At 37.7% G+C, this 276,496-nt stretch overlaps 34 protein-coding genes, 10 non-coding genes and 2 pseudogenes across 69 annotated transcripts in view; 23 read left to right on the top strand and 23 right to left on the bottom strand.

Annotated features, from left to right (window-relative positions):
* The window catches only part of LOC141825255 (protein DEHYDRATION-INDUCED 19 homolog 2-like), a 7,369-nt gene extending 392 nt beyond the window's left edge, over positions 1 to 6,977 (bottom strand). Inside the window, exons 1-4 of one of the 2 annotated variants that reach the window (XM_074712641.1) lie at positions 6,703 to 6,977; positions 6,483 to 6,625; positions 2,721 to 2,798; positions 2,086 to 2,351 (exon numbers count right to left, since the gene is read on the bottom strand). In XM_074712641.1, coding sequence (XP_074568742.1) covers positions 2,086 to 2,351; positions 2,721 to 2,798; positions 6,483 to 6,625; positions 6,703 to 6,817 — 602 coding nt within the window. In that variant the 5' untranslated portion in view covers positions 6,818 to 6,977. Of the gene's footprint in view, positions 1 to 2,085; positions 2,352 to 2,720; positions 2,799 to 6,479; positions 6,626 to 6,702 lie in introns of both variants that reach the window. The other variant, XM_074712640.1, reaches the window with a different exon arrangement.
* A 1,169-nt stretch (positions 6,978 to 8,146) lies between these two features.
* Positions 8,147 to 9,942, bottom strand: LOC141823512 (putative galacturonosyltransferase-like 7). Its single transcript, XM_074710803.1, has one exon. The coding sequence runs from the start codon at positions 9,888 to 9,890 to the stop codon at positions 8,445 to 8,447; it is 1,446 nt and encodes a 481-aa protein (XP_074566904.1). The 5' UTR covers positions 9,891 to 9,942; the 3' UTR covers positions 8,147 to 8,444.
* A 2,429-nt stretch (positions 9,943 to 12,371) lies between these two features.
* LOC141823079 (putative pectinesterase/pectinesterase inhibitor 28) lies at positions 12,372 to 14,149 on the bottom strand. The gene is made up of 2 exons (XM_074710350.1): positions 13,165 to 14,149; positions 12,372 to 13,084 (listed from the first exon to the last, which is right to left on the bottom strand). The coding sequence occupies exons 1-2, from the start codon at positions 14,147 to 14,149 to the stop codon at positions 12,372 to 12,374; spliced, it is 1,698 nt and encodes a 565-aa protein (XP_074566451.1).
* A 6,382-nt stretch (positions 14,150 to 20,531) lies between these two features.
* On the bottom strand, positions 20,532 to 22,317 carry LOC141823078 (putative pectinesterase/pectinesterase inhibitor 28). Its single transcript, XM_074710349.1, has 2 exons — positions 21,330 to 22,317; positions 20,532 to 21,244 (listed from the first exon to the last, which is right to left on the bottom strand). The coding sequence occupies exons 1-2, from the start codon at positions 22,315 to 22,317 to the stop codon at positions 20,532 to 20,534; spliced, it is 1,701 nt and encodes a 566-aa protein (XP_074566450.1).
* A 469-nt stretch (positions 22,318 to 22,786) lies between these two features.
* On the bottom strand, positions 22,787 to 27,280 carry LOC141824140 (GDSL esterase/lipase At2g27360-like). Its single transcript, XM_074711381.1, has 5 exons — positions 26,985 to 27,280; positions 26,722 to 26,922; positions 25,653 to 25,801; positions 25,169 to 25,445; positions 22,787 to 23,344 (listed from the first exon to the last, which is right to left on the bottom strand). Exons 1-5 carry the CDS (start codon positions 27,253 to 27,255, stop codon positions 23,094 to 23,096), a joined length of 1,149 nt encoding a protein of 382 aa, XP_074567482.1. The 5' UTR covers positions 27,256 to 27,280; the 3' UTR covers positions 22,787 to 23,093.
* Positions 27,281 to 30,775: 3,495 nt separating this feature from the next.
* On the top strand, positions 30,776 to 39,906 carry LOC141824746 (putative ethylene response sensor 1). The gene is made up of 6 exons (XM_074712079.1): positions 30,776 to 30,908; positions 34,186 to 35,125; positions 36,199 to 36,567; positions 36,719 to 36,985; positions 38,359 to 38,486; positions 39,592 to 39,906. The coding sequence occupies exons 2-6, from the start codon at positions 34,220 to 34,222 to the stop codon at positions 39,737 to 39,739; spliced, it is 1,818 nt and encodes a 605-aa protein (XP_074568180.1). The 5' UTR covers positions 30,776 to 30,908; positions 34,186 to 34,219; the 3' UTR covers positions 39,740 to 39,906.
* Positions 39,907 to 43,774: 3,868 nt separating this feature from the next.
* LOC141825174 (RING-H2 finger protein ATL2-like) lies at positions 43,775 to 44,468 on the top strand. The gene has a single exon (XM_074712559.1). The coding sequence runs from the start codon at positions 43,888 to 43,890 to the stop codon at positions 44,353 to 44,355; it is 468 nt and encodes a 155-aa protein (XP_074568660.1). The 5' UTR covers positions 43,775 to 43,887; the 3' UTR covers positions 44,356 to 44,468.
* Positions 44,469 to 46,530: 2,062 nt separating this feature from the next.
* Positions 46,531 to 47,408, top strand: LOC141825064 (ethylene-responsive transcription factor ERF071-like). Its single transcript, XM_074712440.1, has 2 exons — positions 46,531 to 46,709; positions 46,781 to 47,408. Exons 1-2 carry the CDS (start codon positions 46,574 to 46,576, stop codon positions 47,308 to 47,310), a joined length of 666 nt encoding a protein of 221 aa, XP_074568541.1. The 5' UTR covers positions 46,531 to 46,573; the 3' UTR covers positions 47,311 to 47,408.
* Positions 47,409 to 51,665: 4,257 nt separating this feature from the next.
* LOC141825318 (phylloplanin-like) lies at positions 51,666 to 52,391 on the bottom strand. The gene is made up of 2 exons (XM_074712707.1): positions 52,199 to 52,391; positions 51,666 to 52,117 (listed from the first exon to the last, which is right to left on the bottom strand). Exons 1-2 carry the CDS (start codon positions 52,362 to 52,364, stop codon positions 51,825 to 51,827), a joined length of 459 nt encoding a protein of 152 aa, XP_074568808.1. The 5' UTR covers positions 52,365 to 52,391; the 3' UTR covers positions 51,666 to 51,824.
* A 1,152-nt stretch (positions 52,392 to 53,543) lies between these two features.
* LOC141824054 (blue-light photoreceptor PHR2-like) lies at positions 53,544 to 60,255 on the bottom strand (annotated as a pseudogene).
* Positions 60,256 to 60,627: 372 nt separating this feature from the next.
* Positions 60,628 to 66,254, bottom strand: LOC141824055 (uncharacterized). The gene is made up of 7 exons (XM_074711287.1): positions 65,858 to 66,254; positions 64,118 to 64,230; positions 63,972 to 64,037; positions 63,242 to 63,439; positions 62,398 to 62,516; positions 61,630 to 61,735; positions 60,628 to 61,507 (listed from the first exon to the last, which is right to left on the bottom strand). The coding sequence occupies exons 1-7, from the start codon at positions 66,093 to 66,095 to the stop codon at positions 61,034 to 61,036; spliced, it is 1,314 nt and encodes a 437-aa protein (XP_074567388.1). The 5' UTR covers positions 66,096 to 66,254; the 3' UTR covers positions 60,628 to 61,033.
* Positions 66,255 to 68,646: 2,392 nt separating this feature from the next.
* Positions 68,647 to 72,813, bottom strand: LOC141824033 (translocase of chloroplast 101, chloroplastic-like). 2 transcript variants are annotated; one of them, XM_074711266.1, is made up of 3 exons: positions 72,184 to 72,813; positions 71,876 to 72,033; positions 68,647 to 71,812 (listed from the first exon to the last, which is right to left on the bottom strand). In XM_074711266.1, exons 1-3 carry the CDS (start codon positions 72,749 to 72,751, stop codon positions 68,798 to 68,800), a joined length of 3,741 nt encoding a protein of 1,246 aa, XP_074567367.1. In that variant the 5' UTR covers positions 72,752 to 72,813; the 3' UTR covers positions 68,647 to 68,797. The 2 variants fall into 2 exon arrangements, with proteins under 2 accessions (XP_074567367.1, XP_074567366.1); XM_074711265.1 differs by having other exon boundaries at positions 68,647 to 72,033.
* Positions 72,814 to 74,408: 1,595 nt separating this feature from the next.
* On the bottom strand, positions 74,409 to 87,739 carry LOC141823931 (putative histone-arginine methyltransferase CARM1). The gene is made up of 15 exons (XM_074711136.1): positions 87,396 to 87,739; positions 87,204 to 87,272; positions 86,481 to 86,589; positions 84,391 to 84,534; positions 84,044 to 84,147; positions 83,873 to 83,971; positions 83,718 to 83,787; positions 81,375 to 81,471; positions 79,430 to 79,484; positions 77,691 to 77,774; positions 76,940 to 77,017; positions 76,030 to 76,133; positions 75,059 to 75,231; positions 74,805 to 74,959; positions 74,409 to 74,718 (listed from the first exon to the last, which is right to left on the bottom strand). The coding sequence occupies exons 1-15, from the start codon at positions 87,600 to 87,602 to the stop codon at positions 74,632 to 74,634; spliced, it is 1,635 nt and encodes a 544-aa protein (XP_074567237.1). The 5' UTR covers positions 87,603 to 87,739; the 3' UTR covers positions 74,409 to 74,631.
* A 3,512-nt stretch (positions 87,740 to 91,251) lies between these two features.
* LOC141824155 (protein SRC2-like) lies at positions 91,252 to 92,374 on the top strand. Its single transcript, XM_074711398.1, has one exon. The coding sequence runs from the start codon at positions 91,414 to 91,416 to the stop codon at positions 92,173 to 92,175; it is 762 nt and encodes a 253-aa protein (XP_074567499.1). The 5' UTR covers positions 91,252 to 91,413; the 3' UTR covers positions 92,176 to 92,374.
* Positions 92,375 to 93,256: 882 nt separating this feature from the next.
* On the top strand, positions 93,257 to 93,356 carry LOC141825770 (small nucleolar RNA Z107/R87). Its single transcript, XR_012601526.1, has one exon. It is a non-coding gene; the product is annotated as a small nucleolar RNA Z107/R87 (small nucleolar RNA).
* Positions 93,357 to 93,605: 249 nt separating this feature from the next.
* On the top strand, positions 93,606 to 93,707 carry LOC141825793 (small nucleolar RNA R30/Z108). Its single transcript, XR_012601546.1, has one exon. It is a non-coding gene; the product is annotated as a small nucleolar RNA R30/Z108 (small nucleolar RNA).
* A 578-nt stretch (positions 93,708 to 94,285) lies between these two features.
* Positions 94,286 to 94,496, top strand: LOC141825827 (small nucleolar RNA Z112). Its single transcript, XR_012601575.1, has one exon. It is a non-coding gene; the product is annotated as a small nucleolar RNA Z112 (small nucleolar RNA).
* Positions 94,497 to 94,530: 34 nt separating this feature from the next.
* LOC141825778 (small nucleolar RNA snoR2/U65) lies at positions 94,531 to 94,674 on the top strand. Its single transcript, XR_012601533.1, has one exon. It is a non-coding gene; the product is annotated as a small nucleolar RNA snoR2/U65 (small nucleolar RNA).
* A 136-nt stretch (positions 94,675 to 94,810) lies between these two features.
* Positions 94,811 to 94,905, top strand: LOC141825768 (small nucleolar RNA R44/J54/Z268 family). Its single transcript, XR_012601524.1, has one exon. It is a non-coding gene; the product is annotated as a small nucleolar RNA R44/J54/Z268 family (small nucleolar RNA).
* Positions 94,906 to 95,093: 188 nt separating this feature from the next.
* On the top strand, positions 95,094 to 95,180 carry LOC141825811 (small nucleolar RNA Z159/U59). Its single transcript, XR_012601562.1, has one exon. It is a non-coding gene; the product is annotated as a small nucleolar RNA Z159/U59 (small nucleolar RNA).
* A 227-nt stretch (positions 95,181 to 95,407) lies between these two features.
* On the top strand, positions 95,408 to 95,499 carry LOC141825771 (small nucleolar RNA Z107/R87). Its single transcript, XR_012601527.1, has one exon. It is a non-coding gene; the product is annotated as a small nucleolar RNA Z107/R87 (small nucleolar RNA).
* Positions 95,500 to 96,288: 789 nt separating this feature from the next.
* On the top strand, positions 96,289 to 96,499 carry LOC141825828 (small nucleolar RNA Z112). The gene has a single exon (XR_012601576.1). It is a non-coding gene; the product is annotated as a small nucleolar RNA Z112 (small nucleolar RNA).
* Positions 96,500 to 96,844: 345 nt separating this feature from the next.
* LOC141825812 (small nucleolar RNA Z159/U59) lies at positions 96,845 to 96,927 on the top strand. The gene has a single exon (XR_012601563.1). It is a non-coding gene; the product is annotated as a small nucleolar RNA Z159/U59 (small nucleolar RNA).
* Positions 96,928 to 97,031: 104 nt separating this feature from the next.
* LOC141825831 (small nucleolar RNA Z267) lies at positions 97,032 to 97,101 on the top strand. Its single transcript, XR_012601579.1, has one exon. It is a non-coding gene; the product is annotated as a small nucleolar RNA Z267 (small nucleolar RNA).
* Positions 97,102 to 98,620: 1,519 nt separating this feature from the next.
* On the top strand, positions 98,621 to 105,417 carry LOC141824214 (GTP diphosphokinase CRSH1, chloroplastic). 2 transcript variants are annotated; one of them, XM_074711456.1, is made up of 5 exons: positions 98,621 to 99,040; positions 99,416 to 100,348; positions 101,218 to 101,502; positions 102,126 to 102,307; positions 104,869 to 105,417. In XM_074711456.1, the coding sequence occupies exons 1-4, from the start codon at positions 98,621 to 98,623 to the stop codon at positions 102,261 to 102,263; spliced, it is 1,776 nt and encodes a 591-aa protein (XP_074567557.1). In that variant the 3' UTR covers positions 102,264 to 102,307; positions 104,869 to 105,417. The 2 variants fall into 2 exon arrangements, with proteins under 2 accessions (XP_074567557.1, XP_074567558.1); XM_074711457.1 differs by lacking the exon at positions 104,869 to 105,417 and adding an exon at positions 103,312 to 103,428.
* LOC141824215 (uncharacterized) lies at positions 103,250 to 106,034 on the bottom strand. The gene is made up of 10 exons (XM_074711458.1): positions 105,917 to 106,034; positions 105,624 to 105,760; positions 105,186 to 105,388; positions 104,826 to 105,104; positions 104,670 to 104,728; positions 104,531 to 104,573; positions 104,342 to 104,413; positions 104,117 to 104,267; positions 103,748 to 103,876; positions 103,250 to 103,660 (listed from the first exon to the last, which is right to left on the bottom strand). Exons 1-10 carry the CDS (start codon positions 106,032 to 106,034, stop codon positions 103,250 to 103,252), a joined length of 1,602 nt encoding a protein of 533 aa, XP_074567559.1.
* Positions 106,035 to 107,696: 1,662 nt separating this feature from the next.
* LOC141824439 (U4/U6 small nuclear ribonucleoprotein PRP4-like protein) lies at positions 107,697 to 112,028 on the bottom strand. The gene is made up of 5 exons (XM_074711729.1): positions 111,201 to 112,028; positions 109,886 to 110,342; positions 109,546 to 109,743; positions 109,388 to 109,469; positions 107,697 to 108,240 (listed from the first exon to the last, which is right to left on the bottom strand). The coding sequence occupies exons 1-5, from the start codon at positions 112,001 to 112,003 to the stop codon at positions 108,146 to 108,148; spliced, it is 1,635 nt and encodes a 544-aa protein (XP_074567830.1). The 5' UTR covers positions 112,004 to 112,028; the 3' UTR covers positions 107,697 to 108,145.
* A 2,707-nt stretch (positions 112,029 to 114,735) lies between these two features.
* LOC141823893 (elongation factor 1-beta 2-like) lies at positions 114,736 to 117,725 on the top strand. The gene is made up of 6 exons (XM_074711093.1): positions 114,736 to 114,868; positions 115,003 to 115,116; positions 116,081 to 116,162; positions 116,898 to 117,018; positions 117,130 to 117,243; positions 117,333 to 117,725. Exons 1-6 carry the CDS (start codon positions 114,783 to 114,785, stop codon positions 117,494 to 117,496), a joined length of 681 nt encoding a protein of 226 aa, XP_074567194.1. The 5' UTR covers positions 114,736 to 114,782; the 3' UTR covers positions 117,497 to 117,725.
* Positions 117,726 to 118,703: 978 nt separating this feature from the next.
* On the top strand, positions 118,704 to 123,647 carry LOC141825484 (uncharacterized). The gene is made up of 5 exons (XM_074712868.1): positions 118,704 to 118,929; positions 120,418 to 120,527; positions 120,602 to 120,973; positions 121,537 to 122,113; positions 123,571 to 123,647. Exons 1-5 carry the CDS (start codon positions 118,704 to 118,706, stop codon positions 123,636 to 123,638), a joined length of 1,353 nt encoding a protein of 450 aa, XP_074568969.1. The 3' UTR covers positions 123,639 to 123,647.
* A 1,719-nt stretch (positions 123,648 to 125,366) lies between these two features.
* LOC141825237 (peptide chain release factor PrfB3, chloroplastic) lies at positions 125,367 to 129,767 on the bottom strand. Its single transcript, XM_074712622.1, has 6 exons — positions 129,584 to 129,767; positions 128,629 to 128,846; positions 128,113 to 128,310; positions 127,532 to 127,744; positions 126,933 to 127,116; positions 125,367 to 125,838 (listed from the first exon to the last, which is right to left on the bottom strand). The coding sequence occupies exons 1-6, from the start codon at positions 129,699 to 129,701 to the stop codon at positions 125,576 to 125,578; spliced, it is 1,194 nt and encodes a 397-aa protein (XP_074568723.1). The 5' UTR covers positions 129,702 to 129,767; the 3' UTR covers positions 125,367 to 125,575.
* A 1,144-nt stretch (positions 129,768 to 130,911) lies between these two features.
* Positions 130,912 to 138,768, bottom strand: LOC141824967 (leucine-rich repeat receptor-like serine/threonine-protein kinase At2g14510). Its single transcript, XM_074712317.1, has 8 exons — positions 138,014 to 138,768; positions 136,754 to 137,205; positions 136,537 to 136,672; positions 136,385 to 136,456; positions 136,252 to 136,320; positions 136,098 to 136,169; positions 131,399 to 131,467; positions 130,912 to 131,312 (listed from the first exon to the last, which is right to left on the bottom strand). Exons 1-8 carry the CDS (start codon positions 138,655 to 138,657, stop codon positions 131,261 to 131,263), a joined length of 1,566 nt encoding a protein of 521 aa, XP_074568418.1. The 5' UTR covers positions 138,658 to 138,768; the 3' UTR covers positions 130,912 to 131,260.
* A 1,277-nt stretch (positions 138,769 to 140,045) lies between these two features.
* LOC141825648 (kinesin-like protein KIN-14J) lies at positions 140,046 to 144,205 on the bottom strand. The gene is given in 12 exon segments (XM_074713032.1): positions 140,046 to 140,531; positions 140,533 to 140,868; positions 140,965 to 141,024; positions 141,420 to 141,533; positions 141,661 to 141,824; positions 141,975 to 142,012; positions 142,111 to 142,326; positions 142,506 to 142,667; positions 142,781 to 143,060; positions 143,470 to 143,820; positions 143,898 to 143,982; positions 144,071 to 144,205. Coding segments are annotated over 12 exon segments (2,427 nt in total).
* Positions 144,206 to 144,705: 500 nt separating this feature from the next.
* Positions 144,706 to 148,490, bottom strand: LOC141825056 (xylan glycosyltransferase MUCI21-like). Its single transcript, XM_074712429.1, is given in 5 exon segments — positions 144,706 to 145,484; positions 146,968 to 147,493; positions 147,495 to 147,529; positions 147,620 to 147,745; positions 147,822 to 148,490. Coding segments are annotated over 5 exon segments (1,587 nt in total). The 5' UTR covers positions 148,033 to 148,490; the 3' UTR covers positions 144,706 to 144,795.
* A 703-nt stretch (positions 148,491 to 149,193) lies between these two features.
* Positions 149,194 to 159,946, bottom strand: LOC141825364 (uncharacterized). Its single transcript, XM_074712749.1, has 13 exons — positions 159,771 to 159,946; positions 158,390 to 158,487; positions 158,078 to 158,160; positions 157,822 to 157,948; positions 155,226 to 155,289; positions 154,042 to 154,139; positions 153,876 to 153,960; positions 152,766 to 152,889; positions 151,535 to 151,636; positions 151,387 to 151,451; positions 149,758 to 149,839; positions 149,565 to 149,644; positions 149,194 to 149,478 (listed from the first exon to the last, which is right to left on the bottom strand). The coding sequence occupies exons 1-13, from the start codon at positions 159,944 to 159,946 to the stop codon at positions 149,421 to 149,423; spliced, it is 1,242 nt and encodes a 413-aa protein (XP_074568850.1). The 3' UTR covers positions 149,194 to 149,420.
* Positions 159,947 to 160,662: 716 nt separating this feature from the next.
* On the top strand, positions 160,663 to 163,725 carry LOC141823319 (phosphatidylinositol 4-phosphate 5-kinase 6-like). Of its 5 annotated transcripts, none has more exons than XM_074710592.1 (9): positions 160,663 to 161,709; positions 161,818 to 162,023; positions 162,112 to 162,279; positions 162,402 to 162,567; positions 162,629 to 162,745; positions 162,816 to 163,009; positions 163,093 to 163,199; positions 163,281 to 163,368; positions 163,431 to 163,725. In XM_074710592.1, exons 1-9 carry the CDS (start codon positions 160,663 to 160,665, stop codon positions 163,723 to 163,725), a joined length of 2,388 nt encoding a protein of 795 aa, XP_074566693.1. The 5 variants fall into 5 exon arrangements, with proteins under 5 accessions (XP_074566693.1, XP_074566692.1, XP_074566691.1 ...); XM_074710591.1 differs by having other exon boundaries at positions 160,663 to 161,796; positions 161,887 to 162,023; XM_074710590.1 differs by having other exon boundaries at positions 160,663 to 161,796; positions 161,881 to 162,023.
* A 1,888-nt stretch (positions 163,726 to 165,613) lies between these two features.
* Positions 165,614 to 170,522, top strand: LOC141824430 (putative ADP-ribosylation factor GTPase-activating protein AGD11). 4 transcript variants are annotated; one of them, XM_074711715.1, is made up of 9 exons: positions 165,614 to 165,758; positions 165,860 to 165,943; positions 167,146 to 167,239; positions 167,797 to 167,872; positions 168,294 to 168,457; positions 168,530 to 168,731; positions 168,809 to 168,925; positions 169,005 to 169,100; positions 170,039 to 170,522. In XM_074711715.1, exons 2-9 carry the CDS (start codon positions 165,898 to 165,900, stop codon positions 170,318 to 170,320), a joined length of 1,077 nt encoding a protein of 358 aa, XP_074567816.1. In that variant the 5' UTR covers positions 165,614 to 165,758; positions 165,860 to 165,897; the 3' UTR covers positions 170,321 to 170,522. The 4 variants fall into 4 exon arrangements, with proteins under 4 accessions (XP_074567816.1, XP_074567815.1, XP_074567817.1 ...); XM_074711714.1 differs by having other exon boundaries at positions 165,831 to 165,943; XM_074711716.1 differs by lacking the exon at positions 165,860 to 165,943.
* Positions 170,523 to 171,067: 545 nt separating this feature from the next.
* Positions 171,068 to 176,861, bottom strand: LOC141824997 (uncharacterized). 6 transcript variants are annotated; one of them, XR_012601471.1, is made up of 5 exons: positions 176,653 to 176,861; positions 176,354 to 176,545; positions 172,489 to 172,673; positions 172,281 to 172,409; positions 171,068 to 171,389 (listed from the first exon to the last, which is right to left on the bottom strand). XR_012601471.1 is itself a non-coding variant. In XM_074712355.1 (3 exons), exon 2 carries the CDS (start codon positions 176,508 to 176,510, stop codon positions 176,364 to 176,366), a length of 147 nt encoding a protein of 48 aa, XP_074568456.1. In that variant the 5' UTR covers positions 176,511 to 176,545; positions 176,653 to 176,861; the 3' UTR covers positions 171,068 to 171,389; positions 176,354 to 176,363. The 6 variants fall into 6 exon arrangements, 5 of the variants coding, with proteins under 5 accessions (XP_074568456.1, XP_074568457.1, XP_074568458.1 ...); XM_074712355.1 differs by lacking the exons at positions 172,281 to 172,409; positions 172,489 to 172,673; XM_074712356.1 differs by lacking the exons at positions 171,068 to 171,389; positions 172,281 to 172,409 and having other exon boundaries at positions 172,436 to 172,673.
* Positions 176,862 to 177,773: 912 nt separating this feature from the next.
* Positions 177,774 to 182,160, bottom strand: LOC141824915 (nifU-like protein 1, chloroplastic). The gene is made up of 3 exons (XM_074712263.1): positions 181,784 to 182,160; positions 178,210 to 178,343; positions 177,774 to 178,117 (listed from the first exon to the last, which is right to left on the bottom strand). Exons 1-3 carry the CDS (start codon positions 182,130 to 182,132, stop codon positions 177,929 to 177,931), a joined length of 672 nt encoding a protein of 223 aa, XP_074568364.1. The 5' UTR covers positions 182,133 to 182,160; the 3' UTR covers positions 177,774 to 177,928.
* Positions 182,161 to 182,631: 471 nt separating this feature from the next.
* LOC141824251 (protein SUPPRESSOR OF QUENCHING 1, chloroplastic) lies at positions 182,632 to 212,299 on the bottom strand. 5 transcript variants are annotated; one of them, XM_074711505.1, is made up of 28 exons: positions 211,870 to 212,299; positions 211,025 to 211,125; positions 210,877 to 210,933; positions 210,699 to 210,793; positions 209,955 to 210,054; positions 209,688 to 209,746; positions 206,569 to 206,696; positions 204,554 to 204,689; positions 203,142 to 203,229; positions 202,499 to 202,577; positions 200,913 to 200,973; positions 200,747 to 200,822; positions 199,537 to 199,647; positions 197,016 to 197,111; positions 194,691 to 194,813; positions 193,173 to 193,370; positions 192,859 to 192,963; positions 192,247 to 192,311; positions 191,889 to 191,982; positions 191,602 to 191,759; positions 189,147 to 189,196; positions 188,949 to 189,070; positions 188,764 to 188,871; positions 187,352 to 187,444; positions 186,284 to 186,320; positions 185,499 to 185,746; positions 183,637 to 183,786; positions 182,632 to 182,957 (listed from the first exon to the last, which is right to left on the bottom strand). In XM_074711505.1, exons 1-28 carry the CDS (start codon positions 212,297 to 212,299, stop codon positions 182,796 to 182,798), a joined length of 3,330 nt encoding a protein of 1,109 aa, XP_074567606.1. In that variant the 3' UTR covers positions 182,632 to 182,795. The 5 variants fall into 5 exon arrangements, with proteins under 5 accessions (XP_074567606.1, XP_074567602.1, XP_074567603.1 ...); XM_074711501.1 differs by lacking the exon at positions 211,870 to 212,299 and having other exon boundaries at positions 204,554 to 204,695; positions 211,025 to 211,367; XM_074711502.1 differs by lacking the exon at positions 211,870 to 212,299 and having other exon boundaries at positions 211,025 to 211,367.
* Positions 212,300 to 214,364: 2,065 nt separating this feature from the next.
* LOC141823258 (transcription factor MYB2-like) lies at positions 214,365 to 215,277 on the bottom strand. Its single transcript, XM_074710517.1, has 2 exons — positions 215,088 to 215,277; positions 214,365 to 215,008 (listed from the first exon to the last, which is right to left on the bottom strand). The coding sequence occupies exons 1-2, from the start codon at positions 215,239 to 215,241 to the stop codon at positions 214,422 to 214,424; spliced, it is 741 nt and encodes a 246-aa protein (XP_074566618.1). The 5' UTR covers positions 215,242 to 215,277; the 3' UTR covers positions 214,365 to 214,421.
* A 4,931-nt stretch (positions 215,278 to 220,208) lies between these two features.
* Positions 220,209 to 225,304, bottom strand: LOC141823257 (AP-3 complex subunit mu-like; annotated as a pseudogene).
* A 321-nt stretch (positions 225,305 to 225,625) lies between these two features.
* LOC141823268 (uncharacterized) lies at positions 225,626 to 232,066 on the top strand. 3 transcript variants are annotated; one of them, XM_074710530.1, is made up of 5 exons: positions 225,626 to 225,787; positions 226,577 to 226,946; positions 227,934 to 228,038; positions 228,139 to 228,186; positions 231,558 to 232,066. In XM_074710530.1, the coding sequence occupies exons 2-5, from the start codon at positions 226,680 to 226,682 to the stop codon at positions 231,795 to 231,797; spliced, it is 660 nt and encodes a 219-aa protein (XP_074566631.1). In that variant the 5' UTR covers positions 225,626 to 225,787; positions 226,577 to 226,679; the 3' UTR covers positions 231,798 to 232,066. The 3 variants fall into 3 exon arrangements, with proteins under 3 accessions (XP_074566631.1, XP_074566630.1, XP_074566632.1); XM_074710529.1 differs by having other exon boundaries at positions 225,627 to 225,787; positions 226,590 to 226,946; XM_074710531.1 differs by lacking the exon at positions 225,626 to 225,787 and adding an exon at positions 225,819 to 225,847.
* Positions 232,067 to 234,866: 2,800 nt separating this feature from the next.
* On the bottom strand, positions 234,867 to 245,185 carry LOC141823267 (putative plant SNARE 13). Of its 2 annotated transcripts, none has more exons than XM_074710528.1 (10): positions 244,772 to 245,185; positions 241,400 to 241,492; positions 241,103 to 241,196; positions 240,983 to 241,020; positions 238,848 to 238,945; positions 238,087 to 238,166; positions 237,958 to 238,014; positions 236,428 to 236,528; positions 236,209 to 236,283; positions 234,867 to 235,280 (listed from the first exon to the last, which is right to left on the bottom strand). In XM_074710528.1, the coding sequence occupies exons 1-9, from the start codon at positions 244,846 to 244,848 to the stop codon at positions 236,241 to 236,243; spliced, it is 681 nt and encodes a 226-aa protein (XP_074566629.1). In that variant the 5' UTR covers positions 244,849 to 245,185; the 3' UTR covers positions 234,867 to 235,280; positions 236,209 to 236,240. The 2 variants fall into 2 exon arrangements, with proteins under 2 accessions (XP_074566629.1, XP_074566628.1); XM_074710527.1 differs by having other exon boundaries at positions 236,436 to 236,528.
* Positions 245,186 to 247,620: 2,435 nt separating this feature from the next.
* Positions 247,621 to 263,034, top strand: LOC141823506 (putative serine/threonine-protein kinase SIS8). 3 transcript variants are annotated; one of them, XM_074710797.1, is made up of 14 exons: positions 247,622 to 248,357; positions 250,716 to 251,153; positions 253,168 to 253,271; positions 255,590 to 256,923; positions 257,061 to 257,101; positions 257,659 to 257,727; positions 258,661 to 258,761; positions 260,530 to 260,608; positions 260,720 to 260,818; positions 260,948 to 261,016; positions 261,679 to 261,728; positions 261,818 to 261,994; positions 262,394 to 262,536; positions 262,611 to 263,034. In XM_074710797.1, the coding sequence occupies exons 1-13, from the start codon at positions 247,851 to 247,853 to the stop codon at positions 262,524 to 262,526; spliced, it is 3,201 nt and encodes a 1,066-aa protein (XP_074566898.1). In that variant the 5' UTR covers positions 247,622 to 247,850; the 3' UTR covers positions 262,527 to 262,536; positions 262,611 to 263,034. The 3 variants fall into 3 exon arrangements, 2 of the variants coding, with proteins under 2 accessions (XP_074566898.1, XP_074566897.1); XM_074710796.1 differs by having other exon boundaries at positions 262,394 to 263,034; XR_012601409.1 differs by lacking the exons at positions 260,948 to 261,016; positions 261,679 to 261,728; positions 261,818 to 261,994; positions 262,394 to 262,536; positions 262,611 to 263,034 and having other exon boundaries at positions 247,621 to 248,357; positions 260,501 to 260,608; positions 260,720 to 260,810.
* Positions 263,035 to 263,866: 832 nt separating this feature from the next.
* LOC141824376 (CST complex subunit TEN1) lies at positions 263,867 to 267,668 on the top strand. Of its 2 annotated transcripts, none has more exons than XM_074711649.1 (4): positions 263,867 to 264,036; positions 265,735 to 265,879; positions 267,008 to 267,161; positions 267,243 to 267,668. In XM_074711649.1, exons 2-4 carry the CDS (start codon positions 265,773 to 265,775, stop codon positions 267,360 to 267,362), a joined length of 381 nt encoding a protein of 126 aa, XP_074567750.1. In that variant the 5' UTR covers positions 263,867 to 264,036; positions 265,735 to 265,772; the 3' UTR covers positions 267,363 to 267,668. The 2 variants fall into 2 exon arrangements, with proteins under 2 accessions (XP_074567750.1, XP_074567751.1); XM_074711650.1 differs by lacking the exon at positions 263,867 to 264,036 and adding an exon at positions 265,026 to 265,066.
* Positions 267,669 to 272,700: 5,032 nt separating this feature from the next.
* LOC141824375 (heat stress transcription factor B-4c-like) lies at positions 272,701 to 273,824 on the top strand. Its single transcript, XM_074711648.1, has 2 exons — positions 272,701 to 272,958; positions 273,048 to 273,824. Exons 1-2 carry the CDS (start codon positions 272,701 to 272,703, stop codon positions 273,822 to 273,824), a joined length of 1,035 nt encoding a protein of 344 aa, XP_074567749.1.
* The last annotated feature ends 2,672 nt before the right edge of the window (positions 273,825 to 276,496 follow it).

The raw sequence follows: 276,496 nt of genomic DNA, 5'->3' as shown, positions 1-276,496 counted from the left end.
TTAATCAAATGGGTTAATGGAAAAACATTTAACGAACAAAAACTTGAAAACATTTAGAGAACGCCACATAATTCATTTGCTTAGTTTTATTGTCCCAGTAAACAAATAGAAAAGAAAATGGGAAGGCTACAACCATTATTAGACAAAGATCCTAATGTTTCAATTATTTTTTCCCAGATCTAAATTTGTCGAGAAGTTTGGTTTGCCCGTAAAAAGAGGTGCAAGCATATTTGGAGCAAATAACACTAAAGAATGCTCACAAGCATTTTTGGTTGTCTATCTTATGTTAACATAGATAACTAAGTAATGAAAATGCAAATTTGTCATGAATAATATTTGTTCTATATCATAACACATTTATTATCATAGAACTTTTAAACTACTTCAACAGCATACGACTGACACTCGCATTTGTAAACAGCAATTAACATTAGCCATAAATGTGACGCGGTTTGAATCTTTGCTAGGTTAGCTACAAAGAGAGATTTGATGTACCATAGAATGGTAACTTGTAGATATTTAATCAAATTTATACAACTAGGGATACGCCTAAAAAAGGAATCATCGTTTAATGAAGGTTCATTATATTGAAGCCCAGAAAGAATAGGCTAAATTTGTGTGCAAAAGGAAGCTATAGGTGGTCAATTAATTATGCAAGCAATGCACTTTACCACACAGCCATGTAACTTAACTAAAAAAATCTAGATCATTATACAGCAGCAGACTATAAAAAGATAATATGAGAAGGTCAAGAAATAGGGTAGTTACCTAAAACCAGTCAAGCCAACTGTATTAAAAATTCCATATGATGTCTGAGGCTGCATAGGCAACAATTTCAAACCCATCCCACAGAAAAAAAAATTAATCTTTTCTTATTCATATTTGAACTGACGAGTCAAGAGGATGAAAGCCAAGTATAGGATTATTAAAGCCAGCAAGAATAGGCCAAACTTGTGAATTGAAACAAAGAACTAATTGGTTGTCCATTTCACAGATGATCAATGTATTCTGCCACAAAATATGGAAAGAGGCGAAGTCTAAGGCTCCATAGGCAAAATTGTTCAAACCAACCCCACAAAACTCCTCACTTGAATCATTATTATTTTTATATTTACTAGATCAAAGAGATCTCCCTCAATCCCTTACACCTACAAATCTATCTGATTCAACCTAACCAATTATTGAATCTATTGATCACCATTGGACATCTCTATATCACCTCAACTTAGCATCTATCAGTTTCTTAAGCTACACCTAATTGCTCTTGGAGAATAGTATGTTTTTATTATTATTATTTTTTTGTTTTCAAGTAAGCCCACATCCTCTGCATTCTCATCTCAAGCAGAAGAATGGACGTGTACATATAAAATACTAATCTTTTACTGTATAATAAATGCTAATCAAAAGCAAGTATTCGGTTGGCACAAAAGTGATTCAACTGTATCACTGATTTTCATAAAGAGTAAATATTGATGAGTTAATCTGTACAATATTCTTGCATGAACCAATTTTAATTACCCAGTATTCTTTCGAGGGTGAACAATTCACAAGGTTAGGGGAATTTGGACTGTGAATTATTTTGTCCAAAAATAATTCCTAACTTAGAAAACCCTAGAATAATCACAATTTTTGCTACTAATTATGGAAATTGGCACCAACTGTGACACAATGGCTCAAAGACATTGACCAAGATTGCTAGGAATTCTACATTCATCATCCATGTGCTTCATTTGTTTAGCTTTTTGGTACTATTCACCCACCTGTAGAATTCAGGAAGACTTGCTATACATCACTCATTCACTAATAATAATGACCATCAGAGCAAGTTCTATAGATGATCTTGCCAACCATAGGACATAAGAATGAGAACTTCCTGATCATATAGTATTTTAAACTACTTTCCAGTATTACCTCCTTTATCATATCAATGTCACTACTAGAGTTTGGATTGTATTTGATAAGAAAAAAAACAAGAAGAACAATTGATGTCAATCCAAGCACAAACTACAAAAAAAAATAGCTGATAGCTTTCCACCAATTGCACATATATCACGAAATTGGAGTTCAATCAGAGAAATAGCATACCTCTCAACCAATTTTTCATCTGAATTATTGCCGGTAAGGATTCCTTCACTCAAAGATTCTGCTTGCGCGTCTTTTGATGATTCATCCAAAGGTAATGTGTAAAATAGCGATGATATAAATGGATCAGGTGCTGCTGGAGGAGGAACCATATGGGAAGATCCCCCTAGAAGAGCATGTAAATTGCCGTCTCTCAGATCCTTCCGTAATAGGGAAAGCATTGTATGAGAAGCTGATGATCCTTTATGATATTTTCTCCTACGTTGCATGTGATAGTAAATTAAGGAATTCGTAGAGAAGCAAAAGGTCAATTATTATCAAAATTCTCATCTGGAATAAAATATTCACTAGCAAATCATCCAGGATCTATTATGAAATATAGAATAAAAAATCCATAGCTAGTACATAGCATATGATTCCCCTATGATGCTTTTGCATCACAAACAATAAATAGAAGGAAGAATGTTGTAACCATATACTAGCAAATCATCAAGTAAAGCTGTATGAACCATAAGCACTGGGAGGTTGTGTTACGATTTAAAGTTATACTGGACCTTTCAAATTCCAACACTATAATTGAATATATAACAAAATAACTCATTTTTCTAGAAACAATCAGCGGAGAACAAAAAGGATATCTTGAAGATATTTCCATGTTGTGTCATCAAGTGTCCAACCAAGTCAACTCCTGCCCTAGCTGCACAAATAGGGCATACCTGCAAATGAAATATATCCCAACTTTCATCAACCCTAGTGAAAGTGAATCCAAAAAAAGCGCCAATAGAAAAAGAGGAGGTTGGTTCAACTGTTTGGTGCCAATAAACGATCATACATAGATAATACAAATAAAACCTAAAAAATTGTGTCACCCGAGGAAAAGAGATAATGATGTGCTACAACAACTCAGCAACCCTGCAACCACTCAGATAAAGAACAAAAGAAACAAAAAGAAGATTACTATTTCTGAATGTTTCTCTTAGCCATGCTTCTTCCCTAATCATCTCATATATCTGAATAGAAATACTTTTAGAAGTTCCTGCTATCATCAACCTTTTCCGGTCTTCTTTTTGTTCACTTGCTATATTAAGGTTTCCTATCTAAATCATTTGAATCTCCTTGTTATTGCATTTTCAATTTTTGGCAAGTAACACTATATATGAAGCATATCAAATCAAATTTACATCTAAAAATTTCCTTTTTGTGGGAATTCAGCTAGCAGAATTCAACAGTCTCTTCCAGACGCACATCCTCATTGTATCCATCCTGTTTGTAAGATTACTCTGTACAATGTAATTGTTATTAGTCCAAATCACGAAAAAAAATATTGTTGCAGCAACTAGAAGTGACCTAGGTTTAATTTTGTACCTTGAATTTTAACAACACTAGGCTACTACTTTGATCTCCAGTACTTAAAGAGGTTAACATCATTATACAAACAAGACTCTCGTAGAATAGTAGCATAATTATACAAGATATAAGGGGAACTCCTCGCTACAGTTATTTCTTGGTAAATCACTAAGCAAAAATATGAGTTTTAAGGAAAAATTGAACCCATAAAACATTGAGATGTTATGACCTATTTACTGACTGATTTGAATTGAACTTATTTTAAATCTGAAATTTCATTTATAGGTTGATTGAATCTGTTTAGAGCTAGATCAATTAGTTGGCAGCCAAAGGAAGGAGATGAAATGAAAATCTGATTCAATTTGATTTGATTGAACTTTGAAGTAGGACCTTTCACCTCTTCTTGTTGTTGTTGTGAACTTCTGATCATAAGAAATGTTGGGAGACTACAGTTCTTATTCAGAGTTGAAGAATGTTATAATCTGATTTCCTAACCGGTTAGGTATCTTGAGATAGGTGATCAAGGAAGGGATTCAGTGCGTTAGGAAGTGTGTGGAAGTATGGTGTTAAAAAAAAAGAAGTATTTTTACAAGTGAGATATAATTGATTGACCGTAAAATGGATGCTTAATTTTGTGTATAAGTTGTTTGAGCAAAGTCTCGATGTATACTTGAAGGTATAAGAGGTAAAGGGAAACTAAAAAAAACTTTAGTTGTGATTTAAATATCAATAATGATATAGCTTAGCATAATGAAAAATAAGATCCATATTCCAAATTGCTGATTGCATAACATTTTGAAAAAAATAGGACAAGAAATGGCAGGTCAAACAGTATAATGGGCTTGATATGTGAGCATTACAATCCTAATCATAACAAACTCAGATTCCAAATAAAAGATCACCGATAGTGCATCTATAGCAATTACGTTACTCATGGACGCGATGTAAATGAAATACCACCAAAATGGATGGTTAGCAGATGCTCTGAACAGCATCAAGAATCCAGAAAAGAAATCTTATGATCTACATATATACAAAAAGACACCAAAGAACAAATTAAATAGCATAATTTGAAATGTGAGGATTGAATATGAACACAGCAAAAGGATCAGAGAAACAATCTCTAGAATCTCTAATTGGTGGTGACTGCTCAAATTTTGAGATTTCAGTAGAAGTCTAGCAAAAGAATAGGAGGATTGAGAGAGATGTCTTATGCAGAATAGATGGTGGAAATGGAAATGAGTGTCAAGTGATCTTTGTAATCGTAAAGTACCTCTAAGACTAAAAGAAAAATTTTACAAAACAACAATTAGACTTGCTATGTTATATGAAGTTGAATGTTGGGTTATAACTCGAGCACATGAGCAGAAGATTAGAGTTGCAGAGATGAATTTGTTAAGGTAGATGTGCAGACATATAAAGATAGACAAAATAAGAAATAAAAATATTAGAGAGAAAGTCAAAGTTGTACTTATTGAGGAAAAACTCCAGGAGACATGTTTAAAATGATATGAGCATGTATGTAGACGACCAATAGATGCTCCAATTAAGCAATATGAAACTATGACAAATGTCCACATCAAACGCGAAAGAGGAATATCAAAGAAGACATAATTAGCAATAATAAAACTAGATAAAATTTATTTAAATATAAATGATGATATAATAGAGGATAAAATTCAATGGGGTAGAAGGATCAATATAGCCGACCCCACCTAATGAAATAAGGCTCGGTTGTTGTTGTTGTTGTTGTTGTTGTTGTTGTTGTTGTAGAAGGCGAGAAATAGGGTGGAGTATAGAAAAAAAATACTAAAATGGATTAATATTGGACAAAAATCAAAAGGGCATCCATTATTTTCAGTATCATAAAAAAGAATGCTCTATGTTGAAAAAAATATCAAAAGGGCATCCTATCCTATTTTCATAGTAGGTATGAGGAGCAAAACTACTTCAATGTAGGTCAAAATTGCTCTAACATTAATCAAAACTGGTCTAATATTAGTTAAAACTACTTGTTAAATTACCATTAGGCAAAATTGCTCCAATTTGGTCAAAACTACTCTAAAACTAACACTATTATAACAATTTTGACCCAAACTACTATAAGATGGAGCAATTTAACCAAAACTGCTTGGACTAATTTTAGCCAAAACTGCTATAACATATAGCAATTTTGACTAAAACTACTATAATGGCATTGGAATAAAGGTATTTTTGGATGAAAAATAGGATGGAACACCGATATTTTTTCAACATGGGACACCCACGATGACGAAAATAAGGGATGCTGTTTTGATTTTTGCCCATTAAAATTATATTTATTGCATTGGAAGCAACAAGCAAATAAACAACTCTCGACAACATGTTTGAAGACCAGACAGACAAATAAAATTAGTCACTAAGAGAAATCACATCATAGAATTTGTCCAAATAAACTAAAACCACCTACAAAAAATAATGATGTAAAAGGATATCCTACTAGAATCTAGTCTTGCAAGAAGCATAGTCATCGACGACATCATGATGTGGACGACTGCATAAAAGAAATCAGAATGAGTATTTTCCCACTTCTAGTGCAACAATATGATGGCTCTCAATACAAAGGCAACATCCTATAATGGGTACTCTAGTTGGAGATTATTCAGTAAATTGATGATCATTTATAGTGTATGAAATCAGAAAGCATAAGTCTGTTCCCAATGTTGGTCACAGAAGATAGTAGAATCAAGACTTACCGCGATCTTAAGGAACAAAACATTGTAAGTTTTAATAAATAGAATCAGCATTTGAATTAAGATTTCACCATTCAAAGCAACACCAGGAAGTTTCCATGAAAAATACTGTATTTCAGAGAATCATCTATCATATTTATTAACACCCTGTAATCTTCATAATTTACAAGCTAAAAGCAACTAATATAGTAAAAACACCAAAAGGAAGAGAAGGAAACCTTGCAAACAACACCACCAAATAACAATTTTCAACCAAAAATCAAGATAGGAAACTAAAAGGCAATCATAAAATCCAAGGTGTGGGAAGGACGGTGGTACCACATTCCTACCCTCCGCAGGGTGCTCCTCATCGATGTGACAGCAGAGGCCGACGATATCGAAATCCTCGAAGCAGAATGGGCAGGGATACTCCGCGCGGAGATCATCTTCACCGCCATCGAGCTCCTCAAACCCAAGAAACAGATCTACAGAAAAAAAAACAACCGATCAGGAATAACTTCGGCCAACAGCACAACGATCATGAATCCAGGAACCACCGTACCTCTCCAGCTGCGAAAATTTGGATCTCGGGACGCGTCGACGTAACGCGACTGCAGCGCGGCCTGGTGGCGCTTCGACGCGGCTGCGGATAACCGACTCCACGCATCGTATTCCATGGTTGATCGATCGCCTCCCAATTCCTTTTTCACCCTAAGATCCTGGTGCCAATTCCGCCACCGAGAACTGCGTTCGAAGCCCCACCACCCACAGCACGAAAAAGACGAGAGAGATGGGGAAGAGAAAGAGGAACGGAAGAGAAGCGAAGCGAAGGCGGAGATTTTTAATTTTCCTTTTTTTAATTAAAAATTATTTTGGCAAAAGGGGCAACCGCCGACCGACCGGCGTTCCCGATTCCACGTCGTATTTGGACATAAATTATGGAATCCCATTGCAATTCCCTTTCTTTCTTACCCGCTTCCCTGAGCATGGGCCCACCATTTTCTGTTCGTTTCGTTCGTAGTCTTTTCCTTATCGGGTTTGAAATTTTATTTAAATAGTCTGTTTTTTAAAAAAAAATCTTTAAAATTTTTTATATTCAAGGAAGAATGCCAGAAATAAAAGGTTGTGACATGAAAATAAAAATAATTGCAATTTTACGTAAATATAGGGAATACATCATGCATCATGATTAATGTATAAGACAAGAAAACAAGTATATAGATAAAGCCATTAGGCACGTAAGTTAATATAAAACCGCCCTAAACTATCGACAGAGATGAATGCTAATGGAATTAACAAGGCGAGGAGGAGGAAGACGCATTGTTCCTTCAGGAGTGACAGCCAGCCTCGCAACGTCTATCAATCAAAGTCCCCTACAGCGAAGGAAGATAGGGACGCTTTTTAAGCACCCCGTATTCATTTTTGTTGCTCGGTTCCTCTACCAGAGACTTCTCTTCGCACCGGTCAAGCACGAGTCTCCAAGCTATCAGAAAGAGGCCAATCTTGACCTCAGATACCCATCAGAGCAGGACACAGGTGCTGCTGGAAAGAGGTTTAAGTGTTGATGGAAGGGATTGGGGAAAAGTTAACTCAAAGTGGATGATTTCTTCTTATTCTCCCACTCTGCTACTAACCACTGTTTTTTTCTGCTTTGTGTGCGTTGATAAAAAGACGTCACTGCTTAAACCAAAAGCAAAGGGAAAATTGTCTGCAAAGTTACCATCATCGTCGACCAAATCCACCGACACCCAACAAGAAAGGAAATAAAAAACGAGCAAACGGCTAAATAAATGAACGATGAGACTAAATATACTGTTTTGCGAAGGTATATCAGAGGACTTCTTCCCAATCTTCAACGCATTGGACGAACTGAATAGAGAAGACACGAAAGAGAAGGGTATACAATGTTAAGCAGCTGTAGATTATCCAAACCAGGAGCACAAAATCGTTTCTTTTACACATCAAAAATTGCAAACATTAGAAGAAGTTCGAATGGGCAAGAGCAATAGGCAAATGAGTAACATTTCATTTAGTATATGCAACAAAATGAATTATAGGTATCCCTTTTATTCATCAAAGCAATAGCCAAACTGAAAGATCGCCTCGCACCAAAATAGTGGAGAGCAACGAATAAGGTAAAAAGAGAAAGAACAAAAAACAACTTCGAGTTGTGCGTGCATCATTAAACCCGGAGAGTAAGAATCAGACAATGGAGGTGCTTTAGATGAGGATTTACGGTGAGAAGTAGAAGGGAAATGTAGAGAGCTTAGTACCGAATGCGGCGGGGCAGAAGCTGTGCAAACGTCAAATGGCTGCGAAACCGTAGAGGTCGTAGGGCGCCCAGAGGTGGTCGAGCGGGCAAGGTTGGTTTGAGTCGAGCCGCAACCAAGGCTTGCCCTTGCCGCTCCAATGGAGGAGGCTCACTGGCCCCGGGTGGAGATTCCGGCAGCTGCCGTTCACGTTGTCTCCGCCGAGCCCGTGCTGGTTCCACCTGTGCTCGATAGGAGCCACTTGACCTGCAAATACAAGGAGGAAGGGAGGCAGCGACCCCAGCTCGTAGATTCGCCCTGCTCCACCAGACGTGGCGCCCCTCTTCTGCACCTCCATCCATCGTTCTATCCGCCGCGTGTACCCGGCGCGCCGCCACCGAAGAAGGTCAATCACCATCACTCCGGTGTTGAAGTAACAAGGTCGGCGGCCTGAAAATGTGGCTGCGAGGCGCCTGTTAGACCAGAATCTGTCGGTGAAGTATTTGGTGAAGTTGGCCTGGCAGTACTCCGGCGCACCCACGGCCCTCGATCCCAATCCCTTCCGCCACAGCTTGGAGATGTCATCCACCACCACCAGGTCGGAGTCGAGGTAGATCACACGGCTAACGCACCGCTCAAGAATGTCCGCCAGATAGATACGCGCGTAGTTAAGGGGCTGATCCAGGGCCTGCCTCACCGACGTCGAAATCAGCCAGCGGACGCGGTCGGGATCGAAGTAATACGTCTTGAAGCGGAGTCCTGGGAAGGCCGAGCGCACCACCGACTCCAGACCCATCTCCACAACCAAGAAATGAAAAAAAACGCTCTCTGGGCACCGGGCGTGCGTCAGCAGCGAGTGAACAGCCGCGATCGAGCCCCGTAGGTACTCCTCATCGAGGGTGATTGCGACATGGACCAGCGAGGAATCGCAGACGGAGCTTCCATTAGCAGACGGGGGCTCGCAGTCGGCGGCATTGTAAAACCAGGGCGCTTGCCGGAAGGAGAACCCTTTGGTTTCGACAGCGGAGGCGGCTAGCTGGTGGTTGTACCCACCGCCAGGAAACCGTAGGTACTGGGAGGACCGAATGGCCTCAGCCGGGGGGAACGACTGGAGCGAAGGGGCCAACAACACCATCACGATGGCAGCGGAGCACAAGCCGGAGAGGCGGACGACCCATCGTAGAGTTCCTCCACCCCGGCGGCTTCCCCCGCCCCAGCCCTTCCGCCGCCGACGCCGCCGAGTCTTGAAATCGAAGCTATCAGCGAGGCGGGCAAGCGCCGACACAAGAAGGAACACTACGGCGCCTTTGATCCCCGCCAGTGCGAAACGGAGGAGAGGCGATTCCGCTACCGACCGCGATCCACAAGGGTTTGCGCTCCCGAGCGCGAAAGCTTGGTGTTGAAGCAATCGCCAGCGAAGAAAAGCGCGCTGAACCCTAGAAGCGAGGGCGAAGAATCCATCGAGGCCAAGGAAGCGAAGGAAGCTCTGCCTTGAGTTCATTCTCCTTCCTCCGCCGCCGCTCCTCCCTCCCTATCTCGATCATATTGTCTCTTTCTTGGTGTGACAGCGCAGCGGCCACCGCGTTGGGGATTGACAGGGCGGACGAGCGACTCCAAACTTCCATAAAAATAGCACAAAAATAAATAGTCAGATATTAATAAAAATGCCCCTCTTAAATTGGATATCCATTGAAAATGTCCCTCTTAAATTCGAGATCACTTGAAACTTGCCAATTAATATTCACCGAATTAAAAAATTATTTATAATAATTTATTAAATAAATAAATTTAAATATATATATATATATTTAATTTATTAATATTTATAAAAAATATTCGTTAATAAATAAGGTTCTGAATAATATTTATAAATAAAATTTTTATTAATATATTAAATAAAAAATTTTAAAATAAATAAATAAGTTCAGTGGCACTATTATTGCCAGACAACATAAGTGGGTCAATGATGTTTACAATTGCGAATTAATTATGTTTAGAAGTGACGTTCAAGCATGGAAAGAGTTTTTTATATATAAAAAAACAGCTATATTTATTTAAATTCACTTAATTGGGCATAGGCATTAACTGCTGACCTGGATAAAAAAAAATTAAAAGTACTACTATATTTAATAAATCTATTTAATTTTATTAAAAATATAAACCCTAATACTTTTATATACAATTTATTTTACCAACTTTATAAAAATAATTAAATTTAATCAAAAACACTTTAATATAATTAAAATTACTTTTAAATTATTATAACAGTTACTTAAATAGTTAATATAATATTGTAATAATTATTCTAAAATTATAAAAGGATTTTATCTAATTAATATGATTTTAATTAAGTTTAAATTTTTTTTGATAAATTGATTATATATATATATATAAGTGTTTATTTTTAAGTAAGTTGAATAAAAAATTTATTTTATCATGTTATAGAAGGTACTCTATGATTGGTATAATAGTGTTGAAATAAGATGGAACTCCTTTTAACTTTATTTCGAGAGAAAAATAGCCTTTTGATTTTTTGATAATTTTTGTTTTTTATATTATTTTTGTCCTAATTTTGAACGGGCTGATCGTTTGTTCGTACAATTAATAGACCTGAGCCATATTTGTATCTGGCCCGCGAATCAAAACACAATAAGTATTGGGTCTTTGCCTTTTCGACCACTACAGGCCCACCTTTGCTTCCAAACAAGCGTGAGCATCTCGAAGACTTTGTGTCGACCACAATAGAATAAATCAAGAAATATAATAATTTTGTTGATAATTTAAGTTATGATTCGATTAATTTTAAACGTATTTGGATCGCCCTGAATGAGATTTGAATGATTGCCTAGGAAATTCGTCCCCCCCCCCCCCCCCCCCCCCCCCCCCCCCCCCCCCCCCCCCTCTTTTTTTTTTCACCATAACTCATGAGACAAGAAATATAATAATTCTTGTTTCTAGTTCCATGGTAAAATATTTAAGAAGACAAAAAAATCATAATTTAAATTTTAAATATTCTAAATTATGTCTAAATTGTATTTTAAATTTACATGATACGTAAATCAGGAGAAAAGCCGTTTATTTTCAAGATTAGTATTAAAAAAAATACAACAACTCCTTGTAAAGTTATGATTGTATTTGATGACACGAAGAGATAATTGAGATCAATGAAGTTTTTAATTGTATATTATATTGTAATATAAAAAAATAAAGGGCCTAAATATGGGGTATTGTTAGGGGCCAAACAATTTAAATACACTAAGACAAAAACCTTATCAATTTGTAAATGAAACAAAGATCTGTAACCTTCATTAGCATATTCGTAAGGACTTACACCCAGACCCTTTTAAGGCATAGGTAATATAGTACACCATCATTCTCTATTTATATGAAATATGAGTAAAAGCAACACGTTTTCGGAGTATGATTGAGTTGCTTAGTATAATATAAATTTATTGAAATGGATAAAGGTCGATTCGAGATAATGTCCTCACCGTAAGGCAAACTATAACTTTATTATTTATCTTCTCATATGTAATTGTGAAGCTGACATAAGACCGTTAGATGGTGAATCATACCTTTTTGCATTAAGGAAAAGCAACACAATGAATCAATACTATCGTACCTGTCAAAGCTTAAGAGTTTAATTATGCTCGTTGACCTTACACATGGGGAAATTTGAAAGACTAAAAGCCGGTATATATAACTCTCAGACCCACCCCAAGATCACTTTTAACGTTAGATATTAATATAATTAATGTTGTAAATAAATTAAATTACTGACTGTTGTAAATAATATAATGTGAGAGTACTGCCTAGTGGTTAATACAATCCTTCTTTTTCGACGAGGAAAAGGAAAATGATCACTTAATCGCCAAATCCAAGATCAATTTTCAATTGAAAATTCATAGAAGATCCATACATTTCCGGAGGAGAATTGAAGAATGAATGCCAATACATATATATGATCAGTGAGCAAGAGTAATTAATTGGCGGATCCTGAGGCAGGGAGGAGGCCGGGGATGAAGGGTACGCCGGTCTGAGGAAGCCAGGTATCGCCCTGGATGAATCGCGTCACGGTGAACTTTTGGGCGTGGGCGAGATCGACGTTCTTCACTCCTCTCCATTTTACTCTCTGGCTCTTGTCGGCGCCGGGGCCACGGTTGTCGATCTCGGTGTAGAAGCAAGTGTTGAGGCCGAAGTCCCCGAACCACGGCAGCCAGCCCTGGGGGTTGATCAGGTCGTCCAGCTGCGACTGCATCACGAAGGTCCTGGAGTACTCCTTCCATGGGCGGCCCAGGAAGGTGGGAAGCTTGTTGCGGAAGGGGAAGTATTCTGGGTCAGCGCTGATGGTGCAGTTGTGCAGGATGATGGCGCCGGTGGATCGTCGGTCCTTGCGCCCCTGCGCAGTCACGATGTTCTGCTGGTTGTCCAAAGGCTTCCGGGCCAAGATGAGGCAGTTCTGGAAGATGGAGGCGGAGTCGCCGAAGATGAAGTCGATGGTGCCGGTGATGGTGCATTCGCGGTAGAACTGACGGTGGGTGTGCACGTACAAGGTGTCCTGGTACCCGTCGAGCCTCACGTTGTAGAATACGGACATGTCGGACTGCACTCGCAGCGCCACGGCTTGGTGCTTCGCTGCTCCTGCTGAGTTCTCGATCCATAGGTCCTTGGCGATGAATCCATCTCCGATCACAGCTGCATCGATAATTAATTTGTATTTATTGTGTGATTTATTTGTTTTTAACCGTGAATTAAGTGTCTGTTTATAAGCATACCGACGGTGGCAGTTCTGAAGGTGCTGACGCCGTCGATGAAGTTGAGGCCGCCGGTGATCTTGGTCTTGGTTGGCCCGTCGCCGACCATCATTATGTTGGTATGGCTCCGGTTGACCTGGACCTGCTCATTGTACACACCTTCCTTGATGTAGATAACCACGTTCTTGGTGCTGTTCTTGGGAGCGAGTAGCAAGGCCTCGCCGATGGTCTTGGCGTCGCCGGAGCCATCCTGGGCCACTGTAATATCGGGCTTCAGCTCCGCCGGACTCATCTGAAGAAGCCTTCGCTTGCCGCCAGATACCCACGAAGGGAACGACTCGCCATCGACTGCAAGGAGCTTGCGATTGAAGCCCTCGAGGTTGAACTTGTCGAGTGCATCTCCGAAGTTGGTGACGATGGCGAGAATGTTGCTGGTGAGCTCGGCGGAGCTGTTAAGCGCCTTGCGCATGGATGCGGCGGCATCCGTGTCGGCGTCCTGGAACCCGTCGAGGCACGTCTCCTGGTACGTGATGGTGGCACTGATCCACACCTTGAGGTCGTCGATGAACTTGTCGATCTTCTCCATGGAGAAGTCGTCGAGGCGGTCGACCGAGCTGCGGAGGTCGTCGATAGCGTAGTCCAGCAGTTCGCGGCAGTTCTCGAGGGCCTCGGAGGTGCGCGGGTCCTTGGCGGCCTCCTGAAGCGTGGAGGAGTGGTCGAAGGCCTTCTTGATGTGGTCAATGGTGACATTGAAAACCAGATTGACGAGGTCCTTGGGCTCGGTGTTGTTGCCGGCGACGGAGGACAGAGTGGTCTCGCAAGTCTGCTGGTAGTCGGTGGGCCGGCAGAACTCCTGGATGTTCTTCTGCGAGGTGGACAGCTCGGCCACCTGTGGCCGAGACGAATCATCGCCATGGCGGCTGGAGACGGTGACGACGCCGACGGTGGCAACACAGGCCACCAGGACCACGACGGCAGAGATTACGAGAATGACGGCCTTCCCCATGATAAATTAAGTACGTATTCTCCAACTAGTTATCTATCTAAGGCTTGTCAATTAATTGATCGATAGTCCCCCTCCAATCAAGAGATTATTGAAGAACGGAAGGGGGATTTATTCTAATGGAGATGGTGATGAAAGGAATGGGGAAGACCCCGAAGGCAGGATGATGGAGAAGGAGTGGGCGGAGGCGTTATATAGCGAAGGGACGAAGGGGTGTTCGTGGTCGTGAAGGGAGAGCCATTGAGACCCAACCGAAACAGACGGTTGATAAAGCATCCAAGACCAAATTGTACGCTGCGCCATACAACAAGCTTTCCAGGCGACCGTTAGTTCGGCATCCTAAATTTAGACAAGTATTCCTTTCGTCAACGAATTTACGAGTTCATTATTATAGAATAGATTTATTAAAGTGAATAAAAGTCAATAATTATAAAATTTTAATTTAGTTTTATTATTTTATTATTATTTTATCATTATTAGCTTCACCAAAGACAGTAGTATATATGTAGGTACGCAAATAAGGTACGATGAGAAAATATTGATGTCCCAGTTTCTGGGAGACTGGATTCGAATATAAATCTAATTTAGGATCGGGAAACCATTAATTAACTATAAATAACCTCGAATAGATCTAATATTTTGGCTATAAAAATTTTGATACTCTCATTCTTCATGGTACGTTGATAATTTTTTACATAAATCATCATATTTTATACAGGAGCACTGTATATAGTTTTTATATATCCCAATAATTTTTTATAATTTAAACAATTAGGAAATCCTTAATCATATTTTACTGTTTTTATATCTTAATAATCATACATTTCATCTAAATTTCGACTTTCAATGTGTTTTTAAGTACAAGTATTTGAATGATTATCTACTTTTTATATTTAATTTTTAAAAGCTTATTAATGTTTCATTTTTAAATAAAGTAAGTAATTTTCAAGAAAATTCTAAAAATCCATTCTTACAAGATTTTTTAAAAATAATTTTTTGAAACAGATTTATAAAAACAAAGTGTGTGTATATATATATATAAATCGGTATTTAATTTATAGACAGATTTTATTCAAATCATTTTTTATATGATCAAATATTTTTTGAAAATGATTTTTAAAAATAAAATTTTAACACAGAGTTGTAAAAAAAATATTTTTTTTGAAAATAAAATGTTTTAAACATATTTATAAAAACTGCTTTATATAAATCTTATATTATTCATATGTACATTGATTTTTAAAAACCTATTTTTACAAAACAGTTCTTTATAATTCTGGGTTTTTAACTAAAATTTTTATTCACTGATTAACAACTGTGTTATTTAACACTTATCTTAAGGATTAACTGAAAATTTAATAATGTGCCAACTATTATTATTATTATGTAAGTTGAATTGTAACGCAAGCAATCATATTTGTTCTTGGCAGAAATCTTATCAAAGAGCTATACTGTTAAAACCTTCTTCTAGCTCACTCGGAACCGGAAGGAGACAGTGGCTCTTGTTGGTTATGGTTTTCCCCAACAATTTCGGCGTTGGATATATGCATGCGTATCTACCGTCTCCTATTCTGTATGCATCAATGGGGCTATGCATGGATATTTTCATGGGAAGCGAGGATTACGCCAAGGTGATCCATTATCCCCTTGCTTTTTGGCTTATGCCTTGAAGTTTTCTCTAGGAAATTGCAGGTGGTGGCAAGCAGACCCGGTTTTCATTATCATCCCATGTGTGGGGAGGTGGGGATTACCCACTTGGCATATGCGGATGACCTACTATTATTTGCTAGGGCGGACCATTCTTCCTTATTGGAGATCTCTCAATGTTTGTCGGATTTCGGTGACATGGCGGGTCTTCGGGCGAACCTTATGAAGTCCAACATTTATATGGTGGGAGTAGATGATCGAGGCAAAGCGGACCTTCTTCGTCTTACGGGTTTTTGTGAGGGTACGTTCCCCTTCCGGTATCTTGGTGTGCCTTTGGCGGCGGCGAAACTTCGAGTGGCTAATTATACACCATTGCTTGATGCGGTGCGGCGTAAGATTGGAGGATGGCCCAAACACACTCTGTCTTATGCGGGCCGGCTTGAGCTAGTACGATCGGTGCTCCAAGGGGTGGAATGTTATTGGCTCTCTATCCTTCTGGTTCCGAGTGGGGTGGTGGACAAGATTTATAGTATATGTCGCTCATTTGTTTGGTCTTCTAAGCATCCGGTTATCTCATGGGCTACATTATGCCTCCCGAAGGAGGACGGCGGTTATGGATTGCGGGATCTTCATGCGTGGAACTCGGCATTGCTATGCCGAGCTCTTATGGAATTTGGGAATGACATGCGGAATCCCTTTGGGTAAGATGGATATATCAACATTATTTGAAAACATCTGACAAGTGGCATTGGCAGGTGCGGCCATCTGATTCACCATTGATGAAGAAGCTGGGCCAAATTCGGGATGGCATCTTGCAGCGAACAGCGGGCGTGCAGGAGGCTAAGGAGCTGCTGGACCGGTGGTTTGCAGTTGGGTCCTTCTAGCTACTGTGGTGAGCAGCAACGAGCATGTTGGAGAGTGCAAGGTGCAGCTCCACGGAGCAAGGCACAGGTGCACGCATGCAGCCCAATGCAGCAGAATAGCTATGTGCAGGCAGCTGGGACAGCGTGTGTGTAGGTGGCGCAACAGAATAGGTGCAACGCAGGTGCAGTCCATTCAGGCAGTGCACTGCATGGGGCACACGGTGGGCAGCAGCATGTGCAGTGTGTGGACAGGATGGTGCAGGGGCTCATGGTGTGGCCTATCAGAACACCATGGGGCCACTGATTGGCTTCGGGCGGGTGGACCGGGCAGTAATCTCGCAGGTGCATATGGAGCAGAAGCGACGCAGGGCCAACTTGGTTTTGGGTGTGCAGGAGATCCTCCTTGGGTGATCAGTGATGCCCCATGGTGTGGGCCGCCAGCGCACCATGGGGAAACTGGCACTGGGCGGACACTGCACTCCGGCAAACGGGCAGGAGCGAGGCTTGGCGTATGGATTTTTTCAGCCACGAGGCACTATGGTCTCCGTGGGCGGCTGCGGTGTGGCGGGTGAGCATTATGCCTAAGCACCGTTTCACTTATTGGCTAGCGGCACATGGGAGACTACGCACTGCGGATCGCATGCCGTATGTCCCGATGAAGGAGTGTACATTATGCCATTTAGCGGAAGAGTCAAATGCTCACATCTTCTTTCGCTGCTCCTTCACTAGGCGACTATGGGACATGGTACGAAGCTGGCTTCACATTCGACCACAGATTTACACGATGCCTCGGCTTTTCCATGCTTTTCGACCACGAGCTGCGTGGAAGGGGATGGGTGCGAAAGGCTAGGGATTTGGCTATTTCATGTATGATCTTTCTTGTTTGGCAGGCTCGCAATCGAGCTCGTTTTGAGGGTCGTGAGTCTTGTATTGAGAGGTTGTTCCTCAAAATACAGACTCATGTTCATCGATTTGTAGGAGCATAGCTTCTGTACTTTTATTTTCTATTCCATCTATACATATTTACCTTTCCCAAAAAAAAAAAAAACCTTCTTCTAACTTTTTTTTTCTCATGACGTGACATAGTCAATCATGAAAAAAATAATGTGTTAGAGGATTAAACAAGAGTTACTCGATGAGGTCCTTCAAATAGAAAGACCTCAAATAGAAAGAATGAATGATAAAAAACGAAATAAAAAGAGCTATGTGAGATAGTATGATCCCTATGATCCTTTTAAGTTCTATATATAGGGAGAGAAGCTCAAAAAATATATCTCCAAGGGAGAAAATCAAAGAGAAGCACCTCCCTAGGGTTCCCTTATAACCACCATATCTCTTTGTATTAATAACCACTGTTGCATCCCTTTGCGTAGGAGGTCGGGAAGTTAGCGAGAAGTCAGGAAGTTAGCAACTCAATATCAAGTTGGGAAGTTGGTCAGCCTATCGAGAAGTCAGGAAATTAGCGACTCAATATTAGGTTGGGAAGTTGGTCAACCTTAGGAAGTCGGAGTATTTGGCAGGTTTGGAAGTTGGTCAGACTCAAGAAGACGGAGTACTCGATAGGTTTGAAAGTTGGTCTAGCTGACAAAGTCGGAGTACTCGTCAAGTTTGGAGGTATACTTGATTGGTTGGAAACTGTTGACAACCACATGGAATCTATATTGACTAAGTTCTGGATCATGACATATGATTGTATTAATTGAGTTAAGATCTCTTACCTGAACTCTTTCTTGATCGAGTAAAAGTTCCCTTGTCTCCGCATCAATATTCATATAGAAAAATATTTCAATTGTGTGAAGATACTTTTTACCTTCAAGCTGCTGGTGCTCTGAAATTTTAGGCCCAGTTTACTTGGAGGTGCGGAAAGAGAAACTACGGAAAAGTTTTCCTTGCATGCATGCATCCTTCGTTTACCTTTCAAAGTTTTTAGGAAGGAAAGGAAATTTGATCCGTCCGCGGATCATTTTTTCTCCAAAATCTGTCACCCCGAAATTGGGCGGAACGCGGACGGACGGACGAAAAAAAAAATCTCGCCGATTTCTTCTCTTCTTCTCCTCTATCGCCGGCGCACCCCTCCCACCGGCTTCGGGCGAAACGAGGACGGACGGACGGATGAGTGAGCTGCTTCACCTGCGAACTTGTGCGCTGACGTCGGGTCCATCGAGACGGTGTTGTTGCTCGCCGGCGGGCACTGCTTCCTCAACGCCGCCGCGTACTTCGGTTGCGAGAGTCCGTGAGTATCTCGGTTGCGAGATGCAACCTCAGCCCCCTGTCTACACTGCGGACGGTGAACGTTCCCTCCGGTGAGCAGATCTAGTGATTTTTTCACGATCAGCCCCTTTTCCTTCACGTTTGACGGACGGATCTCACTACAGTGAGGTGGAGAAAGTTCCTGGCGTTCAATTGCGCCTGGGCAAACCCGTTGTTTTTATAGAGACAACATTGGATAGTGGGTGAAAACATTATCTCCTTCCACTGCATGAATTTCGACAGTTGTTCACAGGAAAAAAAATCATCTCCTTTTTATTCTCTCTAGTTCATCTTTCTCCTTCATTTTTTATTTTTAGCATTGGTCTGATTGCATTTGTGTTGACAATTTTAGAATGGATGAGGTTGCACAAGCTGTTGCAAAAGTGAAGAAGGAATGGGATCAATCGGTTGTCCAGATTCAAGATCATATCAGGTTGATAGAAAGTTGCGGAACGTCTGGAAAAGCAGAGCAGCGATCTTCCTCTCCCCCTGCGGCGGAATGCTTTTCCGCCGTTTACTCTCCCTGCGGTGAGGATTTCCTTTCTCTTCCCTAGGGATTTATTTTCCCTAGGGAGCCCTTTCTTTTCTTCACCCGCTAGCAATCTCATTCATATATCGGTTAACAAGTCAACTTTGTTAGTATCGATGGAATCAAAATATTTCCACAATGATATAATATTGTTCACTTTGGACCTAAACCCTCATAGTTTTGTTCTTGGGCTCTTCCATCTTATAAAGATATATAAATATATGTATTTTTAATGTGGAACTTTGATTGTATCCCAACAATTCTCCTCTCAAACAAAGCACCTCCCCCCTATCATTCACCTCATGATCCGAGTCCAAACTCTCCTACTGAGAACCCCCTACCATTCACCACATGGTCCGGGTCCAGACTCCCCTACTGAGAGCCCCCTACCACTACCTCAGGGTCCAGACTCCCCTACTGAGAGCCCCCTACCATTCACCTCATAGTCCAAAGCTCCCCTACTATTCACCTCATGGTCCAGAGCTCGGTCCGAATCCAGACTCCTCCTACTAAGAGCCCCCTACTATTCACCTCATGGTCTGGGTCTAGACTCCCCTACCATTCACCTCCCCCTACTGAGAGCCCCCTACCACTCCTCCTAGTTTTTTTCCTGAGGGTCCCACATGGCTCTATATAGACTCAAAATATCTCTTCAATGGTATGATATTGTCTACTTTGAGTCTAAACCATCATGGTTTTGTTCTTAGACTCAACCCAAAAGGTCTCATATCAATGGAGATATTTTCCATCTTATAAATTCATTTTTTTTATGTTTTTCTAATGTGAAATTTTGATTGTATCCCAACAAATTTAAGTCTTTAAAATCTTAGATTAACAATAAAATCTGAGGCTTTCCCCTTAAAAAAAGCTTACGTTAACAATAAAATCCGGAGAAATTGGAGTAGAAAAAGTAAAAGAGAACTTTTTGTTTTTTCATTTGGTTAACATTGGGTAAACAACTTATCAAAGGCGTGCTTTGAGAAAATGCCGTCGACGTACAAGAATGGCGATCATCGACGGAACAATTTCCTGTGGGCGAACGCCGTCGATGATGCTAAGAATTCATGTAGCGGAATGAGTAACAATTAATGAATAACTAATTAGTGGATCCTGAGGGAGGGAGGAGGCCGGGGATGAAGGGCACGCCGGTCTGAGGAAGCCAGGTACTGCCCTGGATGAATTGCTCCACGGTGAACTTTTGGGCGTGGGCGAGATCGACGTTCTTCACTCCTCTCCATGTTACTCTCTGGCTCTTGTCGGCGCCGGGGCCACGGTTGTCGATCTCGGTGTAGAAGCAAGTGTTGAGACCGAAGTCACCGAACCACGGCAGCCAGCCCTGGGGGTTGATCAGGTCGTCCAGCTGCGACTGCATCACGAAGGTCCTGGAGTATTCCTTCCATGGGCGGCCCAGGAAGGTGGGAAGCTTGTTGCGGAAGGGGAAGTATTCTGGGTCAGCGCTGATGGTGCAGTTGTGCAGGATGATGGCGCCGGTGGATCGTCGGTCCTTGCGCCCCTGCGCAGTCACGATGTTCTGCTGGTTGTCCAAAGGCTTCCGGGCCAAGATGAGGCAGTTCTGGAAGATGGAGGCGGAGTCGCCGAAGATGAAGTCGATGGTGCCGGTGATGGTGCATTCGCGGTAGAACTGACGGTGGGTGTGCACGTACAAGGTGTCCTGGTACCCGTCGAGCCTCACGTTGTAGAATACGGACCTGTCGGATTGCACTCGCAGCGCCACGGCTTGGTGCTTCGCTGCTCCTGCTGAGTTCTCGATCCATAGGTCCTTGGCGATGAATCCATCTCCGATCACAGCTGCATCATATCGATAATTAATTTGTATTTATTGTGCGATTTATTTGTTTTTAACCGTGAATTAAGTGTCAATTTGTAAGCATACCGACGGTGGCAGTTCTGAAGGTGCTGACGCCGTCGATGAAGTTGAGGCCGCCGGTGATCTTGGTCTTGGTTGGCCCGTCGCCGACCATCATTATGTTGGTATGGCTCCGGTTGACCTGGACCTGCTCATTGTACACACCTTCCTTGATGTAGATAACCACGTTCTTGGTGCTGTTCTTGGGAGCGAGTAGCAAGGCGTCGCCGATGGTCTTGGCGTCGCCGGAGCCATCCTGGGCCACTGTAATATCGGGCTTCAACTCCGCCGGGCTCATCTGAAGAAGCCTTCGCTTGCCGCCAGATACCCACGAAGGGAACGACTCGCCATCGACTGCAAGGAGCTTGCGATTGAAGCCCCCGAAGTTGAACTTTTCGAGGGCGTCTCCGAAGTTGGTGACGATGGCGAGAATGTTGCTGGTGAGCTCGGCGGAGCTGTTAAGCGCCTTGCGCATGGATGCGGCGGCATCCGTGTCGGCGTCCTGGAACCCGTCGAGGCACGTCTCCTGGTACGTGATGGTGGCACTGATCCACACCTTGAGGTCGTCGATGAACTTGTCGATCTTCTCCATGGAGAAGTCGTCGAGGCGGTCGACCGAGCTGCGGAGGTCGTCGATAGCGTAGTCCAGCAGTTCACGGCAGTTCTCGAGGGCCTCGGAGGTGCGCGGGTCCTTGGCGGCCTCCTGAAGCGTGGAGGAGTGGTCGAAGGCCTTCTTGATGTGGTCAATGGTGACATTGAACACCAGATTGACGAGGTCCTTGGGCTCGGTGTTGTTGCCGGCGACGGAGGACAGAGTGGTCTCGCAAGTCTGCTGGTAGTCGGTGGGCCGGCAGAACTCCTGGATGTTCTTCTGCGAGGTGGACAGCTCGGCCACCTGTGGCCGAGACGAATCATCGCCATGGCGGCTGGAGACGGTGACGACGCCGACGGTAGCAACACAGGCCACCAGGACGACGACAGAGATTGTGATTACGAGAATGATGGCCTTCCCCATGATAAATTATTCACCGCCCAATAAACTAAATCTCTTTTTATTCGTCCCCTTCCACTGGATGGTGGAATTTATTCGGAGATGGTATCGGAATGGAAGGGGAGGACCCCGACGCCAGGATGATGAACAACGAGAGGGTCGAGCCATTATATAGCGCAGGGACGAAGGGTGTTCGTGGTTGTGAAGAAGGAAGAGAGCGCACAGACCGCGCAACGGGAAGGGATGCATTCGGCGCCATACAACGAGCTGGAGGCTGCGCCAAGCTCGGCTTCCTTAATTTAGAGAATTGTTACTTTGGTCAACAAATTGACTAGATAAATGGATGAACCAACTTTGATCACGAGACTATTTTATAAATATTAACTTTTTCACATCCACATCGTTTCATTGATCAGATCGACACTATATATTTCAGATAGAATAGAAAACATCAATTAATAAGTTTAGCCAGCATAAAATTTTTGCAATATAACAGTTAAATTAACATCCAGGCAATGCACCATGGCAGGGCCGTACAGTAGCAAAAATTTGTTTCAGTTGTTTTGATATATTTTTCCCTATATGTGTCGACAGCATCGCTGAAGAGATCTATACAACTGTGCTGTTGAATCACAATTTCTTTCTCCAGAAATGTTACAAGCTGACACTACAGTCTCTAAGTACATGCATGGAAATTGCAATGGTCAATGGCAAAACAGCCGCAAGGATGCTCCCAAACTCAGTAGGCTTATACGGAAGTAGGGTGGGTTTCGAATGAACCGATCCCCAGACCAAATCGGCTAGAAGTCATAGACTTCATTCTGTCGAGTGCCTGGGCATGCTCGGAGCAATGGAGGCTTGGCATGTGGACCTTGTAATAAGCTGCGTGCTATCGCGCCATAAGCTGACTCAGTTAGGTGAATGCCATCCCAGGAAATGAATGCAGATGGATCACTGCAGACCTTTGCATCCTTGTGACCACACTGAACTGCTCGGCTGACATTATATCGGCCATTGCTTCCGCAACACGCATGGAGTGGAGCCTTAAATCCTGCACCCAGAATTACCTCACTGTATCAAGATTCAATCAAACTGCATAATAGAATGGCGAAAGGATTGGTATTTGGAAACTTCCTAATTCTTCCCCTAGTATGTTACACACTCTCAATTTCACCAGAGATAAAAATCTACGGACATCTCTTAGCTTACAGTTAATTACAACCAACTCATGCCATTGTTTGTCAACCAACAATGCTTTGTATTTCTCTGTGACTATAATAACAGAGCAAAACAACATAGGTCGCCACGAGAACATAAAGAGAGCAACTAACTACATGAAATGCTCCATTGAGGTAGTCCTGGAAGAATTAGGACGAAGTTTGAGAGTTCCTTATCTAGAAACAAATATCATTTCTAAGTTCTCAGAATAAATACAGCTTAGGAATAACACTGTTTGAAGGCAAGTACCAAGTTCAATGGTTTAGTTATGGTTTCTGAATTGTTTTTGAAGTATTTCATTAAGTAGATTGAATCAAAAGACTAAGGGACCCAATTTCTATGAGCTAAATATGATTAGCATACGGTTTCATCTAGTGAGATCCTCAAGAGAGGAAATATGTAGATGTTTCTCACATTTGTCAGCTTAAAAGGCATTTACTTGTTACAGTGGATAAGGCATGTTTATCTTTCTCATCCAATCTCTACAAGGTATCATGCTAATACACAACATTCTACATACTAAGAAATCATATAAAAGCATCCTTATGAGTTGTCATCAAATAAAATATAATGAAACTTTAAGAAAAAAGTGGAAAGATGTAATAGTGGAATTGCTATAAAAAGGGAAAACTAGTTGGCTAATTGAGTTGGTTAGCCAAATACATTTAAGACAATGGCCGATCATGTACATATTTATCTTCCTACAGAAAAAACAAAGGTCACTTAGATCTTCCCTTAACTAGACATTTTCCTAACCGAAGAAAATGACTTAATTGAAATTTCCTTTGCTTGCCCTCTAAATTACGGAGATGCAATTGAATATCATTCTGGAATTGATCCTTAAATTATGATGGTCCAGAAATATGCTTTTCATAAAACTTCAATGATCACTCAGCTCATATACAAATATTAAGAAAAACACAAATATTAAGAAAGCCAAACATTGGGGTTCTGGTCTTAAAGACAAAGCCTCTTGGAGAGCACATCTTAATAGAAACATGTGCTAAAGCAAACAATTTAACGCTGCTATTATCCAAGATTACACACACTTGAAATACTTATGTGGTCATTGATGCCACAAATATTGTTCCAGTTACTCTCCTTTCTTCTTAACTCTCTAGGTAGTTCATGTCCGAGTATTGATGAAAGAAATAGAAGACATAGACTGTCGTGAAATTGGTATAGTTCAGTAAAACTACAATGCGTGCCAAGCTAGTGTGTTAGCTTAACCAAATAACATGACAGCTCCAGCTAGGAACTAGCTAATATGATTGAAGATTACTGACATATTAGCTTTAAGCATGCTTCTTTCCTGAGCATTCATGTCTGATCATACATAGTGGATTGACTATCATCTTCTTGCATGCTTCTTTCTTGGGCTCCTATGTCTCTGATTATACTTACTGGAAGGTCCTTACATGAAGATGGAAGTGTCTATTTCTTCAACTAAGGTTACTAAACTGATGCGATTTGAATTAAGATGAGATTAAAACAACAAAATGAAAATGATGACCGCTGAACTATAATTTCACAAGTAAACCTCAGTGCTAATCAGCTCTCAAATTTGTGGGTAGAACAAACCTAAATAAAGTTTATAAAATTTTGCAAAAATATTAGCATAAAATATCTGATCTACATCATAGAAAGGAATACACACCAAAAAGTTTGGGGGCATGAAAGAAGCTTATAGTTGCACCGTAGTAATCTGCGTAGATGATGGTAACATGTGGGTGAAGCTTTCGAAGCCTTTCTAGCTCTTCCAGAAGTAGGCGATTGTGGTACTCAGAGAATTCATTCAACCACCTAATACACCCTGTTTCTGAGTCATATTTCTCAGCATCATCGCTCTCAAATACATCTAAATAAGCTGGAACACATCCAAGTGGAAAATTGCCAGGAACCAACAATGTATTTGCCCCTAGTTCTACTAAATCCTGTCCAAAGAGGAAAAACAGTTAGTATAGAGTTGTAGTTCTTTTTTTTTTCTTTCAGCAAGAATCCAAATGTATGTTCTGCAGAGGAAGATATAAGGATCAGAAGCAATAAGAAATCTAGTTAACAATGGTGAAGTGGAAGCATCAAGTAATAGTCATTATTGTGGCGTACAAAGATTACAAATAGATCAACAGCAGATGACTCACACTGATTGAAGTACTAATTGCATCAATCACACTAGGAATGAAGGTTCTTATATCATCTGCCTTGTTTCCATGGAAGAATGGATGGTTGTAGTCATTCCCACCAATCTCTCCCAGCAGAATCAATGAAGTATTCAAGAATTCTTTGGGATCTAGACAGACATAGAAAATATAAAGTTAGAAATCAAAATAAATAACATGCAGAACCTGTTGAATCCAGCTTCTTAGCACATAAATGCGGCACTGATAAGTGAAAACCCAATTATACAATAAAAATGAAAATCCTCAAGCAAAAGATAGCTGAATTGTTGTGTCAGCAAGATTGGGTGAGTAATGCAAAAAACAAGCATGCGGGCATACAGCACACGTTGCCCACCCTACGTGCAATAGAATCTGTGAATTTTCATTGTAACAGCTATCTGAGAGAGCAAGCTGTGGGTTGTCATGTTCAAAAGCATGTAGGAGTCACAACAATACCTTGGAGTCTGGGTACATGCTGCGAGACTACAAAACATGTAGAGAAGATAGTTTTCTTCTAGAGAACTTCTGGAATTTGGTGAGATTTTTTTTGTTTTCTCTACTGCTATCAAGAGAGGAGTTTAGGGAGAATTTAGAGGGCTCCTCCTGTATACAATTTGGGGAATTTCTCTCCTTGCTCATATCATAGAAATAAATTCTCTTGGTGGAGTAAGTTTTTGTGTCTGTCATCTTGTTGTTTCGAAGGAAATTGCTCTCTGCAAACAAGGCATTCAGCTATTGCTTCTACCATGAAACACAAAGACTGCTGTGAGGCTTCATAAGGGAAATAATTATCTCATTTTACGCGCACCAATTTCGATCAACAGAGGGGGTTGTTTTACATGACCGATTTGAACGTCTAACTTATTAGGATTGATTCTATCAGTGACCTTCTCCTAGTGAAAATACAAACGTGACTATCAGTTAAAAGTGCACTGGCTAGCAAAAACGAATCATTACCGCAGGAATACCCATCAGTGCCAATAAAAAGCAAGCCCCTTTTCCAACAAAATTGGAGGGAACAAATAGAAGAAAGAAAAAGGCGAGAGGCTACCAGAGGAGAGCGACGGCAGCAACTGCTTGAACTCCTCAATCTGCACGCGCAAGGACTTGTGGGTCCACGAAGCATCAATCCCCTTCGCACTAAAAAAGTCGAGGTCGAGCGCGGTGGCTCCGGCGACCGCAAAATTAACCCCCCTGCGAAAATCCCCTCCCTCTAGATACGGCCGGACCAGCGGCAACCCCAATCCCTGCGCTGCACCAATCGAATCAAAGTCACTCACATCGATCATTTCCATCGCCCAAACCAGACTATACCAATGAAGTCAAGGATGACGCGGCCGTCGGAGAAGCGGCCTGTAGGGCGGCCGAAGAAAGTGCGACCGTACGGCGGGATGCCGCTGGGACCGCCCACTCTGCCGAGGCGGACGGCGTTGCCGGTGTCGGTGATGGAGTCGCCGAAGCTGAAGATGGCAGAGAAGCATCCGGAGGCAGTGGATAAGCCGCCGAGAAGAAGAAGAAGGGCGACGGCGACGGCGACGGCGACGGCGAGGGCGAGCGAAGGAGGGGGCGCCACGACGGATGCCATCGACCTTGTGGAGGAGGCGAACGCAACGGCGACAAAATCAAAGCCGAATCGGGCAATTAATGGAAAGCGTTTTCATTAAACGGGCAGCGAGCGACGATAACTGGTCAGCTCGGTCACCCGTCTATCTACTCCATGTTAGTGGAGCAACGACACATGGGCAATGCTTGTTTGGAAATGCATCCAAGGATTTGGTTCGCTCTGTTACCGCTCGGTTCAAACAAGAAAATTTAAAATGGCAAATCTATCCATTAAAATGTAAAAATAAAAATAAAACTAAAAATAATAATAATAAACTAAAAATAATAATACAGTAGTTGTCGTTCTAAATTATCATAACTATTAAATAATAAATTTTGATCTAGACTATTATTTTTTATATCTTACTTATTTTTAAAAAATAATTTGATCAGTAAATTTATAGAATTTACCATTTGAATGTTTATCATTTCTAAGAATACATTCTATAATATACAGTTTTTTTTTTTTTGTAAAAAAAGTTATAACAGTTTTAATTCTTATTTTTAATATATTTGATGTAGTGGGTGGAGACGTCCATGTAGGAGTCCCTTGATCCGATCAATATAATAGGTCGTGTTATATGATTCAGAACTTGGTCAATATAGATTTCATGTGGTGTGTCAACAATCTTTGATTGATCGAGCCGATTTGATCAGCCTAATTGATTTTACTTATTGTGTAGTCCGACCTCCTCACCTGCCGAGCAGTCTGACTTCTTGATCTCCTGGGTTGTCGACTTATTGGATAGTCTGACTTCTTAACGTATTGAGCATTTCGAGTTCTTAGTCTGTTGATTTACTGAGCAATCTGATGGTACCATTTAAAAAGATGTGTCCCTTACGCCTTCACGACTACTCACACTATTGAGAGAGAGTAAATCAGGAAATCGAAACTAGCCCCCCATGTGGGAGGGTATTTTTATGGCTTTGTCATCGAGATTCGACCCTTATTCAATTCTGCAAATCTATTATGTTATGACTAGCTTGACTATGTCCTAGAGGTGACTTCTCTCCTATATAAGATAAAGAAGGAGTTCTCAAAGGAGGTATCATCATCTAATCTCATCTATTTACTTCATTTCGTCTATCTATTATATTTTTTTGGGACTTCATGATGACTTAACATATGAGAGATCTCATTGAGTAACTACTAATAAGTCCTTTGACACTTGTTATTCTCTTCATGATCGACTACGCTGCATCATGAGAAGAAAGTACTTTTTGATCCGAAATAGATTCATACCACTATGAGATCATATTAGGGTTTCTATCTGAAATAATATTCTTTAAAATTATAAATCTCCTAAATTTTTTAAAAAATTTATGATAAAATTTATTTATTATCTATTATTTTAAATAATATTCTTTGATATATTAAAAAAAACACAACTCATTTAGTATAATCAGATGTCTAGATATTTTATTAAAGCACCTTAGTTTTAGCTTGATCCCGACTAATAAAAATGTATTGATTTAAAATAAAAATAAAAATAAATTTAATTATATTTCAAATTAATTTTTATGTGTACTTCGGTTTAATTTGATCAAGTAAGCAGTTCGGTTCGCTGAAGTTGATTTGATGAAAGATAGGAACCAAATCTGACCGGGCTCAATTGTCTGAGCGGTCCACCTGATCCGAACATCCGGTCAGTGATTTTGCTTAATCCTGTCGGTCGCCTTCTTTTGCAGCTATTTCGTCCTTAACGTTAAATCAGTCACTTTCAATAAATAAATAAATACAAAAGTCACTAAGGAATTTGATAACGCCGTGAATGTTGTTCTACCGTTGTTAAATACTCGCACAATTTTTAATTTATTTTTATCTCAAAATTTTCAACAACAACCACCGCAACCAATAAAATTTCTTTGCTATTCCTTGCACGCTCTCTCAAGTTTGCACAAATAAAATTAAAATTAAAATTAAAATTAAAAATATATTTTTTGAATTATAAAAGGACATTCTATTTTAAATTATTATCAAAAATATTTTTATTTTACTATTCAATAGTGTATAATTACTTAATTATTTTTTTTATTTTTACTCATAAAATAACGAAAACATAAAGACACATCACATTTGGCCTATTAGATTGCAGCAAATCAATTGGACCGGAACTTATTATGACAAGCATGATATCAGGTTCTCCGAAGTTCATTTGGGCGTAAATGGTATGGTACCTATGTTTCCTTATTAATCCTAAAGGGTGCCAGTCTACTTTAATAATATAATTGATATTTAAAGGAATAAAAATAAATAAGATTCTAAATAAGATAAATAATTTTAATTTTAATTTTTAAATATGCATAAACTGTATTTCACATTTGTCCGATAATAATTTTTATCTCTCTTTTTCACTTCAAATTAATGATTATCAGGTCCAAAAATGATAATCCCAGTAGCCACATCTCTCATCTCTGGAGGTGGCCGGTCCGGTCCCACGGAAGTTTCCCACCGACCACCAGGGTAAATCGGAAAGCGTATACGGCGGTCAATCCAGATGCCCAGCATCCTTTGATTGCGTTCCCCATTTGGAGGAAAATTCCTGCAAATACGCCGTAGCTGGGGATCGAATCGCGGGTCCCTGAGTTATAACCCGGATGTCCTACCGTTGCACCATTACCAGGTCCAAGATATTATGGGATGTGTGGATACTATAATATCTAATTATGATAAAAGCAATGATACACTATATGAAGAATATAATATGAAATTCAACATGACATACTCAACTGCATAGATATGAAGCCCACTATATGAAGTGTGTCATGTTGAGTATCATATTATATTGAGAGGTAATCCTTGTCACAACAGATTTCAGTCACAAATTTGTGACGAGATCTGGACCGTTCGATTTTAAAATAGAAGATTAAATCCAGGTCATCGCAATCATCCATTCAATCTACGACCTGGATTTAATCTTAACTTTAAAATCGAACGGTCCAGATTCCCGTCACAAAATTTATGACGGGAATCTATTGTGACAAGTAATTTTATTTTATTATATTTTCATGTAGTATATTATTTTTCTTTCGATAAAGTAGAGTTGTTGAAATAAATAAGTGTCAAATTTGGATGAAGTTCATATAACATTCTTCCATGATTAATTATAATTTTTTAATTTATTTTTTTAATAGATGATTATAAAATTCATAATAATAATAGGTTTTACTGTACGGAGCAAAATTACAGTCCTCAAACAGCAAAATATCCAATCACGGATGCGCTTTTTGATCGTGACTGCTCTCGGCGTAGGTCCATGCGTCACGATTAACTGAGACCAAGGATCCCCTCCAACTGATCTTCGTGCTGTAACCTACCAACGCAGACATCCACCGTCCGAGTTCCACGCCGCCACGGGAAGCCCAACTACATCGCGGATGCCATCGTCTTGGTTGGCTAATCCTAAATCAAACCCTTGGAGGGGATCCAATCAGGGTTTCCAACCATCCAGACCCCATGATGTGGATTCTGGAGTCGGATGCTCAAGTAATCAAGAGACAGTGGCAAGTGGCAGCCCCCTTCCTTCTTCCAGCCGTGTCATTGAGAAAAGGGAGAAGACGCCGGAGTGACGGCGACGCCAGGGAAACCGCCCGATTGAAGTGTATTCTTCCCTTTTTTGGTTCTGCCGATCTAAGGTCCGATCGCTCTCTAACCAATGTTTTAGATCTATTTTTTCTTCAATTTCAACGCATACTATGGATATACTTTATTGATCTCCCTATGCACTCGCGATCTCCATTTTTTTTTTCACGAATTGGTCTGTTTTTGTTGTTCTGCGTCGTTGGGTCGGTTTAATTTGACTTTTTGAGTAGTAGTAACACGGCCCTTCAGCTTGTATGAATAGATTTCTTTGTAGGTGTATTGGCAGAACTTTGGAGCAGGAATTTATAGTTGTTGCGTAGTCGTAGAATCGGTTTATCTATCATAACTGACGTGGAGCAGAGCGGTGTGAAGCTTGATGGCATTATAGCTCGCGTACTGCCCTTAGCCACGGCATCGATTCAGTACGCATGCCATGATTTGGATAAGTTGTGTTTTGAAGTGAGGGGCGTTGGCTGCTAGTTCGGGCTGGAACGGATAGATTTGGTCGAGGTGAAGTTCCCAGCATGGTTAATGATGTGTCAGACGCAGTCATGCTTCAAGAATCAAGTCAAAAACATCTCCGAGAGAGAGAAAAAAAAAGAGTTAGGATTACAAAGAGAGATTACATACCCTTCACAGGGAAAGTGTGAAGGTATTTACTGGTTGGTGTACCTGACTTCAGTGGCCAACCAATATGACCATTTACAAATGCAAGTGTATTCAAGTTGGTGGGTCTGACAGTTAATTTCAAATTATAATCACCAAGCTTAAGAATTATGATTCTGAGATTTTGTTTTAATAATCATGAGATGAATGAACTTTGGTTGTTGCGAGATTGCTAACAATGTAAACCTTTGACAAATAAACTAGAATGAAAGAACTTGTAGACTAGTTTAAAAGATTTAACTCCAGAAAAGTCACTTGATGATTTGCTTCAGACCTAGCTTGAAGAGAAAATCAGAATGAAACATTCAATATGCCTCTAAGCATGACTCAAGCTCACAAATATCAAAGACCTTCATACTCTGCTAAGAACCCGAAGTAGCAAATTGAACTAATAAACTTGACAAATCAGGAATGCATGACCCCCTTCATCCAATTAATAAACTTGCTTTTACCTGAGTTATTAAGACATCTACTGTATGTTTTCTTGTTCATAGTTATTTATTGGCCACAAGCTCACAAACCTTCTTTTTCTTTTGTTTTCCTACCTTTTCCATCAAATTGAGAGTTTTATGAGAGTATAAGACATACATATGCTATGAAAGGAGAATTTTTTTCTTCAAGTAAATGATAAATATAAAGTAAAAGCTGAGTCATCTTGTACATGAAAACCATGCAAGATAAGAGATTTCTTTGCATTTATTTAGTTTGAACATAAATATGCAAAAAGCCTTGATTTACAATGCTTATTCTTATAACTTGCATACCTACTAAAACATTAGTGTAATTTCAATATAAAGGATTTGCTATCTTACTACTTGACATTCGAGTTCAATCTTTTTCTATTGGTTTTTCGGTTGGTTACTCATTCAAACTCACTCATCTTTAGATTGAGTGCTAACTTGAGTTGCACACATAATAACTTGCAACATTCCTTTATTTGTTGAAATGACCGATAAATAAATAAGCTGTCAATGAAGCTTATGCTCAGCTCCTTAAATGACAAAAAGAAGACTACTATAATAGGGGAGAAAGATGCAATAAAGATGTCCAAGAAGCTTATGCTCAGCTCCTTACTATACTGCTTTCTTTATTTGCTAGTAACAAGATCTTCTTAATAGGGAGAAAGATGCAATAAAACAAAAGCTAAATTTATTTTCGTAAAAAAAAAAACTGGTCTAGTTAAAACTGAAAAGTACATAATATAAAGTTCAAACTTATAGTAGTTTTGTTTTTTTTTTCATTGTACTGTTTTTAGGAAAATGTATCTTGCACAATCTTAGGAGATCAAGTTTGATAGGTGTATAAGAGAGATCCTTACCTCATGTTTCATTCAACTATTCAATCAAATCAACAATCCAGTGCAATTTCTATTTTGTTTTTTCACAAGATTGTTGAATGAGACATGCATCCCTGTGAGTTCACCAGTTGAGTTGCATCACACACAGGTATACTGCTTGTATGATATGGAATTCCAAGTTCCAACCTTCACTTAATAAACTTCTGTGGCCATATAAACCACATAGAGAAACATAAAATAATTGTCAGGTTAAATATAGAATTATAATTTCGGAACACCAAAGGCTAAGCCAAGAGCCACTGTGGGTAAGAAGTGGATCATGACCGCTTCTCTGTCCTTTGGACGTATCAAATGTCCGCCAACAGGTGGTTGCTGCTGGTGGAAACTTTGAGCCTGAATAAAGGAGGTTGCCAATATTTTAATTCATGCTTGGCTTCATAGTGTTTGGAGGTGGTGCTGTGCTCTGATCTTTAATTGTGAGTCGACTGATGTCTCAATTGACGGACTGAGACACTCCAGTCATGGGCTGGGTGCTGGCTGCGGATAGGTTGGCTTTTGATCACATTCTGCTTCATGGTTTATTGTGTACCTTGGCTGATGACTGATCCAGCTTCAACAGATTAGGCTGCTTTGTACGACTTTGCTTTGTTTCTAGCCTTTGTTTATCTGTTGTAACACCTTATGACTCTAATATAGAAATTGGGTGAAAACTATGATTTTCAATCAAAACCATTTTTTTTTAAATAAAAGGGTGAAGGTTGCAAATCCCTAATGTGGAGTTTTACATTCGAATTATTGAGCTAAAAATCAGTGGTCACCCCATTAGTCTCTGGCTCACCATGATGTTGTTACCCTTGATTGTAAATACCATGGTGATTGTCACCTATATAAAATATGAAACATTACCACAACGAAGATGCCCACCCACTTTCTTTGGATGTATTCTCTCTAGTTTTATTTTTTACTATTATAGTTTCAAGAAAAATAAATTTTGTAGCAAAATATATCTGAATATAATAACACTAAAAAATCTATACTCTATACCCTATCTTATTCTTGGTAATACTTTAAGATTAGCATAGTCAGTAATGAGATAGTCTTTTGATTCAAAATCAAGAGTCTCGACTTTGGAGCAGGTATATCATCCAAAATACAAAATTTTAAAGGCCTAACTGTTATAGTTTTCTTTTCTCTCTTAGTAAGGGAGAACTAAAAAAAGTTATTTAAGAAAGAAAAATGATACCTAAATATCTCACAGCGTACATAATAATCACACTCTTTATCTGAATACAGCTGCATCATTTTTTTTTTATGTTTCTTTCTTTGCAATTAGCTACCCTGATTAAATTTGCTTTTATATAATGTAGGCTAAAGGACATGCTTCATTGTGGTCATTAGGAAATGGAGGGTTGTGACTGCATTGAGCCACTATGGCCTGCTGATGAACTTCTGGTCAAATATCAGTATATATCAGACTTTTTCATTGCCCTTGCTTACTTCTCCATTCCTCTTGAGCTCATCTATTTCGTAAAGAAGTCTTCCTTCTTTCCCTATAGATGGGTTTTGATACAATTTGGTGCTTTCATTGTTCTTTGTGGGGCAACTCATTTAATTAATTTGTGGACATTTACCATGCACTCAAAAACTCTTGCCATTGTCATGACCATTGCAAAAATTTCGACTGCTGTAGTATCGTGTGCAACAGCATTGATGCTTGTCCACATAATTCCTGATTTATTAAGTGTAAAAACAAGGGAATCATTTTTGAAAAATAAAGCGGAAGAGCTTGACAGGGAAATGGGCCTCATTAGGACACAGGAAGAAACTGGAAGACATGTTCGTATGCTTACTCATGAAATCAGAAGTACACTTGACAGGGACACAATATTGAAGACTACTCTTGTTGAACTGGGGAGAACCTTGGGGTTGGAGGAATGTGCACTATGGATGCCATCACGCAGTGGTTCATGTCTTCAACTTTCCCATACTCTGCACCAACAAGTCCCTACTGGTTTTACTGTGCCAATTAATCATCCTATAGTTAACAAAATTTTCAATAGCAACAATGCAATGATAATTCCACATTCATGTCAATTAGCAAGGATCCGACCACTATCAGGGAGATACATGCCACCAGAGGTTGCTGCTATTCGAGTTCCACTGTTACATCTTTCAAATTTTCAGATTACTGATTGGTCAGAACTTTCTGCAAAAAGCTATGCAGTAATGGTCTTGATTCTCCCATCGGATAGTGCAAGGAAATGGCATGTTCATGAGTTAGAACTTGTTGAGGTGGTTGCTGATCAGGTACGCTCACCCTCTCTTTCATGTTGAACCTTCATGTATGTTTAGCATTATTGCTGTTTCCTAGTTGAAAGCACCTTTTTCATCATAATAATTACTTTTTGAACTTTATTTTTTTCCATTACTTTTTATATCCCAACATGTTAAAACTTCTTTTGCCTTAATTTCCATATGACTTTACAGTTTCTATTCAGAATCATCTTTCTATGCATGCTCCCGTAATTTAGATTTGTTTCATTTTTTATTATTTTTAGTAGCATTCTGTTTTCCTACTTTTTGTTTAGTTAGTTACTTATTTTTGTTTTCTAGTTAACAATAGTAATCTTCATGTTTCTAGAAGATTGAATAGTTTTCTTTGCATTGCAGAACATGATGAAATTGACTATTGTTCAATGAAATGCTTTTATGTTTTCATTTAGTCAACCAGTGATATAATATTCCTCCTTGCTGAGAAGGCTATATTATTTGTTCTTATGGTTTGAACCAATTGAGAGGAAAGATCAATTAGCCCATTTACAAGATTCCAACATATTAATGAATAAACTAACATTATGAGACATTAACTCTATGAGGTGCACCACAAGATCATAAATAGGGATGGAAGAGCATCAAATTTGGTGAAAATTAGATGAAATTTGGCGAGGGTAACTACATGAACTGAGAGTTTTACCATTGAGAACACAATTGATTTTCTAGAATGCAGTGAGAACAATAATAACATATATGAGCGATGGCAGAATATATATACCCAATGGCATTCTAGAGTGCAGAATGTTGATGGAAAATCAAATTGCTACATGGAGATTTAATTTCCATGTTACTACCTTCTAGGAATCAACTTTTAAGTCATCCAGCTTCCTTGGCCCTTCAACTGGTTTTCTTATGTCTAATATCTGCTTTAGTTTCAGAGCTAGTATTTGTGTGTTGATGTCTTTAATCATGGCTGTAACTGTTTCTTTTTCAGTTTCCAGAATTTAAAATCCTTTCTTTTGAGAATAGAAGTTTTGTCTCTCTCATTTTTGTAAGCATAATGAGTCCTAACATCTACATTCAAAACATTCATCACCTTTTTTCAGGTAGCTGTTGCACTTTCACATGCTGCTATATTAGAAGAGTCTATGCGGGCACGTAATCTACTTATGGACCAAAATGTTGCTCTAGATTTAGCACGGCAGGAGGCTGAATTGGCTATTCGTGCTCGTAATGATTTTCTAGCTGTCATGAACCATGAAATGCGAACCCCATTGCATGCAATTATCACTCTTTCTTCCCTTCTTATGGAGACTGAACTAAACCCCGAGCAACGGTCAATGGTTGAAACTGTATTAAAAAGTAGCAGTCTTCTAGAAATTCTGATTAATGATATATTAGATCTGTCCAAGTTGGAAGATCGAAGCCTTGAGCTGGAACTTGGAGCTTTTAATCTTCATTCTGTCTTCAGAGAAGTAATTAGACTTTTTTTTCCCTTTCTCTGTTTGCATTTGTTTGGTCTTTATTAATTGTTACCATTATAATTATTTCCAGCACTTGGGAAATTTTACTTCTTTTATGTTCCATGTATCAAGGCTTTGGTTGTTGTTATGTTCCATGTATCAGGTGGTGAATTTTGTAAAGCCAGTTGCAGCCGTCAAGAAGCTACCTGTCTCACTTATCTTGTCATCTGACCTACCATTATGTGCCATTGGAGATGAAAAACGACTTATGCAAATTATATTGAATGTTGCTGGTATTGCTATCAAGTTTACAAAGGAAGGACACATTTCTATTACAGCTTCCATTGCCAGGGCAGATTATTTAAGGGATTTTAGAACTGCCGACTTCTATCCAGTTGCTTGTGACGGTCACTTCTACTTGAGAGTCCAGGTATAGATTATAAGAAAGCTGATTTATTTATAATTTTATCTCCTGTTAGATGTTATTCACTTTAAATGATCTGCAATTATTGGTCACATGAAAACTTATCAATTAATTCCATTATCTCTGAATAAATATGTCGTACCTTTCAATTGCTTGTCATTTTCTAATAAGGGTAAGGACCATAAACAAAGTAAAAGAATCATATAGGTTAGTTCAACCCTAGGTTTTAGGAATTTGTGAAATATTGACTTGTTTTTGAGGAATTTTTTGTTATTGGTAAAGGTTTGTTTCAACCTGTTTGGATACGCCCAAGACATCCACTCTGATTGCACAAAATCTAATTTCCTTGCAAATCAGAAACTTAATTATTGCCTGCTTAATTTCGATCTAATTGAATTGAAATTTGAATCGATAAAAATGTATGGAGAACAAGTGAAAATTTAATCCATTTTTTTATTTGAACCCTTTCCTCAACTATGCATAGTATGATTATGAGGGCATCTGATACTCATTGGTTTATGTCAATAATGTATATCAAGTTATCACAAAGCACATGTATGGTCCAGGTAGTATGATTTAGAAGCACCAAATGAACCAAGTTACCTATACTGACCACTGAACCACTACATAATGGCTTTGTATTGGTTTGTGCATGTGTGGCCAAGTCCCCTTGGTGATTCTAGAGTTGAGTATTTGATACTCATTGGATTTCACTGTCGAGGGACTGTGGGCTTAGCACAGTTCATGTGGAGCTGGGCCTTACCACATTATTATTTTGTTTTTGTTCTGTTAAGCAATTGATGTTCCATAGGACCATAAGTCTTGGCTTGTTTATCATTTTTTCTACATTTTATTTTCTGTTTGTAATGCTCACAATACCCTTATGCGGTTATGACACACCAATTATATCATTGTTTCTTAATTACTTCTCTCTGCCTTTTTTTTAAAAGAAAATTATCTCAAAACATTCATATTCAACCATGTTAGCTGGAAAAGTTGGTATGCTACAAAAAAGTTGATTATTTTTTGTTGAATAATACTTGGTCTCATTAAAAAGTATATGATTTTGTCTGATTGCTTCTTGAAAGTTTGATAAATTAGCAGCTCCAAAGCTCTCTTACTCAAAAATCATGTTGTCTAGATTTCACTAGACTGAACAGGAACAGGCTTCCTGAATGGCTGGTGAGTGATGGAAGAATTGCAATCATAAGTTTTTTTTTCTTCTATGGACTAATATTGCATTTTGATTTGATGCACAATGGTTCACATATGATACACCAACAGTTTCATCACAAGATCTTTGTTTCTTATTTTGTATATTGAAATTCTTTTTCTCATTTTTCAATAATACTATGCTAAATTGGCCTTTGCAATATCAGGTAAAAGATACTGGCTGTGGAATTAGCTCTCAAGAATTGCCATATATCTTCACTAAATTTGCACAGAGCCGAAATGTAGCAAGTCAAAGTTACAACGGAAGTGGTGTTGGGCTTGCCATTTGCAAGAGGTACAGCCATCTCATTGTTTTTGGCACCATTCTGTGTTGTGTACAAGGGATCATGACTGATTTTTCCATCTTTTCATGCAAAACTTGCTGACATCATTTTGCATGAAGTTTATTAAAACGATTATAGGAATTTTTCCTAACCTTAGATCCTGTATCCAGTGTGTGTCCATATTTTATCTCCTGTTCAAATAGAGGCTTTTGGTATTAGTGAAATCTCAAGAATTCTTTCAAGCACGATACTAGATTCGTTTTTGTTTGCTCCATATTTAAGTTCTTAATAAGATCATCATTTGAATGTGTACGAAATTGATCACATAGAAAACTTATAATACTTGTTTGCAGGAATCCAGATGAATTCAGGCTAAACAGTTTTTTTTGCATTTTGTTACAAAATAAACTTAAAATACCAATTCAAAAAAATTGTTATCTTCTCTTATAATCCTGCATTGCTATCCCTTTTATCAACTTCCATTTATAAAATTTTCTGATATATTAGAATTTCTCTTTTGTAAAGCAATTTTTCCTGACATAGTTTAGTCTTGTGGAGATTATTCTTTCTCTACCTTATATACAGCCTCTTCCAACCAAATATACATGGGAATATTTATGGAATATCCATACCATTTCATGAGCCATACTTATTAGTACATAGTCGATTCTATCCCTATTCCAATTAATTAAATTATCAAGAGAGATTATGATATTCTTGAAATCCCGCTTAACTCTATTTATTTTATATCTTGAATGAGATTTTCAAATTTTAAATTATTAGCATCATGTTTTATTATTCGAGTACTAGACTTGTTGTAGAGTAATAAATTTAAAGAACTAATGTCTATTATTTTTTCACAACGGTTGGGCAATCTGCAGTTGACATACTGTTCACTGAAATAGAAATCAAGTAAGATTTAGGAAACTAGACCATTCTCATTAGATGCACATATTCTGATCCAGTGTTTGTTTATGTAATTTGGCATTTGGTGAAATTCAATGCTAAGTATTTAAGGATCTGAGTTGCTCACATGGTCATAAACTATTAATCTTGTTTCTAAAAGCTTTATGTATTATTCTCAGACGTTTAATTTGCTTCCTCCTGCTGCATCAGATACGTAAATCTCATGCAAGGTCATATTTGGCTCGAGAGCGAAGGGCTTGGAAAAGGATGTACAGCCACATTTCTGGTGAAACTGGAAATATACGAAAATCAAAACATATCTCACCTGAAAAATGGTCCGTTGTCATGGACGAATTAGCACGGGCAGGAATGAATGCTTCCACCACCAAAGTTATGCCAAATGATCCAGAATGGCCAATTCCTCAGAAATCTTGACTTCAAGAGGTGTACAGGATGTTGAGAACTATCCGTATTCATCAGCCACTTAGATGTACGAGTTTTTACAATGCATATATATATATATATATATATATATATATATATATATATATATATATATATATATATATATATATATATATATGAAGATAGTGTTGATTTGCCACGTACATGATCTGATATTAATATTTAAGGGACTATCTTTGCTGTTATTGTTATATGAAATTAAGAAACTACAGTTGGCTACTATGGAGAGGGTATTATCTCAGTTTTATCAAGATTTAACTCTTGTATATTTCAGTAAGTTTATCCTGCATAACTAACTCAGTCATGTCCCAGAGACAATCTTTCTTTCACACATTAACAGAATCTCACACATTAACAGAATCTCGGAGTATTACTCATTTACCGTTGAACCAATCTGAGTGTCAAATGTTAGTCGATGTTTTCATTCCTTGTATGTAGTTCACTTTGTTGGATCATTCAATTTCTATCGGTAGCGATATACAAAACTGTAATCTATCACCTAAAATTCATCATTTTGTAATCCACAAGATTTATAAACCAATGCTAAATTAGATTTCAATTGAATTAACAATCTCATGGATTGGATTGATTATAAGATTAGAAACCATGAAAAGATGAAGAGACGGAAGAAATATTGACAAATTTCAACATGTGAAAAAAAGAAAGAGTTATACTACAAGTGAATTCTTTTTTTTTAGTACTTTAGTGGAATTTTAATGTGTGATCAAATAAGTCTGAAATTATATCAAAATTATGTTTAATGCGTGTATTAAAGTGTACAAGAATTTATGAAAACACACGTAATTCAAATGATGAATCTTGGCAGAAGACACAAGCGAGCGAGAATGATTGCGTAGAAAAAGAATTGCGGGTATAGTGCATCCAAGGTATGAGGAACTATGGAAGAGTGCTTCGACGGAGCGAGAAGGAGGCACCGGAGCGAGCCAGAAGGGCTTAGTGCATTCGAGGGGTGAAAAGTCGGCAGGAAGACTGTGCAAGGTAGATAGAAGGAGGAAAACGATCAACATGAGGTTGACTATTCCCAGTGCTTGGAACTATTTCAGGCGCTCAGACTCGGCGAACTCCATGTGTCCAGATCTATTCCGAGCACCCTGATACTCATTCCAGATCAGCGCAAGTTATTGCTGAGATGGATCATAACAGAGTCCACGTCAACAAAATCCAAACACCTAGATCTTTCCAGGTGCTCAAATCGCAAGGAGTCATCCAAAGCCGTTAGCAGACCGTTGCCAGAGTAGATTGAGTTTGACAGATCCAGACGTCCGAAAGGCTTCTAGGCGCTCGGAAGTATCACGTCAGCATAATGGTCAAATCATAGTGAAGTCTATAAATAGACTAAAGTAGGGTGCAAACGAATCGAGCCGGTTCATGAGATTTTCGAACCAGTTCGAATAATATTTGATTCGTATTCAAAATTATCGAATTCGAGCCGAACTCGAACATGTTCGATAATTTTTTGAGCTGAATTCGAATCTATAATATTATTCACGAGTCGCTCGAATTAAGACATTTTGAACTAAAATTTGATTCTGCTCGAATTAAAAAAAGGGCAGCCCGGTGCACGAAGCTCCCGCCATGCGGGGTCCAGGGAAAGGATCCATTGTACGCAGCCTTACCTTGCCTTTGGCAAGAGGCTGTTTCCAGGATTTGAACCCGTGACCTCTAGGTCACATGGCAGCAACCTTACCATGCGGCTTCTGCTCGAATTAAGGTTCGAATAATTCGAATCAAACTCGAATAATTTAAGACATTTCGAACTAACATTTGATTCTGCTCGAATTAAGGTATGAATAATTCAAATTGAATTCGAGCTCGAATCATATTTCAAATTAAACTTAAGTTTAAATTATTGATATTTTCGAACTTCGAATCAAATTCGAATATATATATATATATATTTGAACTCAAATTCAAATATTATTATTTTTAATTATTTGATTCGATTATACTTGTTTATACCCTTAGGCTAAAGTTCGAAAAAGAAAATAACATGCCCTCGGGGCATAGGTGAGTTGGTTACGACGCAGCAGATTTGCAGAAGAGGGAAAGGGTTCAAATCTTGGCGAAGCCAGGCAATACCCTCCTGCGTTGTAATCAACTGCACTTTCTCGATTTACCTCCTCACAGATGGTCGTGGGGCCGACCGTGTGGGACCGTTAAGGTGGCGGATTCACCTTTTTGCAGAAGAAAAAGAAAATAACGCACTCAATTTATATTTTCGTTCAGCCTATTTTAGTGTTTTATGTGCATTGTTTCTGCTACACTAATAGAAATAGATAAATATAAAATAAAGGGGTATCTGTTACAATAGTTATAGAAAAGTGATACCGTCGTTACTCGTACCAATAATAATAGTGTCATTCGAAATAAAGACGTCACGTGACGACAGACAGTTTAATACAAGAGAAACAGTTTGTCTTCACTTTCTCTATAAAAGGGTAATCCGTTTAGCGGAAAAGGGATGCTTAATCCGTTAACCACACCTCTATTTTTTATTACTGTTCTTCATTCTACTACTTCATTTCTTTCAACGAGTCTGACTTGAGTGTCATCACACCAAAGTATGCCTTGACTCCTTTAAAATCTCTAGTTGATTTATTTCAAAACAAATAGGGTGCTTAATTAGTAAGTTAAAGCAAAATGTTCGACGAAATCAACCTCATCGAGGAGGGCAGATCTAAGATTCAGTCATAGCTAACATATCCAAAGTCAACCGATAAGTTCCGCGGGAATTGACACATCCTCATGTTTAGATCAGAACAAATAATGATAATATTAATAAATCCTTATGGGAATCAAGGAAAATGTCATCTAAATAATACAATATTTTTCATGAACGAGCAATCACTCGTTAATTTAATAGCGACATTGTGCAAGTCAGTCATACTTGGATTATAAAATAAAACAAATTATGCAAGTCATGATCTCAGATAACCTGAAGAATTATGATCAAAATTGGCCTTGCGCATGGCCACACGTAAGAGAATTGTGATCTACATGTAGACTTTTCTTCTTCTTTTTTGTTTGTTCACCATCGACACGAGAGCTCATGAGCCAAGCGAACCCGATCGGATCAACTCTGACCGCATCATCCCCAGCTAGCTCAGCCGCGTCATCGCACACAGCCGCCTCCTCTACCCTCTCTTCGCCGTCCTCATTTTTCTCGTCTGCTACGTCTTCTTCAGCCGCTAGTCCCAACATCGTCTCAGCGAGTCCAGTGCCGCCGCATCTTCGGTAGCAGTTGGCTCTCCCTGCGTGGACATGTGGTTTCATCTCACGCCACATGCCCGATCTTGTCGATCCTCTTTTTCTTTTATAAAAGATGGAATTGTCATTCTAATAACTCTATACAGTCGGTCCCATTTATAAGGAGGTAAATCAAGAAACTGTAGTTGACCATGATGTAAGATATTATCTCGGCTTCGTTGAAATTTGAATCCTTATCCTCCTTTATAAATATGTTTCATCATAACCAACTAAGTTATAATCGGAGAACGATCTGTCAGTCCTCGGTAGAACCTCATGAGACTTCGTTTAATAATATCAAGATAAACAAGTTAAATAGTCAACAGAAAATCTTATAAATTTTTGATCTACGATCAAAATAAATCAAGAAACAAGCACAGTCAACGTTCTAGAGTTTATCTTGGATAAATTAAACCCCAGTTCGTTGATTATTGACTTGACGCAGTCTTTTTTTATCTTTTTTTTTTTTCAATTTTTTGATTAATTGTGAAGGTGAGGACACGTATTGGAGACATAAATGTCTCGATCATGGACCACCAATTACCTATTAAATTAGGAGGAAATTTAATTAATTTTCCATGTAGTGCATTCACAGCGTCAAATGAATTGCCCATCTTAATTTCCTCTTCTTTTCCATTACTATTTTTTTTAAAACAAAAAAAAAACAAAAAATTCTATCTACTTCTCAACTGCACCATAAACAAGCATCTCCTTCGACTCGAAACTTTCCAATTAATTAAAAGCATAAACTTGAGCAACCGATCGGCACGCCCCATGGCCGGAGATGGAGGCCCCAGTTCGATCGTCATCGTCCTCTGCACCTTCGCCGCCGTTGTGTTCCTTCTGCTCGCCTATTACTGCCTCAAAGGCACCTTCAACGACGGGCCGCCGGCGTCCGGTAATCGGAGAGTAATCGCCGCGGCCTCCGCTTCCAGACCGCTCCACTCCACCTCCGCCGTCGCCGAGGCCGCCGGAGGCGGAGATGCCCCATCAACCGCCCGCGCGGAGACCGTCCTGACGCGGCTGCCGGTGTTCGAGTACTCTTCGGCGGTGCAGAAGAAGAAGATCAGCTGCAGCGTGTGCCTGATGGAGTTCAAGGACGGCGAGAAGGGGCGGTTTCTTCCCCGCTGCTTCCACTGCTTCCACGTCGAGTGCATCGACACTTGGCTGGCGTCGCACTTGGAGTGCCCCGTCTGCCGGGCGTCGGTCGACCCGGCGGCGCCCGAGCTCGCCGCCGTGTGAGTTGGTGGAATTAATTATGCTTTGTAATTTGTTCTCCGATCCGGCGATCGATCGATCGATCTTGTGTTACTGATTCACAGATATGAACAATGAACAGATCAAAATTCCTGATTATTTGTGGTGTTGAAAAATTGGGGCTTTTAATTACCTCTTTGTCGGCGTCTCGATCACGCACAGGCGGACAACAGCTAGCGCGGTAGATGAACTAATTAATCCGCAAATAAGACGATTAGGTGGGAAATGGAATCCCATCGATCTGTTTTCACATGTCAATTATTGGAGTTGGAATCATTTTGTTTTTGATTATCTCTCTTCCTCTGCAATAATCAGGGGTTTAACACGAAAAAAAAATGTAGAATTAGGAAGTGTTCTGACTGGAGGTCGTCCCCGGTAAAGTCATCTGTCACTAATATATCACTTCAACTTTTGTTGATTTGATCAACGAGAAGAGCATAAGGAAGAAGAGAATTAAACGAGCGGATTAACAATATGTCGAGAATTTTCGACGCGACTACTCCGACGCTTAAGTGAACCAAGAACAGGAAGGAAGAAAAAGAAATAATATACGGATGTAAAGAATTCGAGAGAGTCTTTCTTCATACCTGCGGATTTATATAATAGCAGAGGGAGCGTGATCTTCGGAGATTAACGTGTGTGATTGGCTGTTAATGCGTCATTAATGTGGTATTAAAGACATGATCTTTGACGGTTTCCAAACATCCAACGACTTAGCAGGATTGATTATCTTCATTCGACGGTTGTGCACATAAGTGTGTGAGATTTTCGAGGATCAAGTTTGAGAACTTGGTCACCGTCCTTATCCTTTTGGATGAGCTGATAAGTCTAAGCCAAAGAGAAGGATTAGTGTATTTGCCCGTTGATGGCTGATCTGATATGTGAGGTCGGAAGATATGTGGTCGAACTGTATGAATGACTGAGCTATAAGAGCATGTGGCCAAGTTATATGAATGGTCGAGCTGTGCTGGCCAGAATGTATAACGGAGCTGACCTGAATATGCAACCGGGCTGATTGTACGTCTGGCCGAGCTAACCTGCCGAGCTGACCAGTATGTGTGGCCAGCTGAACTGGTTGTGTTGAATTGAGCGTGTGGACGAGCTCACCTATATGTGTGACCGAACTATCCTGAGCGTGTGGTCGAATTCACCTATATGTGTGACCGAGCTACCCTGAGCGTGTGACCAAACTCACCTATATGTATGACCAAGCTGCCCTAAGCGTGTAACCGAGCTCACCTATATGGTTGAGCTCGAACCATGATTTACCCTTTTAATTTTATACATGCTAGGTCAACCTAGATGCCACTTTAAATCGATTATTGATCTCTTTTTGTTATTTCAGATCCGTTGAGATTTACCTTATCAAGAAGCAAATTGATGCAGTATCATAGCAACAATTAAGATTTTCAGCATTAAACTCAGATTGATTGATCGTGTCCCCTACTACCACCATATCTATTACTGTTAACACGATCTGATGATGTTTTCTAACATGGTCGTACTCAGTCAACCGAAAACCTTCAGTAGCCAATTACAGATGTGACACGATGACAGCACTCCAAATCTGAAATACTTTGTGATGCATGAAGGACTTGACTTTGGAGATATTATAACTTTTCATAATGAGATCTTTATAATCGGTAACAGTCCAATTTTATGCCCAAAAATATTATTTAAATTTTTTTTAAATAATCAAGTTGATGAGTTTTAGGCGTTTTCTTTAAAATTTCATAGTAAAAATAAACCTCATTGGAAACATCCGCGAAAGTACCTGTCACATGGAGATGAAATAGGGGATCGATCGACCTTCGCCGCTATTCACGCGCTGCCCATGTCAGCGCCGCCGCTGCTTTTGCGCTTACTTAGCTGTTAACATCTGGTCAAAAAGAAAGTCAAAAGGCTGCATAGACAGCGCTTCCACCGCCGGACGTTGTCCACCGCCACAAAAACAGCGGCGCCGATACAATTCTATGTGCCACTCCCATCCCTCGCCCTCGGTCTCATCGCAGTTTCCGTTTCGCGTGATCATTAATATCCAAATAAGTTGTTGAATCTTGACGGTAACAGTGAGATTATGAGCTCCAGAACAAATTAAAGATTTATATATTCCAAGTTTAGTGTATATATATTTGGACCGTGAGTCCTTTTCTATCGCTGATCACTGCTCTCTTCAAGAAGATAAAATTGAGCAACATCGACGATGTGTGGCGGCGCGATCATCTCCGACTTCATCCCTTCCCGCCAGCGCCACCGCCACAATGCTTCCGGCGCAGCCGACTCTGATGATATCCTCTCCGCCTCCGACCTCTGGCCCTGCTCTGCCCCTCCTGTAAAAGGTACGTCCATCGCCGGCTCCCGGCTCATTGTTTCGGAACTACGTAGTAGTGTTGACAATTCAAGTTCACAGTTGCTCGGAAGCGCCAGCGCAAGAACTTATACCGCGGGATCCGGCAGCGGCCGTGGGGGAAGTGGGCGGCGGAGATCCGCGACCCGGTGAAGGGCGTGCGGGTTTGGCTCGGCACCTTCGCCACCGCCGAGGAGGCGGCCCGCGCCTACGACCGCGAGGCCCGCCGCATCCGCGGCAAGAAGGCCAAGGTCAACTTCCCCAACGAGATCCAGCCCGACGAGCTCGAGCACTATCACCGCTCCGACCCCGTCGGCGACCGCCTCGTCGCCGAGCCTGACCCTCAAGAGAAATTGGCCCCGCCGGCCGCGGGAGAAGAAGACGCAGATGTCAGGAGGCTGTCGGAGGAGCTGATGGCCTACGAGTCTTACATGAACTTCTTCGGCATCCCTTACATGGAAGGCGGAGGAGCATGCACGGCGCCGGCAGCGGAACAGGGGACGGGGTCGAGTAATCCATTAATGACGGCGCCGGGCATGGAGATGCTTTGGAGCTTTGACGACGTTCTTTTTCCTACCCCCGACGACCTTTGAATCTCACCTCTCCTCCAGTTGTTATTTAATCTTTGAAATTGTGCTTAATTATTCGTGGTTTAATGGTTTAGTAGCATGTTAATTAGTAGAAGCAGCAATTCATTTATTGTTATTATCCTATATATATATATATCGACGCCGACGTGGAGATGCCGACGTGGCTGGGAATTTCTCCGTTCGCGTGCGTCTGTGGCAACGAAATAAAATCCCGCCCTCTCCCAAATTCCTCCACGCCGATTCAAATTCCAAAATCGCCGTCATCCGCTCCACGCCGCCGGCAATCGTCGCGACGCGGACCAGAAGAACATCCACCCTGCTCGCGACGCGCCCTAAATCCGTTCGGCCCGGACCCCTGCTCGCCCCATCGCTCCGCTCGCCATCGCGCCCGCCGTCGCTCCACGTGGAGTCCACTCCGCCCCTGCTGGCCCGTCCCTGTTCGAGCAACCCCCACCTCTCGCCCGTCGCTCCTCCGGCTTGCTGCGTTCAGCTCCCCATCGCCCTGCTCGCCCATCCCTCTGCGAGCAGCCCCCTCCTCTCCCGTACATCCCTTCGCGTGCGTGACAACGTGGCTCCATTTCTCTCCTCTCCCTAAACCCATCGCGCCTCTCCTCTTCGTAAACCCTAAACTCGCCTCTCCTCTCCGTCCGTTGCGATTGAGCTCGCTGTGGACAATGTGAACAAGAACTCGAGCGTTCTCCCCTGGATGACGCTCAAGTTGCAGGCGCAAGACACAAATTGCAGTGGGGTTTTGGGAACTATTGAGGGTGAGTGGAACTACCTTTCTTTTTGATAAAACAACTATCTTTTGTTTCAATTGATGATCTAGGGTTCTAGGGATTTTAGGAAGCATTATTTCTGTGGAGTTTGACTGTTTTTTGGGTAGTGGTTATGTGTGGATTGCTTAAAATTGGCTTGCTTCGGTTTTAGATTCAACTTATCCGCCAAATTTTGACACCATGAACCTTATACAAGGGATCATTGTTTTTCATCAGCATACTACAGATTCTGATCTGAAGAGAGTATTTGAGACCAGATGGAGTCAGATGTTTAGGAGTGGGAATGCAAGTTCAAGCTTGAATACTTATGCATTTTATGCTTATGATTCTGTTTGGTTACTTGCTCATGCTATTGACCAGTTCCTCCGAGAAGGAGAGACATTTTCTTTCTCTGATGATCCGAGATTGCATGATGCAAATGGAAGCTTACTACATTTAACTTCACTCAACTACTTTGATGGTGGTGAACAACTTCGCAAGAAACTGCTGCTAACCAACTTCACGGGTGTGACTGGTCAAGTTCAATTTGATTCCGAGGGCAATCTAATCCATCCGGCTTATGAAATATTCAATATTGGTGGGACAGGTCTACGAACACTTGGGTTCTGGTCTAATTACTCTGGTTTTTCAGTTGTTGTTCCAAATTGCTGAATGCATCCACCAGTAACCAACTACTCTACAATGGCAAATTGCATACGACCTTGACATAGCTTCCATCATTATTCCCAGCTCACAGGTTAAGTTGGCACCATTACGATTCATGATTTATATCACCATTCATTCATTCATTTCCTTAAATTCAGGGGTGGAGTGATCCATTGGGCAGATTCACTTGGTGCAAATTATATATGCAAGAGATTGGAGGAGTGGACAAAAGTGTATGGTGAATTGTTCTTCAAACCTTGTGCATTCTTGAGAGAAAAGGCAGGGAAAGGCAGGTAAGATTCAGATCGATCTTCCTTTGTTGTATGTCTATCATTTCTGTGATCCTTTTTTAAAAATCAATTTCTCAAACTTTTGCAGAGTGCATAAGTCAGTGGAAGGCTCATGGTTGTGTTCCTCCAAAAACTATTTAGGATCGTCTATATGAATCTTATAGAAGAGTTGTGTTCCTCCAAACTCTTTAGGGAAGATTGTATGAATCTTGTTATACCATTTAAATTCTGCTAAAAGTCATGCAATGCAAAGGCCTTGTACTGTTTGATAAAAGTCAAGTAATAGATTCATGATTGTCATGGTAAATACAACCATGAACTGATACAACTGAGAATTCAAAATTTACAAAACTAGAAAAATGAGCAAGTTAGTGGCTAGTACAACATTTCATCACCGTAGCTAAGCATTTGGGTCTTGATCGATTGAACTGCATAACACAAACAAGAATCATCATAAACTCAGTAAATGCAACTTTGGATTGAATATCACAGGACCAGCCAAGTATATTATGGTGGTTGATGGATAAGCCATTGTAGTTAAATTTGCAGAATACCGAAAAGTGACCATTAAGGAGATCTTCATGTGATTCCACAATATGTTGCTTCACACGATTCATGAAAAATAAAACAAAATATGATCCTCTGTAACAAAGAAATTCTCTAGACATATTCAGCACCCACAACATTGAAATAACATCACAAAAAACTTGCATGTAAGCTTTTGATACATTTTCCCATAATGAAAATCTGTGCATGTTTTAAGCTTCTGGGGGCCTTCTCTCCCCTTACACTTAACTTACAACAGTTTCAGCAGATTATTTTGTTCATGCCATTTCTAGCCATCATCCATCTTACCATCATCAACCAACATGTTCGCACAGCTACTAGAGTTTACAATTCGACAGCAACAGTTGAAAGGGCAGAGGAGCTGGTGGGGCCAGATCTTGAGCCATTTCTGGAAACAAAAAAAATATAAAAAAGTGAGTTAAAATTCAGGTGGTGATCATATCGAACCAACTTGAACCATATTAAAAGCATGCATAGTGATAATATTCGATCACTACTGATTTAGATTTAGCCAAGATGTTAATTGGTATCTGCTGAATTTCACAATAACCATCACGCTGATGACAGGATAACTTATAGATGTGTTAGAAAGAAACAACTATTAAAAGGTGAGAAATCGATGCAATGCAACTCACCATGACTGAGAACTAAAGGATGGAAAACACAGTCGATTCTTGAAAAGTGTGATGCTAGATCAACAAGGTTAACATGGGTATTGAACGAGTAGGATGGATGATGGCAATTACTCACTGCTATCATATGAGCGTGAATATCTCTTGGTCTTGAAAAATAACTCCACTGTTGGTGATATCCAGGACCATCAAGCATGGCCTCAAATGACTGATTGGAGGAAGAAGGTTGGGGCGGTTGCGTGTAAGCTGTGAAAGGGCATGGATGAGGTGATGACATGGTCGACTGATTCTCAGAAACAATAGCATGATATCCAAAAGAATCACGAACTGCAAGACCACAAATTTGTTGGGTGACAAATTTGGAAAAGAACGTAATAATAACACATTCTTGATAATTTAACTGTGGCACATAACATTTCTTACAGTAGAACTTTGAGCATTGGAATTCATTTTTCTATGACAATCACTAAAACGGAAATAAGAACTGACATAAATGTTAAGATAAAGTTATATGTACTTTGAAGAGAGTGAATCACAGGAGCTTTCATTCAATGTTCAATAGTTTATTTCAACCAAAGTTTAAGAAGGTCCCAATGTTCACAGGGCTTGAGCTTTTTCATAAACCATTAAAGAGAAGGCAGCAACAATAACGAATATGAATGATGAAGAACACATGAAAAACTCACAATTTGTAAACTATCTATGCACGAACATTCTTTAGTTAATAGATCAAATTTTATGGGTCTTTGAAGTGATTAACCAATGGAAAAGCTAGAAATTAGCATAAACTATCTTAAGAGGGGACTAAAATACCTGAAACTATCCATCAGGAGTCCAAGTGAGCTCAATCGCAACGGACGGAGAGGAGAGGCGAGTTTAGGGTTTACGAAGAGGAGAGGCGCGATGGGTTTAGGGAGAGGAGAGAAATGGAGCCACGTTGTCACGCACGCGAAGGGATGTACGGGAGAGGAGGGGGCTGCTCGCAGAGGGATGGGCGAGCAGGGCGATGGCGGGCTGAACGCAGCAAGCCGGAGCGACGGGCGAGAGGTGGGGGTTGCTGAACAGGGACGGGCCAGCAGGGGCGGAGTGGACTCCTCGTGGAGCGACGGCGGGCGCGATGGCGAGCGGAGCGATGGGGCGAGCAGGGGTCCGGGCCGAACGGATTTAGGGCGCGTCGCGACGAATGCCGGCGGCGTGGAGCGGATGACGGCGATTTTGGAATTTGAATCGGCGTGGAGGAATTTGGGAGAGGGTGGGATTTTATTTCGTTGCCACAGACGCACGCGAACGGAGAAATTCCCAGCCAGCATCTCCACGTCGGCGTCGCCCACAAGTCCAGGAGAACAATTCTCTCTCTCTATATATATATATATTGATTTGGATTCAAGCTTTCATAATTTAATCCACTGTATATTAAACTCCTGAGATTGCCAAACCTGGTCAACTAATACTCAAAACTACAAATTACTTTATTATTTTTATTCGGGAAAGCATCATGCTTGGGAACATATATAGATGCGCACACTATTACAGATCCTACTTATTCCACTGTAGCCACGCAGATAATACGACGACTTGCGTATAGTTTTGACATAGTTTTGGATCTACGGAACCAACTTGAAAAGAGAGGGGATGACATTCCTGAGCCCACCAAGAATTCCGCCGAGAAATCCGTTGCCGGAGAGCAGTTGCAGGGGAGATTGGAGGAACCCGGTGGACGACATCATCGGGTTACAAGCGGAGAGTGGCGTCGGGACGACGAGCTTGCAACTTCCCAACAACGAGGACAGCAACTGCGTCAACGGATTGGCGCCCAACAGCATCGAGAATACTCCATTACTGTTAGTGACCGTGCTGGCGACCATATTATCACCGCATTGCAGTAACACAGTGGCATCTGCAAGTCAAACCGAGATAATTTGTTAGATATATAGAGACTGCATGCCAGAGTTTCTAATTTAATTCGTGGTTGCACTACTTGGAAAAACTGGAGTTGTTGCGGTGATAGTAGTGGCGTCGGGGCTGCATGGCACGGTGCCGCTGATCATGATGTTGCCTAGCCCGCCAAGCAGCTGGGCGGCCGCTGGCGGCGCAGCTACTGCGACAATCAACAGCGCCACGGCAAGAACAGTCCTCAGAGCCATGCTAGTTCTGGTGGCAAGCAGCTGCTGTTGATTGCTTGATGTTAAATTTGAGTCCGGGTTTGGGTGGAATTTATAGGCAACAGTCGATGCGAGCACGCTTCTTTCTGAATCATTCTTATCAATTCCCAGTAAACGTCGAGAGTGATCGATACACTATCGGAGGAGTGGAGGATATGGACCAAGCAAGCAGAATCCTACTGCATGCGCCGTGATTGCATTTCTAGACGATGGACCAAGCAAGCAGCGCCCTATAAAGTTTTGTTGAAACAAGTTTTGCACAATTTTCCTTTTGACCTTATTTAAAAAAGATTAATTCGTCGTTATCGACGAATCAATTTGTTCCGACTTGGGCAATAATTCATTAAAAAGAGAAGAGAGCAGAGCATTTCAGAATGGAATTTTGGCACATACATGCAAGGCTCTCTTCGCATGCTCTGTTTCTGGTCAGTCTGCAACTTGCAACTGAAAGTAACACAATTCAAACAAATGCACGCACTCTGTCATCAAATTGTTGAAGAAAGCATGCTTATTTGTTTGTTTGCTTGTGTTTGTTTTTGAAACAAGAGGGTAAAACAAAAAATAGAGTATTATTTGCCATTCAATGTCCTCTAGCGCCAATGCAAGTAAACATTATTTTCCATTTTGTGGATTGAACTTGTTCTGAGCCTTTGTTGAAAATATCTTTCACATTGCAAGCAACAACGTATTGATCTTTTTGAATGGACACCGTTCTGAAAAAAATACTTTGGGTTCTTTCCATTAAAACCTTCCAAAATCTTTGGACCAGAAAAACTCAGTGGAACACTATCATTAGATTCTTAATGAACATCTAAGAAATATAAAAAATTTGGTGGGAGGAAAAAAATTGATGAATGACATTCAATCTTACAGAAGAAAAGAATATGTGACTAAACGCTTATTGTACTTCTAAGCGTGGCTAGAATCGTGGCAATAGCAATGATGACTTAGGATTCATAATTGATTGACGAAGCCAATAATACACTACCTCGGTGCTGATGTTGAATCTGAGATAGTAACCGCCTTGATAACACTCGGGCAACTGTTAGTTCGATGAAGGGGCTAACTTTCAATACAGACGCATGCACAAAAGTATTAGATTAAATAATATTGTATGAACAATATAAGCAAACAGGATCCCATCAAAATGACAACATGAGATGGATCATGATCCACTAAATAGTAAATTACTAATCTGTTCCTTACAGCTCCAATTGTCAAACATCTCAGTGCGCACCGTTGAAATTACAAGTAGCAACGAGTCTGGACTAGAATTTTAACCCATTAGCTGAAACAACTCAACTCTCGGATGCATAATCGATAATATAAATATTGGTGTCAATCTACAGAAGCCAAAATATGAGGTGGTTCTGTGGATGTGAAGTTAATCGATATCTGAAACAAATAACAGTTGTGTGAAACTAAAAGAGAACTTGGTGCCGCAAAGTCCCTTTGGTCAAGGTTGCATTTGACTTGCAGATGCAAAGCAGAGTTAGGGTAGAGCAACAGTGCAAGCACTGCTGGGTGCGGCTTGGACCATTTTCATTGCAGAGCTGCACTTCATGGTGATAAACCTGACAATGAATTGAAACAGTGTTTCATTCTGAAAAGATAACCTTCAACAGCATATTAGAAGCATATTCAGAGTTCATGGGGCAAAAAAATATGTTTCAAGCAGATTTTTAAAGTATTGCTATTTTGAGACATTAAGGAGTAACATGTTTATACAATTTGCACGCAGAAACAATATGATAAAGGCTTAAACAGCTCACCGAGGTAGAATCTTTTGATCATGAGAGAAACTTCCTGAATAGCTTGGATGAATAAAAAGGAGGTAAGGGGAAGGGGCAAGGGAAGAAAGAAACAAATGGATAAGCCTATTCTCTTATCCTTCACTTCCCTCCTATTCATCCACCACCCAGGTAAACAAGGTCATAAGCTTGAAAACATTTTGTATCACCATGTTTATCTAAAGATTATAAATCAATTGTAAGAATTTAAAAGAAATGTAAGGCAAATCTATTTGGATAGGAACAACTTATGCATATATACCTAATACTGACTGCACATATTCAAAATCGATCAATATATGTTCTGTAGTAAAAGGAGAAATTCATTACAGTGAAAGGTGTCAGCGGTGGAGGAGATCAAACAAAATTAGTTCGTGTACTTAAAAATGATTAAAATGTTTTAATATTACTAATGAAATAGCGTTGAATAGAGCTCAATGAAAAAAAACAAGATTTATATAGCCTATGCCAAATAGTAGGGAGAATAAAGCTTGACTATTATACCTAAAACAGCCCAGATAAGTGTAAATTAAAGGAAAATTTTCAGATGTGTACTACCTGAAGAAATCCCTCCATAACAGTTCGAACATCAACCAGTTCCCACCTCCATAAGCTGAATCAGGACTATTATTCCATGATGAAGCAGCAGAAATAGTCCTGTAAACCAAACAAACATCACATCTACATATTTATTCTTATATTTCATTTGCCTGCTTAGTCTATGGTAGCAAAGAGAAAGTCTGTTTTATCCAACACAATATTACCTACTCTTCAACTCCTCAAATATAAAGCGCGGAGACAGGCATCCTGTTGATAGCCATGGTGAGACTTTGCATGAGAAATTAGCACCATATATGCTATCTGTGTTGGAAATCTTTGCATTGCTTGGTTGTGCTTGCCATTCAGCAGCAAACTTCTTCAATCTCTCTAGCGCTTCAGTTTCCCCGCCAACAGGAGTGCTGAAGCAAGGCTTGCTATCCTGTGCAACACAAAAAATAGAATTTGATAACCTGCTACAAAAATGTACATATATGATTTAATCACCAATGGCTTCATATCATATCAAAAGGGCACAGAACACTGTCTAAAGTTCAAACAATACCAAATGTAATAACACCCTCATATGATATCAAAAGATCTCAACTTTAGTTCTGATATTTTATGGTACTTTCAATTTGAAGATTCCTTTTATGAATGGTGCTGACTAACCTTGGATTGCTTTCTGACAATACTTATACAAAATGTATAACCGCATAAGGAGGAAATATATTAACCCTTAAGATACTCTGATCACTATCAGAACAAATGCATAAAGGAAAAAAAATCCAATAAAAGAATTGACTCGTCAAAGAGCAGGGGAAAAATTACACAGATTCAGTAGAACCAACTCCACAGACCCAGGATGTTTGAAAGGGTCTGGGAGTATTATTCAATATACTCTATATGTCAGAAGTTCCAAATGCTTCATAATCTTGACCATCCTGTCTTGTCAATCAATCTCTACTATATGAATTTGGATTGACGATATAGGGGATTGAAGGGAAAGCCTCCTAAAATTACACATGGAGCTCCATCATTTATTTACATCTTTTAGACACTTCTCCCCTCTCTCATATCTTCCATCCAAATAATTGGACTCTTAGTGAACAAGACTCACTGAGAAAGAAAATAGCTTAATTTACTGCCGATCGCATCCCACTCTACAGTTTTACCACAAGGGGAAAAAAGATCTATACTAAAGTTCTACAGATACTAGGATGGATGACCAGTTAATATTTTGTCCTAACAACATCAATTAAAGTTTCTTAACAGGTCTTACAAGTTACAACACAAGGTTGGATAATCTAAATGATTCCACATAAATGGTTGAAGTTGAGTAAAATGAATAGTCTCAACCAAGGTTTAAAATATCGAGTCGTGCCGAGGTTTTGGTCTCGGACCGAAACGATACAGTTTCGGTACCGTATCGTACCGTGCCGGTATAGTTTCGATATTTTTAAAATATAAAATATATTAATTAAAATAAAAAATTTAATCTAAATATTTAAAAATAAAAAATAAAATATTTTTTAAAAATAATAAACTAATTTTATGGATTTTATTAAAGCCTATTTAAATTATCCCCAACTATAGCTAGAAATTGATTATTAAAATCTCAATTAAATCCTAAGTTAAAAAACAAAAATCACGACAAATTGCGCGCGGCCCGCGCACAGAGGCGTTGTCGGGCTTGCGTGGCGCCTCCGGTGCCGTAGTTGGGCCCGGGTGATGCCTTCGGTGGCGTCGCTAGGCCTGGGCGACGCCTCCGGAGTCGTTTCCCGGTTGGAACTGCGATGCCGGTGCCAGTCCATCGACGGAATAAAAAATTTCGTCCGTATTGCGTGATACGGCTCGAAATTTCAATCCCTGGTCTCAACCTTAATATATGTCAATCTGTCTATAAAAATGTAGCATTATCTAAGATGACAGATTACATGAGAGAATTTTTTAAAAGATAGGAAAAACAAATGAAGAAGAGTGAGAAAAGAAAAAGAAGAAAGATTCACTGTTCCCTTCAACTATGAGCCTAAAAAAGAACAGTCATGTACCTGTTGATTGTTCTGAAAGAAGAGTTAATCTTCAATAGAGGGATAAGATCTGTTTAGCCAACCCAAAATAATTGGCATCTAACACAAATTGATGGTGGTGGTGATGACAGCAGCAGCAGTGGTGGAAAAAGACAATCCCATTACCACTTTAGTCTTACTTGGGGGATTTTTGCAAATGCAAGAAGGTTAACACTGAAAAAAATCAGTACATGATCCTGGATTAAAGATAGAGGAACAAGGGTTTATAAGCAGAAAATGCATGCTAGTCCAGTCTTACTAAAGAGATAAGCAAATCACATCCAATCAAGTGTAGGAATCTGTCTAGATCAGCTATATTTGAACAGAAGCCAATCAAACTTCTTAACAAATTTCAAAGAGATCCACAGAAGGTGTCCAAGGTATGAAAAGAAATATGGAAAAGTGAGTTCACCCCCATAGGTTGCACAGGTTACAAACACGCTAGACTATACTTGCTAGGAAAAAGACTTGTTGGAGCATAGTAGTATACTAACCATCGGATCCAGCCTATCAGAGCAAAAATAAGGTCACTTAGTCATATATAAATGACATAATAAAGATTCAGTGAGAATTTGGTAACAGTTTGGACAACATGACAACTCCTTAATTCCCCACCAAACTAAGATGTGTAAGATTAAAAATGTAGCTTACTTTTAATCAATTGCTAGAATCTTACTTTCCAGAAGAATTATATCACAATTTAAAATAAAAACAAAATTTTTCAGGACTCTATTGTTGGCACCTTAAGAAATCATCTCAAAAGCTTTTAAATCTTTTTTATTTTTTTTATTTTTTATATCTTTTTATTTATTTCAACAATTGAATAAAAATATCCATGTAGCTTTAAAGGTTATACAACATTCGTTTGGTTCATTCTCAATGATTAATTGGAAGGTAGCTGCAATACAGAACCAAGTCTGAACATGATAGATGCCTGATGGAAACAAGTAGGCTAAGAAAGGAGAATATACTTTGGTTAAAGAACAAGGAACAACAGAAAGCATGAATGATTTTTTAGTTGTCAACTAATCTTTGGTTGAAATGAAAGATGAGCGCTTTCTATAAAAATAAGAATAGAATATCCAAAGTATTAAGGCAAGTAAGGCATATTTTATCTATCCATCTACTTTTTGAAGACCATTTTGCATAATCTAGAAAATACAATCTTTTATATGTCAGAAGGCTTGCAAACAAAGAAATTTGAAACATTCTCAATTTTAAACAAATGCAAAGGAAATATGATAAAGACGTATAATATGAAATGACATGTTATGTAACCCAAACTTTTTACTTTACAAGAGCAAGAACCATCTCAATGAGGAAAAAACTGAAAGAAAATTTTTAAAAAAAAACTTAATAACAAATAACATGTATTCTTTTTCCACAAGGTATAGTGATGTCCAAGGTTTTAAATATTGTACCATGTCGGGAGGTATAGTCGATCAATTAGCAAAAGTTAATATTACTTGTCTCTGGTAATATATCATATGTCATTGTGTTAATCATGTCGATTAGTATTATGTCATACTGCATTTGATATCTTTTAACATGCTATAAAATGTATTAAGATGAATTAAAATAATGTTTGCTATTTCTTTATAACTTAAAAGGGTAGTCTAGTGCACAAAGCTCCCGCCAATGTGGGGTTTCGAAGAAAGGTCTATTGTACGCAGCCTTACCTTGCTTTATAAGAAACTATTTCCGAAACTCAAATCCGTGATCTCTAGGTCACACGGCAACAACTTTACTGTTGCACCAAGGCTATTTCTTTATAGCTTATGTCGATAAAATACAATTTCAAAATTGCATCATTCTAGATGGGCCACAAGCCCAAAGTTAGATATATAATTGTATTCTCTTCTTCTTTTTCATCTTTTTTCTCTTTCCCACTCCAATTCTCTATCGGCATCATATGTTGAAACACCGACATATTACTAAAACGGTATCATTGCAATCAAAGTTTGAAAGTCTAGCACGGCTTGAAATGTTGTACCTTAGTGATGCAAATTTAAAATTGTCATTGAATTGCATGAAGGCAGACTCCTTCATGCAAGGGCTTTTGATGATCACAGGAAGACTTTTTACCAATTTTTCAGAAACAAAATATAAATTGTTCAAGTAGTAGATCATGATTCAGTGATAGAGTATAAATGAACACCAATGATGAGCATTCCGCCTTATGAACATTTACAAAAAAAGACCAAATACTGTTTTATCCCCAGAATTATAATGTTGCTATTGGAAGCACTAAGCATGGACATTTATCCTTAGATATTAATAGCAGTTGTTCCTTTACGATGGCAAAGCCAGATAAATCACCTAAGTTAAAACTACCTCATTAGCATTTTTAGCTACCGTTGGCTCATGAAATCCCTGTTCTCTTTACAACAACCCTTTTCCCTTTCCCTTGTTTAAGCCATGTAAAATTTCCTTTTGCATGATTATTACTTTCTTTTGTAAGAGTAAAAAAGCTATGATCTTGGCTGATATGGATGATAATAGGTCCTAGAACAGTCAAAATTCAGAGATGACCTGTATGGTTGATGCCTGATTGAACCCAAGGTCTTGCAAGCTAGGGATCTCCCCAGGCTCGACACCTCCTCTTGATGGCATTCTGTTAAGCTTCTCCGGTGTCTCAATCGTTTTCCTTACCTTCACGCCCATCACCTTCTCCCTAAACCCTCCATAACTGGTGGGCAGTTGCTCCAGCTGGAACGGCAAATCCTCAATGTGGTGCAACGTGCTCCCCCAAAAATACTTCACCTCGATCCCCTCGTCCTCCATCGCCTTCCCAACTCGCTCCTCCGCGCGCGCCTCATCATGGGAGACCTCCCGGTGAGCGTACACCGCATCGGCGCCCACCCCGCGCGCGAGCTCCGGCAGCACCGCCTCGGGGCAGCCGATCCGCACCACGAGATCGGATCCGAGACGGCGCAGCCCGGCACGGAGGTCAGCCACAGACTCGAGAAGGAAGCGGGCGCGGCGGATCCCGGTCCGGTCGAATCCGCCGGCGGAGCGCCCGAAATCCCGGGGGTCGAAGATGAAGACGGGGAGGAGGGAGAGGGAGTCGTCGTTTGCGGCGGAAAGGGCTTCATGGTCGTGGAGGCGGAGATCGGCGCGGAACCAGACGATGGCGCAGCGTCGTGCGCCGGCGGCGACGAGGGGGTCGGCGGGGCGGCGGCGGAAGAGGGAGAAGCGGGAAAGAGAGAGGGAGCTGGCGAATTTCGACGGGGTGGAGAGGGAGGAAGAGGAGGGGGAGTGAAAGAGGCCGAGGGAGAGGGAGGTGATCTGAGAGGGGATCTTGAGGCGGAAAGGGCTGGGAGCGAGGAAAGAGGAGGGAGAGGAAGAAGAGAGACGAGGAGAGAAGATAGAGCGAGAAAGGGAGGCAAATGGGAGTGGAGTTTGGTCGCCATCTTCCTGGGAGGAAGAAGAAGGACGAGCGGTGGCGGCTTTCCATTGGGGGTAAAGGGAAGGGAGGACGTGAAGGAAGGTGGGAGAGACTGAACGGCAACCAACCGTGGGAGGGTTTTAAGCTTTTACTTTGTGTTTGTTTGGTGGATTCTTCTTCTTATTTATTTATTTATTTATTATTATTTTTTTTTTGACAAATAAGTTAATTCTTAAACTAACTTGTGGAATTTAAGAAATTATTAAAATGTTTTTTTAATTTCACCATCCTTCTGTAATGCTAACATCTTGTCTATGTTCATTAGGAGTTAGATCCATCCAAATAGATAACGGTTACCACATAGTAGACATCTGGATTGACCACCGTCTGCACTTCCTAATTTACTCTAATAGTCGATGGAAAACTTCCGTATGACCGGATCGATCCACACAAATGATTGAATCCATGAGACTGACTGGGATTTATTATTTTTTTAATTATGAATTAGATCCACCTACTACAAACACCAACGCACCAACCCCCCTTTCCTGCTTATGTTTTGATGTATGCAGCCATAAGAAGACAAGTGCAGATTACTTTCCTTATCCTCAGTGAGTTTTCAAATCCTCTATTCAGCAGCTCTGAATAATAAACTTTCCATTTTGTAAATTAGCCCTCTGCCACTTTTCAGTTGAGTTGCTCCACTTATTACCATTTTAACATCTAATTTCTTCACACTGATTCGTTTGTTGATTCACCAGCACATGGGCGTCGCCCGTTGCATGAAACTTTTAATTTGAAGTGGCTAAACAAGTTCCATCGTGTAAAATGTTTTCAGGCCTTCAATAGAGCTCCATCTCGGAGGATCTAATGGCACTCATCCATCATCCTACCATTGATAAGCAGACCTCTGGCAGCAAAACCCATAAGCTCAGATGGATTCATAAAACCGCGAATTCTTGAGACAATCCCACCTTCATCAACCAGCCTAATCCTGATACTCCGAGTAGAATTGGACTTCTGCTCAAGAACTTGTATTGGATGATCATGTGTTGCAACATTAGTTGTCCCTGCTGGTTCCTCTAGCATGTTTTCCATGCCAAATGCTTCCCAATCAACCTGCTGCCAAATTCCAGTTGCGCGTTCTCTATTATCTACATCCCTGATTTCTAATTGTTGTTCAGCTGCTAATAGTTCAACTTGAGATTTTAGCTCCTGGAGTTGATGGCCAATCCTCGTTGAGACAGCATCGTATAGGATGCCAGTGGAGACGTGTTGGGGATCATCCTTGTACATGACCAAATCGTCCAGGAAAAGTGGATCCCCTATGAGCACTGTGACCTGCTTGTAAATCGAGTTATGTAATAAATACAACAAAGCATTCGAATATGCAGTGGACAGTAAAAGGACATGAAAAAGAATGAACAGTGAGTAAGTGTTGCATAAAGGAAACAATAACGTACATTTTTCCCTATCTTTGGAAAATGTGTTCCTATAGGCATAATTTCTTGCATTCCGGCGTGGACAAAGGGAATAACGATAGGAGTTGTATCTGCATCTATCACTAATCTGCGAAAACAGGAATATATGCAAGGTTAAATACACAAATTGCTTAATCAACTGGACCACGGGGTAAATCAACAAATCAGCACATGAATGTATACAGTATGTTTCTGAATCTCTTCTTGGATTCTTTTTAGCATCTGCTCTGCCACTTGGTCCCTGGCTTGGGTCATTGAAAATAAAAGGTGCATAAGTTGGCCCTCTAGGAAATTGGATTCCTTTCTTTCAGTGGAAACCAACAAAGTCAGCCCAAGTAAGCAAGGTTTTTTTTCTAATCTATTCAACTCATCTAACTACAAAACTCATGTTCTACTTTCTCTCCTTATAACATCCATTAGACTTGCATTTAATTGCTCTCTGACAGTGATTTTTCTAATAATTTCACATACCTTTCTTAGTTTTGTTCATTTCAGGTATACTAACAGAAAAAAAATAATTGGTCACGTAACACTCTGACACTTGAGATCTTATTTTACACATGTTCAAATGTTTGAGTTCAACAACATAATACCCATGTTGCACACTCACACTTGAGTTTGAATAACATGGCGTGTAGTCCTGCGATAAGCATAATTTAGCGACAATGTCTACATGCTCCACCCTTGTGGTTGATTATTCAGGTTCATATCAAGATAAAAAAAAAAAAAGGGCATCATATCATATCTTACCTTCCAACCCCTCTCTTAGCAGCGCCCATAGTTCTACCTCCATCCCGAGAGCGACTTCCTTCAGGAAATATATGGACCCATCCACCATTGTTTAGCTTGGATAGAGCACTATCCATTCCCTAGGAAAAACAAATACAAGTATTAACTTTGTGGAATACAATTGAAGAGTATAAAAAGCAACAACTCATGCTTGACATGAAAATATTATAAAGATTAAGCAAGAATCCAGATTTAAGATAGAAAAAAAAAAGTTGTGTGTGTGTGTGTGTGTGTGTGTGAGAGAGAGAGAGAGACCCAATGTCAATGGAATGAGAAACCAGTTAGCTAGAGAAAAGAACCTTTTAAAGCAGTAGCAGTGGAAAATAATCAAATATGGTTGAAAAGACTTTGCATATTGGATTATGCATGCAACGGATAAGATGAAATGGAGTACCAATCAAGGAAAGAATCAAGGGAAATATCCAAAACAACAGAGTAGGACCTTCTCACACCTCCATGCCCATGAAAAATTATAGCAAAGAAATAAGTCATAGTACCAGTAAAACCAAGTTTGATAGAGAAGGAACACTTATAATCCACCTTTGAGTTATTTCAAGATTCTTTATTAGAAATATTTGGCCAAAGTAATTACAAATTTGAAATTTCATCTTGCTGTTGTGGTTGATTTGTGAATAAGAAAATATACTTCAATAACAAAAGTGTGATTTAAACAAGGGAATTATGAGAAGGGCATTAAGTGTGAAATGTTTAGATTAAGATATACACACAATACAAGTGCCTTACAATTTAAATAAACCTTAATTCATAGCTAAACAATCTGATGGAAGCAATAATGGCACTGTACCTTCTGGTAAACACCATCACCACGTGAAACTGGTAGAACCTTGAGACAATGGAAAAATGCAGACAGTAATGGATTCCTAAAACAGCGATCAGTTGCACAGAGAGTCCATCTTAGATCATGAGCATTCAACAAACTACTTGGTGGAAGCAAGGAAGCTATCACGAGTGGGTCATCAACAGCTGCAACATGATTACTAACCTGGGGAAAATGAAAAGTTAAAATGACAACTACAAATGTATCCTGATATTCGCATATGAACTAATTGACAAGGCTCAATCATGGCAATGACATCATACAACAATCAATTTGAAAACGCATTAAAAAAGCAATGGTGGTAACCACTGAAAAGTCACTCAAAGTATTTTTGTAAGAAAAAAAATCTGGTAATGATCTTTTAATGGGGAAAGTCAAAAGCAAAGAATATGAATGGATTCCTAAGAGTGCCATGAATACAATGGCCTTCTCATATTGTCATTTTAACCATTGTAAAGGTGATCGAGATGATTTTAAGATAACACCTTTATGTTTTCTTATATACCAATAAATTGATCGTCTTGCAGTGGTCAAAATGAAAATTTGCATTTGCAAAACAATAAGAACACTGATAATATAGAAAGGTTCATCACAAGGAGGTCTACAACAGGAATATCATAGTTAATCTAAAAAAACATAAGTGAGTCAAAATGTAGCAAGTTCATTAAAGTGAATTTAGAGATTGGTTATGACATACCGTTAATAGGGGCTTGCCTTCAGGTCTTTGCTTTACAGCCTGGTGTAATTTTTCCATACCATATATCTGCATCCCAGGAGACAAAAGATCATGTAAGATAAATGATTATAAGGTTTCAGGAAAAATTTAGCCAAGCTAAACCATACCTGGACATGATTAAGGCCATGCATAAATGCATAACAAGCATTACCAATAACAGGGACAGCCAAAGCTTGAAACATACGAACTAAGATTGATTCATCATTTACCGCTTTGCCAACTGCAGTTGAATTGGAGAACAAGCTAGTAATTGTTCCCTTATCTTTGCTCTCAACAAGCCATATCATGTTTTGAGAAGAATACATAACAAATGAAAGAGAAGTATATGAGGCAAATAATATCCACAAGTTGGTTATATGTAGTACAAAGTACTAACAAGACACAAAATTTTACCTAGGCTTTGTTTAACTGACAAGCCAGAAAGCAGGATGGAGAAGATAAAAAAAGAAGAAAGTACCAACCATTGATCAAGTTTAATTTTTCCAACTTGTGGTTTACCTTGGGATGATGGGAAACTACTTTAGTATTCAGAATATTCCTGTATACTTGGGGGACAGGGATAGAAACCTAAATTCACTATAATTACATCAACAATCTAATCCAATTAAAGATGACGATAGTCCAATCAACACCCAGGAGAAGATATATGAGGAGAACTCAAGGTTATCCTAGAACAAAAGTGTTTGTGGCATGGCAGGAAGTTGTATATGAGTAGAACTAAAGTTTGCCAAAGTTATCCTATCCATATGTGGTGCAGTTCAACTCATACAGAGGGGCATTTTAATCTTTTGATTCATGCTTTCCATTCACTTCATTTCCTTCAATGAAATTAAAACCTAAAGGCATGTGGTTATTCCACACATTATCTCGCTATTTGACTTTTTTTTCCATTCCAGATATCTCCCTAACTTATATTAACATTTTTTAATGGTAGCCCTGTTTGAGGGAGAAAGAACTTGTAATAAATATGAAGAAGGACAATTTGCTCATTCTAGCACTAGAAATCAGACAGAATGAAAATGTAAGCATCTCCATATCTTTTTAATTTCATACTAAAGTTCTTAGATAATTTACACACTAGTTGAGCATAACACATCGGTTAAAATAACTATAATATAGGAAATAGTTAAGAAAATTAGAGCCTTATTGGATTGGAAATACTAACAAAGACCACAAATGGAACTTGGATGCAACAGTTCCTTATGTCATTTTTATCCAAACATTCTAAAGAAAAGGGTTTTACATTTACCATCCATGAGAGGGACAACCATGTTAAGAAATCATTGCTCCATTTATGAAAATCTTTATTTTACCTCAAAAATGGAGAATAGTGATTAAATTTAATAGTTCAAGAATGGAAGAACAAGCAGCAGTCATAAAAAACCTCAATGCCACAGATGAGTTAGTTTCTAAATACAGTCTTAAAATAAATTATACTTCTACTTCTTTCAAGCATGTCATGATTAACAAAACAAACAATACCTTTTACTAAATGGCATGGACATTTAAACACTTGTCTTCTGTTACTAAAATTATATCCATCGACAATATGATTGAAGGAATAAGAAAATAATATTTTCAAGTAGGCAACGATAGACAACCCAAAGGTGAATTAGGGGGGAAGGCCATCTACCTAATATCTATATATATATAAAAACCATTGTCTGCGGAGGTCGGCTTAAGGAACACCAGGTTCAAGATTTTCTTTTTTCCTTTATGTGATATCACAAATAGCTTAACAAACAATCCCGACAAACAAGAACTAAAAATCTCAGGAAACAGAACCACAATAATAATAATAATAATAATAGACACAATAAAGAAGGTTGCAACTTACAAAAGCAAACCTTTTTTGCGATAGAACCTCATCGACGAGGTTGGAGTGTCAGGAGACGGATTCACCACCCACACGTTCCGGAGGCGGCGGATCCAGCGCTTTACGGGGCTCGAATAGTCCGACTCCACAAGCCGGTGCCGGCGGCGATCCACTGCCACACGGAATCGATTCCGGATGCACAGTTGCAGCTCCCGTACTTGGTCCCTCCAGGGACCAGCCCCACGCTCCATCCACTCCCCCGCCCTCATAGGTAATCGTCCCGATCGGAAGAACAAAGACAAACAGCTGCTACTACTTCAATCGCCGATCGATAAACGCTCCAAAGGCCACATTGAGGCGGCACGCCACGAGTGGGTAGCTGATCTTGGGGCCTTCGATCGGACGAGAGCAACTGAGACGAAGCGAAATAAACGTCTGGAAGAGGGTCAACCCTAATCCGTGCGGTGGTGGGGGTCATTTATAGTGTCGTTCCCGGAGCGAGCAATATTTCTCATTATCAAAATCCAAATTTATATTTATAAAATAAAATTTCTCATTTTAAAAAAATTAATTAAGTTTCGTATGAAGGTGAATTAGATTGTTGTTGTTGTTTTTTTAATCTAAATGTAATTTAATTATGATTTATAGATATCAATTCTTCGACAACCAGCATTATAATACTTGGTAATTATTCAATTAATGGATACTGAAACACCGAGACTAATTATAAGTCTCAGCAAATTATTATCTCGATATAAATCTCATAAACCTTCTACGAACATTATTATGATTTTAAAATTGCTAGATAGTGGAGGTTGGAGAATATGAAATTCAAAAGTTGAATTCACTAAATTTAAAAAATAAGGAATAAAAAATATTAAAATTAGTATGGTAAACAAGACCAGACGAATCAAATTTTATAATATTTTTTATTAGATAATGAGCCAAGATAAATCAAATCTAAAATGAATAGAATTATTAAAATGATTATTTAAAATTAATTTGATTTTTTTATAAATTTAAATTTAATTTAAACTTGATTTGAAAATTCGTGTAGATGTTATTGTTGAAACTTTTATATTTTAAAATTATTTGATTAATTGTTAAATTTGATAATATAAAATTTGTTTTTTTATTTTTTTATTTTTAATTCTTTAATATATTTATAAAAATATTATTAATGAATATATTTATAAATGTTAACGAATTAAACATATATATATATATATATTTAAATTTATTTATTTAATTTAATAAATTATTTAAATTTATTTATTTAATTAATTCTATATATATTTAATAAATATAAATAAATTCTTAATGTTGTATGTATTTAATAAACATAAATAAATTTTTATCAAAAAAATGATAATTCCCAGTTAGCCCTATTGACTATTTCTGGGGATGATCGATTCGGTCCCACAGAAGTTTCCTACTGACCACCAGGATAAATCAGGAAGTGTATGCAGCGACCAACCCAGACGCCCAATATCCTTTGATTGCGCTCCTCATTTGAAAGAAAATTCCTGCAAATACATCGTAGCTAGAGATCAAACCGTTAAGTGTATGTATGACAATCTGGATGTCCGTACTAAATTTGTTCACGATTGTATGATTCATTTACGACTCCAAAACTTTTATATAGAGATTTAAAAATAAATTTAAAAAAAGATTTATTTATTTATTTTGAAAAGGCGGTGACAAATATATAGCATATAGTTTATTGTCGTGCATCGTAGGCATCAAATCTCTCTAAAAAATAAATTTATGTATGAGACACTTAATTTTCGAATCAAGTTGTGTATTTATTTAAAATGTGAGCTATAACTAACCTTCCTGTATAAGTTAAATACGCTAAAGAGCTTGAGAAGGAGCTATAGAAACTCTGCACATGAAATGAAAGGAATAAGAGTAAAATATTGGATGGAACGTTCAGTTAGGACCTTACAGTTACGATAATTGGATATAAAAGATCAAACTAAACAAAATTAATATATGACAATTAAGAAAAGTTTTCTCCTTTATGCACAAGGCATTCTGGTAAGTGGAGAAAAGGCTGCTTCTTTACCTATTTTTCATTATGAATGCAACCTGACTTTGTCACCAAAAGTATCATCTAGAGAGCATAGGCAGTCACTTGTACTGAAGGCAAAGTACAAAAATAAGAAGAAAGCAGAACAAGATAATAAGGTAAGAATTTGGCCCAAGTGAGAAGCAAAATGACAGTCTGAACCTTCATCATCTGTTCATTCATTACATTTTTTCTTGACATATTCACCAACAATCTCAGAATCTTTAAAGCCTCCTAGATGTGTTAGAAGAGAATATGAACCAGGAAAGTTCAACAAAGAAGGCTATAAAATCAAATGACTGAAATTGATTATTAAATATGCTGAAGTAGTGCTAAGGTTTCTTCAAAAGAATATGTTGGAAGAGAGCAAGGCATGTTTCTTCCCTTCGACACAAGGGATTCTGAAAACTGTGAAGAAGCAACTTCTTACCTCCTTTCATGAGGAAATAATAATCTAGAGAGCATATGCAATCACTTATACCAAAGATACAACGTAATAGCATCTCAAACCACAGAATTAGCTATCAGTGAAAAGTCTGCTCTCTCTCTAAGACTTAAAAGAATAAACACAGATGATGGTCATTAACAAATATCTCAAGTTTTAAAATATCTGGATGAACAGTAGGAACAAAAAATATGTTTCATCATCATCATCATCAAGCCAATCATCATTATGATTAAGCCTTGTTGATTGTGAGAATTAGAACAAATATTGTTCCAATTCCTCTAGTAAAGGTTTCGACAAGATAAGAGCATAAAGTGCATTTATTTGATGTTGAACAAAATAGAAGTTTCAGATAAAATAAAATTGACCAAACTAAACCATAATGAGCTTTGAGAATTCAAAACTTGCAATAAACTTCGTTCGTAACAACCACTCTACCAATTACCAAATAGAAGTTAGTGAGCCAAAACTGACTCACCAGCCCAGAAACTCCTGAATAGTGACACCAGAGTTGGAACTAAAGCAAGTAGTGCCATCTGTAGCTGCTCTGAGGTACTTGTCTTGATGGTAATCTGCCCACTGAGCTTGTTGTTAAGCCCGACACGAACAGCCATCTTTGAGTTTCTTCCAATGGAGAACTGAGATTGCAGATTTGCTCCCAATGCCAGGTCACCATGCCACTTCATCAGGGATAAACCCAAAGTAGAAAGGGACTGGCCAATTGGATGATCTTTGTCTCTAAGCCGTGCCTCTAGGTTGGCCCCAAGGGCCACATCACCTTGAGCACGAATCGCGCCTGTGCTTGCAACCAGATTTACCCTCTTTCCAATTGTAATCTGGTCTTCAACTTTCAAACCAGTAGCTACAGTTTCTCCCAAGAACGTTACAGATATTCCACCAGCAGTTTTATTCTTCTTGAAGTTTTTGAACTTGGTTTCACCCCTGAGAATGTAAGCAAGTTGTCTTCCTACAGATTGGATGTCAAACCCAGCAAGAGTGGAACCATTTTCTCCATGCTTGGCACATATGGAGGAATCTAACTGAATGCTGAATTCTTTCTTGTCTTTAGTGACCTGGATAGCAATGGCAGCAGGAAAGTGATTAGCAAGTGCAAGAGATTGTTCAATGCTGACGCCATCGTATCCACAGTCATGATCCCAACCATGTGTGTCTAAAACAGGCCTAGTCAAAAGTTGTGATGTTGGCTCCAGGAAACGGTAACGATGTACTGGGTTATCACAGTCAAAAGAAGGTGGCAAAGCCATATCAGGTAAAGGTACTGGCACAGCTGCAGGTGAACCCTCCTGATCATCTTCACCCATATCTCCATAACCATAACCAAGATCATCTTGCTTCATTTTTCCTCTCTTCTTCATCTCTTTGATTCTTCTTAGTTCTTCCTTCCATTGCTTTTTCTGAAGAAGTTTAACCCGGTAATCGTATTCGTCAAAGTAGGCATTGCATTGCTCCTTAGTAAGCTTAGCAAGCTGAGCCTTTTTAAGGGGTTTAAAGGGTGGAAGTTGATCATATTCATCTTCTTCTTCATTTACATCCAATAAATCATCCAAATCAATATCCGAATCATCATTTTCACCACCTTGCTCAGAAGATAACTTTGGGTGTGTTCTGGACTGCAGAAGTGATGACAGCAAATATGGAAGAGGTGGAGATCGAAACCTGAAATTAAAGAGCTTCCCAGAAGAAGAATCTTGAAGTTTCAGAAGGGAATTAGCTTCAGATAATATCTTTGAAGAGTAACACAAAAGGAGCATCTCTATTCTCCAACTTTTCCCATTAGGTAATACCCTTTCACCCTCTTTATTTCTTCTACAAGAAGGATGGTTCTCAACAAGAGCAACCGGATTCATCAAGCGCATGTCTCCAGCTGCTTGACGAATACATTGTTGAACAACATGTGACCTCTGAGCTACAACCATCTCATAGCTAAGAGCAGAACCATTTGACCCTTCTGGTGGAGCAGAGGCAGCATGTGTGAGAGCAACAATAGCATTAAACCAGATGGAGGAACCCAATATACTAGTAATCGAGCGTAACAGAGGCAGATCATTCAGATTACGTGTCTGAGTATCAAGGCGATCTACATAGAGAACAATGTCAGGAGGGCATCTTTTGATAAATTTCTTTATCGAGATGAGTATCTTTCTGTTTGATGACTGTTCTATTGCAGAAGTACTGAGTCCTGGAGTATCAACAACTCTAATTTTAATCCCTTCTAAAGTTCCTGAAATCTCTCTCAAATAAGTTGTGGCTGGCTTAAATGCATTTGTCTTAGTCTTCTGATCGCCAAAAATAGAATTAATAGTAGCACTCTTGCCCACCCCAGTCTTTCCAAGGACAAGTATGTTACAAGAGAAGTCCAAATCCTCCTTGCCATCAGCCTCAAGCTGCATTGCCTTTCTCTTTGCACTTTCAGCACTAAATGCACGACCAGTTTGCCTTGCACGTTTGATGCCTTCTGCAAGACCAAGACGATGAAGAACTTGAGCAGCAACAATATCATCAGGTGAATGCCCCAGCCTCAGAACAAGGCGAAGGAATTTCACCCTTATTTGCTCAACCTTATCGTGAAGTTTCCTTTCCGCCTCATCCATTATCTCATCATCTCCAATTACTGACAAATCTGTGGGAGGAAAAATGCTTGAACGTAAAGAACGCGGTGGTGTTGGCTTTAAGGATGAAACTGAAGAACCTAGTCCAGCTGGGGGGTCAGCCGAGAAGAGCTTACTAGCACCTTGGGAGCTCAGAGTAATATTGCCATCAGGTGATGCACCAGCAGCTGCTTTAAGTAGAGCAGTCAGTGCAGCAGAATCAAATATCTCTTCACCATTGCCATCCTCGTCAGTATCCACCTCATCATCAGAGTCAACAACAATTTCCCCATCCCCAGCATGCATGAATTCTGAGCTACCATTCCTGCTGGAAAAATCTTTGTCCATGTCTTGTATAATCTGTTTGGCTGTTTCTGAGCTTTCTATGATTGCCACCCTAGCAGGGACATCAGAAATAAAACCTTCCTCTTGTTCATCTGCCTCTACCTCATAAACCCCCACGATGCCATCAGCAGGAGCCGTCTGACTGGCAGCATCAACAAATTCCTCTTCTTCATCCAAAACAAGTACTGACTCACCATTTTCTCCAGCAATTGATGGAGCAAGAGCATTAGCTTCGAGGTTGCTACTCTTCAAGTCTTCAATGACATTGCATGATGTTGCATCGTCAGAAATTTGATTGATATGAGCAGCACGACTCTTTTCAGCTTCAACACCAGTATCCAGAGGCTTCTCAGCCACCTCAAGGCTTCCTACTGCGTCAATTTCTTCAGCACCTTCAATCTTCTCATCCTTTCCATCAACAGACTGTATCTCTTCAGCTTCAGCACCGGTAACCAGAGGTTTCTCAACTGCATCGAGGCTTCTCTCTGCGTTAATTGCTTCACTTCCGCCAGCAGCCTGAATATTTTCAATTTCAGAGTCGATATCCAGAGGCTTTTCAACCAAGTTAAGGCTACTCACTGAGCGAATTTCTTCATCAGCTTCAATCTTCTGATCGTTTGCGTCAACAGCCTGAGTATTTATAGCAACAGCACCAATAGACAGAGGCTTCTCAACCTCGTCAAGGTTTCTCACTGCGTCAATGTCTTCACCAGCTTCAATCTTCTGGTCCTTTGCATCTGTAGATTGAAAAACCACAGGTTTAGAATCTTCCTCTACTGCAGAAGAAGGTGACTCCATCTCATTAGAAGCCTCATAATTTTCATTTGGATAACTCACGAGCCCATTATCCTGCACTGCATCAACAACAAAAACCTCGATCGACTCACCTTCAAGAGACTTCTTCTCCGCACTGTCCTCCGATATCGTACGAATTGCATCCTCAAACAACCCACCATCCGGAATCCCATCTTTCTCCTCGTTTTGAACAGAACCCAAGGATGAAGGCTCTTTCCCTTCAACTTTTCCGCCGACGACGCTTCCATCGGGGGAATTCTCAGTGCTCGAAACCTGCAGAACCCCGTCACTAACCTGGGTAAGGCTCGATACTTCATCAGCCGAGATCGATGTCCCATCTCCCTCGACGGAAGAAGGAACTGCGCCACCGGAAGAGATTTGCCCTACGCCACCATCAGGGAATGGAGTGTCGGGCACGGCATCGTCCGGAGTAAGAATCTTCTCTTGCAAATCGACTGAGACGCCGTATGCAGCATCCGGAGGTCTAGATTCGACCTGAGAAAGCTCGTCTCCGCCCGTCGGGTTCTCCACCTCGGGCACAACGTCCCCGCCGTCCTCAGGGATGGAGACCGTTGATTGGTCAGGAACCAGAACCGGCGTGAGAGGCGCTCCATCCGAGGCCTGAGGCGGCGACAGTGGGGTGGAATCGGAGGAGGCCATGGCGGATAGAGAGAGGAGGAAAGGGTAAGGGAGAGGGTTTATCTTCCTCCGCAGGGAATCGTACAACCGCAGAATGGATGATAAGGTTTCCCCCATTGAGGAAAATTTATTTATTTATATAGAGAAGAAAAAAACTTGTTCCATCTCACACCCATAATTTACGGGAATATCAAGATCGGTCCAGACTCTTTCTTTGAGAATATTCAATTCAGCCCACACTTTCATTATATTTTCACCAAAATATCTCCGATTACAGTTCCAAGAGCAAAATTTCTAATTAACGACAGTCTATTTTGGTTTTTTTAAAAATATTTTATTAATAAGGACAAAAAAGCACATTCCACTTTTTTAATTAAAATGAGATGAACGTTTAATTTTTAATTAAAATTAAATAGACATCCCATCTAATATACCCTTAGTCTTTTTTAACAATTTATTTATTAATTTTTATATATTATAGAAGTTAATAAGGAGTTGTTACACCTTATAAAAATTAACATATATATTTAATTATGATTAAATTGTAATTGTATTTTTTAATTAAATTATCATTCATAAAATTAAAATATAATAAAAACAATTATTTTTATGATTTATTTTACTAAACCGATGTTAAAATATTTTTAATTAAATTATCATTCGGTTAGAAATAAAATTAAAATAATATAAAATGATAATTGTTAAAAATTAACAATTATTCGGTCGGTTCTACATATTGTAAAAGTTACATGCTATCTTTTTTATATGTTATAAAAATTATATGCTAACTTCTATCAAATAATATTCATTTAAAATATAATAAATATTATAAAATTTCTATCACTACACGATCAAACAATGATATTATATAAAGATATTTCGAACCATTCAACTCAAATGAAACACCTATTTAATTTTTAATTAGAAATAAAAAAAAACATCAATCTAACAAAAATATAAATGATCCACGCCCTTTTAATTTTTATCCTGAATTATTATACGTTGAAATCTGAAAATTCTTTAAACTCATAAAGCATATTAATAACGAGAGAAAGATTCCAAACTATCGGTCTTAGAATGATGGAATTAAAGAAAAAGTAAAAGTTCTGATTAATCGTACGCCTGCAATGATAAAGCAAAATTAATAAATAGAATTTGTAAAGTATCTTTAAGCTATAAATTCGCTCTTTTGAAAGTAGAAGCTAAATAAAATTTATTGCATATGGATACTTTATTGCACTCTGCTAAAAAAAAGTTCAATATTTTATTGGAGATCTGATCATTTACGCTATCTCTAATCGACAAAATAAACTCTTTCAACTTTATTTTTTTTTAGAAAAAAAATTACTATTCCCGTTGTTGTGATGAAAATCTGCACCGTTGGATTTTAAAATTAAGATTAAATCCTGATCGTAGATTGAATGGATGATTGTGATTAAATGAGTGATTATGATTGAACGGTTCAGATTCCCATCACAAATTTGTGACAGGAATATGTTGTGACAAGTAGCATCACTCTTTTTTTTAATCTTTGTAGTTATTAAAATACACAGATTGGTGCATAGAAAGATAAAACATGAGATTAAGTAATCAATCACTTTAGCGTTCTTAAAGGATTAGTTCATTAATCTAATAAGAAAGAGCTGTTATAAGAAAGTTACAAATAAGAAAAAGTAAATGATGAAATCAAATCTGACCATTTCTAGGACAAGATAAATCAAAGATCAAAAATAAAAATTATTACATTCAAGGCAAGGCCTGCACGAGTGTACTAGAGCAGAATGCAACAGGAGTTCTCAGTAATGGACTAAGTAAATTTACACAGGTTGGGCACTCTGGCAAAATATTTGGTATGAGACGTGGAGAGTTTACAAACCTGGCCAGCACAAAAACCCACTCTGTTACAATGGATCTAATGAATCCAAGATCTGGGAAGGAGTTACTGCTATGTTAGGACCAGTCCCATCCTGGATTTGTGGGGAAATATCCTGATCCAGATAGATTCACATATGAGTAATAGTTTCGAGGGAGCAAAGGCAGCAAGTACATGACAGTTTAGTTCTAGCCGCATTACCTGGGACTGCATGAGCTGCTGCTGTGACTGCATGTCTTGTTGCAGCACAAATGGCTGTGGTTGAGATAACCGATAATATGGCTCTTTGAGATCGAGTTTACATGAAGATGTCTGTAGGATTCCACCTTGCTCGGCGCCAGGTCCCCACATTTTAGCTTTTAGAGAGGTTGAGGAAATAATTTGGGTTTTGAGTAGATATCCAGAGAGATATGAGCACAGTGTAGTAGCAGCTAAGGATTAGGAAATGGACAAACCTGACAGAGTCAAGTAAATTGTGTAACTCTGAGCACTGTGGGACACCAGGTGAAAGCGTCCAGTGATTTCTTGACCGGCCATGACGTATATCGGTTGGGCAAGGACGCACCGCAGTTGGTACCAATGGGTTGTGGGAGCACCGGGAGCTGTCGTAAGCCATCTTTGAACAGAACTGCATGATGAGTTTGCAATAATCACATTGATGCCTGAACATAGGAACCAAATCCCCAAAAAATTGCAACTCTTCGACTTGAAAAGAAAGGCTAGGGTGTATGAATATAATATATGCAGATCACCAACTTTTCATGTGCATTCAGTTTCACAAACTGTTGAAGTAGAATCATTTGGCAAATACAAAAGCGGGATGCACGAGTACAATTCAAATTAGAACCACCAATCCTAAACCAATTCCATTTCCATCTCATGTAGTATGCTGAGAAGTGATTCACAAAGGAATAATTTGCTATTTCATGTTCAAAAGATTTATTTAGTTCATAAATGCTTTGCTGCCGCGGAAAAGGTTGAACAATGTAGCAGGGGCATACAGTCGGAGATATGGAGCATGATCATATGAGAAAAATGATGGATGGATGAGCATTCGTTCCCCTTGTTTCCTTAATAAGATTACTGATGCTTGCATATTATTTTAAATAAAATAAAATATTTTATTTAACTACAAATATGATAAAGCAATGAATATTAACCAAATTCCATAACCATGTGACTACCCAAACTAAACTTTATCTATACTTGATGTTACCGAAAATGATAAACAATAAAAATGAAATCACTTAATTCTGCCTCCATTATGCATTTAATTTACAGGGGGAAAACAACAAATGACAGCTAGGAGGAAGGAAAAAACATCTAACGATGATAACATTTAATTTAGGAAGAAATTTTGTGAATCAGACTTAAATTCCAATATACGCAATAACTACCAAAAGTGCTAAATGCATGTTAAGATTACCTCCCATCAAATAATACATCAAACCAACAAGCCAGGCCGTGCACCCGTGTGCCAACAGATGAGATAAAACTTAGAGGAATATCAATTTCATAGAGCTCCTCTTCCTTAATAACAGAAAATAGTGAATTTTAAGAGAGTACATGGAAAAATGAATAACTACAATTAATGAAAGAATAACACAGTATAGGTAGGAAAAATGAATAACTATGTGCAACATCATTCCCTCCAACATTTTATTTGTTAAATGAAACATACTTTAATTTTTCAGTTATTTACACAGTAATCATATTTAGTATTATTAAATGAATAAATAAACAAAACAAGGTGTTAGAGCAGGGAAGATAACAGCTTTCATAGAACTCCTCAATAAAAAGAAAAAGTGAATTTTAAGAGAGTATGATCGTCATTTTCTCTGACCATTTTATTTAGTAAATGCAACATACTTGTCAGAACAGGGAAGACATGATGGCTAAGTACATAAGTGAAGATTATAGGGTGTCTCATCCTTTCTACACAACCTGCACAACATTCACTCTCCCTCGCACACAAAACTAGATGCTATCCTCTCTTTTGTTATGAGCTGGAATTTATGAAAGTTGCAGCTAGGAAAGCAACTCTTATAACTCCTCCGTTACCACCTCAGTTACATGTGTCTTTTTGTACTACAGAAATATTGAAGAAAAATAGATCTAAACAGGCAATTCCTAATTACAGTTGCCCATTTTTTTACTGATCCAAGTCTATTTACCACCACTTTAAGTATATTCACTGGTCAGCCAATTCCAATAGATACTGAGATAGCTAAAATTTACAGTGACTTCTCAGAAAAAAATCAGATCTGTCCTGGACGATAAGTATCCAACTCAGCCTATTGATGAAAACAAGCTCCAAAAATATTAGTAAACTTTACCTTCATGGAAGAGAAATTTAGCGTGTGGATTATAGGAGGAGACACCAGTAACCTTGGATCAAATGCATCAACCACAGGCTGTTTAACAAAAATAGAGAGGAAAAAACATAAGCTATATATGGTATGCAAAAAAAACCAATGCAATATCAACATTATACCCTGAGCAAAATGAATATGGTGCAGTGATCAGATTAATATGAAGAAATGGCAATCATAATATTACGACATTTCAATGTTTACGTTCAGCAAATGTCATAAAAATGGCTCATGGCAGGAAGATGTAAGTCTTGGCATCGTACTCAAGAAAATAAGATTTCAATGAAAAAATGTACATAGAAATTATAGAAAGTTATATTCAGGATGACTCTCCATGTGTGTGTTAATTGTATACTAAATTTCAGCTAAAGTGCAACTAAGATGAAATGTTTGTGTAATATTGACAAATAAAAGAATATATGAATACTTAGAGTCAATCAAGCAAATAAGTTAACACCATTTAGCAAAAAGTTTAGAGTCATTCTAGCAAGATATAGTCTATGGATAATTAGAGCCATTCAAGCATTCACGTAATTTAATACCATATAGCAAAACGTTTGTAGTGAAATAGTAATATCGGATTTTGCTTCCAAGTCAGTCATGTCTGTGTGTCAACTAGGTTAGTTCCCTAAAAGTTGATAAAATCTGGGTGTGAATATATTTTGCACAGTACAAGGAAAACAAAAAAAAAACACACACACACACACAAGTTCACCTGAGAAAAATATCCCTGGAAAGCAGATCCATATAAAGGTGTAAGATCAACACCATAATAGTTATGCTGCTGCCAGAATAGCGCCTGTACAAGTCAAATTAAACCATATTTCTTGGTTATTTATTCTCATAACAATTTCATAGAGGCAAGTGTTAAAACACATATTTTTGTAAGGGCAGGAGAGTATGAAAGCACGCTAATCACAAGTTAGAGTACACCAGACAAAAGAAGCTTATTTAAAGTGATCCAAGTTGGAATCTTTGCAGGGTCAGAAATGCATGAGTGTGATTTTAAAAGAATTTGTCAATTTTGCTCTTCTAATCCTTATTTAGTAGTAGTTGTGTTTGGTGTAACTTGGCTATTATCAATGGAATATTGTCAATCCATTTTTGTATCTACCTTCCTTTGCAAACAGCCAAATTGAATATTATCAATTTTTGGTTAACTAAGTCATCAAGCAAGACCATTTAACATGAATTTCTATTGATACAAAGCATATAAGAATAATGCTCAGTCACCATCAGGTTAATACCATGATCCAGGAAATCCTAATCCATAAAACAGATTCAGTGAAAGCCTTTTGGTCACGGAATATGAGGTTGGCAAAGTGTATAGCTAAATACTTTCTTGTAAAGATCATTGAAACAAACTTCTTGCACTAGAGAGTCACTTCAAGGTTGTCAAAATTGAGGCAGTAACCATGAATCATTTAAGGTTAAATCAGAAAGTGTTAAATAGGTTCCATCCTCACCATCTACTTTGAGTCTCAATGGTATCAATGTCTCATTGGTATCAATGTGATAGAAGAGAGGAAGTGGAAGATGACATTGTTGTGGTCTCTTCTATCACAATTAATTCCATCCTTGTTTAGAGTTGAACCAAGCTAATTTTTGGTCAACTGGTTTAGATGTATATTTTCGGTTCAATTGGTTAGTTTGGAATCGAGTTCCCTTTTTATTCCCTTCTCTTTCCCTCATCATCATAACTCACCTGTAGCAGCCAGAGCAGGTGGTCGCGCAATCAGAGTCACCGCTGAACAGCGGTGCCTCTTCCTTTCAGTCAGCTCAGCTCCCAATTTCTCTTCCTTGTCTCTCTCGCCTCTCACCCTCCTGTTGCCACTTGAATCCAATCAATGGACCACACAATCAGTCATGGAATCCGCTCCGCCAGTGTACGACGATTTCCTCCTCTTCCTCCATCGATGAGGTTAGTCCTCTCTCTTTACCCAATCTCTCTTTTCCTCCTGATCTCTCACTTAACTTCTTCCCAAGCAGTGATCAGCGGCCGATCACCCTATGGCAGCATCCCCTTCCCTCCAGCAACCGGAGCAGGTCCTTTCCTCACCTGATCCGATCTCAATGAGTGTCTCATTCGTTTCCCTCTTGCTTGTCACGACTCTATCCCAATCTGAGCATTCTGAACCTTCCTCGTATCTTACTGAAGTTGTCACCAGTAATTAAATGAATATTTACTCTGAGCATTCTGAACTTCTAAAGAAAAGAAGATTAACAGGCATGCTATACTGGTGATCATATCCATGTAGTACACATTAAATTCCAATAATAAGTACTTTATACAAATTAACATCCTACTGATTTTGATTTAGTAGCCAAAAAACAGAAACAGTCTTCAACCGGCCAATATACAAAGAAGAAACAAGTTAAGACACAGGTACATCGTATACACAGAAATAACAAATACATAGTGGAAAAGAGAAAATACTAATTTACAACAGCTACCTTATTTGCAATTTCAACAAAGAGATACTCATCGCTAAATGGTGCCATGTGTATCCTACACAAATTGGCAACGAGAGAGATAATTTGAAGTTGATAATTATATACGAATGTAAAACAAAATGAAAGTGAAAAATGAAGTATTTCCAAGTTGTGCATCAAGAAAAAAAAATCTCATAGAAATGATATGAACTTTCTTTAACCAAAGATAATTCCATGAACCATATTTCAGGAATTTTAATTTAAACCAGCAATTTAAATTCTAAACAGGGATTTTGACTGAAATCAGCAACAGAATAGTAATTTATAATGGTACAATTAACTGTCATGAGTAATAATTTCAAGGTATTAAGTTCTGGCTGCTCCTCCAGAAATCTTAGCGATAAAATTTACAGAGAAGGAACCAGTAAAGGTCAGGGCAGCAACAACACAACCAGAATAGGATAAATAAAATGTTTACTTTAGCAGATAAAAAGATTTAATTGATTTGAATATTGAATAGTATTAGTGACATAAGACTTGAGCTCAATGGGGGGATAAGATCAATCTAGAACAAACACAGCTTGTTTGTAACTTCAATAGTGTACAATATAAAATTACTTCTAACTATTTGATATGAATTCAATGAATTATTTCTAGGATCATCAAATCAAGACAAGTATTTAAAGATTGAAACTTGGCATGATCATTGTCAATGAATAAACACAGCTAACAAGGGGAGGTGACTATATTCACTAAAAATCAACAGAAAGCCTACTACTAAGGAAGGTAACAAAGATATTATATATCCGTGGAAAAGTTCTTCCATTTTTGTGTTTAGAAAAAGCGAAATATCACAATACCATACTACACAAAATAAATATTTGTATTATCATACAGTGCTGATTTGATAAGATTTGTTAACATTGAATCTAGGCAATCTTATTTGTTCAGACATGAAGAAACAAAGAAACCATCACAATTGTCAGAAGTACCAGGCCTGCTAAAGGAACAAAAATGGAGGTAGGTTGAAGTGTGTCATAGAATAGATGCCTTAATTTACTATTTCTATCTAGTAATAAATAATATCAACTATAATTCTAGTAGTTATATGATTAGATAGAAAGTATAAGATTGTAAAACTTAAATAAATATTTAATAATTCAATATATACTTAATATATTAAACTTTTAAAATTTAAAATAATGAATAATATCATATAAGTTAACTTAATAATTAATAGAATTTTAATATTTTTAATAAATAATTATAAATAAAAAAGAAAAGAAAAAATATAATTATGTGAACAAAGAATATATATATATATATATATATATATATTCTTTTAACTATGAATATGATTATGATGAATTAGATATTCATATTTGTTTGCTAAAAATAGAATAAGTGAAACTAGTGGCATACTTTATTTTTTGGAGCTGTTCTTCAAGGGAGAGAAGTGGTGGAATTGAAATAGCTCACTAAGACCACCCTTTAAAAGACTACCTAGTACTATTAGCAATAGGTCAAATAAACCTTTTTCATATTTAGACACTGAGATATCTGTGAAGCCTTTTGTAGGGTAGTATTTAATGTTTGTGAACCCTCACGTCAAATAAACCGTTAGGGTAATGACACCATGATACTGAATTCTGGACTATTATTGTATTATCTTGTTTTTTCAAGGAAAATGAAAAGAAGAAAAATGATGCAATGTGTTCAATCAAGAGAATAATTAAGTCTTCTGCTGATCTCTGACCACGAACAGTGATTTTTGACAAAACTTTACTCGTTGCTAGAAAATTCGTGCCTATTTACCAAACCAACAGGCTGATAGCTACAGAGGTAATATGGCAAAATAAAACAAAAACATTACTAGATGAGTAAATTTAGCATCATTTTCAGGCATCACAAGCTGCAAAAATTTAAGTTCCTCATGTAGAAATGTGTGACGAACAAGTTTAAGTACCTTCCTAAAGATGGAAACATCTTCCCATCAGATGCAAGGAATCGATCCCTTGCAATTACATACGTCTCTAGCATTCTTTCATTGACTAACAAGGTACCTGAAATTATTTTAGAAAAGCAAACATCAAGAGAGGTCATTCTCCAATAGTTTGGATGGAACATATATTAAGTACTAGCATCATAACAAAAGAACATTGATGCAATCAAAATCATGATAAGGTTATATCAACACTATCAAATTATGCACTTGTAAGGTTAGCAAATGAGAAACAGACTACCAATTGCCTAGTATCATTTAGTAGAAAAGCCCATTGAGTAACAAGTTTATCTGCTATGCAGAAGAAAAGGTACAAAAACATCCAAAAGTAACTTAACAAATAACAAGATGAAGAGGCATTGAGAAAACTGAAAGAGCATGTCAGGTTACAAAAATGAATGCAACAGACACATTATTAAGGAAAAAAATAAGTTTACTGTACTAATACTGAGCAGACAAAAATGATATGTCATAGCATAGGTTAGCTAAATTTCCTTTAAAATAAATTAAGCTAATCAAGTTGATGAGTTTGGGAAAAGGCTGCACTGAACAGGATTTGGATCTGCATTACAAACATATTCCCTACAGTACGAACTTCATACAGATCAGGAAACTTGTATCTCTTAGCAATTCTATAAAGAGCCAATGACTACATTACTTTAGTAGATATGTTGAGATTTTGATTCTAATTAAAAAAAAGGGTTTAATATAATTATGAACTTGGTGCTGTTGAGGCCTCTAATGCAGTTCAAATAAAAAAGCTGCAGATGTTATCTCAGATTAAAACTTGTACTTGGAAGAAACCAGACCAGAATGGTAACCAAGATGGCTCATGTAGTGTTCTATGGAAAGACACATTCCCATGACCAATAAAAGAAGAATTAACTTTCCTCTTAGTAGTCCATTGTTGTCATATTCAACGTGATAATAGCATGACAAGAATTATTATATTGACTCTGTTGTAGAACTACATAATGAAGGCATACAATCCTCCCATGATGAGCATTAGTCATTCAAGCTCCCCTAATCTATAAAAAATTGCCACTTCTTAATGCTGCATGGGGTACTCCAACAGGAAAGTAAACAATTTAATATTAGATAGTTTCTCATTCCAAGAGATTCCTATCTTGAAACTCATGTAATTATCTTGTTACTTGTAGTTTTTTGCCAACAAAGGATCACGATGTGCTAGTTCCCAAGGAAAAGTAAAAGGCATTGATACTGGAAAAGTAGGCAAACCCAAATAAATAAATCCTTCAAATTTCAATACAACAAAAATTTTCGATGTACTTCAGAAAGCAGACAAATATCATACAACCAACATAATAAGCAGGTAGTATAGTTAGAGCGAGGATAGAAGCTTGATCAAAATATGAGAAATACTAGGTTAGAGAAGAAATTTTAACATTTAATCAAGCAACACTTAAATCAACAGGAAAACACAGAAGGAAAAAAGAAACAATAATATAATTCAAAGAATAAGAAAGAGAAACACAGTGCAATACACACCTGCCACTGTTTGCATAGGAAAAATCACACAGCCTTGAACTTTTACAGTGGCCAACCAGTTATTATGAATACTGATCCAAATAATTGCATACCAACTAAATGCTCTATTTATAACTTCCCTTCACATTCAATGTGTTAGATCCTGAACCTAAATTCTGCACCAATCTTCATGTTTTCACTCATACTCATGTGTGATTTGTAGTTTTAATTTTAAATCACTATCCAAATATGTACCCTTATTTATAGAAAAAGTTGAGAGAGATGAAATATTATTATTTGTTTAAGAGACAACTTATATGACATATCAGACTCAACTTAATACCGTATATCTAACACACCAAATGCAGAATTATTAAATTCACAGCATATATAACCAAGTCCGATAATCTGATAACTCTTACACTATCTCTCAGGGTAAAGCATAGATACTATCTATGTTCAAGTTTCATAGCTAGAAAAAGATCTTAAAAAAAAGGTAATGGGTCAAAGACACTTGACGACAATGAAGACACACAGAATAACAGTGCAGTAGTGGGAAAGGATGATGGTATGACATGCTAGATTCACCCTCTGAGTTAGCATGCTAGATTCACCCTCTGAGTTAGCAGCTGAGGTTCATGACAATCTTCTCCGTATCATCTTCTAACTCTACTCCCCTCAAACTAAAGATATTGCAAGATTCTGAACTTGCGAGGGTAGATCTAACAACTCTGATTCTCTAACAACAATAAACAAAAAGAAAATGAAAAGCTACAAATGATTGTCATCGATATCCAATGTAAAGCAAAAGGAACTCACCCATTGGCTCAGAAATAAGGATATCTGCTTTTTCTGGTAGTTCCACTTCTTCAATTTTACCTTTAATGACCTACTCAAGTCAAGAAAATCAGAATTAAGCACTAAAGAAAAGCCATACATTTCAACTTCAGACATAAATACAAGTAAAAGCAAACCGTGATCCGCTGTCCAAGAGATGGATTTCCAGCAATAAGCCTGCGTGCATACTCCACCATTTCAGATGCCTCTACAGCATAAACATGCTTAGCTCCAGCCTGGAAATAAAATGCAAGTACAATACATCAATCAAGAGAAAATTAGATAAGTAATAAACCAGGTTTGGGTACCTGCGCAGCAAACAGTGAAAGAATGCCACTACCAGCACCAACATCAACCACAATGCGACCATTAAAATCAACACGGTTTTCAATTATTGCAGCATAATATGTTCCTGAAATTTGAATAAATTGTGTAAGCATAAAATATAATATTTTACTATTAATATAGCCTTCAGATAGCAAGATAAGATCCACATAGCCACTTCAAATAGTTGGAACTTGGCTCAGAGTTGTTGATATAATAGTAAGATGTTTTGGGGCATTCTTTAATAAAATTGAATTTGTTCCGACCAAATACTGAGACATAATATACAGGCCTGAAAGACTAGAAATCAAAATGCTCTTACATTACAGACCTGTTCTTACATAGTCTTGGAGCATATTTTGCTGGTGTACTAACTGCCCATAATAATGGAAGTACATCTTGGAAGATGTGGAATCGATTTTCTTATCGAATTTGCTTTTAGAAACTACCATAGTTCCATTCTCCAAAGGTCCATCTGAAAGAAAAACAGAAAAAATAGGAAACACAACTAATGAATTTTAATCAAACTAAGTTTTCTAGAGCAGAAGTAGCTACTTGTGTAATATGATATACACAACCGTTAACTAGAATCAAATTAGCATACACAACAAATCACATTTTGTTTATCATGTTAAGATTTTTTTTGTTTTCTCTTAATGAATTTTATAACTCCCTAATTTTTTATTTTTCTAACATTTGCATATCGTTTCGACATGTTAGGATACTCTGGATATTTATTGTTTTGAAGGTATACTTATTCTTGATTCTTTTTCTTGCAAAGAGCTGGGAAAAAATTATTTTTTTAATGCCTAAAATCCCTACTTATAATCAGTCATTCTCAAGTGCCCATGGGTAATACCTTCCTTTCCGCATTTCACCAATCACTCTCTCAAAATTTTACCAGTACCTAAACTCACTATCCATAGCCATGAAGTTTTGGCAGAAACCTTCAGACAAAGAATACAATTGAAGGAGCACAATAATTTGGATAGACATTTTGCAACATGGAACCTAATTAGTTCTGTTTGCTTAGTTAAAGATGATTTTTCATTTCTAAAACTATGTGATTCAGATGGCATTTATTCAAGAATGTCCAATTTCTACTAATTATTTTCAAAATAATTCCTTCTCAATAGTTTTCAAATGATATCAAATGGCATTCCAATTTGAGATACTTAGAACTCTTCGTCTATCTCCTTTGTACCCAAGTCAAACTTTTAATTGGATGTTGACACTTTGAATGGACACTCGAATTTGCTATTGAACACAACTGTGTCTGACACTTAGATCCACACTCATGTTCAATACCTATACCCAAATATGAGTAACATAGATTCTGATCATTTGGTCTTCATCACTTACCAAATTTGGCCAATCCAGACAAGGATCAACTGAGTTTGAAAATATGCTATCAGCTTTGTTGTTATTCTTTTCCAACAATGAGCCACTCATAATATGAACCTGTTAAAGCTCAAACCATTGGGAGTTCTCCATATCTTCCCTTATGTTTGCATCCAAAATCAATCATGCAAGGAATACAGCATCCAAAAGTCTCTTACAAACATCCACATGGTCATTTAGAACCTGGTTGGAGGATGTTTCGAGGCATACTAACCATGCAGGCCGTCAAGATAAGGGGAGGCAAAAAAATTTATTTGCAACTATAAAACTAAGTTCGGTACCCTGAATACAAGCTGGCATATTCATGGTCATCAGCCATGATATCTATCACCTTGACACCACAATGATCATCACCATCTTCTATCTTGAATCTAAACTAGATCCTTGATTAAGGGAGCCTTCAATTTTCTTGTATGTGAGATGTGTTAGCGAAAGAGAGTCATACTACCTACCTAATTCTTGCCAATAATAAGGTGAGGCCCAGCAAAATAAAGTCATACTACCTGCCTAATTCTTGCCAATAATAGGGTGAGGTCCACTTTTGAGTTGATGCATTTTGATAGTTTAGGTCCATTTTCAAATTCATATTATATTAAAATTCCAATTTCTTCTCCAAACATATCCTTTCTCTAGTACCAACAATCAAAACAGAAGCCACAGGAGGCAAGCAGACAATGAAGAGTTTAAAAATCAAATAAATAAAACTTCAAACAACATACTAAGGTTTCTATCACAATACTTTGTTTACTAAAGTTCATGATAGATATTGCACAGCATAGATCGCAGTGTATTTTATGATGCTTATAACTTCAAAGGAAATTTTTTTCACAAAAGCACTATCGAAATATAGCTAGCAACATTGAAATTGTGGTTCGACTAATTGATTTTGTTACTTCAATCTCTAGTTTAAAAAATCCTAATCACACACAGATATAGACACTAGTGAGAGCAAAACATCTAGGAACAATATCATAAACAATGCACTAGTAAACCATTATGCACAAATTGAACAAATGATACCAGTTTTTGCATCAACTCCTCCTAGTTTCCACTTTTCAAAAGCCAAAATGAAAGCTTTGCTTTCATCCTTTGTTTTAAAATCAATCTTATATGCTCTTGAAAAAGATTCCTGTTTCAGCAAATTAGCAAGAAGTTATGAAGGGGAAAGTTAGATAAACAATTTTAATTGCAGGGGTAACATACTGATAATCCAATATGGTAGTCAGAAGATCATATGTAAAATTTTCAATGAAACAATGGCTAGGAAAATCATACATGCATTATTACCATGCAGATACAAGATGCTTTGAGAAAAGAACTTAAGTTTCTACTAAATAAGTCTATTAAAGGATTCTTTCCTCCTCCAAAGAGTCTTATGAAAATCAAACAAATGTCAGGTTATACCATAGAACAACTCATTAAGCAGCTAGGGAAAAAAATTTGTTTATGCAAATGAAGGTACAACACCATCAAAAAATGTGGCACAGGATCGCATTTTGATGCTGGACTAATAAGGCCATGAATAAATTTTCCTCAATCTGGTAATCCAACATCAAAAAGTTGTGACTTCTAATGTAAAGAGGAAGGTATTAGATGAATGGGTGGCTCGGAAATTGAAGAAACCTAAAGATCCAGCGAATGAAATTGGAGAAATAGAAGGTTGAAATTTTCTAAAAAGTTAGAATTGTACTGAATCTAGAGCATTTAAAGTTTCTAATGAGCTATACTAAAAAGTAACAAGACCTTTTCTTCCTCGTCGCCGTCTGCTTCCTCATCCACGCATAGCAACTCCAGAGGACCCAACACGAAGATCTGGACAAAGCACCATTCAGAGAATAATAATAAAAAAAAGGATGCCGACAAGACTATTACACTCTTCAAGACAAGAACTTGCAGCATATGAAAGCGAATAAGAAGCAGGAGGCGCTCGAAAACCTGAATCTTCCGGAGATCGAGGTCGAGATCGGGGACGAAAGAGCTGGGCTGGTAGAACCGAAGCCGAGGGCGGTCGGTCTGGTCGTAGGCGAAGGAAGGGAATACAGAGGGGGCGGCGGAAGGGGCGGAGGAGGAGAGATGGGATAGAGCGATGGAGGGGAACTCCTGCGATGGCCGTTGACTCTGCTGCCCTAGAGGAGCCTCCATTACTTGGCCTCCCCGACGAGAACTAGGGCTTAGCTTGGGAGGGCGGATGAGAGATTAGGGTTTTAGAGTGAGAGGGGGGACGTAGAACGGCGGGCGAAAGCGAAGAAGAATGAGCTAGAGCAGCCGCCAAGCCGAGCGGTCGCTCTCTTCGACATGGTTGCGTATTTAATCCGGGGGAAATTGCGATTGGGTATGAATTTGTAGCTCAATTAGTTTTTGCAAAAAAATAATTTACCGTTTTGTCAAATCTAACTAGATTTAGTCCATAAATAGTCATTTTCACATTTCTTCTAGATTTTTTTAATCTTTTTTTCGCAAGTATCCAAATCTTACCCTGACAAAGAAAAATTCCTTCATCCGAAAATGGCCAAAATCCAACTTTCTCCTATGTGGATGATCAAATTATTTCACTAAAATAATATGATATTCTATATCAAAATTGCAGCAGAGTAAAAATTCACTCAAACTCAAACACTTGCTCTTTTATAGTTCATAAATTAAATTTAGAATTTTCCTTATTTTTGTTGTTGTTGTTGCTGTAATAGATAACTGGAGTTTGATTTGGGTATTTTTAAATTTTTTCTAATCATAGCACTGCTTCAATTGTAATAAATTTAATTAAAATTGATTTAATAATATTTAATTATTTTTTATCAAGTTGGACTATTTTTGATCCATGCACGGTTAGATCATAAGCATTTGATGCCAAGAACTAGCACACTCTATAGAAGAAGGCTGATATGATGTCAAATTGAATAGACTTGGATGGTTGAGGAAATCCCAAGCAAAAGAATTCTTAATGAAGAGATCCATCTCCTCAATTACTATAGGATCCGATGATTTGTCTCCACAAATGTAGTTAAGTTGGTACTTAGGTAACAAAATCCAACGATTTTCTCAACAATTACCTTCTTCCAATGGTATCTGCAGGAGAGAAAGAAAATCCAGACGAATTCATCGCCAAATTCCACAGCCAACTCACAGTATACATGAACTCCTCGTCTTATCCTTCTTCTTTTGTTATCTTTGTTTCTTCAATCAAGAGGATGATCCAACGCGAGAAGTCGTGGCAAATGTAGACGCATTCCTTATGATCAGAAGACTTTGAATAGAGAGATTTGCTCACTGAACTAAATGGCAACCTCCCACAGTGCAGTTTGTTCTTGCCAATGTCTGCGATTTAGTTTTGGAAGTTCTCATAAACTATGAAAAATATGGTGAGGAACAATGTTGTTCTTTATTGGTTCCTTATCTTCCTCGCTGTCTAATCATAGTAGACAGAGCTCATTGTTCTTGATCGATACTAAACATAAAATTATTTAGGCTTAGCTTCAAAACGGCAAGTCATGCTTGTTGCGGCAATGGAGGGTGATACGTGTAATTTAATAAATTATTTAAATTTATTTATTTAATTAATTTTATAAGTCAGTCATGCACGTTTGATACAGTTGGAGTGCTACTCTCCCCACTATAAGTCTTCTTCTTCTTGATCGTGATTGTTATCGTCTACTATTCTGGTCTCCCGTCAGGTCATTGAGCCAATCGACTGGATGACCAAACTTTGATCGATTCATCACCGGACCATGTTTCAAGCTTAATCTACTTTCAAGTCCCTTCTCTAATGAAAGTGAAATCTCACATGTATCGGATACTTTATTAACTGATGATTTAACTGTCCACGGTATCCTACTGGAACAAAGACGATTTCATCTTGCTACTAAAATTGCCTGCGGCGCTTTAAAAGGAGCTCAATTCGTGGCGGAAACATGGCGGAGCATTGAAGGTCCCCTTTGCAGATGGGGAAGGTTTGCTGCACGGAACCAGATGGCCATGGCGTCGACTTTCTGGGACTCCTCGTGGCACTCGTCCTCGCCTTGGTGTTGATGCTCATCTGCTCCCCTCGGCCCCGCCGACGCGCCATCGTCGTTTATCCCCCCCTTCTCTCCTGAAAGGTAACAAAGAATCACAGGCGACGATTTGTTGTACACACATGCAATTTATACCTGTCTTCTCCCTTTCCTCATCTCTGTTCGTCTTTAAGCATGTTCGACCGTGTGCGAGCCCCTGTGTACTTTCCTAAGGATTTTTAAATTTATAGTTACGTTTAAAAAGATTAAATTCATCATTAAATCTATCTTCTGTTTTGTTTATAAGCATGGCAGTGTAAAATCGCAAACACCGTAAAATAAAAAGCCACAAACGATTCAATTTAACGACGGAATGTAAACGTCGGTGAATAGCATCAGCTTTAAGAAGAAGATCTGTAAAAGAGCACCAAATTTTTCTGGCATAAGATGAAATGCTGCGTGGTGCTGGAATTCCTGAAGCAATCGTCTAGGAATTTGGAATGAAAATTTATTGTATTCTTATTTCGATTTCAATAATCAGATTATTTTTCTTAACGGGGTGGGACAGAATCGCCTTTAATTTGGTGGTGGGTTGGAGTGGACGATCAATCAAAGACGTCTTTACTTCCATTTCAGGTCCGTTTCATCATTACTAGCCGAGATCATATTTGTCTTAACTGGTTGACTGAATAAGGGCCAAGAAAAAAATATATAATTTATTTTAGCTACTAAAATTTGAGAAGAACATTGTTTTTATCTTGTCCACCTATCAAATATAGTTTTTATTAGCAAGTTATCAATTTAACCTAACAAGCTGAGTAAATTGGATAGGGCTGCAAATAAGTTAGTTAAGTTTTATGATGTTTTAATTTATTTGATAAAATAATTGAGTAAATTAAAATGAATCAAATAAAATGAATCAAATAGTTGGTTGATTATTGAGTTTAATAATATAAATTTTTTATTGTTTAAAATTTTTTATTATTTAATTGATTATTGAGCTAATAATATAGATTTTTTATTTTAAAAGTTTTATTGCATAATAAAAATTTTATTGATAATTTAAAAATATTATTTACGAACATTGTTTATGAATATTGTTCACAAATAATAACAAGTTGAACATATATGTGTTAAGCTTATTTATTTAGTTTAATAAGTTATTCAAACTTGATTATTTAATTAATTTTATGTGTATTAAATGAACATAAATAAATTTTTTAAAATTAAATATCAAATTTATTCAAAAACATTTAATTTATTTACAATCTGATAGTTGTGTTAAACAAACCAATAAAACTTGGCAAATTGGGTAGGTAGGCAGAGACATTTAAGCAAATTGAATTAAGACTGAACAAATCACGTAGGCCATTGGAGTGGGACAAGACAATGCTAGGTGGGCCTAGCTGACTAAGTCTGTTGGACAAAATTGACTAGTTAAGTCAACCAGACTGAATTAATTGAGTTAGACAAGTCCAACGAATTGAAGCAGTTAAAATTTAATTAAACCAGCCAAAATTCATTATATGTATTGTCTAAAATAATCACGTAAAATGATTAAGACGAGTGGATACACCCCAAATGGAAGCTACATGTTCAGAGAGTGGAAAGAACTTGGGGGAAAAATTAACAGGTTTTAAAGCTTTCCGGTTAATAATAGAATTAAGGGTACCCAGGGAGAAAAGTAAAAAAAAAAAGGGTTAAAAAATAACGTTGGAGTGCAATAAACACAATATGAAGGCGTATTTTGGCAAATAACATCGAGGCGTGTTTTTTATTCAAGAAATTTCCAGGAATCGGGAAACGGGGGGATTCGTGCGTACGTTCAACGCGTCTACCGGTCTCGTGCCAACCGCTCTTGTAAATAGGCACATTATCCTCTTCTTCCTCTGCTTCATCGTTCCCAATTCGCTAACCTACTTGCTCCCTCTCTCTCCGAACTCCAAACCCTAACCTCTTCTTTCATGGGGTCTCGGACGCTCGAGATCACTCTGATCTCCGCCAAGGGCCTCAAGGAAGTCAACCTCATCTCCAAGATGGCCGTTTACGCCATCGTCTCCCTCTCCTCCGACTCCCGCGCGCGGCTGCGCACTCCGCCGGACCGCGAGGGCGGCCGCAACCCCACCTGGAACTCTACTCTCCGCTTCACCGTCCCCGACGACGCCGATCTCGCCCGCACGCACTTCTTCCGCATCCTCCTGCGCACCGAGCGCACCCTCGGCGACCGCGACGTCGGCGAGGTACGCGTCCCTCTCTCGGAGTTGCTTTCGGGCGCTGGCGACGGCCCGCGGCCCGTCCAGTTCCTCAGCTACCAGGTCCGGAAGACGACCTCTGGCAAACCCAAGGGCGTCCTCAACTTTTCCTATAAACTCGGCGAGCGCGTCGCAGCACCGGCGGCCCTCGCACCGCCGACCGGATATCCACCGCAGACCACCGCCTATCCGTATCCTCCTCAGCCCGCACCGAAGGCTGATGAGCCCGTGATGGCGTACCCTGTAGGGACGAGCTATGGAGCATATCCGCCCCCGTATCCACCGCGCGTGGGGTACCAGCAGCCGCAGCCGTACGGGCACCCGCCGGCGGGGTACGGGTATGGGACAGCGCAGCCTCAACCGCCGAGGAAGAACAGGATGGGGTTGGGATTGGGGGCCGGGTTGCTTGGAGGCGCTCTCGGAGGGCTTCTGATCGGAGACATGGTCTCCGACGCCGGCGGCTTTGATTTCTAGAAGGGTCTTCTGCGTTGTTTCTTTCTACGCTTTATTAAAAGACGTGAAGCAGACGCAGCTGAAATATTAATGAAAATTATGTGGTCTGTATATTGTGAATTTTATGACGTATGTTTTCAGCATTTATTTTTATTTTTATTTTTGCTTAGTTTGGTTGTATATCCTTAATAAAGTGGTGATTAACGGGCGATTATTAAAATCTTTCCTTTTATTATTAAATAAATAATTTATTTGAAAGGAATAAAATAAGAATTTTAATTTTAGATAAAGGTACTCTAATAACAAAATAAAATTCTAAAAGTGGATTTAGCTATTAATTAAAATTTGGAAGATCTTTAGCGGTCTTTAAAAAGAAAGTTGTAAAATATAAACACATTATTCCAAAAATATTTTCAAAATCTGATCTTAATATATGTATGAAGAAAAAAATATTATTTAGAGCATACTTACACGACAAGTTTTCCTTCAACGATTAAAAGTAATAAATGACATTTTTTATTAATGAAATAGATATTTTAGATGAGACGTACATCGATATTAAAAAAAATGATAAATCTCAGTCGGGGACTCAATTCTTGAGGGTGGCCAGTCCGGTCTTATGGAAATTTTTGACCACCAAGGTAATGTACATCGATACTAATTAATATTTAAAGGGTATTTAAATTTTTTTAATAAAATTGTAACAAAGAAGAATCAACGATTTAATATGATGGATTAATAAATTTCTATTATATATTGTCTAATAGATTTTTATAACCTAGTATAAATTTATTAAAAGTTGAACCGGTTCAGTTGGAACCAGATTTAACTCAATTCGGTCCGAGTCAGCAGCCTTGCCACCACTTAAACCCTAATGTCCGCGTCGGTTTTCTGTTCTGATCTTTATTCGCTGACTGCCGCGCGATAAGTGCGGCGAAAACCCTAATTTCTGGCGCTATCTATCTTATCTATCTAATAAATATATCCATCAATAGTTTGAATGTCATCGTGTTGATTTGCTTAATCGTTCTTTAGATCTTTAAGGTTTATTTTGCCCAGGTACACGATCAATATTTTCTTGATTTTTCTTCTTCGAAGTGGAGATTGCCGTGACGACTACGGAAATTCAAGCTCAACAGACCGGATCACAGATCTCTCTTCGTGGGATTTGTATGTCGACCACCCCGCTGACCTGAGCAATCTCCATTAGACGTATCTTTTTGTCGTATTTAATTTCTGATTTTTCCCCGATTTTGGGTTACCGGTCTCTTCCCTCGATGTCGTATTCTCCACTTCATTGATCAACAGGTATTTTTCTTTTTATTTCTCTAGATCTCTACATGATCGATCTCAATATATACTCTTGCGGAGAGTCCCTTGTTATCATTGCCAAAAAAGTTTATGCATTGTTTAGTTAATCTTTTCCGTTAATCTGTATCTATGAAATGGGAGAATTATGGGATGAGGATAAGAGAGCTCCCTCTTCTGAAGTACACACTGAGGATGCTCGCTGGCAGAATCGAACCATTAACAAATATGCCACGACTGAGCCTTTGTTCTCCTTGTATTATTCTCTTTCTTGTTTTCAAAATTTCTATATGTTTCACAAGTCCATGACAAGGACGAAATAAAATCTCGAATTATTCAACCTTTGATCTGAGTATCTATGATCCAAACGACGCTTTCGCTTTATTTCTGAATCGTAGTCTATTTGTAATTTCAATCCTATTTTTAAACTACTGTCTTGTTTGCCAATTTTTAATATTTGCAATTTCGTTATTTGATAAAAGCATAAAAATTTTCTTAGGACACCTTCCTACACAGCCTAGTTTTAGATTGTGGATAGAATAATACGCTCATGCTGATGAGTGCGCCTCTCTATTTATTGTTTATTAGTTATTTTACAAAGTTTTTGATTTTTTTCTTACTGATTAGCTAAGGATGATCGCTATTTGTGTTGGAATTACCGACTGACGTGGTTAAAACCATTATGAAGCATATCATCTGGCTTTCTGAAGCTTTTATTTTCTATCTTCTTTTTGACTTGATAATTTTTTTTTCTTTCATTAAAGCAAATTGTTGTTTCGTTGAATTTCTAACGCTATCTGCATTGAATTTCTTTATGTTTGAAATCCCAATGAGGATGATAAGGCCTCTTGATAGGAAGTGCCGTATGACACTTTAAACTACAGCTGTGCCAACCAGTTACTTGCACTTTTCTCTTCATTTGCTCCACTCAAGTTCTGAAAGAATTGAGCTGTAGTGTATGTCAAATGATTAGTGTAGATTGACTGGAACTGGTCATGGTTGTTTGTGTGATTTTAAACGGGTCTCTGAGGGTTCCACTAGTTAATGTTTTTCAACTATTATTTTCTAGGCCTGATGCCACTTCTTCAGTAGCTTATGCAGCGATTGATATTGTCTGGCCAATAAAAGTCCTTTATTGACTTTTCGTTGGCTGATAGGAATCTGTGGAAAAGTTTTAATTTATCCACGGTGCTGTTTATGTCGATTACATTTGCTCCGTTTTACCTGAAGCATAGATTTCATGTTTAATATTTTAGTTGTTGTTTAGATACGACTGCATATTTCAGTTTCACTTTTTCATTCTTGTTTTTTGTTATTGTTACTAAATTGTGTTTATATTGGTTTAATTTATGCAAGTGATGAGAAACATAGACAGGGACATCTGCACTCTTCCAAGAGGTTGATGACTAGTTCTATGCTAAATGGGAATCTCTCTGATGCAATATTTTAATTTTTTTTAACGCTGAGATCTTAATTTTTGTAATTAATTTATTCTTAATACGTAAGATAACGATGCTTTTCTTGTCACTACCATTAAGGCCTTTTGTCATGCTTTGAGACTTTTCTTTTCACATGATTTTGTATTTTGATACTTTTTTGTTTGTTTGTGTTTACTCATTTTCTATTATTCTTACTCCTATGATGATTAAACAAAAATTTTAGTTCTTCCTAGGTGGCAAACCATGCGGAATAAACATGGAGACCTGAACTGAGGAGTATTTTTTAAATTTTAATTTCCGCTTTAATTTGTTACAGATTATTTCTCTGGTTTACTATGTTGAATGGTTCGTTCTAAAGGTTTGGAATTAGAAGTATTTTTTGTCTTTATTTGATGGTGTATTCATGGAATGTCATTATGTTGTTTTGCCTATTTTTTCTTTAGATCTGTTAGATTTATTTTCTCCAGGTAGACAATCAATATTCCTTGATTCGTCTTCAAAGTGGAGATTGCCATGACGGCTATGGAAATTCTAGCTCAACAGACTGGATAAGAGTTCTTTCATCGAGGGATTTGTATGTCGACCACCCTGAGCAATCTCCATTAGATGTATCTTTTTGTCATATTTAATTTCTGTTTTTTTGTTTATTCTTCAAAGGGTACCTTTTTTATTTCTCTAGATCCCTACGTGTTCTATTGCAATGTCATCTTGTGGAGATTCCCTTGTCATCGTTGCCAAAAAAGTTTATATATTGTGTCGTTGATCTTTTCCTTTAATGTGTATCTCTGTCATTGGACGGTAGTGATGGGATGAGGATAGCAGAGCTCCCTCTTCTGAAGTACACATTGAGAACGAACCATTAACAATTACGCCAACACTGACCCTTTATTCTCCTTGTAATTTTCTCTTTCTTGCCTTTTTTTTCCTTCTAAATTTTTATGTTAGCCACTTCCATAGGATGGAGTAAATCTTGAATTATCTAACCTTTCATCTGATTATCAATCATGCTTTAATTCTTCATATTCTTGTAACTATTTTTAAATTACGGTTTTGTTTTCCATTTTATTAATATTTGCAAATTTTCATATGATGAAAGCATGAATATTATCTTAGGACACCTTCCTACACAGCCTAGTTTTAGGCTGTGGATGAGAATAATACGTTCATGCTGATGAATGTCTCTATTTATTGTTTATTAGTCATTTTACTTAAAGTTTTTGTTTTGTTTCATATTAGCTTATGCAGTCATCTGGCTTTCTGAGCTTGTATTTCTATTTCGCTTTGATTTGTTAGTTTTTTAAACTCAATCTGCATTTCTATCTGTTTAGCAAATTGTTGTTTAGTTGAATTTGTAACTCAATCTGCATTGAAATTCGTTATGTTTGAAATCCCAATGAGGATGATAGAACCTCTTGATAGGAAGTGCCGTATGACATTTTAAACAGCAGCTGTGCCAACCTGTTACTTGGACTTTTCTCTGCATTTGCTCCTTTCAAATTCTGTAAGAATTGAGCTGTAGCGCATCTCAAATGATTAGTGTAGATCGACTGGAACTGGTCATGGTTGTTTTTGTGATTTTAATCGGGTCTCTGAGCGTTCCATGAGTTAAGTTAAAGTGCTTGCATGTTTCAGTTTCACTCTGTATTTTTTTTTGTTATGCAAGAGATGATAAACATCAACAGGGACATTGAAGAGGTTGATGACTAGTTCTATGGTAAATGGGAATCTCTCTGATGCAATATTTTAATCTTTTTTTAACCCCAGAGTTCTTAATTTTTGTGACTAATTTGCTTGTGATGCATAAATATGCACGTATTTTCAGATATTAGATGATGATTCTTTTGTTGTCACCACTAGCATGGTCTTTTCTCATGCATTGAGATTGTTCTTTTGGCTGAGTTTTGTGGTTTTGTTTTTTGTGCTTGCTCATTTCTTGTTATTTTGACTCCGATGATGATTAACTGAACTTTCATTCTTCCTAAGTGGCAAACAGTGCGGAATAAATATGGAGACCTAAACTGGAGTGATTTTTTAAATTTAATTTTCACTTTTATTTGTTATAAATTCGCCTGGTTTAATCTGACGAAATTCGTTCGAAAGGTTTGGAAATTTTTCCCCCGTCTTTGTTTGATGGTGCCAATGATTCTTATAAATATACTTTGAGGTGTCCCTATGAAAAGTTCTTAATCTGAGGCACTATTTAAATAGTTTTATTGTATATTAAAGTGGTTAATGTCAATTCCTTTTTTATATAATTAATTGCAATAGACATTTCATTTAGGATTCATGCTAGTGCTTTAATAACATGAACAGACAATATGAATTTTGAAATTTATTTTTTTTCTTTGAAATTCAATTCTTATTTATTTTTTATACTATCTAAAAGATTTTGATTACTAACTCTATTGAAAATTTTCTTTATATCATATTATTTGCTGCATGCTATCGCACCTCAAAATATTTAATTTTTTTAGGTGAATTTAACGGTTTAAATTTGTAGTTAAATAAATTTAATGCCTAAATCACATTAGCTTGTCGAAGATATTTTAAATTACAAACTGTTTTCATTAATAAATTTGAGTTTTTCAATATCATTAAAGGAATTGGTATGGATTGATATATCTTCATCAAGAAAGTTAAAGCTTGATTTAGATAGAGATAATACGTCAGATAGCTCGATTGGTTTTGTGCTCAATCCCATACTCAATTGGCCTCACGCTTGATTCCATGCTTGATTGGCTGTGTCCGATTTTATGCTTGATTAGTTTTGCATTCGACCTCATGCTCGATTGGCTGTGTCCGACTCCATGCTCGATTGGCATCGCGTTTGATTCCAAGCACGATTGACTCTGCACTCGATTTCATATCCGATTGGCTCTGTGCATGACTTCGTGCTTGACTCATTATTCAATTGATTTTTTGGTCTTCCAGGTGAAGGTTGACTTCTTAGTCGGTCCAGTCTCGTCAAATCTGTACTCCTATCAAATTGACACTTTTGTTCAGGTGACTTCACTTTTTCATCACCACTACTTTCCTTATCTCACTTAACTGCTGCTTGAGTGACTGTTGTTTGAGTGACTTATAGAATGATAAAGTATTCAACCGTAGATAACCTATCTTTTTAATATAATATATAATGAGATCGATGTGATATCTTTCTTATTTGTATGTGATACCTCCTCTGATCAATTCCTAATTATATTTCATACTATCTAAAAGATTTTGATAATTAATTCTGTCGATCTTAATTATACAAGTTTGTTGAAAGATTCTTAATAATATTCATATTTCATATTATTTGCTGCATGCCATCGCAGCTCAAAATTTTTAATTTTTTTAGGTGAATTTAACGGTTTAAATTTGTAGTTAAACAAATTTAATGCCTAAATCACATCAGCAATTAATTGTGGTCGATGATATTTTAAATTACAAACTGTTTTCATTAATAAATTTGAGGTTTTCTTTTATGTAAAAGATGAAATTCACCATAGTGGCACAGCCTCCACAATCGTTAACGGAATGCATCAATATTGTAATGCGGAATTTTGTCATAAAATGATAAATGAATATTGAACCAAACGACCTTCCGCCACACAAATGCTACTCCGATAAATTAACCGCTACTCCGATAAATTAACCGCCACTCCTGGCCACCGCCTGCAAGAAAAAGACACCGTCACTCTCAATCCACATGCAACCTTCTGTCGCCGTCCTCGACCATGGCGGTCGTCTTCTCCCCGCTCCGCCACTACTGTTACTACGACGCACGCCGTCCTCTGTTCCCAAGGTATGCCCTGGACCATCGGCTCCTCACCCTCCCCTTCCCTTACTCTCCCCTCCGCGACCTCGCTGTGCGGATCTCATCCTCCTCATCTGCCTCCTCTTCTGATGGCCCTTCTCCGATCAAGCCTCCTATGGTGGAGCAGCCCGGTGGAAAGATGGTGGTGGAGCTGGTGGGTGCCTTCAACGACTTGACGGGTAGGATGGGCGGCGCTCTCTCCACCACTTCATCTTCTTGGTTGCTCTTCAAGGCCCTAAAATTGTCCATTCCCCTACTCCAGTCTCTACCGGTAGCGTCTGATGGTCGCCCGCCGTTGTCCCGCGCTCTCTCTGTTGCTTGCCTTCTCGCTGATCTACAGGTGCGTCAGTGATGAAGTACTCAGCTGGAGACGTTAAAAGAATAGAAAGATACTAAAGAGGATAAATTTGACCAAATTATCTGTTGTTTTGGAAAATTAAAGATGCTTCTGGTATTGTTCCAAATTATCTTGGAATTCTGTGTTGATCATATCGCTAACTTTTCGAAGAAGTTAGAACTTTCCCTATCTACGTTACCAATTAGTGTCTAGTGAGGCATTTCTTCTCATCGAATCTTGCATACAATTTTGTTAAAAGCTTAAATTAGTGATTTTTTTTTTTGCTGTTTTCCATTGCAATGCTATATATTTTTTAATTGGAAACCTGTTATTTATTCTGGTGTTCTAAATCAACTAACAACTGTTGTTGGACTGCAGATGGACGCAGAAGTTATTTCTGCTGGCATGCTTGGAGAAGCTTTAGAGGCGGGTGCTATTACCCTATATGAAGTGAAAAGTCAAATAAGCACCAGCATTTTCCATCTTCTGCATGAGACCATACGCTTAAGGCATATTCCTTCTAAATTTGAGATCTCAGATGATGAGAGTGCCAGTGCTCTGAGGAGATACTGTTTATCCTACTATGACATCCGGGCAGTGGTTCTAGAGCTTGTTGGCAAACTTGATATGATGAGGCACCTTGATCATCTTCCAAGATATCTCCAGCAGAGAAAGTCTTTGGAGGTTTTGATGATTTATGCTCCTCTTGCCCATGCAGTGGGAATCAGTGCATTGTCCACTGAGCTTGAGGATCTCTCCTTCCGATATTTGTTTCCTTACTCTTACCTATACTTGGATACTTGGCTGAGAAGTTATGAGACAGATGTTGGGTCCTTGTTAGATGCATACAAGGAGCAGCTACTCGAGGTACTTGAAGCTGATACTGAGTTAGAATTGATGGTCAATGGCATCTCAGTTAATGGTCGATACAAAAGCCGTTTCAGCACCATGAAGAAACTATTGAGAGATGGACGCAGGCCGGAAGAAGTGAATGATCTTTTGGGTTTGCGGGTAATCTTGAATCCTCGACCAGGGGATGACATGCTTGAGAGGGGTGAAAGAGCTTGTTACAGGACACATGAAATAATTCAATCTCTGTGGAAAGAAGTACCCAGCAGGACAAAGAATTATATAGCTAGGCCAAAGAAGAATGGATACAGAAGCTTACATGTGGCTGTTGATGTTAGTGAAAAAGGAAGGGTCCGACCACTGATAGAGATACAGATTCGGACAAAGCAGATGGATTCTTTGGCTTCTGGAGGAGCTGCTTCTCATTCATTATACAAAGCAGGTGTTACAGATCCTGATGAGGTGAGATAGTAAAGCCAACTAATAATTCCTGAGAGTTAACAATTGATGAAAAATTGAATGAAAAGCATGTCTTCTGCAATTGTTAGATTAACTTGTGTATTTCCTTGACAGTTGTGACAATAATTTTCTAGACAAGATACAACAATAAGATAGCTGTAGAAAGTTGCCAGATCCAATTGTCTGCTTGTTTGTCATTTAAAGCGATGATGTTTGTTGACATGTTCTGTTGTGCTTTTGTATACTTTGTCAACTGACCTCACCAGATTCACCTCTAGACAAGAAAGCCCTTTTAGTTAATTAGCCATTTTGAGGTGTCATGATGTTAGATAATATGGAACATGTAGTTGAGAAATAGGATTGTATCCAAATAATTATAAGCATGGAGTTGCAATCCAACATTTTTTACTGCCATCTTTTTTCTCCTTTTTTGCAAGTGAACAATAACCTTATTCATCTTTAGCTAGGGATTTGAGGACAATGTAATGTACCATCATCATCTTTCTACCCACACATGGCACACAATCACTCTGAAATATAAATGCCCTTCATATTAGTTATAGGCATTTAGTTACCCAAAGTTTCCTAGTCAACCCAGAATATATATGGATTCAGATTTTTTTTTCTTTTTCCTTTTTGAAAAATGCCACTTAATGTGTTTCTCAGTGTTGCTAGTAGAATTATCTGATTCCATGTTTCTGCATTTAAGCATAATCAGGATCATCATCAATTCACAGTATTTTCCTGTTCTCTTTGGTGTAGATTATCCATTCTCATCCCCCCCCCCCCCCCCCCTTCCCCTCCAATTTCTTTATCTTTTATCAATATAATTTGGCAGCTTATCCTGTGTTGATGATTCTAATTATGTCCAGGCAAAACGGCTAAAGGCAATTATGATGACTGCAGCTGAACTTGCAGCTCTTCGTCTCAAAGATCTACCATCTGCAAATCATAAAGGGCTTGAGATTGACCACAGAAACAGAATCTTTCACCTTCTTGATAAAAATGGTGACGGTAGAATAAGCATTGAGGAGCTTACTGAAGTGATGGAGGAACTTGGAGCAGGAAGTAAAGATGCCCAGGAACTCATGCAACTTCTTGATTCAAATTGTGATGGTTCCCTGAGCTCTGAAGAATTCAATTTGTTTCAAAGACAGGTGAGGTTCTCCAAATATAGGCTACATACACTTTTGGGCCATTGGTTTTCTCTAACACTCATAGCTCATGGGCCAGGCTGAGTTCTAGCCGAAATAAGGCCTACGTTAAGTCCCTTTTTCCAACCCAAACTCAGAATTATGCTAACATTCTGAGAGAAAGAATACAATCCTACTAGTTATATGCTTGAAGTGCAAATAATATTGATGATGATATGGACAATTTTAGCATTCAATCCATGTTGCAACTTCACTGTGGTCCTAATATATTTGATGTAACATGAGGCATTCATAATTTGCTCCAGACTGAGTTTATGTGTGGACGATAGCAGGGGAGGGGGAGAGTGAGGAAATGCTCACAAACATCACTTTCCCTTTCCCTCTTATTTTGTTTCCAGCCAAGTAAACCCAGCATAAAAATCATATATGTTCATCTTCAAAACAACTTTGCTTTTAAGTGCATTTAGAGCCATTGTAATTATGTACCAAATAAATAATACCCTTGTATAATTTTATAAATAATTTTACCTAATCCTCAAATATACTTTATCCTAAAAATTAGTTTTATTTGGTGTGTTACGAATTAATATCATAATGAACTTATGAACCACCTGCAATTAAAATAGGTTGAATTTATGAGGAATATGGAGGAAAAAGATGATCAGTTCAGAGCCATTTTGGGAGAGAAGCTTCAAATGAGTGACAGTACTGGCTTAATGCAAGTGTACCAGAAAGAACTGGGGAACAAGTTAACACTGAGCTGAAGCTAATTTGAATTTAACTAAGTGATCAAACTCCGCATATGAAAGTAAGTTAATTTGATAATTGTTGTTCTACAAGTTCATAGAGATAGTTGAATATTTCAGACTTTTTTGCATCCTCTGATATAAGAATGTGTTGCTGTTTTTTCCCCCTGAAATGTTCTAAGTTATTGAAATGTATTGTATAATTTGGAAAATATAACTTTGATTCTAACCAATCGTTCATTGAGAAAACATGTCTACAAATTAGTATCAAGTTGCAATATACGTAAGCTTTCAAGTCATTTTCAACACTTTGAAGACAAACATTGTCTTCAAAGAGATACTCTGGATACAAGTATTCCTGTTGGAATTGCAATAACTGAAGACTTCAAGTCAAGCTGGCTAGCTAGCATTCTAGCTACCATACTATATCATTCCCATTTCTCCAGATTGGGAATGCAAATTTCTTATTTGGATGTGCAAATTCTGTCATAAACACAATGCTTAAGCCATTGCTCTAAAAACATTAAATATTGTTATAAGTTCTTTTACCAGTTGAAAACATTAAGGGATGAAAAAATAGCCTGAAGAAACAGAAATAATATAATGAAAGGTGTAAATGATTGTAGGTACTCATGTCCGATCACCATTCTCTTTCACAAGCCTTATTTGCCTTGTCATATTACACAAAAATGCAGAGACATGGTACAACAAAAGGCCCCAAGTTTCTGAACTGAAATATAACCCAAAAGTTCTTTTATTCTCTCTCAAAGCTTGTAAAGTTTTTATTAACACTTACAACAAGCAAAGTTTTAGGTAAATCATATCAAAACAGAAAAACAAGTAAAGCCAAAAAAACCTATAGATAAGCGGATCTCCATGTTGCCTTGCCTATTGCCATAAGGGCATCAAAGTTTTGAAACCTTTTCATCAGTATGGGCTTCTATTCCAATTTGTTATATGGTTTTGAAGTTTAAATATCTGTGTGATGAACTTGAAATGGAATTCTATGGATCTGAACCTCCATTTTTACTACAAGTAACTTGTGCACCAATATGACTCTCTGCAGAGATTGGCTGAGGTCTTACAGAGACAGCAGAAGAGTGTGATCCATCATGATAGTGAGCTTCAGAAATCAAAAGCAAAGCAAGCGCTACCATGATGGCTGATAGAACTGCCATAGTGGTCGATGTCAAGTGAGCATGATCCTTCAACTGTTTGCAATTCTCAACAAGGATCTTGGAGAATGCATCCCTAACCAACTGACAATTCACGAGTCTTTCCATGTGAGGAAATCCATCGAGTATATTCTGCATTGAGCTTGCGTAGACCTGCATTCTTGTGTATGCGGTGGATGATAAAATGTCACCGTGGCTGCAAGCTCCACCATCATCTGAGCATGTATGTTCCTTCAAGATCTTTGCAACAGTAAAATCATGTAGCTTAGATCAGTCATGAGCAACATTATAAGAACACTTGGGGATTACTCTAGAGAGAGAAATTACCTGAGGAACATCTCCTATTTTGATTGTGTTGGAAGAACAATTTCCTGGTTGGTAAGAATACTCCGGTGGTCCAGAAAAAGGGTTACAGACAAGAGACAGTGATTTCACTGCTGATATGTTTGCATTTACCTGCACATTTTGCAAGTGTAGGTATTAAGGATTCGATAAATCGCCGTGAATACTAGTTGCTGATTAATTACTATCCAATTTGCGTTGTTTCAATCCTCAAATGTTTTAGTTGCTTAATTTAATTTGCCTTGCATTAAGGACTCCTGAGAAGAAGGAGCATTCACAAAAGACAACCCTTTGAGACCATTTTACAAGTGCTGAAAGCAATTATGAAGGTAAAAACAAGTTAATCATTCGTACCTGGTCAATTGTATCATGGATTCCTTGCCGGATTTCATGTAGAAAAATATTAGCCGAGAGTTGCTCACTGCATTGTAGGATTGAGCTTAAGGTGCTATTTTGAGGATTTTGTTGATATTCCTTAAAAGCTGCACAGGTATCACCAGAGAACCTGTAAATTTCGCAAATTAACTCGGTGGTAAGTGTGAAAAAGGAAAAATATTCAGTCCAAGCAACATTTCATACTTGAATAGGAAGAAGTATAACCCAAAGAATATCCACAAAATAAATGTAAGTAGCCAGCAGATGATGAGAAACCTGCCAAGGTAGAATGTTAGATACATTGTAATATTAAAAACAAGAATTGGATGAATAGGAGCCTTGTTTGATCTAACTCTTAACAGAGTTGACAACTAGGTATCTTTACCTACTTACAGGTAAAATGTCTGCTGAAGTCTTGGTCTTAGTCTTAAGAGGTCTCAAGACTGCAACAAGGAAAGAGCAAAACAATTACATATCAAATTAATGTGGTAAAGCTGTAATAGCAGATGCTTAATGCACAAATTTGCTTTACCAAGCACAGTAAGAATAACCACAAGATTTAGCACAATGATAAAGGTAGTCACCATTCTCCTGCAAGAATGCACCATTTCAGATCAGACAACAGTTTGGTTCACATTGTAAACATTTTGATTTCATTTTCTTCTTTGTTTAGTGTTTCAGTTCTTACAATATGTTGATTGCCCTGTTGACCGTCTGCATACTCTTCTCAGCTTTTCGTGGCATGTTCACAACTTCATCATTAAGCTTCTGCAATGTGGAATTCAGATAGCTGGATCCTCCAAGGCTGCCATATTGCACCGTAACACTTTCCATGTCACCAACAGCTTTGATCACATCGAATACGGTTTGTGAAGCCTCTTCTGATGTTTCTACAATGATGTTCTTGATTGATTGCACCCTCGAATGAAATTTAGAGCATCCATCAAGTACTAAACCAGATGCTACTCTGCATATTAACATTCTTCAGTCGGTACTCGTATAAGATTTTACTTTTTAGGCAAACTTTCTCATATCATAACAGGCTTACATGGCTAGGCATGTAAATAGGATCCCAAGTAATGTTGCCCAGACGAGATGCCTCTTAGAGCGAGGAAGTTGTATCTTTTGTTTCCTTTCCTTTTTGAGCAAACAAGTTCTTCGTGCTGCCATGAGAATGCAAGCATACACAAAGCCACTGAGAAGCCATATTGTGCCAATTATGTACCCATATCTCCCTGTATAAATTGTAGACTGCAAAAGGAAAATGATCATATTTCTTATTATATATGTTCAAGTTTATACAGTGACTAGTATGATTCTAACTTTGACAAATTTCAGTGTAGCAGAATACATTGTAAATTGATTTAATGAATAATTGTCGAAAATATTCCCTGTTTGTTGAAATTCAAAAGCTAAATCATTAATGATTTTCGACTATTTAGTGCATGAACATGATTAGTAATGCTTTAGGGGGCAGAGAGATTACACTCCAGTAATGCTTGCTTGTGATGTTATAGCCACCCTTGTACTTTTTGAAGCTATCCAAAGGATCAATTCTTAGTGTCCTCGTCGACAATCCTTTTCTAACTTCCTTGTAGTTATCATCTTCGACCAGAGCTCTTTCTTTTGAGAATAAATGAGAGAAAAGGTCAATTAATCACCACTGATATAAAATATTAACAGATTCAAATCAGTCTCTTTTCTTTTTTTTTCTTTTGAAAATGCAAATGAGAACATGAACTGTGACATAAATGAAAACTAAAAGATTGTTTAGCTCACCTGCTGCAATGACAGAAAACCCATCTGCTCCCTTAGTGACGATAGAAATGGCTGTAGCTGTTGCACCACATCTTAAGATTGAAACCAAGGAAAACACAAGCATTGCAAACTGGCACATCTTTAGAAATACTGAATATATTAAATGAGATAAACTGTTAGGAAAAAAAGAGAAAAAAATTCTTGATGTATTTATTGCAAACCAACAGATAACAAACAAGAAACCCCCTAATAATGGCAAATTAAATGGGATAGAAAAGGGAAAAGAAATCAGTCTCACTTACTCTCAAACTTGAGCTTGATTGTCGCCACCAGTGAAGCAAGCTGCAAAAACTTCCTGTGTATAAGAACAGGAGGCAAAGCTGCTCTGTTCTTCAAAATAGACTAATGCCTCAGCACCTTTCTACCACTCAAATCTGTCTCCGTGCGGAATTCTCATCTCAAGAGCTCTCATGAAGCTCAAATGCCCAAGAGCTGAGACGTTGTGCCGGTCTTTATGGAGCAGCAAGAGTCCTGCCTTTCTTGTGGAACGGGGCAATGCATCAACTCATCGTAGCTCACACGCTCGAACCTCATGAACTAAGGAACTCACAAAGTCCAAACTAGTAAAAGGAGGAGATTGGAGTGACTGCAAAGTTTTTTTTTTTCCTTCTCTATTTATAATCATTCTCGAGTGTTGTAGATGCTATTCTTTGCTTCTCTGCAGCGTGTGAATTCTGATGCAAAAAGAAGAGGGGGAAAAAAGTTGAGCTAGCCCTTTCTTTCGGCTATGCATCCCTCCTTGATCACTTCACTAGTCATAAGCTTCTTTTTTTATTTAAACAGAAAAAAAGAATCCGGTACGTATAAGCAATAGCTTTGTCATAGAAGTGGCTGATTTGATGGAAAAATACCAGGACACTTTTGGAGGACTTACTGTCAAACTTTGGAGAAGAAGACTTTGATCAGTTCGGACGAAATCTAGTGTCGAAGTCAAAAGTGTATGACTTTTAACTTTTGGGCGTCAAACTTTCCCACTAAGATAACTCGTTCTTGAACACTGTGTTAATTTGTTTTAGTATTGTGTTTATTTGAAGACAGATAATTAAGAAAGGAAAGGAGAGAAGATGAAACAAAATCATTAATTTTCTCTTATTTACTTGAAAGAAAATAAAGAAGAGGGAAAAATGTTACTAAACTGTTTTGTTTTATTTCTGTGCGATATCTCTGCTTCAAAGGAAAAGAACCTTGATGGATGTAAAATTCATTAAGATTAAAAGTTAGATTATTCAAAGGTAAAGATTGTATGTCGGCATGTGTAAGAACAAGACAACGCGAAGCTTTTACAAAAGAGCATTTTGACATTCATTCGAACCCGTAGATTACTTCAGAGTTCAGAGAGAATATCAAAGTGCTGCTGATATCTTAATACATATTCCCTACTAACTCGGTAAAATAATTTGTGGAAGAAAGTCTATCAGATTGCACAACGAATCCTTTGGTTGAAACGAAACTTTAAGCACAAATTATATGTTCAAATTTAGATAGATGCATACGTGTTTTGTTGATGCATCATATACAAAGTTCAAAAATAATTATTCAAGTTATCCTATTGCCAAAGTAAAGCTAATCAGACCTTGAAAAACATTTTAAAGTTAACATTTTAGTTTTTTATTACTATCTTTAAGTTAAGAATAGTTAATTATTCTGGATTGTGAACTTAGAACTATCACATCGATTACAAGTTGATTGCTACAAGGAAAAAAGAACGGTGAAAGAAGTTAAAATGAAGTGTAACAAAGAATTGAAGTTCAACAAGAAGTTGCCCTTTATCATCTCCAATCCAATTTTCCATAGGAGAACAGAACAAACTGACATAATTATAGTAAGCCAAGAGGTTATATACTTTTACTCGAGTCATGCTCAGACTCGAGTCTCTTGTAATCAATGATGGCATACATGATGAGCTTCCGGAACTACAACAACAGCAACAGTTTTGCCAGCAAATCTTAAGACAGTTTAAGAGCTTTTCACAACTGAATAAGCTCACATAAACTTTGTGCCTTGGGTTCTTACACTTGTCTGTCGTATTAGCATAAGAGTTTAAAGACCAAAGTGGTAACTTTTACCTAAAGTTGATAGCTTCAATAAGACAGACCGGCAGGAAAAACTGATCAGATGACGAAACCAGTGCATTTTCATCAACATCAACCATGTGATTCAATGAGGGCAAGAACCTGCAAGATACAGAATTCAATCCAAGTCCATATCATTCTTCTTTTCGTTGCTTCTGCTGGACCAAATTTTGATAGTACGATCATGCGATACAGTTGCTATCTGTTGCCCATCTGAGTAACAAGAAAAATCAACAATTGTTATATAATATGACAAAAATGTAGGCATGGAAAAACAAAGTTGTTGATTTGGAAAAGTGATATTTATGATATATCAGCAAGAGTAAAAAAAGAAAAAAGAAAAAATTGATGAACTACTCTCCCATATAGATGGGCAGAGAGATCTCTATTTATACCAAGGGCACCTGAGTAATCTGGCAGAACTAAAATTTATTAACGTGTGCATGCATCTAAACTTTGTATAATCCTTGGACTCAAATTTCTCAATTTCATGTTTGAAGACAAACTTCGGAGTAACCTCATTATGCTAATATACGGCAGGAGCATTCTCCAACCAAGTGGAAATAAAGAGAATAAATTTATTGTGTGAAAAATAAAGCATTAAAATGATGGTCGGACAGTAGCCAAACAAATTTAAATTAAGGTGACATGAATCATTGGGCCAAGTGTCTGTACTATTAACAATTGTCAACTGATGGAGGTACTTTATGGCAATGTTTCATGTAACAAAACGTAATGACTTGAATCATGCTGCCGTATTTGCAAAAAGGCATAAATATATAGATTCTTTAGTAAGCAATTGATAAATCTTATTGATAGTAATCACCTAGGATGATGTATATTAACATAATGGATGGTTAACAATTTAACTTATGCAAATACGCACAGCAGAGCAAGACAGACAGAGTTACAATATAAAAAAATTAGCATCAGCAAAATACTACACTATCACTCTTTATAGTTGGCACTAGCACATGTACTAGCAAACTAAGATTAGGATGAATTTAAAATAAATAAAAAAAAGCTTTCACTGCAGTAGAGGTTCCTGCAACTGAGTTACAAAAAAAAAAAATTCTCATCAAAGGTGGAAGTATAGCAACAAGTGAAACTAAGTCATGTGAATGATTTGATCACCTGATGCATTTTTGAAGATCAGATAGAACCAGTTATACATACACCAATGGATCCAGGCTAATTGTTTGTTGCAGATATAAGAATTACAGGCAAAAAAATTGATTACTAGACTTCATCTACAGGTATGTCAATATATAATGCAACAATACACCTACATAAGAATTGGTTTAAGTAGTACATTCAATATACGAAACATCAAACCTTGTAATAAGACATTGTAACTTACCACTGGTGATATCCAAACTCGTAACCTTAGCTTCATGACCAGATAAAGTTTTAATAGGCTTGAAATCTTGAGCTGACCAAACCTAATACCAAACAAGAATTTCAAATAGACATATAAAAGTGACACAGAGTTTCACACATTATTTATGACAAGCATACCATTGCTTTGGTATCATATGAAGCAGTAGCCAGAAAGTACCCATCCTGTTGTTCAAATTTCAGTTGTGAAATAAGATGTGAATGAGCTGGTATAGTATATACACACTTTCTTTTTCTGAGGTCCCATATGCGGCAAGTGTTATCCTCACTACCAGTGGCTAAGCGATAACCATTTGGAGAAAAGCTAAGTCCAAGAACCTATCAAATAAATCAACATATTAGACAATTCAGAAGTTTTCAAAACTACAAATGAAGATGCCATGAATCTAAACCCAGTACCGAACCATTAAATATGAGAGAGGCGAACCAAAAGGAATGTATTTTAGGGTCAGTTACTTACTGGCTTAACATGGCCTTCAAATGCAAGAATGCTTCTCCCAGTACGAAGATCCCATACACGAGCAAGTGCATCAAGGCCACAAGATGCTGCCAAAGATCCATCAGGATGGAAACAAACCCCATACACACTTCGACTATGACCCTCTTGAAGTAGTAATTCTGTTCCAGTATTGACATCCCAGAGTCTCCATGTCTTGTCAAAACTAGCAGTTCCTATGTACTTACCCGACGGATGGAATGCAACACGTCCAAGACGATCTAGGTGTCCATTAAATGACCTTAAAAGAGACCCATCACTCTTCCATAGTTTTGCAGTCTTATCAGCAGATGCAGTTGCTACCAGGTTATCTTCCGTGGGAGAGAATGCCACATCAGTTAAACGCTCAGTGTGACCCTTTAAAGTTGAAACCTTTGTTACTTGAGGCATACTCCATATTTTGGCAACTCCACTAAATGAGCTGAGCAAGGGGTAATGAAGCAGTAAGTAAAATTCACAATAAATAGCAAATCTAGGCAAACATTAAAGCTGAAATTTGATGAACTATTGTTTTTGGTGTGGGATTTTTTTTTTGTTATCTAGTGAATACAGAGATGAAGAATTCTATAGTTGCTATTTTTATAAAATAACAAATATATCAAATCTTTTGAACATAAAGTTAAAAAAATCGGCAAAGTCTATTTGTGCGACTTGAGTCATAAAGAAGATGACAGATGAAGCCTGCCATGCTTGCTGGCTTTTCAGCCAAGACCATATATGACAAAACATATAAACAATCTATAAACTGGATGAATGTTTGTGGAAATGCTGCTACAACGCCCAATATCATTTACTAACAAAATCATATGATCATCAAGCATGGGCTACTTGATAGGGAGAAACTTCAGTTCAGGCTGAATTGTAAAGTTGAGAATTCTGGCTTAAGTTGGCCAGACAGAAGGAAGGAAGACCAAACTACCTTAGTGTGCTAGCATATGATAAAGAAACTAACAGAATGAACCAAGATAACAGCGGAAATTGTTGGAGCCAACCTTTTCCCGACTGTTAGGTAGGGCTCCACAGGAAGATCTATAGTCCATCCATTCTCATTTTCCCAGAAAGGATGAATGAAATAAAGGTAATCTCTTTTCAGCTACTCAACACAGGGAAAGGAGTAAATATAATTCCTAGTTGAATCGTCACAAAAATGGGTTGCTAACACAAACTTTTGTACTAATATGTCTGGCAGAGAAACCCAATGCAATCAATTTCTTTTTTTTTCCAAGAGATGTATTTTCTAAAGATAAATCCCTAACTCAGTTAAGCAAGAAGGTTATACCTTGTGGCGAGCATCGTGCAATCATGAGAGAAGGAACACCCAGAGAGCGGACGGTCATCCCCGATCTCACTACATTCAAGGACGAAGCCACCTGCTTGATCCACTGCATACTCAGCCTCAACCTCTTCGTCCTCGTCAGGGTCGTCCCTCCTCCTCCTCGCCCTCGCGAGTCTTGCCTTCGCCCTGGCGACTGAGAACTTGGCAATATCTACTCTGGCTTCAAGAAGCTCATTCGGTCCCTCCGTGTAAAAGGGGTACTGCTGCGGACCCTCGTCCTCAGCAGGGGCACCGGCAGCCGCTGCCGCAGCCTGCTCGTCCTCATGGACCTTCAAGAGGCGATCAAGTTGACCCTCCAAGTCGAGCCGGACCATGATGGAACGGAGTCGATCCCGGCGCTCCATCTCGCGCTCACCGAAGAGAGTGATGGGCTCCCCCAGTCGGCGGAGACGGGCGCGGACAGCGGCGTCATTGGTGGGGACGGCCATGGCATAAGCTCGGCGCTTCATGAGGAGCTCCTGGACGAGCTTTTCCTGCCGCTCCCTGGCGAGGCGGCTCTCCTCAGAGACCTCGTAGTCGTCGGCCGAGGGACGGGAGAGCGAGCCCTCACGGTCGGAGTCGGATCCGACAGACGGGGCCCGGGTGGCGCGGAGAATAGGAGGTACAGGGATGGGCGCGATGGTAGGCGGCGGCGGTAGGGCGGCGGCGGCGGCGACGGCGACGGTTGGGACGTGCAGCGGGGCGACATGGTCCGGCGGTAGGGAAGGAAGGGTGGAGGTTAGGGTTCGTGACGGATCCTCCTCCATGGTTGCTGCTTAGCCTACGAGGAGATAGAAGATCCAAACGGATACTTGAATATGAGTCCGCAAGGTCGGAGGGCAGAAGCCGCTAGTCAAAAATCCAAATTGGGCTGGGTGATGGGCCTCCAGGAGGGTTAAGATCAAATGATGGATCCATTAAAATTTAAAGTAAATAATTTAAATTAAAAGTATTTGTAATTTCTAGAGAATTGTTCCAATTTGTAGACGGCAAATCGTTTAACATAAATCAAGATAGATCAGGAAAACAGATTATTACCATGAAATAATCATGTGAAATAGGAAATTCTGTGAATTATAATTTTGTGTCAATAATAACGGCTACGAACTGTCCATGAAATAGGATTCTATCAGATGCCAAGTTCAAAAGCTATTTGGTCAGAATGAGAATTAGCATATGGAAAGATTCAAGACAACTGTTGCGATCCAGAGCATGCAAGGACAGAAGAAGAACGAGAGGAGAAAATTGGAAGCTCTGCGATTAAAATTCACAGAAAAGAAAAATAAAGAGAAATTTATCTCCCTAAGAATGTAACACCATCTTTTGGGATTGCTTTAGAGAGGTTGAGGTCAAAAAGTTCACACCGAATTGGCATTTCCATCTGTGAGAAGCTTGCTGAACCTACTACCCTTTTATTTAAAACACTATCGGTTGCTGCAACAATAATTCAAGAAAATAGTGGAATGAAAAAAATCAGGTCCAAGAACTTGCACAAGATCTTTATGTAAATCTCCATCATGCTATACTCTCCTAGCACCCATAGCAAGGATTGCCACTGGTCTAAGACGTGAATGGACAACTTATGTTGTGTGGTGAACTTGTAATTGAACTTAACATGTTGGTGTCAACTTCGTGACCAAGAATTGGACAATTTTACTACATGAACATATACCAAACAATTTCCAACACATTCCATAATGTTGTGGACATTGTATTCTGAAATAGTGTCTAAATAAAGTAATATGGAGCCAAAAGTCAGTTGTTCATGTATGAGAAATTGAAAAAGCTGTCACTGCAAATATGAAGAGGCTAAGAGTTCAGATAGATCTATTCTTACCACACTAGTGTCTATAATGCTCAAATCAATGACAATTTAGCTGTGACTCTAAGCACACTGGGATAATATAATAATTATCCAAGAGTTATAGTTGGCCTATATGTGATTTATCTGCCATTTGGCTCTATGCAAAAACTACATAGCTAGTCAGATAGATCCAAATACTTAAGTAAATGTTTCTTAGATTTTGCCCTGTCCCTCCTGACTTGAACTTATCCAATTCAATTGATCGTACTATAGGATCCATACATGACATGATTCTATCATCTTAAGATGCTTTTTTCTCATTTCAGCGTCTCTTGAAATTACTCAAGATATAGTCAGATTTTAGAGTGAACAGGGAATTAGGGGGAAGTTATTTAAGGTAGTTAGGAAACATCTGAAATAGAAAAAATATATACTGAATCGAGAAAGTGAATGAGAAAAGACCAGGCAAGGCCGGGCAAGACCTGACAAAACGTTGTTGTGAAGCACCATTGATTTACAAGCACAAAGTTGATCCACTATTTGATCCACATCAGCAAAACTAAAAGAACATATCCATGTAGCAAACACTATATCGTTAGGGCATTATCTCATGCTAATATAGTTTCTAAAGACAACACTGCCATGGAAACACAAATTTTGGTTTATGTGCTATAATTATTAGATGAGAAATTAAATCATTTTTAAAGGCTACCTAAGATAATCTTCTGTTCATTCAGGGAACGTATGGCAATCATCTTTCCATTCACAGATCAAACTATCTAGATGATTCTCTTTGATATTTCCTTGATACAGCATCATAAAAAGACTCAATATGCCATCATCATTACCCCATAAGAACAGATTTAAGGAATGTTTTTGTGCCCAACTTCTGATCTTGTGGTCTGTTCTCTACTAAATCACCACGCTTGTTATATCATAGAACCTCAATAATAGGATGACTTTCCCTACATTGTTTGAAGATATAAATTATGTCATTACCAACAAACACATTGAAGATCCAATAGAACAACATTTACACCAATACTAAGTTGCATACACAAATTCCATAAGGATAGCGCAAACAGCATGCGCCGTCACAAAAGCTTTCTAGAAATGAAGGTCAAATGCAACAAGAGACGAACAAAAAATAAAAAAGGTTGGCTTATTTAGAAGGCAAATTTGATAGATATGGCGAGTGATAGTACCAGTGAGGGTCTGAAAGCAGTGTAGGTCAAATGTGTCAGCTTGCATAAGCTCAGAAGCGCGGATCCTCATGGATCTAGGGCTCCCACCCACCGACCTTGTAGAAGATGAGACCGCCCGATTTGTTGATTATGAAGAGGCTATAGATCGCCGCCATGGAGTTTGTATTGGATACAAGCTCTACGAGTAGCGGGAACGAGAGCGGCGAAGCTCGTCGGCGACGATGGTGACGAAACGACTATACAGCGACTGGAGATCGTCACGGACACAACGGGTTTGTTCATGGCATGGCGAGGAAACGGGTTTGCCCCTAGGTCGGATCAGGAAACAGGCAGCCAGGCCATTATTCTGGGTCCCACAGCAGAGGTCCTATTTTGGAACTACCAATGAAAAACCAGGTAAGTTCAAGGGCTTATGTCACGAGGTTGTGTAAATCCTCTATCTAGAAATTGTGCTATAAATAACATTCGGCTACTCAGGTTCTCCCTCTTTCGTCATTAGGGTTTCTGTGTGGCTGCTCCAGTGCCAGTGCTGTTGAGATGGCGATCTCCTTCACAGATCTGCACACCGAAACCGGTCTCAGAACTCTCGAGGAATTCCTCTCTGGGAAAACATATATCTCCGGGTAATTTCCCAATCACTAATTCAGTTCTATGATATTTTTCTTTGGTACCTATAGTAGTCGCGTTCTCCATTTGTAGATACACGAACAAACAAAAGAAATGATTTTTTGTTGCTTCTGTGTTGTTATTAATTCAGGGATCAAATAAGCAAAGATGATGTTAAAGTGTTTGCTGCCGTCACGAAGCCTGGAGATGGGTTTCCCAATGTCAGCCGCTGGTATGCGAGCGTTTCTGGAGTTCTTTCACCAAGGTTTGTTTGATCGGAGCCTTCGTGCCCTGGATTGTGATCAGTTGCTGACTTGAACTTTTTCGTTTCCTCAATTTCATTTTCTTTCCGCTATAAAATTGAAGTTTGAGCATGTTCATGGGTGTTTTTCATGTTTGATTTTATTATCTTATCTCTTTTTTTCAACTTGTGAGTTTTGGTTTATCAAATTTGTCTTGATTTTACACTATATATGTTTTGTTAAAGATCTGTTTGTTATAGTTCAATTTGATTGAGATTTCTACGAGGTACGTACTCACCTAGTTTATTTGAGTTTAGTCAACCATTTTTCATTTTTTTAATTCTTTTTGTCTATGTTTGTCCTTAATCCTTCATTTTTGTTAACATTTATTTGTTTTAAAGTTATGCTTTAATTGGTAACTGGTCTTGTCCCAATTCAGGAAGCCATACAATAGTTAACCCTGTATCTACTGTATTGATCTCTGTTATTACCTTGTAATTTCGCAAATATTGTATTTTGTATAATTAGTTGAACTTGTCTAGCTGAATGGGTTGTATGTTTAATAGAGTTCTAAATTAGAATCGGAAAATGTGTGATCTTGTTTATGAGTTTGAGTGGTGAAATGAGATTTATAAAGACCTTGCTATAGATTTGAGGGCGATTTTTGGCATGAATAGCATTTGTAATAAAGGATGAATGAAGTTGATGAAGGCGGCAACCTCAGTCTTCTGATGATCTTGATTAAGCATGGGAATTAAGAGGCTTTCTATTGTTTGTCATTAGCCTTTTTTCCTGAAACATAAAGTTGTCTTCTTAGACTTAAAACTATCATCAGCTTAATGGATATTAGGCAACTTTAGCTCTATCATACAGAAGAATTGTGCTCTCTATCTTTGTTGTGTGTTCAGGTTATCTAGTTTTTTCTATTATTTTCACCTTATGCTCCTTTTACTAGTGTGCTAATGACCATCATGTATTTGTTACCAGATTTCCGGGTGAAGCTCTTGGAGTTAAAATTGGAAGTCAAGCTGCAGTCTCAGCTGCTGCACCTTCTACTGAGGTCTCAAAGGTATGCTACTTCTAGTCCTGTCTTCAAACAGGGCAACTACCCTAGATCATTATGGAATTTACTTATTTCAACCATTTTCTTGCTTCATTTAACACTAGCAATTCATTTACCCAACTGAGCTAGCTAGTAGCACTTTTTTAAAATCTAATCAGAGTGGCTGGTCCAAAATAAGTTTAGATACTATGTTTTCCAGGTTTACTTACTAGGACACAAAAAATGTGTTCATTGTTAATATTTTTCATATTGACATATCTTCATCAACTGCAGTGCCTTCTTTAAAAGTCGTTTTGCGGTACAAATGTATTTGACAAAGGCATTTTTTTTATAGTAGTAGCTCTTTGGCTGTAGTGTATGGATTATAATGCTCTATGGACATGTTCTATTGTTCTTAACAATTGTCCCTTATTCTTTCAATTATCTTATAATTTTTTTATCTCATATTCTTCGTAAGCTATGTTGATGTGTTGATTCTTAGACCTTCTCCTACCTGTAGGTTTTCTATTGCTTTATTTCTTTAACAAAAGTTCTCTAAAAAATCCATCTAGTGCAAGTAAATTGTGTCCAATTTTCTATATCTGTTGTCTTTGGAACTGGCTATCCCAGTTCACTATTAAAAATTACATTGGAAACATGTTGTAGGAGCATTGTTTCTAGTTATTTGGAGCTATACGGTTCTTTTATCGCCTTCATGAATATGATTATATTTTAGTATTTAGTTAATCTTCTGTATTTCAGGAGTCTGCAGGCAGCGATGATGATGATGATCTAGATCTCTTTGGCGATGAGACAGAGGAAGACAAGAAGGCAGCAGAGGAGCGTGAGGCGGCTGTTAAAGCCTCTTCCAAGAAGAAAGAAAGTAAGCCTTTTCTTCACCTTTCTTATTCTTACATATTCCATTCCAATTCCTTCTTTAGTGTTTCTTATTAAATGTTCACTGAAATCTCAAGCTACTTTGTTTCCTTTTTAGGTGGAAAGTCATCTGTTCTTTTGGATGTCAAGCCGTGGGATGATGAGACGGACATGAAGAAGTTGGAGGAAGCTGTTCGAAGTGTAGAGATGCCTGGCCTCTTATGGGGAGCATGTAAGCATCATTGTGCTTTTTCGTTGGTTGGTTATAATCCTTATCAAATACTACTTCCACATCACATGATTCTATGGCTTTTCTTACAGCTAAGCTTGTTCCTGTGGGATATGGCATTAAGAAGCTGCAAATCATGATGACTATTGTTGACGATCTTGTCTCAGTTGACAGTCTCATCGAAGAATATCTCACTGAGGAGCCCCGCAATGAGTATATCCAAAGTTGTGATATCGTTGCTTTCAACAAGATTTAATATAATTTGGCAGGGGCAGAACTCTTTTTTCTCGCATTTAATGTTTTTATATTTTAGGTATTTAATGTTTGCCATTTTAAAGATTTCGCTGTCTTCAACTTTAGTTTCTCCTCTCATGTGATGCGATTGGAGGGAATTTGAGTCTTGCATTCCGTTATGTTTGAGGCATTTAATGTAGGATCATTTATAAGATACTTGAATTGATAGTAATTATCTTTTTTTTGGTAAATGTAGTAGATGTGAAGTTTTTTATGTTTCAGATCTTTCATGAGGTAGAATTTTTTCGTGGAAATGCAAATTGTGAGAAGACGATAAAGATGGGCTAGCACCATTGGTAAAGGTTAAAATTCCATAAGCTTAGTGTCATTTAAAGCGAGTTAATTGTAGCTACATAAGAGAAATGCCTCAAGACTTCAGCTCCTTCCACTTAAGAAAGGTAGAGAATCCGATAATTCTAAAAAGCATAGAGTTCATAATCAGTTCTTGGTCTAATTCTCATAAAAACTTGTAAATAAAATCTGAAGTATTTCAATTGGAAACCCAAATCTACTTAAAGTAACATGTTTACATACGTAATGAGAGGGCTCACATGCACACCCTTTCTTTGAGCTGAAGACCATTCGATCGACAACCACCACATGCTATCTATCTATCTGCTTATTCCATCCACTTCAGGTCATGAAGCAATGTGGGATAATAAAATAGAAACACACCAAGCGAGGAGCATACCCCACTAATAACCCAGAGTGGACGTGCCCACCACTGTGTCCTATTTTGTTTCCAACTTCGAGTTTATTTTTGGAAGCTATTCCAATCTGCTGCCATCGCGCCATGTGGGTGGTAGAAGGATCCAGGCTTCTTTCTACGTTTCTTTAATTTAATTTATGCGCACGGCACATGGAACGGCCTGCCCTCGTGGCCCACCGACGCCGCATGGACTGGAAGGGCTTGACATCGTCCTTCGGCGATCGCTCTTTCAAAATTTTGAAATTCGAAATAAGTAAACGGGAAATGCACTCAAAGCTCTTTTTCCTACCGCCCTCTTCCGCTCGCCGCTGTCGCCTGCCCGTCTTCTTCTGTCCTGCTCTCTCTCTCTCGTCCTTCTTCTACGTCGGGTCCTGTCCTGGATCTGCATATTCGGGTTTGGATCGATTGACGTGAGGAATGGGTGGGATGTAATGGGAGCTGAGGAGATCTGGAAGTGGCGATGGGGAAGGTGGGAAAGAACCAGTTGGAATCGGCGTTTCCGGCGTCGACAGCGGAGGATGATGCGGGAGACGGGTGTACCCGGCTCCGTCTGATCGTACGGCTCCGTTGCGTCGTGGCGCTGCTACTCGGCGTCGCGATGCTGCTCTCCGTAATCTTCTGGCTGCCTCCGTTTTTGAGGCATTACGGCGGTCACAAGGGTCATAGTGGAGATCCGACCTTCACAGGTGAGAACAAACGAAGAATTTGTTTCCCCAATTTTTGGAATCCAACTACTGGATATTGGTTTTGGTTCTTCTTAGCTTTTGGATGATTAGTTGGCGTCTTGCTTTTGAATGTAGTAAGAAACTGTTTTTTTGCTAATTCATCGATTGGGTTTCCTTGATATCCATTCATTATCTGCAGATCCTGGAAGTTCTATGTATGCGATGAAAGTCAATTTGGTCGATGGATGTGTGTGTTCTTAGATGACTTCTTTTGGCAGCTAAAGCTTAAATATGTTGTTATTATCTGCTCTAGTCTAAATATTGCCTATTCAAAAAAGAACCAAAAGTTGATAAGAAATGAATCAAGAAACATAAAGTAGAGTGTTCTATTGACTGCCTGGTTCGATAGCACTTGCTGGCTTGTGATGTCTCTCTAATTTTGCCACTTTTATTATAATACACTTAATTTGCATTCATGTTCTGTGAATCATGTATATAGTTATAGGGCAGTTAAGTTATTTTTATCGGCAAAAATATAAAAGGCGCGCTAGTTTTTAAAAACTACGCTATTCTTTTCTCTGTTTGATAACTAAGAGGCCAACCAATCGATCTGTAAACCTTCTCTTTCGTTTTTGATTTAGAGTCGTCATATGCTGGTTAGTACATTGCCTTAATTTGTCTTTATCCCGAAACAAGCGTGCGTTTAATACTGAGCTCAGATGCATCGTAAACGTATTTCTTGTTTTCATTCTGGATCCTTTCCAATAAAATTAGTCCTTTAGTAGTCTAGATCATCGGAATAAAGTAGATGTTTTCTCCATTTTTCACTTTATATTGCCAGTTATGTAAAGATGTTATTCTAACAACATTTGGAAAATTCTGAATGGTTGTAGCAATTGGGTGTGTTCTCTTATTTTTAAGCCTACATTGCTGCTCCTTGATATTTTGATCTGGTTTTTTCAAAACGTTTGTTTGTTATCAGTTCATGATTGACTATGATGTTCATAATTCAACATAGAACCAGTAATTTGCTGTATTTTTTTTTCTTTTGACACTTAAAACACACACACCCAAGTAACATTGCCGGAATAATTTGTAGGGGTGTTATCGTGGCCCTTGGATATTGATCAAAACTGAGATATCTAGTATCTACTGGATGATGATCTGAGTAGGCAACCTCAAGCAATTTAATTCCTCTAAGTTATTGTTCTAATTACTTTGTTTAATGTAGAATGTCATGAAATTCAAAAAAAAAACAGAAAATGTTAATATAGATGTCAAACAACCATAGAACTACATTTCTCAACGAAACGAAACCTTCATTGATTAGAAACTCGATTTTGTTATTCTTTTTTAAATTATGCATCTATACAAGCTTTAATTGTCAGATTCCTCAACATTTCGCCAGTCATACTATGCATGTTCCTCAAATTAGTGCCATTAATTTATCAAATAAAATGACAAGTAACTACTCTGCTTCACGTGAGCTGATTAAATTAATTCTTCCAGCTGATATTATTGCAAGCTTCAAACTCCAAAAGTCGCTCTCCATGCTAAATGCCAATCTTCCGAGGCTTCAACTCGACATCTTTGAAGAAATTGGTGTTGCAAATGCATGGGTACTTTTCATGTTTCTCTTATTTCAATTTTCTCTAAGGTGAACTGTTCTGATATCTTGCTTTACTTTGATTAGGTATCTATTATTTCTTTGGAACCATTTGGCGATACAAATTGGACGACTGTGGTTTTTGGAGTTTTGCCCTACCCCAGTACTGCTATCATATCCTCAACTGCGCTAAGCATTCTCAGGTCCTCGTTTATGTCATTGGCTGTACGTCAGTCGATTCTTCACTTGACCACATCCTTGTTTGGGAACTCGTCATCCTTTGAGGTGCTAAAGTTCCCTGAAGGAATTACAATTATCCCTCCACAAAATATTTTCCTTCTGCAAAAAGTACGTACGTTTTTCACTTTCAAGTTGAATTTCCCCATCAATCAAGTAGAGGATAAAATTGGAGAATTGAGCGACCAGATGAAGATTGGGCTTCTTCTCACTTCCAATGAGGTTTGCCTCCTTGTTCCTTTTCTTAACCTTTTCAAGTTCATTTAATATGCTTTCTTTGGTAAATAAAGAATACAAATTAATGTGGCAATATTAAGATATCTTTAGTATTCATCCAAGCGTCATGAAATGTACCATCTACCAGTTTCAGTGTTGTGTTTTTGGATACGAGTAGCTAGGTAGGTGGCCAGGGGCTCACTTACACTCTGTTGGCCAGGGGCTCACTTCATTCCAAACATTCCAAACAAAGATAATTCTTCTTCCCCTTATTTACCCTCCCCTCCCTTCCCTTCCAAATAGAGCTGCAATGCCTCTTGTGATTCCCACTAGCTGATGTGCAAAATGCGAGGCTTATGGCTGCACATGTATTATTTATATTCCGATTCGTCAACAATGTTTTATATCAGTCCCTTTTCACTTGAGGAATCCGTTGACCATATTTTAGGAACAGCAATTAAAACTAGTTCATTTTATCTACTGTTCGCAATTTAGGCGTTTTTTTGGGTTCCTTCAATGGTATAAATTTCTTCTTCACTAACTTTCTGTTTTTTTCTCGCAACAAACAGAATCTATACATTAAATTGACAAATTTGGAAGGGTCAACAGTTGCTCCACCAACAATAGTTCAGACATCTATTATGCTCGCAGTGGGGAATCATCAGCCTTCTCTGAGAAGGCTAAAGCAGTTGGCTAAGAACATCCGGGATTCTTCTGAAGGGAACCTTGGTTTGAACCACACTGTATTTGGTACAGTAAAGCAGGTCCGTCTGTCTTCGTTTCTTCGGCATTCTCTCACCAAGAGAGGCAGTGAAATATCACCAAGTCCAGCTCCACAACCAAATACAAACCATAGTCACCGGCTGCATCACCATTGGCAGCATCATGTTCATCATCGCCACACAGATGTATCTCCTGGCCTTGTTCCTTCACATAGCAATCATGAAAGTCAAGCTCCTAGTTCTTTCCAATATGGATTTCCAAGCAAGTCGAAAACTAGAGATCATTTAACTCCGGCTAGTCCGCCGTTGGCTCCTCGGACTAAATCTGCGGCACGTGAAGCAGCCTCAAAGCACTTTGCTGCACATGCAGGAGCACCAGCAACCTCTGCTGTACCTTCGAGTGCGCAATTACTTGCTCCACGAGGTAATCACGATCCACTACTTCCAGCTCCTTGCGTTCTTCCTGTATCACCTTCACCTGCTGTGTTCCTTTTCACAATGCGCGCACAGGCAGAAGTGGAGAGAATACTGACTCGCGTGATCAGGCACTATCTATTTTACTAGATACATGTCAATGGCTCACCAATTAAATTAGAATGGCATTTTCAGTTTAATCCAATGAAATTGCAAGTTTTTTCTTGAACAGAAAAATTAGATCATTTGAAAATGTAATTGACACTTTAGGGCTTGTAGAAGCATCATTTCAATGCCATGTTATACCTGTTAAAACCAAGAGCCCAATCTAAACAAAAAATGTAATGCATTCATTTAGGTGGGGAACTTGACTAAAAGGGTGGAGTTTCTACCTCTCATCTTCCTATTTACCTCTTTTTAACATGCCTTTAGCAGGCACTCTCAGGCCCAAAATTACTAGTGCGGACTAATTCTGATACCATGTTAAAGTAAAAGAGGAATCTCAATCTTACTAGCTCTAAATGCCAATGCAATTAGGAGGCGAACCTCCATGAATAGATTTTATGGAAATCAGGTTTTATAGAAAATGTTGACTTTCATCATTGTTAACCTTCTGTGTGAATAGATTTGGCCTTTCTCAAATTTATTTGACAGACTGCCTAGATGATTCATTGGTAATTGGTATGACTTATTTAGCTTGCTTTAACATAAATTATTATATATTATGTTTTTTTAGAAATATTTTTGACAGGATGTGATCGTTAAGAATGTATGATAACAATAAAAATATGATCGTATGATATATAATCAGTTTATATTAATTTAGGTTAATAAGTCGTATAAGGGATTAAAGTAGTGATTTTTGGAAAAGAAAAGGTAGAGGTACATAGTAATTGTAAATTATGGGTTGCTTAAATGTCATTTATGAATTAATGTGGATATTTTTTAAAACAAATGAGGTCATAGTTCATTCATAATAGTTCATGTACGACAGACACTACAACAAAAGTGAGATACAAATTGTAATACAATTCATAATTCAACCATTTCACAGTGTTTGAGCCTCTTGGATGTTTCTCTTTGTTATTTGTTCATAATTATACCGTTCCTTAATAGACTGTGTCTTTGTGTCAATTATAAATTGTCTACAGCAATTTTTTTTTATATATAAATCCTCCTTGTCCATTTTTTAAGTTATTCATATTGATCCATAAAATTACTTTTGGGAAGAACGTATGGGAGGTTCCTTGAGTCATACTTTAATATGTTTTCAATATTTGCTGAAAATCCATATTGTTAGATCCATATAACCATTTTGTCTAAAATACCAGCAACTAACTATTTTAAGTCTTAGCTGCATTAGACTCGCATTTCTTTTTCAATATTTCGTCTTATTGATTCTAAATCTATTCGTAATTTAAGTTTTCTTAAACTTGACATTTACTGGCATTGCTAATGCATGTGCAGCTGCTGCTTCTGCCAGTTATTCTCCAACGTGGGTTCTTGCACTGCTCGTTGCTTTGGTGAGTTTGTAGGAAGCAGGTAGGTCTTTTTTTTTTTAGTTTTTCTTTTTGGGTTATAGATTAAACGTATCGTTCAAAGTGGGGCAAACTGAGCCCTGTTGTATGATACGAGAACTAAAGTTCGAATCCAAATAGTGCACTTTGTTGAGTGTGGTTAAAATACCACCTGTATATATTAATTGAAGGTAATCAGCAATTAAATTTCTAGTGAAAGCCACAAAAGTGGCATGCCATGGTTACGAACTGCTTATGCTGGGTACCGAACTCCTGGAAAAGAATTAGAGGAAATAGGAAGCAGAACTTGCTGCCATATGATATGGAAAGAAATTATATGTTCTTACCGTTTTAATGCATTGCGAAAAGGCCTCAAGAAACAGCAATGAGACTTGCTTCTATCCCCAATTTTTGATCTTGCTACACAACATTGAGAAATTTGTCACTTTCACTGAATATATGTTGTCTGAAGATAGACCTATTTAGTTGATATTATACAAACAGTGAAGTAAACTTCTTGGATATCCACAGCACCCTAGCTCTTCACCATTTTGTAGGACACTGATCAACATACACTTGAAATGTGTGCTGTTGAATTCAAGTTGTATGGTTTCACAATTTCATTTCTATCCTCCAATTTCTTTGCATACTTCTAAAAGCTGGCATTTCCATCTTTGCAGGTTATATATTTATAGAATACACCAGAAACAGGTTATACTATCATATGAAAATTATAAGTCTTTAAATGGAATCAATATTACTTTGCTGGGCGGCTAGACTTCACCACTAAACCTCTCAACATCAATGTTTTCATGCAGCTCCATCCAGTATACCAGTCCCTTGAACTTCCTAAAGATCCAGGCTGGCTACTCTTATCTGGCCTGTGAACAAGACCAGGAACAGAATCATTCATCTAAGTTAATAGATATAGACCCATAAAAAAGAAAATAAATAGATTAATAACCATTCACACAATTGAAGTCCGTGAAAGGCCACTTGCTTCTGAGGCATCAATCAGTTCTTGATTGTTCATATGACTAGCCCCATTCTGCATTTCCCTAAAAGCCAGAAACAAAAGAGATGCAATACATAAAATGATCACAGACCGAAGATATTAAATCTATAAATATACCTGTAAAGTGTAATAAGTAAGGCATATGCTGCCGAATTCTTCTGTGGTATGTATCGTTTTGGCTCTTTTGCTTTCTTCCCTATCAAAGAAGGCATTTTTTTTTTCAGAAAATACTAACTTAATCGGAACGCCCTCAAAAACCTTTTTCCAAGTGAAAAAAATGTTGGGACTGAAATGATTACTATTCCGAGAAGCATCATGGTTAGCGGAAGGCTCTTCCGCGACAAATTCTTGGAAGAACCCCTGCATGAGTCTCAGAATCCACTTCCCCGCGCCCCTAGCACGGCGCAAACATAATCAAATCTTCAAAAGCAAGATGGCGTTTTCGCAACTGGAGAAAAGGATTCAACAAGCCTCACTTAATTTGGGACAGGTCCTTGAGGCTTTTGATTGGGGTTTTCGCATTGCAGATGCTGCGGTAAGCGACGGAGATCAATTACTTCACACTTTTCAATTTATCCTGATCGATAGAAAATTTTCACAAAGTTAAATAGATCACTTTTAAAATTAATTATATTATGAGAATTGAATATTTAAATTATATATAAAAAACTGAATCAGATATGCAAAACAAATCCATTAAAAATTGATCTGACCAACTGTTTGGATAAACTGATAAGAAGCAATCAATTTTACAAAAAAATCAATTGTCATGTCTCCAATTGTCAAATATTAAAAGAATATGTTCATTAACAATTTCACAATTCAATTTGAGATAGAATTTTTCATAAATTCTAGCATATTATGAATTTATGATAATAATAATAATAAATACATTTGAACAAACTCAACATTCTCCATTTCAATTGCCTTTGATTTGATGTTAAAGAGCATCAGATCCCACAATTTCTCTGCCCTGTCTTTGACTTACGTGAGCTCTAATAAGTGGTTCGATGTCGCCATTTAACACCGAGTTTAAGTCGGCCAGTTGGATTCCAGTTGCCACATCCTCGACCATTTTGTGCGGATGGAAAATGTATCTCCTGGTTTCACGGCCCATCTCATTCCCAGCAGCCTCTACAACAAGAAGTTTTGCTTTCAAACGGTTTAGAGCCTTGGTCGTATTGGCAAAGGGGCTCCTTTCACCTGAGGTTTCCAGAAAAACAAGAACCCAGTCATATTTACAGAAGTTGGATAAGCTTGGAATAACCTGTAAGAAAAGATAGTAGCAGGGTAGGAATAGAGTTCCTACTATCAAAAGGAGATCGAGATGAACATTATTTGATAATATCAGCTTTAACGAGTACATAATCTTGATTGCATCATTGGATTTTATTAGACTTGATTCTGAAAATACTGTCATGTATCTTAGTTGATTTGTTATGGGCAAGCGAAGATTTCCCCAAGTTGATCATCATCCTAGATAGAAAAGAATACTTTACATGGGTTAACATTTTTTTTTTTAAACAGCCTTCACAAACTTAAACACAAAAAAGGAGTAGTTAAATTATACCAAGTAGCGAGACTCCCACCAGGCAAGTATAAGCCTGTGGACACTTGAAATCCATACACTCGTCTTGTATGCTTAAAATCCTTAATCAGGCCAAAATGCGATTAGCAAAGTCAACACGAAAGTGGCATGACCAATCAGAACAAATAAATAAGTGACACAAATTGACCTGTTTACAAAGTAAATATTTAAAAAATAATAATTACTTTTTGTTGAATTAATTAGTTCTATATTATTCATATAGTTTTACATTGATATGAATGACCCCTTATAATACGAAATTGTCACCTTAGAAGTTAGATGTGATAACTGGCACGACCATGGAATAGATGCACCGGATGTTAATATATCAAAATTAGGCACACTGTAGTTATGTATGCACCTTTTTTCTATGTAGACACCTTAATTAAGTATGCTCATGTGAACTTCTTAATTTGGTTCCTAGTCTACCTGGGATTAACTAGAAACAAGTTCAATACAGGTTCAAATAAGTATGTTCATGTCAACTTCTTAATTTGATTCCTTGTCTACCGGGGAATAACTAGAAACAAGTTCAAATAGAGGTTCCCTTGAAGATTATAGAATTCTCACATAAACAGTCACAGATTAGGCCCACAAGTAGAGCCAACTTATCAAATATATTATATGGAAGAGACTGGTCAAATTTCAGCTGACTAAACTGGCACAAGTAGATAGAATAATGAGAATGCAAGTTGCAAGGAAAAGGTACCTGAACTTTGAACACTTGTGCCACTTGGAATATGGTGAATACTAACTGCAGGGTTTGTTCTATTGTCATGTGCATACTGTTTTTCAGATGACAAATAAGAAATTTCAAGATCTTTGTCATCGATTGGCATGTTGATTGAACCTCCAAGGAAAATAGGGATAACATCCACAATAGCCGAACATATCTGCATTATTTTTTCTCAGCAAATTTGCCTTGAAGAAACAAAAAGCCTAAGATAAGAGTGCAGATTATCCATGCATTGTAAGCTGCTAGAAAGTCATTGAAAAATGATATATTACTGTGATGAAACAAACCCACGCCTGAATGAAGTAATCATTAACCAGTTGTATGTTATGAAATAAGTACAAGATATTTTTAAATCATGGCTTGCTCTTTTTCCTATTTTATTTTAGTGAATGGTAGCATTTTGTTAAAGTTTTAGGTGTAAGAAACTACAAACTGAATAATTAGAATAACACTGCAGTCTTCTAGCTCTTGAAATGGTTTAACCCACAAGAGCTAATATAACAAAGGTATCATTTGTAACAAAACAGCAAGCTCTTATAATTGATGGCAAACCAGGTAGAGTGGATGATTACCGTAGGCACAGCAGATCCATCCAAAGAACTGCAGATTTTTTGGTGAACACCTCTTTCTCCAGAAAGATAACCATACATGTATTCTGACTCGAACTCTACTACTGCTATTTCAGTTGTAGAACCCTTAGAATGATATCTTTCAATTATCTTAGTTGTGCACCCATGTTTTTCAGCCCAACTGGTGTACATTTTTAAAAGTTTCTCTGCCCATACCTACAATATAAAATTTAAGAGATTACAAATGAAGAGATCATGCAACACATTTAGAAAGAGGTCAGGATTTGGAACTCCCAACTTCCACTCAAGAAATCAAGGTGAGAGCAAATAGGTAGCCAGATATCATAATTCTTCACAAACATTATCAGGAAGTCTCCTGATGAACTTTAAGAAGTTACATGCATTAAAACTAAATAGACAGAAGGTTTATAAAATGTTTTTGGTGGACCAACATAACAGAAAGTTTTAACCGTAACTGCTAAGAAAAAAGACACAACACTTTCCAATATCGAATACAATGAGGAATTTGCAGAAAGAAAACATTTGTTATTTAGTGTGTGTATGAGAGAGAGATGGTTCTAAACCTCAGCCATGTGCCCAGGCCCTGCTTTTATAATTAAGCAAGCTCCCTCCTTGTCATATGGATCAGTGAGAAGCTTTGATACTTCGTATCTTTCAATGAATCTGTCAACCTCTAAAGAAGCCACATAAGCCTGCTCAAAAAGTTCATGGCTAATGGCATCCATCTCTGCCAATTCCATTATCAACTTTGCTTCTTCGGCCTAAATAATGAAAACATTTAGGCAGCCCCAAAAAGAATTCATATTTGCATTCAGATTAGACATTGTAAGAAAATACTCATTGAGAAGATAAGACAAAAAGTTACAATTGATGTATCAAGAATATCAATTGCCATGAGATAACACAAATCAGAAGGATTCAGGAGCTTGCATAGACATAACATATTCACTGCAGCTCAAGGAAATATTTGATGTTTTGATCCACTTAAATTCACATTTAAACTTCTAATTTTGTTTTATAAATAGGATGAGACAAATACCTACTGAAAACATACAATGCCAACAAAAATCAACATGCACCTTATATCGAAGATCTTTGAGATCATTGACTAGTCTGACAGAATCAGCTAAGGAAGTAAAACACTCATCAGATTTGGCCAAGTCATCCCACAAACTTTGCTTCCGAAGCACTTCTTCCTTCTTAATTCGTCTTGCTTCTTCCATTTCCAATGCAGTTGGTGCTATCATGTCTGCATGACTAACAACATCTTCAATCTTTTTCTTCAGTGAGTACAAACCTAGATAAATGGAGAAAGATGCACAATATATATTAATTAACAGTAATGGATCATAAAACCTAGAACATTATATACTTAAGAAATAGTGCAACAATTTCTATCCTGTTTACAAATAATGTAAACTAGTTCCGGGTGTTTTTACTATTCTCTTTGAAATAATCCAATGACTAGCCCACATTGACGAGACCATGTGCTCATCATCATGGCTGTAACGAGCCATTGAGTTTAACTATGTTCAAATTTGTTGATTAAAAAAAGAAAAGAGCCTTGAGTTTTTGCTAAGCTCAATTATGGAAAAGGTTATCCTTAGTTGAAATTTGATACAACATATGAAACTTCTCTCTTCCCTCTTTTTAACATAAAGTAGACAATTTAGATTCTTAAAACTGTGAAATTTATTCTTATATATTTGAATAAAAAATCAAAGAAAATGATATTATAAACAATTCTAAAGTTGTTTGTTAAGCTTGCTGAGCTTAAAAAACGTATTCAAGTTTGTTTATTTTATATTTTTCTCAAATTGAATGAACATAGGTTGGTTTATGTGCTTGGGGGTAATACAGTCTTGTGTCAAAGCCATGCAGTCAAAAAGGAAGGCACGGAACAGATGACGGGGCCTTCTACCCGAGGTTCGATTTCTGTGCTTTGCTAATGGAGAATTTTGCGCCACCCAAACAGCATAAATTAAAGCCCTAAAGGCAGGGAGGGAGAGTATAACAGGGATTTCCAATACGAACCGAGTTGCTTAAAGACCTGGTTGCTTTTGATGCTACCATCCGCGGAGTGGGAGGCACGAACGGGAGCGAGCGAAGCCAGCCATCTCGGGCGACAAGAAGCCGATCTAAGTACCAACATAGAACACTTTCTTCCTGCTCGTGTGATCTGCAGGAAGGATAAACAGAGAGAGAGAGAGAGGTTGGATCGAGGGAAACGAAGTGGCTCGATGCCCTTTTGAATGGATATGGAGCCGATGGATGGAGAGGAGGTCCATCTATTCTGTATGTCATGGACCTCATGATCACATCGATCTCATCCATAAATGGATGGTCCGATTTCGGTTAGCCATCATCGCGACTTCAATTTTCATGATGAATCTATTTTTTTCTGAAATATTTTTTTGAATTTTTGACGATTAAGATTTGAAAACAAAAAAGAAAAAAGTTAACAATTTCTGCACGTATAGGAGCTAACTGAAGATTTAGGGTTCATAAGAGCATCTCCAATGGATGCCCTATTCCACCATTTTGGTGTAAAAAAAGCATCAAATAAGTTCCAATGCATACCCTAAATTTGGCACCATTTTGGTGCAAGTGAACAGTGCAGCACCATCCTGGTATTGTACTGTTCACTTGCACCAAAATGGTGCAAGTGATTATTTATTTTAAATAAATATATTATAATATTTAATCTATATTTCAAATATTCTTAAATATTATAAATTAATATTATTTAATTAAATTAAATTTCTTTTGTAAATTTTATATATTAGTTATTAACGAGTAATATTTAAAATATTTATTATATTATTAAGATTATAAATATTTTAAAATTTATAATATTGATAATTTCATAACAAACACACAATTAAATATTTAACAAATTAATATATATGTTGAAATTAATATATATGTTAAATAATAAATTATAAGATGGAAAAATAGAATATTCTAAGGAATATTCCTTTTAGTGTAGGAAATGGTGTGTATTGGTTGGAGATGAAAAAAAATTTGGTATTGCAATGACACCAAATTGGTGTTGAAAATGCACCAAAATGAGTTTTGTGGTTGGAGATGGTCTAATGGAGCTCTCCTGACGTTTGTCAGGATGCACTGTAACATGCGTCGAGCATTCTCAAGGCACAATTTTGGCCCAATGAGTATACTTTTTTATATTTAAAATTATTAAAAATGCATATTTTCAAAAAAGAGAGTATTAAAGTTATTTATACTCATCTGAGATCCACCGTATCTTTGGAGATTACTTAGTCGAGAGAATCAGATCCCTGGACACCACAAGAGCTTTAGTGGATCCTATATTGAATTTCATACCCAAATGCACATTCTCCTTGATCCAACAAATAATTTTAACAATGCATGGTGGTAAATATCACAATTATTCCACGAGGACTGGAACTACATCCAAGAATAGATGTCACAGGCATCTTTGAATATACGTATCTACAAGACACCAACGAACCAATGAAGTCGAATCAATCTCCAATTAATTTAAAGGGGGAAAAAACTATTTTATACACTAGAACAGAATTTAGGAACTTTTTACTACCATATTCACACTAAACAGCATTTTGCGCGAACATCTTCACGCCTGCACTTCAAATGTTAGATGAATCGAGAATGCATCTTTCAAACATGATAGCCTACCGTGTTAAAACCTTTGGATAAGAAAAAGTTATTTCACTTGTTTGGAGGCCGAGGGGCAGAAGAAAAGTTATTCCCAGGTGAATACCTGTAGGTAAAATAAATGGGAGCCTCAATTATGAAAACATGAGAAACCCGCAATCTTTTTAGACAAGGCAATAACAGATCACATACCTAAAATCCAGTCCGTTTCTAAAGAGGCTTGGAGGAATGTCACCAGTCAGGTTATTGTTTTCTATGTAGCTGCAAAAAGAAAATCAAACCGGTAAGGAAAACAAGCAACAGAAAGAAACATGGACGAACAAGAAAGGAAGTTTAGCATTATGAGCAACACATAATATAGAGCCTTGAAAAGATGCATGCAACAGTTGGAAGTTTGACTACCATTTAGAAGAAAGAAAAACATATTAGTGTTAGTAAATAAGATATAATTAGAGTCATCTGTGAGTCTGTCTGCAACCATTGAGTTTGACTACCAAAGCATCATGGCCAATCATATTAGGCTGGCTTCAACTCCATGGACTATGGTTCTTGTTATACGAGCATTTCTAATCTCCTTTGCCTGTTGTTTTGTCTTATTTATTGATTCGGTGTAGAACTATACAATGTAAGCTTGTGAGCAAGAGATTGGTTACAATATCTGCTGGTGCATGCACTGAGTGCTTGGTTGCAAGGACTAGTTTTTATTTTAGGTATGGTGAGAGGCCCTATATTATTTGTCGAACCTTAATCACTAGAGGGATTTTCATTAGCCGGCTTCTGCAAGAGATAATTCGGAAATTGTCAACTTGCATAAAGTTGCTTCAGGCTTGAAACTAGGAAGAACTTTGTCGAAGAACTAAGGAGATGTAGGAGGAAACAAGAAGCAGACTGCCAACCATCGTAATTCACAAAAACATTGAAAACTTTCAAATATTTTGAATTGTAAGTTTAAAAAACAACAAAAAATAACCTTAGGTAAAAACCTAGGTCGAGGAATGACACAATTGTGGAACTTATCTAAGTTTGCTTGTTTGTACGTAACAGGTTATGTTAACAAATTGTGCAAACTGAATCTTCAATTCGTGGTTTGGATGTGTGTTCTACACTTATTTAAGAGCAGCCAACTGTATATTTGCAAATGGAGAACACTATTGGTGCAATCGACTTTCAGGATTTTGATGTTTGTTTGATAATATGTTTAATAGAACCTAGTCAAGTTTGACCTAATCTAGTGAGAAGTCTAGTTAGGTCAAGGTTGACCGGATGATTAACAAAGAACAGTCTAGTCAGGTCAAGATCGGATGACTAGCAAAGAGAAAATCTAATTAGGTCGAGGTTGACCAGATAACGGGTAAAAGGGAAAGTCCAAGTAAGTCAAGGTTAACCGAATGCTTGGCAAGGGAAAAATCCAGAAAGTTCAAGGTTGACGAGATGTTTGACAGAAGGAAAAGTCCAGATAGATCAAGGATGACCGGATATCTAGCAAGAAAAAAGCCCAAACAAGTCAAGGGTAATCGAATACTTGACAAAAGAAAAAGTTTTAAGGGAGTAAATCCTAGGTAATAAGAAGTCTTGGAGGAATGAACTCCAAACAAGTGAGACCAATAGGTTCGAGCGATCGAAACGAAGTTTTCGATCGACCACACAAGTGAGGCCAGTAGGTTCGAACAGGAAGATTCAGTCTACCTATCAGAAAAGGATAAGCGTAGATCGATTCAGATCCAAGCCCAGAAGGAAGCACAGGCTCGGTCAATCAATTATCATGATCAGTCGACCGAATACATATGGAAACTCTGATCGGATAAGACAAAATTTGATCTACAAATGAAATATTGAAGTCCAGTCGACCGATCAAGCTGATTTCACAGAGATACGATCTGATCAGATCAAAAACCTAGACGCAAACCCAGACGTCATTGAAGCTCGATCGATTGATAAGTGTGATCAGTCGATCGATACAAGCAAAAATCAATAGGGTTAATAGGGTAGGTTCGGTCAACCAAATAAAGTATATAAAAGAAGTCTTCGAAAGTTTTCGGAAGGAGAATTTTAGTGGAATGCATATTCGAAAAAGATCCAAGGGATTATAGTTAGATTGTAAACCAAGTAGCCGCCCGAATTCTCTTGTTTTTACTTTTCGTTACGATTCTTCTTGTTTTTGTTAAAAGAAAAAAAATTTTTAAACACGATATATCCCCCCCCCCCCCCCCCCCCTATCGCCTTCCTAGACCTACAAACACATGCAGCAGAAGTCACATAATTTATACTAGCCTAATCACATGTACACATAATATACGCATTCTTGATAAACACAATCAGGATGATAAATGTTGGTGTAGGGAGCACCAATCTGCCTCCAAGGTTTCAATATTTGACAATATATCTAAGTTTGATCAATTTGACCAAGGGTTGATCCAAACAAGACCTAATGTTTAAATGTGAGTAAAGTCTAGTCAGGTCAAAGTTGATCAGAAGACTAGTAAGAAGTCCTAATCAATTGGACCGGACAAAAAAATCCTAATCAGTTGGACCAGATAAAAAGTCCTAATTGGATATTAAGCAAGAGAAGTCCTAATTGGAGGCTAGGCAGAAGAAGTCCAAGTTGGAGGTTAGACAAAAGAAGTCCTAGTTGGAGGCTAGGCAGGGGAAGTCTTAATTAGAGGCTAGGCAGGGGAAGTCCTAGTGGAAGTTAGGCAGGGAGATTGGACAAGTGGAAAGTCTACTAAGTGACTAGCTCTAACTGAAGGCTAGGCAAGGGAAAGTTCAAGTGATTAGATATTTGACAAGTGAAAAGTCTACCGAGTGACTAGTCTTAACTGAAAGTTAGGCATGAGTAACTCTAGTAAGATAGAACATACAGGATAAAGCTTAGGTAAGCTTAATAGGTCAGACAGACTACAAGTAGGCTTAGGTTGCTTGTTTGTTGTATGCTAAACTTGTAGAAATTAGAAGTTGGAAGCAAGACTGAGGAAACATAAGAGAAGCAAACAGAAGCAGTTAGAACCAAATCCGGAATCAACTCAGGTCAAACCTTAGTTAACTGGATCCATGTGCCCGGATCATGCTCCGGGCGCCCAGGACGTCCAGGCGTCTGGGGTTGGTCCAAGTGCCTGGAGTAGGTGGAATTGGCCTCGATAAAAACTGATAGAACCGAATCAGATCGGATTGGTTCGGGACGCTTGGAAAGGAATCCGGGCACTTGGAAGTGTCTTTATAAGACCCTTAATATGCACCACAAGAAAGAACCCAAATCCTCTACTTCTTCATCCTGCAGCACTGCTAAATGCGAACGGAGCTTAGCTCTGCGACCGGGGAAGCTCCAGAAAAGGTGTGCTGTGCTCAGGACATCCAGAGCGGCCGACTCGAGTACTTGGTGATTTTTGTATTAGTCTTACTTATTTGTACTTCATTTTACTTGTTATTTTGGACTGTAAGACGAATTTCTCCACCTTCGAAAAAGTTCCGGAAAGGAGACCGTCAGTGAATGGGCGTCTTCCCATACATAGGCCCTAGACGTACTAATCTTGGGGGTCCCATACATAGGCCCTAGACGTACTAATCTTGGGGGTTATGAACCAAGTAAAATCCGTGTGTCTGTGTGTTATTGTCTAATTCCACTACTAGTGTTTTTAATAGAAAGAATGAATGATCAAGCACTATTCACCCCCTCTAGCGCGCACCAATCCTACAATAAAAACACGCCGGAATACTCTAAACTAATAAAACTTATCAATTACAAAGTGTCCATTTTGACAACCTCGGGAAATTTGCAATTTAGATATGACCAAAGAATGAAATCTCGAGTTGTTTCGTTTGATACAGGGGAAAATTTCATTCCACCCGCAGACCGAAACCAGCACAGTCAAGCCTCCGATGCAAGTGCACCCCCAAGGCCCCGTCTAGCTCTGACAACTCGTCCGAAGGGATCCCCACCGCCGTGCGACACCTCCGAAGGTGTCGTCGGACTCGGACGACACCTCTGACGTCAAGTGTCTGCGAGAATGAGATCACGCGGAAGAACAGTGAACTTAGGTTAATTAAATTAATAATTTTAATCAACTCCCAACTAGTATGTTTGAGATAATTTAAATATGTTTAATTAAAGTAGGGATTTGATAAACTGTGTGTCCTATAATGCGTGACTCGTCCGTGACAGAATATTCGAGGTGCCCGAAACAGTAACAGTGTCTTTTTTATTTTTTTGGGCCTACAATTAAACCATTTAAGATTTTCCCATTAGGATTTAGGAGTTGAGTTATAATATTAAGCACAAAAAAATTTTCAAAACAAAAAAAATTAGTTGCTCACGGGGTATGCCGGATAAGAAATGCGGGATAATAATCCAACACACCCCGAAAGCAACTAAATTTTTTCATTTTGAAAATTTTTGTGTACTTAATACTATAACCCAACACCTAAATCCTAAAGGGAAAATCTTAAATGGCTTAACCATAAAAAAAATAACAAAAAATTAAAAATATCATTGTTCATGTTCCAAGCGCTTGGAACCCTTTCGGACGCTCCGAATATTCTATTGCCGACAAGTCTCGCATTATAAGGCGCGCAGGATATCAAATCCACATATATATATATATATAATTAATATTTTATATTTAAAAAATATCGAAACTATATTGGTACCACACATACCGAAACGGTATCTTCCGGTCTGAAACTGAAACCTCGACACAGGTTGAGATTTTAAACCTTGGATATGACTAAACTTAGCATGAAGCATTACTTGCGCTCACAAAGAAAGACATTAATAGTGATTAAAAAATACAACATCCTTACTCAACATAAGTAGAAAGGAAAAAAAATAAAAATTAAATCTTTGCTAGACAGAAAGAAGAAAGCATTATACTGCAGGCAACACAAGAATGCTACTTACAGTTCTTGCAGCTTCGTCAGATTTACAAATGATAGAGTAATGGTTCCTGTAAACTGATTGTCCTGCAAGTGTCTTCAACAAAAAAAATAACATAAGTAAAATTATTAGGAAATCAAGGAGAAAAGAAAAGGAAAAGTTAAAAAATGCCACTTACAATTTTTCAAGATTTCTCAATCTACTTAGGTTTGGAATGTGTCCTGTGAAATTATTATTGGCTAAAGATCTGCAAGCTAGACACTGTAAGCTAGAGTACTTTCAAATTCCAATTATCTAATATGGATACCTACACATTAGTTAGTGCTGTCAAATTGGAGATATAAGGTGAAATAGATCCAGATAAGCCCATACTTGAAAGATTCCTGTTAGAAAAGATTTCCAAGTTTGTTAACTGTGACAAGACCTGGATATATATTAGATTTCATAAATAAGCCCGACTTACAGAGAGACAACACGTATTTGGCGCAGATAAGAGCAGGTTACTCCAACCCAAGAATAATCTCGTGGCATACAAGGATCACCACTCCAACCAGGTGGTGGAGGATCAATATTTTCTCTGATTTGTTCCATTGCAATAACTGCAACAAATATACAATTACAGAAAAGATGACAAATAACAGTAAATTAATAACATGTAATACAAGGATCAGAAGACATACCATCTCTTGTTATTGTCAGATTTCCAATCAAGAAAAGACCAAAAACCTCTCCAGCACTTATTAATGGTGTACCAGGAGATCCAGGAGTCAATGTAACCATTGTTTGACCAGAGAGATTCCATTGGTTTGAGAAAACAACAAGGCCAGATGATGAGACTGTTAAATTTGAGTAGAAGCTGTAGTTATTTACAAAGACATTGAATGTCCTGGTGCTCTGGGGTGATGATGTATCAGCAAAGTAAAGAGCAATATAATAGATAGCATCAGGAAGAGAATTAGGAGGCCACAGTAACACCAATGGTCTCCCTTGATCTGCTACCATGGCAGTGTTAAAGACGACAGCAGGAGGAAGGTTCCAAAAATCAGCTGTTGTGATATTATGGGTACTAGATTTTGCACGGGTGCTATCAGAAAATGGCTGCCAGTATCTGTCAAATCTGTCATCTGGGTATCTACCAAGCACATAAAACTTTGTTCAACAGACAAAATAACATAGATACAGTTCAAACATACATATATACATATATAATATATATAATTTATATACGTGCACACATATAACATACATATGTAACAGTAAGAAATCATCCTTCAAGTGGCAAGTATCATAGATGGCAACATCTTAGGCACCTCACAATTGTATTATAAAAAATTATGATTATCTTATACTTGGCCATATATTAAATGCAGAGCTTTACATGATAGATTCAATATACGTCTTCTTACAATGAACCTATTGATTTCATGTTGCAATATGTTATATGTCACTTTGAAAATAAAATAAAATGCCTTCCATTATAGTAGCTTATTCATACTTGTAAAGTGTATTGCATTGCCACTTATCTCTCTATGCATGAGGTCATATTTAATGAAATAAGTCAATTAGGGTTTCTACTTCTAAATTGAAAATCAAGGAAAAGGCGAGGAACCTGCAGGCTAAAAACATTGATTCTATGCGGGAGGGGTCAAATTTAATAAGATCAACTAGGGTTCCTAATACGAAATTGGAAATTAGGGCAGATCAATTAGGGTTCCTACTACGAAATTGGAAATTAGGGCAACCTAATGACAACCCCTCCCACCCCGACAGCATGACAGATACAACAATGTGGCATATTTAGGTGTTACTACTTTCCTAATTGTTTTTTTCAATTTTTTTTTCTTTACAATAATGTGGCAAGGAAACTGGCTAAAACGTTGATACAATGCACATAAGAATAACTGAATAAGATTAATAACCAGAAAGGAAATTCACTGTACCTTGTAATCGAACCAGCGGATCCGAAGCTGCTCCTCGCTATGAGGCCCATGGCATGCTTCCTAAAATCCGTGCCATTATAAACCGAATCGTCCAACAAGATCATCTCCAGGGCGGATATGAAGGGATCAGAGGTGGTGTAGGTGTTGGCGGCAACGCACACTCTCATTTGCGTACCCGCTGCCAAGAAGACGCCCTCATAGTACGACGCCATGCCAGCGGCGTAGTCAGCGGTGGTGTTGACGATGGTCCAGAAAGTCCCGTCTACGATCTGGTCAAAAACGGGCGGCGCGGAGCCGTTATCAAAGCCGCCATAGAAGTAGGTGGTGCGGACGAGGTAGCGGCCACCGCGGAAGGCAGGGAGGGAGTAGCAGAACTTGAGAGGGGAGTAGAGGTCGGAGCGGAAGGGGAAGGAGCGGAGGGTGGAGAGGACGGGGAGGAGGTTCGGCAGGGTGAGGTTGTGAGAAAGGCCGGCGTCGATGTATATGTCGGGAAGCCACCTGAGGCCGTCGGTAGTGGAGAGGCCGGAGGCCGAGCCACAGTCGATGAACAACCCCCTGGGCGGCGATTGGGAGAGCACGGACACGAAGCAGAGAGGGGAAGAAAGCAGGAATACGAGGAAGAGAAGTGGGGGAGATCTCGCCATTCCGTTGGTATCAGTTTGCGTTTGGACGAATTGGAGAAGATTTCAGCGAATTAATGGAGAAGTAAAATCGAAGACAAGGTCAAACGGTGGGAAGGGACGAGGTCAGCGATCGTCGACGGGGAGAAAGAGGTTTGGTAAGAGAAAGCAGTCTGACCAACAAATTACATAATGCTTTAGGGAAATTGTAAAAATATCCCCCTAATTTAACAATTTTAAAAAGTGCTTATAAAATTTTATTAATAACAAAATATTTTTAATAATTTTATTTTATTATAAAACTAAATATCTTTTTGATTCTAATATTTAGTTTCATACTGAATAATCATATTTCACCAAAAGATAAAGTTTTTTAGTATCAAAAAGCATATAAAAGCATTATTACATCTCGATAATGACATTTCTAATTTTTTTATATTCTGAATTAGGAAGATATCAGTACTATTATTATCCTTCACTAAGCAAAAAAGATGGATAAATATTACTATATTTTTAAAGTTGACCGTCTAATAAATCAAATTTTTACCATTCAAGAATCCATGGATAAAGTGGACTTTGGCATACAAAAGTTAAAAATATGATTGTTTTTAGGCAATTGCTTAAATTCAAACTTATTTTAGGTATCCAAAGATATAAATGTAATCTATCATAATCGAGTAACATTTGGTTTAATTACATTCCATAAAATTTGAAGTTATATATATTGTTATTTGGTAAATAAGAAGACTAGTGTTAGATTTATGGTTCCACCTAAGCACAGTGTTCAGTCATCCTTTTTTTTTCTACAAAAAAATAGAATTCGCTACCTTAGCGGCCCCACATGGTCAACCCCACGATCATCTGTGAGGAGATAAATCGAGAAATTGTAATTGATCACGATGGAGGAGGATATTGCTCGACTTCATCGAGATTCGAATCCTTGCCCTCTTCTATAAATTTATTCCGTCGTAACCAACTTAGCTATGCTCCGGAGGCTAGTGTTCAGTCATCCTCACACTTATAATACAATGTATTATACTTGTACTAGGATATACCTAGTATATTACATTCGTTCTACATATGCATTATAATTGAAGAGAACTTTTACTATAAATAGGGATGCCTATTCTCATTCAAGTGTCCAACAGAGAATAATCTTATATTACAATATATGTACTTGTACTACAACATACTTATTATACTACATTTATATATTACACATGTATTACACTAACGAATGCCCCATTATAATCTAGTTGAAGAACATATAGGATGCCTCAAGAAGAAATTCAAAGTTAATTAAGGACACAATATCAGCAGCAATAAATCGAAATGATAGTAAAAATACACTATCGATCATGTTTGCTATTGGAGAAGAGCTAAGAATAATACTCGTTTCATTTTGCAGAAATCTAGATGACAGACTGTCGTCTGTTCTTGCACAAGACTCTCTGAGCTGTACCCAGCCTTCCAACAAGATTCCCACCCCTTAAAATTTGATTAAACATCGGGTGCCCCTGATTCATGAATTGTTTTGGTTGAGCAGGAGAACTGACAATGACTCTCTTCTGCACACTGAAGCATAGCTTGTTTGTAGTATGGTGTGCAGCATCCAAGTGTTCAGCATTGGTGGGGCTCGAAATTAGTCGAAGCCTTTGGCGAGGTGAAGAAACAGTTGGAATCATCGATTTGGAGAATGCCTGAACTAGAGATGGGCTTCTGTACTTACTACTAGATGCCAATGTGCTAAAATTTGACTTGTCTGGAGTAGTTGCTGCTCCAAAAGAACTCCCTCTGATCGGAGTAAAGGTAGCCAACGACCTCCTCTTTGAGTTCATAAGACGCGATAACTGAGTGTTACTAGAGATGTTTTGGTGTCTAGCTACAGGCAGTGCTTGTAGCTCTTTCTGTTGCATCTTGCAAAATTGCAATAGAGGCCCTCCTCTTGGGTTGAGCTGGCACATTACGTATTACTGGTGCCAGCGTTATCCTTCTTGCTCTGTGCAGAGATTTAACTAAATCTTCCCCAGAAGTTCTATTTGTTAATAGACTATTCTCTTTATCTATTACTGGATGGGCACTTCTAATTGTTTGATGCCCTGAGGGTGGCAACTGATTGGTGATTCTTTGTAAAGGAGGCCTCCGTCTTAAAGGAGCCACTGGAGGCTTTGGGAACTTTGCAGCATCCTTCTTGGTTGTCCTCTCACTATTTAATTGATTCTCCAGTTCTCTTACCTGAATAGAATAAAAAAGCAGTTCGTTGCTTACAGAAGGGAAATTAAAGATGCTGTAAAATCTACTCAAATAGAGATTGAAAATGAGATAAGTAACCTTTTGCTGGTAATTTTTACTTGTTTGCTCAGCTTCTCTGATCTGCACATTTGAAATAATCTGTTATAAGGCGACTGATTTGAAAGAAGCTAAATATAATGATGCATGGTGTATAATAGATTATAATGATTTTTCTTGGAATATATAAAGTAATGTATTTCACACTATCTTCATTTAGTTCAATTAATATCATTTGGATCACGTTCTTGAGGCCATTCAAGTTCCTCATAAGCTAGACTAATAAGCGTGGGCAACTTACTCACTACAACTTTGTCATAACTAACTTTACTTTTTGCACTGGGTTGGCTTAAAAATTGGGTGAATAATTGTGGATGATACATCTGATCAATTTAGCAGTATCAAGAAAGGAGAGCGCCAGATGACTGCACGTGCAATAGACATCTTTTATAACCTATAAGAAAGACTTCTATAGGATCTGAAATTCTTATTACTACCTTATCTTGCAATGTTTTGAAAACATTCTCCCGAGATGCGTATTTCAGCTGCATCAATTGCAAGCCTTCATTCAATCTTGTTATTTCTTTTTCACTCTGAAGGAGCTTATCAGCCTGTACAATAACTCTTATTAGGCATCACATAATTGCAGAAGATACAAAACCTGCATATGTATTGCCAAATAGAACAAAAATTTAAAACTAGCAACAGTAGCCCAATATGCAGTCGAGACAGATATACCATTTGTTTAAGCTTGAAACTCTCTGCTAAATCTGTTTGCTTACGGACAGGACCATGCTCAATCCCTCGGACTCTGCTAGCAAAGTTTAGTGAGCATAATGTTTCACCTAAATCTGCTGATTTTGGGCTTATCTGCGCAAACATGAGCGTCTTGCAATCTCCTCCTATTGTGAATGCAAATTATCAATGAAGGTAATGCGTCAAATTTTCTTCTGACAATAAAAAATGACGGTATAAACTAGCTGTTGTTTTTGAACCTAAACCACAAGATCGTCAAAGCTAGATGCTATGCTATTTTTTAGGTTTATTCTCACCTAGAGAGCTCTGGAGTAAATGTGTTAGCTTAGAGTTCCTGCAAAATACATCTTTCCTTTAGTACAATGAAAAATTCAAACTATTGAGGTTTAGATAGTAAAATAGAATCATATGACTATGAGCATCAGAAGGAACCTATATGGAATATGTGGGTTCTTGGAGGCAAGAGCAGCGATCACATCTCCCAAAGCTGATAGAGACTTATTGATGAATTGAGATTCCTTCAGCCTCTCTCCTTCTACTTCAATCTTGCCAAGACGCTCACTACCAGCTAAATCAACCAACCACAATCTACTTGTGCACTTCTGACCATCAACAAGACTTTCACCCTTAATAGTTACCCTCACCAAGCTGCGAAAAGCTTTAATATAAGAGCATGTTGTTCATAATAAGAAAATTTTTAAGTGATTTAAAAATGTCAGGCGGCAATCTAACAATCTTTCTATGAATGAGAATGAAAAGGAACAAACAAAACTTATCATAGTAAAACAAAAGGCATAATTTGAATGGAATACAGGAAGAAAACTCACGAGTGAGAGCGGCTACTCAGCTCGTTAGCGTTTGTTGACCCCACAGATCTATTTCTTCCTCCATTTGTCAGAATTTCCCAGACCTCATCTATGTTGCCAACTTGAGCTTCTACAAGGCCAGGCACATCTTGCGTCCCATCTGATGCTTGCTTTATCTCCAACCTTCATAAGAACAACAAAGCCCAACAAATGGAACCTTGACTTTGCAAGAGGTAACAAAATAGTTTCCAACCATATGCATCATTTGATTACAAATCCTTCCAGGAAAATTCTACCTCTTTGAGAGTTGGTCTGGGCTATCTGCAAGAAGATCTCTGATCTTCTCATTGTAAACCTCCAACATACTGATATAGAATTCATATCTCATGAGAGAGCTTCTCTGTCCAGAAATTTTGAACAGTTCTTCTAACGCTCTGTAATTAACGCCTCTATTCTCTGGAGTCCCTTCCATTGTGAAAGTCTTTCCAGATCCGGTCTGTCCATAAGCAAAAATGCAAACATTGAAGCCATCTAACACCGATTTCACAATTGGCAATGTCTCTTTGAAGACAGCATCTGCAACCACAAGATTCCCAATCATGACTTTGACAACATTTGACACTCAGTATATACAAATTTGGCATCAAGAAGTCTCATTCTCGAAGATTTTGTTTCCATATGGGGGAAAGACTATGCCACGAAAATCAAAATTATCAAGAATCCAAACTGTAGCTTTGGACGAAACAAATCTTAAAAAAAAAAAAAAAAGAATTTGAACCTAGGCAACATTTGACACTCAGTATATACAAATTTGGCATCAAGAAGTCTCATTCTCGAAGATTTTGTTTCCAGATGGGGGAAAGACTATGCTACGGAAATCAAAATTTGTCAAGAATCAAAACTGCAGAAACAAATCTTCAAAAAAAATGAAATAAAAAAATAAAGATGTTATGGTTCTATAATACATATCCGAATTACTTTCTACCTTGGTCATCTGTATGTCCAAAAATATGATCAAACTTAAATTGCTTCTTGGATGAGTCAGTGCAGATGATTCGGAGTTCAGTGGCCTGTGCGGGGTCAAAATCCACCACACAGGAAGATCCCTTGGCGATCTCTTCCAAGCTCAGCGGCCTGCATCTGCAATACACCCTGATGTTACCCTTGAGCTCTATGACCTCATTGTACAGCCTCTTCCTCTCTTCACGTTCGTCAGTGTACTTCTTCTTCAAAATATCATATTTGGGTTCACATTCCTCAGCACACTTCTTCCGCAGGTGTTCGCACTCCTCCCTTAGCCCCTGATTAGCCTCCGTCAGCGTGTTGTACTTTCGCCCTGCAAACAGACCAATGGCACTAAGCAGCTGCAAGAAAACTCTCGACTGATCGAGCGCGGAAGTGGATCATTATTACCAATAAGAAGCAACGCAGACGAGAGATCAGGGAGAGGGACCCCCTTAAGAATCGGAGACGGAACGAGGCATTCATCTCTGATCGCCTGAAGAAATTGGAACAAATAAAGTGAGATCGAAAGAAAAAATAGATCGAAAAAACACCAGATCGAAGGAAAAAAAAAGATTAATTACCTGGACGATATTGTCGATCGATTCTCGCTTCCTGTTCTCCTTCGCTTCCTCTGCTGAAGCTTCACCGGGAGCCGTCGGAGCGTCTTCCGGCATGGAAGAGCGAGGAGAAGAGGGCGAAATGGGAGCTTCTTCCATTGGATCTGGAATGATCGCGGAATGACGACGATTCGGACTCGGAGGACGCGAAGAAGGTTGGGTGGGTAGGGTTTCTAACGGTTAGTAGATTCGGCAGCCATTATGCTTGCTGCCGTTTCGAAATTTGAATTTCTCTCGTGAGGACCGTTGGATGAAAGATGATCAACGGTCGAGATTTTCTCCAGTTCAGTGCGGTGCGCCATTATGCGGTCATAGTCACCTTTACAAACAACTCTTGCATTCTGTTTTTTTTTAATAAAATATTATTATACATTTCTATTTTTTGTCAATCTGGTGTAAAAGATGAAATTCGTCACGAACGATCCTATACGATTCATACATAGATAAGAAATAAATTTAAAAATTATAGTTGACCATGATAAAAAAAAGTATTATTCGATTTTATTGAGATTCAAATCCTTCCTCTTCTACCATCTTGAATTATAAACAGAGCAGTGCGTATAATTGAGAAATCCTCTGATTAGAATATACATCAATCATTGTGACATCCAACTCTTCCTATAACAATTAAATTGCCAAAGGAACAAAAGAATAGAAGCGTATCGATTACAAATTAATGTGATCTTAAATCATTCAATTCTTCGTGCTACTGCACAAACATGGCTGTAAGCTTTAGCAAGAACCTTACCGAATCTTGTAAGATTCAGTTTGACATTTTGCTTATCGAGGTAGATCTTCTTCATCTCCTGCCATCCTCTGTCGGTGATGACGCTGGTGTTGACCAGGACGGAGCTTCGCCGATCGTAGAGCTTCGACAAAGTGCTCTCCTCGGGCGTTATTTTGTACGCCATGTACTCGAGCCCCAGCCGCCGGGCCGGTTCGCCGTAGAACTCCTCGGCCGGCTTCTCCAGCCCCAGCGGCACCACCTGAATGAGCGCCGACGAGGGGCGCATGAAGAGGAAGTGCGTCACGGCGGCGCCGTGGACGGCGAGCATGGCGTCGGCGGGGGCGAGGGCGCGGTGGATCACGTCCAACGGGGTGCCGCGCTTGGGCTCGATGATTTGGACGTCGAACCCGGTCCGCCGGCACGCCCGGACGAGCTCCCGCAGGTTCACCAGCACCCGGCAGCTTTTGCGCACGAACACCGCGATCCTCGGCCGCCGGCTGCGGGAGCACCGCCCCGCCTGCTCCCGGCGCGTGGACCGGACCAGGGACCGGAGGAAGGGTGGCGACTCCGCCGCCGGAAGCGAGGGCTTGGACTGGGCCACGGCGTTGTAGCCGTCGAGGAGGAGCGCTTGGAAGTCCCGAATGCCATGGCCTGCGTTCGATTTGAAAAATAACAAACATCATGAAATAGAAAAGGGGAAGAAGAAAAAGAGAGTCGTGGGTCAAACTGATCATCAATCATTAACCGCAGTGACGAATGAAGTCACCATGAAAGAAAGAAGGAAGGTCGTTGAGCTACTTCCATCAAACCGAATATCATGATAGATAGAGAGGAGAGGAACCCTCCATCTAATTGATTCGGCAAATAAAGAGAAGGCAGGCAGCAGACCAAAGCGGCGAGAGCGACATTTCGCCGCACTTGTGCCGGCGTGCGCGATCGATCGAGAGCGTGGCCCGCGGGCATGTTCTGTTACCGTAGGAATCACGCCTCCTCAATCGATGAGGATGCAGCCATGGCTGCCAGCTGCTGAGCTGCCTCCCTTTTTGAGATTTTGTGCGAATTCAGTAATTTGTTTACGTGGACGCAAAGAAATGACAGCAAAAGAAGAAAAAAAACAGAGTAGAAACTATTACTCTCGATTGAATCTAATTAATATATTTTTCTTTCTTTCTAGACTGAAGGAAACTAAAATTGGAAACTCTGATAAAATCCTAAAAGCAATGAAATTGAATGAAAGTGACACATATATTTCTTCTTTTTCTCTCCATGATTTTATTATAAACCTGAAGATTATCCTAGAAAAAAAAAGTGAGAGATAAGGAAAGTGATATTGAGGTGATGCCTTATCTCTCAAACTATCACACCTCCTTTGTCTGTTTTTGGATTGTTTGTCTCTATGGTTCGTGTATATCCCTTCTCCCTAGCTCATTAATACTTAAGCACTTGTTTAATGTCATTACTTAAGCACTTATTAATACTTAAGCACATGTGAATGTCTTGCTCATAATGCCATCTCTTGTCCCAATTGGATATTAGATGAATGCACATGAAATAGACTTCCAAATAGATGATCATCCTTTGTAACTAGTTACAGAAGAAGAGCTAAGGTACAACTATAGGAGTTGCATGAGAATATTTGTGTGTGTGTGTCTGTTTCATTTCTCTGTATGCTTCTGGATGAAAGCAAAAGAAAATTTTCTTCCACAAATGAATCATTCCATTGGTGTGATTTGCTTGGACAAATGAAGGAAAGATTTCTTCTCATTTTGGATAAGAGGAAAAAGAATTTTTCCTTTTGAGAGACTAAACAAGCCCAAGGTGTCTACTTGAGTGAAAGAAAAAGCTAAAAGAAAGACATAATAATGAGAAATGAATGAAAGAAAGAAAGAAATAAAGAAAAAGAAGGAACAACAGAACTCTTTAATTTCTCTCCTATCGTTTTAATTTCTTCCCTCCAAGTAAACACAATGTAAAATAATCTCGTTCATTTCACCTCTAATTTATTATTAACCACGGACGGAATATTCTCTGTTTCCCGATTCCCAATTGGAACAGAATATTCTCTGAAACCTCAACAGATTGCTAAAAGAATTCTCGAGAGAGTTTAATTAGGAAGGGATGAACGGAGGCGTACCGTCGGGCATCAGCCACGGGTCGATGATGAGCTCGCCGTGGATCCGCAGGCCGACGATCATCTCCGAGAAGCAGTGGACGCGGGTGTCGCGGCTGAAATCCACCAGCTTGTAATTGGTCAGGCGCTCCAGCAGTGGGCGGTACCGGGCGAGCCACCATGGCCGGTACTCCGCCACCACCAGCACCACCTCTCCGCGGAACCGCTGCGCCGTCACGTACAGCGGGATCAGCCCGTCGCTGAACTCGTGGTATAGGTTCCCGGTGTACCCGCCGTTGGAGAACAGCAACGCCGGCACGCCCTTGTGCCGCACGTCGCACGCCCTCCGGCTTCCGTTCGCCGGGCGGATCGAGATCTCCTGAATCGTCCTCGTGATTGCCGCGTCCCACTTCCGCGTGTACGGCCGGATTGCCTCCGCCGCCGATTTCATTCCGTGCACCAGTACGGACGAGGAGGCGGAGTCGGTGCGGATGTCGCCCCTGGCGTAGCAGAGATCGCTCCGGATGTGGCTCCGGTCGCAGCAAACGAACGGCCGCCGCCGCCTCGTTTCTGCTCGCGGCGGTTCCTTCACGACCAATAGCACAAGAGACAAAAAAGGTAAAAAATCAGAAACGCCAGTTTCCCATGTCAAATTAACCTCTTCGCAACTGGTTACCATCGATGAGAGCAGAGCACGGAGGCGGCGCCGCCACCGGATTGTCCTCCTCGGCCTGGACGTGGTGGGTCTCCGACGGAATATGAGTCTTCAAAGATTCCGCTTCTTGCCTCGACTCCGCGGAGACTAGATAAGAGGGAATTGCAGCCGGAATTGAAATCGGGAAAGGCTTAATTCGGAAGCAAAATTGAGGAATTCTTACATGTCGAAGAAGAAGCAGATGGCTGCACGAAGGAGGTAGGAAACGGGGACGACAAAGCGAGTCGAAGCACCGAGGCGATCGCATAGAGCGTGAGGAGCAGCAAAGGAAACAGACGATGGAAGGAATTGCTCTTCCTGTCCTTTTCCCCCGTCGATTTCCCCGGCGGAAGCGAGGCGGCGGCGGCGGCCATCGGCCTCTGCTGACGGTTCATGTTCCTTCCTTCCTTCTCGACCTTGTGGCGGCGGAATCTACCTCGTCGCACAGACTTCCATCGCTTTAGAAATTTCGATTCCGATGATGACGCAGAAGTAGCAGTAGTAGAAGAAGAGGAAGAAGAAGAAGAATCGAGGAGGTGGCTTCTGAGGCAGCTCAATTCTCAGTCACATGAAAGGAAGGCATTCACAGATAGCATGCTTCTCGTGAGAAGAACTGTTTACCTACCGAGCAATCTTCACAAGGAAACAGTAAAAATTTGCGACGACCATGACTTTGAATGGCTAAAACCTGAAAGCAAAGTAACAGAATTGAAGAACCGTTTCCCTGGATCATCTCCAAAAACATGAGACCGGTACAATCTTGGAAGAGACGCAACGCAAGGAGGGCAGAGCACATGCGACGCGGTGCCAGATTTCTTCTTCTTTTTCTTCTGTTCTTCTCATACACAGAGAGCCAGCTGTGCTTGTTGTTTCGCGTTGATTAAATCCAAAAATGCGAAACAGGTCGATCGACAAATCAATTCACCGGCTGGTCGTTTTTAAAGGCATTAGGCGTGCTCAACCAGCTTACGGACGGACCTAATGCAGCACAGCATTAGCCGAAGGGCATTATTGGCGGTAGGTCAGCAAGTGTGGAGAATTTTAATAGCGGTAGTTGACTCTGCTCTTTCGTTGCTATCGCCGCACCCAAAAGCAACGGCGCAACGAATTCGTATATTTAAGGACGTTTTCATGCATGTAGAGATAATCAAAGGCGAGCCGGTGAGGACTGACGCCAGCGTTCAAGCATATTTTATAAAAATAAAAATAGGAAGTAAATAATAAATGTAAAGTAATATAAATTCTATTACAATTCTTTAAAAACTATTATAAAGTGTACCAGCAAATAATTTTCTTTAAAAAAGTTAATATCAATTTAGTTATGACCAAATGACCAATCTGTAGAATTTAAAATATACGATTCCCCCCTATCAAAGTATGTAAGTCCATCAAGTTTAGTTACATTTATACACAATAAAGTTTTCTTATTTATTCAAGTCTTTTAATCCAACATTACAAATCTTTGTTTATTATTAGATAAGGTAAAGAAATGAAATAAAAGTGTGTAGCCTACATAAGTTCATCAAATAAACAAATATATTAAGAAAGTAGCCTTGGATATATATCGAGTACAAAATGCCAATGTTGACGGATGAACGTTACCGTGGTTGTCCACAAAGCATAAATATATCGATTTAGTTAGTAAGCTCACAATTAAAATCATTCAAGAAAACCTGCACAAAGTTGCTGCAAATTGAGCAGTTTCTTGTGATTCATTCTTTGCTTCATGGAGAACTTAAAGAATCTATTTAGTTGATCTCATCCTTTGCTTGCCAACTCCTAGTCATACATATATACCTAGTCCAATCTCCTTCGGATCAGTCTCAATCATCCATGGAGCTCTGCCAAAGATTCAAGGTGAGGATATAACAAATCTGTATCATGCTAATATATTTGCCTCAAAAGTTATTTGTCCAGAAGACCTTACTTGTTCATCACAAAATTTATTGTTCCTTTGGAAGCACGTTCAAGCAGCAATTTTCTTGCATCAATGGCTATCCCCTCCGGCTGTATTTCACAAATAGTAAGCCTTTAAAAACCAGAAGTTTTATTTGCATTCAACGAGAGTAGACGTCTATTTATACGACGAGACCAAATTATAACATGTGCTTGTAAAATACCTCCTCTGGAAACCAGACGCCATTTTGTGTGCTCCCCTCTAGAATTGCGAGTGCAAAAGCAGCTATTGAATATCCCACCGATCTGGTAATACAACCTTTACAAAGTCAATGCTTAAATCATAGCATAGAAGGAAGGAAAGCAAGTTCGAAAATAAATGACCAATTGGTTGGACTAGCAAAATCCTCTTTGGTGGACTTCGTGGTAATTGGTAGATAAAAAACATGTCATAATGAGAGAATGTTCTTCATTCTCATTCTCTGAAGAACAACATAGATTATACACGTAGGAAAAATACAAGATGGGCTATGTTGAGCTTTGTCCGGCAGGCTGTGACACGAACAACTCTCCCGGCATATTGGTCCTACTTAGCCCAGCATGAAGTCAGGTGGTGCTGAGCTAGGCCCGTGGGTTACGCCCACAGGCCTAACACACTGCTATGAACAATAGATTTCTGGCCTGCTCAAGCTAAGCACTGTCCATCGGCAAACCCACACAGTTTCAATTGACTCATTCACACCCAAGCACTTCTCATTGACACCTTTAGCAAGATAGCTTTAGCAAAAGTTGCTCATTAATTATCACAATGACTCGTGTGTACTAAGTTATTTAGTTCCAATTTTTCTATTTGAAGAAATGGTTTGAGATGTATCTACATGTGAAATGTTTATATTCAAACTGACATAATCCCCTCTAGGTTCCATAGATCCAGAGCAAAATACTCGTACAACAATCTAACCTTACCATGTATAAGTCACAAATATATGATACCACAAGAAAAGATCTGAAATTAGCACAACTATCAAGACTAGTGGTGACTGTAAAATATCTGTATTTTGTTCACTGCTAATTGATAGTGCAGTAAAGCTGTACTATTTTACTACACTACACTATCCTTTAGTACCAATCCATTGTAGTATTCCTCTCTACACACAGATCTTGTCTCACTACTACTAGACAGCTCACCTTGGACAGTGATTACAAACTTCCCCTAGTAAGTACTTCATTTTCGGAGTGTAGAAACAGTTTTCAAGTTTGATGATGAAAAGGCAAAACATGAGACGAGATTTAAATTTTCAATATTGGAACTCTGGCAAGCTGACTTGTTACATGGAAGTCAATTGGTGACGGAACAGGAGATTGAATAGCAGCACTTGCATGAGCCTGTGACATTTTTATCCTTCATAATGCATGTATTTATTTTATGCAACTATGGAAAATGAAAATAAAAATGCAAGATGTAGAGTTTCCTTCTACTTTGGATGACACAAGGCAAAACTTACTGCTCAATCCATGGATCAAACTATAACTAGATTGGAACAGATGTGAATAATAATGACCTCCTCCTGTTCTCCAATTAATTTATGCCGACTTGCACCTTGTGTAGACACGAATGGCACTGGTATCAAACTGTACCAGTTGGGAACAAAACCAATATCTTAAACCTTGAAGAATATGTCATACTGTAAATAGAAAAGCCACTATTGCATAAAAGAAATTCAGAATCAAGCCAATTTACAAATTACATCTACAAGTAGATTTTTTCCCATAGAAAAATGAGTATAATAAAATACACAGGTAAAATTAAAAATGTAGATGTGAAACATCTACATGCAGAGACATGTACTCACACTGAAAGTTTTTTGTGAGAGAATAAAGCAACTCTGCTCCTTCCATCCAGTAATTCTAAGTCAACCTGTAGACTAAAGAAAAGTTTGATAGAAAAAATGCGACAAATTAACATGAAACTGATGTGTTGTTATATCATTAAATGCTAACCCTCATTGATACTCGCTCTCCTGCAATGCCATCAATAGCTCGCACCAAAGGATCAAATATCTGAACTAGCTGTTGGACTTTACTTCTATCTCTTAGTGTTTCCTGCAGATGTAGTAAGTTAAATGAATAGGGCACCTTTGTATGCTATTGTATGGCTTTGAACTAATTCCTAATTTCCTGTTACCAAATCAAATGCTACAGTAAAAATTTAGTACCATCTAATAACAATCAATTGATTTTTGCAAAGTTCCATTTCAATGGTCATGCATATTGGTGAATACTGAAAAGAACCAATGCTGCAACGATTATCGACAAAATGAAAGACAAGGAGCAAGCAACCCTGTTGATGCATACATCTTGACTTCTCATTGTAGTTGGTCATAATAAGGTATAAACCTTCCTAGCCTCTATATTTTTTTCAAACATTTGGGTTTTTTTTTGTTCTTGACAGCAATTTTATTGACTAACTCTGAGGCTGTTGACTGTTGCAACCTCTATTGTGGTTAGCAACCTGCTTTTCCTTGTTCTTTTCCCTTGCACTTCTCAGTGCCCACTGCTATCCATTTTTTTTAAACAACAAATACCTACATATTTAGGCATATGCATATCATGAATATTATTTGCAAATATTATACTTGCATGTCAGTTAACTGTGAATATGCCCATGTCACGGTCAAATGGCTATCATGGATATTATTTGTAAATTCCTAAATGAGAGAATTGACCAATTAATTTATTAAGCAAACCAGTGGTTCAAAATTCTGAAAATCAAGGAGTTCACCAATCTGACAGACCACAACTCTTCGTGTGGACTAAACTAGGGTGCTATAATCTCCCCTACAGGCTTGACATCTCATCAAGACCTAAAATGCAACTAACATCCAAGGATCATACCAATTTGGTGACATTTTCAGCCAATTATGACTTTGGCCATCACACAGATGATACATATTTCAAAACTCCCCATGCTTTGGATTATCTTTGCTCTATTACAAAAACACAATAATTTGTTAGGCCCAAATATTGACCAAACTTGCTTAAGCACCAACTAATAGTGATTCACCCATCTAATCCACAACTCTCCATGTAAGACTTCACTCAGAGTACCACATGCAAAGTTGAAGAAATTACAAGGATGCCATTGGTGGATAAGAAAGGTTTAAATTTTAACTTTAAAACAATATCACAAGACAATGAAAGTCATAGAATGTTCAAAGACTGAAGAACTTACAGCAGGAACAAAGTTTGCAATTGCTTGCATTCCCCAATTCCAGAAGAAGGGAGATGTACCGAATCGGGCGCTTACAGTTGGCACACCCAAAATGTCATAAGCACTCCTAACCTCAGGCAAGTTCCTGAAAACATATTACAGAATGATATGGTTACACATTTAATTATTTTCTATCAATGCCCTATGCGTGCAAATGTCAAATGAACACAGGAAACTGTTCTCCTATCTCTATCAATAAATGATGATGAGAATGAAATTGAAAAAACTGTTGACTTAAACAAGTGAAAAATGTGTGTTAATGATCTAATTAAATATGTTAAGGACCTATTTGTAAATACCACGTATTAGACGGTGTAAATTGTAAATGGACTATTTTGGCTAGGTCAAGCGCAGAGGTGTAAGCATATGCCAATGGACTATGGCCTTTAGCAACATGCGAACTTACCTAGAACAAATAACTGGTGATTGAACTGAATTGGGGGCATGCTCTAATAGAGCTGAGGAAGTTGTATTGTAACAATCAAATTGCTATGCACATAGCTTCTATCTAGTATTACTAGAGGATAGAATGCATAAATTGATTGTCACTTCATCAGAAAAGAAAGAAGGTACAATTCAATGATATTACCAGTTCCATTGATCAATTAACTTGCTCACTGAATCCTTAATCTAAGTGATCTTAAATTTGAATATATCTATAAAAACTAGGTTTTTTACAATCTTGAGGGACAGTGTTAAGATCTAGATGTACATTAGGAACTTAATTGTAAATACCACATATTAGGAGGGGTAAATTGCAGAGTTACAATAATGAATACAAATAAATGTACAAGGGGCTACCTAGGGTATCAAAGCCTAATAATTCCCTCATTAATTTCTTCAATATAATATAAATACAATATAATGCCATAAAAACTAAATTTTTAGGAACATGGCAATTCAAAGCTCTGGGATAAGATTACATATACTGACCCAACATTAATTAAAATGTTCAATCGGATATGTTATATAGCAGAATCAGTAGCATAAAACGTGCCATCAACTAAATCTATTTAAAGCAAGTAAACATCAGAATTCATATAACATGTGTCAACAAATAAATGAACTTACAGTAAGTAGACATCCCTTTTTCCTATCCCTTTCCCAAAGTCAATGCTGAGAGCTCCACTATATGGTTTCATCTTAATCATCTCACCTTAGTTCAATATTAATCCATCTCAGTTTGATCTTTACATAATCTGAAAAAAGTATATGAGCGTTAGTAATGCATACCCACCTTTGTTATAAGCAATAACATTTTCTCCGAGTAGCAAAAAGCTTGTTGCCAGTATTGTTGGACCTGCACCTCCTGAACCTGCAGTGTAGTAAAAAAATCTAAAGGCATAGATTAGTTGTGCTGATTCTAAACCAGTTCAATTGAAGATATTAGATTCTAGCGTGTATGCAGAAGACCATGAGTGCAAAGGGATAGTGCAAACCAGTTCCATCTTTATTTATGTTTTTCAATTGATGGAGCAAAACTCAATTTAGCTGGGGATCACGTTTCTTATACCATTAAGAAGCTAAGACACACTATATCAATGTGGTAGTACTGGTAAATGGATAGTTATGGAAAGTACAAAAAAATTCAAAAATTTTTGTGGATAAGTGAAAGGAAGACAGCATTTTGAAAATGTCAATCATTTGGGGATCAAATCATCAAATAAATTTTGGAATTTGGTTTATTTTAAATAAAGTCCTACTAATATTATCACAACACAAATAGGAGAATGACCACCTATTTGGTCCAGATCAGTGGCCCTCGGCATTCTCTGACTGAAGGGGAAAAGCAGAAGTATCACCATTATACATTGGTCAAAATTAACTTGGATGTTCACTAGGAAAAGAAGCAGAGCACAGAAGAATAAACAGAAAATAAAATATGGAGGAAAAATCAAATCCTCCAGCGCAGATGGCTCCGTGAGCAGAAGTGCAAAGGGGAAGTACCCATTAATATACAGCAATTTGCTTCTCGCCAAATCTAGTTCAGCAATGCGGTATAGGATCAAGATTACAATTTGCCAGGGCAGTGAATCAGAATTAGGACTGCGTAAGTAAATCAATTATGAAACATGAAGTGGTTACCCGGGATAATAGGAGAACTTGAAATTGTCACAATATGCTTTCTCTCTCTTGCTACTTCTTTTGAAACAAATAAAAATCACTGCAAGTCTTGAAGCTATAAGTTTATGATATAACATATAGTTCCTCATTTCCTTGTTTTTGTAATTTAGAACTTGGGTCTTGGAATAGCGGGGAATTTTATATAAAAAAAAGACAATTTACCAAAAATTACTAAAGAAATACCATATTGAGAGCAGTTATTCTTGAGGAAGATTGCCTAGAAGTCCAACTAGTACTCCCCATGATAAGCAGTAGACTCCTAACTATCACTTATAAGGAGGTGACAGGAATACTAACCTCAGCCTCTCTGGTTCACCAGCATCTTCAGATTTGACAGAGTGCACTAACTCAGCAGCCATAACTGTTAGCCCAACATTGAACATCAGTATAACTACATTAGTATAGTATCATGAATCACAAGTCAATCGCTAGAATTCAATCAGTGAGAAACTGGACAATATTAAATATTTGGTAAATGTGGCATCTCTATTCTTAGATCTTATTCTCATGGACTACAAAACATATCATCCATTTATATCAGGCATTCATCAGAGGAAATATTCTTTACTGGGAAACAAATTGATATATAACAGAGAACATTGGCGTTTCATTTCTTTAAATTTAGGCACAAATTTAGTGTCAAAATCACAGACCTCTTAAAACATTAACATGAAAATAATTTTCATTTGTTTTCTTTTTTTGCTTTAGTAAATCAAAATTCTATTCATTGCCATTTGAAACAGGTGACACATACCATCCTGACAATAAAATGCACCATCAAGATGACAGCTCCACTTCAGAACGCCATCAAAACTTGAAGTACAATAAAGGCCAACAGATCTTGGTAGACAACAGGGAAGAATAAAATTTCAACATCATTATCTTGGAGCATCTAGAAGCTTCAATGTGAAAGTCATGGTATTGTTCTTAGCAGAATCCTACTCGACTAGTGCTAGCTGACACCAAATCTTTAAACATACAGTACATGGTCATCATGGATATGAAATCCTGCTGGCCAACCATCAACATCCAACAAGCAAATGACGTTTTAAACCTTCCATGTAGTAGATTAAGTATTTGCATATGCAGATCCAAGGAATCAAGTTACATTTGAAGATCTTTTCTAATTTAACAATCCCATCTTCAAGTATTGACATCATTGTAACCGTTGTATTATGTCATACATATTAACCATTTGTTGCTTCTTGTTCATGCCCACCACTTGCATTCTCAACTGCTATAACAATTACAGATAAAAAAAAATAAAACCTAGTGATGACAGTCACCTTCTTAAGGTTCTTTCCATAGACCATGTTAACGAATTACAAAATAGGTAAACATGGTGATTAACCTCAACGAATTTTGATGTAGTGAGCAACAACATCAAGGGCATGAAGTGGACTGCAAATTTAGTGGCTCCATGTCTCAAATCTCATCGCTGACATCATGCAATAAGATGTGGAACACATGATGGTTGTAGGTGAACCAGGGAACAATTTGCTCGTTCTTGATGACCTCGCATTCATGATACCTATCATTATCAAGTTGATCAAGTATACTTCTCAAAACTCTAGGAGGGTCTATACACAACACCTTAGCGGTCCTATTGAAGTTGGCATTATTGTCGATGTGCATGAACTAGATAACTAGGACTAATTTCTTAAATTACACTATTGGTAGGTATCACGTGGTTGGCATCATGATGTTGCATAGATCCATAAATAATTTATGAAACATCAGAATAAGTTATTATAGTATAATATCTTCAGGGAACATATGCACTTAGCATATTACAATATATCATATATGCGCAAATAGTTTATCAAACATCCCTATTTGATTGCAGCAAATGGGAAATTGGTGATGTTTATCTGTGTCTTATCCAGTTAACTCACATCATTGTCATGCCATACTGCTCATTGAACAATAGGACCCAAGCCTTCATCTCCACCACCTCCTCATTGAGGTTCTAGATGTCCTCAAATTGGGTAGGTGTGAAGTGCCATGATTCTGGATTCTGTAGATATACTCCAAGAATGGATGCCTTTGGGCACATATGAAGGGGTTGAGTGGAAGTGATACCATCAAGAGATGAGCTTATCAATTGAAATCTTCATTATATCTTCATTTTTGTGTGACACCACCAATCCTCGTCTACTTCCTGGCTTTCAGATAGGTAGTTCATAAAGGTTCACTACATTTACATGCTTCATTCCTATTGGAAGGAAGAATCCACAAAGACAACAAACTGGGATAAAGAATGATATTCAATTTATTGAGGTTGATGTCAATTCGAATGCCAAGGACTTCTTGTTAGGCATTTATATAGCGAGTGTAGTGTATCCATCAACGTTGGTGATTATTCATGCATGCCACTAAGCAAGATTACCAGCTAGTTGCATGTCTCATTTGCCTGCTTGGATATAGTTATATAGTTTTAAAACTAGTCAAGCTTAACTATCATATATTGAAACATTAAAAAAAAGGACAACCCGATGTATGAAGCTTCCGTCAATGCGGGTCCTGAGGAAGGGTCAAACTACATTGGATCTATTGTTCGCAGTCTTACCTTACATTTTATAAGAGGTGATTTTTGCGACTTGAACCCGTGACATCAAGGCCACAAGGCAGTAACTTTATTGTTGCGTCAAGGCTAAGGCTCCCCCTCATATATTGAAACATAATCAACATAAAAGAAAGAATAACGTAATTCCTAATTATAAGAATTTCTCCAAAAGAGAACTTAATTATGAGAAGCCCTATAAATCAAGCCTCCATTAAGCATGAGCAGGGCAATATAGCTTTTTTACCAAGACTGATCTGTGCGCTATATGTGAAATGAATGAACTTCAAAGTTCAATGATCAGAAAATTTCTGGAATATAAAGTAAGACCATTGCTCACTCCTGGGTAAATTCCACCAGTTGTAACAGCTGGAATGCCAGCAGCTAATGCTTTTGAATGGAAAGATTTTGCTCTCTGGGCATAGTTTGTATCATCACATACATCAAGATATGCTGTCTGCAAAGGAGAATGAACTTCACGATTAGTTTGGACCAATTTGGTTTCTAAAATAAAATAACATGTAACAAAAAGAAGAAATACAATTAACACAGCACATCCAAGAAAGAGATATACAAACATAATCACCTTTGTAGATATTGCAGCTTCTAAGACTGTGCACTTCTGTGCTTGTTGAAAGGGCCCAGCTGCATGGACCACCAGTTTGGCTTCTGCATCCAACACCAGACACTTACATTTCAATATGTGAATGACACTAAATTTACAATTAATGGATATAAAGCTTAACATCAGACAGCTCGGTTTTATAATTTGTAGAGCTTAACATTTAATAAAGCTATGAAGCTACTCTTTTTGAGAAAATAGAATAATTAATGGATATTACAAAAATAAGGAAGACAATTTTTGAGAGGGAAAAAATGAGCAAGTCAGATTACAAACCTTCTAATGTTGTCTCCAACATACTTGTGTTCTCTATGTCAACTTCAACAAACCTTGCATTCTTGCCAAGTTTAGATACTAGTGCAGCACCTTTCTCCCTTGAAAAGCATGAAAACCCTTGGCATAAAACCCAACACATACACTTGAAAAAAAATATAAAATTCCAAATGCATTCAGTTCATGCACATGACCAAAAATTCACTGGTTTATTTACACCACAGAAGATCTTAACTTGATGCATATATGTTGTCAAATTGAACACATATGGAACTTTGCACATCTGAAGACTTAACAACAGCATTCTTTACAAAAACCACATGATCAACACAATAAACACACAATAGATAACTAAATTGTGAATATTATGCTGGTTTTCTTGAAATATTAATGCAGTAGAAGAAAACAAATGCTTGTTTCAGACAACTGAGGTTAAGAAACTCCCTTTAATTGGTTAGAGATATCATGGTAAGATTAACAAAATAGCAACTAATTAAAGGGCAAAGCTTATAGTTGCCCACGTGGGTGGTGTGACAAACTAATGTTTGTTTCAGATAACTGAGCTTAAGCAACTCCCTTTAATCGATCAGTGATACCATGGTAAGATAAATCAATTAGCAACTAGTTAAAGGGAAAAGCTTACAGTTGCCCACATTCGGGGTGTGACAAACCACCCAAATTAGAACACAAGCTCGTAACTTGTTAACCTAACCACTGATTCAAAGATTAAGCCCAAATTAATTATATTTCACTCAAAAGGCACTGTACAACACCTTCCTTAGACTGCAAGTCACACCATATGAGACTAAACTAGGGTGCCACAGTCCCATACAAAGCTTTGACATGGTCATTAAATCCAAAGTCCAACTAATAGCTCAAAAACATCCCTGATTGGCAATATATGTAGTCCAATGGTGGCCCTTCCATCACACAAACAATCATTTCTAAACCCTGTTAGCTAGTTAGCTACTGTTGGTAAAGCAAAATTTTTCTACTCCTTATGGATGTGGTGATAATTAATGAACTTATATTGCAAATACATATATGAGGGATAATGATAGGAATGTGGAGAAGGCATAGCAATTGTAAGAAATAAAATTGGTTCATCTGTTCCACCACTCTTCTCCTTCACCCGGATAATTTTTTTATGATAGAAATTAGCAGCGGCCAGCGGGGGAATGATTTTTTCTTTTATAGCTTGATTAATCAAGAACAGTCGAAGGCACAGATGAAAAATGTATCTTACAATGAGAATCACATACCATAATAGTTCAACTAAATATAACAAATTTCTACCAGAACTAGGTTAAAGACGAACAATGAATGGCAAAGAACAAAGCAAGCAGATCAAGTTGAAAAAAAAAAAAGAGACACAATGACAGACCTGTTCCTTCCAGCTATAATCAGTTGGAGAGAGGGGCAGAGCTTAGATAGGGCAATGGCGGTGGAACCACCAACCCTCCCGGTACCGCCCAATATAACTACGGGGGAACTCTCACCCTTCCCGCCGTATCTCGGGGGAGCGGTAGACATGGACCACGCGAGGGCAGCTCGCGCCATGGTTAGGTTTTCGCCGCAAGCAGAATCACCGGTATCGGCGGCTAAATCTTCAGTATCCAGCTAAACTACCGCAACGTGGCAGCTCTATCGCCTCTTGGGCGTACGGCCGTTATCCACGGCAATAAGAAACTCGTACCAAGATTTTAGATTTCTAAAAATATATATATACATATATATATATATATATATTGTTTTCTAAAAAAGGAAATAACATGAATATATCATTGATTATGTTTTTGACATTTACAGGAAACAGAATTTTTCGTATTTTTTTAAAAATACATTGCGGCACAAAATTAAGCTTTAGTAAAACATCCTTCAATTTATCACAAGTGTTAAAACAAATAACATGAATATAAGCAATGATAATGATAATTTTATTAATTATACATTTCTTATAAGAACGTTAATTACCCTGCAAAATCTAGCAGTCAGAGAGGGATGAGCCGTACTCATTCTTCTTCAATTCCCTCGTTCCACATGTTTGGTCTCGAGCTCATACCGGAGTTCCTTGTCCGCATGCAACGCTACCTCATCTATGATCTTTCCTCTGCACATCACCATGCCACGAGATCTCCTTCGTTCCCGCTTCTCTTAGATTTGCCATCATTAGTTTACAAGCAACACGATCGATTGAAAAAGAAAAAAAAAAACGATGGTTGTTGGTCATTTGATTCCATGGCGAAGGAGGAGAGAGTGAGATGAACAACTAGAGAATGTTCAGGGAGAACCAGCTCGTCAAGGCTTGGGAGTCCATCCGCAAGACTAATACTGCTCATCAAGATCAGAAGCAACAACAACTGCAGCACCCTCGTCCTCGCACCGTCGACGCTTGCGCGTCGTCCATGTCGGTTGTCGCCAACGACGACCAGCTCGACGTGTCGTCCAGTGACAGCCCCGCCCCAAGTACTCCCGTGAATAGCGACGAAACACCCTCTGTCTACCACGCCGAGCGTCTTCTCTCCACCGGCGATTTCTACACCGGCCAGTGGTTCGGCAACGTGCCACACGGCCAGGGAAAGTACCTCTGGACCGACGGGTGCATGTACGAAGGCGAGTGGCAGCACGGCAAGACGATGGGAAAGGGCAAGTTCTCGTGGCCCTCCGGTGCCACCTACGAAGGCCGGTTCAAGGGCGGGTTCATGGACGGCTACGGCACCTACATCGGCGCGCTTGGCGACACCTACCGCGGCACTTGGTCCATGAACCTCAAGCACGGCCACGGAGTGAAGTCCTACGCCAGCGGCGATTACTACGACGGCGAGTGGCGATGCGGCATGCAAGATGGACACGGGCGGTACGTGTGGAAGAACGGGAACGAGTACGTGGGGCGGTGGCGCGCCGGCATTGTGGACGGCCGCGGCACGCTGGTGTGGGCCAATGGGAATCGGTACGATGGCGGATGGGAAGGTGGCCTTCCCAAAGGGAACGGTAACTTCAGGTGGGCGGATGGAGGACTTTACACCGGGTACTGGAGCAAGGAGAACGGCAACCTCCAGCAGAAAGGTGTCTACTATCCATCTCCGACGGCTTCCTCTCCGACTGCCCGAGATCCCCTTACCATCTTCACGGCCGACTTCGGAGAATGCAAGGCGTCCAACATTGAGGACGTGTCTATTCTGCCATCCCAAAAGAGGTTGAATTGGGCGGGCATGGAAGCTGATAATTTAGAACAAAAGAAAGCGGCCTTGCGTTCCTCTAAGGCAGATGAACTCCAGGCGAGGCGCCGGCGAGCGTCGTCCGAGACAGTGGCGTCCACCGGGGTGACGCCGCCAGGGCACACCGGCCACCATGCCAGCACCATTAGTGGGATTGGAAGCAAGAGTGGCTTTTGGTCTGTGGATGATCTTGTTAACGGTTGTGACGGGGAGAATAAAGAAGGTAGAAGTGAGGTGGGGGGATCAACAAATGGTGTTGATGAGTCTGTTGGTGAGACGGAGGATCAAGTGGAATTGAGGGGCACAGGGAGGATCCCACCTACAAGGTCGCAGGCTAAGCAGGCCAAGAAGCAAGGTGAGGCAATATCCAAAGGGCATAAGAACTATGAACTGATGCTTAATCTCCAGCTCGGAATCAGGTAGATTGTCATCTCTTTTCTTGCCTACTCCAATATTTTTTATGATGTTTGTGTTGATTTCTGAAATGTTTACAATTATTTGGTGTAGGCATGCAGTAGGAAAGCTTCCTGAACCCAAGTCACTTGACCTTAAGGCCTCTTCGTTTGACCCAAAAGAAAAGATTTGGACGAGGTTTCCACCAGAAGGAACCAAACAAACACCTCCACACCCCTGTTCTGATTTCAGGTGGAAGGACTACTGCCCTCTAGTTTTCAGGTGCCGTCCCTCAAACTATGTTCCCTTGAAGATCCTTGAAGTTTTTTTTTCTTTCTTTTCTCGGTGTTACTGATTCATTTTTAATGAATTCGACTTACTCGCTTCTTTAATGAAAATTTCAGGACACTTCGTAAGCTGTTCCAGGTTGATCCAGCTGATTATATGCTATCAATATGTGGAAGTGATGCTCTGAGAGAACTTTCATCTCCTGGGAAAAGTGGAAGCTTTTTTTACCTGACAAATGATGATAAATATATGATCAAAACCATGAAGAAAGCAGAAGTAAAAGTAAGTTGCTTTTCCTTTCTTTTTTTTTTCTTCAAACTTTTATAAGGAATATGCACTGCAGGTGCTTCTAAGGATGCTTCCAGCATACTATAACCATGTTCGAGCTTTCGAAAACACTCTGGTGGCCAAGTTCTTCGGATTGCACTGTGTCAAACTGACTGGAGCTGCTCAAAGAAAGGTTAGTCACTGCCCCAATCACACAAGACTAATAGCATGGAGCATCCTAATCAAACTATTTTAGTTCTCAGGTTCGATTTGTCATAATGGGGAACCTCTTCTGCACTCAGCGATCAATTCATAGACGTTTCGACCTCAAGGGATCATCTCATGGTCGCACAACAGACAAGCCTGAATCAGAGATCGATGAGAACACCACTCTCAAAGACCTTGATCTGAATTTTATATTTCGTCTACAAAAGTCTTGGTTCCAGGAATTCCAAAAGTATCAATACTACCAATTTTCCACATATTTCTACTCTTCGACCTGTTTGAAGTTATTATTATGTATGGTATTGAATTTTGCAGGCAAGTTGATCGAGACTGTGAGCTTTTAGAGCAAGAGAGAATTATGGATTACAGTCTCTTGGTGGGAGTTCATTTTAGAGAGGCATCAGTCTCCCAAGAAACTGAGGGTTGCTAATTTCTAACACAAATAATAACATCGATATGATGACTTTCTCATGTTTTTAATTTTTATTTTAAAATTAATACAGTTCCTAATGAGGTAATTAACACCAGTAATGAAGCTACTCCTCGTCTTTCCAGAGCTGATATGGATCAATTTCTCTGTGACCCAACAAGGTAGGTATATCTTGATACCAATGTTTTGTGAAAAGTGAGAGTGATTTTATATGACAATGCAGGTGGGCATCGATAAAACTAGGTGCAAATATGCCAGCTAGAGTTGAATCAATAGTACTGAGATCAAAAAATGATCCTGAATCTTCTGTGAATTTGGAACCAACAGGAGAGTTTCAAGATGTGATTTTGTATTTTGGCATTATAGATATTCTCCAAGACTACGACATCAGCAAAAAGCTTGAACATGCTTACAAATCCTTTCAGTATGATCCGACCTCTATATCAGCTGTTGATCCTAGACAATACTCGAAGCGATTTCGCGACTTCATTTACAAAGTGTTCATAGAAGAAGCCTAACTACATTATATCTACTTCAGAAAACCAAAGAATTTTTGACTTATTCCTCATCAATAGGCTGATTTGTTTAGGAAAAATTAGCTACATTTTTTTTGTTTATGATTATATATATTAATTAATGGCTATGAAAGATCTACTTGATTTGTGTATGTTTGTTTCAAAGTTTAATTAGATACTATCAAATTGGTGCAATCAAACTGTTAAGAATGATTTAATGTAATGGCTCATGACTTGTACACTAATTAAAGAATCTCTACTGTCTGAGATTAACAAGCAGGGAACACTCCTCTTTGTATTCTGATACAGAGCCACACTTTAAAGAGCTATTTTTTTTAAGGGCGAATTCCTGACGAATTAAGCTGGTCGGCGGCGGAGGGAGGGGGTGGCGCTCTGTAGCTGGTCGGCGCCGGAGCTGAGAAACACTACGCGCCGCTAGCTGGTGGGGCCGAGGGAGAGGTCATGGTCGCCGAATCTGGAGACGATGGCGGAGATCAAGAAGATGTATTGCGTTCAGGAAGTACGTCGCCTGTTAAACCGTTAGGGATGATGAGATCAGGAACAACTTGTTAATTAGGCCATAATTATGGCGATATGATTACTATTAATTTAGTTTAGGACTTGAGATTGGAGATGCAAATGAATGTAAGATCCACAAGAATCGTTAATAATAAATTTTGTAGAGATGCTTATGCATAGATTACAGATCACTAGGTTAATGAATTCCTTGCTTGTCTTGTTGAATTAGTTGGTTAATTTTATAAGGTTTTAAAAAAAAATATTTGAAAAATAGAACAAATTATAGGTCTCCCGATGCATAATTTAAAGTTTATTATCTAATGATATAAAAATATTTGCACTTGTGATTATCTTATTGCCATTTGATTAATTATCATTTTATATATAGGATGTAAATTAAGAAGTTGTAATTAATTATTATGAAGAGGATATTATCTTAATTTTATCAAGATTTAATTTTTATTCATTTCAATAAATCTATTCCACACTAATCAATACAATTATGCTTTTAAAACATCATTAATTTTATATCTCACAGCATTGATATTATGTATACGACTAATATTATCATTTTGAGAATATTAAAAAGAATACCATTTGGTAATTATTCAATGTGCAACCTCTTTTATATATACCGAAATCTCATAAACTAGTTTGGTTAATGCAATTCTAATAATTATGGTTCGCTTCCAAGAGTCCAATGAGTTGAGATTAATTCATGGCCAACTGTAGTTTTTCGATTTACCATCTCATATATGATCATGAGATCGATGAACTATTAGGATAGCGAATTCTTCCTTTTTACAAATGAGATTAATTTATCACTTTATTCCTCTAATTAAAATCACAATTCTAAAGCATTAATTAAAAAAAGTAATAATATCTTCTTTTATAATTATAATTTTTTGATTTACTTCTTATATATGATCCTGATTAATCGATCATCTAGAGTGACAAATTAACTAAATTTTTTTATATTTTTTTTTCTTGAATAAATTAATTCATCACTTATTCCTCTAAAGCATTAATTTAAAAAAAAATGGTGAGGAAGTATCAATGTCACATGAGATTAATAATTTCCAACATGAAATAGGAAAAATGCAATTTCTTCACCAAACAAGGCGTCCGTCAAGCCCGCCTAGTCAAGCCAGTTGGTCATGACAGCTCACCCTTCAGCTCTCGTTTTCCACGACGCGTTAGCCATAACGTGGGCCTCACTCGAGTTATTTATAGAAATCGTGCATTGGCCGCCAATCCATTAACTCTCTTTTCCACCCTTTTAATTCTCTTAATTTTCTTTTTTTTTTTATCAGTAAAATTTAGGTAACAAATATTTTTTTAAAAATTAATAATAAATTAAGGAGTACAATGAAGAGTAGGAAGGAAAGCCGCACCAAATTTCTTGCTTTGTTCCGGTAGCTTCAAATGGATGGGCAATGTCGTCGATTGAAATCAACAAATCCTTTATTTTGGATGGGTAGGTGAAGGCTCCTTCTCACCGATGCATCAACACACAGGTACAGGAAATTTAGGTTTTTTTTTATAAAAAAATTCGTCTTAGATTGGAATTTGTTGTTCCGATCTTCTAGGATAAGTATCGCGCAATTGATTTCAATAGGAGAGAGTGTTGAATGAGGTGGTTGTGGGCATTGAATTATGATGTCTACCCAACAAGAGTTCTACAACTCCTGCTCTTCTAATGGTTCGTTCCTCCCTTTTTGTTTTTTTTTTGAATTTCCCCTTGCATCGTGATCGATCGTTTATTTGACCTAGAATGCTTGTTTGATTTTTGTTTGGGTTGGTTATGCATTTCTGATCTTCTTTCCCTTATTAATCGTGGCGATAAGGATTCTGTTGCGTCTTTTGTTGTTCTTCTCTTCAATTTTTTTTTTGAGGATTTTCAACTCTCAATTAGCACGACAAATGAATGTTTTAAAAATTTTAATTCGAGGGTTTGGATGAGTTACAAAACAATTAATTTGAATTTTTTCCTTAAAATATAAGTTGTGAACCTTGTTGATACCCTACCAAATCCATTTCCAAGTTATTGGCGATGGGTCCGGATGCCATCATATGAACAAATTGATCGAGTATTGCATGATCATTAGAGTCGTCTGAAGCGTTCCATTTTTTATACTGATTAGCTGCATCTGGCATGGTAGCTATTATTCATTGACCTTGACGGCAGGCCTGGATGAAAGACAAGGAAACAAGGGAAACTTGGTACAACAAGTATTTACACGTACATTCGAGTTAGCTTAGTCACAGAGATTATCGCATGGTCAAACAATTTTAAATGTTTTTTGCCATGGTAAATTTCCTGATTCATATCCATCAAGCTGGGAAAAAAAGGAATCAGCACTTATTCACTTACAAAGCATGGATAACCCGTGAGGTCACTGAAAGCTCTCTTTGGAAAAAAAAAAATTCTAGTTTGCACGTCGTGAAGCATATAAATCTCATCAGCAATAAGCCGTTAAACTGATAAAATCAGTAACCACTAGGTATAATTCAACGCAAAGTTCATTGTTTTTATTTCTTGAATATCTTCTTCTCAAGTAAACTCCAGGCTACCTTTAGATTGTTGTTTTTTTGGCCTTCCAATTTTAATTTTAATTTCCTTTTTCCTGAAACCTTTCTTACATGACACTAATTCAAAATTCTAGAAATTTATCACACAACCATAACATCTCTTTATAGCTGAATTTTGTATATACAATCTGCATGGCTAGTGTGATAGTATATTGGTATCTCGACAAAGAAATTAATGGTATTATAAGTGTTTCAAACTCTCAATGAAGAAAATATTCTTTTTTCTTGTAGCAGTATATTGGGGATCTATCTGTCTTGGTCCTTCTCTCAATTTCTTTGTTTATTCTTTTTTGTCTTTAATTTCTTTCACAGGTTCCCCAACTCCCCGAAAAAGGTTAGAACTTTTAATGAATCAACCAAGCAATAGATACTGTGCTGATTGTGGTTCTCCAGACCCAAAATGGGTGTAAGTATTTGAGCCTGTATAGTTTATCGATCTTTATGATTTTCTCTTTTTATAACATAAATAGGTTATTTTACTATTGTGAGTGCATCTTGTATATCATCATTGATAAATATTTATAATTTTACTGGTCCTAACTCCTGTATTTAATGTGAGGTTTAAGTATAAATTACTGATAGCTGATGGTGCTGTCTAAGCAGATCTCTATGGTAAATTTACCACTATATACAGCTTGTAATTGGTCAAAACTATTGGTTAATGTCAAAATGTCTCTAATTCCTTTTTTCCACTAATGTGGACCAATATGAACTTATTGTTCCCTGGTTCAACATGCGAAGCCTTTGTTCCCTATTACCAATTTACCTTTGTGTTTATGAGGTGTTTTTAGCCTATTAGTAGTAAAATTCAGCAAGCAATATCTTGTGCATTGATATTTTCTTTTGCGCTGAAAGCTTAGTTTTTTGACTAGTGGTTAAATGCCATTTTTTGTTTGATAGTCCTCTTAGTACTGAGTGTTATGTTCTTTGACTATTCTTTTATATATATATATTTATGTACAGATCACTAAATCTAGGTGTATTTATTTGTATCAAGTGTTCTGGAGTTCATCGGGGTCTTGGAGTTCATATTTCCAAGGTAATAATATGCTGAGTGATCTCAGAGTCACTTTTCTCTTCTGCTGGTTTATCTTTATCTTTTTCAATACAGTTTACATCTAGTTCAGCTGTAACATACAAAGTCTGTGTAGCACAAAACAAAAAAATGAAAAATCAAATTAAAGTGAAGTGGTAAGATATCAGAAGATCTAGATAAATTGGTAATTTACTAAAATGAGGCCAACATTGCTTATAACCATAATAACAAGCCACATTTTGAACATTTTGGTTCTTCTATGCGATTGACATAGCTTTATGGTGCCACCATAGCCTAATGCAAAAATCCCACGATTTCAATCCAAGTTTGGGATTAGCATTGTTGGTCTTTCAAATTGATATTTGCACCCTTTTCTTTAATCATTTTCTAGTTTGTTTTTATTTGTTCTGTTATCTTTCAACAGATCTTGTCAGTGAAGTTGGACGAATGGACAGATGAACAGGTTGATTCTGTAATCGATGGGGGTGGTAATGTTACTGTAAATATGAGATATGAAGCCTTTTTGCCAGAAAATATTAGGAAGCCAAGACCAGATTCCTCTATTGAAGAACGATCTGATTTTATCAGGTCTACTTCTTGTGGTTTTTGTTTCTGCATCGTACTTTGACTTAATCTAAATGTTTATGCAATTATGCTCAGGAGAAAATATGAGCTTCAACAGTTTTCAAGCTTAAATGTAGATGGATATTTGATATCTAGTAGCAATGCATGTTTGCTGCAACATGCTCCAAGTAACAAACATCTTGAGAAGCAGCATACTGGTGTTCGCCATGGTCTAGGTCATGCATTTCGTAATAGCTGGAGAAAAAAGGATACTGAGCATAAATCTGTAAAGAAAATGGTATGAATTGAATGTATCTGGTCAAATGGTATAAAGATTTTTCTTTTTTTTTGAGTAACCAAAGTAGTATTTTGTAGATGGGCATGGTTGAATTTGTTGGATTAATTAAGGTCGACGTGATTAGGGGCACCAACTTAGCTATTCGTGATGTGGTGACAAGCGATCCGTATGTTATTTTGAGCTTGGGACACCAGGCAAGACATTATTTTTTCAATAGAATTATTTGAAATGCTGAGTTTACTTTAACAAGTAGCTTTGACTTCATTGTTACAGTCAATGAGAACACGGGTGATAAAGAGCAACTTGAACCCAATATGGAATGAAAAACTAATGTTGTCAATCCCAGACCCTATCCCACCTTTGAAACTGGTAAGTAGAACTATGCAGTTGCTCTTAACAGTGTATTTTCTCTCTCTTCAAATTATCTTACATAATTGCATTTTTTTGTCTTTCTTATACCATGTTTTATAAATTATTGTGTCGCATTTTAAAAATATCTTTCTTTCCGTTAAGATCTCGAATGCTTTTGTTTTCCCTTGGTGACTATGTGTAGATGAAATTTGCACTACAGGGAGAGATCCACTCGACAATTAAATTTTGAGATCTCTCTCTCTCCTCTTGTTTTAGTATCAATGTGTGGATTTGAGATGGAAGACTTTTTTTTTTTTTGCTGATCTAAGGCACAGGGGATCATTGATTGCATGCTCCTCCGCCAACTGTCCAAAGCTTTGTTGATCGAAGTCAAAGGGATCATTAGATTTGTGCTCCAGTAACTTTAAATTTCTTTTCACAGTCATTTCTTTTGCTATTTTAGGTCTAATCTACGTCTCTCACTAATGAGATTTTCTTTGATTTATGTATCAAACTAGGTATATATAATACTTGTGCTGCAGCTCGAGGGGAATGTCAGATAAATGTGTTAGATATAACTTAGTCTTAGTATGAGGCAAACCTATTCTATTAAAGATAAACGTGTTTGAAAAATATTTGTGCTATGAGAACTCTAGCCAATGGATGTTGATCATTAAAGATTGCCATATCTGACCACATTTTTTGGTTTCTACTTTGGGCTTCTATTAAACAATGAACATAAGCCAAGTTTAAGTTTAAAAATCACTTGCAACGTGAACCTTGTATTCTGAAAGAAAAATGATATCCTAATGCCAATTTGAGGCAACTGATGCCCTCTACTGAAAAAGTAAGGTGTTTCTTCTATGCTTTGATTCAGACCTACAGATGCATTTAGCTGACTAACATTTCATATTCAATTATGCAAAAGTTTAATCTGACCAATTTTTTCATTGCAGCAAGTGTATGACAAGGACACTTTCTCGACTGACGACCGCATGGGGGAGGCCGAGATTGACATCCAGCCACTTGTAGCAGCAGCCAAAGCATACGAAAACTCCAACATCTCAGAATCTATGCAGCTCGGGAAATGGCTAGCTTCGGAAGACAATACCTTGGTAAAAGATAGTATAATATCCCTTGTCGATGGCAGAGTAAAGCAGGAACTTACCTTGAGACTTCAAAATGTAGAACGTGGTGAGTTGGAGATTGAACTTGAATGTGTCCCTCTCAGTCAATAAATTGATGCATGCTCTTGCCACGAACTCTTCGTTCTTTTCTCGAGGGACAGTTTAAGTAAACTGCAGGAGTTAATAGTTGTAGCATCCCTGTACATTGTTTAGTGATTGTGTTGTAATATAGTGCTTTTTTAGATATTATGATTTATCATTTTCTGAAACGCTCCTCCCTTCTTAATTTAAACTCTGTAGTTCTTGCTCATCAGTGTTAAACTATTAGAATGTGAAGAAGAAAAAAAATCCTTAGTGTTTGAAAAGAAATTATATATTCAGATTCTTATAGAAATTGGGTCTGTGAATCACCTGAAATTTGAAAATTAATGAATTTTGAAGGGAATTTTGTGTATAGCTTGGCTTGATGATACCCATCACGAATTGACACATGGGCCACGCAAAGAACTATGACACGAACGACTGTTTACTCCAAAGGATGATGGATCGAAGAAGAAAAGGAATTCAAAATGAAAAAAATATTCTAAAATCTCGAGAAAGAAAAAAAAATCTAGAGGAAAAGAAAGACAAACGAACCCTTCTGCCTATGGCACGGTGAAGGTCTATTGTTTTATTTTTACATTTTTATATTTCCCCCCTTCTTTTTCATACTTTCCATCTGAGTAAACAGATCTTAAGAGTTGGACCGGTAAGCCTAACATCAGACCGCAACGATTCCTCATGAACTTAACTCTCGAGCTCCACTAGAAGCTCTCAGGGGCCTGAATGTGCTAACACCTGCAAGGCTACGATCTCACATTCAAGTTTTACTAATCTGGAATTAGTACGCTTTACAGAAGCATAAAGAGTTCTTAGCATCCAGTTCCATCTCACAGCAGTAGTACCACCTCATCTTTTACATAGAAACATGCTCAGGTTCCAGACAAGTATCGCACGACTTCATGATATTCGAGAACTAAGGTGCAGGCTGCCAGCTCGTTGTTGGCCGAGCAGGATTAATCCTGGTCACCCGCATCTACGAAACGGATTGCACCATCACACAATTCAGGTAGAAGCAGCCAAGATGACTCGTGTCCAGATCGTGCAGCAGCGGTGCAGGTCCCTTTCGTGTGAGAGCTGCCTGCAGCCAGATGATCAGAGTTAATCAGCAGCCCCTAAAGACATTGCTATCTTTCTGAATGGAAAGAAAACCTTTTCAACGTAAACCTCAACAAAGCAATCCTACTATACATTTATGAAATGAATAATGTAGCAAATTGTTGTGAATTGTCAATTTGTCCAGAAACTGAGGAATGACCATCTCTTCATCTGTTGTGACCAAAGAGAGGAGTTGAAGGCTGTTGGACCTACTTTTACCCACTATATGAGATTGTTATCAAACGCTATCTCTTCGACAAAACTGCCTAGGACAGGCAGTGACAACTTATTTGTACCATCAAATAAAATTCAGGATATAACAAACACCATGCTGAATTTTTAGAAATCAATGCATACCAATTAGATGAATATTCCTGAACAAATTATCAAAATTACAAATGATACTATCATGACTCAGGCAATTGTCAAAGTGGTGGTCAGCCTTTTTTCTGCTCAATCATGAATGCACATGAAATTAGACTAAGACTTCCAAGTATGAATAGCAATAGGCAAGACGTGTTGTAAATAATGGCATGCGAAGATTACCATGCTAAAAAACAAGCTTATCTAAACCAACTATAGAAATTGCAAATTTGTTTCAGCAAGAAATCTAAAAATTCAAGGCTCCTTAGATCCAATTGAAAGGCTGGGGCCTAACATAGAGGAGTGGAGGAAACACCTCTCTGTCACTCTAATATGGGCAAGCAATGCCAAGAGAGATTTATTTCAATCCCTAATATGATTGAAAGGCTGCATGAGAATCAAGCTTCCATGGACAATGCCCAGGCCTACTTCGATCTATGTACAATCTTCACCACAAGCACCTAAAGGGTTTATGCTACATAGCGATGATTTAGTATACTTGGAACCTCACCATGGCTGAAGCAAAGCCCTGCTCATGCTTGCACATGTGGTAAAGTTGGAGGGAAGTAATCTTGATGCAGATGAGTAACCAACTAGAATTTGGTGGTTGCTTCATCTGCAGAGTGAAAGCTTTTTATCACTGCATGCCAGTAGAGTCGAGGATAATCAATCAGAAATAGAACAGTTAAAATGTAATGCTGAAGACTAGTTCCCAAGACCTTTGTAATTACATTCTAGCATGCCAAAGGTTTCTCAAGAGGTTAGATGACTACTGATCAGCATAGCAAGGATATGCAATCAACCAAGTATTGTTTGCTTGCTTCCATATTTGAAGTCCATACTGCTCTCTCGAAGGTATTTGTTAGCAACAACAGAAGACTGATCATCACCCAGTAGTTAGCATCTATAAAAAATTCAAAACAAGAATAACTCATGACTAGCATATAAACATTGCACTTATAACTGTATGAAGAATACAGATATTAATCATACAATCCATTAAATTATGCTTATTTCTGATGATTGGATCATCAATAACAGTTAATGATAATCTAGTATGTCGGTGAGACACGAACAAATATTGTATTGTCTACCATGTTGGACTAGTATCAACTAAAATGGGAGAATAGTTTAAGATGGTTTGAATATGCTTACCAAATAGGACTATTTGTTTATGTAGTAGTGGCATTATTTACTTATTTATTTATTTGTTCATCTTTGATCCTTATCTAACTATCCAAGGTAAATATCCATTTGAACCCTAGTAATCCCGAGTCATTGATCTCTCACTCTAAGAAATAAGAGGATAAGACCATTTCTTCTTCCTCTTCTTCAAATAGGATATATGACAATTGATTCTAAATTTCATTGTAGTCAGGTGTATGATTTAGATTTTAGAGTATCATTTCTTATTCGAACCCTTTGAATTCCATAGTTGAAGTTACAAACCTAATTATTCCTTGACAAACTGATTTGATACATTTCTCAAGTACTCCTAGATCTCAAGCAAAATTTGCATGAAAAAAAAATGGTTTGAATTTATCTTGACTGGTGCCTCCATTATGTTTTTGCTAGCAAATATTCACATTTCTAGTTTGGATCTTACTAATCACTTGCCAATCCATTTGTGGACCATGGAATTACAAAAGTTGTGCCACAAACCGACCTCCTAGATATGAAATAAAAACAGAATGGGCAATAGGCCAAATGAAGCTACAAAGTCAAAACAATTCCTCTATGGCCAATCATCCACAATTTTAAATAGATAAATTCTTCTTTGGTAAATTTACCAAGGGCTATAATTATATTGATAGTGATCCTCCTTTGTAACTTGAGCTCACAACAATCCCAACGCAAATGAAAGTTTGATTATTCAAGAACATTTCTAACTTGTTTATCATTTAATAAATCCATTGTCTCTAGAAATAACTTTTACTAATCATGGATGGCTCTACTTGTTAATCCATTCTCTGTAAACTCAGTAGAAGAGTGATAGGAAAAGTTGATTTCTAATGCAGATAAACAATCGAAAAGCTAACTATATATGGAGTCTAATCTTGAATCTCATGACATTTTCTTTTATAGACAATTTCCATTTCCTTATAAGACTAATGATAACTCTTGGTCCTTTTGTTTTAGATAGCATTCCCATTCTTTTAGCAGCAATAGCAATAAACAATCTAGATCGCTAATAAGGTGAGCAGTGGCTGATATAAACCACAGCAATCTGATTGTTATGTAGTTTTATAACATTCTTCTCCTAGCTTGTCTTTCCACTTTTTTTTCCTTCTCTCCCCATTTTCCAGTTTTACAATGACAAAATTGTGAATTCATATTTTTGTCAAGGTTTGGCTACAAAAAGAAATATGGGGAAAATTTTTATTTTGAACATGGAGGAATTGGAAATGTCAATAGACAAAGGTATAGCGGGAAGGCTTTAGTTGTTGAAAGTACTTGCTGAAAATATTACAACCCAAAAGGTATGTTGCATAACTTCAAAGAAGAGCAAAGAGGTAGCTTAAAAGATGAAGGGTTGTTCCACTCCAACTAGATTTAGTGATTGCCATATAGCCAAAGCAAAAAAATTGTGTTGGTAGGATAAGGAAAGATATGAAATATTTCATGTTAAGAAGAGTTTCAAAAACCTAAGTTGTTAAGAGATGTGAAAACAATAATTTGGAAACATAATCAACTATCCTATGAATTTGGACAAGAAATACAATTATGGAAATATTGCAGAGAAGAGAATTTTTTTATTTTCATTCTGCATTGAGTTGGTCGAAACAGTTCCATTACCTTTCCAATTTGAAATAATTGAAAGGACAACTTACCATTTAGCACAGATTGCAATTGATGCCATGTATGATTAAGAAGAATATGAAGCTAAAGGTGAGTACTATTAGCTGCTCTCAAAAAACCTTCTCAGTATATACACTGATAACTTGGTGACCTCACCTCCCTCCTGTACAGAAGTTCAATTTCCCTGGGACGCATGCACTTTTTCTGATAATAAAGATATGACAATGAAAAGTGTTTTGCATTTACGTAAATTAATTTCAAATAAGATGAATCTTAGCATACTTAAGTCATACACACACATAAACTAATGGTACTGAAGATCAGGATCAGGTAGTCACCATGCATCACTTGTATAAATCACAAAAGATGTATTGGTGGATGAAAGATCTTAAACGTTTATCTGTCCCCTGAATACAGAAAACATAGTATAGGAATCTATCCTTGATAGATGCACCCACTTATTTTCAATACCTCTATATTATTATGTACAAACAAGTAAAACTAGAATACGACACATAGTAGAATATCTCCTACTATTGACTAGTGAGACAATGCACCACGAGTTGCGCTACTAGATGAATATCTGTATTATTGCGTAGCAGATTGTATTACCGTTTACTCATTTAACAGAAAAGAAGATAGACATGAAAAGTAAAATCTTTTATAGTCCAATGAATATATAATTATCAGATTATACATCTTCTGTGGATATATATCTATTTATTTATACACATTTTACATTTGCTATCTATTCCCCTTGCACTTTGTTGGTTGGTAGCAAGAACACAGAATCACCAGAACATACCTTCCTGAAGAGTAAAAAAGAACCAAAATTTCCACAACAGTGATAAGTCAAAATCATAAAGAGATGCATAATCTTAACCTTTAAAATCATCCATATGGTGAATTTTCTTTGAAACTTGAAATGAGCAAAGCGCACAAACGTGGTCCTGTTATCCAGCACCATGTTTTTTTAAAAAAAAAAACAGACAGACAAGTCACCACCAGGTAAAATAATTGATATCAGACATTTAACATCATGAACACTTTTTCACTTAATATGGGCTCATTTGAATAATAAATATTCTCTATTATGACTGTAGAGATGGAAACGCTTACAGAAAATATTTTTGGAATTAAGAGAAGGAAATGAAATTATGAAATTGTACAAATCACAGATCATGGTTGTACCAAATTTGTGGGTACAAATCACTAGTTTGATGGTTGAGCACTTGTCTGCCACAACTGACAAAAATAAGTCTACTTTATGCAAAAAAAGTTAATCTTTTTTTGAATAGCTACAAGGAAAGTTTAAGGCTTGAAGCATTATGGATGAAAGATGACGATGATTGCTTATTGCTGTTGCTGTAGTAATTGTTTAACAAAAAGAAAAACAAACAAACTGCTATTCTTGAAAAAGAACAATCCGAAGTTTTGTGTTTATCCACATTCACGCTCAAGGTATCATCGTCACGACCATTAACTAAGACATTGTACAAACAAGAAAAGAAAGATGCAGGCAGGCTTACAGAGTATTCTCTTGAGGAAAAGTCAAAGACTGAGGCAATGGTTTCATTCAAAAATTTATCAGACTTTTCATTTCATACGATATCTCATAATGATAAATGAACTTTTGTCCCGAACATCAAGTAAAAAGATTCCTTTCTTTTTTGTAAACAGTTGTAAGACGAGGAAACGGTAGGCAATTCTAACAACAAGAATTGCGTACTTGCATAACAAGAACGTAAACACAAACAAGACAAGGAAACAGGAACGAGAGACAACCTCGGCGGCGTCAACCAACAGGCAGCGGACCGATATCGCCGGACCTGAGACCGCGTGCGATCTCGTCGGCAATCATCAAACAAGTGGACACCCAGCCGTTGAGAACTGCCCAAACCATGCGCATCGCGTATATGGCCAAGCTCCACGGCATAGCCATCAATGTCAGCCAAAAACCCTAGCCTCTTTATCCTTCTGCGATATCAGATTACAAAATGAACCCTCAATACACTTCATAAACCGTAGACATCCGAAACGAAGAGAGAAAAAAAAAACATCTGAATAAGAAAATGATCGCTGACCTAGATGAAAAAAAAAAAAAAAAAATTCAATTCTTGAGCTCGTCCTTCAACATGCAAACCACTCTTGCTGTCGACAAATCAAATATTTGGAAGCCAAGAGAGCTCGGTGGGGAGGTCGTCGAAGCAACGGATCGCCTTTGTTTTTCCCCTTCTAAAATTTCTCGGTGGGCAAACAATTCTGAGGAGCTGAGTTCACGAGACGAGGCCAATTCATCGGGGAGGATCGTTGTAAGCAAAGTGAGTCGTCGGCTACAAAATCTATGGCGTTGATTTCCTGGAATTAGACCCTGTTTGAAAATCTTTTTTAATAATTTTCTTTTTAATGACAATAAAATTCTAATGTTTTTTTTAAATATAAAAGAAAAATGATACATGAACATGTATAAAATTTAATATGACACACTATATACATGGACGTGGATCCGTTGTATGGATGTAGGATTTACTATATTGAATGTGTCATGTTATATTTTCATACTACATTTTAATATAATGTATCATCGCTCATATAAAATTTTATGTAGTATCACTCTCAACATATTTTTTTTAATAAAAATAATTCTTACTTTGCGTGTTTTTTATAATAATAAAAAACATCTAATTTAAAATATTTTAGCTGTAGAGATGATATTTGTGTTACTTTAAACTAATTTATTTATCATAAGATATTTTAATAACTAACAATTTGTTTGTTAATTTAAATATATATGTATATTTCATTTTAATATATTTTTTCTTATACAAGTATTTTTCTTCCATGTTATGTTAATATATATATAAAAGTACTTAAGCAACAACTTCTGACTTCTGAGATTACCTACTAAACTAATTGGAACTCTCAGCATTGTACCAATTGATTTAAAAATTAATTTCCACCCTTAAAACTTGAAGATTATGGAAATTTAAGATGCCAAAACCCTTTAAATTCCGGTCTTGGGTGTAAAAAAGGCAAATGTGTATTTTTTCCAGAATTCTACACATATGCAAACAATCTGCTCCTAAGTAACTTAGACAGTCAGTGCTAAATTATCTAAACCTATATCACAAACACACAACAACGTTCAGAAAATTGTCAACAAAATATGTCTGCTAAATTGAAAAACTTTATGACAAGAATAAGGTAGCTGACAAGAATCAGAACTTTGGCCATCACAAGAATCAGAACTTGCAAATTTGTAATAGATACATGTTTTTATTCCACTTTCACATCTTAGAAGCAACAAAAATAACTGTTGTTTGCATTTGCCACTTTCAGAGATTTCAGTTCAATTTATATTCAGTTAACAAATACCACATTGACGATATCTGTAAATTTCTCCTTGATGGCTGCTTTGATGCCACTGCCTATAGAATCTGGCCCTGTGTACCTCACGCTGCAATCCCCACCTTCTACAGAAACCACTTCCACGCTACCTCCGTAGTTTCTGATAGCAGGCCTCAATATTTCCAAATGGTTATTTACTGCCTGATGTGAGACATGAATAACAAAAAATCAGCAGCTGCCAATTATTTGTTCACTTATCATTTTATTTCCCTTTTACAAAAGTTACTACCTACCTCGACAGTTGTTTCAGTATTGACCTCCTCAACTTGTTGGATATCCTTGACTGCTTTGCCAAATTTTTCCTTTAGAACTCGTTCGATGCCCATCTTCATGGTTGTTGTTGAGCTAGGACAGCTTCCACAGGCTCCTGTTATTGTTTAACGAAACAAATGTTAGTTGAGAGAATAGAAGATTACTGCTTTTAATGAAAAAGGATACCATTCACAGGATTGGTGTTTAAAATAAGAGCAACTATAATTTGTTGGCACTATTAATTACTCCTGCACATCACACAGATAAGAGGTGCAAAATGGAGAAGAAAACCAACCTGACTTGAATATTTCAGGTTAGAATTCATAATCGAAACACATTTTTGATAAAACAGAAAAAAAAAAAACCAAAAGAGTCATGAACAGGACAGGTCAAATTTGTGGATTTTCTTTATTTCTGAGTATAGTTGAGTTTTAGATTTTGTTTTAAAAATTAATTTCTCACTACCTATCAAAGAATTTTCAGTTTTTATGATTTTTTTAAAAATTTTTTGTTTTAAAATTAAACTTTAGTATACTTGTCGCATATATATTCTTTGTAAAAAGAATCAAAAGGTTACCAGAGGATTTCATTAATTTTTAATTAATATTCAGAATGGGATGAGTCCAATTTTTTGTTTTTATTTACTTTTTGGATCAGTTATGGGGCTAGTCCAATGTTCATAGATGTGTGAGCTTACTAGAAAAGATAAAACCAACAATGCAATATCTATGGCAATGTGTTATAGCTTCAAGAAATGATAAGATGAGAATAGACATACTATTGGTAGTAATATATCCTAGAGAGAAAATCCATCTAGACCAATCCTAAATTGCTATGACTAACAAAGCTTATAATGATGATATGAAAGATGCACCTCAAAGTTAATCATCTGATATGCAATGCCACAGCAATGAAAAACCTGATATTTAAGCCTGGTTAGCCGTACGGTTTGTATTCCTTGGTGTAGCCAGATTTGTTTGATTTTATGCACTCATGTATAAGATTTTATGGAATTTACTCCCAAAGCAATTCAAATCCAACCATAAACCCTTGTAGCAAACAAAAAAGATCGTGAGATGAATAGGGTATTGCTGAAAGAAAACAAAACTATTATAACATAATAAAGAAGCTAAGAGTAGCCATAATCATCACGCAAGCAGCTGATCCATCTGAGCCTTTAGATGGAGTCTCACAAAAAGAAAAATTTCCAATTCCTTCTAGTTTTTTGCTTTTTAACACAATAACACAACTAGAGTTCAGAACATTTAACTTTCAACTTCTGAAAACATAACAAATAAAACACCTATCTGGAAGTTAATCGAACAACCATGTCAATTCATTATTATTATAAATGAAACACTGAAGGCATAGGAAATAGGAGATGCCTATATCAAATCATTATAATGCAACAGGTGGTACTTAACATGGATTAATATTCGAAACAATGTCCACAAATGTGTGAGTCGAACACATAGAACCAATGAATGTTGTCGATCATGTCTAGATGTTTTTAACATTTCACATTCTGCTGATCATCTCTGGAACCTTGCTGTAGGCTTAGAACCATCGATATGATCTTGGCCTCTCACATCTAAATAATAAAGTGTCAGGTAAAATCATGATCTTCATTTTCATGTAGTGGTGGCATTATTGGCCAATGCATTCTTGCACCAGTTAATTGGGTAAGCATCCGGTAACACTTGTGTCTTTGTTGGCACTAGTAGTCCAGTGTCAAGTTTGCCTGCTGCTGGTTTGCTTAGCACATTACAAAGGGTCAAACAAAGGGTTTCTGATGAATGCTTCTTCCACTGATACCACAACAAAGCAGAAGTTCAAGCAGTTAAATAGTATGACTGCGGCTTCCCCAGTTACAGGACAGATAGTTTGAATGATCATCAGTTTTTTCAAGTTAAACTAAATGGTTAAAATTTTCAACTCTTTGGAGTCCTTTCTCCATCTGGCTAACTTTTTATTGGCTGGTCAGTTGTCCTAGCTTGAATCAAGGTTGTAGGTAATTTAAAAGAAAAAAAAAGAAAATGATCTATATTAGCAACACAAATTCTGTAAAGAAGCATCAAAGGCTTGGTTTGGAACCAAAGGCTTTCTTTTCCAAAGCAACTAAAATTCTAACAGACCCAAGAACTAGGTCAAATGTGCAAATAATAAATTTATCAATGAGCCATGCTAGTAATCTGTAAGAAGTTTACAGAGAATTTACATTTGGAGTAGCCACTTCTCCTTTTGTGCACAAAATAGAGTGTTTCCTTCTTCATTATACGTGAGAGCACTTAATTTGTGGACTCACCAAATTAAAGTTTATATTTGAATAATTCATAAGGGCCTTGTAAATTAATGCCATGCTCTGATAGCTTAGTTGAACTTGAACACTAGCTGATTATTTCTTCAGATATTAGTAGGATGAGAGATGCTGAATTTGTTAGATTGTTACTCTATACTTATATGAATTATTATGCACTCATCCACTCCACACTTTGGACTTATTAACATTCCTACTAAACAAAGAAATGATTACCTAACTTCCCACTCCAAGAGGAAACAAGTTCATTGTAATATTGAAAACAATAAATTATCACAAGCACACCAAGCGATGCATCCTCTCATCAAAAATAACTACTAACGAGAAATGCAAACACCACGATCCATTTTGAAGTACCATAAAAAATCATCAAAATAATGAGTGAAACACAAAGTACCTAAATGAAATGACCTAAAATTACTGCCTACAACTATCCTTGTGTTCACTTGGAACTATCATCTAGAATTATTTTCTTATAAAAGATTGCGTATACACATTATAAGTTCAAGAAACCATTCCTAGTAGCTTAGTTATGAGCTAAGATACTGAATAGTTTGAACCAATTTTAGTCAGAATTAGCAAGGCTTCTTAGTTATGACCTATAAGTTTGAACCAATTTTATGCAAGGCTTCCAAACCATGATGCAATTCCAGAGGCAGGAACAACAAACCCTTATGTAAGCCATTATGCAGCACAAGATCAACGACATCATCATCAAATCATCATCATCCAGTCACGTTTATCCCACCAGGTTTTCCTAAAAGGAAGCAGCTCCCCTCCGATTCATCCCTTGTTTGCCAATTTAAGAAAGCCAAAGACTGACCCAACCTCCTGATAGATGATTTTGAACTAACAGGCGGGGCATAAGCGCCCTCATGCTACCCATACGAGAGGTGCCAATTAGCTTTCCCTAACCAGAATCGATTGCACACCTGCAGCGTTCGTGATCGGCCCCTTTCCATAAGAACGCTAGCCCTTGTCATGGTGACTCTTCCGTTGTTTACTTTCCGGGGATACGTAGCACTTAAGAACCACAAATATGTCAACGTATAAGCTTCAAAATCTTGAAAATTTTGCACTAAAGAACGAGCAAAGTATCAAAACCGATTTTCCCCTTACGAACAAATCAAAATTCTACAGAGAAAAGTTTCCCCTTTTTTGCCCCTTACCTAAGGTAGCGAGGGAAGCAATTGAATCAACGTATACAAAGAAAGGGTCAATCGGAAAAGAGGTACAACCTTGGAGCTGGAGGGAGATGACTCCGTCATCCACGGAAACTACATCCACGTTGCCACCGTCAGCGATGAGGTAGGGGCGAACGTCGTCCAAAACCAGGTCCACGTTCTCCTTCGTGAGCTCATACACCTTGGCCGAGTAGAGCCCCGGCGCCTGAGCCTCAGCCGCCGACGGGGTAGACGGAGTGCTGGAGGAAGCCCGTCTCCAGGCAGTACGACGTCGCCCACGGCGGACATCAAGGGATCGGTGATGGGGTGAACAAATCAGCGATGGTTTGACGGCGTCATGGCGGAGGGAACACGAAAGGTTGGGTGGTGCTTTCGACAGGGCAGCCGCAGCCATTGACTCCATCACGCCTTCTGCGTTGCATGCCGGTGGCCACTTATCGTCGTTTTTATCTTTTACTTGAAATATCTGACATTTTTTATTTGACCACATCTTAAAAAAAAAAAACAAAACAAAATGTCAACTTGAAATATCTGAATAATTTTTATTTTTTTCCCTTCTGATAATAATCCCATTAATTTGCAACTATAGACATTTTGAATAAACATAATTAACAACATGAAATTTACTCTCGAAACATCACTAATTTATCCCCGAAACAATGGGAAACAATGATGCAACGGTAAAATTTTTGAGTGGTAACCTAGAGACCTACGGTTCGATCTCCAACTACGACGTATTTATAAAAATTTTCTTTCAAATGAAGAACGCAATCAAAGGATACTGGGCGTCTGAATTAGCCGCCGTATGTTCTTCCCAATTTACCCTGGTAGTCGGTGGAAAATTTTTGTGAAATCGAACTGACTACCCCCAGAAATTGAGTCCATGAGACTGATTAGAGATTTATTATTATTTTTTTAAAACATCACTAATTTGGTTTTGCATCCAAAAGGTACAACACATTAAAACTGGCAACCATAAGCATTTTGAATATTTATAATTAGCAACATGAAACCTACACATTTACACCCGCAACGTCACTAAGTCTCTCTTGCATCCAAACAGTTCCTACTTACTGAGAATCATCAGCGAAGCGCCCGAGAGAGCTTTAGGTGTGACGGTGTAAGAAATTTTGACTTCTTGTTGAGTGGATTCTAGTTCTTCTCGGAATGAGACATCAAAGGCTACAGACTGATACAGGCAAACTTCATCCTCCTTGCAGTAGTAAATCTGGAAAAAAAAGATAAACGAGGGAAGTAATCATTGTTTAATCACTTGAGTACTTCCAAACACTATTGTTTAAATCTCAAGGGAAGTAATGCCTTTACTTGCACATTGCTTGATTGATGAACATTATGCTAAGCATTTAATGTGAAACCTTTCTCAATTTCCTTACCTTCTTCAATATCTTCAACTTGCATCATAGTTCATGTCAGTGATGAGACTTAATTCATCTGTCTAATATCCCATATGACCCTTAGTCTTTGGCAATATCTTCAACTTGGAGGCTAGTGCGAAGATTAATCAATTACTGATATCTTCATCAAACATCTTAGATTTCTTTTTTTCAGATATGCATGATCTGATACCTCAACTCTAGTTGAGGGCAAATGTTATGTAAATAGTTTCACATGACTAAGATATTAATTACGGTTTTGGGGGACTTTTATACTGGTGTGCAATTACTCTATTCTCTCAACTATAAAAACCTCACAAAAATAAATGTAACTACAAGTAAAAGACCACCTTTTGGAATTCAAAGCACGCTATTTCCATAAAGCACACCCACATCATTCACATTTGATGCCACTTGAATATAATTAGGAGTATCAATTGTCAGAAAGTTTGTGATTGAGAAATTGAATAATTTTTTCTCAGAGAAGCATGCATCAAATTTTCCATAGCTTACCTTGCAGTTTATTCTTCCCATGACTGCAGAAGGAGAATTTCTCCTGAATTTAAGGGAAGCTGATCCTTCTGGACTTAGATTTCCATTTACTGGCTCAATATTAATTGCATTTGTAGGATCCGTTTCTACATCAAATTTACTACGAGCTTCCTGCAATTATATGCAAAAACAATACAAGGAATCATTGCCCATATACAACAAAACAATCTCTCTCCTCTAAGCAAACTCATCGCCAGCACACAAAAGATGACATCAATTTAGAAATTACCAGTACATATAAATGAGGCCAAAAGAAGTCATAAAAGTATATGGGTAAAAATAGGCCACCATCTGTTTGAAAAAAAATTAGGCAAAATGGAGATGCAATTAAATAGGTACATGAATAGGAATTTAGAAATATAAGGATTTAAGCACTCTAGAAGAATGAAGAAACAACGTCTTCATTTATAATATTTGGAGTTGCAACATTCACATTCTCAAACACAGGTTTTTACTGGGAAGATAAATTTTCCTAGCAACCAGTGATAGCTTAAAGTCCCAACTACTGTAAAAGTTCCCTACTTAGTTAATTGCAATACTCGATAAAGATAAATAGTAACTACCAAAAGGAAATGCACAATCATATCATAAACTGACATGAATGTAGTAACCAGTCTTTCTTTCTAAGTAAACTGATAAGATTATGATATTTTGCTATCCAAGAAATGAACATTTATTATTGTGTTGATTTATCTAAGGACTCCAACAGGAGTTCTTCTATGCAACTGTGCTGGTACAAAATTCAACACATCTTTGTCACTACTATCAACATCTCTATCATACATATAGTCCACATTAGTCTAGACAAAATGTTCTTTCTTCTAAACTCCACTACAGCTGAAGAACCTCTTCTCGTATTCTCTCCTAATTCAAAATCATAAAATAATTATAGCTAAATCTGAACAATTTCATACATCATTAGGGAACTATTGTCCGGGAGCTTTTAGGTATAGCTTCAAGATAAAATGAGAAAGAAGGTTGAGTAATATGAACATGTGCAAAGGCAACCAATAGATTCTATGATTAGATGAGTTGAATCAGTTAGATATAAATTGTAAGACATAGATGTAGAACACAGAAAATTCTTCATGGAATAAAAATAACTGATTTAAATATAAATAATTAGTGCTAAAGTCTTACATAGCGCTCATTGAAGGGGATATTGGCATATATTGAACCCCAAATAGTTGGAACAAACATAACTCGATGTTGATGGTGTTGACAATTAGGGAAGTTTATATTCAAATAGGCAAATCTTCTAATCTTCTTGATAAATATTAAATTGTCTTCCTAATGTGATGATTTGACTAAACATGTTATGGAGCAACCTCAGTATGTTGCATGGGAAAATAAAAGTTTGACACTTCCAAAAATAATTTCTAGTATGAAGCAAAGTCCATAAGTATGATAATAGAAATTTTATCATCCCAGATAATAAAAAGATTGGATTTTATGCAGCAAAAGTGATGATTCTAGACATTCCTCTGTTGGGACAATCATTCTTGCACGGCATATGGGTGATGTAAATCTCAAATCAGGTATTTGACTTTACATTGTAAATTTCTAGACTATATAAGTTGTATCCTGGCACCTCCACTAGTGGAGTAACATAATTGTCCTTTTTTCCAACTAAGGTGACTGCAAACTTAGTGTTTCTGTGAATTTATAGCATTTTGAAGCCCCAACTTTCCCAAGGGTCATTTGCATCCAAGGGACAAGTGTGCAAAAGTATAGATGACAACAAATTAAATGAATGAATAATTGAAATACACTTTATAATTATACAAGAGAAAAGAAACAAAGTTTTTAAAGTTCAAGAGAACCTTAGAGAAATGGTAACCCTCAGGAACTAAAACTGTGAGATTGAAGATTCCTTCCATTGAGGTTCCACCATCAATTTTGACAATATCTGTGTCTGCAGACAGGCGTCTTCTAAGCCGCTTTGGTAATTTAGACTTTGATGAGGGAGGTTGCACTCCTCGCAACTCAAGTGTATACATCACAGGATCCTTCTCATTTAGATCTATATATCTTATAATGTTGTTGTTTGTATCAGCAATAAGCAGCTTTCCTACAAAATGTGATAAATGAACTTCTAATGAATGATAATTTGCGAGTGATATTAACAATTAATTACCAGATGAGTACAAAACAGGTTCAATACTTCAACAGGAAGCCTAAATAGATAAAACAACCCTACAAATAGATCCTTTAGGAGCTTGTGAGAATGGATTATAGTTATTGATAGTTTTGCAAAAAAAATCCAAAGTTAAAAGGTGAAAATTTCCAGCATTATGGTATCATCATGAGGACACCTTAGAAAATTGATATGGACTAGTAGTAGTAATTTTGGTAGAAGATTGGGCATTGTGCGAAAATCTTACAAAATCACCATACACTAATAAAAGTATTTTTAGGTTTATTTAATTGAAAATATAGTTCCCACTTAAAAATCACCATACTATAGCTAAGTATAAGACACGGTTGCTCAACAGAATTACGCCAATTCATCAAGAGAAAAATCTCATTTATGATTTAGTTAAGTTTGCTTAAATTAACTGAATGCAGAAACTGAAGAGATTCATCCAAATAAAAAGGAAAAAATTACCTTGCCCTGTTTCAACAATTCCTGAAGGTTCAGATAGCTGCATTTACATGGTAAGTATATCAGATAAAAAACTGAGAGAAGTTAATGAGAGATTTGAATTTAATGATAACAAGAGAGAATTCTTATTACTTCAAAATAACGTAAAATTCAACTGCATCAAACAAACCCAACATTTGGTCTGAAGTGAAAAGAATTCTCTCATGTTATTATTCTCTCAAGAGCAACATATCCAATATATTTAACTAACAAGGTTGTCATTTAACTGAAGTGACAGTGCAAAGCGATTATTATTGTCTGATGTGAGTGAGGCATGATAGGTTACCCAACATATGATGCAAGGCTCTGGAATCAAACACCTATATTGAGGTCTATGTCCAAGACATGTAGGTGAACTAAACTGTCACAGAAAAAAGTGTAGAGTTGTGCAGCTTCAAATTGAACAAAGCTCGACACTATGGAGAAGTCAACGTGATCAACTATAGAGACACTAATGAAAGCTATCATGGAGAGATAACCTTTCTTCAATCTTTTGCATATTATATCTCTGTTCCTCATCATATTCATAAATCAATTACCAGAATTTCTAAGCCGAGATGACAATCCTGTTCCTCATTATATTCATATATCAATTACAAGAAGTCCTAAACAAAGATGGCAGTCCTATATAATAGCCATTTACACTCTTGTACATTTACTTATTAATAATAAAAAATAGTATTGGTATTCAAGAAACATCAAAGTGTTGATAACCAAAAAAGTGGAAGTAAATAGTGAAGGGTATAGAGAATCCCATTTCCATATATATCAATCTTGAAATGACATTTCTAAGTCAATTTTCACACAGCCAAAACAAATCAAAATTATTTCTAGCTTTTGTTATAGAATATGAAAACTGCTTTCTATAAATAAGCTGTGAGACCAATCAAATAGGGTTCTATAAGTCTGTCTTCTTATCTGGATACTAGTTTATTGCCAAAACATCAAATGATTTTTAACATGTTAATTTTAACAAAAATATTTAACACTGTCATATAAGTCTGATTATACTAAAGCACAAAGATACCATACTTGAGCCAATTGAGATGGACCATCCTTAAACCCAGCATTTCCAGTACCAGCTAATGTTGTAACCTTTCTGGTAGTTGGATCCAATTTCTTGATCTGTTAATGCAATATAAGCATTTTAGGATTCTTAAATCTCAAAAAAACATAACAATAATTGCTATCAAGCAACAACAGATTTTGTTGTAACCCAAGCCTGAAACTATATGGTTATTCATCCCAAAAGGAATGCTAACCAGTAAGTGGATGCTACTCATAGACCCCACGTTAATACTTGGTATATTCTTTGCCTATTTCGATAATGCCAAACATGATTTTTGGATTCAGAAGCTGTAGATTATTTGGACCACTTTGCAACTGACCTGCACACATCACAAGATATTGTTGCTTGGGTATCACACTTGTCACCATGAATCCAAAACCACATGGGCACACCACATTAGAGATGACAATCGGGCTTTTACCAATAATAATGTGTTACACACCAAGCTTTATCATGGAATCTTTTGATATATATATTTATGTAGTGATCTAGCAATAGCATGATATTGTAGGCAAGGTCAAAATCTTGTTCTGACCAAGTTTCAGTCCTCATCAAAAATAAGACATGTCTACTGGCACAAATAGCAGTGTAGGACAATGTGTCAAACACCAAAAGAGACGAAGGAAACTACAAAGGAGAGGAGGAAGAAGACTAGCTCTTTACTTCAGGATGTAACAGCAAAGCCAAGAGAAGCATCATCACCAAAATCGCACAGAAAAGGAAGAGAAAGATGACGGAGCGACGACCTCACCACCTCACGAGGAAGTCGTCACTGCCTTGAGGAAGTTTTAGATCTCACTAAGAGTCGCCACTGCTGGATCTCATCCAATTTCAGGCCATCACTGAAAGCTTTCAAACAAATCGTGCTTGCGGAATACCCGTGCCAGTTTAGCAGTGCGTCGACAGAAATGTGGAACAACTTGTGTGTCCTCGGTGGTGTCTCATCTTGGGAATTGCCATCGGTGCACCAGCAGAAATAAGCTAACCCTAATTCATAAGAAATTGTAACTGTAGCAGTGTCAAGGCACTAAAAGTCCATCTATCTCATTCAAAAGTTTTGTTCATTCCTTACTCATCAACTTTCACATAAGCTTAATGTTCATCATTAATAATATTTTTTTTCAATCAGTTGCATACTTGTGCTAATGGTTTGTCATATATCTAACAAAAAAAATCTTATAAATTAATGTGCTCATTTCTTTCTATATAGTTGTTAATAATTGACTCAAGCAAAAAAAAATGTCTGCATAATTCAGATTTTTCTAGGTGAGGATGCTCACTTATTCAAATTATCAAGATCAAGAACTCTTAAATTATCCAAATTTGAAGCACCTTAAAACTAATCCAAAATTGGATTCTTGATAATGAAAGATACCTTGTGATTATAGGAGTCTGCTATGTATATTTGACCGTCTCTTCCACAAAATACTCCTAAGGGATGCTGGAGAAGCACATCTGAACCTACTCCATCATGGTCTCCAAACTGTTTGACATCAAATTGCTATTTAGCACCATCCTGGAACCAATTATTTTACTACTAGATTTAAGATTGTTGATTACTCTAAACAAATTATCTGGAAATAGTGGATCACCCCCTGCAAGCAACCTTGATCCTCCTGTCTTGAGATCAACAGCTCTAATGGAGCTACTCTCACTATCAGCTACATATACCTCCTGTAAATCTACATTACAAGTAATTGATTGAGTAGACAGCTAGAATAACAAAGTATTCAAGATTAGAATAAGTGGGAATCTTACCTGGAGCCAATGTTATTCCAGAAGGTTGTGCAAAGGAAGTACTTTTAGGGCTGTCAAATGAGAAAAGGAAAAATAATATTGAGGTATAGCTAGTTATTGCCCCTAACATTAGTATCAATTTATTAAAATAAACAGTGGCATAATGTTGTTCTAAAGGAGTACAAACACATTATTTTTCCCAGTTTTAGTATCAATTTGTTATTATAAAGAGGGCATATACTGTTGTTCTTAGAAGAATTAAATTGATGAGTCACATCAGTAAACTTATGGAAAGAATTACTGAGAGAAGAATATGAGGTGAAGTAAATTTCCCAAAAACAATTTGGTTTATTCTCGGAAGATTGACTATATAAATGATGGAAATCTCTAGGTAGAGAGACAACAAAGTGAGTAGGAAAGACAAATAAGTAAATTCTTTTTCCAATACTCATGAAGAATTTGGTAGCTCACATTTATTTGCACCAATTGATAAAATTATAAAGAATCTTTAAGAGTAATATGAATCTTTTATAATTGGAAACTTTCTAAACGGTATGGTTAAGTTATGGTTTGAATCTTGTTTTGAGCCGAGGTTCCAAAACGAGACGTTTTTGTGTGAGGCAAAGAAGGGAGGGATGAAGAGGAAGACGATTAGGAAGAGGAGGAAATGGAGAGGAGAGTGGGAAGTCATTTACCCTCATTCAAAACCATATCCTTCGATCAATCTTGAAGAAATGACAATTCATGTTCACCAATGAAGAGCGAGACGAATCTTATTCGGGAAGAGGAGATGCGGGTGGGGAAAGAGACTTGGAGCTCCAGCATTGTCAAAAACCATTGCTGAAATAATGCCTTGCGACCTCGAGCTTAAGAAGTCTCCTAGACCTGGAGCAACAACAAGGCAAGGTTGCTGAAACTCATTGTTGACCTTAGATGGTCCACCGGTGGTGATCTTGTGTGAGGTCTTGTAATGCTAGGGAGCTTACAAAGTAGCCTTGAGGTCTCACAAAGTTGGGATTTGTTCTAAGTATAGAAATTTGAGATTGATGGCAATTTCATTCGAGGTCTTATGAGGTCGGGAGCTCGCGAAGTGCCATTCTTGAAGCTTTGAAGCTTGCAAAGCAGTGATTTTGCTTGAGATCTTGCAAAGCCAGGTTATCCAAGACCTTGTGAAGTTGCTACCATCGGGCAAGACTGTGCCAACTGACACATAACGAGATAATCCCTATGGTTATTCATGATCGGAGTTCAATTCTTGCTTCAGTTAGATATAATTCTCTTGCATACACATAGTACTCTATGTAGACAACATGCACAAGCACCTTCCAACAAAATAAGGTAGCTAAGCAACATTGAATGATTGTTCTTGATGTTTCAGATGCATGCACATTGACTATTTAGGGGATGCAATGGTAGATACTTTTCCCTCTTACATCTAGGAAAGCCTAATTTTTTTATTCATCATCCTCTTTGGTATGTTGCTTTGTTCACTCATTACGTCCACGTTGTGATAAACTATCACTGTTACATACGGTGTGTTTATTGGATAGACTCGATATAGAATGAATGCAATAATTTAACCATGACATTCAATAATCTTTTGCCTTTATTGATGTTACCTTTTTACAAGTTGCCCTTACCTCCACAACATCTGACTCTTCATCATTGGTTATGGATGTTCCATCACCATTTCTCCTCTTCCCTTCACTTCACCTCCACCAAAATCCATCACAGTTATATCAAGTAACACCATCTTTGCTATATTTGCAGATGTGCACATCTTTTGGCCCGTAGCCAAAACTCCGAAGCGACACTTTTAGGAAAGTAAAAATGATGCATAGAGCATTTAGCGAACCCCCCCCCCCCCCCCCCCCCCCCCCCCAGTGTCATATAATTATACTGAGTTTGAGTAACATAGATCCCCGATAGCTTGAAATTTTAAGACTTAGGACAACACTAATTTAGACTTTTTTAAACCTATAAGATACAATTAGAAGCTAATTACGATCATGTTATAGAACTAGCCTTAAGAAGTCTAATAATAAGAAAGGTTCAAAGCCAAGCAATATTATTTCGGTATTGTGTCGACATCTCGTTGTGACCTAGAGGTCACGGGTTCAAATCCTGCAAACAGCCTCTTGCCAAAGGCAAGGTAAGGCTGCGTACAATGGATCCTTTCCCCGGACCCCGCATGGCGGGAGCTTCGTGCACCGGGCTGCCCTTTTTTTTTTGTGTCGACATCTCGTTGTATAGTGTTGGTGGCAAATTAGTGATGGAAGGAGAGAGAAGAAAAAGATAACAACATATCTTAATTCATCTTCCTATGTTGTAACATGCCAAGGGATGGTGTTTATTCACATAACATGATTGATACCAGTAGCATAGGAGAGTTCAAATAATTTATCGAAATGATACATTTAGATCATGCCGCCTATCATGGTACGAGATTTCAAACCATGTTATTAACAAGAAATACCTTGAACCATTCAAATTTTTTTCATAGCCATCACCACTAAAAGCTTTGGCAACTCCATTTGATGTATTGTACTCCCATATCTGGTGCTGCCCAGCCATTGCAATATAAACTGTTTCACTGGAGGGCTCATAGCAGAGATCCCATGGAGAATTTAGCACCTAAATGACGAGATCAAAGTAAAGCCTAATCAATCAAACAAGCTAAAATGAATCAGGTATTTTCTAAACAGTGTGAAGTGGAAGTTGTTCCAACTGCAAAAAATAGAAAACAATGTTCCAATGCAATACCTGATTAGTTCCCCGTTCTCCTCCATCATAGTCAGAACCTTTGGTTCCATTACCAGCAAGTGTTCTGACGGTGTCATTAACAAAATCAATGACCCTGAAAAGAGCGATGCATGTCAAAACTATGACAATATTTTTAAATAAAGAAAGAGCATAAACAAAATGTTCCCTCAACATTCAATCCTAGTAACCTACTAAAGGCTTTCTTTGAGAACAAATTTGGAGGACTACTCATCACTCAGATTCTTGTAACCAATCTCACATTCATAAATATATTTGCATAAACTCATATGTTTCAGAAGTATCAACTAAATTACTAGGTAAATTAGATATAACATCATTTACTGAATTTCAGAACTACCTCAAAGCGTGATTTTCTGTATCTGCAACATATAAAAGATTTTTCTTTGGGTTGTATGCAAGACCCTGAAAGCTAAACAAAAATAATCAAAAGACAAACAATCTGAACAGTCAACACATTAGTTGGACAGTTGGTTAAAGCTTAAATTTAATTGAAAACAGGTTTAGATGGTGCAAATTTTTACCTTTTTGAATCACTTAATTGTTAGTGTTTTCAAAATAAGGGGTTTTGAAAAAAAATTTCCAAAACATGGAGAAAAAACAAGAATATAATTTTTAGAACTGATGGGAAGTTCACCTGGGAACATTAACGCCACTTTTAACAGTTGGATGGGGTTTGGGACATTTAAATATAGATGTACATGGTGAAGATGAGTTAGTGGAGACTTTGCACATGGTGAAGTCAAGTGCAATGCACAGTAATGACACTGCACTCTACCATGCAAATACTGATGTGGAGCATATGATTATGGGCAAGTGCCAAAAAAAGTGTAACCTGTGGGATACTTCTAAGATTGAAAGTTAGTGCTACTGCCAAAAATCTAATTATAAGACCATCTGAAAGTTAGTGCAAGTGCCAAAAAAATGCACGGGTTAGCAGGATACTTCTAACCTGAGGACGACTGAAAGTAGCACTGTCAAAATTTCCATCATTTAGTCCATCCTCTCCTGTAGCTCCAACTTGAACGATAAAGTTCCCATCTAGATCAGTGACCACCTAATCTCAGAAAATTGGAAGGTGAGGATGCTAGGAGTTGAGACAAACACAGTTTCTTAAGGGAAAATCATTAGATTAGCTTTCTCAATAGTTACTTATGACATAATTATACTTCTATAGAATTGCATATGATTCCTCAAAAGATGAATAGTTTTAGAAAAATCATAACAATATTTAGGTAACTATGAAATAAAATCTAGAACACTCACAATTCTGTTGTGGTTGCTGTCTGAAATAAAGAGCCTATTGTTCAGTTCATCAATTGCCAGTTTCCCTGGGAATTTTAAAGGTGAGGACAATAGCCGAGGATCATTATCCTTTTCTAAAGATAAGGGAATAACAGTGTTCTCCAATAATTTCTTTTCTCCATAAAATTGCAGAGCTGCATCAATGAAATTATCAAGATCCTGAAGAGTGAAAGGAAAGGGGTAGATGTATTAGCACCATTTATTTGAAATGCTCCAAACACAAAGAACTCAAAAAATCATGAGTATCGGTGGTGAAGGGTGACTCATTAAACATGGTCTGAAATGGTTTGTACATGTTGCAATCAACATTTACCATGCCTGAGGAAATAAGATTTCTGATAGTGGTTAAGCAATATCAGTACATACTATTTTGGATATTGTAAATATAAATAGAATTGTTGTCACTTGAGTGCCAACAAAGTCAAATATTTGAACACTCGACTCAATGGGACCTTTACATCCTATCAGATTCCCTATTGTCCATAATACTATCAGGTTCTGTTTTGCCTCTCCTTTAAACAACTAATCTATATATTATTCACTTTGCTACTTGGTACAACTTTGTAGTATCATTAATTGTTTACTCTAATTTTATGAAAAAAGGAACCAGCCCTACTTATCAAAAACCATTCCTTCCCTACCATCTCCATTAGCACCATTCATTCATCTTATGATTTCATTAATATTCCATGCTAAAATTTTAAGTATGTCATCTTCCTCATTTTTGAACATTTGGACCTGTAAGAATTTGAATTATATTGTCAATTTCCAGTCAACTTAAAAGGTCAAATGTCCAATAAAATTTTGTGTTCCAAATACCAAGTAAGACCATGTTAACTCCTTCTCAAGGCCTAATGAAATAAATACTCCATGTTAAATTTGGGATTGTCGTTTTATGATGAGGCCTTTGTAGAGAGTAGATTGTTTGTAGAAAGGGGAATTTTTTGAATGGAAAGGTTCTTTTTTTGGAATTTGCTCATGAATACACATTAGCCACAGGACCAAACAAATGCAGATTAGAAGTACCAATTCCTGTAAAAGTCGGATGATATCAAAACAGATGTCATCATGTTTGTATGTTCAAGTAACTATATGTTCAGAAACTAGTGCTCAGTCAGATGGATTTGCAGTTAATTCGTGTTCTAGTAATGCAAACATGAAAAATATTTTTATAACCAGAATGTAAGTCTTGATTATTCTACTATATCTACTGTACCACAGACATTGGTGTTCCAATAAAACCTTGTTTCTATGACATCAATCAAAGAACAGTAGTTACTGGTTTTATTCTAATAATCAACATGATCATTAACAGATACAAGTGAAGAAGGAATCTAAGTTTTAGCATCATATAAATAATTCGCTAGCCAATAACTAAATGAAGAGAGATAATAGAAAAAACAGTAGCATGAACATATTGATCTTCCTTCCTGTAGGAAAAGATGAAGAAAATAGTTCATTAATGATTGTGTATAGTACCTCTCGATGGCCCTCTCCTGATATTTGCAACAGAACTTTCCCAGTAGGGCTAACAACAACAAATGTTGGCCAAGAGTTAACTCCTAATTCCCTCCATAAGTACATATTGCCATCATTAACAACCTTGAAGAAAGAATTAATTAAGGTAGGGAAAATGGGGAACCAAATCAAACAAGTCTACAACAATGGCATGTAATTTAAGCTGCAGTTTAGATTCAATTTATGTCATAATAGGGAAAATGGTCAAGACAAAATTAAGCGAAATTAGTTCAGTGAATTTATTCTGTGATTCATTCAAATCAATATCAAGCATATCGCATTGTATAATGCTAATAATATTCAGTCCGAATCCCCAAATATCAATGCTATCCTTTTTCAGAAATGGTCAGATTTCTTTAGGTATCAGTGTCTAATACTTAGCTAAGACACATCGGTTTTGAGTTGAACTTAGATTGCCCAAATCAGTGGCCATGTCAATAGCTAACTCAAGGTCAGGTTGAATATTTATGTTTACCATTTGCTATCCTCTATCACAATGGTCATGTTTCTTTAGGTATCAGTGTCTGCTACTTAGATTGAGTACATCAATTTTGGGTTCAGTTCTGATTATAAAAATGAGTAACCATGCCATGAGCCACTCAAGGTCGTGTTAATATTTTTGTTTATTCGATTTAATTCAAAATGTAGGTGGTGTGATCCGCAGGTGTCGGTACTTTGCTGACTTAGGATATAGGTGAATGAGGATCCAAGATGTGGTTACCATCAAGTTTCATTATTAGGTTTACTCCAACTTCATGGTGGATTTTGCAAGTACCTAATCTGTGGTCAATCTTACCAAACAATGTAACACTTTAAGAATAGAAATGAGGCAAAACTTAGCGGAAAATCATGGATGTCAAGCTTAGTACCAAACTGAAAAACTCCCAAAAGAAGCAAGTTCTGGAGAAAACTTTGAGTGAGCATAGGCTAGTTGTTATTTCTTGTTAACAGTTTCTAAAGTTCTGTTACAGATTTTGCAACATGACCATTTTTAGTATCATTATTTTCATAAAATAGCACCAGAAAATAACTGGAAAGTGGGAACACATGCTAGGATAATATGATTGTATATTTGTTTACTTCATCAAAGTCACTTATCAATCAAGCACTAGTCTACAGTCAATTAATCTGTGTTTTGAGATAGTTCACTATGAGACTTGAGCAATTCCATCATAGGTGGAAGGTGTAAAATTTCAAGCCGTGCTAGAGTTTGGATCCCCGACTGCAACGATACAGTTTCAGTGACATATCATATCATGCCGATACAGTTTTTTATTAATATTTGATTATTATATATGTTAACTATTGATGTTATATTTCAGGTGTTGAGTTCATATTTCAATATTTTCTCATAAGATAATGCCTACAAAATTTTTGCAACAGATACAGAAAAGTATAAACTTAAAAATAATTTTAAAAAATAAACAATTCTCAAAATTCAAAACTAAATGTAAAATTATAAAAATATTGAAGGCTCAAAGATAATTATAAAATTATTTGAAGGTCTTAAATTATTTTTTAAATGTATTTGTAAATTTCTATTTTTTAAAAATGTATTATAAATGTTTAACAGTTTAAGAATTATATTTTGATAAAATTTTAGATTATTTTAAATTCACATTCATTTTTCAACATATATTAAAATTTTAAATTATTTTATAAATTTCTAAAATTATTTTTAAAAACAAAATAATTATTAATATTTTATAACTATTATTAATAATATAAGTTTTATAATTAATAGTTTATTTAAAATAAAAATACCTATTTAAAAAATAAAAAAAATTATGCGTTAAAAAAAACTACGACGGCACTACTATCGCAACCCCACGGGGGGCTACCGCAAGATTGCAAAGGCCTCACGATCACAATGCCAGTGTGGTGTTGTTGCTGATCGGCAGACGAAACAGTAAATTCCGCCTATGTCAACGGGTATGACACGAGATTTAAATGCATGGGTGGAATGAAAAAATTTGCGCTTGCCAACTAGCATAGAGTGAGTTTTGAAACACTAAATCGAACTACTAGTCCTTTGCTAGATTTGTAAATTTTGACTATAAATGATATATGAAATGGAAAACCATTGTTATACCTATATATGAATGATCTTACCATGATAACATGATTCCCCATGCTTAACTCTTTATTCTAACAACATAATTTGAATTTTGAAGTCTCACTCTGGTTACAGTTGTACAGTATTAACATATTTTATATTATGCCATACAGAAAATGGTTAACAAAACTTAGGAAGAAGAGAAGCATAAAGTTTCATGGTCAGCTTACTGGATGTGAAATGTTGTAGCGCAAGACTGCACTTCTAATTGCTTCGAGATCTTTCTCATTATCGAACTTTGCAGAGTGTACCCCAACAACTGTAAACTGTACATAGAAAACGAAATTACCTTCAGATGATTATTCATTTTTTATAAAAGAGGAAGGGATGACAAATATTCACCCATCCGCATATATCCGCTAGAACATGAACAAGAAAGCAACAATAGCTACCTATCAAAAAAACAAAGCCACAAAAGCAGAGGCAAGTAGAACATGCAACAGGAAAGAAAGAGTGTGCAACACAAGGAAAACAGAAGACATGGAGAATAGCCAAACTTAATAATGCCAGCAGAGGATAATTCTTCCATCAGTTGCTTGAACCTCTCCATGAAGTTCTAATCACCAACGGAAAGTCGCTCTTCAAGAAATGACCAACAACACTGAAGAAGCACTGAGCCAAGAGTTCAAGAAAAAAGTCAGCTCATTTCAAAGCCTCCAGATGGAATACAACTGAAATACACCGAAGAAGCACCGAGCCAAGAGTTCAAGATAAAAGTCAGCTCATTTCAAAGCCTCCAAATGGAACACAACTGAAATACACCGAAGAAGCACCGAGCCAAGAGTTCAAGATAAAAGTCAGCTCATTTCAAAGCCTCCAGATGGAACACAACTGAAATACACTGAAGAAGCACCGAGCCAAGAGTTCAAGATAAAAGTCAGCTCATTTCAAAGCCTAGAACACAACTGAAATACAACCTTATGGGGAATCTTCTAGTGTAGCCACCAACCAACAGAAGCTGCAGTGGGACACCTGTGATCGAAGCAATACTCTTCCATCCAACACTAGCAAAGTCACAATCAAAGAACAAGTGATTTGAAGTTCCCTTAATATTGAAGTAGCCACTTTGGACACAGAGGGCACTATGCAGATTAAGCTATGTGAGTCCTTATTCCTTAGCTTAACTACAGTGTTTAGCTTATCATGAACCATAGTCCACATATTTAGAATTCATTGGATGAAAAAGAATTCCAAATACCATCCCAACAAGTATCAAACCCGCAATCCCACAAACCGATTTGACAAACCATAAGCCAATCCCACCGAGGAGCTTTAAGAAGAATTCCAACTCCAATAGATGGAGAGGGCTTGTGGCTATATTCATCATTCAGTATGTCAGCAACAATAAAAAAGAGCTTTAAAAGGTTATGGAAATTCACCAGACATCTAAAGGAGAAACCAAGAGCAATATTTTGAAATGAGAGATCAATCTCTCTAGAAAGGCACTACTGATAGAACTCAAGGAATAGAGCCTTCAAGGAGTGCACCCTGTGCTATCAGCCATGCCAGAATGAGGCATGTCAACCCATGCTAAAATGGGCACTGGATGGCTAAGAGACACTGAATAAAGCAGCTAGAAGCACAAAAATTTATGACCTCAGAAATCCCTTGCCATGTATGAGACCATGAACTATTTGGTTACACCACAGATCAAAAAACGCCACTGAATATATATCATATACCACAAAACCCATGTGTGTAGAACCCAACCCCACCAATACTTGCACAAGTTTGGCCAGTTATGCAAAGCCCACCAATATATATCATATAATGCAAGACCTGAGTTAACAAGTTTATCAATAGGTGATGGATCATTGTTCATTTGATGCCTGAAGAAGTTCCTTACAATCTGATAAGGAATTGAGAGAGAAAAGCCCTTTACCACAGCTAAAGTCCACCGGAGAGAAGCCCAATAAGCTTGTCCCATTAGGCACAGTCAGCCTAATCCTAATGAAAACCATGATAAGGAATTGGGTAAAGTGGCAACACAGACAAATAATTCTGCTAATAGAGCACCCCTGATATGACTGGCACCTACATAGGAGAAGATGAACTTTTGTAGGTTCAGAGGCAGAATGATAAAGGAGAAGGTAGAGAGAAAATCGGAAGACTTTGAATTTCCCTGGCCTACAAACTAGGTGGGTAGCATTTATGCACCACACCAGAGAACAAATCTCACTTGCTACTATCTACCTAAAACATAGTGGAGAACAAGCTCACCATGTTATCTGCAAACATAGTGGAGAACAATCTCACTTCTCTGATGATTGCTTGATGCTTCCCCAGTGCCATGTTTCTCAATCACTTGTTGCCTCAGTTGGGCCGCATCACTTGATTGTTCATCGCCTCACCTATGTCGAGTCACTCGACCACTCATAGCCTCACTTGTGTTTTGTCCCACTATTGCTCGTTACATCACCTCATGTCACTCAGTCACAATCAAAAGAGTCATACTGCTAGAGAAGAAGCCACTCGCCTTGCAGTGAGAAGATGTGACCTTGCCTGTTTCAGTGTCTGATCCCAGTTTTGTATGCTGATCAACAGATGGAATGAGATGTTTCGGCATACCAAGCAGCATGGAACATATTTTTTAAACCATGCAGTAGATGACAAAATGCTAGGAAGTAAAATCCGAAATTAAAAATAGTAATACTAAATAATAATAGTATTTGATAGATTGCATGAACTTACAGGCTTGTCAGCATATTTCTTTTCGAGAAACTCCAACTCTGGCAGAACATGCATGCAATTAATGCAACAATATGTCCAAAAATCCAGGAGAACCACTCTTCCCTTCAGGTTCTGAACAGTGCAACATAATGTTAATACAGAAACAGATTTCTTGAGAACTTGAAATTTTATATCTAGAAAATCTGGAAAATGGAATTGTACATAGAAGTGAAACTTAGTAGTCCACTGATGTATCCAAATTTACCAACTAATAAATAATATCGCGAAATGTCACACAAAAGGTCGAAAAAAATCCACTTACTGGAAAGAGGTTGTGAAAAATAAGTCATGTTTCTCTAACTGGAGCATTAAAAGTATTATGTTAGCTGATTATGGCTCTAGATAGCATCATAAAAGAGACCAAACAAGGCCTTAGTTTTTACCAACTGCAGACTTAATCATGGAATTTACAGTACAACTTGTTGCATATAACAGAAATGCAGAACAATTTTAGGCATTATCCTAAGCTATCTTCAGCACTGTTAGCGTAGCTTAGACAGACACAAGAATGTAGAAGTTCCTCTCCATTTTAACCATCCACTCTTTGTCTTGATACCATCGTCAATATCTCTTGTTGAGCCGAATGCTTCACTAATAAAGAATGATGGAAATCCAACTAAAGAGATTAGAAGCATATGCAGAAGGTGCATGTAACGAAGACTAGCAAGTATTTACTTAACATGCTTAAGTCATTATCGGGTGTTTGAATTGGGTTTTCACTTCTTGAAATAGTTCCCTTGCAACATGTAATAACTTGTTGGAATTAAATGGAGTTAAGTTGTTAGGATCCAGGATGGCTTGAGCACACAAATAGGAAGTTAATTGTAGAAATATGCATACAATTATTATATCTCTTTTCAATCTCCCTCTCTCTTCAATCTTCATCATTCCTCCTCTCTTTTTGTATATCACATCTCTCTAGCTCTCTCTGCTCCTTTACTTTTCTCTCTCTCATTTTTTTGTGTTGCAGTATTAAGAAATTGATATTACAAACATTTCCATCTAGCATCAAGACTATCATTTTAGTAATCATACCTAATATTGTCAGATTATACAGAAACAAATCTGATTACAAATCCATAAAACAGTTACAAATAGTGAATCTTCTTTTTTAAGATATACAAGCACATCAAGAAGTAACACAAACTGAGAACACAAAATAATGAACTACCCTGCGAAACTGAAGTGGAGCTGTGTTCAACCATTCAAGCTTAGACGGGAACTCAGGCATGTCTAAGGCAGATCCCCTTACAAAAGGAAGGCATAGTTAGACAACAATTTTAGTAGACAAACCAAGACCAAAACTAACAAATGATCAAAGAATGAAGATCCATTACCTAATTTCCATATCAGACAAGTAGTTTTTAATCTGTTGTATTCTCAATGATCGTGAATTACCTGTAAGAAGCACATAGCTTAATAATGGTATATGGAAAATAATACATGACATATGGGACTCATACAATCAAATGTCACTTGACACATTTCGTATAGATTTCATGTGCAAATTGCATATTGTAGAAACAGCTGAAAGAAGTTACAATGACCTAAATGAAAGGCCTAACCAATCAATCTGTATGGCCAACTTCGACAGAATGTTTAAAAGCAAGTTAAAGTAGTTCATTCATCTAAGCTTATAAAGCTCTTTCTTTAGCCAAACTCTCCACATAAAACTCACAATTCATGGTAATAATCTAAGAGGAAAGATTTGCATGTGACCACTCACCTAACCTTAAAAGCTCTAGTCATGCCACAGTTTCAATTTCTCACTAAAACAATAAAATTTTGGTACCGTATTGTGCTCTACCAATACAATTTTTTGCTTATATAGATATATAATCATATATTTATATAGATTTATAAAAGAAACATAAAAGTTAGATCACTCTATATAAGAACCGACTAACCAATAAGTATAGCCAAGAAATAATGATACTTTCCAGTAACACAAAAATATGTCTCAAAGAAATAGCTGGCCTAATAAAATCTTATGAAATAATGATTAAAACCCATAAAGAAACTGAAATAATTGGTCATCCACAACTTGATCGATCAGATGGAAAAGAATGATTAAATTGACAGAAAAGGTTAAAAACAGTGTCGTGCAAATGGTAAAAAAAATAAGTTCAGCAAAAAAGATAAGCTTCAACGTGTTGACTCGAGAAATATTGGAACTTGGAAATACCAATGTTGGCCCAGCAAGTTCTAAATGTATAAACCTCAAATTATTGAATATCATTTGGTGCATAGCCAATTTGAGAAATCAGCAAATATGGTTTCTCGAGTGCAGGAAATGAATATGAAATCAAGGCATTTACTTCCGATTTTTGCCAACACAATATTTGCTAAAAGAACTGAGGATAAACTAGCTAGAATCCATGGTTATGAAACATGAGCTTAATTAGTCGGTCTATTAGTAAACAAGGAGTTAAGTTCGTGATCATCAATCAACACAGGCTTCTTTACATCTATTCTTCCATAAAAGAAAAAAAGAGTAACTAGTATACGTTAGCTGGAAAAAAAAACTACTACAAGTTAGCTTGTTTATCATAGGTCTTAAAAGTCCTCAAATAGTGTATTCTTACAAATAATGAACACGCTATAATTAACTCAACGATTAGCGTCAAGAATATTACTATAAAACATGAGTATATTTGTAACAAATAGCCTATTAATAATGTTATTAAAGGGTACTGTGTTGAGAATTTCTCCATAATATGGATAGTTAAAACTAAATTTCTACAATCATTTAAGATCAAAATTCAGGGAACTAGTTCATCACTAAACTTCTTTAGCAACCACTCAAATGCATAATTCAAGATCAAAGGAAACATAAAATAGATGACCAAAAACATGCATTGTTAAACAAGCTATGCAAACATAATTGTTGGAATACAGATACTATTGCAATGTACGATCATACCATTGTTATTCCTAAAATTTGGTTGACCTACTCCAGTAAACAAGTTCACCAAACCTTTCAGAGATGCATATTGCATTATCTGGAGATGGATTGAAAAACAGGAAAAGGAAACAAGTCAAGTTAATTAAACTTGCAGAAATTCAGTAATGATACATTAATATCTGTAATACGTTGTGGAAAGGCTATAGAGTGTGTTGAACTCTTTGATTTGAGCAAAAATGAGATCACTCTTGATGATTTAGAACAATAGGAGTGCCACTTGAATTTCACCCAAGTCTTTTTACCTTCCATTTGGATGTAGTAAATATTCGGCGGTACATAGGCTAATAGGAAGAAGAAACTCATTTTAGTTGATTTAGGTACAGTGCCAACTGTCAACACTCAAAAACTGTACCATTTTGATCTGAGACTGAGACTCCGACATGAAATGACACTTCAAACATTGATCAATACTGTAGAAGTTACTACGGGAGTACCATATCATACTAATTCTAGGGAAAACTTAGTTGGATATCTCTGTGGACTTTGTTGAAGGGCTATTGAGTGTGTTGTGGAGGCCTTTTTATATTTAACCAAAAGAGATAAATCCTGATGATTTAGAAAATTAGGGGTACCCATATGAATTTCACCCAGGTGTTTTTACCTTCCAGTTGGATGCAGTAAATAGTAAACAAGTAATTGCAATGCCCAAACTTCCATATCTCAGGATCTGACGACGAGAACCTTGCAACCTGCAAGTGGTTTCTCACATTAGAATCACTAAAACGACTAGGAAAAGCTTTGGAGGTTGAACTATCAATATGAAAAAGAAAAAATGGAGGTAAGTTGGACAGAGCAGTAGGGAATGAAATTTTCTTATATAAAGGAACAACACAAAACTCCATAGAATCCACATAAGCAGGATATGTGAACGCATTACCCAAACCACTTGGAATTAATAATTTTAAGCTAACCCTTATTAGCTGCTTCAGATCCACAATTCAGAAGTGATACAGACCACACATACTTTACCTAATCCACTACTCCAAATCGATTCAACCCAGATACACTTCAGGATCAGAAAGGATATGCTTGAATGTATAAAAACCATTTATAAAGCTTGAGCACTAAATATCTCATTGTACAGAAAGGGCTGTCACCCTTCTGACTGTTCATGAAAGATCTTAGTGTAAGTTGTCAAGGATTAAATAATAAAGAGATCTTCTCTTAACTACTAGCATAGATCACACAGTAGATCCACTGTGAAACATAAACACTTAAGTTGAGTAACACTTAAGCCCAGTGTTTAAGTTGCATTATAATAAATAACCTTCTCACTGTTAACTGAAAATTATGAACAAAGAGAAAAAAGTAATGCAGTTGACAACAAATAAGTTTTTAAAATACAAGAAAATACATAAAAGTACATATCTATTTGTTACACACTTATAATATACAAATCAATATCAACAGATGTGATCTTATTTTCCCATGTTGATGTTTATCCTTGACCAGTTGATTATTCCTCTCTTGACTCCTTCACAGTCAACAATGTCTTATCAACATTGCAAAAAAAAACTTTCTTCCTTGATCCCATGACTTATTTGCAAGGGGCAATTCAGTACAGGCCAGCCAAATATGCAAGTCAGATGGTTTGTAGATCAGCATGTAGAGGTCTATATTTTCGACCTCAAGTTTCATTTACACTAGTTCAACAGTTTCTCAAGAAGCAACCAAAAGAAAGCTTTCCATTTATATTTATTTGAAATAATATGAATAGTCATATCAAGAGAAATAAATTTCAATATATATATATATAAGATGGTGCTGCGCGATACCTACGACCCGCGCCCGCTGCCGCCGCCGTCGCCACGCCGTCCGGCCACCGCCGACCGGACGCGATATGACTTCTAACCTCACTAACCACAAGTTGAAGTGATATAATAGCTTCGATATATATATATATAATCCATCCATCATAAAAATTACAACCAAGTACCTATTATATCACTGACAGCAAATAAAAGAAACAATTGATCTCAATAATTCATACATCAAAGATGAGACTGACCTTACCCTCCATGATAATGATTTTTCTCACTTGCAGAATTCACATCCTGAACAATACCACTTATAACTTCTTCGGGTAGGCCACTTGAAGTTGAAGTACCATTTGAAGAGCCAATCTCACATGTTTCTTCAACCTTCTTATCTGCAACTAATTGTCTTCTTTAGCATCAAATGGGAAAGGTAACATAGAAGATATAATCCATTTAGATTAGTTTAAGTTGTCCAAATGTTAAAATTCTATAAAAGTAGGCCAAAAATATCCCCATCACTTAAAATCTCAGCCTGAGATTGATCTTTTCATTAATTATGGTCTAGCACAATGGTGTTGACCAATCGCGTCAACAATGGTGCAGAAAGAGGAAGAAGAAGAGAAAATAGGCATTGCCACAATCACTATTCATAGAAAGATGGGATAAAGGATCGAGGTCCTCAATTAATAGGCTAATTGGTTTGGCCTAATAATTTAATGGTGTCGAAGGTGTTCTATATATTATTGATTAAGACAGATACTAGTGATTGAGACAATTACTATTGATCTACTACAAGAATTTTGCACTCGAGCTTGAGGCAGAAGTGTGAGTGCATGGCCTAATGCAGCAATCACACAACCAATGATAGCAAGCTGAATCATCCACCTCATGGTCGAGGTATAGGCAATTTCCTCATCTCCCTCTCCTTTCTTTCTTGCTACTCATCAGTCTCATCTAGTGCGAATTAAAATAAAAAGGAAATAGAGATCTCAAATTCGAATCTATGCATTAAAGAGAATAAGTATATCTAGTATGATCACCTAGGACTAGGCATCATGATGTACAAAGCACGCCCTAACAATAGAGTAAGAACTTCATAACAAATGGGGTAACCATAAACTTTGACCGAGATGTTGACCATCCGATAATTGTAATAAGGTGATGATGACAACAATGTTACCCAAACACAAGTAGGAGTATCTAATACAGGCATGAAACTCATGTGTTAGACATGAAATTTTTCATAGTGAGGATGTGGGTACTTGTGGAAAAGGAGTCCAAATTTTTTCACAATACAGGAACAACATTAAATTAATATACCCTGACTTTCTAAACCTGCCACATTTAATATAATAATTAAATCCTAAGTTATATATCATCCTTAAAACCCACCTAATCCTACTCCACAGCAACAGCAATTGCTCTATCCTCACAGCACAAGCAGGCCTATCTCCTCACTCAACACTGTCATTTCACCTTCTTCATCAGACACAAACAGATGAATCTACCTCAGCGCTATTTCCTCTTTTTCTTTTGCTTCTGCTCCTCCTCTCTTCCTATTTTATTTACCTTCTGCTCCTCTGCACTCCATTTTCTTGATTTGTGTGAAGAACAAGATGAGTGCAGTTTGTCTTCAAGCCCCAAGGACAGGAGGAAGTTCACCAAATTCGAGTATCACGAGAATGATAACCTTGGTTTAAATATTATAGACCTCAATAGTGTGTTATCTTGTGATTCTTATCCATGAATCCACACCAATCTAAATCAGAAAAAAGCTTATGAATGAATAGAGGGAATGAGAATTCACTGACAGCGAAACAGAAGATCCCCTCTACCTAATGATACTATTCATTAATATATAATTACAATTTCAACTTATTACATGATATAGACACAAGTATTTATAGTTAGGTCTCCACCACTCTTCCCAAGTTGGCTTAAAGATATAATGAAATCCCAGCTTGCTACAAATATACTCAATCCTAATAGGAGAGTTGGTTAGCAAATTGACTACCAGTGATTTGAAATGACAAATTATATAACAATTTCATTAGGTTGCACCAATGTGGGACTAAAAAAAAATTTTAGTCCAGCTCATCCTCACCAGCTATCAAATCATGTTGCAGAGGAATGAAATTTTCACATACTATCAGAAAATTAAATATGATAATTTAACAGTAAACAAATCCTGAAATATATTATGCACCCTACTACAGACTCTCATGAAGACAACTAGACAAGTAAAAAAAAAAAACAAAGTTAACTACAAACTTTGATCAAAGGAATGACCACCATGTAGAATGTCATCAATTGAAATACTTCCTATATCTTTTCTCACGAGTGATGGACTGGCTTTTTGCAGCATCTCCACAGATATGGTAGTGGTTACAGCGATGCATCTGAAAATTATGTGAGGATTCTTAGTATCGAAGTATGGCACATCAGAAACATAATGGCAGAAAGGTAATTAATGTGATCAATTTCGATCATGGATTTAAGGAGAGCTATCATGGATTTATTGGTTTAGGCCTTTAGTCAACCCTAGTTTAATTAAGTATTAGAAATTGCAATTAGTTGGATTTAGTTTGAGTTTAAAGGACCTCAAATAAGTTTCATACAGTCTCAGTTCGTCTCGCTTGATACAGGACAAACCCAATATTTGTTCCTTCGAATGGGTCACACAAATGGCAAAGACGAACCTATAATTTTTGCTTGTACATATTGGCTTTTTTGGTTTTGGTGCATAGCAAAACAATGAATATTGCTTGTGTTACCGACTTGGAACGGAATTTTAAACTATGAAATATAGGGCATCATAAAAGTTCAACTAGAATACAAAAGGTATGAAAAATATTTTTTTAAAAATCAAAATTGATAAATATGATATTATCAAGCATGAAAAAACTAACTGAAATGCACATGCTATAGATTTATTGAGCAAAAATGACAAATTTGCTATCATTTGTAAGTTGTTTATATTGAAAGACATTTTATCTTGGGTCAGACTTTGACAAAATAGCATTGGTTTCTGTGAGCCAGTTCCAATTTTGAATCCACCAGTTCAGTCCCATTTTTTCCCTTTATGCATATTTCAATAAGATGACTCAAGGTACTAGAGGTTCTGGATCTAAGTATTCTGATCCAATCATTGATCTGAGTCAATATTTAAACCTATGCAAAAAGGCCAGATTCCTAAGAGCTTTTAAGAAAAACAAAGGTAACTAGTGAAAAACAAAAAGAGGAGGCAAAGATAAAAAAAGATATCGTACCTACATAAGATACAAGTGGACTAACAAGATGTTCTTGAAGTTGAAAACATATTTTATTAAGTGGTCTCCCCTTTATCTTTCTATTTCAAGTTAAGGTGCAAGATTCTTCATTTATCATCAATTTTTTATTTTTCACTTTTTGTTCATCTTATGATACATTATCTACGTGACAAGGATGAGATTGGTTGTTTATTTAGTCCAATATCTTTTTCAAAGCCATGTCAAATTTTATTCTCTCTTGACATCTCTCTCTCACAGAGTATGATGAGAAACTATCTCCTTATAGTGTTTCTCCCATCTCAGACTAGATGTCAGCACTCTCATCTTATCTTTCCTTTGCAACACATTTGTCAATTTCTTTTTGGAATGCAATTTTAAAAGATGGATTAGTTATTGTATATCACCAATATTCTCTTCTCTCCTATTCACAAATAGATCTCAGAACATTATTCAATCTCTTATAGGAGATTTCTTCCTCCTCTTTGAATAGTATTGAGCTTTACTGTCTCTTTCAAGATATTAACTCCCTTATCACGATATTGAAACCTTAATCTATTTTTTCTCATAACCCTTCATAATATCAATTTATCTTCAGAAACTTTAGCATCCTATGATAGCTTTAGTTTGGAGTCGGTTAAAGAAAAAGATCATATCAACTATTTTTACGATCAGATTCAATTAAAGCCTTTTTTGGAGAACTTTAGTCAAGTGTTGCATTGTCAAATTTTCTCAATTGTTACATCAGTTTGACGTCTTCATCCACTTTGTCAAATATCATTCTAATGCTTTTTTATATTTTGGAACGTCTTCCATTTCATGAAATAAGCTAGACATCAACAAATATCTATGCTCAAACTTGTGGTAGAATAAGAGTTAATATTTATACAACAGATACTTAAGTTAAAGTATGATTAAAACCCATCCTCCTAACGTTTATAAATTTGAATTGGATGACTACTTATTCACAAATCCTAGATTATCAAGAATGGTCAGTCTATGTATAATGTATTTGTGTCCTTAGCTTATTACAGGAGTCTATAACATCAGCATTTACACACGCATACTAAACTTGGGTAAGTAATTCTCCCATTAACTGCCAATCATTAATCTATAATTTACTGACTAATAACAGAAATGTAACTTATCATATAACCAACGTTTAAAATCTCGTTTCGTTCTGCCTTATACAAGCGAAATATTTTGTTTCACCCACGGACCGACACAGACATGTCTCCAATGCCGGTGCGCCCTGAGGCCCACGAACACATCACGCGGGCCTAGCAACGCGTCCAAACGTGTCGTGCGAGCCCAACAACACATCCAGATGCATCGCAATGGCCCGACGACCCACCCGGACACATCATGCTGGCGCTAAGGCCACTGCAGACTCTTCGCGTGGAATGGGGGTCGAGGCGAAGGTTTTTGACCTAGGTTTAATTAAATAAATTAGGTTAATAATTGTAATCAACTCTTAACTACGATTGAGATAATTTAAATATGTTTAATTAAAGCCTAATAAAATTATCCCATATTTTTTAAAAATACATTTTATTTTTTATTGTTTATATTTTATTTTAGTTAATATATTTAATATTTAAAAATATCAAAATTATATCGGCACAGCACGATACAATACCGAAACTGTATCATTCCGATCTGAGACCAAAACCTCAACACGAGTTGAGATTTTAAACCTTGCATATAACTATAATTTTTGAAAGAAAAAAAAGGAACCTTTTTAATTTAAGGAATGTGGTGAGACAAAATTTAGACAACCTAGACACATTGTCCAAATAAAGGGGGGATGTTGCTCATAATGGTGAGCACAAGGACCACTTTCTTGTAGATGTTAGTTACAAGGACAAAACAAAGTACAAGGTCCCTTTATTTGTGTAAGGACTAATCAACTTATGGTTTCATTGACCAACATGATTTCTAAGAGCTTTCTTCCTCTTCTTACTATAGGACATGCAAAATATAAGATACAAACTGAATTTCCACAAGGAACTTCAAAATTTTGACAGAACATCTTTCCTCATTTTTGTTAGGAAGAAACTGATGTAGGAACCAATTGCAATTTATAATGATTAGCAAGAAAGATAATAGAAAACCAAATTGTACCTCATTTTTGCAGCTTTAGCAGCTTCAACTCCAGCTAGAGCACTTTCAATTACTATACACTGAATAACTTTCTCAGTTATAAAACAATTGCATACTTGTAGGAAGTAGAAACTTCATGTAACAGTGAAATATTGCAGAAATTCCATGCTTCTCAAATATTTACTGAATTTCGAAATTACATTAAAATGATTAGGACAAAAGTAAGTAATAATTTAGGGAGAAAATAATATTTAAACAGATTTAGCGATTTTTAGATACACCGTATACCTGGGATTGAGGTACATCTAAGCTTTTAGAAGCTGCTATAAATATATCTGGGGCCGGTTTTAGTTTTTCAAATGCATCAGCAGATATAATCACATCAAACCTGATATGCATAAAACAGCAGAATCTATAAATCCAGCAATTGTTGGAAAGAAAATTAGATGAGAATAGTTGATGTACCTGAGGTTTATTTGAACTAAGACAAGAAAAAGAATACCGTAGCTAAATATTGTCAAATTAATTGCAGCTGAGATATTGATACTACACAAGAAATATTCAGGTACACAATGCTTGGCCTTACTTGGGAAGAGCTAATTTTATATAATATTAAAAGCTAGGTTTTATTGTTTCAAGACGAAATTTATTGTTTCAAGCTCTATTGTCTTAACTAATGGTACATTTCTATTTTTTACTTTCAGTCCATTGCTTCAGTATTTGATTCATTATAGTTTATTATTCATATTATGGTGTTAAATAAGATAAACTTAAAAAATTTAGTAAGGTAGAATTTTTTTCAACATTTATCTTTTAACATGAATCTTCTAATTCACGATTACCAAAATCACCAAAACAATTCATGATTGGAACCTCAGTTTGATAACCTTGGCAATGACATGGTGTCGCATGTGTCCTTATATGTAGCAACATATTAACCCATCCTTGTTAGCATATAAAAGACACCGCAAGGAGAAATAAAACTCAACTTCAGAACTGACAAATGATCAGTGAGAGTAAGTCCTGACTAACAGAGAAACAGGCAAACCAGCAGCAGCAAGATTAGCATCCACCTTGGTCCTATCCGCACTAGACGTGATGGCAACCTTCAGCCCCCTTCTTTTACACTAAATGGTGGCATCAACCTATTACTTATTTCACTTGTATATAAGATAATAGGAAAACAAGCACTAGTTTAAGGGGAATATACCTCCATGATAAGCTCAAGGGCTCCAGGATATCCAATTCCCAAGTTTGGCATTGCATACTAAAATGAAGCAAACAAAATTTGATTTTGGATGCATAAACGCAAAAGAACATAACAATCAATCTTCTCAAAGCAATAATATATGTTTTACCTTATTGACATAAATTTCAAGAAACTGCTTCTTTGCTTCTTGTGGATCAAAATCTTTCACTCCCTTCATTGAGGCGACACCTCCAAGAAAATTAGCCTCACCTACATGACTCAATGTATATACTTATCGTTACACAAGTACCATTTGTAAAAATACATGAATTTATGAAACAGGTTCCTAATTTTTCCATTCAACCCAGAATCATCATTATAGTACATCAATGTGGATATTTCTCACTAAATTGGGAATTGCTAGCATGGTTATAGGGAATTGATCCACACTTGCTTATCGACCTCTTTATTGATTGGCAAGTGCCAATAATTCCTGGAATCAGACACTTAAAAGAGTTCCAACTCACTTACTATCAATACTTTTGAACATATTTGCATGGTGGGTATGGTGAGCAATGAACAAATGCCTATAAATCAAATAAAGTTGCCCTGACTCTTTGGTAAATTATGCATAATAAGTTATCTTCTTAATCTCTTGAGTATTATTTCTTGGTGCCAAGATTATAGAAGATGCGAGATGGTCACCATGAAAGTGAGAGACAACGGTATGTGGATGATTATGGCTCTACAGATAATCATAGAATATGGCAGAGCCAGATACAGAGGTTGGATCTGAGCCAAAAATAGATTGATTTAGAACTCAGAAGTTACATTTAAGTTTGAATACACTACTCATTAATCAGCAATCATTATCTTCCATATTTCTAAACTGCTTCGATATTGCCCTACTTTTTCCAAATAGGGTTTCCCTAAGCCAAGCACCATCACCAACCAAGAACCTATTTGAGTACCACTCGCAAGAAAGACAAGATGGAAACGAGAAAAGAAGAGCACCAGTCCCCATGAATGAGATGAAATCGTCAGCTGTGACAGAAACACCCATATCGGCGAAAAGGTCGACGGCGGCCATCCTCGAGAGCTCTTCGCTGTCACACAGAACTCCGTCCATATCGAAGAGGACGGCCGAAACCTTGTCCCATGGCACGCTCTCCTCTCCTCCCCTAACCTCCTCTTCTTCTTCCACCTGTTGTTGCTTCGGCAGTGAAGCCTTAGCAGTGGCGCCGCTGAGCCGGCGGAGGGCGATCAGAGATACGGCGATGGAATGGGCATGGCCGGGGCGAAGGCAGAGGAGGGCAGGCGACGGGAGAGTAAGGCGGCATCGGGAGGTTCGAAGGGGGCAGAACGGGAAAGAAAGAGGCGATCGAGACGAAATAGCCGTTGAGCCCTGCACCATGTTTCTGCAAGGATTGGGCACCCAGCGCATTGCTTAAATGGGTGCGCTCTAACCGAGTCTGCCACTCGACTGGATTAGGAAATAGTGGCTTTGCTTTCTCTCCAAGAATTGTGGCTCAGCGCGAAGGCCCAATTAATCCAGTAAGGTCAGGAAAATGGACACGGAGAGCATCAATTTTCCACGTGTCCATTCCCAGACCGTGACGTCACCGCAAAGCAACCACACTCCCCCAGACCGTGACGTCAGCGCACGGCAATCGTTTCAAACCGGACAAACTCTGTGTACTAGGGAGCGAGGCGAGGGAAGAAGAGAAGGTGGGCGAAGTGAAAGTGCGAGGAAGGAGGGGGGGAAGACAACGGCCAGTCAATAATGGATTTTCTCCTATTTAGGATTTTGGAAAGTGAGGAAAACACGATTAGCATGCAGCTCTCGTTCACACTCATTCATATGTTCATGAGAATTTTATATTTATTGAAAAGAAATACCGAATTAATAAAATCATTAAAATGTAACTAACCGGCGTGTTGGGAGGAGGTGAGGGAAAGGGAGGGAAAGGTAAGGAAGGGAAAAAAAAATTTTACCTATGTTTGGGATGGGGTGAGGTAAGGAAGGGAAGGGGAAAGAAGGGGAAACATTCCCCTTCCATGCTCATAAATAAGTACAATTTCTTACACCCCAAATCGGGATGTAAGGAAGGGGAAGTAAATCTATTCCAATTTTATCCATCCTTATCCTCGTTTCTAAACCGAGTTCAGACTCGCCACACCGGGAGGACGGAGGAGAAGAGGATGGCGGGGTGCTTGAAAGCCTCAGTGGCGGCGGCGCTCTCGTCGGCGGTGGTTGGGCGGAAGGCGGAGAGCGGGTGGCGGCCACGGAGGAAGGTGGGGGACGTCGTCGAAGCCGAAGAGGCGGCAGATGAGGGAGGGGAAGGCGATGGAGAAGAAGGCACGGCTTTGGTCCGAGCCGTGGCGGCGCAGGAAGGCATCCACGTCGGAACAGGCAACGCCGATCTGGGGCGGGGCGGAGGGCGAGAGGATGGACGCGGCGAGATCCTGCGCCCGATTTTGGTAGGGGTGTCCGTAGTAAAAAAAAAAATACTAAGGATATTTTTGACCTTTTATATCTTTAACTTCTATTTCCTTTCCTTTTAACCTTCCTTTCCTCCCAAACAAGTTACTTTTCTTCTCCTCCCTTTCCTTCCCTTCCCCTTCCTTCCCCTCCCTTCCCCTTCCATTAAAATGAACCGTCCCTCACCCGATCCAAACAGAGCGTAAATTTACTTTAATACTTTTAATTTATAAACAATTATTAAGGAATCACACTATTAATAATCATATCCATTTAATTGAAAGTGACTAATACTCCCATGAGTTTGAATATGCATAAATTATATTTTAAATTTATTCTCCGATTAAAATTAATATTTATTTTCCCGACGCCCAAGTTGCCGAATACGAAAGGTAAATTTCAACTGCGCATACAAAAGGTGGCCCACTACGGAATGATGAGGTGAAGGAGATGGAGACGTCCATTAGTGACGACTAAAGGTTTCTCACAGGTAAATCCAACATTATTACTTGCTCCACCAGATAATAGGATATGTTATCAGATAGGCTGCCCCTTGAATAGGTAACAAGAACGAGACCATTTCTTTATAACTAATTTCAAAAGGCCTGGACAATTAAGAAAACTCCACCAGTAAAAAATCGACAAGTGTATGGATTAATTGGTAACCTGTGGATCTGTCCTCTCCATTACGAGCATGGCCGATTTAATATGCGAACGTGAATAACGTGTGCGATTAGCAACTCGAGTAATTTAGAATTTCAGATTCACTTTTCAGAGGTAAATGATTTTTCGATGAAATTTTAAATTCTAAAAATGGTCAAATGCAGTTTCTTGGATTTTGAAATTTATAGAATCCAAACAAAAAGGATTCTATCATTCTATGAGTTATTTGATTTAATGGTTTTAGGGAATTAGCGAGTTAAATTTGCAAAGATTTTTTAAATAAAGATTGGAGGATAAATTTATATATCAGGATTTAACCTTCAGGAAAAATTATAACAAAAAAATTGCTATTTTTTTCCTTTCAGAAATAAAAATTACAAATTTGAGAATACTATTTTTTTCCACCGAAAACAGAGAGGTGCTACAGGAGCTGTTCCTGCAGCCAAATGTCATCCACGCTCCATAGATTCTCCGTCCACATGCTCTGGTCTAAGTCCGGCAACACCAGGTCATCATACACCGACTCCAGCCAGCTGCTGTCGTCCTCTGCCACCGTAGCAACCCCGCCGTCCTCGCAGCTGTCGGAGACCGGAGGCGGAGACAGCTCATGCATCCCGAATGAGTCCGACGGACTCATCGGTTTCCCGGCGCCGAGCCCCGGTTCCTCCGCCCACCCCGGGACAGAGGCGTCGGTGGCGGCTCCGGCGCGGATGCGCTCGACGAGGCGGGGTACCCACAGGTGGCGCACGACATCCTTGAACTTCTTGCTGTTGACGTCGCACTTGAGCTGCTTCGCGTGCTTCTGCACGCGCGTCCGCCAGTAGTTCTTGATCTCGTTGTCAGTCCGCCCGGGCAGGTGCTGCGCTATCTTGGACCACCGGTTCCCCCAGCGACAGTGGAGCTCGAGGATGAGCAGCTGCTCCTCTGGGGTGATGTTTCCGCGGCGGACGTCGGGGCGGAGATAGTTCAGCCATCGGAGGCGGCAGCTCTTTCCCGTTCGCCTCAGCCCTGCAGTTAGTTAACAACGGATCGATTAGAATCGATACAGCAGCAAAACTAACAAAACGCCAGTGAATTAATTAATTACCTGCGCAACGAGCCAAGGAATTCCACCGCCCTTCACCGTGAGCAGTGATATAATTCATGAGGACGACGTCTTCCTCCACCGTCCACGGCCCTCTCCTCAGGTCCATCTCCCGGCTCTGTAGCCCCGTGCAACTGCTTCCCCCTTGGAACTCCATAACTGATCAGAAACGAGGAAGAAACTGGGTGTGGATGGGAGAGCGAGCTTGGATTGGGGATATTTTGTAGCAGGGGGGAAGGGTAATGCGCTTATATACACATTAGAGCCAAGTGGTGGCTTAGCTATATAGCTGGCTAACGTGTAAAACATTTCACTAATCTCATAGTACGTCGTTACTGTGCCTCTTAGTACGATAATTGACCTCCAACTCTTTTATTTTAATTTCCTGATATCTGTATTAATTTAAAGAAATAATCTAAAACAATCTGCCAGTAACCTACGTAATCGAACCTATTATATATATATATTTATATTCAGTTCAAACTCAACCAACACGCAAGCCACATGCACTTGTTAGGACCTAAACCATAACTCAGTCATCTCTTCGGGCATCATTTGGCAGAATCGACGATTTTATCCAACCCCACACGCGACCACCTTGTCTAATCCATGGAATGCACATCCTCCAAACGCTAGACGATAAAAAGAGAACTGTGGTAGATGAAGGGAACTCTACGTGAATAATTCGCTTATGAGCGTCGTGACTCCATCGGACACATTCTCAACGTGTATATTTATTTATTCTACAGTCTAGTTCAAGGGATTTAGTCTCCTCCTTCAGTCTGTGCTCGAAGGCGATAGAAAATACATCTGAACGACGTCAATGGAAGAACCTCATAACTGTCAGAGTCAGACCCACCACACAGGTAGCCCTTGTCCTGTTGTCTACATTCTTCTTCTTCCATTCTTCCTTCTTTCCTTCCTCGTTTTTTTTCCTAATTACAAGGAGGACCTTATCGAAGGCCACGGATGTCAAAGTCAGAGAAGATTATTTTCTCACAGACGTCGTTTCCAGGCCAACCTGACAAAGATATGGCCGGCAACTCGGAATGAAGAAAATATGCATGTGAAATATCTAATGGTTCACATTTCAAACACTGTTGCATTCGTTCAAGTATATTCAAATTATGTCTTTGGAATATAGTTGAGTCGTTGATTACGACGAAGTAGAATTGTAAAAAAGGATAAAAATTTAAATCTTGATGAAGTCGAGATAATATCTTCACATGCATATTTTTCAATTTACTTTCTCGTAGAATTGTTGAGATAGCAAATCCTATCTTTTTTTTTTTTTTTTTTTTTTTGCAGAAAAAGTAGGTCAAAATTATGCCCTACACTTCTTCAATAGTACAAATGTGATATATATATATATATATATATATATATATATATAGAGGATGAGAAAGGTTATTTATATTTAAAATTGATAGAATGAAATTCAAACATTTATAAAAGAACGCAGAGGCGTTTGACGAATCGATTGCATCGCACGTGGCCGTACAATATAAATGTACTGCTGCTGGAAGAGTTCCAGTCAAATAGGACTGCCCAATCCGTCCGTATTCAACGGAGAACTTGAACTTACGGACGGACAAGATCCACCTACCGAACCGTGGAGAAGGTATGCAGCGAGTACAGGCCTCTCTCATTCCGTTAGCAGCGGAGAGCATGATTAGCAAAGGGTAATTTTGATTTGGTGAGTATTTGAAAAAGTAAGTGAATGGTTTAGTAAATTACGAAACAATCGACAGTGAAGCGCGTGAGCTTTCCCAGAAGTGGGCACTAATTAATTACAAGTCTAAGAATGGTTCATGATTAGGATAAGGCATACAAAAGGGAAAAGGGATCAATGATGATGATGCTAATGGTGGTGGAAGATGAATATCCTGGCTAGCGTCTTTCTTTCTTTCTTTCCTTTCCGTGCTCCATTTCCAAATACAGTTGCAGAATTTGACTAAGGTCAACTAGGATTTGGCCTTAGACAATAGCAAAATTGTTATTGCAGCACCTAAAGATGCTCTTGATATTGATTTGTCCACCGCATCCATGTCGGTGTTAGACACGTTCGCCTTTTAGTTTCCTTTCCCAAATAAAGTTATATATATATATATGATTTTGAATGGGCAAAAACATAAATGAAGAAGACGTTTTTTTAATCAACGTTCAATTTAAATTTTTTATTAAAAAAATATCTTATTTTGTTGTTCAATAATATATAATTATTCAAATATCTTCTACTACTATTTACTAATATTATCTTCAACTTAATTTCTGAACAGATTGATTCATTATAGCAATTATGATTGTGTAGCAACTACAACGTGAACAAAAAGTATAAGAATTCACGTTATAACAGCTATAAAATCATAACTGCTATCACGTGAAATTCATGTAGTTGTTGTAATGGATAAGACCGATTCAAAATTTAAATGGGAGCTAGATAAGTACTAAACAGTGTAAAATAATATTGAGAATGACATTTGAGTAATTGTACACAGTCAAATGGTAAAGCAAGATGTTTTTTTATAAAAAATCAAAATAGGATACCCCTTTAATTATTTAAAATAAAAAAAAGTGTCCACGAGACTAGATAGAAATGGGTGACTTAGTAGCAAACATCTATAAAGTATATATTGTATATATAGAATTCAACCAATATAATTATTTTTTTTATAAATTAAACAAATTAAACTATTGGGTGTTGGCTATTAGTGTGGAATAACAACTTGTGCTATAAGCAAGAGTGGAGTCAGAAAGTCCCGGGGCAATGGTGCGCGGTAAAATATTCAGGTTGTCACCCAAACACCTGCGGTTCGATCCCCAGCTACGGCGTATTTGTAGGAATTTTCCTCCAAATGGGAAGTGCAATCAAAGGATGTTGATCATCTAGACTGGCCGCTGCATGCACTTCCCGATTTACTCTGGTAGCCGATGGGAAACTTTCATGGGACCGAATCGATCACCCCCAAAGATAGTCAATGAGACTAACTAAGATTTATCAAGAGTGGAGTCAGAAATATTATAGCCCTCGAGGCTATCACTACCTTCCTCTCTTTCACACATTCTTCGTGAACTAATCTTCATTTCTCTCTCACATTTTTTTCTTTATCTTACCACAAATCCGAACTGCAACTCCTCAATGTCGTCCGACCCCGAGCTAAATCCCAGGTAGGTCAAGAAGTGGTTCCGCCCTGGGCTACAAGCCTACAATACTTAGCAATGCTGCAAAACGATATATGATTTAATCACTAATGCGGGCCACCTACCAATCTCATCTACATATGCGTTTAATTATGTGGTCAACCCAAGCCGCTTGCAAGTTGTTAAGTGCCCGTATGAAGGGCGTGTTCATACATACGTTTGCTTTCAAAGTTATGTACTTGTGTCGAAATAGGAAGGCGCATGGATGCTTCCTGGAACTGGTCGCAGTGAGCTCGCGTAGTAAGGTCAACCCATCGCGTATGGATTGTCAACTGCATGAGTGCAAGTTGTGATCCCATGGTGCGCTATAATTCTGGTCCTGCTCGAGTCCCGTGGCTATTGGATGAAAAACACATGGAAAGATTTGCTTCAGATTGTGCAGCGGCACGGCACGCGATGGATTCTGTGTTTTCAAACCTAGGCCAGGGGTTACTTTTTGGTAGTCAATCTGAGTCGTGGCCATTGAATTGATTAAAAAAAAAATGATAAATTTCAATCAGTCTCATGGACTCAATCTCTGGGATGGTCAGTTCGATCCCATGAAAATTTTCCATCGACCACCAGAGTAAATCGGGAAGCGCATACGACGGCCAATCCAGATGCCCAGCATCCTTTGATTACGTTCTCCATTTGGAAAAAAATTCTTACAAATACGCCGTAGTTAGGAATCGAACCGCAGATCCCTGAGTCACAATCCGGATATCCTACTATTGCACCATTGTCTCGGGGACCATTGAATTGATTAAAAATATATATATATATATAGTGTTTATTGATTCAATCAACTGTTTAATTAAAGCCAAGTACCAAAACTATCAAAGCCATTTAGTGGAACAGCAATACAGCTTATAGAAAAAGAAAACAGTGCTCTAATTAAGCCCCTTAAACCAGCGACCATGCCATAAGAAATGATCTGACACTAGGCATTCTGCTTAAACAAAAAAGAAATCTCGGCAAGAACTGGACAAGGATGCCAAAGAAGAAAGAGAATTACAATTATGCTTATCTATTATTTTGAGAATGGAGTGTTTCATTTTGTGAGAAGAAAAAGATGTGGATATTTAGATGAGTTTATGAACCAATAATAGTTTATAAATAGCAAAATAACTTATCTATAGTAATAAAATTCTACTATTTTTGCTACAAGTACCTTAGGACCAGGAGAAAAGTTTAGATGGTAGATGAAATTTTAAATTCATGAATAATATAGAAATAAAACGAGAAAGTGATAACTTTCTGTCAAAAAAATATGCAAAAATACGAACATAAATGTATTGTCTGATAAATGAAGGACATATTAATTTTGGTTTAATGCTTAAAAATATGTGGGATGATGAAGCAACAGGTGGATTACTGGCAATTGCCTTTTCCCTCTTTGAACAGGATTTGGGCAGTTGTGCTACAGTCTTATTGGTGGAGAAGCCTTAATCTAATTATTATGTGCTTGTTTGTTGAAATTTCTGTCAAACTATGAAGACCTAAACTAAAAAGAAGAGGGAAAAGTGCACATGATTCTTGCTTAAGGTCAATAGAGTGTGAGATTGGGAGAAGAAATTAACAAGTGTCGGCTTCTTTTGTTGACACAGAGCAAAAAAGAATACAAAAAAAAGTCAGCAGGAAAAGAAGAAAAAAGAGAGAAAATATTGCAGCGAGGAAGTTAGTGGAGGAGAAGCTATTACCTTTTATTTGTAGATCATGTCTCTTTCATTTTCTTTTAGGAAATGGAACTTTTTCTAGTGATGTCAATATTTCATAACAGAATTTAAGATCAAGCAGTGCAAATTATTTGCTTGGTTTGAGATCAATATTTTATAACAGAATTTGAGATCAAAATGGAATCTTTTTTCTAGTAAGACATTGGAAAGAAAGTAAAGAAGTAACTGAAGAGTATCACGCTATGTAAAAGCGTAACTTAGGTGATATAGGAAATATAGCAATCTGACCGGAAAATCCAGAAATATATCATGATTATACTACCATAGTACTTGCTACGATGAATAAGGGTATGAGGAATAAGCAAAGATCTCAGGACCTTACTTCATATTCTCCGGATCGAGTGACGGCTCGAAAACCCTTATAAGGTTCGCTCAGTGTATTTTTAACATTTAGTCTGTGTATTTGCAAGCCTGAGAATGCAACCCCCATGATCCTAAATCCAACTCGAAAAACTGGGAACACATGCAATTTCTCCAGACTTGTCTCGAGAACTAAATTGCCCGGGGATTCGCCTTTGGGTACTCGTCCGATTGACCAGCAGCAAGTCTGCAAGAGAGAAAGAAAAAACACATGATGCGAACAGAGATAAGAAAAGCCCAGACAAGGGAACTTGTGGGAAGATGTTGAAATGTATCATCAGTACTACTGCATCCAAGGGAAAATTTTTGAAAAAAGAAAATCTGAAAAGTTCATATAACTGAAAATCATGATAGAATTACTAATGATACCAATTTCATCTAGTGTTCCAACTATTCTGACTAAACTGATCATTCTTTTTGGGCACCGATCACGTACTCACCTTGTCCACTAGAATGCTCACCGTGCCATGATTTGGGGTTAAGTTTGCTGATGAGACACAAAGTGGCAGCTGAATTTGCACTGTTATCGAATCAATTGTTTTTCAAGGTTCATTGCGTATTCCAACCAAAATGCTAATACGGGAATTTCCTGCATCAGAAGTTATCTGTGGCTTCCCATAAATTGGTCTGCTCTTGAGCTTTTTTAACTCTGACCAAAGACACAAAGCACCAGAGTTGTTATACAAACTCATGTTGAAGGATATATAAGAGCGAGAAGTTTATTTAGTGCATCTCCAAAACAAAATAAGAACCCATAACTCATCAGCACATGGATGGAATCTTACATCATTTAAGATCGAAGGGTTTGAAAATGATAAAGTCAAATCAGGAAGACCAGGGAGATGAGAATTTACTTGAACTTTACCATATATCTCACATTTCACTAGAATCCCATCCCTGAAGATGCAAATCAAACAATCAAAATATGCTCCATTATCATATGCCAAATGAAAGAGTTCAAAATTTTATCTTTGAATTCCAAATATGAATATCATTCACAACATTTTTGAGATGTATCAAAACCTAAAATTATGCAATAACAGTGATTTTGTAAACGTTGCTACAAGAACATGCAAATATATTAATGTGCCATGGATATGGTGAGTTGCTGAGCATGTTAAGTAAAACACAAACAAATGGCAGTGTCCTATCAGTACAAACACCAGTGCCTAGTAAAATAGAAGGAAACAAAGGTTATGGGAAAGATAAAGATCACAGGTTAGAGAAACAATCATAAGTAACAACTTGAGAATCTCTAAGGATTAAAAAGAACATCTTCATCATCCAAAAAAGAAAAAGAAAGAAAACAACACAAGTAAATGGATTGAGAAAGTACAAGACTATAACTCAGTTTGAAGTTGCTATTGAGCGTGTCTCATATCCTAAACAAGCTCCAGTTAAATATCGAGATTCTAGAACAACCCACCTGACAAGATAAGGCAGCAACAGTGAGCTACGCTGGCCCTCAAATATACTTTTATGATCTACTCAAGCGCTCAACATGAACAAAACAGTCATTAACCTATGAGTTGCACAAACTATAGTAGTAAGATTCAAATTACCAAATGATTGTAAAGAAAAGGAAAGCAACTTAAGAACGAAAAAAGGCAAGTAAAGACTTAATTTACATGGATGCTGCATAACAAAGGATTATGAATAAAGAAAAGTCTTGCTGTGAGAATTTAGCAATTAATAGCAACGTATTGACAAAATGACAAGTCCAAAACATTGATACGAAGAAGAATACTACAGAGAGAGGGATTTTGCATCAGAACCTCTTAAAGATTGCATCCATCTCCTCAACAAGGTTGGCATAAACTTCATTGCTAGAATGCTTTGTGTTAATTTTTCTCCATGGCATAGAAGATGCTGTGGCATCAGGAAGTTTAGTGCCTGACATTGGAATTTTTACCAATCACAACGCTTAATATTTTGCTAACAATATTTGGTGGGGTTACCATCTCCCTCACGATATTTGGTTCTGTTGTAAGAGGAACACCATTATCCGTCATTTCATCTAGAAGCTGAAATAATAGCAAATACCTCATTATTTTATTTAAAAAATAACTGTTATTTACCAAGAAGAAACCCAACTATAGAAGAAAGTTTGTTTAATAGATCTGAAATATCTTTCAGTCACAGGAACCAATTAATACCAAAGTGCAAAATTTCTGTTGCATTATTTGAGATTGATGCACTTGATTAAATTTTAGATCTTCAAAAATCTTACAAATATACAATCGCTAGCTTTGTGATATGCAGAGACAAAATAAACCACCCTAAGAAATTAGGGGAACCAACTTGAAAGCTGATTTACTTATGAAAAACTTGTTAAGAAATTCTAGCCTGGCCTGGAAATTGTTTTGAAATGAAACAAATCTAGATATCTTGTAGTCTCTTAATTGGTATTAAATTTAACAATCAATAGATTGAAAATACTCTTTTTCACTTAAGTTAATCTCAAATACAGAACATCCAACTTAACTTGAGAACATATGACACCTGAATCTATTTAAGGATATCTTTTCTAGAATTTGTTAGTGTGTCACTGTGTTGACACTCAAATTCTCCCAAGTTTTCATTCTAGTGTTACCTCCCAAAAGTTCCCCACCTAGATCATGCCACAATCAATATGATAAGTGAGTCCATACCCATCCATCAACTGAATCGCGCAAGAAACTAGACAGTTTGTTGGGTCCAAAAGGATGTCTGTATCTCCACAATGACATGATATTGTCCACTTTGGGCCTAAGCCCTCATGGCTTTGCTCTTGGGCTCTCCCCAAAAGGCCTCATGCCAATGGAGATACTTTTCATCCCTTTAAACCCATGATCTTTCCCATGTGTTTTAGATGTGGGACTATGTTTGCACCCTTGCAACCCAACAATCCCCCCCTCAAACAAAGGACCACTGGAAGCTCCCCTACCATTTCTCATGGTCCGGCTGCCATTTCTCATGGTCCGGCTGCCATGTCCCTCATGGTCCGGCTGTCATGTCCCTCATGGTCCGAGCCTCCCCTACTTCCTTTGTTTAAGGTTCAACCCACATGGTTAGATTCGGATCATGGCTCATCCGGCGGTTAGTCCGGTGAAGAGCGGCCTCGCTCTGATACCAATTGTTGGGTCCAAAAGGATGTCTGTATCTCCACAATGACATGATATTGTCCACTTTGGGCCTAAGCTCTCATGGCTTTGCTCTTGGGCTCTCCCCAAAAGGCCTCATGCCAATGGAGATACTTTTCATCCCTTTAAACCCATGATCTTTCCCATGTGTTTTAGATGTGGGACTATGTTTGCACCCTTGCAACCCAACACAGTTTACCTCTCACAAGTTTTCTACCAATGAATACATGGACCTAATGAACTTACCACCCATGCTCACAGAAAAAAGAACTATTCAGGAGAGTACAAGTATATATGCATCCAATTTTCTTTAATGTTTGGAGTGCTTGAATTCCTAGATAAATAGATCAGTTTTAGTTGCAAGCATTCAAGCTTTCCCTTGTCTGAGTATAACCGATTTCAGCCCCATAATGATAATCAAGTGAAGGATTAAAGCCAAGGACAAGCAAGCTTAAAGTATCAATTGGTGCAATTGCCTTTGGTTGAGTGGTTAGTTTTGACCAAAATTCAAAATAATGCTCCGTGTTGTTGTTTCAGGCAATAGCCAGAACAGTATAATTTTAATATCATGTTATGTCTATACTCGGCATACTTTGGTACACTTCAATGTGTGCCAAGATCAACTCATGAGCTATAATCCTATAATACTCTCTATTCAACTTTGTTTACCTCCAAATATAAATGTAGAAGTAGAGAATTATTGAATAAAAAATTTGAAAGGACCAAGTTAGAAAAGTAACATGCATCTCAACTAATGATTATGAGTTACTAATGCCAAAATAACTGTCATGTATCGGATAAGAGCTTTGGTGCTAGTAGTATCCTAGTGAGATCATCATTATAATTTTCCAAGACTCAAATTAAATACTGCTTTCGGATATCTAATTACTCAGGGACTTGGACAACACGACTAAAATTGGAAAAGACATAGGTGAAATATATGAATCATCTTGATTCCTTTAACTTTGATGTCACTCTTCTTTTCAGGAATATCTCTCTTAAGGTAAGAGAAATGCCTTAACTCATTTTAGCCACCAGTCCAAACTAACTTAATCAACACAACTCAAGGAAGATTGATAACTGACAGCATAGCAGAATGAACAACAACTTTCCTTTGAGGAAATACATAGCCTCTCCAAATATTCATTCCTGCTCATAGTACAAAGAGGGGAAACAACACTTATTAAATTTGCGAGAATTTGAATTCCTGCTCATGGATCCATATAGTCAGAAGAGGTGATTAAACACGCACCTCGATACCCATTAGTGGAGGCATTTCGACCTGAGTACACGCCAAAAAGATGATCCCATCTCGAAAGACTTGAAAGAGGTGATGCGTTGGAGATGAGAACACAGGCAAAGTCTAATTCATCACGGGACAAACATGTGAATTGAGCAACAAGGAAATCATAATAAAAAACAACCCTTTGGATTTCAGAAACCAAAGCGCTTAATCCAAACTTAAAAACAGTAGGCAGCTTATGCAGCGTTAACCATTTTTTAACCGGTGTCCATAATGATTCAGGTTTTTCTTTACCATGGAGGGATCACCGCCTTGGGAGACGACGTAATCACAGAACCAAGAGCAAATGGAGCATGACCTCCTGCAGCAATCCAACAGCGCGAAATTAGTTTGCAATTCAACGTATCAGGATGAAATCGGAACAATAGACGAGTAGCCACCATGTGGAAACATGGTTAAGCCATCCTGATCAGAGGTGAATAGCAGAGACATGGGGAAGATTACCCGGTGTCCGAAAGGAAGAATATACACTGAAGCATCTTCAAACTATCAATGCCGATCCCCAAAACTCGATATGAAATAGTCAAGGTCGCCGTCGCCCTGCAGCGGCGACGCCGGGGGAAATCGATGGTCAGAAAGCGGCTGATTCACACGGAAGGCAGAAAAAGGCCGAAACTAATGGGCCGTTTCAACGGGCCGGCCAAGGCAGATAGACCAGGCCGGTGCGTTAAAACAAATTAACATTAAAAGCTTTAATTTTAAGATTTTTGAAAATTGAATTATCAAATTCATTAAGTAAATTAATAATTGCGGTACCATAGCTGGAAAGCAACCGAAACACGCCACGCCACGTCAGATGTTGACAATGTCGCCATCCGACGTCCTCATCCCGTCTGATCTCATCCGATCGTCCCTTTGATCTCTTCGCCAACCCCTCGTGCCTCTTCTCTCCGCCAGCGGAAGCCGCTTTCCACGTCGTCTCCTTGCCTTGCTTTCGCTTCGGGGGAGCTCAATTTGTACAGAAAAATCAAATTCGTTCCTTTTGTGTTCTTGCGGTCAAAGGTGAGAACTTTAATTCAGGGGTTGATCGTCGATGCTCAAAATTGGGGAAGTTGATTCTATGTATTTGCTCTAAACTCGTGTTCTGTGATACCCTAATTCTTCGTGGACTTTGATGATTGCTTTCATAGGTTGTCCCTTCTGTATTCTGAATGGACATGCTGTTTTGCTAACTTCTTTTATCAGTTTTTTCTATTAGATTTTTTATGTGCAACAACCAACCTCTTATTTTCTTAGTTGGTTGGTTTTATTGGTAAGTAAATAGTTGATGACCTCGATTTCTTATATTATACTAGCGATAGCATGTGAAAGTATGAGCTGTTGATTATGCGAGGGAAGGTAATGTTTTTTTTTTCTTCCATTCTCTCTTTCTTTTGTGATACATGTTTTCCTCAGAGTATACACTGGTGATTGGTGAAGAAAACTGATAGAGTTTTTCTTGTTTCGGGTACTTCGGATAATTTTTGCTCTGTTTCTGCATTTCTTGTATAAAGTAGTGCTCTTAAGAGAGGACTACGTTGTTTGTCTACCTGGTTATTGCTTATAAAAGTATGTGCTTGGTTCTTTAGGGCATATTCAATTTATCTTTTCACAACTTGTTTAAATATACTCCTCAAGTTAACTTCAAATTTCTCTTGATTTCATTTGTTTCCTTTCTGCTTTGTTATTAGGTTGTATTAGCTAGTAAATTTTTCTATAGAAAGGTGATGAGATCTTGTTTCTAGATATGAAGTTTGTAGAAGGAATGTGTTCAATCAAAGTGAAATGTTGCTTGGTTCACATTATCTATAGTCTGATCTTGTAGGTAGTCTCGATCACTTCAAACAAATATTTGCACATAGTGGCAGAAGATTAAAGACTTCATCAATCAACCTCAGCCAAAAGATTCCTGGAAATGGGTTCTGAAGGGCCTTCAGTAGTAGTTGTTCACATCACTGGATTTAAGAAATTTCATGGTGTGTCTGAGAACCCCACCGAAACAATTGTCAGAAACCTGAAAGGGTTCATGCAAAAGAAAGAATTGCCTGAAGGTCTTGTTCTTGGAAGCTGTAATGTTCTTGAAACAGCAGGCGAGGGCGCACTCCCTCAACTTCTGGAATTTTTCCAGCATGCTGTCTCTGGGGAAGTTAATGAAAGTTTGAACATGAAGCAAACCATCTTGGTAAATTGGAATCACCTTTGTTTTTTTAGAAATCTAAGGAAGAATAAATTTCACATTTGTCTGCTATTTCTGAAACTGAAGTTCCTGCATTATTTTTATTCCAAAATGAGATTTTGATGCTTTTAATAGCTTTATGTCTGGTTAAGGAACATAATATATGTGCGATATGTTTTCTTAGATTCAAAATTTTTACCAAATAGCAGTGACAAAGTTATTCATCTCTGTTAAGTTTGTTACCTATTACCTATTGTTACTACCAAAATAATCGACTCTGTCCATTTGTGTTGGAATTGTCCAAAAATATGAAGCATGGTCACCTTTAGCACTAGGTCAGTTATGAAGCATGGCCATTTTCGGCATTAGATCAGTTTAACTTTTTTTTAGATTGAAAAACGATTTTGGTTACTGCGGTAGCTACTTACAAATTGATAGTTCTCTGTCCTTGGATTGTACAATTGCACATTGTAAATCAGCATGTATTTTACAATCAAAGACATTATCTGGACAAGAAAATCAAGATTTAGAAGATAGTCGAGATCTAAATTTTACCCTTTATGATTTGTATATCTGTCTATATATATTTTATTTGATAATCAAATCTGTTAGATATCTAAAGAAACCAGTGGTTGTTCACTATATATGTAATTGTCTTTATTATGAAGCAAATCAACCAAGTTATGGAACTTAAATGTTGGCTACTGCATGACAAAGTTGAACCTGGATGCAAAAGGAGATTCCTCTTTTCTTCTTCAGATTACTCTCTTTCTACAAGTTAATATGCATATGGTATCTAATTGTGTATTGTGAAGCATAACAACTCAAAGATGACTTAAAACATAGAATTTTGCTTCTAAATTACATTGTTAAGCTGGATGAAATTGGAATTCATTTGTCCTGTTCAGACTATCTCTCACTCTCTCAACACGTAATCTGTTCATTTTAATCTATTTCTGTATGCATTCTAAAATGCATTATCATTTGTATCAGCTTCATCTTGGAGTTAATAGTGGTGCTACGAGGTTTGCTATTGAGAATCAAGCAGTAAATGAAGCTACTTTTCGCTGTCAAGATGAGAAGGGATGGAAGCCTCAGGTTTTATGTGCCATACTTCTTTAACTATTATATGTTTTCTATTATATTTTGAGGACTCTTCCATAAATAGAAAGAATGTCCTTTATCATTAATTTTGCAGAGAGTCCCAATTATATCTTCTGATGGAAGCCTTTCAACTGTTCGAGAGGTATACAATGACTTTCATTCTTAGAACAATTACTTTTGACTAGCTATTTAAGTAGTGTTTATTCTTAATATATATTTTCTTTTTCCTTAAGAAACATTATTAAATCACTCTGATATTTTTCACCTAGAACTGTGTGTAGATTGATATTTATGAAAATTTCAAGCCCTGGCATAAATATTCATTTATTTGCATTATTTTATCCAATAGTCTTTGTTTTGACAAATCACGAGTGCTTCTAAGGTACTAGTGCATTCAATTTGAAATATTTTTCAGTTGATACCAGACAAAATGGCTTTATATAACTGTGCATGAGTGAAGCCCCTCTGTTAAGTCAAATTAAACCATCAGTTATTTGATTGTATAAAATCATCATCAATGTAATAGTTTCTATCTGTGTGAATGTACCTACGTCAATATATTTGATGTCTTCATAAGCACATGTTTCAACTAGTTGGGGATAAACCAAGTTGATATTGCATACTGTTTCAACAATTTCATGATTGATTGGATGGATAATGCGCTTCTGAATGAATTGAAGTGGGAAAATTTATTTGTGTTATTCCCTAGGTAGTCCTACCTATGTATATTAGCTTATTGTAACTTTTAGATATAGTATCGTGTCTATTTGCCTCTTTACAAAGAAGTTTGTGACACTGCTCCTCCAACTAGTTTAACAATATTTTAAAATGCTAGATTATTACAAATGTATTGAATTCTCTGATTTATTAAGGACTTGGTCAGCAAAGCTTACAAACTTTTTTTTGGAACTAACGAATGGTGTTGATCTCTTGGGATTGCACCTTCCCCTAGTCCATGTTTATATGTTCTCGTGCTTCAATATCAAATTGGCAACAATCTGCATGACATCTTTATTGTCACAATATATCTCTGTTGGCTTAGTAGGAAGATTGCACATTTCTGTTATCTGCGTTTGATCTGTATAAGCTCCCATGTGTCTAGTGTTTCTTCCTCTGAACTTGACCTTGCCACTGAACATTAGAATTTGTTTTTAGCTCTTCCATGATATCAAACTGCCTCTTGGAAGAATGCAAAATCCAGATGTATACCATCAATGTATAAGAAAATTTGTGTAACGACCCGGCCCCTCGGCCCCTTGGGCGGCCCAACTAGCGGCCCAATTGGCGGCCCAATCGGCGGTCCCTTGGGCGGCCCAACTAGCGGCCCCCTTGGCGACCCCTATGTCGTCAATCGACGACCCTCGACCGTGTCGTTACTCACTAGGACTTTCCACCCCTGGCCAGTGGATTTTTGCCTCCCCCAGGATTCGAACCTTAACCTGGAGGTCTAGAGTTCGAATCCTGGGGAAGGCAAAAAATCCACTGGCCAGGGGTGGAAAGTCCTAGTGAGTAACGACACGGCCGAGGGTCGTCGATTGACGACATAGGGGTCGCCAAGGGGGCCGCTAGTTGGGCCGCCCAAGGGACCGCCGATTGGGCCGCTAGTTGGGCCGCCCAAGGGGCCGAGGGGCCGGGTCGTTACAATTTGTCTATTCTATATTTGCTCACTCTACATATTAATGATGACTACAATCACTGTATAATAGATCCTTTCCTAGAGCATTCTTGACTTATGATAGAATCGGTTCTTTAGTAATTCATATTACCCTTGCATTAGTTGGAAATTTTATTCATGTGCGTGTTAAGTGACTTAGCTCACAGCATACCAACTTGCTTCAAAAAATCAAGTACATATTCTTGTTGCAAGATATAACTATCAACCTCTAGACAGGCAACCTCTATACTAAAAAAATACTTAAGATTGCCTAAATCCTTGGTTCAAAGTGTCAGTGAATGTACTCTTTCACCCTTGTGATACTCGCAGAATTATCGCTGATAATAATGATATCATCCCTATAAACAATGAGAACGATATTTGTTCCAGTTGTTCTATGTATATCTCCTTATCCAGGTCATGCAATTATACCAACTCTGATACATTTGCAATATGATTACTCAACTTCCTTTGCCATAGAGATATATGACCTAATTTTCAATCTGCACCACATGTCATCATCATGTTAATTTTCAACATGTTTCAGGTACACACAAATTATTCTCATATTGAGGGTAGGATAGTGTCGTACTTTTTTTTGTAAGATTAGGTTGCTATAGTACTGCAGGTCTAGATTTTGGCACCTCAGCTTGTGGAGCATAAAAGTCAATGATAAGGTTGGGTTACACAGAAAAGCAAGGAGAGGAAAAAAAGCTTAAATAGAGAACAACTTAAAATCGAGATGTTAGAAAACTTGAGAAATGAAGGGATTAAGCTAATGGTTAAACATGAAAGAATGGAGCTTCTAAGAAGATAAAATAGTAATCATACCAGTGATAGTCTATTGTAGATTTAGTAGAAGATAGAAGAGTTAAAAGCTAAAGAGGTAAAGGCAACTTCAGAGAAGAGCTACAGATGTTCTAGTTGGAAGAGTTGAATCATTTAGGATTGAATATGGCTAAAGGACAATATAATATTAAGGGGATTGAAATTTAAATGGCCGCAGAATAATTTCATATATGATCACTAGACTTAGTTGAATGGCAAGAAAAATTCATGTAATCAACAAATAGTTCGAATTCTCAACTTTCTATTCCTCTCTTCCCTTGCCTGCACAATATAGCACCCAACTTATTCCTTATATTTGGTTATAGTCCATTATGTACAGTTTATATTTCTCATAGTCTGACTTCTAGAGAAAACAGAGGTGTTAGCTAGCTTAATGGAGGGCCTATGTAAATTATTGATATGGTCATGGGCTTCCTTCCTGTCTCCACCATGATGGCTATCCCTCCAATATATACACAAAATATAAGAACTGCAAAAAAGCTATACTTTTATTTTACACAAATACAGGAGTGACCATTATTGCCTCCGTAATCATGGAGCACATATGGAATTTTAGCATCTGCCTTTTGTTCTATAGGCTTATATAGAAATTAGCATGTTTATTCAATAAATGATTTACTTAGGTAAGTGCGACCTGCATACTCTATCTGAATATCAAATTTCGAATTCAACTTTTTTTTAATATGAGAATGTAATGTGCTTCTGGAGTAATTTTGCAAGACATTTTTTAACCAGTATGTTTGAATATAAAGCATCATCTGATCCTTCATAACTGTATTTTTCTAATCCTACTTGGAAACCAAATACCAACTCATACTTCGATTTTTCCTTAACCAAAGAGTGGAGCAAACTTTATCTGTTAACCAACATCATGATAGTGATCGACATTCATGATTAACTTAGAATTTCCATTTCCTGCACATGTTCTGGCCTTTTTCTTTTTAATCATGATTAATTTTTATTAGGGAATAAAATTGACTTTTAATGTCTTCCCTTTTGTTTGTTTGCAGACTTCTCTTCCTGTCAATGAAATTGTTAAGGCATTGTTAAACATGGGATATGATGTTATGCCTTCTGATGATGCTGGCCGATTCGTGTGCAATTTTGTGTACTATCATTCTCTCAGGTTTGCAGAACAAAATAGAATAAAGTCACTGTTTGTCCATGTTCCTCTCTTCTTGACAATAGATGAGGAAACCCAGATGGAGTTTGTTGCTTCCCTCTTGAAAGTGCTTGCCTCCCTGAACTAGCGTCGCCACTATGAACTTTTTGGCATGTCAAAACTGATTTGAAAGTAATCTCAAATGGCAGTGCCAAATAAATAAAGATAAACCCAAAAGAAGGTTAAGGAACTTGATTTGCTGGGGTGGTTTGTCTGTGCACAGAAAAATATCAAAGATGAAATCCATAAGCGCTCGATAGGTATGTAAGGTTATGGTTGTATGTTCGGTATGGTATGATCTTGCTGCTAAGACATGCACCATACATTCCCTGCAATAAATCTTAAAGAGTTTGTTAAGCTGTTGAAAAATCTCTTTAGATTTGATCCCAAGTGCTTACATTTTTAGTTTCTTTCAAACTAATAGAAGGAAATGAAGTGTGGGCTTGCAATGAGATTCTTATTTGTTTGAAGCTGGAGGCAAAGTAGACTCTAGTCAGTGTTATAAAGCAATTATGGAACATTCAAATAGACGTACGAGGTATAACACTATGCAGAATGAGAATGTGAAGATGCAAGAAAAGAGTAATGCGAATAAGTTGTTCCCATTTAAGAGGCCATTCGGTATCGTGAACTTGTTTGCTATGTCACCAATCTCATTGGAGTACATCTTAGATCTAGACACTGGATCTAAACATAGTTTCAGCTGATGAGTATGTGGATTCACCTGATTCAGAATGAGCAGCATAGATTAATAAAGCATCACTTCTGATTAATAGTAGTTCAAACATATTATACTGATAACAGACATTTAGTAAAGAAACCCAAAGAAAAGAAAAAACTTGCAGACATTTAAAAAATACTATTCATAAATGATCATTTTAGAAATTGCAATAAAAAGAAAATAATAGCCTCGTACTGTTTTCACATAATTAAGTTGTTAAAGTAGATTTGAATCACAACAAAAAGGCAAAGATTGAGGATGACAGGATTAGTGCACACCAGAAGATTGTGGGGCTTAATCTCTCTGTGGCACACCCCAATACTATGAACGTATGCCAGTGCTCCACACATCTGTAAAAGATGTTCAAGTACTTAAACAAGACATGATGGAATTATTTGCTGCAGTCATTTGATTTCTACTGTACTAATTATCACTCAAGTGGTCAAAAAATGTCCTATCAATTCAAGGTCACCTGGTACATATAGAACTTCACATATATCAGTGGCATCCGTTGGTTCATCTTGTTGAGTTGTTGTAGTGTTTAATAACCCTATGAAGTCTTCCTGTACATATTCAAGTACCAAATTGAGATACAGTTCGTCCTTCTCATTTGTTGAAATAACATCTGGATGATAAAGAAGGTGCATATTCTGCAGCTCACGGTTTTTGTACCTCTTATCTTGGAGAACCTTTTTTATAGCCACAGTTTCGTCTGTCTCCAAGCATTTAGCCTATTGAAATGGAGGACAAAAACAAAGATCAGAAAAGTTCATAATTCTTAGAATGACAAAAATACTGGAGGTATATGTGTAAACTAGATGTATTAAGCATTTGCAACTATTTACAATGAAGAATTAGGGAGGCATATCAACTATACAAATCATGATGGAAGCAACTAGCAAGTTGCATGGCAAACAAATGGAGATGCAGTTTCAAGCTATAAAAGGTGAAGACATAGCTAAATCTAAAATTCATCCTCACTAGACCCTCTCCAGATCAGAGACAAACAAGGCTGTCAATTTAACAACTGATATACAAAAGCTTTAAGCTGCCAAAAGTATGCAAATAATGACAATCATTAAATACTTTTCATCTGAGATTCCATTATCAACACCCAAAAGGAGCCCAATCCAACCCAAAATGTCAAGGTACCTAGATGGAGGATTCTATAACATAAAAGCATGCTGAAGAAGCCTCAATTGGCAAAAGAGATGGAGTATTTATTACTTAGCATTCCATGGCATTTAAGCATATGCTTACCGTTCAAGACACTGATCTTTTGGTATTTAAGCATGCATAGGAAGAAGTCTCGCTTAGCAAAAGAGATCAACTTTTTACCGCAACATGTTTTTAACATCCATCTCAGGAGCATTATCCATACATGATTTTGATTTTGTAAAACCAAGATATCCAAAGATCCACGGTCGATTTGTCTGAGAAGATAAACCTCAAAAGTACCAATTCCCTCTTCCAAAATATGAATCATCTCAAACAAAACCACGATAACTATCATGTCATGGAGAAAATTTCAGATATGGAGAAAAAACAAATCGATGACTTCAAATGTGCAAGAAATTAGAGCCGGCTCGATCAGACCTGTTCCAAATGAAGTCGCGGAACGAGTGCTCGAACTAGTTGTGGGGTGTAATATAATGGCCTGTAATCTAGTTTCATATTAATTTCCTTGGTAAAATATCAAACCTCTACGCGTTCGCCCAAACAATTGAGAACTTTGAAAAATCTCTCTTTTGCCTTCACATCCCACTGTTGATTAATTCGGACACTAATCATACTGTATGTCCCTGCGTGTGTGTAACTTTAGCCGAATATGCATGGTCTTTAATCAATTTCTGAAGGCCAAAGTTTGGATGACTTTAATAGTGAATGCCAATGCAGTTTTAAAGGTGTATCAGATTTGTCTTTTAGTCTTTCTAGAATTTTCATGTCAGTGAGATTATACTTGTAGCTACTAATTGCTCTTACATTTCCTAGTAGCTAAGGTGGAGAGGGCCCACAATACTTCATAAATTTCTTAATATTTCTTTTGGTGAATTTTATCATTAAGTTAAATCTCTAAAATTCTTCCATCGTCCGCAATTATTTAGTTTAATTATAAACAAATTAGATTTGAAGGAGAACCTAATGATTGTCGACGGTTTTTCTTTCTAGTTCCCTTGAACTGAAAATTTGGCAATTACAGTTTTACACAGCAATACAAGAAAGCCAAAAAGAATTTGTAATATTTTCAAGAAAAATTGCACCATATTTTCATACGGCTCATGACAATGCACGAACCCAAAGAAGAACACAAGTTGCAAACTCAGACATCGTGAAATCTAGGGAACCACCAGCATAATCAACAGTAGCATGCAATGGAATACACAAACAATATCAAGCTCAATTGGCTTCTCGCCTAAGCATGTACAAATGGCCGAAGATATTGCATCCAGAAAGAATTGATAGGAAAACGTTCACACTGCAGCAAGAATGATCCAATATTCTGCTCTAAGCAATCACAATACAACAACATTTCAAGAGAGCAGTGTGTCAGGAAATCTGCCAAGCAAATAGCAGGTTACCTCTATAAAAATAAACAATCTAGGAACCATATTTATGACAACAAGAGCATAACGAGAACATCATATACAGGAGAAAAAAAGAATTATCACACGGCATTCATGACACTTCAGTTTCTCCGTCTTTTGTCATTCTTTGGACAAGGTAACCCAAAAATCTCTTGATCACAACAGATACTGACGGAAATTAAGCAGACAGTAGTTTCCTTCCTGTTGGAGCTGGGGGCGCTAATCCAGGTATATCTGGAATGCTCTTGTTGTTCGGATGCACAATCTATCAGTAACAAAAAAAAAAAAAGAGTAAAAGATTGTTAAGGCCACTGCTATCCAATAATTAAATCTAGGTGACCATAGAAACTTGTCCATGCCATGCCCCTTCCATTAAGTCATACTGACCACCCCTAGAAACCACAATGCAAACAGAGATATTAAAATGTTAAGAATTTTTTTTACAATAACTTATTTCTGTTTTCAGTGCTATTAAAACCTTGAACTGCACAATTGACAAATGTTTTAGTAGAACATATGCGAAGTCCTCCCATGCCTGGATGGAAATGTTGAGAATTATGTTAGGGCTTGATAGCCATAGTCAAATTGTCTATCTTAACTGAATATATTGTAAGGTTAGATCATCACCACAAGTGGTTTGAGGGGCACAATATGCATGCACACTAGAAGATCACCCAAAAATCACCCATCACAGATATTATTAGTAATAAGCTTGCATAGTATTCAATAGAAGGATAAAATTTATGTAGCCAACCATAAAATATTTGAGTCTGACATGGCTTGATGATGACAAAGTTAATATGGCGACTATTAACTTGAACTAGTTAGCAGACGTACAATGCTTCTGTGTAACTGAAAAAAACGAATTAAAGGGCAGTCCAATGCACGAAGTTTCCACTAATGCGGGGTCCAGGGAAGGATTTATTTTACGTAGCCTTACCCTACATTACAAGAGACTGTTTCCACGACTCGAACGCGTGACTTCCAGGTCACACAATAATAACTTTATCATTGTGCCAAGACTCCCCTTCAATTGAAAAAAAATGCACTGATCTAGTTTAATGAATCACAATTTTCTATTAAATTTCATTACTACATTAATATACTTAAAAGAGAAATAATCCAGTCTCAAAATAAATGAAAATATGGTCCAGAAGATGCTTGAGAATGCTATAAGAATAAGTGAGAAGTACCTTCACGATGATCACTGCAATTACACCACAAACTATAAGAAATAGGAAGAGCATGATGCACTTATCAGTAGCAACCTGAAAATAAAAGAATTTACAATTAAGATAGACAAGCTGAATTGTGTTGAAATACTGCTAAGAAAATTTACAATTGGCAAGCAAAAAACAAATGAAAGCCTAGAGAAGGGTCAGGGGGAAAGCTAGAAAAAAACAGAAACTTACAAACAAACCTGCCTACCAATCTCTTTCACCAACTGAGAAGCCTTCTTGATTGAGAACTGGATAGTGTCCAGCTCATTAACAATTCGACCCATTTGTTCTGTCTACAAAATCACAGGATTAAATGCACAGCATACAAGATTAAAAAGAGAGATTTCTACATGCTCCAACTTTTAAATCCTGTGCTCCCAAGTCCTAAGAGTTAGACCTGACCCATGCTTCACTTGCTTGTTCTTAAAGCCATATCATGTAACCTTCATGATCCCCGTATGTAAAACTCTAGGCTAAATTAATCATTTGTAGAAAATGTATTTATAGGTGGGGACAAGTTCGTTAACTAACACATAATTACTAGCCTTTTAAAACTTATGGTCATACAGAAGGCCCAAGCTATATTGCATTCAAAACAGCTTCCAAGAAACTACTTTCTGCATATCTTCAATGCTATACTGCATATTTAATTCAAAACTAAATTTTAATCATTTTGGTCTAGAAAACGAAGGCATCAAGAAAGACTAAGGGAGTAGAGAGATGTTAGAAACAATTAAAATAACAAATCTCATTTTACATCAAACACACAAAATTAATGAAGGAAGGTGAGACAGAAGCTAATAGTACCTCAACTTGAGATCAGAAAAGAAGATAAAATTTTAAAGGTTGTGAAAATAGATGCATCGCTTATTTCTCTTCAAATATGTATTTTTTTTAATTACCATTCTCACCTCTTTTTTTTAATCCAACCTTTTTTTGTTTAGCACTCCTTTTTTGCCTTTTTAATTCTTTCAGCACATCTGCTCGTTGTCCTTTCTTCTTAAAAACAAACTACCTTTTTTAGAAAAAGAAAAAGAGATGATGAAAAGGTGCCAATGACCACTGATCTCAAGATCTTCTAGGACGAGCATGGGTGCACCAAAGCTGGATGTGCTAGAGGAGGAAATGGAAAAGGTGACAATGACTATCAATCTAGGGATCTTCAAGTAGATGAATGGGGTGCACTGAAGTTGAAGGTACAATAAGAGGAATTGTCTTTGGCTTCATCCAACTTCTCAAGATGAGCATTAGGCTTGACAGACTAATTGCTGCCTTCACAACTGAGAGTCACCAAGGGGCTACACAAATGGTTCGGTGAAGGCAAACCCACACAAGAAGGAACCATGAGGGAGAATCTATGGAGTCAGATAGTTATTGTTGCTGGTGTGAAGGCACAGCCTGGGTGTTGGGTGTTGGATGTTGGATGTTGCGAATTTCAATGAGAAGCAGGGATTGCAACAAGGGGTGAGGAACTGGTTCATGTCAGTCATGGTCGAGTGCATAACAAACCAATAAAGAAAAAGAGCTATAGATGACAGGCACAAAATATATTCTTAAACTAAACCAAAAAGAAATCCCTATCATCCAAATGATACCTTCGACAACATATGTTCTTTAAAAAACAGAAACAAGGACTAGAGCCAACAATTTATACATGCTAAATTCATACGGAGATAAATGAGTAGGAGACTTCTGTAGGAATGTTAATCTTAGGTAAGTTACCTGGCCCTTAAGATTAGCAGCAGTTTGAGTACCTACTTCGATGGTTTGCTCAACAACCTATAAGAACATCCCATATATCAAAAATGATTCCAAAAGATAAGAAAAGTTATGTGAAGTTTAGTGTTTCACCATCTTTGATCGTTCAATAGTTTGATCAGTCTCATCCATCTGCTTCCTTCCGGCATATATAAGCTCTTGATTAGACATCTCTGCAAGAACCAATATATCACATAGTAATAGACAAAAGAATCAAAGAGTGAAATAGGAAAACATAATATTTGAGAAAATCATTCAAGTAATTATAGCGTATCAACCCCAATTTTGTAGTCCATTTAAAAAAACAACATAGATATAAATATAGTTCTGTCTCGCCTGAACCATGCAAGTCTCAAGATGTGAAATGCAGTTGAAACACTTGCCCAACCCAAGACACCACTGGAGGCTCACCACAGGATAACAGTCGGCAATGATCTGTTCAGAAAAGGGTTGATCAAAGCTCAACATCCAAGCTCGGTGGCCAGAAGCAGAAGGTATCCATCCAACTAAACAGTAAGATGGATGGAGAATTTTAAAAATCTATCATTCCAGTCATCCATGCAACCTTGCTTGGTCTAAATAAACAAAACCTAAGAGTCAATTTTGTTTCTATAAATAAGAAAAGATACATAATTTGTATCAAGTCAGTGAATGGGCAAATGATTCTCCATAATCCTCTCTTCCCTTCAATTTATTTTTGCCAACAGGTCAGCGACAGATAGGACAGCCTCATGGGGTGGGGTAATCATTTGAAGACAATACTGGATCAGAAATAATTTGAAGACGCTAAAAACAAAACTCTATAAATACTATGTTGATGTGCCCCTGATGCTTCAGAGGAAGAAACTGATTACCTGATGCCATCTTAACGTTGTCCTCAGCTACAGGGTCACTGGTTCCAGCACCCATATCAAAGAGTTCAACTCTTTTATTACCGAGGCTACTTTGGTACCTAATATTCATTAGCAATAGATTTAGATGAGGAAACAATGGGAACCATTTGCCATTCAAGAGATGTTTTACTGATTACTATGTAATAATATTTCATTATCCTTTGTTTACATTTCTCTCAAAGTGCAGAAAAGAAATCAATTTTATAAAAGAAAATGTCAAGGATGCTACTGTTAGATTGATTCAATGTTATACAATATGGATAATGTTGTAGTTACAATTATTGGTGTAAATAATAAATAAAAAAGCATTTGACATCAGACAATAAATAGGGTAGAAACAATAATTTACATGCACGAGAAAATGGTTATTTTGGGCAGGGCATTTCTGAAATTGGACATGAAAAAAAGTAAAAGAGGTGTTTCACAAAAATGCTTTGACAGAAATGGCTGAGTTTTATTTTAGCTGAGGATTTTAGATGAGAAGAAAAGAAAAATCAAATCGATTAGAGAAGTCAGTAGCTAAACCATACATATATAAGTCTTTCACAAAGTAACAAATATTACAAGGAATGAGAGACTATCTATTGTACCAATCAAAATAATCAAGCCTGTTCCGGCATATTATCAGATGAGGATCATGCATTAAGATTGTAGAATCGGATCAAAAGCTCTTAAGGTTCTACTTCTAATAAAATCTAATATTGTTCCATGCAAAAGAAATGAAAAATTGATACTTTGGTGTTCATCTCAATTTCAACACATAATAAAAACCAACTAACAGTTAAAAGATACTGTACCTTGAATTTACAGTAAAGAAATCTACACAAATGATTCCTTATCTGCATAAAGAATCTTGAAAATGTACCTAAATGGCAGTTTAAATAAATTTTGATTAAATATTCATAATAATCTAAATATATCAATGATCTCTGTTCATTATCATTTTTTGATTAGCAAAATAATATACTTATGGAGCATCATGATCCCTCTCCTCATGAACGTTTCCCCAAGCCCTAACCAATAGGGATGACCTCTCTTGTAACCCGAGGCATCCACCATCTTCAACGTCTACATCGAGCACCAGCCAATGAGAACCGGGCAAGAAGCAGACCTCATTGACTCATCCTCCCCATCCTCACATGTTAGGATCTTGCTGACTGTCCATGTCAACAAAACTCATCATCCCACTCCTTCGATTATTCCTTCTGCTTCACATTTTTTGTTCTGTGTAACCGAGTTTCCTCTTGCTTCCTTTGTCTACAAGCAGAGTCATGACCCTTGCTTCTTTCTTTTCACTTGCAGGATGTGGGTTCTCTCATCCCTCGTGCCGCAAGTGGAGATATGAGAGCTTCGACATAATCGACAACCTCCCATGAGCCACAACCTTTCAATTTTTCCAGGTATGATCAAGATTGAATTCTACAATTTGCTAGCTTTCAGCTCCGCCTTCAAACTTTCCTGTTCCCTCAACATTCTGCAGTAGTGTTCCATCAACAATGAACAACATGTCTCATAATTTCACAGCCTCATTGCCTGCCTTTCATTTTGGTAATATGATCTTTTGAGAGGAGCTTACCAATACACCCTACATTGCCTACAAAGCCATATAAGAGGTGTTCATGGTTTTATCTTGGTTTGCAGAACTTACATAAACCAGGTGCTTTTTAGATCTTTGCCTTGTGAGTACCTCAGGCAAATTCTGCACTATTTTTGATCTCTACTTCAATCAAGTGAATCTCATGGAAAAGAATCCAACCACCACAAGGCAATGAGAGAAGGATGATTGTACCCTCTGTATCAATCACAGACCCTCCTTTGCTGGGGATTGAAGAAAAAAATCAAGAAAAGAATGGTGACTCTTACCATATTGAGAAGGAAAAAGTAATTGCACAGTACAGTGAAACTATAAATAAGACTTAGCATATTAACTAATTATCCAATAAGGTGAGGCAATGCAATAAGGAGACAAAAACTAGAAAAAATTCAAAACATATGTTTTTCCCTCAAGGCTACAATGTTGAGAGAACATTGAAGATTGAAAATTATGAAATTTAGGAGGAAAGTAACATTAACAAGAACAACATTCCAAAACATACGTTTTCCTCAAGGCCACATATGAGTTAAGTTCCTTGATCTGGAATAACCAAGTTTGATTAGTTATAATTAGCAAAAAGAACATAAAAGGGAAAATGAAAAACAAGAAGTAGATTACCGACCATGGTCTGCTTCTTCTCATTGAGTTTTTTATTAACCTCTGGAGGATTTTGATTCTCTTGATTCTTAAGTTCTTGATCATATTCTTTAATTAACCTGTAAAAATTAATATATTAAATTCTGAAAAGTTCCTACTGGTGATAAAAACAGTATGTGTATGCAAGAAATCTAGGTCAATGAGCATAAGTCATGAACGCAACAAGTTATAGGACACTAACATTAAAACCACACGCACACACACACACACATATATATACAGTTATGAGATCTTAAAGTAGAAGAAAGGTAAAGTCACTTACCGCTTGCATTCCCTCATCTTCCCAGTAAGCTCCTCCAACTGTTTAGACTGTCTGTTAGGATCTTTAATATTATCCAATTTCTGGAATCCATTCCTGCAAAACATAAAATCAAGAGGAAAGTAAATTGTTGGTGTAGTGAGATTAAAGAAGCTATAAAAATAAATGGAGCAGGTAAAAGTGTAGGTTTATATGATATTCCTATTGAAGTTTCGAAGAGTTTAGGAAATCAAACTTAAATTTGGTAAACAAAGTTATCCAATAAAAATTTGACAATTAAGAAAATTCCTGAAGAATGAAGGGAAAAAAGCACTTATCTCTAAGATTAAAAGTAATGTGCAATGTTATTCTAATTAGAGAGGTATCAAGAAGATGAGTCATACTATGAATCCTTGGGAAAGAATTATTGAGAGGAGAATAAGGGATGAGATAATCATTTCTAAAAATCAATTAGGTTTCACATTTGAAAGATCAACTACAGATGTAATTTATTTGATAAGACAACCAATGGAAAATTATAGAGGAAAGAGCATGACTTTGCACAAAATTTTTATTGATTTAGAAAAACTTTATGATAGAGTCCTTAGACAACTACGCGGTGGGTTTCGATAAAGAAAGAAATATCCTGTAATTATATTGATATGATAAAAATGTATTAAAATGTTGTTAACATTGTTAGAGCTGACCTCAAGTGTGACAAATAATTTTCCTTTTGTTATAAGTTTACATCAAAGAATCAATTCTAAGATTTACCTTTTCATATTAGTTTTAGATGATCTGCAAAATCATGTTTAAAACAAACTTCTTTAGAGTACACTATTTGGAGAAAATGAAAATGTAAGTAGATTAAATTAAAGCTGAAATTTGGAGAAAAACTTTAAAAATTAAAGGCTTTAAGATAAATTGAACAAAATCTTAATATATGAAATATCAGTACCAAGAAATTTTTTTATGAAATAGTTAAGATGGGATAAAGGTTTGGTTGTTGTTGTTGTTGTATAGTTAAGATGGAAAGACATCAAATTGAGATAGTTAAGATGGAAAGACATGAAATCCTTATAAGCAAGAATTTTAGGAATCTCGAATATGTTATTCATTAAGAATAGGATATTATTGAATACATTATTCCGTAACTCTAAAAAGTATATATATATATATATATATATATATAGGAAAATGCTACCCTGCGGTCCTCCTCGTGCGCTCCTCGTGCGCTCCCACCCGACCCAGCCTTGCTCTAGCCGCTGCCGCATCGCCGTCCGGCTACCGCATCACGCCCGATGGACGCGCAGCTCGCCGGCGCACATCCCGGCGCCGGATTCCGGCCGAATAGTGGCTGGAATCCGACTAATTCGATCGGAATCGGCCGCTCGCCACCCCCATCCACGACTCCTGTGCACCGTCCCACTCCCGCCGCCGTTGCCGCCTCATCCGCCCACCGCCGGACCGGGCGCGTTCGATGCACCAGTCGAGGGCGCACCACCCGGCATCGGATTCCGGCCGGATAGTGGCCGGAATCCGGCGAATTCGACTGGAAATCGCTGAATCCCGCTGGCAGTCACTGTTGGCCGAATCGCGGCCGGTTTCCGGTCAAATCATGGCCGGAGACCGGTCGAGGAAGGACCGCCCGGCGCCGGCGGTTTTCCGGCCAAATTCGCCGGATTCCGACCACTATCCGGCCGGAATCCGGTGCTGGGCGGTGCGCTCGCGAGTTGCGCTTCCATCTTGCCCGGGGCGGTGGCCGACGGTGGCCGGAAGGCGAAGCGGCAGCGGCGGCAGTGACGAGGGGTTGGAGGAGTGCACACGGGTCGCGCAGGATACGGGCCGCAGCGTAGCAAATTCATATATATATATATATAGTAATGTTCGAGAGAATCATGTTGACGTCCCAAATGGTCAAACAAAGACAGCTTGATGGATTCAGTATAATCCTGCCATTGCTGTAAGCATGAAAAGGAAAATAATTTACATGGAAAAAGGAATCAAAATCACTCCTGAGTAAATTAATTAAAATCTTAAAGCTATAACAAGCAATAGCAGTAAAAATGTGGGGCTAGTAAAGGAAAATATATGTGTACCCTTAAGAAGAAGAAAAAAATACAGATGAAAAAAAATATCATACAAACATATATATCAAAGTTGACTGGCTAATCAACTTATCCTAAAATCTTGAACACTTATAAATTTAATATTGTATAAGATGTGCACCAATTTAATCTAAGGTTCTCCAAAAGGATTTAAGATATGATATCATAATTATTTTGAAGCGTTAAGGAAAAAATTTCTGGTTTAACAACACACTATCACAATAAGGAAAATCCTGAATAGAAAAGCATGGGATGATTCCTTTTCAGTAACAACTTTGATCTAATTCCTACAAAGAGTGCGACAAATAGATCAATTGTGGAATGCACATTCCAAAGTTATGCATGAACTTACATATTCTTGCAATTTGTTTACTTATATGTTGATCCACTACCACTATATTATTTTACTCTTTTGAAATTTTTTCTAAATTATCTCAAATAAATGTACTCTTTTGAAATTTTTCTAAATTATCTCAAATAAATGTGCTGCAGCTGCACCAACAGTAAGTTTTCTCCAAACAAATTTTACTAGTTTAGTTACATTTCATTAGATATTTTACATGTATGTAACATGGTTCACATAATTTCAACCAACTTCTACTAGACTGTGAACATATTTTAACAAAATTGAATTTAGATTATTAGTCATCTGAAATATCATTATGCTTTTCTTTGTTATGTTACCATAGTTTGTCAGATTTGAGATTTCAGAGTTCCAACATACTTGAAGTTTGAATTTTGGTGCCCATTGACTCCACTCATAATTTTAGCTATTAATGTAGCATAAACTTTCTTGACATTGGAACTCTATCCTAATTTTCCCAGATATTATCTATGCCAATTTATGCTCAAGCAGGCAATACACTCTATCCTGATCTCCCCATAGTTAATATTTGGTTATGATCTTAGAAGCTTTTTGCAAAATAAAATAAAATAAAATAAAACAAAACATAATAAACAAAACCAGCATGCCCACAGTGATCTCAGAATCCCCTTGTTTCGCGCTTTTGGCCTGCACATATGAAATTAGAGTTTGCACTTGGTCAAGGACAAATAATCCAAAACAGATCATCGTCCGTCCAGATAAAACTAATTCCTCAATGTGCCTTATATTTTAACTAAGTTATAGAGAAACATAGATCCATCCGATTACTCCAAAGAAAGAAGCAAATTTCCATATGATAATCTCATTCATTGCCATGTCATGTGCAGTTCAAAGACGTAACAACAAGAACAAAGTCGAATCAACATATCACGCGGAAGAACTCCTAGGTAAATCAAATCTTACTGAAGTGCTCGGAAGATGTCTTGGATCTTGCCATCGATCTCTTCAAGCTCCGGATTCATCGGTAGATCGCTCGACATTGCCCTCCACGAGCAATCAAAAGCCCAACGGTCAAGAACTCTTCAAGATTCCACCTCCTTAAACCTGACTCGAGAGATCTCTTCCTCGGATCCAAGCCGCCTCGCCGCCTCCAACAAGGGGCGAGAAGGGTTTCAGTTCCAATCAATAGACGAACACTGCCAATCACCGAAAGGGAGACGAGGAGGAAGAGAAGAGAGTTGCTAGGGCTCGTTCACTTCCTAGTTTCCTTCGAACTCCAACTCGCATCAAATCCGATCGATGCATTCGTGGCCCGAAGTATCTTGCCACGGGACTTTTTTCCTCTTTGGGGCGAGAAGGGTTCTGTCGAACGTGCAGTCTTCGTACAGACGCATCGAGACGATGAGAAAAAAAAAAGAATGAATAAAATTAAATAGATGATCATGTGGGGGAGGAGAGTAGTGCTTGCGGTTGACGACAGGGTGGATGAGGCGGATGGTGAGCTGTTCGTTCTGTTGGGACCCGTCCAACAGAACTTAGGGCATCTCACGTCATTGTCAAAAAACATCTTTTTTTTCCCTCTCCGCTATAAAAAAAAAAAATTCACGGATCCCACATTCAACATTTTTATGACATATTAAAACGATAAAAAAATGTAGAAGACGTTACAAACGGTTAGATAGTTTCTGATAGATTTTTTTTTAATTCTCAATATATCACATTAAATACATTAAAAAATCTATTAATTTTCATAATTAAAAAAGTTTATCTATAAATTTTAAATTTCATTGTTAATTAATTACTAATCTCCACCCACCTGATTAATTTCGAAAATAAAAATAAAAAAATAAATTTTAAATTTTATTACCATTTTTAAAATAAAAATCTCAAACTTCATCTCCCACTCGGACCATCCTCAAGTTGCATTAACTTTTTCTTTCTTTCTTTTCCTGATGGCACAATGGGGTAGAGATGGTAGGTGCATGTGAAACTCGCAAAACTTAAATAACTTATAGCTAAAAAATAACTAAATTAACTTTTATTTAATTATTCGACAACCTGGAACGAGGGGTAAACATTTAAAAGAGTTTAAAGGACTAGGGCATTGAATATATAGATGATTATTATGATTGTTAAGATCCGCTTCTGGACGTATCATCAGCTCCTCTGTGCCAAGGTGGAATGAAGTTGGGTGGAGAGGGGGCGGCAGGACCTCAAAGACCTGCAACCAACAAAATTGTGAGGAGGAAGGTCAGAGGGTGAGCAACCACTCCGATGCTTAAGTCAGATGATGAAGAAGGAGAAGAAGAACAACGGTAGAAAAATAGTGGGTCGTGTGCGTGCATGCGTATCTGATCACGGAGAGGAGTGGTCTATATATATAGGAAATGGGCATCATAGTTTAATTAAACGCTACGTCTCATCCTAATTAAGGAAGATGTTTCATCATTAATGATAATCTTGTCAGAAAGAATGAAATGATTAGAATGACAGTCCCATCGTTGACATGCTATTGAAGTGTCATTTTACATGTGGGTGTCAAAGTAACGACTATAATTAGGGAGTATGAGGCTGTTAGAAGAAATGATAGGAAGTAACAAAGCAGGGCACCATAAAAGTCATTTGACTTAGACCCTAACCGAGTCTGAATAAGGGCGATGTCGCCGATCCGACTAAGAGGCCTCGGATTCATAGGAGGAATCGGTCTGCGGGAGAATTTGATTAGGGATTCGGCTCGGGACTATGATTCAAAGACTGAGAGATGGCGACTCTGCGCTTTTAGAGTCAGTCCGAGTCCGATGAAGAAAAGGACTTGGACTCAGGACTCAGGACTCAAGAATTGGGAGTCGGGGGAAGGGGCTCCGAGTCGAGGACTGGCTCGGACTAGCCATGGAGTTGGTAGCTAATGACCAACGCAAGAGTTGAGTTCGATGGAATGCTGAATTTTAACCCTCGGTATGTTCTTCGCGACCGTAACAATGGTCTTGTAGATTTTCCTTAATGCCTTGAGTGGAGAGTTTTGTAAAAGCTTAGAGGATCATAGCACATGGAGAATTGAGAGTCTTGTAGATTTGCCTTAATGCCTTGAGTGGAGAGTTTTGTAAAAGCTTAGAGGATCATAGCACATGGAGAATTGAGTGGCGAAGTTAAAGATATGGAAGATCATATAGCATAGAGACAACTTGTGAATTCAGTGATTCAATAACTCAAAAAGATTAAATTACCTTATTCAAAATTTATATATTTTTCATAATCACTGATATCATTGTCGATCTTTAATACCACCTGACCGTGACGATTGTAAGATTCGGCATGCATTTTAATACCTTCTTCCTTCCTCCTTTACGGATATGCCTATTTTTAGCCAACACGGATCGCAACGCCCAACATCCAATGCGGGATCCGATGGGTCCAGACCAATCTAAACTAACTCCAAGTGGCGATACGCATGTGCCAGCAGGCTCAAGTGGTGCGCGCCTGCTAAAAGTGTTCACTCCCGGGGGCAGGTCCTATCGCTTCTCGATGAGCGTCGGATCAGTCCCTGGGCCCGGCATGTCATGCATCCAACGGTGATCCGTCGTTCAAAGCACTAAATCCCCAGGGATCGGTAGTACATGATATCCTAATTCTTGAACGTTGCCACCAATATGTCGACGCACGCAGTTTCGTACCTTTTCGGTGAAAGAGATCCCACTTGCATATCCAATGGCACAGCCGGTAGTGGAGTGCGTACGAAACGCGTCATCCTCCACCACTTCGTCGTCGTCGGCAGAGTCATCCGCTTTTGGTGTCCGCTGCGCTTACTGTTTCCCCCTTTCGTCGTCTACTCCTGAGGCTGTCTTCCTCCTTCCCCACTCGACCCGGAAAGCGAGCAACCGATTAAAAGTAAGCGGAGATCCAATGAGGGATTCGGCATAGCCATCGCCCACCGCCGGCTACAATCGGGGAGATGAAGAAGGCCGGATTGAGGATCGAATCGAGAAGGAGGAGGGGACTGAAGAAGGAGTAAGTTGGGGATGAGAGGAGTCGTGCCGTGTATACGATGAAGAACCTCCTCAAGAAGCTCCATATCGTGCCGAGTCACTCGGAAGACGGGGAAGCATCTCCCTCTCCCTCCTCGTCCCCGATCAGAGTCTGTCCCTCTGCCACCGGCGCGAAGGCACCCCACTCTCAACCAGAACAGAAGCCCTTATCCGGTTTGAGTAACTGGTTGAATTCGGTCTCTGGTAGGCAAGCCATTACCCCTCCCTCCTCTTCTTCCTCCTCTTCCTCGTCGTTTGCTATCGGGCAGAGAGTGGATCAGAGGGAATTGTCGAGTGCGGTTTCCTTGGTCGCTTCCGAAGTGCTATCTAATGCACCTGCTGAAGATTCCGAGTCGAGCAAACCTACGGACCAGGAAATGGACGAGGAGTTACAAATCCAACTCGCCCTTGAGCTTAGCGCAAGAGAGGATCCGGAGGCGGCCCAGATCGAGGCTGTGAAGCAGATTAGTCTGGGTTCCTGCCCACCGGAGAACTCCCCAGCGGAAATCCTTTCTTATCGATACTGGGTTAACTTCTTCGAGCTCTCTCGTCTCATTATATTCTCTCTAATTACTCATGCTCTATCTGTTTGCGCATCGTTAAATGTTTCAGAATTGCATGCCACCGTTATAGTGTTCTTATTATTTGTTTTATTTATTTATTTGTTGATGTTTGCTATTTTGTTATGCTTAAAGTCTCTTATTTGACACTTCAGAATCGTTTTTGTTAGGTAGCCACTCTCAGATTTGTTAATCAATTTGTCTTTAGTTCTTATTCAAGTTAAACTTTTTTATTCGGTCTTACTCTAGCAATGCTTTGTTGTCCTTGATGATTAGTATGAATTCCACCCACCATTGAATTTTCATCCATAGTGATCAGCTAGTGATGATTAATGGGTTTTTCTTTAACAAGGAAACTATGTTCTTCCCAATTAAGATGTTTCAGTCCTAAGCTTTTAGGTTTCAAATGTGACTTGTATTGTGATAATGAATCTGTCCATGTGTGGTTTGCTATGACCATCATATTATATATCTGCCACCACTGTTGAATTTCCAATCATCAGCACAAAATATTGTTAGGGTTTTATTGTAAATAACCTAACTCAATAGTTTATTTGCAGAAATTTAAGTCTATAGTTTTATAGTTTAATATGCCCTTACAACTGAGTTGAACTGAGTTTAATATCGAACAATATTGAAGGAGATTTCAACCATGTGTTGGATTTCATTCTCCCTCCAAATTCTAGATATGGTACTAAAGTTCCCCTCGAGAATCCAATAACTCTCGTTCCTTTTCCTTTCTTTGAAAACTTTTTCAACAACATTTTTTATTTTGAAAATTCCAACACTTTTTCTTTGTTGCCAATCCGTCATTTTATTTATTAGTTGCAAGATTAAAAGAAAACTAATATCTCTCTCTTTCTCTCCCAACATATCTTCTTCCTCTTTGTCTTCTGAAGGAGTAGTTGTTGAATCTTTATCTTTTTCCAAATCCTTGCCTTGTTTGTTTTCTTTTAAGTTATAATGGACCTGATAATGGATTTTACCCTTAATCTTTTCCAACAGCTGCTTCTTTTTTAATTTTTTTCCAACATGCCAATATCAGAATTATTCCCTTTTAGCATTTTCTCCCATGCTGACATTCTCCAATTTTCCTTTTCTCACTTTTAGAGTAAATACCAGAATTATAAATTTTCTTTTCCCCATAATCTGTCATTTTCCATATTTTCAGCTGATACCTTAGCTAGCCGGCGCTTTTTTTTTTTTTCTTTCAAATTATGCATTGAGTTGGGTATTTCTGCTCTAGCATGATTTAGTTGGGGGTCAAAAATGAACTTGATCCACCAACCCGACCCAAGTCGATACAAAAAATATCAGATTAGGGTTGGGGGTTTTAGGATTCGGGTCAGATTGGGTTGGACCCAAACTCTGACTTGGATTTTTTTTGGGTTGGATTGGATTCAGGTTGACCCAGATTAACCTGAATTTAGGATGGGGAAGTTATTTTGGGGTTACTCTAATTCTGTTTGAAAATTGAGATGTTTTATGTATATTAATGTTAGGCAATGTAGAAGGTTAATATGACAATGATGAAACATTGAGATAGAAGTGAAGAATTATCAGGGGAAATAGCAAAAAAAGTATTGCTAATTATTAGTAATGATGTATGCTTGATAGATTATAAATGCAATAGATCGGATCGGTCGGGTTATTCAAGTTGGTCGAGTTATTTGAATTCGGGGTTGGGTTTATAGTTTTCAAGTTAGTTCGGGTTGGTCAGGTTATCCAGATTCGGGTTTTGGTTCGGGTTTATAATATCCTTGCTTCGACCCGACCCGAACCCACCCAACCCAATTGGTTTGGGTTTGGGTCGGGTTGGGTTTGGATTGGGATTTTTTTGTAATATCTTTGCTTCAACCCGACCCGAACCCACCCAACCCAGAGGTTGGTTTGGGTTTGGGTCGGGTTCAGGTTTGAGTTGGGATTTTTTTGTAATATCTTTGCTTCAACCCGACCTGAATCCACCCAACCCACCTGAATGGACACCCCTATGCGTAACCATGTTATAAAATGTTTATATCCTAATTTCACTTTTGTAACTCCTGGTACTATTTATTTGGTACTCATATGTGTTAGAATCTCGTTTGTGTGTTGTGTGATCATTGGAAACCAATGTATTTTATACCACTATTTGTGACTAGTCTAATTTTTTTCATGGAACTTTTCGCCCTATGATTGCATTTTTCTGATCATTGCAAGCAAATATTCTTCAGCTATAATGATTTCTTGCTAGTGTTTATATGTGTGCCTAGTGATGCAACTGATATCATCCATTTTCAGCTTTTACTAACTCATTGACATTTCTGATTTCATTATCATTGACAGAGTTATAATGTTCTTGATTACGACGACAAGATCTTGGATGGTTTCTATGATCTTTATCCTGCTTCAATTGGGTCAACATTTTCAGAAATGCCTTCCCTTATGCATTTGCAACAAATACCAATCTCTGACGATGTTGGTTGGGAAGCTGCATTGGTAAACAAGAAAGAAGATGCTGACCTTTCCAAACTTGAACAGAAAGTGTTTCTAATGGCTAAAAAGTTAGGGGCTGATTCTTCAGATTCATCAGGTGGCCTCTTGGTGCAGAAGGTTGCCTTTTTAGTAGCCCACTATATGGGTGGAAAAGTTTGTGATCCGGAAAGCATGTTGAATTCATATCAGAATCTTAGACACTATTTAATATCAACTACTGGAAGCTTTGTGCTTCCCCTTGGACATATGACGGTCGGTTTAGCCCGTCATCGTGCCTTAATGTTCAAGGTTAGCATCTCTTTACCTTTTAATCTTTTTAATAGCTTTATAAGAAATTGTCTTAGCTTTACTGTGTATAGTTGCAAATATGTATCTTAATTTTGCAATAAAAGATTAGCTAAGTACACCTAAAACTTGTGTTAATGGAATACCATGGTTAGTTATCTAGGAAGGTACAAAATAATTCCACACTTATGGAATCTATTTATTAGTCCTCTCATGTCGTGCAAAAGTAACAATTGCTTTTGAGTCTAATTATTTACAAAGCCATTGAGTTCCTTGCTAAAAATCAACAATGGATATTGAGATTTGTGCTGTGCTATGACAAAGATTAAGGAGTTTGTTTCTCTTTCTTGTGGTGCACAAACCCTTGTAGTTGGGTGTTTGTTGATTGACTTGACAATTAGTTGCCAAAATTTGCACTCAATTTTATGGTGTTGATTACTTTGAGCATTCCTCTATCGCTCTTCTCGTCCTCGGGGCAATGGTACAACGGTACAAAATTAGTTGCCAAAATTTGCACTCAATTTTATGGTGTTGATTACTTTGAGCATTCTGAGATTTATCATTTTTTTATCGCTCTTCTCAATTCACTTATTTTAATGAATGTTTCAGATAGATATCATTTTTTTTTCAGTTGACAATTTTTCTGAAGAAGTTCATACAGAGGAACCTACAAATAATTCCTTGAACGTGGTTTGAAATGTTTTGTGAAGCGATCACTTTGGTTTTAGGTGAAGAAAACCAGATAATTTAGTTTTTGTCTGGTGGCACTATCAGAATTGTAATTTGACAATTATCTTGATGCCATTTTTTTAATAGAAATTGATGGACATCATAGATATTTAGTAATTGGTGTTGTAGCTCATTTCTCACAAAAGACTAAAAGGTGCTACTGGGATTCAATATTAAGAATTTAGTAGTATATTAAAAGATGTTCAATGAAAGATTTATTTTATAAGGAGTACGACAATCTAAATATTGAAGTATTTTTTTTGTTGATTATGTTGAAATCTATTATTATAGAAGGGTTACTTCAGAATTTTGTATGTATCTGGAGGCAATTTGGTAACATGACAAACAACAACAGTGTTATATCTCAATTTAGTGAGAAGTAGAATATGGAGAAAGGATACCCAAAATCTGTGCAATGATGTATATTTAGTCTTTACTTGACTATCTCAAATTTGTAAGCGCTAATCTACTGAATATACATTTGATAATCAAGTAGCCATTTATGTTTTAAGTAGTCTAATGGTTTATGAATGCACTACACACATTAAAGTTGATTGCCACTTCACTTGATATTTTATATCCAAAATGATCGGCATGCTTCATAACATATACTTCATTTGAATTATAAATTATGATTTTTACCCAGCCCCTTAATTGGCTTGTAATAGTGCGTAAAGAAGGTCCATGTTTGTGTAACAAAAAGAGCATGCATAACTATGCTCTAGCTTGAGTGGGACTGTCTAAATAATAGACTCCCATACCTATAATTTTGATTATTAATTGGACTTAGAGGCTACATTTTCATGGGTTTTGTAATCTCCTTCCTATAACAATAACAAAACACTATTTCTCTACCGTTATGATCTTGTCCTTAAATTGGTTCATTAGTTGCCTCTCAATTTAGCTTGTGTAAGATGAACCACCAAATTTAGTGGGAATCTTACTATCATACAATTTTAGTATGGCAGATGTTGACTTTTTTATGTTCAAATTTGTTCTAGGCTTCTAGCACTTTTTACATGGATAAAATGAAAATTTATTATTTGACTATTCCCTAAAAAATAAAAATGTTTCCTTATCATATGACCCTGAATCTGATAAATTAATTTTTTAAAATTTTTATCTCGTATCATAGACATGAATGGTGAGCAAGCTGAAGCTAAATTGACATAAAAATGCATAGCTTGCTAAAATGGGTGATTAGCCTCTAAAATTTTAAATTTGTTGCTAGATTTCTTGGTTTTAGTCTTTACCTCAGTTTGTTAAATTAAAATATTATGTGCTGTAGGTTTTGGCTGATAGTCTGGGAATTTCTTGTCGGTTAATGAAAGGGAAGCAATATACAGGTTCAGATGATGGTGCTCTAGCCACTGTGAAACTTAATGATGGAAGGTAAGACCTTCATGCTCAAAAGACTCACTTTCATTCTATTAATTCTTCTGCTTGTGTAGCCATTTGAAGTAAGTCTGTGAAGTAACGAATGGCTTAGTCAATATGAATGATTGATTTTTTGGAGAGGGAAGGAAAGCTAGGAGAAGCCCCCCTCCTGATATACTTGACAGCTAGTAGAATTTGGTACTTCTTAGCCTAAAAATTCAAAATGTGGATTGAAAACTGATTTTCATACCAAAGTTTTTAACTTCATGTCACACCATGAGTGAGTCCTCTTCTCATGATTGAGGATGACCACTCTGATAAAAGGCTCAATTACATCAACATGACCCTTGTACTGGTCAAGGGATTGTGCTGTGGAATGATAGACAACAGTCGAAGCTCAACATTCAAAGCTCATGTCAACATCATGGGATATCATTAACGACTGAAACACAGAATATAACATTTTAACAGTACACTATCTCATAGTTGCAAAAGGAAATATAGCATGTTGAAACATAATAAGCACATAGTCATCAAAATAATAAAAGCAAAAAAGATTTAATAAAGGACACCTTAAAGATTCAATTCTAGTATTCATTGTGTTTAAGAGCAACAAAGTAGCAATGAGCTTAACAACCTGAGTCAAAGCCCTCCACTAGCCTTGGGTTGATTTGCAAAGGAAAATGTAAGAGTAGGATTCTTGATAAAATTGATAAGAGAGTCTGCTAAAAGAATCCAACAAAGGTAGACAAGTATATAAATAAGAAGTGACAATCCAAATACATCATGACATCTCATACATATTTGTTGTAAAATGAATCAAACTCAATATTACACTTCTATGTCCATTCTTAGACGGGGAATCCTAATGATATATGACAAAAAAGGTGTGCGTGACCCATATCAATCAAGGGATTGTTTTGGCTGTTAAGTCAGAATTTTTTAACCATATGATCTTCAATCAAGCATCAATGCCCAATTATCACAAAGCTCACAATATCTACAGTTATGTGATCTTTGGTTAGGCAACACCCATCTCTCACCGATCCAAAATATCTTTAGACTCATATGAACTAGAGTTAGATACTATAACCCCACATGCTACAGTGTATGAAAATACAATCCTTAGATATAGCAAGACCTCACTGGCATCAACCTAAACTTAGTGCCTAAAGAGATCTCTATTATATATTGGCTGAGAGAGTCAACCATACACAAGGCATGGTTCCCAACATGACGTAACTTATTTAAATTACAGATATGATAGGTCTGTCAAGTCCTTAAGTCAGTGCACATATTTCTCATTATCATTGTATGGGAAAAACATTTCTAATCATGTATCAATAGTGAGATGTATCTAATCGTACCTCATTAATAGTTCAGTTTTTGTTCATGATAAATCAGTATAACATATTATACCTTACATCCGTAAAGAATCCAAAAGTATTATTAAGAAGCAATCTCATATTAAGAAACTTTTAAAAAAGGACAAATCCAATTAAAGATTTAATAAGACCTTCTAGATGTTCTAAACTCAAGGTTAATGCTGGCTTAAGTTATTTAGGATTTTACACCACCAAAAACAGGGTAATTTACCAACTTCACGGCTTATCCACAATGTCTCTCTTAGGTTATCATGCAAAACTTCCTCCTCTTAATTCTTTGTTCTCCATTGGGTATATACATTCACTTTTCCTTCTTGTGCTTAATGTACACGTCTCACACAACTAATAGTATAACAAAAGTGGACAAATTATCATGTTACACATCACAACTTAGGGGTCAAAATTTCATTATGATGAGATACACACAACCAATATCCCTCTTTGCTCAACTCTCCTTGCAACCAGTTGCCCGTTGGGTTGTCCTCTAAGTCAATGAGGTCACCATTCAAGCAAAGGGGAGGCTCCTATCTCAAATGAAGATTCCAAGCAGAAATCAAGAGCTTGACTATCTCCACCATGGTGCCTCACAATTTCACTGCTCAGAAAAAGTATCATTAGAGAACTATTCGATAACAATGATCACCTCAACTGTTTACATTGGGTTCTCCTCTTAGAAGAGACCATGCTGGCTCTAGATCTGCTTGTTGATGCTCACACAAAGGTGGGGGAAGAGATCACTTGCTGCTTGCATAAATTGTCAGGGACACAACTAGTGACTCTTCTTGAGGGGAAAAGCATGGGTGGTGACCGATGTAATTCGGGGATGGGGATCATGGTGGATTTTATTTATTTAAAAAAATGGATTATTGGTTTTTTAATGGGTATAATGCTACATATACTAATATGGGTCCCATTCATAATCAACATGTTTCACTTTGCACACGACAGGGACTATATTGTTGATTTGATGTCAGAGCCTGGTACTCTTATCGCAACAGATAGTATAGGACTGATTGATGAACCAGAAGAAGCTACTGTTACGATTCAATCTTTCACAAGATTATCCAACGAAACTGGTACAGCCTTATCAAGTAGCAGAGTAGCAAACTCTGCTGACTGTAGCACTGAGAATGAGCCATTTATCAAACAAGACTCAATGTCTAATTGCCAAAAAGATCCAAATTCTGCTCGGGTAAACCCATGTGACTTAAGTCATCAAAACAATAGGCACATGCAAGCTGACATGAATAACCCCGCCAAATCTTCAACTATTCTCAATGTTGCCATGTCAAAAACTCCAGATACGTCTGGTAACTCAAAGCATCCACGGTCACCTTCTTGGACTGAGGGCATTAGTTCTTCAACTGTCCAAAGGATGAAATTGAAGAATGTATCAGAATACATGATTAATGCTGCTAAAGAAAATCCAAAATTAGCTCAAAAGTTACAGGATGTGTTGTTGGAAAGTGGTGTGGCTGCACCCCCTAACTTGTTCACTGAGATTTGTACTCCAGAAATAGAAGATCCACTGGCTGAAGAAATGCATTCAATTGAAGATAAAGACATGAGGAAGATAACTAAGCATGAGTTAAAACAGAAAATTGAAACTGGTTGTTGTCGTGGGCCCTTCCTGCCTCAGCTTCCTAGCCACATGCTCCATCAGAAAGTAGTTCTCTCTAGGTCACAAATTGATGCTACTAAATCTGCAGATAGATTCAACCTTTCTCGCAAACTTGATTCAAGAGAAGCCATTAACAATCCTGTATATGAAGTTTCTGTTGAATCATCGCTGCAGGAATCTCCATTGCAGCTTGTTAGGCATATGCCTGTTGCTGCTGCTGCTGCTGCTGCAACAGCTGCTGTTGTTGCATCTTCAATGGTAGTTGCAGCAGCAAAAACAAACGCTGACATGAATTTGGAAGTTCCTGTTGCTGCGGCAGCCACTGCCACTGCTGCAGCAGTTGTGGCTACAACGGCTGCTGTCAGCAAACAATATGAACATTTGGAACCATGTTCCAGGATGCAGTGTATTTCTGGAGGCAATGACCCAAATCTAACAGAGAAGAATGAAGTTATTTCTGTCAATGAACAGCAAGCAAGCTGTCATGGTAATGATGAAGTTAATACAAAAGAAAGATCTGGTGATTCTCATCAACAAATGGATTGTACTTCTGATAAATCCATTGGAACAGAAAGTACAAAATCTGAAAATGCACTGCAGGATGTTGTAGAATTTGAAATAATATGGGAAGATATTATTCTTGGTGAGCGGATAGGGCTTGGTATGTTTCTGAGGAACCCTTAATTAAATGCAAAGTTACATCATGTCCTTAGTTTTCTCTGAACTTTTAATAAGAAAAGAACATCCAACATTTTTTTTATATTACTTTTAGTAATTCATGTCTTTTTTCCTACTTAGGTTCTTTTGGGGAGGTGTATCATGGAGATTGGCATGGAACAGTAAGTATTTTTGTTGAAAAAGTAGTTTTTGTTCTTCAAGAAATTAACTTAGTTGCTATATTGATGTTGTTATATTTGTGTGCTCACATATCTATTGGAGAAAATAGCTGATTACAAGCTTCAAATCGTCTATAACTTGCATGTGATCTTCAATTTGTTTTACTTGCTGAAATCATAGTGTTTTGGCCAGGGACCAAAACTCTGCACAAAACGAAACTTTAACCCTTACTAAGGGAAGTAATTTATTCTCCTCAAGGAAAAACTCTGACATTTTTTTACCAAACTCGTTGACACAATTTTGAAATAAACAAAAAAATAGATGATATTGGAAATAATTTCAACATTCAGAACTATTAAATGCCTCATCAATAGTTAAAAAATCTGAATTTGGACTTATCATTCTTGAATTGGAAGATTCTTTGTTATATTGTTAGAATAGACAATGAATATTTTCCTAGCCTTGTTCTATGAAAACATCTATCTTATATTCCTTTTAGTTTTTAATGTACTTGTTTATTTGTGTATCTGCTGATGTGATTATCTTTGTTCTGATAAAGGAAGTTGCTGTTAAAAGGTTTTTGCATCAAGATATCTCTAGCGATGCACTTGAAGAATTCATAAGCGAGGTAGATATCTCAAGTTTCCATTGCTGTGTTAAATGTATTGAATAGACCTAGACTCCCTATTCATGTTACTGTTGATCAGCCTGACTATTACTTTTAGGGCTTCATAGCACATGTTCTGCTATATCTGGTTTCATGTTTTAACATGATTCAAGTGATCTTACTGTTTAACATTTGGGGCAAATTTAATGTTAGGATATCTGTTAAAACATAATTCAGCTTTCTTGAAGTCCATTTTCCAAGCTGCTGGAAGTAATTCTCAACAATCTTTTGAAAATATAAAGTTTGAGACTTTGAAGACAAAGTAAAATCCCTGGTATTGTATATAAAAATTGACCACTCATGTTGGGATTTAGCTGTAGGGATTGTCTGGGGAAGATGATTTTGTTTGATTAAACAGATCTCGTACTGATTTGCCTAGCACTCAGAAATGTAAAAAGGAACTAGTTGTTGCTTGTTCTAGGCTGAAGGGTTGTGAGATGTGTGAGTAAAGCTCCTAATGGAACAATTAACAATAAAATTTGTTAACATTTGATTATATGTTGTGATGATAAAGTACAATTTATACCTCTAATAAAATAGTCTGTTGTCACTTCATTTAGATTCAATACCTGTACTTTTAGTGAGGAATGACTTCGCTGATTATTGCACTGTGCCTCTGGGAGCGTATCATTATGTTAAGCTAACAAGTTCAGCATGGGGCATCTTTTGAAAGCCTGTGAATGCCCCTCAGATATTTTTGCTCCAGCTTGTAGACAAGTGTTAGAATAGGTTCCTATCAATGACAGCTAGTCTATTTTAGGTTGTGTTTGTGGTACACCACTTCTAACCTCTATTCTATATAAAGAAAACTTTATTCATGATATTTGCTGTTATCTTGCATTGAGTTCAAGTTTCATTTTTTAACATGTATGTTGATGTTGTTTTTTGTTTCAGGTGCGAATAATGAAACGGTTACGACATCCAAATGTTGTTCTATTCATGGGTGCAGTAACTCGTGTACCTAATCTGTCAATTGTTACTGAATTTCTACATAGGTACCTTTTTCTCCTTCAGGATTATAATTTTCTTTGTTCATTTGTCAGCTTGAGTAATTCCGTGACCTACTAAGGTGTAATATCGTGTAAGATTTCAGACAGTAGTGATTTCTACATGTCTGCTTTTGAGATTATACTTGATGAACAATGTTCTAAATTTTGTTTCATATGACTCGTTCCAAGCTGGGTTCATTGGACAAATTTATACGGCAGCAGCTTAGGCTTCGTATTCAGTAAATTTCAATTTTACACTAATAAAAGAAAATTTAACAGAGGAAACATGATCGACATAAATTTTAGCATGTGAATCCTCCTGTTTATCAATTATTCCATTAGCTGCATGTGTATCCTATTAACTGTTCTAATTTCTATATCAAAAAGATTATCCTTGCAACTTATTTTCTGTATGACTAATACATTGGATTCTGTACTTGAAAAAAAAATCACAGTAAATTCCAATATATTATTCATACTCCATATTAAACAAGCATTGAAACACGCATAGATTTGTGTGACGGTAAGGAGGAAAGAAATCAGTATCTTATAGCCCTGTTAATCCCCGACAACCAGAGGGCTTGAATAGGCTGCAATTAAAAGTACATTTGGAGTGGCTCAGGAAATGTCATGGTGGTAACTTGAATTCCTAAAAGTCAGCCAAGTTTTATTTAGGATGAGTTAGAACTTAGAAGGATTAATAGAATGGGACTCTGCCTCAATTTAGGAATTTAGCTATTCTGGAAGCAAGTTCTATTGAATATGGGCTCCTTTCCAAACAGGAGAACACTCAAATTTAAGACAAATTGGAAACCTAGCATATTATGAATATGCAATATCGGGTATGGGGATTGTTAATTTTCCTATGTAACTGTTTTCTTGACAAAAAATTTTGTGTTGCTCAGACAAAAAAAGGGCTACTTGCACTCCTCAATGATCTAAAGCATGTTTTCTTTGACTCAGACATTATAGTCAATGAGAGGAATTGGAGTCTATGATGTGTTCTTGCTTAGGTGGTTGCTCCAATTCCATTTTCTTGTTGCTGCATAAGTTCTTTTTGCATCTAATATTTGAAGAACCCCTCTCCCCTTGTGTAAGGATTTCAAATTTTCAAGGGAGAGTGTTTTTCCCCCTTCTCTCTCAACATTTTCTGGTTTGGGAAAATAGGAAATACATGCCTTTACATGGCAGTGAATTGTTGGTTCTGAAGCGCTAATCTAGAAGAACTGATTGCTCATCTAAATTTGTCTGGAATTGTTCCTCACTGCTCTGGAATTTCTAATGTTTTTGCAGACATGATAATCTCATATGGATAACCTACATGAGCATGCTCAGATGGTAGTTACTGAGTGATACATACTGGATGTTGTCTTAAAGTTCATACTTTGACATCCCAAAAGGTCAAAAATTTCAAAGACATTTGTTTGACTCCTAGTTGGTTTAACTAAATAAATCTAATAGTAAGTTATATTTTTGTGCTGAAGTTGACTCACTAGTCATATTTAGTAAATGTGGCATGACCGTATTTCTTTGGATTATATGTGGTTACTAAATATGAGGGTGCTTATTGTCCATTAATGGTAGAGTTGCAATATAAACATGATCAATTGTCAGGCTTTATTTTAATGTACAATTTGTTTTTTTTTCCATATTCGTATTTCCTTTTGTTATACTCATAATGGTATGCTTTTTTATCTAATATAGCTGCTTTGTTTAACAAGCTTTAACTGTGTTGATGTTACTAGTGTTTTGAAGCATGTAATCTGCATTGCAGAGGCAGTTTGTTCCGTTTAATTCACCGTCCCAATAATCAACTTGATGAAAGGAGACGCTTAAGAATGGCTCTTGATATTGTATGATTACAGAACTCATTCTCAGTATCATTTTGTATGAATATAGTTAGATTTTGGTGTGCTGTAAATCTGATTTCTTGCCCTACTATTTTCCCCCCTTTTTATTACAAGGCTCGTGGAATGAATTATCTTCACAATTGTACTCCTGTTATAGTCCACCGTGATCTTAAGTCTCCAAACCTTCTCGTGGATAAGAATTGGGTTGTGAAGGTAACCTAGTTTCCAGTGTGTTTCTTTGATATATATATTATTAGTGTGTTTGTAAATCATGAATTTGCTATTTTCTTGTTATTTAAATTTGTTTCAGTTAATTTTATTGCCGATGTACTCATGTTATAGGTCTGTGACTTTGGTTTATCTCGAATTAAGCACAATACCTTCCTTTCTTCGAGGTCAACAGCCGGAACAGTAAGCAAACAGTCATCCACTTTTTTTCCCCATAATCATATAAATATATATATGTATATTTGCAGATTCTGGCAGGTTCACTTTTTAAGTATAGTTGCAAGTTTCTTCTCATTTCGCTTTCTGATTCTTTGGCATGTTTATTTTTTTAGGCAGTTTTTTTTACCAAGTGTATTGTGAAGAACCATGAAAGCTTAGGAATGGGATCATCTAGTTTCTTTGTATACCCTCTCAAATTTGTATGGAGTGAGTTCAGCTCATCAAACTGCTGACATTAGCAACTAATTGGAATTGTGTATTATATGGCATATTATTGTCATATAATATAATACACATGAATTATATCTGTTGAAGCTAGAAAAGTGCCCTATACCTATGCCATAGGTAAACCAACTGAAATATCATTAGCAACAAATTTGACAACTTATCAAACTATATTCTATGCTATGCTTAGTAGTAGATGATGGCTCTATACATCTTTTCTTCGAGAAGTTATCTGAGCTCATTTGCTCCTACTTAAAAACCAGTTTGTATCACTAAGAAACAGATCCTACGTAAATAATATCAGATATGATTATTGCTAATTATTATGCTCATCTTGCTTATGCTTTCTGTTCAGTTGTAATTTGTACCACAACAGTTTTATTGACGTTACTTTGCTTCAGGCTGAGTGGATGGCACCAGAAGTTCTACGCAATGAACCTTCAGATGAGAAGTATGTTCAATTCATGCATGATGCTGCAATTTTTACATTATATGGCCTCACACGATGCTTTTGGCTTTCTTTTCTTTTCCACAATCCAGATGTGATGTCTTTAGCTTTGGAGTTATCCTATGGGAGCTCTGTACCTTGCAACAGCCATGGGAAGGTTTGAATCCCATGCAGGTTGTTGGTGCTGTTGGATTCCAGGATCGCTGTCTAGATATTCCAGATGACATAGATCCAGTCATAGCTGGGATTATAAAGAAGTGCTGGCAAATGTGAGTTGGAAGACCAATTATATATGTATGTGTTTGATTATACTAACAAGTTAGTGATACCTAAAAGGTAGGCAGTGTGATTTAATTGTATCATTAAAAGAGCATATGAAGTTATATGGTTTCACTACCTTTGAATATGACAGCTTTCCCAGCATGCTTTCCTTCAAACTGTGATTTGGACAGCATAAACAAATGGTTTCAAACTTAATGCAGTTGACTTTGAACTATGAATTTAGTTGTATCTTTTCTCTTTTCTTTTGAGAATAACTATAGTAGTATTCCTCTTGACCTGTAGTAATGACACCATGCTTGTCAATGGTAAAGACAAAACCTTCTATTATACTTTGTCTGGCATTAATATATTTTCCTCCAATTACCTTTCACTTGTATGTTTTGCAGAAACCCAAAGATGCGGCCCTCATTTTCAGAGATCATGGCTGCGTTAAGACCTTTGCAGAAACCTATGTCCAGCAACCAAGGTCTCAGACAAAAGAGGCAGGTAGCAGATAGCTCGGAGAAGGCAGTATTATAGGAAAAACAAGGTTTGAATTTCTGAAATTCAATTCATAAGAAATTATATGGCTTGAAGGAGGTTGTTCAAATGTTTGTTGTCCAGCAGTCCCTTTGGGACTGAGAAGTTGTGAGGGAAGCACTTCAATAGCCAAGTCTATTTGACGTCCAACACGGTTAATTTATCATGAACACTGGTATGTGAGAAGAACATCAACAAAACATGAAAAGACATTATGCATCCAGGGAAATTGAATTTGATTATGAACAAATGACGATGCAGTAATTGGTCTAACTTGATTGGAGTTGGGAGTAATGGTAACTCACTGAGCTACTTGAACTTGTTGGTTTGTCAATGCAACATGGATGAGCTATTCCAGTTGTTTTCTAATTTTCTTGTTCTGTGTTTTGTTTTGTTGAATCAAGTCCAGCTTATTCGAAATGTTGTACATATATTTGTAATGTATTCACGTATTATTCTTTCAAGACATGGAATTATGTGGAAAGGGATTTCTGCTGTTCGTATGGTATTCCGTCGGTGACTTATTATGGTAACATCTTATAGTGTGTTCCAATTTGATTGTCGAATATTGCTCTGTGCACAACTAACACACGTGAGTTTCTGCCTCGGACTAGCTGCTATGGGTTTGCCGTTTATATTCCCCAGGATCACTTTTTACTGCTCTCAATCAGCATAGTTTGATGCGAGGTGATTATTTTGGAAGGAAATTGTATAGGGCCTCTTTATGTCGAGCCGGCCTCCACGAAGCTTCATTTGTAAACATCGACTCCTCTAATAGTGGATATCCTTCTTTTATATTTAATTTTTTATTTATTAAATCATATTATTTTTTACACGTGAAGAATGAATGGTCATAGATGGCAAACTTCATGGATGATTTCTTGGACAGCCTTCGTAGATGTTCGGGGGCAATTGCAACCGTGCAGGGTTCCTATGTTTAGTTTTTGCGTCAGGAGACCCCTTATATTTAAGAATGATCCTTGAGGCCTCATCCCTACTACTTTCAGAATTTGAAACCTTTTTATTATTTTACCTCCAATTGCTAACAATATTAACTTAAGTGACATGATTTACATATGATCCCATTTATTGGGGTTATGAACTGCCACGTATTATTATGTTAAGTCACTTTAGTGCTAATAATAGGGAGTAAAAGGATCACATTTTTTTAACTTGGAAAACATTTTGAATATCATAAAATTTCAATTTGAAAAAAAGGTAAAGTTTAGGGGTAAAATGATATTTTGCCTTTAATCTGAGGGAAACAAATCTTTTGGACCGGGCCCAATTCGATGCGGGATCCATATTGACTTATTTGGACCGTATCCAGCGAGAAACGAGGCCCGACAGCGCGTAGTAAGGAGCTCAGGCGACGCACCGCCGGCTCCACCCTAGAGGCTGTCGTATTCATTGAGTTCATCCGTTGTCGGTCTGGCGTCCAAACAGTCCAGAAACAAGAACGCCCTTGCCGAAACTTCAATCGATCGGTAACCTCGGCATCCAAGAACGTGTAAATTCCGAACTCCCATTTCTTTTATTTTATATGTTGCTCTCCTCTCCTCCTCTAGGTAGCAGTACGCCACGGGATTGCTCGCCTTTCTAGTAGTAGTTTGTCCTTTGCAGACTTACAGTTGAAATATTGAGCAACTTGTTTAGATAGGGGCGGAAATCCCTAATTGTGTTGCACTAGACTCTAAGATCTTTCATCCGTAATTGCATGATCGATTTTATGGGAAAAGCTTACTACAAGCTGTAAGTGCATTATCACCACACAGACAACGATTATATATTCGATGCTGGAATAAGCATTCCGGGTGTCGTATTCCTTGCAGCAGGAGATGCTGTGCTTATCCTTCTCCATTCAAACATTTTCATGGTTACATATAGTATCTGGGTGCTCCTGGTATCTTATTTTTCTGAAGCTTACATTGGTTGATAATTTTGTTAGCTACTTTTGTCAGCTGACAACATTTTTAATAATGGTGCCAATGTCGGAATTTTCCATGATTTTTGGCGAATATTTATTAATAACTGATTTTTGTTTTGATTAAAATCGAACTGCATAAGTTCAACCCAATGTGTTAAATCATACAGTGTGAATGTGTGATTGAATCAAGGAATTATTTCATTGTGATGTGATGGATGACTATATAGGCTTAAAGCTTTGATAGCTTTTTATTGCCTCGGGGCAAGATTGAGTTGGCTATTGTGGGGTAGATATTACTACAATGGACAAGGGTCAAATCTCGGCAAAGCCGAGAAAAATGCCCCTCACAGTGGCCAACTATAACTTTTCGATTTACCTCCTCATAGATGGTCGTGGAGCTGACCGTATGGGACCGTTGGAGCGGCGGATTCCACCTTTTTGCTACAATCTAATAGCTTTTTATGACAGTTATTTTAGGGTTTTCTTTTGCATCTATATAACGGTTAGGCCCCCTATTCCCTCTCAACTCATGATGTGCTTGCCCCACAGAAGGGCAACAATGGAGAGAAGAATAAGAGGAAGTCCTTGCTAGCTCAAGCAATGGAGAGCAATGGTATAGTTTCATTATCTTGGGTGGAAAATTTCTCCTACAGCCAACTGTATACTATTTCTAAGTACAGGATTTATATTTTATATAACCTTAGTTTAAGTATATAATATGTAGGGGGCACTCTATCTTCTTCTTTTCTTAAACAACTATGTTGCAACATTACCATCCTCTAGTGTTCTTGTTATGGGTTAGTTTATTTATCCAACTAATCTTGAATTAATCTGTAATATTAGTTTTATACCTTAGTTCATAATATGCTTCAGCTTCCATAACAATTGAAAGCATAGCCTAAAGATCAGTGTGGTAATAGCTTCCAGCTTCCACAGGCATATACTTTATCCTGCTACCAATTTGTAAGTCAAGCTTGTTTGATGTCCATATTGTTGCTTTCTGATTGACTAAAATAGAAATTGAATCATTCACAATTCTGTTGGCATTCAACATGTGAATGTTCATCAAGTCACTTTTATTATGTTTGAGAAATAGAGTAATTACTAATCAATATTGTGCTCTAATCCTTAGAAATATCATAGTAACTGTTAAACTCAAGATTGGTGTATTTTATGTAGTTTAAGACTTTATGTACTCAACTGCTGTATCACTTCTAAATTTTCATTACAAGGATTCAACTGCATTTAATGTCTTGTAACTTGCCTAACATTAATTATCAGGTGCATATTTTCTGTTCCGAGACTGCTGAAAATTTTGAATGATGGCAACGTCGACAATCAAACCTGGCATTCCAGCTCTTTTGAAGGAAATAGAATCAGGTTCACAATTTTTTAAGCAAGGCGCTTCTCTTCGAGTTACTGGAATGTAAGTACTGACAACATTCTTTGGAAGCATTTTTTTTAAACCTCTGAGAATCTGATAGTCATGTATTTTCAACCTATTTCGGTGCAAGTTGAGTAGCAGAGATTGTGAACTTTAAGTAACACAATGCTTATTTCACTCTTTTTTGGTACATGAGCATATGTGATCAGTTTGCAGCTATTAATGGGTTCATAGGTTGCATAAACTCTTAATTCCTGAAATTTGACTGGGCTAACTTAAGTAGTAAGAAAACTATTAAAAGTAGGTGTAGGCAAAAGATGGTGGACTCACCATCTAACGCCTAAGCAATAGGTGGGTGCTTAGTTCTCATTAAAATATGGATGAGAAGAATATTAAATTAAGAATAACTAATATATATATATATATATATAACAATTCTATTTTAAAATTAATTAAAATGAGTCACAATTAATAAGTTAGCACTAAACACGTAATGATAAAAGGAGAAGAAAATGATGAACATACTAAGGGGAGATAAGGAAAAAATGGTCAGAAATGGTGAAAAATCTACATAGTTTGTTGATATTGGGTGAAAAAGGGAAGTGAAAGTTGCATGAGGTGGAATGCTCGAGCAAATAGGGGGTGTAGGGTGGGCTAAGGGGAAGAAATAGAGTTACTTTCTTATAGCAAATGAACTAACAACTTATAAAAGAAAAACATTTCTTTTCTGTAGACCTGATTGCACTGCCTTGACGAACCTCCTAAGCCTCTTAGGTCGCCTAGGCAGTCTGTTTGAGTCCCTTTTTAAAAGGGTCACCCAACAGGGCCATCTAGCAATTAGGTGAAATAGTCCCTTGCCGATACCTCCTAGGTGGCTGCCTTTTAAAAGTGATCATCATGTTTTTCATTTTAGTGCTCAAAGGCAACAAAATGTACTACAATGGGTGTGTGATGCCCCCTCTATTTTTCCAGGAGAACTGATGTGTATGTTTACCATTTCTATTTGTCAATTTAATACTTTAGTCTAGTCTGACCTTTCCTGAATATTATCTATCTAGTGTTTCTAGTTTTTAGACTTTTGTACATTACATCAAGTTGATTTGTTTCTATGAATGTTTTAACTCATTGTTATTTCTAGCTATTGTTTGATGCTTGTGATTGGATCCTCAGGTTACATGCATATAGCGAGGACACTGCCGTAGCAGTCATTGCCGATGCAGACATCAGCTTTAAGATAAATACCGAGCACTTGAGGGACCTCAGCTTCCGCATTGGTTCCTACTACCAATTTATTGGAGAACTTCACATTCTGCCAGAAGATGTGGTATGTGATCTTCTTGAGTTAGTTATAATTTATGGCACCCTGAAATTGATTCTTTGACACAACTTTATTTTCTATATCCAGGCAATCTTGCAGGCACGTGTAGGAAGAATTGTTGATGGCCTTGATCTTAATCTCTACAACCAATCTCTTCAGCTTCGTAGGCGGTTTGAATCTGAACTTGTTAATTCCAGAGTCACATGAGTTCTGCTGTCGGAGACATCAAACAATGAAATTGTGACCCTGGCTGAAGACGTTATGATGCTAGTAAAAGAAGTTTATAAGATAGTGGTGCTAGTTTTCTATGTTCAGCTACATGATTTCTCAATGGATGTAAGTCTTGATCGGATCTTTTATAGTTTGATTTATATTTCATTTGATTTTGTGTCTCTACTTCCAATGTATTCCAAAGCAATAGAGGTGCAGAACCTTTGTCCTGAAGTATATCATCAAGAAACTAATTAAGATGGAAAACATCCAAAGCTAAATTTACTATGTAAGTTATGTATTTGGTAAGTCATCACACATCAAGTTATATTTGTCTCGACTATTTAGATAAAAATAAATTTGTGCTTATTATGAGTTTTTATTGGCATTTCACACAAAAAAATATAAACAATATATGTAAACTTGATTTTGCAACTTTATTTGACGAAGTTCACTTGAAACAATTATGTTCCAAATTACAGGTGAATTTAATTTCCATTGGCCAACCAGTTAAGCATGCATGCTTTGACTACTGGTTTTCTTCTGTGCTGACAGTAAGCTAGTTGGGAAAGGATGTGAATTTAGTCAGTTTATTTCTAATATATGACTGAATTTCCTCTTAGTTTGCCCTATGTTTCACAATATTTTATCCTCTGAAAACTATTGGTGCTTGTATTGCCACTAACACTTCACATATGTTTCCTTTTATAACCTTCTCATCTGTTGAATAAAGGTATTTTAGGCATAGTTTCTCCAGTATTATATGCATTCGCACCAAATATCTAGCACATGTTTCCTTTTCAAATCATGTTTTTAACACCTTTGATATCGTTCACTCATCATATCTTCTCCATTCCCACAATGAATACTGTGGTGTGCTCTTTTGAAATAAACCAAACCCCATGAGCGCCTACTGGTAAATTTGCCAAGAGCAATTTCTTTTATCTTTGATCCAAATTGTGAACGTGCTGAACATCTTCAATTGAGGGGGTTTTGTAACGGATAATTTGGTTTTGATGATTTCTATCATAGTCGTCAATTACAGCGTCTGAGTTTCTTCTCATGACAGAGAATAATCACCAAGACTTCATCAGTTTTCCTCTTTCCGATTCACACAAACAGTCTAGTATCATGTTCATTCGTATACAACTACACCTTCGACCCTAAGGTACTAGAGCTACTTTGGCATAATAATATTCCAAATGGAGAGACAATAACACAGCAAACACGTACTTCATATCTTCAGGATTGCTTCCCCAATTTCATGTATGTGTAGTATGTATATATTGTATAATTGTAGAGTTAATACAACATGGTTGTAGTGTTTACTGCCAAGTATCAGGATTATGGCCTCACACAAGTATGAATAACTACAAGATTTTGTCAATATCATGTTTGATAGATGAGTACATTACAAGGTAATGTGGACAATCGCTTCACATCAGTATATAAGATGTATGGAAGAGTCCTGTTTTCTTTTTATTTCCTTTTCCATTCCTTACCGCCCCTTTTTCCCTTGTAATTTAGTCCCTCTAAGAAAAGCAAGTTGGAGGAAGAAAAAAGGCAGGTACGAAGGGCAGGAAGAATTGAATGCGACGCAGGAAAATGGCAGTGGGGTTGAAGAAGGTGGGGTCAACTCCAGTGACGGAATTATAAAAAGAAGTGCAGAAGAAGAAGAGAACAATGTGATGAGCATGTGATGGCAACAGCCTTTGTGCCCCCCCTCCCTCGGCATTAGAGCTCACTTCACCTCCTCTTCCCAACTCTTTCCGCTCTTTATTCATCTGCCTGCAACCCCATCTCCCTCTTATTTAGTGTTGGATCTGACACCATTGTGACTGCCCAACTCCTCTTCTCCCTTTTGATTTTCTTATACTCTTCGGCAATAACAAATTCATTTCTGAAATAAAACACTTCACGTGGCCAAGGTTTGATAATTTTATTTGTACAGTGGCAACTTTTTACAATGTACACATACATATACGATTTGTTTTCTGACAGGAAAAGACGAGAAGCATCGGTGGGAGCAGAATCTCTCTTGCATGCAATTCTTTTATCTCGTGAACCATGCACCCAATAAAAATTATTGAGATAAGAACGCTGGCTCAGAGGATGGGCATCTTGCAGCAAAGACACAAGCCAACTATAGAAAACTGCCGCAGTTCTCGTGTTCCTCGCACAGGCAAAGAGCAGGGAAAGCGACACGAGCCAGTAAAGCGAGAAGATGCCGATGATAACATCTCCCTCATTGTAACACTGCCTTTGTTAGCCGGTAGGATTCCAAAGTTCCCACCTGCAAGTGTCACTTCATTATAATGGTTTAGTTTTGTATTTTGATTTGTCATATATATACAACACGTCGTATGCATAATTAATTGCTTTTGTTGAAACAAAACATCCAATTAATTGTGTCAGAGTGGTAGTAAGACTGATGTAGGATTCTAGAATTTAGCAAGATGTACTTGTGGACCCGTTTCACAAAAGAACTACATTTTGAAGTCGTATTATAATCTATATCAATGGACGAAAGTTATATAAAAGAAAAAGGTTTAGGCGATTTCTTTTTGGTGTTAATCGAGATGATTTGTGTTGTACTAAATAGAAAATATGTTGGTGGGATTTATCTGAATCATACCAACCAGTTACTGTTATCGTCTCATGTTACTTCATTAATTAGTTTAGTATCACAACGTGCTTCTGTCAAAACAATAGTAATTTCAGAACAATCAAAAAAGTCCATGAATGCTTGCTATATCGGATATTTAGGTAGATATTTATGAAAATTCTTATGGATTGAAATACGCTCCTCTGTTCCTGTTTTCACTATGAAAACAAAAAATGTATTGAGATATAAAAAAAAAGGTGGTGCTGTAGTTGACAAAGCTGAATATATATAAACCCTCTGAAAAACCCCCCTCAAGAATAACTTTTTTAGGAAAGCCACTTTCTTTAATCATCTTTTGGTCAAGAATGTAACGTGGGTTGCTGAAATGAATCTTCTTTTGAGGTAATGTTTAAGGAAGGACTGAAAATGTTCCTTAATATATAGACTCACCAACCTTCTTTTGCTAAATTGTGCAGATGCTGAATAAAAAATCCTCATTAAATATACTGAAAAGGGTCTACTCAGGAAGCATTTTGGAAAAGATGCCTTCTTTTGTTCTGATCGTTTATGGTGCATACATGCCATGGATGCAGTAGTTCGGAGAGAATCCCCAGTAGTGATTTAAGCTTGAATTGGCATTGGGAGATGGAACTGCTGCTGCTGCTGCTAGCTCCTCCACACATGCTCTGTTCTGATCTCTGCTAAGCGTCTTTCCTCTCATTTCTTAATGAATGCACGCACAGTGGATTAGGGTAGCATCCAAAGCCACTTCTGTGTGCTGCTGCCCCACCAATATCGTTGTGTGTGCCGAATTACGGAAATCATCCGCTATGAACATGGCCATTGGAACGCATGCTGATTACACACATGGTGCGATTCAGAATGACTAGGGAAGAGCTCTGAGCTTAAGAGGCGAGAGCTGCCGTGCTGGCTTTGTTCTACCCACCAGAGCGGTGTGAAAAGATCGATCCACTGAAAGAATGTAATTAGCAACTCCTAGTGGATCTTCTTTTGTTGTCCTAAGCTTCGTCTGTTGTTGTTGGATCTGTCCTCTTCAACCGGGTCGATCTTAACGGATTGGATTAGTGCTTTCTGGATGGAGATGTGATGAAAACCCAATGAATCGATTCCTCTCCGCCTTACGGGTACAATTTGCTTCCTTTCTGAAACGGACTATAATTAAAGGTTAAAAGGGACTAAGGTGCACCTTGACATGGTCCCTTCCAAGTTCAAGTCATAGTTGGAGAAGAGAATGGAGAAAAAGAACATAGAACAGTAGGAGAAGGCTTGAAGTCAATTGCGTATACTTTGCTCATTGAAAAATCTATCTTATTCATAGAGAAGGAAGAACATGTGCCTTGCTCCTGTAGCGGTGATATCTCTCTACTCAGCGTCTTTACTTTAGACGGTTATGTAATTTCATGACCCTCATTTTCTTGTAATCAGCATCTCCTTTCCTACATTTGTAATTGGTGCTTCTTTGCTCCCGGGGTATACTTGAATTGATTACAACGGAACAGAATTGCTAAAGTAGGCAAGGGTCGAATCTCGGTGAAGTCGAGGCAATGCCCTTCTCCGTCGTGTCCAATTGCAGTTTCTCGATTTACCTTTTCATAGATAGTCATGGGACTGATCATATAGGATCGCTGGGATGACGAATTTCACCTTTTACTGAAATAACTGGTGCTTCCTTTCTTGTATTTGTAAATTGATGTTGTCAAGCCTTGATGCTTGTTCCATAACCGATGCACTTCCGTGTTGAACTTGACAATGTTAATTTACTGGATGAAGTACTCTAATAACCTCAGCTCAACTCTACTAAATCCGGCTAAAGCATTCTAGGCATTGTCGAGCTCCTGCTAGGTACTACCAAGCTCAGCACTATTACTATAGAAAATGTAGCTAAATTTAAATCCTCTTGACTCAATGCAGGGCGGAGCTAAATAGTCTTTTACCGGGGGTTTAGCTTGGGAATCCGACGGATTTACTATTTAAATTTACTCTAGAAAAAAATGAAAAATATAGGAGAGAAAAGAAGATAGCTTAGGGACTTTCGATCAGTTCGGGATTAGCATGTAGGCTATCAATTTCCTGACTCCGCCATTGATTAAATGTTCAAAATTAAACTATAATCATAGAGAAATAATTTTTGAAGTTCATTGTACGTAGGGTTAGTGGTGTCCAAAGCATGGTCCGAGTTGATATTAGATATTAGTCCTTTGAGGGCCTGGATGGGCAGAAGATGAGAGTGAGAGATGAGGGGAGGGATATGTCGAGGAGTATTGAATTTTTAAGAATTTTTATATTTTAATTTAATTTGGTAATTGAAGATCCAAATTGTCTCTTAAACTAATCACTTGTCAAATAATTAAGGGTTTCCTAGTTCTTTACAGTCGTTGTGTTTGAGTTTTGAGAGTAACAAACAAAACAAAGCCATAAGCCATTCGCATCACAAAATTAGATCCAATAAAATTCAATAAAAAGGAAACCCCGCCCTCCTTCACGGGCTTATCTTGAAACTTGAATCCCAAACCCCAAACAACGGCACATTCCACCCATCTCCATCTCCATCTCATCTCTATCTCAAGTCTCCAGTCTCCACAGGACCGACAAGGACACACATTCCACCCCCTTCGCATTCCCACTTCGGCCGACGTATGCAGTGTTAATATTTAAACCCACTCCCAAGTAAACGTCGTTACACTCCCTGTGAGGACGACGCACTGATCAATGATGGAGAGGTGTTGGGAAGCAGCGGCGGCGGCGGCCGGAGCAGCGGAGGCTGCTCACAAGCCAGTTCCGGCGCCGTTCCTGACGAAGACGTATCAGCTGGTGGACGACCCCGCCACAGACCACATCGTCTCCTGGGGCGACGACCGCGTTTCCACCTTCGTCGTCTGGCGCCCTCCCGAGTTCGCCCGCGACATCCTCCCCAACTTCTTCAAGCACAACAACTTCTCCAGCTTCGTCCGCCAACTCAACACCTATGTATGCGCTACCGCATTGCTCTGTTCTGATTAATCAACCGGTTGAGTAGATAAAAATGCGAGACTTATGATTTGTTGTTGTTATCGCAGGGGTTTCGAAAGGTGGTGCCGGAAAGATGGGAGTTCGCCAACGAGTTCTTCCGCAAAGGAGAGAAGCACCTCCTCTGCGAGATCCACCGCCGCAAGACCTGCTCTGCCTCCTCCTCCTCTTCCTCTTCCTCCGCCTTTCCCTTGGCGGCGTCCTCCTCCACCTTGTTCCCTTTTTACTCCCACTTCGACGACTACCGCCTCGCCGTCGCCGCCCATGGCTGGAAGCCGGCAGGCGAGGCTCCCTCTTCGCGCCTCCTCCTCCTCGGCGGCAATGAGGTCTCCGGGAATGCCATCAGAGCGCCTCCAGCCGCGGCGACGAGCGCCGCAGCGTTGATGGAGGAGAACGAGCGGCTGCAGAGGAGCAACACAGCGCTGGTGGCGGAGCTGGCGCACATGCGGAAGCTCTACAACGACATCATCTACTTCGTGCAGAACCACGTGCAGCCAGTCGCTCCCAGCTCCGGCTTGCTCTTCGCTTCCAACCACCGGATAGCGGCGACGGGCGGACACTCCGGAAGCCCGGCTTCGAGCAGCTCCCTCACCATCGCAGAGGAGCCGACGTCCCCGCCGCCGCCGCCACTCGATGACGACACTAATAAGAACGAATTGGAGAGCAGCGTCACAGAGCCGAAGCTGTTCGGGGTGCCCCTTGGCTCCGCCGGCCATTCTAAGCGACTTAGCTTGCAAGTCGTCGACGACGACGAGCCACCGCCGTCGACCAAGCTACGCCTTGTGGTAGAAAAGGACGAATTGGAATTAAATCTAACGACGTCATGATCCCCATTAATCTTCTGGTCGTCTTTAATTCCTTGTTTATAATCTTTGTTGGTCAACTAGCGAGCTTCTTCGCAGTGTATGTTGCTAGCTTTAATTTTCTCCTGTCACTGTAAATACCGATCTTAACTAACCTATTTTGAGAACGTAACTGGACCGTGGAACCAGTAATTAATTAATATTAACGATTTCGGTGCACACTGTTGATCTCTATGTAAGGATTGATCATTAAATGCATCACCAACTTCCATTGTATATCTCGCATGCATATATCCTTAGCCACGCTAGCTTTTGGATTCACAGAAATTAATTAATCGATCGTGAAAAAGAAACGTTTGAATTTTAATTAATAGAGTGTAGTAATATTTTTCCCATGCTACCATCACCATGTCATTTTGGCATCTTATTGATATATAATTAAATGTCATTTATTAAGACCAGTTACGTTAATATTGGTCCTTATTAACATGGTATTGTCCGATTTCTAAAGCACTACACAGAAAGCTACTTATGTACTACGTGAATCCTCTACTTGACCTGGGAAAAAGAAGAAGAAAGAAAGTATACAGCAGTACGTACGTACCTTTCTCTAAGTTAATTCTGTCAACATATGTCACTAGTACTGTTCTAAACCCATTATTAAGTTAATCACTAGCAGGGATCGAAGTATATATATACGTACGTATTAAGTTAACCAATACTTCTTTTTTTTTCTTAATTAGTTTCTTGCAAATTATATTAAACCGATCGATCGACGACTGGGGAACGTGATAGTTCTCAGAGATTCCCTGTCCTGGCGCTGCCTCATTTCTTTGTCCACACAAAATGCCAAGAAGCAAACGCGAGAAGAAAGCGAACCTACAGCAGAGAGAACAATTTGGGCTGCTGGCAGCAGTCAATGCCTGTGCTTAATTAATTCATATCTGGCCACCAACCTTCACTCGCGTCAGTCGATTTTAATTCGCTACATGTACGCTTCCGATCGAAGCCATATATATTTCATGGAATTATTAATTCGATCGCCTTCTTCTTAATTAATTACTGTTTTAATTCATCTTTTTGAACCAATAATTCCACCTAGCTAGTAATGCAATGAACCATGAATAATATTCAATCAGGGTGTATATTATTGTTTTCGCCATTCCACAGATCGTTTCATCTCATTGGGTTCTCTTTAACTTTCTCTCGGCCCGAGATCCAAATCGAGGAGCCATTGATTGAGAAATGCCTTTTTGCCGAAAATTAAAGCAGTTAAATTGCTTTATCGATATCGTATGTATGTTGTAATTAAAGGCAGTGAGGGAGTGATTAAAGTTGACTAGGCCACCAAAGGTTTGGACTTTGGAGTGGACTCCACGTAGTCTTCGATCTCTTATTCTCCTCAAGTCGCAGGCACGCATGGATGCGCGCCAAAGCCAAAGGTTGATGGTAGCTCATGGGGAACTAAATGATGATATATCTATCTAAAGGGAAAAGAAAGATTTTTAAAACAAAGTAGTAGTGAAAGTGGATGATTAAGCATATGGATCGAAGGGAAGATTAAAAAAGGATGGATTAGATTTGGATATGTAGAGCATGTGAAGCCATTGAACAGGTTCTTGAGGGCGCTCGTGCACCGCATGCAGCAAAAAGTAGAAAGACGTCTGAACGTCTATATATATATAGGCCCAATAAGGATCTCTATAGGCCCAAACGCTCAAGCCCAAGTGGCCGAAATGGGCCGCCATCGCCGGTGACCTTATTTCCCCGCTCGGCAGCGACTAGGCCGTGCTCTCTCACCACGGTCTCCCTTCCTCCCCTCTCCTCTCCTCTCCTTTTTCCATCATGATCAAGGTCCTTATTCTTATTGGGACGGGCACGGAGGATAGAGGCCGCCGAGGTGGTGGCGACGTAGCTAGGCATCGATGCATGCGCTGGCGAGGTGTTCGATCTTATGCCACTGTGGAGTGTTGCAGAATAAAAGGTTACATAGATGACTTCCTTTGTACATCTACATCTTTCCTTATTGATGCATTCGTCGTCTTAGATTGTATTCCACATTCCTGCTGTAGCTACGTTCGCTAGTTTGAATTTCTGTTGTGTTCCCGAGTAACTTCGTAGGTTGATTTAAGTCTTATTTCTCTCAGAAGCTCAAAAGGTGAGGAGGTGAGTTGCACATGTAATATGAGACGAGAATGACTAGATTGTTTGACTTTTTAGCCTTCGATAATGTTTAGGTACTTCTAGACACTTTTCCTCAACAAAAACTACGGATCATTTCAATCAAATCTAATACCCCTAGCGCGAGAGTGTACATGTATCTCAGTGTAATGAGAAGCTCAGCACATAAAAGGTGCTGATTTATCAGATGCATGACGTAGACTCATCCTTTTCTGTGCAACAAATTAATGGCTTTCATCGTTCTAACAAGCTCCCATTTGGATCACTTATACGACCGTCTAAGAGGATTTTATGGTTTAAATACATATTTTGTAAGTGTTGAAATTTTACTTATATCTAGGATATGATTGAATATATTACTGTCTATGTTGGAGTAGGAATTTTAAATATTTTTTCTAATAGTGATCGCATATATTCTCGGATGTTGCGTGTGTTCTGTAGTAGATTGATTGACCACACACTATCTGTTATTGTTTCAAGTGTTATCGATTGGTTAGACTAAAACATATCAATTT

The sequence above is a fragment of the Curcuma longa genome, chromosome 3 (genome assembly GCF_044706935.1).
Source record: "Curcuma longa cultivar G26 ecotype Majalengka, Jawa Barat chromosome 3, ITB_CL_G26_1.1, whole genome shotgun sequence".
Lineage (NCBI taxonomy): Eukaryota > Viridiplantae > Streptophyta > Magnoliopsida > Zingiberales > Zingiberaceae > Curcuma > Curcuma longa.
This window is presented reverse-complemented; position numbering and strand designations above follow the sequence as displayed.

What these genes read in the sequence shown, in the direction of transcription:
- LOC141823512 (XM_074710803.1), bottom strand. Translation starts at nt 9,890, where the DNA reads ATGAACTCAAGGCAGAGCTTCCTTCGCTTCCTTGGCCTCGATGGATTC.
- LOC141823079 (XM_074710350.1), bottom strand. Translation starts at nt 14,149, where the DNA reads ATGGGGAAGGCCGTCATTCTCGTAATCTCTGCCGTCGTGGTCCTGGTG. An exon ending in CTTCAGAACTGCCACCGTCG is followed by an intron (nt 13,085 to 13,164) that starts GTATGCTTATAA and finishes TTATCGATGCAG; the next exon opens with CTGTGATCGGAGATGGATTC.
- LOC141823078 (XM_074710349.1), bottom strand. Translation starts at nt 22,317, where the DNA reads ATGGGGAAGGCCATCATTCTCGTAATCACAATCTCTGTCGTCGTCCTG. An exon ending in CTTCAGAACTGCCACCGTCG is followed by an intron (nt 21,245 to 21,329) that starts GTATGCTTACAA and finishes GATATGATGCAG; the next exon opens with CTGTGATCGGAGATGGATTC.
- LOC141824140 (XM_074711381.1), bottom strand. Translation starts at nt 27,255, where the DNA reads ATGGCATCCGTCGTGGCGCCCCCTCCTTCGCTCGCCCTCGCCGTCGCC. An exon ending in GCTGCCGTCGCTCTCCTCTG is followed by an intron (nt 25,802 to 26,721) that starts GTAGCCTCTCGC and finishes ATGTCTGTCTAG; the next exon opens with ATCCCAAAGAATTCTTGAAT. An exon ending in CAATTAGTACTTCAATCAGT is followed by an intron (nt 25,446 to 25,652) that starts GTGAGTCATCTG and finishes CTCTTTGGACAG; the next exon opens with GATTTAGTAGAACTAGGGGC.
- LOC141824746 (XM_074712079.1), top strand. Translation starts at nt 34,220, where the DNA reads ATGGAGGGTTGTGACTGCATTGAGCCACTATGGCCTGCTGATGAACTT. An exon ending in ACTTCTACTTGAGAGTCCAG is followed by an intron (nt 36,986 to 38,358) that starts GTATAGATTATA and finishes TTGCAATATCAG; the next exon opens with GTAAAAGATACTGGCTGTGG. An exon ending in GGGCTTGCCATTTGCAAGAG is followed by an intron (nt 38,487 to 39,591) that starts GTACAGCCATCT and finishes CTGCTGCATCAG; the next exon opens with ATACGTAAATCTCATGCAAG.
- LOC141825174 (XM_074712559.1), top strand. Translation starts at nt 43,888, where the DNA reads ATGGCCGGAGATGGAGGCCCCAGTTCGATCGTCATCGTCCTCTGCACC.
- LOC141825064 (XM_074712440.1), top strand. Translation starts at nt 46,574, where the DNA reads ATGTGTGGCGGCGCGATCATCTCCGACTTCATCCCTTCCCGCCAGCGC. An exon ending in CTCTGCCCCTCCTGTAAAAG is followed by an intron (nt 46,710 to 46,780) that starts GTACGTCCATCG and finishes TCAAGTTCACAG; the next exon opens with TTGCTCGGAAGCGCCAGCGC.
- LOC141825318 (XM_074712707.1), bottom strand. Translation starts at nt 52,364, where the DNA reads ATGGCTCTGAGGACTGTTCTTGCCGTGGCGCTGTTGATTGTCGCAGTA. An exon ending in AACAACTCCAGTTTTTCCAA is followed by an intron (nt 52,118 to 52,198) that starts GTAGTGCAACCA and finishes TTTGACTTGCAG; the next exon opens with ATGCCACTGTGTTACTGCAA.
- LOC141824055 (XM_074711287.1), bottom strand. Translation starts at nt 66,095, where the DNA reads ATGAGGGCGGGGGAGTGGATGGAGCGTGGGGCTGGTCCCTGGAGGGAC. An exon ending in GAGGTTCTATCGCAAAAAAG is followed by an intron (nt 64,231 to 65,857) that starts GTTTGCTTTTGT and finishes ATTCAACTGCAG; the next exon opens with TTGGCAAAGCGGTAAATGAT. An exon ending in AAGGCAAGCCCCTATTAACG is followed by an intron (nt 63,440 to 63,971) that starts GTATGTCATAAC and finishes CATTTTCCCCAG; the next exon opens with GTTAGTAATCATGTTGCAGC.
- LOC141824033 (XM_074711265.1), bottom strand. Translation starts at nt 72,751, where the DNA reads ATGGCCTCCTCCGATTCCACCCCACTGTCGCCGCCTCAGGCCTCGGAT. An exon ending in GGAGAAGAAGTCTCTTGAAG is followed by an intron (nt 72,034 to 72,183) that starts GTGAGTCGATCG and finishes TTCAATCTACAG; the next exon opens with ATGCAAAGGACCAGAAGATT.
- LOC141823931 (XM_074711136.1), bottom strand. Translation starts at nt 87,602, where the DNA reads ATGGAGGCTCCTCTAGGGCAGCAGAGTCAACGGCCATCGCAGGAGTTC. An exon ending in CCTTATTTCTGAGCCAATGG is followed by an intron (nt 81,472 to 83,717) that starts GTGAGTTCCTTT and finishes AAATAATTTCAG; the next exon opens with GTACCTTGTTAGTCAATGAA. An exon ending in AATTTACTTGACTCTGTCAG is followed by an intron (nt 74,960 to 75,058) that starts GTTTGTCCATTT and finishes CCTCTCTAAAAG; the next exon opens with CTAAAATGTGGGGACCTGGC.
- LOC141824155 (XM_074711398.1), top strand. Translation starts at nt 91,414, where the DNA reads ATGGGGTCTCGGACGCTCGAGATCACTCTGATCTCCGCCAAGGGCCTC.
- LOC141824214 (XM_074711456.1), top strand. Translation starts at nt 98,621, where the DNA reads ATGGCGGTCGTCTTCTCCCCGCTCCGCCACTACTGTTACTACGACGCA. An exon ending in GCCTTCTCGCTGATCTACAG is followed by an intron (nt 99,041 to 99,415) that starts GTGCGTCAGTGA and finishes GTTGGACTGCAG; the next exon opens with ATGGACGCAGAAGTTATTTC. An exon ending in GTGTTACAGATCCTGATGAG is followed by an intron (nt 100,349 to 101,217) that starts GTGAGATAGTAA and finishes AATTATGTCCAG; the next exon opens with GCAAAACGGCTAAAGGCAAT.
- LOC141824215 (XM_074711458.1), bottom strand. Translation starts at nt 106,034, where the DNA reads ATGTGCCAGTTTGCAATGCTTGTGTTTTCCTTGGTTTCAATCTTAAGA. An exon ending in GTTTTCTGTCATTGCAGCAG is followed by an intron (nt 105,761 to 105,916) that starts GTGAGCTAAACA and finishes TATTCTCAAAAG; the next exon opens with AAAGAGCTCTGGTCGAAGAT. An exon ending in AAATAGGAGATGTTCCTCAG is followed by an intron (nt 103,661 to 103,747) that starts GTAATTTCTCTC and finishes ACTGTTGCAAAG; the next exon opens with ATCTTGAAGGAACATACATG.
- LOC141824439 (XM_074711729.1), bottom strand. Translation starts at nt 112,003, where the DNA reads ATGGAGGAGGATCCGTCACGAACCCTAACCTCCACCCTTCCTTCCCTA. An exon ending in TTGAAGGCCATGTTAAGCCA is followed by an intron (nt 109,744 to 109,885) that starts GTAAGTAACTGA and finishes TTTATTTGATAG; the next exon opens with GTTCTTGGACTTAGCTTTTC. An exon ending in GAGTTTGGATATCACCAGTG is followed by an intron (nt 108,241 to 109,387) that starts GTAAGTTACAAT and finishes CTTGTTACTCAG; the next exon opens with ATGGGCAACAGATAGCAACT.
- LOC141823893 (XM_074711093.1), top strand. Translation starts at nt 114,783, where the DNA reads ATGGCGATCTCCTTCACAGATCTGCACACCGAAACCGGTCTCAGAACT. An exon ending in GGGAAAACATATATCTCCGG is followed by an intron (nt 114,869 to 115,002) that starts GTAATTTCCCAA and finishes TTATTAATTCAG; the next exon opens with GGATCAAATAAGCAAAGATG. An exon ending in TCTGGAGTTCTTTCACCAAG is followed by an intron (nt 115,117 to 116,080) that starts GTTTGTTTGATC and finishes ATTTGTTACCAG; the next exon opens with ATTTCCGGGTGAAGCTCTTG.
- LOC141825484 (XM_074712868.1), top strand. Translation starts at nt 118,704, where the DNA reads ATGGGGAAGGTGGGAAAGAACCAGTTGGAATCGGCGTTTCCGGCGTCG. An exon ending in TTCTTCTCACTTCCAATGAG is followed by an intron (nt 120,974 to 121,536) that starts GTTTGCCTCCTT and finishes CGCAACAAACAG; the next exon opens with AATCTATACATTAAATTGAC. An exon ending in GCAATTACTTGCTCCACGAG is followed by an intron (nt 122,114 to 123,570) that starts GTAATCACGATC and finishes ATGCATGTGCAG; the next exon opens with CTGCTGCTTCTGCCAGTTAT.
- LOC141825237 (XM_074712622.1), bottom strand. Translation starts at nt 129,701, where the DNA reads ATGTTGGTACTTAGATCGGCTTCTTGTCGCCCGAGATGGCTGGCTTCG. An exon ending in TCAAAGATCTTCGATATAAG is followed by an intron (nt 128,311 to 128,628) that starts GTGCATGTTGAT and finishes TTCATTATTTAG; the next exon opens with GCCGAAGAAGCAAAGTTGAT. An exon ending in GGCCTGGGCACATGGCTGAG is followed by an intron (nt 127,745 to 128,112) that starts GTTTAGAACCAT and finishes TTTATATTGTAG; the next exon opens with GTATGGGCAGAGAAACTTTT.
- LOC141824967 (XM_074712317.1), bottom strand. Translation starts at nt 138,657, where the DNA reads ATGGCGAGATCTCCCCCACTTCTCTTCCTCGTATTCCTGCTTTCTTCC. An exon ending in TTGACAGCACTAACTAATGT is followed by an intron (nt 136,321 to 136,384) that starts GTAGGTATCCAT and finishes TCTAGCTTGCAG; the next exon opens with ATCTTTAGCCAATAATAATT. An exon ending in AGAAACGGACTGGATTTTAG is followed by an intron (nt 131,313 to 131,398) that starts GTATGTGATCTG and finishes TTTTACCTACAG; the next exon opens with GTATTCACCTGGGAATAACT.
- LOC141825364 (XM_074712749.1), bottom strand. Translation starts at nt 159,946, where the DNA reads ATGGCGCGAGCTGCCCTCGCGTGGTCCATGTCTACCGCTCCCCCGAGA. An exon ending in TTACCCAGGAGTGAGCAATG is followed by an intron (nt 155,290 to 157,821) that starts GTCTTACTTTAT and finishes TTGGGCTAACAG; the next exon opens with TTATGGCTGCTGAGTTAGTG. An exon ending in TCTCACAAAAAACTTTCAGT is followed by an intron (nt 149,840 to 151,386) that starts GTGAGTACATGT and finishes TTGTATTACCAG; the next exon opens with ATCGGTGGGATATTCAATAG.
- LOC141823319 (XM_074710588.1), top strand. Translation starts at nt 160,663, where the DNA reads ATGTTCAGGGAGAACCAGCTCGTCAAGGCTTGGGAGTCCATCCGCAAG. An exon ending in TACTGCCCTCTAGTTTTCAG is followed by an intron (nt 162,280 to 162,401) that starts GTGCCGTCCCTC and finishes TGAAAATTTCAG; the next exon opens with GACACTTCGTAAGCTGTTCC. An exon ending in TTTCTCTGTGACCCAACAAG is followed by an intron (nt 163,369 to 163,430) that starts GTAGGTATATCT and finishes ATGACAATGCAG; the next exon opens with GTGGGCATCGATAAAACTAG.
- LOC141824430 (XM_074711715.1), top strand. Translation starts at nt 165,898, where the DNA reads ATGATGTCTACCCAACAAGAGTTCTACAACTCCTGCTCTTCTAATG. An exon ending in TTGGAGTTCATATTTCCAAG is followed by an intron (nt 167,873 to 168,293) that starts GTAATAATATGC and finishes ATCTTTCAACAG; the next exon opens with ATCTTGTCAGTGAAGTTGGA. An exon ending in GAACGATCTGATTTTATCAG is followed by an intron (nt 168,458 to 168,529) that starts GTCTACTTCTTG and finishes AATTATGCTCAG; the next exon opens with GAGAAAATATGAGCTTCAAC.
- LOC141824997 (XM_074712355.1), bottom strand. Translation starts at nt 176,510, where the DNA reads ATGGCTATGCCGTGGAGCTTGGCCATATACGCGATGCGCATGGTTTGG.
- LOC141824915 (XM_074712263.1), bottom strand. Translation starts at nt 182,132, where the DNA reads ATGGAGTCAATGGCTGCGGCTGCCCTGTCGAAAGCACCACCCAACCTT. An exon ending in CATCTCCCTCCAGCTCCAAG is followed by an intron (nt 178,344 to 181,783) that starts GTTGTACCTCTT and finishes AAACAATAACAG; the next exon opens with GAGCCTGTGGAAGCTGTCCT. An exon ending in ATACTGAAACAACTGTCGAG is followed by an intron (nt 178,118 to 178,209) that starts GTAGGTAGTAAC and finishes GTCTCACATCAG; the next exon opens with GCAGTAAATAACCATTTGGA.
- LOC141824251 (XM_074711505.1), bottom strand. Translation starts at nt 212,299, where the DNA reads ATGCGCTGGGTGCCCAATCCTTGCAGAAACATGGTGCAGGGCTCAACG. An exon ending in CTCCACTTCAGTTTCGCAGG is followed by an intron (nt 199,648 to 200,746) that starts GTAGTTCATTAT and finishes TGCACTGTTCAG; the next exon opens with AACCTGAAGGGAAGAGTGGT. An exon ending in ACAGCAACCACAACAGAATT is followed by an intron (nt 192,964 to 193,172) that starts GTGAGTGTTCTA and finishes TTCTGAGATTAG; the next exon opens with GTGGTCACTGATCTAGATGG.
- LOC141823258 (XM_074710517.1), bottom strand. Translation starts at nt 215,241, where the DNA reads ATGGAGTTCCAAGGGGGAAGCAGTTGCACGGGGCTACAGAGCCGGGAG. An exon ending in TTCCTTGGCTCGTTGCGCAG is followed by an intron (nt 215,009 to 215,087) that starts GTAATTAATTAA and finishes AACTAACTGCAG; the next exon opens with GGCTGAGGCGAACGGGAAAG.
- LOC141823268 (XM_074710530.1), top strand. Translation starts at nt 226,680, where the DNA reads ATGGGTTCTGAAGGGCCTTCAGTAGTAGTTGTTCACATCACTGGATTT. An exon ending in ACATGAAGCAAACCATCTTG is followed by an intron (nt 226,947 to 227,933) that starts GTAAATTGGAAT and finishes CATTTGTATCAG; the next exon opens with CTTCATCTTGGAGTTAATAG. An exon ending in AGAAGGGATGGAAGCCTCAG is followed by an intron (nt 228,039 to 228,138) that starts GTTTTATGTGCC and finishes TTAATTTTGCAG; the next exon opens with AGAGTCCCAATTATATCTTC.
- LOC141823267 (XM_074710527.1), bottom strand. Translation starts at nt 244,848, where the DNA reads ATGTCGAGCGATCTACCGATGAATCCGGAGCTTGAAGAGATCGATGGC. An exon ending in GACATCTTCCGAGCACTTCA is followed by an intron (nt 241,493 to 244,771) that starts GTAAGATTTGAT and finishes TATGTTTTGCAG; the next exon opens with GAATGGATTCCAGAAATTGG. An exon ending in CAACGTTAAGATGGCATCAG is followed by an intron (nt 238,167 to 238,847) that starts GTAATCAGTTTC and finishes TGGTTCTTGCAG; the next exon opens with AGATGTCTAATCAAGAGCTT.
- LOC141823506 (XM_074710797.1), top strand. Translation starts at nt 247,851, where the DNA reads ATGAAGAACCTCCTCAAGAAGCTCCATATCGTGCCGAGTCACTCGGAA. An exon ending in ATAAGAATTGGGTTGTGAAG is followed by an intron (nt 260,819 to 260,947) that starts GTAACCTAGTTT and finishes CTCATGTTATAG; the next exon opens with GTCTGTGACTTTGGTTTATC. An exon ending in AATGAACCTTCAGATGAGAA is followed by an intron (nt 261,729 to 261,817) that starts GTATGTTCAATT and finishes TCCACAATCCAG; the next exon opens with ATGTGATGTCTTTAGCTTTG.
- LOC141824376 (XM_074711649.1), top strand. Translation starts at nt 265,773, where the DNA reads ATGATGGCAACGTCGACAATCAAACCTGGCATTCCAGCTCTTTTGAAG. An exon ending in TCTCTTCGAGTTACTGGAAT is followed by an intron (nt 265,880 to 267,007) that starts GTAAGTACTGAC and finishes TTGGATCCTCAG; the next exon opens with GTTACATGCATATAGCGAGG. An exon ending in ACATTCTGCCAGAAGATGTG is followed by an intron (nt 267,162 to 267,242) that starts GTATGTGATCTT and finishes TTCTATATCCAG; the next exon opens with GCAATCTTGCAGGCACGTGT.
- LOC141824375 (XM_074711648.1), top strand. Translation starts at nt 272,701, where the DNA reads ATGATGGAGAGGTGTTGGGAAGCAGCGGCGGCGGCGGCCGGAGCAGCG. An exon ending in TCCGCCAACTCAACACCTAT is followed by an intron (nt 272,959 to 273,047) that starts GTATGCGCTACC and finishes TTGTTATCGCAG; the next exon opens with GGGTTTCGAAAGGTGGTGCC.